At 40.0% G+C, this 288,358-nt stretch overlaps 6 protein-coding genes and 1 long non-coding RNA gene across 14 annotated transcripts; 6 read left to right on the top strand and 1 right to left on the bottom strand.

Annotated features, from left to right (window-relative positions):
• Positions 1-11,604: 11,604 nt before the first annotated feature.
• Positions 11,605-34,760, bottom strand: LOC120473636 (solute carrier family 22 member 6-A). The gene is made up of 10 exons (XM_089123542.1): positions 34,175-34,760; positions 28,142-28,245; positions 27,613-27,767; positions 23,966-24,134; positions 19,718-19,841; positions 19,204-19,319; positions 18,837-19,051; positions 17,638-17,746; positions 12,386-12,592; positions 11,605-12,296 (listed from the first exon to the last, which is right to left on the bottom strand). The coding sequence occupies exons 1-10, from the start codon at positions 34,553-34,555 to the stop codon at positions 12,155-12,157; spliced, it is 1,722 nt and encodes a 573-aa protein (XP_088979668.1). The 5' UTR covers positions 34,556-34,760; the 3' UTR covers positions 11,605-12,154.
• A 7,670-nt stretch (positions 34,761-42,430) lies between these two features.
• Positions 42,431-44,388, top strand: LOC120473644 (ladderlectin). 2 transcript variants are annotated; one of them, XM_039663601.2, is made up of 6 exons: positions 42,431-42,570; positions 42,687-42,757; positions 42,870-42,973; positions 43,617-43,742; positions 43,913-44,027; positions 44,184-44,388. In XM_039663601.2, exons 2-6 carry the CDS (start codon positions 42,694-42,696, stop codon positions 44,279-44,281), a joined length of 507 nt encoding a protein of 168 aa, XP_039519535.2. In that variant the 5' UTR covers positions 42,431-42,570; positions 42,687-42,693; the 3' UTR covers positions 44,282-44,388. The 2 variants fall into 2 exon arrangements, with proteins under 2 accessions (XP_039519535.2, XP_039519536.2); XM_039663602.2 differs by having other exon boundaries at positions 42,873-42,973.
• Positions 44,389-45,993: 1,605 nt separating this feature from the next.
• p4ha2 (procollagen-proline, 2-oxoglutarate 4-dioxygenase (proline 4-hydroxylase), alpha polypeptide 2) lies at positions 45,994-74,601 on the top strand. Of its 7 annotated transcripts, none has more exons than XM_039663585.2 (16): positions 45,994-46,550; positions 48,715-48,806; positions 51,118-51,214; positions 51,480-51,631; positions 54,382-54,537; positions 55,971-56,210; positions 56,676-56,875; positions 59,728-59,904; positions 62,857-62,927; positions 65,164-65,263; positions 65,673-65,726; positions 69,348-69,407; positions 69,488-69,553; positions 71,821-71,889; positions 73,955-74,051; positions 74,232-74,601. In XM_039663585.2, the coding sequence occupies exons 2-16, from the start codon at positions 48,728-48,730 to the stop codon at positions 74,300-74,302; spliced, it is 1,689 nt and encodes a 562-aa protein (XP_039519519.1). In that variant the 5' UTR covers positions 45,994-46,550; positions 48,715-48,727; the 3' UTR covers positions 74,303-74,601. The 7 variants fall into 7 exon arrangements, with proteins under 7 accessions (XP_039519519.1, XP_088979563.1, XP_039519520.2 ...); XM_089123437.1 differs by lacking the exon at positions 45,994-46,550 and adding an exon at positions 47,307-47,329; XM_039663586.2 differs by lacking the exon at positions 45,994-46,550 and adding an exon at positions 47,307-47,329 and having other exon boundaries at positions 54,382-54,519.
• LOC148970701 (uncharacterized) lies at positions 69,560-70,973 on the top strand. The gene is made up of 2 exons (XR_016147533.1): positions 69,560-69,804; positions 69,871-70,973. It is a non-coding gene; the product is annotated as an uncharacterized LOC148970701 (long non-coding RNA).
• A 555-nt stretch (positions 74,602-75,156) lies between the features above and the next one.
• Positions 75,157-92,153, top strand: LOC120473662 (prolyl 4-hydroxylase subunit alpha-2). The gene is made up of 14 exons (XM_089123595.1): positions 75,157-75,371; positions 75,742-75,838; positions 76,657-76,808; positions 77,060-77,191; positions 79,690-79,899; positions 84,057-84,211; positions 88,035-88,202; positions 88,556-88,626; positions 88,805-88,904; positions 90,561-90,611; positions 90,745-90,804; positions 90,896-90,964; positions 91,063-91,159; positions 91,307-92,153. Exons 1-14 carry the CDS (start codon positions 75,290-75,292, stop codon positions 91,375-91,377), a joined length of 1,515 nt encoding a protein of 504 aa, XP_088979721.1. The 5' UTR covers positions 75,157-75,289; the 3' UTR covers positions 91,378-92,153.
• A 237-nt stretch (positions 92,154-92,390) lies between these two features.
• Positions 92,391-137,130, top strand: jakmip2 (janus kinase and microtubule interacting protein 2). Its single transcript, XM_089123539.1, is given in 23 exon segments — positions 92,391-92,565; positions 108,061-108,298; positions 110,877-111,374; positions 113,827-114,036; positions 114,193-114,291; positions 114,492-114,638; positions 118,345-118,485; positions 118,576-118,629; positions 118,745-118,867; positions 121,887-122,015; positions 123,882-123,965; positions 124,496-124,558; positions 125,139-125,237; positions 127,166-127,264; positions 127,354-127,407; positions 127,508-127,573; positions 128,108-128,176; positions 128,936-129,013; positions 130,082-130,285; positions 132,720-132,785; positions 136,735-136,765; positions 136,768-136,958; positions 136,961-137,130. Coding segments are annotated over 22 exon segments (2,658 nt in total). The 5' UTR covers positions 92,391-92,565; positions 108,061-108,169; the 3' UTR covers positions 136,985-137,130.
• Positions 137,131-153,297: 16,167 nt separating this feature from the next.
• On the top strand, positions 153,298-198,047 carry dpysl3 (dihydropyrimidinase like 3). Its single transcript, XM_039663654.2, has 14 exons — positions 153,298-153,447; positions 168,179-168,267; positions 169,452-169,636; positions 172,415-172,579; positions 173,793-173,854; positions 174,400-174,480; positions 177,370-177,438; positions 179,204-179,324; positions 182,899-183,055; positions 184,680-184,821; positions 185,983-186,153; positions 192,291-192,470; positions 194,920-195,076; positions 197,842-198,047. Exons 1-14 carry the CDS (start codon positions 153,409-153,411, stop codon positions 197,925-197,927), a joined length of 1,704 nt encoding a protein of 567 aa, XP_039519588.1. The 5' UTR covers positions 153,298-153,408; the 3' UTR covers positions 197,928-198,047.
• The last annotated feature ends 90,311 nt before the right edge of the window (positions 198,048-288,358 follow it).

Raw genomic sequence — 288,358 nt, forward strand, 5'->3', positions numbered from 1 at the left:
CACGGGGTAACATTTACATCGACCGACAAGGACAGACTGAATGGGAAGGAACTAAATACACACAGGAATCAAACTAAACGAGGTGAAAACAGGTGAAACAGATGAATACAGGACGCTGAACGGGAGGCTGATGAGGGAGTGAGTTCAGGTGTGGAGACAAGAGGATCCTGGGAAGTGTAGTGCTGGAGACGCAGACAGGATGGTGCAGACGAAGACTGTGACAGAACTCCCCCCTCCCGGGAGGCGTGACCTCACGCCGCATAACAGAGGAAGGAGGGGGGACGAACTGGGGGCTGGGCGGGGCGTGGCCAGGGCGGAGCAGGCTGAGGGCGTGGCCAGGGCGGAGCAGGCTGAGGGCGTGGCCAGGGTGGAGCAGGCTGATGGCGCGACCAGGGCGGAGCAGGCTGAGGGCGTGGCCAGGGCGGAGCAGGCTGAGGGCGTGGCCAGGGTGGAGCAGGCTGAGGGCGAGACCAGGGCGGAGCAGGCTGAGGGCGTCCCCAGGGCAAAGCAGGCTGAGGGCGTGGCCAGGGCGGAGCAGGCTGAGGGCGTGGCCAGGGCGGAGCAGGCTGAGGGCGAGACCAGGGCGGAGCAGGCTGAGGGTGAGACCAGGGCGGAGCAGGCTGAGGGCGAGACCAGGGCGGAGCAGCTGGAGGGAGGACCCCTGGTGGAGCCGATGGTAGTGGGGCTGGCAACACCAGGGGGCCGACTGACAGGGGCGGAGCGGATGGGAGAGGAGACCAGGGTGTAGCTGAGGGACCGACGATGATGGGTGCTGAGGAGGGACCGAGGGAGCAAGGGGACACCGCAGGCTCTGGTGACCGAAGTGCTGACAGGGGCACAGAGGGACACGGTGAGGTCAGAGTGCGTGAGGGCTGACGGGTGACTGGAGGGAGTGAGGAGTCCAACTGAACCGGGGGGGTGACATGACGGGGCGGAGCCAAGGGAAGGAAGTCCAAAGGTGAAGGGAGGATGACGAGGGAGTGCAGGGAGTTCGGAGGGACGAGGGAGCCTGGCCGAGCTGGTGGACTGTGGGACCATGGAGGAGCTGAGGGAGGTAGCAGCCACGGGGGAGCCGATGGGACCGGGGGCCGAGGAAGTGTCCAGATAGAGGAGGTGTGAAGCGAAGGCCGGGGATCCAACGACCCAGCTGGGTCAGGGGAGCTGGCAGACGGAGGGGCTGACGGATGCATGACGGGAGGAGGTGGGAGAGGGAGGCTGGGTGGGATCCTGGTCTCGGGCTCTGGCTCTGGTTGGACGGTCTCGGGCTCTGGCTCTGGCTGGACGGTCTCGGGCACTGGCTCTGGCTGGACGGTCTCGGGCTCTGGCTCTGGCTGGACGGTTTCGGGCTCTGGCTCTGGCTGGACGGTCTCGGGCTCTGGCTCTGGCTGGACGGTCTCGGGCTCTGGCTCTGGCTGGACGGTCTCGGGCTCTGGCTCTGGCTGGACGGTCTCGGGCTCTGGCTCTGGCTGGACGGTCTCGGGCACTGACTCTGGCTGGACGGTCTCGGGCTCTGGCTGGACGGTCTCGGGCTCTGGCTCTGGCTGGACGGTCTCGGGCTCTGGCTCTGGCTGGACGGTCTCGGGCACTGGCTCTGGCTGGACGGTCTCGGGCTTTGGCTGGACGGTCTCGGGCTCTGGCTGGACGGTCTCGGGCTCTGGCTCTGGTTGGACGGTCTCGGGCTCTGGCTGGACGGTCTCGGGCACTGGCTCTGGCTGGATGGTCTCGGGCTCTGGCTCTGGCTGGACGGTCTCTGGCGCTGGAGTGGGGCTGGTGCCGTCGTCCACGGTGAAAGAAGATCCACATGACACCAGCACCCACTCCACATAGGCCGCAAAGTCCCCTCGAGGCCCGTCTCCGGGCAGGCGTGCCTGGGTTTCAGCATTTAGGCCTGCCCGGAAGAACACACAGAGGCTGGTAACATCATAGTGAACGTGAGGTACCAAATCCAAATACCTCTGTGTGTGGGCCTCGAGGGATTGATCCTCCTGCTCCAGGAGGAGAATCTGTACAGCGGCTAAATCCATTATTAAATCCCTTTTAGGGGGTCGGTCGATCTGTCACGGGTGTGGGTGCAGGCAGAAGAACAGGCAGATTCCAAAAGGCTCCAATGCAAGGGTTTAATCACAAATATACAGGATACAGGCAGGCGGAACACGGGGTAACATTTACATCGACCGACAAGGACAGACTGAATGGGAAGGAACTAAATACACACAGGAATCAAACTAAACGAGGTGAAAACAGGTGAAACAGATGAATACAGGACGCTGAACGGGAGGCTGATGAGGGAGTGAGTTCAGGTGTGGAGACAAGAGGATCCTGGGAAGTGTAGTGCTGGAGACGCAGACAGGATGGTGCAGACGAAGACTGTGACATGACCTTGAGGAAACCCGTTGAGAAAACGAAATAAGTCTCTTTCTTTACTTTTTTTAATATGAATAAGAAAACGATGGTTTTGTAAAGTGCACTTTAAAAAAAGTTTGTCAAATATAAACTGGTAACTTAAATACTATAAATAAACCAAGTTAACAGGGAATGTTCTCAGAAATTTGGCCAAGGTTTTGACAACTTTCTCTCGTTTTCTCTCATCATCTTTGTGTTACAGTTCTTACCTGTCGGTTCTCCTTAACTTTTTATGTTTTCCATTTGTTATTTGGTGATTGATTTTCAAAATAAATTACAGAGGAGCCATAATTTATCAATTTGTAACAAGAATATTTTCATAGGCTACTCATAAGGCGTGTTCAGACCTTTATTTTAAAATAGCAATGAACATGAGAAATCATGAAAAAAATGTAGAAACCTCAGTTTGTTTTCATGCCAAAAGATAGCATCCATTCAATTATTTTAGAAAAAATGTCTGAAAAGTTTGAAATATGAAGATATAAAAAACTATAAAGTATAAAAAAAATATAAAGTTCACTTTTTGTATTTTTGGTTTTAGTTTATGTAAAACGTCAAATATGATGAAGATTTGAAGTTTTGATTATACATTTTCTTTTGGGTTGTTAGTTTAGAAGGTGTGGGTCATCAGTTACAGGAATCATTTGGTTTTGATCTTTTCTTTGATTTGGCGACACTTGTTTTTTATGTTTGTATTCTATTTTATTTATTGTTTTGTAACTTGCTAATACTGTTTTTTTTTTTCTAATAATCTGTACTGCATGTTATTCCATTTCTTTGGTTGCAAGGCTCCGAACCAGAAACAAATATTTTAACAGGAACAAAGTTAGTATTGTTGTGGCACTGGCGCCTGTCATTATATTATTAACATTTTATTAACAATCAAGCTCAAATTGAGCTTTGAAGTTTTTCACCGGTGAATGCTGAAGATTTGTGTTCTGTCAGTTATTTATGGCCTCATTTGAGGCAGTAAGGTCAGCATTATGCTTCCATTGACTTACAAAGGTTATTGACAAAAGGTTATTGTATCTATGTGAGCACTCAGCTTTTCCAGTCATTTGATAGATTTGGTAAAAATCTTGTGTATAAAGATGAAGTGTTATGCACAGGCTGTATTGGCAATGATTAGAGGGCAAATATCAGACTGTAAATATAGGAGCTATTGTGGTTTTGCCGACAGTTTGAGGATCCACTGCCTTAAGTTACAAGGTTTAGTCACAAGCTCTAGTATAAAGCTATGGTAACACTTTATTTTACGACCCGCAAACAACTGTGTAAGTACACTGAAATTACGGTGTACGTTTCAGTAGTTATAATGTACTTCCGTGTAGGTATAAGGGATATGTTAAGTTTGGGGTAATAAAGGGGTAACAAGCAGATACAAGCAAATTATTTAATTAGTTAAAAAATAACAGGTACGTATTCTGTTAATATATTCCAGGCAAAAATTGTACGTCTGTTGTTTATAAAACATATCACATTTCTGGCTAAATATGTTCTTGTGCAATGTTACAGGGTCATTTTGACATTTGTGGGTTAAACATTAAACACACACACACACACATATATATATCTATATCTATATATATATCTATATATATACTATGATACAAATTAAATTTATTGGCATTTCTTGATCAAAATAATTTTGTTTTTGCTATGATTTTAATTTAGACATTACCATATGGTAATTAGTACTTACCTTATCCCATTGAATTGCAATGACACTTAAATGTCATGGCAAATATACTGTGTAATTAAAAAAATTTTTTTTGATAACAGTACCTTTCTCTGTAATTATTACAGTGCAAATAGTGTTGTTTCGGATTGCTACATAGTAAGTAGCGTTTGTTACCCCCTTGTTCTGTGTAGTTACAGGGTAAGTGTAACTCCTGCGGGCTGTAAATTAAAGTGGTGCTTGTTACCCCTTTATTACCCCAAACTTAACATATTGTTCACTTATACCTACATGGAAGTACACTATAATTACAGAAACGTACACCGTAATTTCAGTGTACTTACATAGTTGTTTGCGGGTCGTAAAATAAAGTGTTACCAAAGCTATTTACAGACTCAAAGGGGGTAAGAGAGTGCAAGTTTGAAATGTGGGACAAGGTACACCAAAAGCCATGGAAGTGGAAACCATTGTAAAGATCCTGCTGACGAAGGAAAGTTCTTACAAAAAGTAAACATGGACCACTGAACACGACACATACACTCTAGGGCCAAAAAGCAGTCTTGACTACAAATCATTGGCTTTTAACAGTTAATGTGTAGTTTTAAAAAATGATCCTGCTTAGTTTGAGTTTAATGTGACACCAAGTGTCAGCGCCCGATCAATCACAGCATCATTACTTCTGGCCAGGAGGAGTTGAGATGAGATTGCCCAACACTGCACTGGATAATAACCTTTCCCCTTGTCAAACAGCTGGTTCTATGGGTGATTTAGATGAGCTCCTCAAAGTGCACTTTGTTTTTAACAATACCCTGACAATGCTCTCATCAACTACGTCCAGCAGACCATAGTCTATATATATGTTGGAAAAACAAAAGACTCTCCCAAAAGTGAAAGAACTTTAAAAAAAACTTACTTTTTTGTGCTAGATGTGAAGGGTTGCTCTATTCGCATTTGGTGTGAACGCAGCCTCACACCACTATAGCTCGGGACGAGCGGAAATTTCTAACTTCACTTCATTTTGGTTTTTGATCCAGAGCACTGCCATGAGTTGACGCCTATGTGTATAGATGGTAGGCCCCTGAATCTGGTGCCTCTTTTGAGGCAGGGTGGATTGTGTTGTACTTCCCTTGCTTACAGGGTGTTGTGTTTTTGTTGTGAGTACACTGCCATGGGCAATGTGGTTAGGTACCATGATACTGTAGGCACTGTGTAAACAACATATCTGCCAACGAAGGCTGTGCTGTCATGTAGTAGGCCTCAGCAGGCCTCATTGATGGGCAGCCCCCAAAAGGGCTCTTTAGGCCAGCTTGCCTCAGGTGGTTGGTCTTAGTAGTCCAGGCTTTAGACTCACTGACGGGTAGTAGGCCTTAACAGTCAACTAGGCAACCCATTTTCTAGCTTGCTATCAGGTAATAGGACTCGCCAGGACTCCCTGAAGGGGAGTTCCAACATATGGTCAACTGGACAGCTAGCCTGACTGGCTATCAGGTAGTAGACCTCGCCAGGACTCCCTGAAGGCGAGTTCCCACGTATGGGCAACTGGACAGCTATCCTGACTTGCTATCAGGTAGTAGACCTCACCAGGACTCCCTGAAGGCGAGTTCCCACGTATGGTCAACTGGACAGCTAGTCTGACTGGCTATTAGGTAGTAGACCTCACCAGGCCTCCCTGAAGGCGAGTTCCCAAATATGGGCAACTGGAGAGCTAGTCTGACTGGCTATCAGGTAGTAGACCTCACCAGGTCTCCCTGAAGGCGAGTTCCCACGTATGGGCAACTGGACAGCTATCCTGACTTGCTATCAGGTAGTAGACCTCGCCAGGACTCCCTGAAGGCGAGTGCCAAAGTATGGGCAACTGGACAGCTAGTCTGACTGGCTATCAGGTAGTAGACCTCGCCAGGACTCCCTGAAGGCGAGTTCCCACGTATGGTCAACTGGACAGCTAGTCTGACTGGCTATCAGGTAGTAGACCTCACCAGGCCTCCCTGAAGGCGAGTTCCCAAATATGGGCAACTGGACAGCTAGTCTGACTGGCTATCAGGTAGTAGACCTCACCAGGACTCCCTGAAGGCGAGTTCCCACGTGTGGGCAACTGGACAGCTAGTCTGACTGGCTATCAGGTAGTAGACCTCGCCAGGCCTCCCTGAAGGCGAGTTCCCAAATATGGGCAACTGGACAGCTAGTCTGACTGGCTATCAGGTAGTAGACCTCGCCAGGCCTCCCTGAAGGCGAGTTCCCAAATATGGGCAACTGGACAGCTAGTCTGACTGGCTATCAGGTAGTAGACCTCGCCAGGACTCCCTGAAGGCGAGTTTCCAAATATGGGCAACTGGACAGCTAGTCTGACTGGCTATCAGGTAGTAGACCTTGCCAGGACTCCCTGAAGGCGAGTTCCCACGTATGGTCAACTGGACAGCTAGTCTGACTGGCTATCAGGTAATAGACCTCACCAGGACTCCCTGAAGGCGAGTTCCCAAATATGGGCAACTGGACAGCTAGTCTGACTGGCTATCAGGTAGTAGACCTCACCAGGTCTCCCTGAAGGCGAGTTCCCAAATATGGGCAACTGGACAGCTAGTCTGACTTGCTATCAGGTAGTAGACCTCGCCAGGACTCCCTGAAGGCGAGTTCCCACGTATGGGCAACTGGACAGCTAGCCTGACTGGCTATCAGGTAGTAGACCTCACCAGGGCTCCCTGAAGGCGAGTTCCCACGTATGGTCAACTGGACAGCTAGTCTGACTGGCTATCAGGTAGTAGACCTCACCAGGCCTCCCTGAAGGCGAGTTCCCAAATATGGGCAACTGGACAGCTAGTCTGACTGGCTATCAGGTAGTAGACCTCACCAGGACTCCCTGAAGGCGAGTTCCCAAATATGGGCAACTGGACAGCTAGTCTGACTTGCTATCAGGTAGTAGACCTCGCCAGGACTCCCTGAAGGCGAGTTCCCACGTATGGTCAACTGGACAGCTAGTCTGACTGGCTATCAGGTAGTAGACCTCGCCAGGACTCCCTGAAGGCGAGTTCCCACGTATGGTCAACTGGACAGCTAGTCTGACTGGCTATCAGGTAGTAGACCTCACCAGGCCTCCCTGAAGGCGAGTTCCCAAATATGGGCAACTGGACAGCTAGTCTGACTGGCTATCAGGTAGTAGACCTCACCAGGACTCCCTGAAGGCGAGTTCCCACGTGTGGGCAACTGGACAGCTAGTCTGACTGGCTATCAGGTAGTAGACCTCGCCAGGCCTCCCTGAAGGCGAGTTCCCAAATATGGGCAACTGGACAGCTAGTCTGACTGGCTATCAGGTAGTAGACCTCGCCAGGCCTCCCTGAAGGCGAGTTCCCAAATATGGGCAACTGGACAGCTAGTCTGACTGGCTATCAGGTAGTAGACCTTGCCAGGACTCCCTGAAGGCGAGTTCCCACGTATGGTCAACTGGACAGCTAGTCTGACTGGCTATCAGGTAATAGACCTCACCAGGACTCCCTGAAGGCGAGTTCCCAAATATGGGCAACTGGACAGCTAGTCTGACTGGCTATCAGGTAGTAGACCTCACCAGGTCTCCCTGAAGGCGAGTTCCCAAATATGGGCAACTGGACAGCTAGTCTGACTTGCTATCAGGTAGTAGACCTCGCCAGGACTCCCTGAAGGCGAGTTCCCACGTATGGGCAACTGGACAGCTAGCCTGACTGGCTATCAGGTAGTAGACCTCACCAGGGCTCCCTGAAGGCGAGTTCCCATGTATGGGCAACTGGACAGCTAGTCTGACTGGCTATCAGGTAGTAGACCTTGCCAGGTCTCCCTGAAGGCGAGTTCCCACGTATGGGCAACTGGACAGCTAGTCTGACTGGCTATCAGGTAGTAGACCTCACCAGGACTCCCTGAAGGCGAGTTCCCTCGACGGGGTGAGACTCTGGAAGGGCAGCGGTCTCCTCGACGGGATGAGACTCTGGAAGGGCAGCGGTCTCCTCGACGGGATGAGACTCTGGAAGGGCGGCGGTCTCCTCGACGGGATGAGACTCTGGAAGGGCAGCGGTCTCCTCGACGGGGTGAGACTCTGGAAGGGTGGCGGTCTCCTCGACGGGACGAGACTCTGGAAGGGCGGCGGTCTCGATGGGGCGAGACTCTGGAAGGGCGGCGGTCTCGATGGGGCGAGACTCTGGAAGGGCAGCGGTCTCCTCGACGGGATGAGACTCTGGAAGGGCAGCGGTCTCCTCGACGGGATGAGACTCTGGAAGGGCGGCGGTCTCGATGGGGCGAGACTCTGGAAGGGCGGCGCTCTCGATGGGGCGAGACTCTGGAAGGGCAGCGGTCTCCTCGACGGGGTGAGACTCTGGAAGGGCAGCGGTCTCCTCGACGGGATGAGACTCTGGAAGGGCAGCGGTCTCCTCGACGGGATGAGACTCTGGAAGGGCGGCGGTCTCCTCGACGGGATGAGACTCTGGAAGGGCAGCGGTCTCCTCGACGGGGTGAGACTCTGGAAGGGCAGCGGTCTCCTTGACGGGATGAGACTCTGGAAGGGCAGCGGTCTCCTCGACGGGATGAGACTCTGGAAGGGCAGCGGTCTCCTCGACGGGATGAGACTCTGGAAGGGCAGCGGTCTCCTCGACGGGATGAGACTCTGGAAGGGCGGCGGTCTCCTCGACGGGATGAGACTCTGGAAGGGCAGCGGTCTCCTCGACGGGACGAGACTCTGGAAGGGCGGCGGTCTCCTCGACGGGACGAGACTCTGGAAGGGCAGCGGTCTCCTCGACGGGATGAGACTCTGGAAGGGCAGCGGTCTCCTCGACGGGATGAGACTCTGGAAGGGCAGCGGTCTCCTCGACGGGATGAGACTCTGGAAGGGCAGCGGCCTCCTCGACGGGATGAGACTCTGGAAGGGCAGCGGTCTCCTCGACGGGATGAGACTCTGGAAGGGCGGCGGTCTCCTCGACGGGACGAGACTCTGGAAGGGCGGCGGTCTCCTCGACGGGACGAGACTCTGGAAGGGCGGCGGTCTCCTCGACGGGACGAGACTCTGGAAGGGCAGCGGTCTCCTCGACGGGGCGAGACTCTGGAAGGGCGGCGGTCTCCTCGACAGGGCGAGACTCTGGAATGGCGGCGGTCTCCTCGATGGGACGAGACTCTGGAAGGGCGGAGGTCTCCTCGAGGGGGTGAGACTCTGGAAGGGCGGCGGTCTCCTCGACGGGGCGAGACTCTGGAAGGGCGGCGGTCTCCTCGACGGGGCGAGACTCTGGAAGGGCGGCGGTCTCCTCGACGGGACGAGACTCTGGAAGGGCGAAGGTCTCCTCGAGGGAACGAGACTCTGGAAGGGCGGCGGTCTCCTCGACGGGATGAGATTTTTGGAATGCCGTCGGTCTCCTCGAGGGGGCGAGACTCTGGAAGGGCGGCGGTCCCCTCGATGGGACAAGACTCTGGAAGGGCGGCGGTCTCCTCGACGGGATGAGACTCTGGAAGGGTGGCGGTCTCCTCGCTGGGACGAGACTCTGGAAGGGCGGCGGTCTCCTCGACGGGACGAGAGTCTGGAAAGGCGGCGGTCTCGTTGACGGGGCGAAACTCTGGAAGGGCGGTGGTCTCCTCAAGGGAATGAGACTCTGGAATGGTGGCGGTCTCCTCGACGGGGCGAGTCTCTGGAAGGGCGGCGTTCTCCTCTGCGGGACGAGATTCTGCAGCTGACTCGTGGGATGCGGGCTCAGGGAATAGCGGCGAATTCTCAGGCGTGGTAGCGGCCATGTTGTCCGAAGACACAAGCGCGGCTGACATGGTGTGAACAGACTCTGGCTCGGCAGGTATGACGTGAAGAATCTCAGGCTTGACCGGCATGACGTCACGTGACGAAGCTCAGGCTTGATAGGCATGACGTCACATGATGAAGCTCAGGCTTGAGGCATGACATGATGGCTGGTGATGGTGGTTGAGTGGTGATGTCATCAACCGCTCAACAGCACATGACCCAGGTATTGTACGAATGAATCTGGTTGAAGCTGGCTGGTGCAGAGGATTGTCCAGTCCAAGCATAAGCTCGTTCTTTAGGATGTAATCAGTCCAGTTGGCCTGGTGTGAAATTTCTAGGAACTCTTTCACATTCTTCGATCGGGCAGCCATCCTGGAAACAGTTTATCTGACGATCTGTTGGGTTTTGATGGATGTGTGAAATGCCCATACTTTATGTTTAGGGTCTGATCTTCTGTCATGAAATAGAAGGATTCACACAGGTAAAGTAATCAACAGGTTTATTTGCAGAAGTAAGTGATCGCAACGATGGAAGCAGGTGAGCAGTAACTGATGAAGGGCAAGGAGTCGGGCAAGTGTTCTTTGTGGATCGACAAAACCAGACAAGGGAGTGCAGGAGACGTGTCTCTTTATAGGGAGTGCTGATGATAAGGTGCAGGTGCTGATGTAATTAGGTGATTGCTGATGTGTTGGTGTGCAGGTGGGAAACATGAGGGATGCTAGGAGGTTTAGTGTGTTATGCCTGGTTCAGATTACACGATTTTTTTTGTCTGTTACAATAGTCACTGTGTGAGATTACGCGATTTTGACTCCTAAAATCTTGTCGTGTCGTGGACAAGACACATGTCAGTCTACACGTTGCTTCCTGACCAGTCATCGCATGCCGTCTTTAACGGTGTGCGTGATGTCATCGAGAAGGCGAAACTAGTAGCGAGCGACTTCCGAAAACGAATGTAAACAAACAATGGATGAAGCGGTGAGAGTTGAACTGGCTGTCCTGTGTTCAGAAAAAAATAAAAAAAGAAAGAAAACCCAACAATGGACACCTTCCTGGATTGCTCGGCATTGCCTTTTCAGCGTGGGAAATACACAGTGGCGTGTGAGCGAGTGAACTGGTTGATTTGGGTGTGTAAAAAAAATTAAACATGCTAGTATTTTGTAGTGATGTCGTGAAGCAACGCAGACGCGACGTAGGTTGTCGCCCCACTATGACACACTATACGAGATGATACGATCGAATCTTGCGTCCCGACGCCCGTTGTCGTTTACGAATCCCCAAGACACCCCACGTCAAATGGATCGTACCAAAATCGTGTAATCTGAACCAGGCATTAGAGGTGATAGAGCTGGTGTGGTGACTAGATACGTGATAAGTATGTGCTTTCCATACATAATAAAAAAGTATTTTTGGGGTAGATAATTTGTTTTTTTATCCTATTGTTTACTATTTATTTGCTTGGTCGGTGTTGTTGGGGTGTGGTTTGTTATTTTGCTGCTGTCAGTTGTAAGGACCTTTGAAATTACTGAAATCATTTGGCGAAGTGATATATGGAACTGTATTGTGGTTGAGACCTGCCTGGAACTACTTTAAATATTTGCACACCTTAGAATCAGATTCAAGCATTTAACAGCCTCATAGTATAATACTAGTTAATGTATTATGAATTAACATAAATTAATAATATATATATATATATATATATATATATATATATATATATATATATATATATATATATAAATTAGCACCAACCTACAAGTGTGGCTCAATTTTAGTTCATGATAATACATGGGCTAATGAACTGAGCTTTATTGTAAACCAACATTTAGTTACAATACAATAAAAGCAGAATCATTCTGCACCATAAGTTTCACATAATTAAATGACTGCAGATCCTTCATTACTCACATTTCAAATAATCATCCAGAAGGTATTACTGAGCATAATTGCTTTACTGTATAATAACATAAGACTTCTCACTTAGCCGTGCCTTTAAAAATCTGAACAAAATCAATCTCTGCAATTACGCATTAACTTCAACTGATTTTTCAACAATGTCATGAAAGGGAAAAAACGAAGACAGTTGAAGATTATCAGGTGAAAAATGACTCAAATTTCAGTCTGTTTATCACACAATACATTGCTATTGTCACATAAATTACCTATTATATGCACTTTTGGAGAATAACAATGAGTGCATTATGTAATGTATACATCACTTCACTTTTAAAGGAATCAGCTGCTTTCAATCAGAAATTCATTCCCAATTTCCATTTATTGGTCTAGATTGAGACAGCCGACATCAACAGTCTCTGAATGTTTGTCTCAGTGTGTAATAACTATTCCTTTATTTGAACTGGATTCTCTGACAGTGGATGGAGGTGAGTAGACTTGTTCTCTTCATATTCTCCCCCATCTTGTTTGATGTCCTGTAAGGCCAGCGATTCACTCTGTGTCTGTTCTTTAAGATTTTGCTTTTCCCTGTATGAGTGAAATGTGCAGTACAATGTTATACGAAGTTGTGAAGCTGATTTATTAATGAGACTGATCATTTGAATACCAGGCATTACCTTTTCTCCTCTACATCCTCCACGGTATCAGGCAGAGGAATGTTGAGGGTTTCTGGGAGCAAAAAGGCTATTAAACCAGCAATTACAGCGGATCCCCCGTATATAATGCTAGGCAGAGCCGGCATGATCTCATCCAAGATCAGGACTGCAGGGGCGGCCATGGATCCTATTCTGGACATAGTGGAGACAAAGCCCATGCCAGTCTGCCTGTGGAACAAACATGAGAACTAGAGTAACAATGAAGAGGCTGCCTGAGGCATGCTTTGGTGGTTTGTCGCTCAACAAACACAATGAAATTCAATTTCGGAGTGTTTATTTACACCAAGTGCAAATAGTCCTCCTTGTTGGTAGAAGCTATTTACACTAACTCCACCCACCAATGTCTGGTTGGGCGAGATAAATGTACAAAAAAGCCTGTAATTTATCAGAGGGAGTGGTGTAGGGAGTTAGCCTTCGTACTTCTGCCCAATTTCAGTTCGCTTCTGTACTCAGTCTGAGATGGCGATCTATCTCTCAGTTTTCCTCCGGCCTGAAAACAAGCAGGCCAATTAACGAACAGAGGGCGGGCTGAGAGCCGAGTTTAAGATTGTATTTTAGGTTAGGGGAATCGAAAACGACCGTGGATATGGAGATACGGGATGCAATTCGCTCTGTTGTGGAGAAAGTTACCGGCATTTGCAACTGAAGCCAGAACAAGAAGAGTGTTTGTTAAACATTTTCAATAGAGGTGATGTTGTAGCCTAGCCTGACTTCGTCATACTCATATTCAAGAAAGAATCTGAAAGAGTCTGAAACTCCTTCATTGGGCTTTGATTATGAGGCGTGTCGTAACCGAACCAGGACAAAAAACACCTCTGCACTCAATTGGATAGTCGGTAGACCTACCAAACAATCAGAGCAACGCATAAGTCAACTCCTTTGCATATCGCAGTTTTCAAATACAGAACGTAGCCTAACTTTATTTATTTTAGAAGTTAAATAACGAGTGTTACTTCTTTTACGTACTTCTCCATGAGTGCCACCAAAGGAGAAACCACAACGACCACAGGCTTTTCATTACGTCCCATCTTCTTAGCGACCGTCAGAGCCAGCTGATAAGTTACACTTTTCCCGAATCATGTAGGAAGGACGACAAAAATATCTTTCCGATCGACAAATGCCTTGATTGCAGTTTTCTGTTTGTCTATTAAAATTAATGCGCTGTCGATTTATTTTACAACAGAATCTATACATCTCAATTCTCCAGCTGCAGTCATCTCTGACAAGCGCTCTTTGATAACGTGATGATTACGTCCCTGCAGATCGCCTGTCCATCATCGTATAAAGCCCGCCCTGGCAATTTGATTGGCCCGTTCATTTCTTGCCTGATCATAATTACTCCTCAATGGATCGAGTCCAGACCGAACTTCCCGACCAAAAAATATTGTGGGCGGAGTTCGGGCTGGCATCCAGGCTAGTTGTAGCCCTACTCCCGACAGGTTTTGGGAAAAGTTTAATTTATCAACTATTACTAATCGTCAGCGAGAAACTGGGCAGGCCAAAGGCCGGCAAGGCGATAGTTGTGATTGTGTCCTCTCCTTGGTTGCACTCATGGAGGATCAAATCAAAATGACATCATGAGTTTTGCGTAAACAAATGTCACAGGTCGAGGGGAGGAACGCTCGGGTGACCAACCACCCCCCCTCTAACTGAGTCACCACCGTGAGGAGCCGACACCACAGGCACACAACAGAGGACCCGGAGACAGAGACAAGTTTCAAAGGAGTAACAATCTTTATTCAACCAAGGGTTTCTCACAGTTAAAGAAAACTCTCGTCGATGTACGATGATGGATCAGTGGATTAAAAGCTTACTTCTCCCCAGCGGTGCTGCAGACTTCCAGACCCAAGAGTAAGTATGTCAGGTAAGGATTCTTCACGGTACAGAATACTCTCGTTGGTGCACGATAATAAAGCAGTGGATTAAAAGCTTACTCTTCCCCCCAGCGGTGCTGCAGACTTCCAGACTCAGACAGTAAGTATGGCGGGTAAGGATTCTTCACAGTACAGAGTACTCTCGTTGGTGTACGATAATAAAGCAGTGGATTAAAAGCTTACTTTTCCCCCAGCGGTGCTGCAGACTTCCAGACTCAGACAGTAGTATGGCAGGTAAGGATTCTTCACAGTACAGAGTACTCTCGTTGGTGCACGATAATAAAGCAGTGGATTAAAAGCTTACTTTTCCCCCCAGCGGTGCTGCAGACTTCCAGACTCAGACAGTAAGTATGGCAGGTAAGGATTCTTCACAGTACAGGGTACTCTCGTGGGTGCACGGTAATGAAGCAGTGGATTAAACGATCACTTTATCAGCGTTGCTGTATACTTCTGGGCTCAAACAGTAAGTAGAACAGGTGAGGATATTCACAGTACACAGTACTCTCCCTTCAGTTCACAATAGGGAGACAGTGTGTCATAAGGTTACTTTACCAGTGGTGCTGTATGCTTCTGGGCTCAAACAGCAAGTAGAACAGGTGTGGATCTTCACAGTACAAAGTACTCTCTCCTCAGTTCACGGTAGGGCGACAGTGGGTTAAACGATTACCTTATCAGCGTTGCTGTATACTTCTGGGCTCAAACAGTAAGTAGAACAGGTGAGGATAGTCACAGTACACAGTACTCTCTCTTCAGTTCACTGTATCACTCTGGTCTTCTGACGGGGGCAGATATAATAACCTTCCACGAACGTGTAAGCATGGATGGGGGCCACTTCTCAACAAAGACACAGCACACTTGTGTTCACTTCAATTCCACAGCAATAAATCAATGTGTATCAATAAGGCAAAAGCACTGCAATTCACTCACACGATAGGGTTGGACAGAGGCCCCACTCCGGCCGTTGCGCTCGTTTACAGGGTTTTCACTTTTAATTCCTCCTCATCACACTCTGAAACACATAGCTCCTCCAACAGTCAGATCCACATTCACTGTATCCTCTTCAAGTGGTTCAAATGTTCATAAGATGAAAACAATTCACTTATCTTTCCTCTCTCCTTCCACAGCACAGATCCAGCCCTAGCTCGGCCCAGCAGTCTTCCCACAAACGATCAATCTGACCCAGCAAACTCGAATGGGCGATCTCCACACTCCAACGATTTTTCCAAGGAAGCCTGTATCCAGCACTGCCCAGAGTCAACCCTTTGGAATCTTGACACACTGTACACCCACCAACCGCGCTGCAAACACTCTCTAAATGCTCCTTTTATATTGTGGCTTATGAAACAGGAAGCCTGTGTGAGCGCCGCTCCTCTCTCTCTCACACCTGCAATGCATTAGCGCTAATCAGTACGGGCATGTTTCCATCACACCCGGAACCGTAGTGGAGTGTTGCACCCAATACGTTCCCCTAGGAAACTCAGGACTCTCAAGAAGGTTCCGTTACTGAGCGATTTTGTCACCCGTGACACAATCTCGTGACTCTTTCAAGTCAAGTGGCGTGTGTTGTCTATACGCATTTTGAGCTATCCGCGTGTATATGTCTACGCCGTTAAATGTCCGAGTGATTCTGCGTGTATGTACACGCCGTTACACCTCCAAGCGAAACGAAGCAAAATGTAGATTTGGCGGCAATGAGGTGGAGTTTATAGGCTTCATGATGGACTGTGAGCGATGATTTTTTTGTCAGGCGTTCAAGTTAGCGGCCAGTTTGTTTCATTTTCCGGAGTGCAGGTGTGTACCAGGGTGACGAGTTGTTAAAAGTGACAGTTTTTGTTTTGAGGGGGTCAGAGTGTTAAGGGAGGTACACAAAGCGGAGTAGATGTGGTTTGCGATATCATCAGGTGAGGTGAGGGCTGAGTCCAGGTGGAGAGCAGATCTGTGAGATGATGATGATCAATAGATTTAAGGTTGCGGAAGGTGATTTCTCTGAGGAGGAATCTTTCTCCATTTTTATATGGCATTTAGTTGTTTAATTATTAAAACAAATTAACCATTGACATCTAAAACTGAAAATCAAATTATGGTCTTCAAAGTATGGGTTTTCACATTTTTATTTATGACAATTATTTTTTTTTTTAAATCACAACCAATTTGTATGATTTACAATATCTAAAACTGACACACCAACCTCCTGCACGAGTACACAAAGGGGCTCAAAATCATCACAAGAATCAGTAAATTTACAGTTGGGAATATGAGCGACTGACAAGACTCCTGAGCGGATCTTCAACCATAGTTTAGCAGCCAGGACTGGACTACTGCAACTCACTACTCCTTGGCATCAGCTCAAACTACATGAAAAGACTCCAACTGGTTCAGAATGCACCTGCCCAACTCATCACCCTCTCCAAATCCTGGCACCACATCACTCCAGTCCTAAAACAACTACACTGGCGTCCCGTTCCCACCAGATCACATACAAAATCCTGGTCCTTACCTACAAAGCCATCCACCACTTGGCTCCCTCATACCTCACTGACCTCCTCTTCCCCTACCAACCCGAACAGTCCCTCAGATCCACCTCAGCCGATCTCTTCTGCATCCACAAGTCCAAGCTCCACAGTTTTGGTGCTTCCAGGCTCTGGATCCGTAGCCCCACGCCCCTCCCATCTCTCTATGTGTTGTTTTTTGCTTATTCACCTGCCCCGTAAAGAGACTCTGAGTTCGAGAAAAGCGCAATATAAATTCAGTTTATTCAATTGAACCATTTGGCACCGAATGAAGTCTATTATATGGAGAAAAATCCTGAAATGTTTTCATCAAAAACCTTAATTTCTTTTCGACTGAAGAAAAAAAGACGTGGACATCTTGGATGACATGGGGGTGAGTAAATTATCAGTAAATTAAATTAAATTATAGTAAATTATAAAAACTAAACAAACAAACGAACGTGGCAGAAAACCTCTTTGATAAAAAATTATTTGAAGTGTAATTTGATTGTTTAGTTTCCATCGCATCCCATTAGACTTCATGAGGAGGGCAGGTTCATGACATGTACTGGGACCAACCACCAGGGGGCGATCGAGACACTTTGGTTTTACTTTTCAGGACTTGTGCTTGTTTGTAAACCAAGACGATTTTACTATACTGTGTCACTTATATTTAGGACTATAACATCCATACTGTACAACACTAACATGACACTGAATGAATAGCCTAATATATTCATATGCAATGCTATAATGTTGTGCAAGATTCCATGTTACTTTATTTGTACGTACTGTAGTTGCAATTAGCTTAATGGTTTAAACAAAACTATAACATTTGGATGCTTCAGACCTGATGACAGTAGGGTAAAGCTCTCCAGTAAATAGGTAGACACAAGTAAAGGACGATGACGTGAAGCCCTTCCCAAGAACGGCAAGCACTGTCCTTGTGAACTGCATATCTGCAATGACAAACAGCTTCATTAGCCGTCAGTACAAGATTAGACACACCTGTGTGTGATATTCTAGCTTGTGTTATCACATGACATAAGACATTTAACAAAACTTTTTGCCAAATCTTGTTTCTTGAGAACTAATAAAAATGGACTTGATTTTTTCTGGATTTGCACTTTCTGAATTTTTGCACAATATGTAGGGGTTTTTTTGGCCACAAGAGGGCGTAGTTTCCAACAATAACAAAGGCGCAGGACTTGCTGTCAAGCTGATGGATCTAATAATGTTTATGGATGAGTGCAAACATTCATGTTTTTAACATTACAGTGGTATGAAGCAGCCGGTTGTGATTGCTAAAGAGAGTCCTGTGGATATAAAGGAATAAGGACATTTAATTCTACCGAACTCCCCGCAACTGTTGGATTACTCACACAGGTCAGTTTATTAGACGAATTAAACTTATGAGGTAACGCAGCTCTGCTTCACTTGCTCTACGTTACACTATGACAATAAACAGCATTTACTGTGTGTTGAAAGTTATAATGTTATACTAAGTGTTAGTTTGTTTGCTATACAAAACTAGCATCCTCATTTTAGTTCTCCTCGTTTGTCCCAAAGTATGGTCTGTTTGAAAGAAACAAGAACTTTGTGCCGCTACATTACGCAGTACACAGTTGTCCACGTCTGTCGCCATGGTTACGTCATGGCTATGGCAGTTTGAAAGGAAACCGAGGATAGTGCGGAAATTGCGTCATTGACAGGCGACATTTTTTCCAGGACGGCCACTTAATTAAAATTGGATTATCTCTGAAACAGACTTTTGGAAAACTGTAAGTACACAACTGCAGGAAATATATCACACTGTGCAATAGATTTTTGGATATTTTATTACACAATTCTTGCTCAGGATTACTTGAATCCAACTATGTCTGAGCAGGATTGGAACTGAAGCCAGTAGCAAGGTATCCCTCCAGGAGCAGGGTTTATATTAAATTGTATTATTATCATTTATAAAATCTGTCTTCACTTTACGGGATTAGCCGTTTAATTAGGTAAATGATTGTAGCGTATCATAATAGAATAAAGCTATTGTCTTACCTTTAGGAACAAAAATGTTGGCAAATATTACAGATGCTGACACAAGGAGACACAAGCCTTGGGTCAAACGTCGGCCCAGAAAGCTCAACATAAGAAGAGCAACCAGTTTAGCGGGAAAATCTACCGCCCCAAAGATGATCTGCATTAGATATATGTTCACCCCAAACTTCTGCAGGTCCATGGCCAGTCCATAATATGCAAAGCTAGTTGAAAACCTGTTAGGAATTACAGTAGTCATGTTTATTATTGATTTTTATACACTTATATCTATGTGTTTAAATGTATACATAAAAGAAGAGGCGTAACCACCATCCAGATTTCTTGCATACAGACATTGAAACATTGACATGATAAAATTGATTCTTACCAGACGATCATAAGGCACATGGATATCTTCCTCATGTTTGGTGTTCTCAGGAGATCAAGTGCAGTATACACTTTCTTACTAGACTGAACTTCTTTTTGCATGTGTGTCTCCAGCACCTAAACATCAGCATACATGAAACACATACACTGCTGTTCAAAAGTTTGGGTTCATAAGGATGTATTAAATTGAACAAAAGTGACAGTAAATACGCACATTGTTATGACTATTATAATAAATAAATATGAACTTTATATTCATCAAAGAATCCTGAAAAAAAAAAAGAATTCTAAACAGGACAACCTTTTTCAACTGAAATAATAATAGAAAACAGTAAAAGCACCAAATCAGCATATTAGAATGATTTATAGATTATTTTTGACCCTCAAGACTGGAGTAATGATGACTCGTGAAAATTTAGCACATGAATACCGGTAAATATAATTTAAAAAACAACCCTACACTTTCGATAAGTATAGTGTTTAACTATGACGGATATGAAAAGCTGATGTGAAACCTCTAACGTGATCTTTTCTGCCTTCTCGGGCTTGCCGTTGATTTTAGCTACGTGGTGGAGATTCTTCAGTGCCTCCTCAGAACGGCCATTCAGCACCAGCCAGCGAGCAGATTCAGAGAACCACCTTTGACATGGAGACATTTCTTTCAGTTAGTTAATGCATGCTACATTATTTTTACTGTGTGCAGAATATCTATAGTTCTAATAAGTCTACACACATTTTAAACATACTGGTGACCTTTTCAGAATCATATTCAGAATCAACACAATCACATTGTCATTTTCTGTACAGGATGAAAAAATGAAAAATTTAAAGATGACCTCTATACTTAGCATTGCAATTAGGCCAGTGGTTTTCAAACCTCGTCGACTGGATTTTTGTGAGAGAAAGTGCCAGACTATAATTTTAAATGTAAGCATTGGGTTTCAATTTACCTTGAATATCTAACATTACAAATATATAACAACAACTTTAAAGGGACACTCCACCCATTTGCATTAAGATTTTCATTGTTAGAAATCCAGTCATACTATTGAACGGTCGTGCCACACTCTCTCATTTTCCCCTGAGACGAGAGAAATCCGCTATTTACCTTTTTCACTTCCTCCTATCATCATTTGGTAACACTTTATTTCGATAGTCCACTTTAGACATTCTACTAACTATAAGTAACTTTTCAACTACATGTCAACTAACTGTCATTAGAGTATTAGTAGACTGTCAGCTTAATATCTGCTAACACTTTAATTTTGTTGGTCCCCCAACAGACATTCAACTGACTATAAGTAACTTGGCGACTACAAGTAAACTTATTCTCCTTACCCAAAGCCTAACACCTAACCATAACCTAACAGTCTACTGACAGTCTACTATAATATGCTAATACTCTAATGAGAGTTAGTTGACATGTAGTTGAAAAGTTACTTATAATTAGTAGAACATCTAAAGTGACTATCGAAATAAAGTGTAACCCATCATTTTACCTCATTGTAGGAGGAAGAGTTCAAGGGGGGATTTCTGTAAAGACTACAAGCACTAGTTCCCACCCTTTAAAACCCGCCCGTAGGGGGTTGGGCCTATTGTGCTGACAGACCAATCACAGATCACTGGCAGTGCGATTGATATCACCGGCAGAAACTTTTTGAAAATAAGGACGAAGGTACTGAATACGCAGACGGATGCATTGTGGATAGAGTTGGGTACCGAAACGCGATGCCAATAGGGAACCGGTTCCAACGTTAACGGTAATAACCAGACCGAATAAGAACGAAAATTTCGGTGCCTGAGTCTCTGTGTCATGAGGCGCACACACGCAAAGACTCTCGCTCTCTCCCTCTTCCTCGTGTGCGCACTATACGGTTTGGACTCTTGCTCACTCACTCGAGATTTGAACTAATTTGCAGGCCGTTATCAATATGCGGGAGACTCCTGGATCGTCTGATAGGGGATTAATGAAGACGCCGAAGACAAAACGCTCCAAGTTTCGGCTGCATTTTACATGTAAAATTACGCGTCAGAGTAAGTGTGCCGATTGTCTGAAGCCCATATAGAATCACGCCAATCCATTGTTCGGATGGCACGGACGCCACCTCGACGCTTTTACGTCGTCATATTATATTAGCACGCATTATTGGATTTCTTTGTGCGAAATGATTTCCAGGCGGTAGCGTAGAGTGGAGCTCAACTCTAGTGTCCATTGATGGGCGGAGTAGTGGGAGTGGCCTGCGGAGCTGAGCATTGCAATGCATTATGGGGATTCGTTTCATGTTGTCTACACCCTCTATCCAGACTAGGACATCAGAGTGACCCTCCTGTGGTCACAGAGGAAACTGTTGTCTCTCAGAGCAATGCATGTCCCCGGTGGACCAGAATCAGGGGGCTGATCACTCTGCCCAAGTAGCAGTGCTTCGCCTTCTGAGAATATAGTTCCCAGTGTTGTAGTACTCGAGACTCGGACTCGTCTCGGACTCGGTCTCGAGACCATATTTTAATGGTCTTGGTCTTGTCATGGACTCGTGTCCATTTGGACTCGGAATTGACTCGTACTCGAACATTTTTTTTTTTTTAGGACTCGGACTTATTCCCGAGTCCACTCGAGTTCAATTCAAAATATTTTTCATGATTATTAATGTATGTTAATAAAATATTTCTTTAAATTGATTGACACGCCCAGTGATTGGTGATTTTCTAGTGCGCAACTGCGCATGACAAATTGTAATAAAATTACTTTTAACACCACCTACTATGTGGCCTTTTTACCCTAAACTGATCATATTTTTTAAACTCTAAGTAAATTCAGTAAAAAAAAAAAAAAAAAAGGATTTCTCTAAGTAAATACAAGTAAATTAGGTAATCAACCCTCACTGGTCTCGGTCTCGACTCGGACTCGACCGTCTCTGGTCTCGGACTCGACTCTCTATGGACTCGACTCTCTATGGACTTGGTCTTGACTCGGACTCGACTCTCTCTGGTCTCGGTGTCAACTCGGACTCGAGTGAGGTGGTCTTGACTACAACACTGATAGTTCCCAGTATGAATATGGTTAAAAGATGCCTGTGTCTTATATGACCTTGTTATTTGTACACAATGTGACTATACAAATCACAACATATAAATAGCAAAATGTTGGCGTTATTTTGTCACTTATTGGGAATAGTATGCTAGGAGCCATTTACTTCTAGTCTTTGCTAAGCTAGGCTAAAAGTGGGTGCGTCAGACAGAGTTATGGAGATGAAAAGGGTACAGTATGTATGGACTTACAGTACATACCCTTATGTAACTCCGGGGGATACGGTGAATAAGCTAGAGTCCCAAAAAGTCGGCGTGTTCCTTCAGCCCATTCTCACTCCCAAGGCGTCACGTAACTGACGCCTTGGGAAGCATTTGACCATGCTTTAATATCTGACGCTTTAGGCGCCCTTTAGCGTCAGTTAGATGACGCCCTAGGATCGCGTGTACCCTACCCCCACCCCATACCTAAACCTAACCGCGTCCTCTAACTGACGCTTTCCTTTAGCGTCAATTACATGACGCCGTAGGATCGCGTCATGTAAGTGACGCTAAAGGGCGCCTAAAACGTCAAATATTGAAGCATGGTCAAAGGTGACGCCTTGGGGTGAGAATGTGTTGGTTCCTTTAAGAGAATAGGACATCTCCAGACACTCTCCACATCTCTACAGTGCCTGGAGTTTGCTCCGGGAAAAATTAAGGCCATCTTGCACCTCAGACCAGGCCTAGGGTGCCTTCCAATGTGGTGAGGTCTATGGTTTTGCAGGTTTTTCAGACTCCACCTCATGTGATGGCGGAAGATGTGAGATGAGGGAGGAAGTGGAGGAAGTCGGAACAGTAACTGGTGTGTTTCGGGTCACATAAGAAGGGGTTCCCCACTTCTAAACAGACCGTCAGCAACTGGATAGTTCAGGCTATTTCCCTGGCCTATCAGGTGTACAGTTTGCCTTCACCTTTGGTCGTGAGGGCTCACTCAACTGGAGGCATGGAGTCCTCTAGAGCCCACCTTTCAGAGGGCATCTATCCATCTATCCTGTGCCCCTCTTCACATTCATGAGATTTTATAGTCTGGACCTACCCTTAACACCCAGTTGTAGTGCCTGAGACAGCTTCACACTATGACAGACAGGCTTCATTGTGGCATAGAGGGCATTTCGCTCCCCATAGTATTGTCATTGACACAGTGCGAGTTCCCTCGAAAGGAAACGTCTTGAGTTAGGACTGTAATCTCAATCTCAAATCTCTCTCAAAAAAACCTTTTCAGTTTGTACAAACACTGCTTGTCAGCAGTTGTACATGTGACCATTCAGTGCCCTGAGACACCTGTACACATGGTTGAGGCGAACTATGGGTCAGGAAAGACTTCACAACCTCGAGGTTATTTCAATTGAAAAGGAATCTGTTAACTCAATTAGCCTTTCTGCTGATTCATGGTGTCAAATGATGTTGAAAAGATCAAATGAGTTGAATGCACATGAATGGCACCACAATGTCATAAATTACGAGTAAGAAACACAGATTTATACCCTACATTTTCAGAATTGGTGTGTGCCTGCGACAGTAAATTTGTTGAAATTTGTTTATTGATTTTTAACATTCAACATGCAAAAAAAAGTAATATCATTTTGCAGAAATGTCAGAAAATGCAGACATTTTTTCAGTGAGCATAGGTTGTTCTAATAATTCCAGTTAGTCACAAAGTTATTCAGAACCAAAAAGTTATTTGAATAATCTCTTACCAGCTGTACAAAAAGAAGATGAAGAAAGGGAGACAGACGGCCACTTGTATTTTACGCCAGTCTTTCAAACTGTATGCAATTCCAGCTAGAAGCATCTGACCAAATGTGAAGAAGAAAGATGATAAGGTGCCCACCAGAGTTCGAGTCTTAGTGGGAATCCACTCCACCTCTGAGAACACAAAAATTTAAAGTCAAGTCGAGTAACATTTACTTATTTACTTATCCTTGAATCTGATTGGTCAATAGCTGTGCTTTATTCATGATAAAACACGGCTATGACCGCTTCACCCAACGGTTCTGTGTATCATTGTGCAACACTGCTATTTTTTTTTTTTACTTTAACAGTTTTATTGTGGGGTAACCTTTTTATAAAAGCAATAAGGTACTCAAGGCAAGTGCTGTATCGTGAATAAGTAACGGACGTGCCTAACAACGCCCTTCAGCCGTTACTTATTCATGATAGTACAGCACAGCCTCTCGTACCTTATTGCTTACTTTTACAATATATACAAACATTTTGAGTCAAGTCACATTTATTTATATACAGCTTTATACAATATGTAATTTTTAAAAGTAGCTTCACTGCTCAATTCAGTTTTATTTTCATCCAATAGTGGCAGTGCAGTCAGCTCAATGTTGATATTAAGGAACGCTCGCGGGTGAAAGCGTAAAAATATTTTATCGGATGTGCCTTTCGTTTACACGGCGACGGCATTTTTGGGGCTTAAAAACGCAAAAAAGTGAAACCACCCTCCAGAGTGGAAATCTTAAAAACGCTCCACCGCCGCGTTCCTGTGTAAACGGTAAAAACGCAAATACTGCTTGACAGTGAAGGTTGTACGCAGACGCGTTGTCTTGGTGTTGTTGTAGTATGCACTCCTAGCCACCTGAAGTGCACACTACATTGAATTTCACATACTTTTGCGTCACCATTTGCACACGGATTTCCCACACAAAACGCTCGTCTAAACGCAGAATAAAAAGTGATGACGCAACGCCACTTTTGCGTTTTCTCTTCAGAATCGTTTCCGTGTAAACATAGCCTAAATGTCTATTAACCCAGCAGTTTTCAATCCTGATCTTGGGGACACACACTCTACCCGTTTTCTATCTGACACACTCAGTTCAGTCCATGGAGCTCCCGACTAATCAGCTGATGATCTGATTCAGGTGTGTTAAATAGGGGATATATGTAAAGTGTGCAAAGCGGTAGGTCAACAGGACCAGGACTGAAAACATCTCAGGTTACGCATTTAACACCCTTCCCTGAGAAGGAAAGGAGATGCTACATCACAGTGTTGATGCTATGGGAACACCTCCAGCATGGCCGATGTCTAAGGCATGCGTGGAAACGCCAGTTCTATTGGTTAAAAGAGATCCGATGATGTAGACATGTAGACACAGCATCTAGGTCCATTCTTAGGGAACCGAGTTACATATGTAGCCTGAGATAAGGGAATTCAATGCTGTGTCCTGGTGTTGACGTTATGGGAAAAATGAATACCAACACCATTAAACTAATTTAATTCCGTATCTAAACAACATCTGCATTAAATCTACTACATCAGGTAGACAAAAATTATGTATTTTCTCATATAACACAAGAAATTAAAGCAAGCAATCAGCATTAGGCATGAGTTGATGCATTTGAGGAAAAAGAAACGCAGCCCAACATGGTAAAAATTTAAAAAGAATGAGAAGGTGCATCTGTGGCTTAGTGTGTGCAGGTGGGAACCAGGAGGGATGCTGGGAAATGTAGTTCTGTGGCGACTGGACTAGTGACTAAGGATTGTGACTGTACTCCCCCCTCCCGGAACTGGGGAGGAAGAAGCCAGGACAGAATGAGCAAGAGTATTATCCAGAGACGAAGATCCATGATGCTGGGTGGAAGTTAAAGACTCCCAAGAGTGGAGCTGAAGACCTCCAAGGTGGAGGAGTAACTAAGTTCGGGAGGAGCACGTATACAGATAATTAACTCGAGTGGACAGCACTCAGGAATCAATGATAAGAGGGAAGAGAAGATGATAACATTGGCAGTTTGCAGCATCCGCCCTCCATGTAAGTGTGAACTCGTGAAGCTGTGAATTATCATTGTACGGTGCGGACTGGTGAAAACTAGAGGACTTGAGACTGAAGATGATCAAAGCGTTTGGAAGCAGCTGCTTATCAGTGGTTACCGAACTGAGACGAAATAGTCTTGACTATTGGACCCACAGTGGGCCATTGCCTTTTGTTTCCACACCCACATCACAAATGACAACATAAGTATTTTTCCACCTGTTACATCAAATATTATTCACCCGTTGGGTACCCTCGGCCAAGATTGACAGAAGAATCAACATAAGCATGCTTTAGTTGTGAAGCAGCCCGGGGAACTTCCAATTTTCAGGCAGAGAAATATGGACCCTTTTGTCTTGATCAATTGTGACACACCAATCCGTAAATTGGGACATAATATTCAGCTAGAATTGGACACATCTCTCAATACCCAAACAACATTTACATCCAAGAACCCCCAGAAAGGAAGTATATCTCTTTCAGGAGATCAGTATGAGACACTTGCAGAACTGTAACGTTTGCAATGCAGCGTAGCTACACACCCAATATTACAGCAATTATGAATAAATGAAATGAATAAAAAGAAGTGTGCGGAAACAATGAACATATCACATATCTAACTCCTCTGAGTCAGATGCCTATTCAACATTTAATGTTGAAAGCTTTCCCATAGCATCAACACCATGACGCTGCACCAAGTTCCATTGATTTACCTTTATATATTTTTTTGTAAAATAGCATATGCATTTAAACATTTAAGTAATTGCCTTATTTCATTGAGAGATTCTTTTTATTGTATTTTAACCGTCTTTGTAAATCATTTTTGGGTAACACTTTACAATACAGGTGCACTAATGTGCATTAATTCATCCTTAACTAATGCACAGATAATCATGAGTTAATGTATAACTAATGAAGAACTAATGATTACTGCATCAGGAACTAATAAAGAGTCTATATGATTAATAGATTAAGTAATACATGAATTGCTATTAATTCAATGTGTCATTGTGTATTAATTCCTTAATAACATATTTTCTTAACTAATAGTGTAAATTAATGTGTTCATTATCACAATTAGTCAAATCTATGCACTTCAACTTCCAGTTGTCTGCTTTAATTAATCATTAGCTAATGATTTGCAAAGGTATCATTATGTTATGACTTTACTTGATGGGGCACATCATTATTAACTAGTCATTACGTAATTGTACTAATTTGCCCATGAATTTGCACTAACAATGAAGTAATTAATCATCTATTAATGCATATTAGTGTACCTGTCATATTATCTGGAAGTTGAAATACAAGGCTTTGGCTCATTCTGGTAATTAACACTATTAGTTAAAAAATTAGTTATTATGGAATTAATCCACAATTACATACATGTATGAACTAATACATTAACCTTACAGACTCTTAATTAGTTCCTAATGTGGTAATCATTAATGAATAGCTTAAATAATCATTAGTTACACATTAATTCAGTATTATCTGTGCATTAGTTAGCTTATTAGTGCACCCGTATTGTAAAGTGTCACCCATTTTTGTATAATGTATGCTGGATGACAGTGAAGAGAGACACTCACTGAGCGAGACGCCGTTGAGAATGACTCCGGACACAGACATTCCTGTCAGGAACCTGAGGATGCAGTACACCACGTACGACGGAGAGAGAGCTGTGAATGTGCCTAAGACAGCGAGCTGAAAATATGACCAAATCAGAATAGCCTTTCGCCCAAACCTACACGAGAATATAAACACACAATAAAGAGTTGAATCTGAAATCTCCTTCATCAGTTTAAAATGGTTCTGTGGAGTTTTTTGTAATCCATAAAGACTTGCAGACTTGTCTCATGGGATCTGTACATTTTAAAATAAATTTCTAGTCAATAAGTTAATTGTTAAAAATATTTAATTTAGTTCTATATCAAAATTTCTGTGATAGTGGGAAATTGTTGTATACCGATCTGTTTTCTATCAACTGTTTAATCAGAACTATCGATTTGCATCAGTTTTTTTTATCAGTTCTTTTCTATCTAACTGGGCAAATGAGTTTGAAAAAAGAACATTTGAAGAAAATCTGACCGTGTACACAGAAAGATATAGATGCTTTACCTGTCTGATAACCCTCCGAATATAATGGCACCTGCCAGTACTCCTCCCATGTAAATGGTCTGGCTCATCTGTTTGAGTGGACGAAGTGTACAAACTAAATCCCACTGTGACAAATGAGAGAAAAGAGTTACTGCAAAACATTGCACATGCATTACTCTTCGTGCTTGACAAAAATGGTGGTCCTGACTCCGTCACTTGATTCCTATGGAGCATCGAGTGTGTAACTAATTTTGTTGACTAAATGATGATCTAGATATTCCCTTCACAATTGCTGGGAACGCAAATAACTTGCGAGGGAATGCAAAAGATTAAACAAAAAAAATTCTCCCATCCTATTTTTTTTTCCACCACCATGTCTCTTTAGGGGCTCCGTACTTTTTGACTAAGAGAGAGCCCTAACAGACACTGTTAAGTGAAGCTATGTGAACACTGCATGAACGGAGCCACACGGTGTGGTTATTGAATCTTAAAACACAACATTTGGCGAACGAGGATGTCTGAACTCGTCTTACCACCACCGCCACCTTTCCTACCTGTTCCCGGCGATCCAGCTGTTCCTTGGGATCGATGAGTGACATTGTTTGAGGATCATTTGCTAGCTTTGGGACACTTTGGGACCTAGCAGAGGCGAGGAAGTGTGTGCTCCTGCGCCATTGTCTTGGGCAGGAGGGACAGTGAATTTTCGCCACGCTCACCTTATCGGATGATAAGTACCTCACAGCCACGGTCTCCTTGAAGGCCCACTTCAGCTCTAGAAGAAGCCAGCGGATATATCGCTTTGAATTTTGTCAGAGAACGCAAAAGCCGGGTGAGACCATTGTCCACTATGTATCAGCATCACGTGAGCTGGCTAGACTTGATTTGGGGATTTGGAGGATGGACTTATAGTTGACCAGTTAATAGAGAAAACGTCATGTAACCAATTGAGGGAGATATTTTTACTAGAGCCAGACTCCACGACACTAGCGGACCCTTCAGCAATTGAAAAGCAGTTGGAAACGGCCCTAATGGAGGCGCGCAAGTTCAGCCACGCTGTGCACGAGCCTGTGACATCATCATCACCACCATCAGTTCAGCACACTGAGACTGCAGAGGCAGCTGACTGGGTGAGTGACCATTTAGATGTAATGAGAGTGGACAGGGGGTCCAGGGAGAGTGGGCGCAAGAGCTGTAGCAACTGTGGCTCCACTAAACATACAAAGAGAGATCAGTCATGCCCTGCCCTGGGGAAACGTTATTGTAACTGCAACAAGTTGAACCATTTTGCATGCTGCTGCCGCTCTTCCCCTGCTTGCCATGATACTGCGGCTGTCCCCATAAACACTGTACAGACCTCACAGCCTTCGTTCAAGCTCTGCACATGCCGTGTGGGCACAGCTCTCATTCCACTCCTCATGGACACAGGCGAAAGTGTCAATTCTGAACAAATACACATATGACCATTTTTTCAGTCACATGCTTCTGGAAGCACCGGCTAAACCCTTGTTAGGCTATGGCCATTTTCCCACCTCCATTCTGGATGTGGCCAGCTTGCCCGTCAGGTATGATCAACAATGTGCGCCTGCCACCAAGTTCTGCATCACCCGGAAGGGAGCTAACATTATGGGCCTAGACTTGTTTCTTGCGCTGGGTTTTACTGTGAGTGATGCTAGGGGCCTGATGCATGTCCTGCAGGTTGCAGCCTCCTGGCCTGACCGCTAGCCACAACTGTTCAACGGGATGGTTTTGTACACCATCCCACTGTGGATGTGTCAGTTTGCCCTGTTATCCAGCTCCTACGGTGCATTCCCCTGGCCCTCCGTGACGCGGTGTAGGCCGAACCGCATTGCCTTGTGGAGGTGCACGTCATAGAGCCCGTCAACGCCAGTAAGATGGACTTACAGAACGGCTACCTCCAGGTCCCTGTGGCACCGGCCAGCATGGATCTTACAGCGTTTGTCACGCACATGGGGGTTTTCAGGTTTAAACACATGGCATTTGGACTTTCATCAGCCCCGAGCTATTTTCAGAAGATAATGTCACTCATACTGGCTGGTATCCAGGGGGTCTCCATCTACCTGGATGACGTGGTGGTGCATGCGCCCTCCACTGCACTGCATGACGATCACCTGGAGCAGGTATTTCAGCGTTTTGAGCAGGGTCACACTGAAATCTGAGAAATACTTGTTCGGGGTTGAGGAGGTCGAGTTCCTGGTCTTCAGGATCTTGAAGGAGGGTATCGCCCCAATAATGTACCACACTGAGGCCATTCTGTCCCTGCCAGACCCGCGTTCACCATCCAAGCTGTCTTCCTACCTGGGGATGGCCACTTACTACCTCAGACTCATGCCACACTACTCTGACTCTACGCCCCTCACAGATTCAAGAGGGGGTGGAACGCCTGGTGGTTTTCGCCTCAAGGGCAAGTACTCCAGCAGAGCAGAAGTATTCGGTGGGGGAGAGGGAACCCCTGGCCTGACGAACGCTGGCATGTTTACCTATATGGGAGGCCTTTAACCATCCGCACAGACCACCAAGCACTGACGGCACTGCTGGTGACTAAAGGCTTGGGGCACAGGCCCATGAGACTGCTGGGGTGGGCTGACAGGCAGAACCAGTATAACTTCAGTCTGGAGCTTATGCCTGGGCGGGCCAACATGGTAGATGACCTCCTGTCTAAAGCTGTGTCTGTGACGAAGGAGACGAGGTAACACCAGACACAGAGAGCGACGAAGACTGGGTCCACATCCTGCACGGGCCCCTCAGTTCAGTAGTCACTCTGGCGGAGCTGCAGCAGGCCTCAGCTACAGACGAGGCCCTCACAACTCTCCGTAACTTTCGTCCAGGACGGCTGGCCGGACAAAGTGGATGACCAGCTGCTCCCCTATTACCGCTTCCGCAATGAGCACTCCTGCTGGGGGGCAGTGTGTCTGGCCCGTGGCCACCGTGCGGTCATTCCGAAGATTCTCAGGTCCAGAGTGCTACACATGGCACATGAGGGGCACCTGGGGGTGGTCAAGGTGAAGCAGTGCTGCCGTGACACAGTGTGGTGGCCCCACATAGACTCTGATGTTAAGGAGCTGGTGCGTAACTGCGCCTGCTGCCTCCTGAGTGGGAAAACTGGTCAGCCTGCCACAGCCCCTCTCACCCCGACCCCTTGGCCGTCTTCACCCTGGGAACATATTCAGGTTGACCTCTGTGGAGAACTTCACGGGGCACTTGCTCACGCTCGCTACCTGCTGGTTGTGCACGATCTTCATTCAAAATGGCCTGAGGTTTTTCAGCTGAGCTCCATCACTGCACACTCCATCATCGACCGCCCGGACAACCTGTTTGGGCGCTGGGGCCTCCCCATAGTTGTCATAACGGATAACAGGCCCCAATTTGCATCAGCAGAGTTCACTGAGTTTCTAACGATGAGGTCCATCTAATGTGGGGGGGTGGAAAGACTGAATAAAACACTTAAAAATGGAATCCGTGCTTGTCTGGAGGAAGGGGGAAAACCTTCAGCAATGCACTCGACCAAACTCTCCTGACCACCCGGGCATTCCACTACTGGAGTGTCACTTGCATTGCTCATGATTGGGCGTGAACTAAAGCAACCACTGGACTGTTTGAGAGCTGACCTAGCTCCTACACGTGGAAGCTTAGGGCTCCAGAAAGCCAGAGCTCAGGTGAAAGGTTCGCAGGCTTGGATGAAAGCGAGGTTTGATACCATGCACAGAGTGCAAAACCACTCACTTTCTGCAGGGGTTGGTTCAGGGTCAAACACCCCCACCGCCAAAATAAGCTGCAGTCATACTGGTCAGAGAGAAAATGTTATGTCTGAAAACGTGCAGCATGGCCGTGGGAACTAGGGGTGCTGAGGGTGCTGCAGCACCCCCTGGCGACAGCTGTTTCACTACATTGAAATATAATATGACGTGACTTTAAATAACTTTTTGATTTTCAGCATGTTTTTTAAGAACACTTTCTACCTTTATAAAACGACTCTAACGATTATTTCATTTCCATATGTTGTCGAATATAGTTGTATAGAAATGAATAGGCTGGCTGCCTATCATAAGGCAAAAGTCGATCTCGCATAGAGTGAGTGACATGACACTGGTTGAGGTCCAGCATCTCAAAATTGATTTGACACTCATTTTATGCATGTGAAAAAACAAAATATAGATGTCTTGATTAAAGCATTCTTTGGCATTAAGGGCTGTTCACAAAGAACGAGTTTTTCCATTACCCTCTGCTACTGTTCCAATGATTTTCCCTGTGAACGCGCACGCAACTGTTGCGCTCGCGTCTCGCGAACGAAACCTCATTCTCAAAACGCGGCACTCAAGTTAAGTTCAACAAAAATGCACCTCGAGACCTTGCATTCCCCCAAATTCGCCTGTATGTGCTGTAATGGTAGTAATGTAATGGTCTAGTCAGACTCTAGTGGTAGAACATTAGACTAACGTGCAAGAGTTTCTGAGTTCTATTCCACACTCGCATAGTTATTGTTTTCCCCTCATTAAAACCGATTATGTTTATCAGTTGTTGTCAAGCAGGGACATGACAAAATGTTTGAATGCATTTTACTTTGTGGTTTCACCGGTACGAATAGAGATTTCTCCGCAACTGATCAAGCTCCTGTCCGTGTGAAGATGTTCCTTGTGGCAGCGCGAGCCACCCTGCTGAAAAATCCAGCTAAAACCAGCCAAGGCTGGTTGGCTGGTTTTGGCTGGTCTCCCAGCCTGGTTAGTTGGTTTATCAGGCTGGTTTTAGAGGGGTTTTGAACACTTTTTCAGCTGGTCAGGCTGGTCCTAGATGGTCAAGTTGGTAGCCAGGCTGGGTGACCAACTAAAACCAGCTACTTCCAGCTTAAACCAGCTAAGACCAGCCAACCAGCCTAGGCTGGTTTTAGCTGGATTTTTCAGCAGGGAATCAGCACTCAACGAGTCAACGAGTACTTTGATCACTTGATTTAAAAAAACAACACATTTAAGCGTGCTATTTCTCCTCTTATTTAACAAATGAATGCTCTGCTAGACTAGTTAACCGGATGTTTTATTTATTTGTATTGGCACATCCCATAGACTGTAGTACATCCGTGCCGCGAGATGTTTAAAAGTGCTGGGGACAATATCGACCCTTGCAAAAAAAAAAAAAAAGTGGTGGGGAAATTCCCATATAATAATTATTAATAATTATAATAATAATAAAAGGTGTTTCTGTTTCTGTTTTTTTTTTTTTTTTTTGCGTAAAAATATTTCTCAAACGGCAGTGCTCAGTAGATCTGCTCTGGCGCCGACTCTGTCAAGCCACGCCCATTAAGCCCCGCCCCCAGCACGCCCATGATAAAATATGTTCCCACGGCCATGACGTGCAGTGTTGTTTCCTGTTGGACTCTGTTATGTTATGCACTGTGAGTGACAGGTTACGGTGCCTTTGGGTTAGAAAGGTTACGGCAGTGATTTACAGCAAGGGTGAACAAATGTAAGGTTTGCGTCAGTTCAGTAAACGCAGCATGAACGGGGCTACACGGTGTGGTTATTGAGTCCTACACAACAACCCTAGTAATACTTTTCTAAATTTTCTAATTTTATTAACATGTAGATATAATAAGTTGAATTCATGTTCATTTAAGAATGTCTCAGTATTTGGTTTGTTTTTATTTTGCTTACAGCCGTTTGTTGGCTAGCATGGACTAAACCTAGTGATCCATATTATCCAGCGTGATTTGGAAAAAGCATCCAAAGGAGCATCTTGTGCTGCAATATATATACAAAAATTAAATCTGACCAGGCTCCATGTCTGCAGTTTGTACACATTTCTCATTGCCACTAATTTGCATAAAACTAAAACTAGATTTGCAATATTTTGCCTATTTAGAACTTTGCTACTTAAATTGCCATGTAAAGGGACAAATAAAGATTTTACTACTACTACAACTTTCAAAACTTTTCTTTGCTGTCTTTCATCCTAAAACATTTGTACTCCACTACATACATTTTGACCAATAATGTTGAGAAATAGGCCTACATATTTTATGTCAGAGCTAATGAAACAACTTACTTCTGATACTATAGATGAGCTGAATTCAGTCTTGTCATATGTCCAGCCATCAGCACAACTCTCTGTCAGCAGTTCAGTCACATTTCTGTGACTCAGTTTGTCAGTGATTAAATGCCACTGAGTTTCAGTGTACCGAGTGCATTTGGACAGTGTCAGTGATGAATCCAGTGGGATAAACGCGCGCAGGACCGATGAGGTGCTCTCATTCAGGGCAGCCGTTATATTGGGTATGCGACAGTGATGCTCCGGTACACCAGCAGTAAAGTTATTTAGTAAATTCTGGCAAGCCATCAGAAGACCCGGGATGGACAGAAGCATCACATGAATCAGCTGAAAGCGTCCAAACCCGCCAACTTCATCTAGAAGATCCGCAAAGCCCATATTGATCCAAGACTCCTGTGATATTTCTAGATCTCAAGAGTTTTCCTCAGCAGATTGACACAACTCACCACGACTGTACTCTTTACTTTAAATGAAAAATACTCACACAAAAAAAATGCTATTTAAAACTTTGAATGATTAATTTTGGGGTTAATGGTTGCCAAAGGAGTTTCTGATTTCTGAACACAAAGTATTCTTCCAAACACTGAGCTGAAGTGAATGAAAAGTCACCCCCTCCATGACACACGCAGAGTACAATACATTTTAATCTGATTAAAATCCCCTGCACTGGAATTTTCATAAAGAGCTTGTGCAGAACAAGTGACTTTGAGGAAACCCGTTGAGAAAACGAAATAAGTCTCTTTCTTTACTTTTTTTTAATATGAATAAGAAAACAATGGTTTTGTAAAGTGCACTTTAAAAAAAGTTTGTCAAATATAAACTGGTAACTTAAATACTATAAATAAACCAAGTTAACTGGGAATGTTCTCAGAAATTTGGCCAAGGTTTTGACAACGTTCTCTCATTTTCTCTCATCATCTTTGTGTTACAGTTCTTACCTGTCGGTTCTCGTTAACTTTTTATGTTTTCCATTTGTTATTTGGTGATTGATTTTCAAAATAAATTACAGAGGAGCCATAACTTATCAATTTGGAACAAGAATATTTTCATACTCATAAGGCGTGTTCAGACCTTTATTTTAAAATAGCAATGAACATGAGAAATCATGAAAAAAATGTAGAAACCTCAGTTTGTTTTCATGCCAAAAGATAGCATCCATTCAATTATTTTGGAAAAAAATGTCGGAAAAGTTTGAAATATGAAGATATAAAAAACTATAAAGTATAAAAAAAATATAAAGTTCACTTTTTGTATTTTTGGTTTTAGTTTATGTAAAACATCAAATATGATGAAGATTTGAAGTTTTGATTATACATTTTCTTTTGGGTTGTTAGTTTAGAGGGTGTGGGTCATCAGTTACAGAAATCATTTGGTTTTAATCTTTTCTTTGATTTGGCGACACTTGTTTTTTATGTTTGTATTCTATTTTATTTATTGTTTTGTAACTTGCTAATACTGTTTTTTTTTTTCTAATAAACTGTACTGCATGTTATTCCATTTCTTTGGTTGCAAGGCTCCGAACCAGAAACAAATATTTTAACAGGAATAAAGTTAGTATTGTTGTGGCACTGGCGCCTGTCATTATATTATTAACATTTTATTAACAATCAAGCTCAAATTGAGCTTTGAAGTTTTTCACCGGTGAATGCTGAAGATTTGTGTTCTGTCAGTTATTTATGGCCTCATTTGAGGCAGTAAGGTCAGCATTATGCTTCCATTAACTTACAAAGGTTATTGACAAAAGGTTATTGTATCTATGTGAGCACTCAGCTTTTCCAGTCATTTGATAGATTTGGTAAAAATCTTGTGTATAAAGATGAAGTGTTATGCACAGGCTGTATTGGCAATGATTAGAGGGCAAATATCAGACTGTAAATATAGGAGCTATTGTGGTTTTGCCGACAGTTTGAGGATCCACTGCCTTAAGTTACAAGGTTTAGTCACAAGCTCTAGTATAAAGCTATGGTAACACTTTATTTTACGACCCGCAAACAACTGTGTAAGTACACTGAAATTACGGTGTACGTTTCAGTAGTTATAATGTACTTCCGTGTAGGTATAAGGGAACAATATGTTAAGTTTGGGGTAATAAAGGGGTAACAAGCAGATACAAGCAAATTATTTAATTAGTTAAAAAATAACAGGTACGTATTCTGTTAATATATTCCAGGCAAAAATTGTACGTCTGTTGTTTATAAAACATATCACATTTCTGGCTAAATATGTTCTTGTGCAATGTTACAGGGTCATTTTGACATTTGTGGGTTAAACATTAAACACACACACACACACACACACACACACACATATATATATATATATATATATATATATACTATGATACAAATTAAATTTATTGGCATTTCTTGATCAAAATAATTTTGTTTTTGCTATGATTTTAATTTAGACCTTACCATATGGTAATTAGTACTTACCTTATCCCATTGAATTGCAACTTAAATTGACACTTAAATGTCATGGCAAATATACTGTGTAATTAAAACATTTTTTTTGATAACAGTACCTTTCTCTGTAATTATTACAGTGCAAATAGTGTTGTTTCGTATTGCTACATAGTAAGTAGCGTTTGTTACCCCCTTGTTCTGTGTAGTTACAGGGTAAGTGTAACTCATGCGGGCTGTAAATTAAAGTGGTGCTTGTTACCCCTTTATTACCCCAAACTTAACATATTGTTCACTTATACCTACACGGAAGTACACTATAATTACAGAAACGTACATCGTAATTTCAGTGTACTTACATAGTTGTTTGCGGGTCGTAAAATAAAGTGTTACCAAAGCTATTTACAGACTCAAAGGGGGTAAGAGAGTGCAAGTTTGAAATGTGGGACAAGGTACACCAAAAGCCATGGAAGTGGAAACCATTGTAAAGATCCTGCTGACGAAGGAAAGTTCTTACAAAAGGTAAACATGGACCACTGAACACGACACATACACTCTAGGGACAAAAAGCAGTCTTGACTACAAATCATTGGCTTTTAACAGTTAATGTGTAGTTTAAAAAAATGATCCTGCTTAGTTTGAGTTTAATGTGACACCAAGTGTCAGCGCCCGATCAATCACAGCATCATTACTTCTGGCCAGGAGGAGTTGAGATGAGATTGCCCAACACTGCACTGGATAATAACCTTTCCCCTTGTCAAACAGCTGGTTCTATGGGTGATTTAGATGAGCTCCTCAAAGTGCACTTTGTTTTTAACAATACCCTGACAATGCTCTCATCAACTACGTCCAGCAGACCAAAGTCTATAATATATATGTTGGAAAAACAAAAGACTCTCCCAAAAGTGAAAGAACTTTAAAAAAAACTTACTTTTTTGTGCTAGATGTGAAGGGTTGCTCTATTCGCATTTGGTGTGAACGCAGCATCACACGGGACGAGCGGAAATTTCTAACTTCACTTCATTTTGGTTTTTGATCCAGAGCACTGCCATGAGTTGACGCCTATGTGTATAGATGGTAGGCCCCTGAATCTGGAGCCTCTTTTGAGGCAGGGTGGATTGTGTTGTACTTCCCTTGCTAACAGGGTGTTGTGTTTTTGTTGTGAGTACACTGCCATGGGCAATGTGGTTAGGTACCATGATACTGTAGGCACTGTGTAAACAACATATCTGCCAACGAAGGCTGTGCTGTTATGTAGTAGGCCTCAGCAGGCCTCATTGATGGGCAGCCCCTAAAAGGGCTCTTTAGGCCAGCTTGCCTCAGGTGGTTGGTCTTAGTAGTCCAGGCTTTAGACTCACTGACGGGTAGTAGGCCTTAACAGTCAACTAGGCAACCCATTTTCTAGCTTGCTATCAGGTAATAGGACTCTCCAGGACTCCCTGAAGGGGAGTTCCAACATATGGTCAACTGGACAGCTAGCCTGACTGGCTATCAGGTAGTAGACCTCACCAGGACTCCCTGAAGGCGAGTTCCCACGTATGGGCAACTGGACAGCTAGTCTGACTGGCTATCAGGTAGTAGACCTCACCAGGGCTCCCTGAAGGCGAGTTCCCATGTATGGGCAACTGGACAGCTAATCTGACTGGCTATCAGGTAGTAGACCTGACCAGGACTCCCTGAAGGCGAGTTCCCACGAATGGGCAACTGGACAGCTAGTCTGACTGGCTATCAGGTAGTAGACCTGACCAGGACTCCCTGAAGGCGAGTTCCCACGTATGGGCAACTGGACAGCTAATCTGACTGGCTATCAGGTAGTAGACCTGACCAGGACTCCCTGAAGGCGAGTTCCCACGAATGGGCAACTGGACAGCTAGTCTGACTGGCTATCAGGTAGTAGACCTCACCAGGGCTCCCTGAAGGCGAGTTCCCATGTATGGGCAACTGGACAGCTAATCTGACTGGCTATCAGGTAGTAGACCTGACCAGGACTCCCTGAAGGCGAGTTCCCACGAATGGGCAACTGGACAGCTAGTCTGACTGGCTATCAGGTAGTAGACCTGACCAGGGCTCCCTGAAGGCGAGTTCCCATGTATGGGCAACTGGACAGCTATCCTGACTTGCTATCAGGTAGTAGACCTTACCAGGACTCCCTGAAGGCGAGTTCCCACGTATGGGCAACTGGACAGCTAGTCTGACTGGCTATCAGGTAGTAGACCTGACCAGGACTCCCTGAAGGCGAGTTCCCACGTATGGGCAACTGGACAGCTAGCCTGACTGGCTATCAGGTAGTAGACCTCGCCAGGTCTCCCTGAAGGCGAGTTCCCACGTATGGGCAACTGGACAGCTAGTCTGACTGGCTATCAGGTAGTAGACCTCGCCAGGACTCCCTGAAGGCGAGTTCCCAAATATGGGCAACTGTACAGCTAGTCTGACTGCCTATCAGGTAGTAGACCTGACCAGGACTCCCTGAAGGCGAGTTCCCATGTATGGGCAACTGGACAGCTAGCCTGACTGGCTATCAGGTAGTAGACCTCACCAGGACTCCCTGAAGGCGAGTTCCCACGTATGGGCAACTGGACAGCTAGTCTGACTGGCTATCAGGTAGTAGACCTCGCCAGGACTCCCTGAAGGCGAGTTCCCACGTATGGGCAACTGGACAGCTAGCCTGACTGGCTATCAGGTAGTAGACCTCGCCAGGACTCCCTGAAGGCGAGTTCCCACGTATGGGCAACTGGACAGCTAGCCTGACTGGCTATCAGGTAGTAGACCTCGCCAGGTCTCCCTGAAGGCGAGTTCCCACGTATGGGCAACTGGACAGCTAGTCTGACTGGCTATCAGGTAGTAGACCTCGCCAGGACTCCCTGAAGGCGAGTTCCCAAATATGGGCAACTGTACAGCTAGTCTGACTGCCTATCAGGTAGTAGACCTGACCAGGACTCCCTGAAGGCGAGTTCCCATGTATGGGCAACTGGACAGCTAGCCTGACTGGCTATCAGGTAGTAGACCTCACCAGGACTCCCTGAAGGCGAGTTCCCATGTATGGGCAACTGGACAGCTAGCCTGACTGGCTATCAGGTAGTAGACCTCGCCAGGACTCCCTGAAGGCGAGTTCCCACGTATGGGCAACTGGACAGCTAGTCTGACTGGCTATCAGGTAGTAGACCTCGCCAGGATACCCTGAAGGTGAGTTCCCACGTATGGGCAACTGGACAGCTAGTCTGACTGGCTATCAGGTAGTAGACCTCGCCAGGTCTCCCTGAAGGCGAGTTCCCAAATATGGGTAACTGGACAGCTAGTCTGACTGGCTATCAGGTAGTAGACCTCGCCAGGACTCCCTGAAGGCGAGTTCCCAAATATGGGCACTAGGTAGCCAGTCTACTGGTTATCAGGTAGTAGACCTCACCAGGATACCCTATCTCTGAGATCTGGGCAGAGTGGTGAGATCTGGGCACTGTCAGCTTCGCAATCCCTCGGGTTGGATGCCTTTTCTTAAGGCAAGTGTCCAAAGGTTGACAGGAAGTTGGCCAGACTGAAGTGTCCAATGTAAGTGACGCCAGGTCAGGCCTTCCTGCTGGCATTGCGGGTGAGTATGTTCCCCTGAATAGTAATTGGCTGGGGCTCCTTCGGGTTCCCTAGCCACATTCCCTAGAAGGGACCCCTTCTAATTTGAAGTTGTGCTCCTAGGCCCTTGAGCAGGCCCAGGTAGGCCTTTCTTTAAACAAATTTAATGGAGGTTTTCCTGTGAAGCGTATAGCTTGGGCTATGACCGTAGGGAATGCAGTGTGACCTGAAGTTGAGTCGTTCTGGCATTTCATTTGATTATATCATGACCAGAAACAAATGTTCAGTCTTGCTTGTGAAAGATAATTCCTCGAGACCAGTTTTCAGTTGTGTGGCGATTTGTACACAAAACAGGCAATTTTCTCAATTCTTGTCATGAGAAGTATGAGAAAGTTGGCCTCCGTAATATGGTGGTGCCGTTGGCATACGCTCCTGTGGCCAAAAGGGCGTCTACACTCTAAAAAATGCTGGGTTGTTTTAACCCAATTTTGGGTAAAATATGGACAAACCCAGCCATTGGGTTACATTTTTAAACAACATTCTTCTTTTTTATTGGCAGTTGGCGTATACCAATTTAGAGCATTACTGCCACCAATTGTTTGGGGTGTGGAGCTTCAATGTGGATTGAATATATATATATATATATATATATATATATATATATATATATATATATATATATATATATATATATATATATTCTTGTTTATTCTTAATTGTGACAGGAGAGAAACGGTAGAGCATATATTAATAGAATATGAAGACAATGAATCATACTGTTAGAACAAGTTAAAGAATTAGATTACACACATTTATCAGTGGAGGGTTTACGTTCCTTTTCAGCCAGCTGAATACCTTAAAGAAACAGACATATTTGATCGAGTTTAATGCATTATCCTTTTGCAAGTTTCCCTATACGACTGAGATTAAGATTAAGACCTGTGTGTCGAATTCTTAGCCTTGTGATTACAGATTCCTCCAAAAGCCTCCTTGCTTTTACTGATTTTTTAATTTTATATAAAAAAACTACATTGTAAAAAAATATTTTCAAGATTTGTTATCACAACATATTTTTTTTGTCAAATCAACTTTATAATAATTTATTTAGTTGAGATAACTTATTATTTTGAGTTTCTGATGATTGAATTAATCTCCTTCATTGTATTAACTCACTTTTTCCAGTTCAGTCAACTTAACATTTTAAGGCAACCCAGGTTACTTACTTTTTTAAGTTAAACCAACAATATTTTTTTACAGTGTAGTAATCACAACATTTTTTTCTTCTGTCAAATCAACTTAAATAGTTCATTTAGGTCAGATAACATATAATTTTGAGTTTCTGATGATTAAATCAATCTCCTTCATTGTAACTCACTTTTTCCAGTTCAATGAACTTAAAGTTAAAGCATCAATATTTTTTATAGTGCGCATTGCTCTTGCCATAACCCATTGATTGAGTCTGGAGGTGGTGCTGATGAGCGGGTGCAGTTTTAAAAAAATTTTTTTTTATTTTTTTATTTTTTTATTGAAGAAACATGTAAATATACAAATATATTCAGGAGAACATAAAAGAGGTAAAACAAAGACAAATTATAATAATTCCAAATCAAGTGCCATAAAAATAATTAGCTATAAAACATTAAAAAAAAAATAATTATAATAGGCTAATACAAATAAAATAAATAATGTACTGTATGATATAAAGCTGTTTAATCCAGACTATCAGATCCATTACAAAATATTTTTTCATGTATGTTCAGGAATCTATTAAATTTTTTATTGCTATAGTTAAATTAAAAGATTTAAGCAGTGAGTCTACTTCAACCAAAAAATGTGAGAAAATAGGAAGTGATCCCATAAATTTCTGTTCATGGATGAAAAATTTGCCAAATAAAATAAAAAAAATTCAAAATGTATTCTTTGGATGTGTGGGAATCAGTATAATAACAAATAATACCTTTCAAATTAAAGGAGTGTGCATGAATAGGGGAAAATATATAAGACCAAAATTTCTAAACCAAATTGCAAGGAAAACATAGTGTCTTAATGTTTCATCTTCGTCACCGCAAGACGAACAGGTACTAAAAAATATAAATATATTTGGACACCGTTGCATTAAGCACAGTATTATATTCTTTAAAAGGAATAAGAAAGTCATGAAGCGTTCATAAGTCAAATGTTGAATTGTCAAATGAGCGGGTGCAGGTGTGGTGAGTCAGTCCTCTGGTGATGACGAGTGGATGGGCGGAGTCGGGTGATCGGGCGCTGATGGTGCGGCAGGTGTTACTGATGACTCCGGGACAGTTATTGCCTGATATTTTGTGTATAAATATTACCCATCTTCATATGATGTGACAATGTTTTAGTGTTTCACAGGTTCTGGCTCGTCACAAAATCTTTCACTGAGACTCTGAGAGGAACAATTTAAAAGTGAGTTCTGAATAAATGTTAAATGTTTTTGTATTGTGTTTAAATGCATTGAGGATCTCAGTGTGGCGCTTATGAGTGCATGCAGACATTTAACTTCTCCTGCTTATTAATTTCAGGTTCATCATGGCAATGCTGAAAAGCTGTCTGCTTCTTTTCATCATCTTCTCCATGGGGAATAGTACAGAAGGTAACCAACACATTTATTTGTAGAAACCATTGCTATTTAAACCTCTTGGAAATGTACAATATTCCATTGATTAGTATTTGCATGATGAATAAGGGGTTTATGGTGTTTTCAGAAGATGATCACACAAATGCCGGAAGATGCCCTGCTGAATGGAGGACATTTGGACTCGGATGCTACAAGTACTTTTCTGATGCGAGTAACTGGATCACAGCAGAGGTAATGTGTTCACACAAGAGGATTGACACACTTTATATTAGGTGTCTTTAAGCACATCTAAAACACAGATGTAAAGACGTGTAACTGCATTGTCAGATTAATTTAAGCTGATAATTAAATACAGGAAAAAACTAATGTAATCTCTAAAAGGAAGAGTTAGTTCAGGCAAGAAGTTACGATACAAAGAAATTTGATCTAGAGCTCAGTTTAGTTGTGTAGAAAATTTAAGATCAAACTTACTCCACTTTTATAATGCTTGTGTTCCCATCATGCACTGGGGTGTGAATCCTTCCCCTCTTTCATTGCTTTTGCAGTTTAGTTTAGTAACTTGCCATTATGTGAAATCTGGGCTAATTTCTATTCAAATGAACACAATCTCTCAAACGATCTATTGAATGTTGAAGTCATTGTGTATTGGAGTTCAGGTGTCCTTTAGAAATTAGATTTTACTTGCTAATAACAGGTTAATCCTAGTGATTAATAAAACCCTTCCTATAAAGTGAGTGTTATTTTGTAAAGTCAACTTTCTTTTCTGCAAATAACTGACACAGAAAACTGGTACTGAGTAAATCAGAGCAAACTTTTCTTGCAAATGTCTAAAATGTTGTCACTCGTGTTCTGCTAAAATTGATTTTCTCTTTAGAAAAACTGTCAAAGTCTTGGAGCGAATCTCGCATCTGTGCGTAATGAACAGGAAAATGATTTCCTGCTGAGTCTGTTGCCTTCTCCTTCCACACGTACTTGGATTGGTGCTCATGATGCTGTTCAAGTAAGTTCAGTTGTGTGTCCTAAAGAGACCTGTTTGTTTGTCTAAACTACAATTGTTGCTTTAAAAAGTAAAGGCAAAGTTTCTAATGAAGATGTTTTGACTTCAAATCTGAACTAAAGCTTCTTCCTGAAGTCTGCCAACAGTAGTGCACTCTTATATTCTCTCTTCAGGATGGACGGTGGTTGTGGAGTGATGGATCTGCGTTTTCGTACACCAACTGGTGCTCTGGAGAACCCAACAATTACCAGCAGCATCCCGAGGACTGTTTGGAGATCAACTTTACCTGTAAGAATACAGCCTTTTTCAATACTATGTTTACTATCCAATTTTTTACATTCAGAAAAATGTATGATTTTTGGATTTCACAAAGTGCCTGAAGTTGAACAGTCTTATTTTGATTGTAATGATCAGAATAACTGATTTGATTATTCCCCCTTACAGCTGACTGTTGCTGGAACGATGAGTCCTGTTCAACCTCATTATCCTATATTTGTGTGTTAGACATGTGTGATTGTGTGACTCCACGGGGACCTACGTGAACATTTATGCTAATTTCAAGTGTTCTTAAATCGAATCTCTTCTAAACTTTAATCAATTGTCTGTCATCTCTGAACCGCTCCTCTAATAAAAGCATTGAAAATCCAAATTGTATGAAGTTTCTGTATGTAAAAATGGAAGTATATTGTGTTGCAAAGGGTTTGAGAATCTGGTCAGAAAGGCATTAAATGAAATCATCAGGGGTGGGGTTTAAACTGCACACATGCTTCATCATTGGCTTGTTTTTTTTTTCATTGGTGTTTTCTGGATAATAAACAATATATGGAACTCATCCAGGGCCCTTTTTGTTTTGTGAGTATGTGAGAAACCACTGCAAACAAATCAGATTATTCCCCAGATGTTTATGAAAACTTTTTTTTTTTTTTTTTTTTGGGGTGGATTTGAATATATAGTTGAAACACTCGCAGAAACGTTTTTTTATTAAAAAAATGTAAAAAATAAATAAAAATTTGTGTTTTTTTTTTGTGTTTTTGTCAATTTCCCATTCATTTCCTATGGGGGTCATTTTTGACCAGTGACCACAAGAGACTTTTTTTTTTTTTTTTAGACCACTCACTTAGCATGCTCAGATCTTGACCTCAATTTTTTGTTTGTTCATATACATAAAGTCACCAAGTTTTGTAATATTACGATGATGCTGTGATTTTTTAAAAATTCAAAAGATACTTTTTGTAATCAAAATGTATTGCTTTGTATTGTGTATAAAAGTGTGTTTGTATGTGTGGGTGGGTGTGTCTGTTTTGCACTCTAGATGTTGTAGAGTGTCACCCCTTTCCTGTGGTGTACTTTTTTTTTTTTTTTTTTTTTTTTTTTTAGAATTGTAGCCGGTTTGTAGATTGCACGTGCAAAAATTGAGAATTTTTTTTTTTTTTTTTGTCAATTTCCCTTTCATTTTATGGGTTCATATTCCGATGAAGCTGTGATTTTTAGAAATTCAAAACAGAATTTTTTTTGGTCAGAAATGAGCGAAGAGCAGCTGCGGGTTAAAAAAGTTAATACATAAGACAGCTTGGTTTGTATGTGCAGTGTGCATTGTACAATGAAACGTCAAAGTATGTTATGTTTTCCACAGGTTTTATTTAACTCATAAATCAGCAAAAAAAAAAAAAAAAAAAAAATATCCGCACCACTTTTTAGACTGAATAATGCGTATGCCATCACCGTTTTCACAGATTTGCATTTTTCCCTATGGTTTTTTGGTATATTCAAAAACTTGTACTTTGAATCCCATTTTCAAAGTTGAACACCATTGTGTAAATAAATGGCCAAATAGCATAAAAACGTTCTGTTATTGAAAACTGTAGTATAAACGGCCCCTGATTGGCTTGAGTAGACAGTGGGTGGAGTCCAAGTACTTGTTGATTTGAGTCCACGTGGAAATCCATTTACAAAGCCATCCACAAATACACAAAAACCCATTCACAAATTAATGCCAGTCAGAATTGTGTTTGTGACATAAAAAAAATCTATTCCCATATAGGTTTTATTGGCAAATCAAATTTTTATTTATATCTAAAATATATTTGTGGATCATAATCTATTTATTTGAAACAAAGGAATTCTACCCCCTTAGGTAATGTCAAATAGCCTCCATATAATCACTGCTGACAGACAGTGCTGCTGAATGATTCACCAGAGCCCAAGTCAAAAAGAGAACGTGCAGTCCTGCATGAATCTTGTTTTACCGTAAACCACCGTATATAGCCTACCCTGATCTTTTGTGTCGTGTCGATCTCAGATGGTCGACTTTAGAGGTAGAACATTCTAATTCAGTGGCTCGATTAAGATCCATCAACCTGCATTTCATTTGGACTTAACAGGATCAAAAATCTGCTTAAACGGTTTTCTCTTTAAGGCTTTAAGGCGACGCAGAGACGAATCAAGTAAACTGATTAACCTTTCTCTGAGTTTACACGTCGTCTTTTAATGCCATTAGAGATTCGTTGACTTTTAATATGAAGACTGGCTGTAGTCAAATATGCCTCAGATGATAAAATGTTGTATTTCACGCCATTAAATGCTGTTTGCTAAATGTTTTTCCTGATATAGTGGGTCGTCATGTAGTTGTGGAATGCGTGTGCGCGTCTATTAGAAGGATTGTGAGCACGAGTGGAAAGTGTTTGTCTATGGGGTCTTCTGTACGTGGCAGCGACCAAAATCACTGTAACGTTAAACCCTCTGAAACAGGGTGTTTATAAAACTCTTTTTCTGGCTCTGCCCCATCACACTTTACTTTACACTCAAAACGAGGTAAGAGCTCATACACGTTTAATGGTTTTCATTTAACTCGATTGTTTGTAACAAATCTGCATGTCATGCAACAGCGTTATAGTGACATAAATAAACCTCTATTTCACCTTTACACTACAATGTTTCTTATTCTAACGTTATTCGTTTTTTTATTCAGAGTAGGCTAGTGCATGTTTGAAAGTGCAGCTTATCAGCTGATGGTGAAATGTGAGATGAAAACCGTGTTTTAATTCATGTAAGTTAAGTTAAACCCTGTAGTAAAACAAGTGTGGAGACGTTAGCCTGTACGTTTAGTACTGCTTTATATTTCTTTTCATTCCTTAAACACTTTATATGTGTCATACATATAATATACCATTACCATTTTTACTTTTCACTTGAATTCAAGGTTCACAGTTAGCTGCTTGGATGAGTCTAATGAATATGAATATTATTTAACTTACTGTATTTCTAAGAGCTAACAGCTGTGTCTGAATGCAACTGAATGTGTAAAATAATGGATAGTTTTGATAGATTTTTTGCTGATATCCTGCAGCGGCTGAAACTCAAGGCAAATCCTCATGGGGTGGACAGGACATTTTCTAGAAGATGTCGTCATCGCTCTTGTGCACTGACTTCAGAAACGTTTGAGAGTTTAGAGGAAGTTTTGGTTTGCTCTTAAAATATAATCAATCTCTTTCTAACAGTAACATTATTTGCCTTGAGGCAAATCATTTGGTGAACACTGGTTTATTCATCTGAGTTCCCAACTCTGTTCAGATGGAGCATACAGATCATCGGTAAAGTGGGAATTGTGTCCTATTTTCCCACTAGCAAGAATCCTCAGCTTCGTCCAATGACCTGTCAGCATTCAGAACCATTAGCACAACTAAAGAGTCAAACACAGCTGTTTACATGGGAGTTTACCTTTAAAGTAGGTGCGAAAGCAGAGTCAATCTGAACTCCAGATGTTTAAGAAGTAGATTAAATCTGACTCTGTAATACTGTTTGATTAACTATTTGCCAAGTCAATAAGCGTTAGTTCACCCAAAAGAGAAAATCACCCCATGTTTCACTTACCCTCAGGCCATCCTAGGTGTATATGACTTTCTTATTTCAGCCAAACACACAGTTCTATTAATAAAATATCCTGGCTCATCCAAGCTTTAAAAATGGGAGTGAATAGTACTTAAGGCTTAGATTTTGATCCTTAAAAAAGCACATCCATAAAAGAATAGGAGAATTTTTAATAGGAAAAATTTTAGTAGGAGTTTTATGCATAATCTTCACACAGATTATGTTGGAATTGGATTGTGACTTTGTGAATCTAAAAACGAATGGAATCATGAGGTCTCTATGGTGAACTTGTTTAAGAGACGTGTGGATTCTCTCTGTGGTTTCCATTTCGAGTTTAACCAATTTCACCCACGCCCAGTTAAACTTTCGCTCTGGCAGGTTTTTTGCTTTGACAGTAATGACTGGTCATTAGCTTAAGGAGTTGGTCACATTTGTACCAAAGCGTTTGTTGTTTGTGACAGTATCTAATTCCACTTCTTAAAACCATAAAAAGTTGTATATATAATCCATTCAGTGGCTGTTATCTATTACATCATATTTATGTAATAAAAATGTATAATAAATTGTATTCTGATGAATGCATAGTAGTATACTGGCTTCACTTCTTATAAATGTAATGTTTAGAAACTCTTTGCGTCAGACATCAAGCTGAATATTATTGGTCTCAGATTTTATTTAATTTCTTATATGCAAGTTGATTTGGTTGCTGTGTAAACATATATTGTTGTATAGTTGCTTAGTTATATGGCAAGTTTTTCAATCTACAGTACACAAGCACAATGTTCTTTGTATCGTTTCTGGTCAAGAAAAACTCTGCAGCTGTTTCTTGACCCATTTGTGGTTAAACACCAGAGCTTTCTGCAGTCTATTCTCTGACTTGACTTGGTATTTAATGTCTGCCCTCAATTGTAAAAATAAATAAAAATACTTAACATGGACATGTGTAGACTTGCAAGTATATATTTGCAGCCTTGGTGACTGGAAAAACTTTTGACCGGTATTGTGTACACTATTCAAAATGTATTTTGGCAACCTCAGCAATGTTCAGATAAAGATGCATCACTCCACTGGGATACATTTCTAAAATGTCTCTTTGGTTTTCTTGTAGGTTTTGCTTGACGATGGCAACGTTTCTGGGGCTAACGCTGTTGACTCTGTTCTTCTCTTCGCCCACGCAAGCCGAAATCTTCACGTCAATCGGTACATTTCTAAATAAAGTCATTCTATTTTGCAATTAAACTTGCAGAGACAACTGTTCTGTGAGTGAACCATTGGAAGGTTGATTTCCCCAAACAGTGGCAATACTTTGGCTTTGTAGTGCTAATGTAGGGTTAGCTGTTTGTTTGAGCTTCTTGTCCACACCAACACAGCTGTTTGTCTGCAAAGTGGCAGATGAGGGGAGTGTTTGGCAAACATTACTTTTGCAATTCCATTTGGTGATACTAATTTTGCAGAAATTAAACTGATGATAAACATTTCAAGAAATATTATTTTCATTATGCGATAAATCATTCTGGAAACTTCCTTATTAGTCTAAAAATCGCTTCTATTGAAACCAAGTTGCCAAAACAACTCAAGCCAGTTACTAAATGGTCAACTTAAAACTATTCCTTTTAGTAGCATGTAAATCAACTGTTATTTAGGGGCGTATTGCTTCGGTTAGTTTTCTGCTAATTATTCCTCCCCAATGGGAGTCTATGGCAGTCGTATGAACCGTAGGAAAATGATGAAAATTGGTACACTTGTAGTGATGGTAATGAATAGTAATGTGACCAATGTAAGGGACTCTAGGGTCAACTCCATAGCGCCACCACCAGTTAAAGAATTCACATTTGAAACAGTTATAACTTTTGAAACCCTTTGATCTAGAAAAAATAAGCTTATTACAACTGATTGATCACATTCAACATCATGCATTAAGACTCCGTCTATTACAATAGTGGCCATTTTGAAAAGTACAGTATTCTGTTTTTTCACTATTCATTCCTTCAAAATGTGTCCAATTCTTATGAAAATTGGCAGAAATGATCTTTGCAACGAGCCGCACAGAAATGAAATGACTGAATGTAATTTCAATACCCACTGGTCAAAAAAAGTTATGATGTTGTGAACTTAACTAGGTCGAGTTAACTAGGTTAAAATTTGGAACCATGATCTAGGAGGCCATGCCAAATTTGGGAAGATCACCATGACATCTGAAAAATGGCTATTTTTGCTAACAACTTACTATTTGTCCGAAAATCTGTGCTTATTTCCCATATGGCGGAAAGTCCAAATTAGTACTTATATGCCAAGTTCATTCAAGACTAAGGTTGGGTATCGTTTGAATTTGAACGATTCTGATTCCGATTCCTTGTTTCGATTCCGGTTCCTAACGATTCTCGATTTCGATTCTTTTGAGAGGCAGGGTCAAAAAAGTTTAGCTAACCTTGCTAACCAACGGCCTTTCTGAAGGAAATACTCCTTCTGTCACAAATATTTGTCACAAATTTTGCATTTTGCCGAGATTTCGTAAATTTTTAGAAAAGTGAAGCCACACTTTGGACCGCCGACGTAAGCTACTCATGTTCGACTCGCGCGGTTATGCCAACACTTCCGGTAGACGCTTCTTCGTTGGTGTTGTTCAGCGGTTTCTTCTTCCGCTCAGCAGACTGTGAATATCGAAACTAGGAATTGAAATTTTAACTTTTGAACTATTCCGGGAAAAACGAAAAGTTAGTCCCGGTTCCAATCGATACTCAATCAATCGATTCTCGATACCCAACCCTATTCAAAACTTTATTTGACTCTCAATTGAAATGTTTTTTTGTCATTTAAAAATGTCCATTCTCACCTTAAATCTCTCTTCCATATCAAAACAAAAGTCGGTCATCTCTGAGACCCATTAAGCTTAATTACCGAATTTCCAAACAAAAGCATGTTTAAACCCTTGTTACCGGAACCATTTTACCAATGTTCTGTCAAAATTTTTTAAGAACTTACAGATATCAACATCAACATAGAAAGAAATGTAAAAAAAAAACAAAGTATTATTTTAGCTACTTCTTGAACCCATTGATCTCATCATGCCACTTTTTTTTTTTTTGTTGTTATTTTTAAAGTTTTGAAACCAATGTATTTTTGAGCTACTTTTGTAACCCATGGGACCATTGGAAGGGCTTGGCCCCGTGATGGATGTTTGCAGCTACATTCTAAATTATGATTTTATATACTGAAAGCAATCAAAGAATGCTTCAAACCAAGGCTTCATCTGTACCAAAATCCCCATTCAATGATGCTGTTTACACTGTACAATGCAATGGGAGTAGATTTAAATATAATGCAAGAATCAACACTTTATGCCTCGACAGCTGAAATATTAAAAATGTAAATATTTCCCAAAGTGTTCCACATTTCATGTGGTAGGTAAATGGATGGTGGATGGTAAATTTTGCCAAATCATGTGCTTTTTTTGGTCTTGTGCTCTTTTTTTTTTTTCCTTTTGGTAAAACTTTTCCACCTCCTTTCATAGGCCAAATGACAGACCTGATATATACAGAGAGAGAGCTCGTCAAATCACTGAAAGAATACATTGAGGCGGAAGAGATGAAACTTGAAGCTGTAAAGAGGTGAATCTTTATCTAAAATATATATTTTTTGTATGACTTGTTTTACACGTGACTTACTCCTGCATTTTATTATGCTGAATGTCATGTGATTTTTGTTGTTTTTTTGTTGTTTGGGTTGAAAAAATGGCAAGTGTAAGAGAATCGTGATCTCAATTCCCATGGAGAAAAATCGTGATTCACATTTTAGCAAGAATCGTGCAGCCTAACGTGAACCCATTACTCATTTGTGTTTTTTTTTTTTTTGGTGCCCATTTGCTGGCTTCAGCTGGGCTAATAAACTAGATCTGTTGACACATGCATCCACGTCGGACCCCGAAGGCTTCCTGGCTCACCCGGTGAACGCCTACAAGCTGATGAAGAGACTCAACACAGAGTGGTCGGAGTTGGAGAGCCTGGTGCTTCAAGACCCATCAGATGGTACAGTCTGTCCCCATGATGCATGTGCAAATTATGGAAGTAACTTCTGTTAAACTGTGAACAGTCAGTCAAAGGTTTGCTCCATAAACATGATAATAAGCATTTTCAAATCCTGGGTATAATGACATAACACAATCCTACTTATCCTTCAACCTTTGAAAACTTTAAAGGAAATTTACAAATTTACATTAACAAATTACTAAAACAGACCCCAAAAGCTTCATTATTTCTGCAGCAATACTACGGACAGTTTAATATTACTGTTGTACCTGCACATTTGTGAAACTGTTAGCGTCTCGGTTCACTCTGTCTTGCTCAGAAAAAACGTTCTGAGAAACCAAGATGATCAAAAATGCAACACAAATACAACCCAAACTGCTCATCTGCCTGATTGTTTGTGAATAGAGTCAGTCACTGCAGATGCTCAACTCTCACCCTAATGTGAACTTGTGTGAGCACGCGTTGCAACGTGTCGACATGTGGAGTTCTTGAGAATGTTTCCACTTAAAATGAAAGTCAAGGATCATGTACAGTCACTGGAAGTAGGATATCAGGACCCCAACATGAAGCAGATTATTATGAAATTCATACATGCTAATGTGAGAAGAACGAGCAAGTGACATACAACTACCACAGCTGGAAAGAGCAGGAAATCAGTCAGTTTTACAGTTAAAGGGATACTTCACTTTTTTTTGGCTCAATTTTCAACTTTTTAGGCTCATTTTTCAACTCCCCCAGAGTTAAACAGTTCAGTTTTACCATTTTCGAATTTATTGAGACGATTTTCTGATATTTAGAAGAATATCAGTAACCAGACAGTTTCTGGTCTCATTGACTTTCATAGTAGGAAAAAAATATACTATGGAAGTCAATGAGACCAGAAACTGTCTGGTTACTGATATTCTTCTAAATATCAGAAAATCAGCTGAATGGATTAGAAAACGGTAAAACTCGACTGTTTAACGGTCCATCTAACTGCAGTAGATGTGATAGATACTAATAAAAATTATGTAAATTCAGCCAGCTCACATACCTCTATTTGCTTCCTGTTTTCGTTCGAAGCCCACAGTAGTCGATTGTCGATCTCACGCGTACGATCATTGGTAACTAAGCAACAGTGGAGTCTCGCGTCGCCGATGACGGTGCTGTGTGGAGTCCTGAGAATATCAGCTCAAATGGATAGTTCATCCGAATCAGATGTTGAACACATGGAGGAGGTTTGAGATGATATTCACCAATGATCGCGCACGTGAGTTCGACAATCGACTACTGTGGGCTTCGACCGAAAACAGGAAGCAAATAGAGGTATGTGAGCTGGCTGAATTTACATCATTTTTATTAAAGGACAACTCCAGCGCAAAATGAACCTTTGGTCTAATTACACATTGTTACCTAGTCAACCGTTATCTGAGATTTGTTTTCATGATTGCCGAATGAAAATAGTTTTATCTCTAAAAACAGTTTAGCCTATAACGCTAGTATAATGCTAGTATATAGGGCATAGAGTAATGACAAATAAAAATCGCTTGTTATTACCACTAACAAGGCTCAAAATAGCCCCACACTAACACGACAGCATAATAAGGGTCCCTACATTCAAACCGAAGCATTGAGAACTTTGTCAGTTTCCACACAGTTTAATAAGAAGATATTTTATAAACACAGTCAACTTCGCGAATACAGGAAGAAGCCATCTTTGAAAAATAGTCTCTACCAGTCGATCTACGAACACCGATCCATGTGCGCTGGTGAGATGTGAATAAGGTGATAAGGTGACCGCGAACAGTAGGCTACGTGTACATATTGAAGAGAAGAAAATGGTTTGTGTTTGTGTTTCTGCAACGGACCCTATGAGATTCTGCACAGTTCAGCGCACTTGGATCGGTGTTCGTAGATCGACTGGTAGAGACTATTTTTCCAAGATGGCTTCTTACTGTATTCACGAAGTTGACTGTGTGTATAAAATATCTTCTTATTAAACTGTATGGACACTGACAAAGTTCTCAACGCTTCGGTTTGAATGTAGGGACCCTTATTATGCTGTTGTGTTAGTGTGGGGCTATTTTGAGCCTTGTTAGTGGTAATAACAAGCGATTTATATTTTTACTCCATGCCCCATATACTAGCGTTATACTAGCGTTATAGGCTAAACTGTTTTTAGAGATAAAACTATTTACATTCGGCAATCATGAAAACAAATCTCAGATAACGGTTGACTAGGTAACAATGTGTAATTAGACCAAAGGTTCATTTTGCGCCGGCGTTCTCCTTTAATATCTTTCACGTCTACTGCAGTCAGATTGACCATGGTCACTCTTAATAACACCACTCACATGGCTGTGCACTCGTAATGACAAATCAAGGATGTTAAGAGGCTAAAAGCAGGTTTACAACATGCCCCATTGAAGTCAACAGGGTGAAAATTTAAAAAAGACAATAACACGGTGTAGGCAACACCGATTTTTGTCATTTTTTTCTGTACCGACAGCACTCCAAATGTACAAATAAATGAGCTCAATGTCAAAATTGACCGGACTTCTCCTTTAGACTCATTATTCAAAAATATTTGACCACATAATGCTGCCATTGGTGTATTGTACTTGATTCTCATTGGGCAAAGCACTGTCATTTCATTCTTAAATTGTTTTTTTCTTCTTCTTCAGCAAACACCAGATACCTTCAAGCCATGTTCAAATAATAAAAAAACACCTCCACAAAGCTCCCTTTTCTATCTCTCTTTCCCTCTGTAGGCTTCATATCAAACATGTCGATGCACAGACAGTATTTCCCTGATGAGGAGGATGAGAAGGGAGCAGCCAAAGCGCTCATGCGTCTGCAGGACACGTATAAACTGGACTCGGAGAGTTTCTCCAAAGGCAAACTGCCAGGTCAGAGGCAGCACGCGGGTAACTCCAGATCTCTTTGTGTTCATTTTATACAGGGCTCACGGGGATAAAACGAAACCCATCAGTGCAACTCTTTACATGGGGAACAAATCAAATACAGTGCAATGGGTTTCTGAGACTTCAGTAGCGTCTTCATGACGAAGTCATGTTCTAGTAAGAAGTTGAAGATATTAAAGATTTTTTAGTGAATGTATGTGCGTATTTGCTAGTTTTTATTAGGTCACCAAGCACCTATTGTATCTATTGGCGTTCTTCTCATTTCATTTCTTCTCCTTCTGCTCTGGAAGTGTATGGCACCCCATAGAAGCGCTTGGGGGAAAGTTATGAAATTTGGCACACTGATAGAGGACCGTCTAAACTGTCATCATAGCAAATTTGGAGTCTCTAACTCAATCCCTCTATTTTAAATTGGAATTATACCTTGTTTTGGTAATATGGCATTATATTCATCTATCAAACTTAGAATATTCTTGAGAGCCCGACTGATATAGGATTTTGAAGGCCGATACCGATACAAATATTTTTTGGTTTTAAAATCCGATATTCCGATATATCGGCCGATATTTTTTTTAATTTCAGAAACGCGCAACAAAACATTAACAGATTTCCCTAACATTAGTTATTTGTAGTTAATTATGAGTTTTAACTAAAATAAAATGATAATCCATTTTAAACACAACAGAACAGACTGATGATAGTGGCATTAGTTAGCTTTGTGGTTAGCTAGTCTATGATGAGTCATAATTTAGCAATGGATTACATCATAGAGATGATGCGTCTCATTGCTGTAACTGTCACGCGCTATTAAAGAAATACTTCAGTCACATTGTCAAAAGTTAAAAGGACAGTCAGTCGACTACACTGTAACAACGTAACGTAACGATTACTAGCTAATTCCGCTTCACTCTCGGCTTATTTAACAGCAGCAAAACTGGACAAGATAGTCACAAATTTTGTCGCTTATTTGAGTTAAGAGAACTGATGGGGATGGTCTTTTAATTGTTATTCAAGCAATGTATGTCTCGTGACCAACTCAACGAGTGTTGCCAACAGGGACGGTGTAGAGTGCCCTCTGGTGGACAAACTATACAACTCCAACACTCATGACATGGTTCAAGTGTGTTTCCTCCTTTTTTTATTTTATTTTTGACATTCATTTATCCGCCATTATAACTGCCGATACCGATAGTTTGGAAAATGCCTAATATCGGCCTGCCGATATATCGGTCTTGCTCTAATATTCTTTGTTTTGCTCCTTTCTCTTGAAAAAGACGCGTTCAACTGTGCGTCATTCTGTGCTGTCTGTGAACAAGCCTGAAGTTTTAGTATGTCAGTGAATAACTATTTGCTTTATGTAAATTTTCCTGAAAAGATAATAAGCAAACCAGATTTCCAATATGATGGTCATAAATGATGTGACGTTCTGTCCACAGGGGTGCGCTACAATGCTCTGTTGACGGTGGATGACTGCTTTGACATGGGGAAACTGGCCTACAATGAGAATGACTACTATCATTCAGTGCTGTGGATGCAGCAGGCGCTGAGACAGATGGACTCGGGAGAAGACGCCAAGACGAGCAAGGCTGATGTTTTAGATTATCTCAGTTACTCTGTCTATCAGATGGGGGATCTGCCACGAGCCATCGAACTCACCCGACGCTTGGTGGCCATCGGTAGCCCATTGTCTCTCTTTCTTGAGTGTGTGATGAATTTTATAATTTAATTAATATCGTTTTTTTTTTTTATCCAGTCCTTGATTCTGATTGGTCAATAGCTGTGTTTTATTCCCAATAAAACATGTCTATGACCGCTTCACCCAATACGCTGATTTCACGCAGCCATTATTTTGAAATCGAAAGCGCGGCTCCGGTGGGAAGTAAACTGGAGGTGCCGCCTTTAATCACAGGAGTGTCACGAATGCGTTGGAGTTAGTGATGCACAATATATCGGCCAGCATATCGGTATCGGCCGATATATGTTCATTTTTAATGTTATCGGCCTGGTAAGAAAATGTGGCCGATATATTAAAGCCGATAAATAAGGTATTATTCCCTTCAGCTGAGACACTTGTTGAGCACTGTTTATGATTTTAAATTTCTTCACGAGTAATGCGTGTCCTATGCTGTGTGTACGTGCAGATCCCAGCCACCAGAGGGCAGGAGGAAATCTGCACTACTTTGAGCGTCTGCTCTCGAAGGAGCTGAGGGACATGGGTCGCAGCCAACAGGAGCCCGCGGACGAGAGGCCCATTCAGCTCGACACTTACAAGCGGCCCAAAGACTACCTGCCCGAGAGAGAGGTCTACGAGGCGCTGTGCAGGGGAGAGGGCGTCAAGCTGGTGAGCAATCATGCATGTGCATTCGGGAAATGTGGTTGCTGAATTATTTGCACTTAAAGGAGTAGTTCACTTTTTAAAAAACTTTCTGATAATTTACTCACCCCCATGTCATCCAAGATGTCCATGTCTTTCTTTCTTCAGTCGAAAAGAAATGAAGGTTTTTGATGAAAACATTCCAGGATTTTTCTCCATATAATGGACTTCAATGGGGTCCAAATGGTGCAAGGTCCAAAAGACAGTTTCAGTGCAAACTGCAAACTGTTTAAAGGTCTTTAAATGATTCCAGACGATGAATAAGGGTTTTATCAAGCGAAACGATCGCTCATTTAATTAATAAATAATAAAGTTTTAGTTTTATAAGCTCAAATGCTCGCCTTGCTCTGTTCTGTGATGCGCGTTCGTGACTCTCCTGTTCGAACTCGGTAATCAAAATGAACGAGTCTTTTTTCGTGTAATTTGGTTCATTCAACGGATGAAATGAACGAGTTGACTCGGGAAAAGATTCGTTCATTTTGATGAACGAGTTCGAACAGGAGAGTCACGAACGCGCATCACAGAACAGAGCAAGGCGAGCATTTGAGCTTATAAAACTTAAACTTTGTTATTATTGTTTTAAAATGAGCGATCGTTTCGCTTGATAAAACCCTTATTCATCGTCTGGAATAGTTTAAAGCCCTTTGAACAGTTTGCAGTTTGCACTCATTGTGTCTTTTGGACCTTGAACCGTTTGGTTCCCATTGAAGTCCATTATATGGAGAAAATCCTGGAATGTTTTCATCAAAAACCTTAATTTCTTTTCGACTGAAGAAAGAAAGACATGGACATCTTGGATGTCATGGGGGTGAGTAAATTATCAGCAAAAGTTTTTTTAAAAGTTATGGAAGTAGTTCATTTCTTAAATAACATCAGCTCACGAAAGCAAAAATGTTAAATGTTGCACTTAAAAGTAGGGCTGAACGATTAATTGCATTTGCGATAAAATCGCGATATGATGAAACGCGATTTTGTAATCGCAAGAGCTGCGATTATACTGGTCACGTGACACGCGAGAGAAAAGCAGTCTGCAAGATAAAGCATCAACTTGCCACGCTACGCGGTCTGGCGTTCGGAAAAGAACAGTTCATTATGTTATTTATTCTGTCCTCTCCTCAACAATCCTGGATCGATTCAGAGAATTTTAGAATCGAGTCTGAGCTTAGTTTTTAAACACAGATGCGTGATGACGCTGCGCGTGCTTTAGAAACTAACCGTGTTCTGAATCTGCTTGCTTCTATTTTCTCGCTCTCTCTCTTCCTCACTCACACACACGACACCGCTCGAGCCTTACAAAACATAGTAACGTTATTTCATAAAGTTCGGGATTGAACCGAATTACAAGGACATTCGCGGGCTTCATTGAACAGGTTTTGCCGCTTTGCTTGATGTTATAACGTTACACTTGCAGTGCGCGTTCTCTCCCGCGGGAATTTTCTTTACAAATGCTTCACAGAGGCATGATTTATGTCTTTTGGAATGCAGTTGGCTTATATATTAAAACCATGAAAATCACTGAGAAGGCTGCTTTCATTTTAAAATAATAACGCGTGCTTTGTGAAGAGCGCTCGTGCATGCGGCTGTGAGCGACTCATTGGTAAATGTACTTGCATGTCAAAATGCTTTTATGATGCGAAATTAATGTAAACACGGTCAGTTATATCTTAAACCAACAGGACAAACCACATTTACAATTTCAAAAGAGATGTATGCATTAGTGTGAATGCAGCTTATCATATCTAAACTGAGGGGAAATCACTCCAGCTCTTGAATGAAAAACATTCAGACAGCCTACTTTTAAATACTGAGAGCACTCTTTCTTTATTGCTTGTAATGTTTTTTTTTTGTTTCTCTTTATTTACTAGCTTTTATATTTTGAAGCTATATTATTTTATATAGCCTATTTAAAATTCTTAACATGTAATTGCTTTAATTAAATGTTTTTTTATATTTATTTTTTAAAGTATGTTTTTACACATGTAATAATTAAATACATATTTTAAGAGTTATTAAGATTAATTAATAAGAAAAAAAAGTAGATCGAATCATGAGCTATCTAAAGATTCCCATCCATACTGTACAATGATTTATTGCTTGTCTTTGTCGACTAATACAGAAGGTAAATAACTTTTTTTTAAATCGCATATTAAATCGCAATCGCAATATTGGCTAAAAAAATCGCAATTCGATTATTTTCCAAAATCGTTCAGCCCTACTTAAAAGTTTGCACAGTGTCTAAACTGTTTATTGTGAATATATTCATATGTACACTACCTTTCAAATGTTTTGGATCAGTAAGATATCTGAAAAAAAATCTCTCATGCCCTTATTATTATAAATGAATGGAACTGCTTTCTATTTGAATATAGTATGAAACGTAATTTATTTCTGTGATGGCAAAGATACATTCCCCCGTGTCACGTGATCAGTCTAATATGATGATTTTGTGCTTAAAGGGATAGTTCTCCCAAAAATTAAACCTCAGCAACATATTTTTGACAAAATCAGAGATTTGAGTGATCCCTACCACTTCAAAAAGTTCATAAGAAGATTGTAAAACGAATCCATATGATTCGAGTTGTTTACTCCAAAAATGTCTGAGGAGACACAACTGCTTTATTCACTTGTGTTAGGCTTTTATTCACATATATGTAGTTTAATGTTTTTCCTTTTTTCAATTCAGTCTCGCCCCATATAATTCCATTTATCTAAACCTAATTTAAAACTTTATAAATTTGAATGATCAAGTTTCGATAAATGAAAATCCCCCTAATAAGCTGTCGGGAAGCTTTATTCATTTAATCTGGATCTCCGCACAGACTCTGAGGAGACGCAGCAGACTGTTCTGCCGTTATCAGGACGGCAACAGGAACCCGCGTCTGTTGCTGAAGCCGATGAAGGAGGAGGATGAGTGGGACAGTCCTCACATCGTCCGCTATCTGGAAGCCCTGTCTGACGAAGAGATCGAGAAGATCAAGGAGTTAGCCAAACCCAAGGTCAGGATGAAACCAGTAGACCAGTTTAAAGGAATAGTTCATCCAAAAATGATGTAAAGAAAAATCACACAGGCATCCTAATAGTCAACTCTGGCTCAGTGTTGATAGGAATTATACAATAAAGAGATGCTGTAAAACAACAAAACTCTATGAAAACAGTTGATAACCGTATTGAAACTATTTACTAGCCTTTTGAGCCAAACAGATTTAACGTTTTATCTGTGATTATAATGTATAAAATCTCACTTTTTTGGGTCAATAGAAGATAAAAGTTACTGCACCGTTGTTCTCCTATAGTAAACCCACTAAGCTAAAGACGTCATTCGAAAAGCATTAGCTAATTTAATCTTTAACTTTACCCACTTACATTATTTTCATTGTGAAAACAAACTGAGAAAATGAATTACATTGACATCTGTATTGACAACCTTTCAAGGTTTTCACAGGTTTGCAGTCCATTTCTATTTGCCCGTTTATGACATCTAAAAACAAACATGTAAAGCTTAAAGGGTTAGTTCACCCAAAAATGAAAATTAAATCATTAATGACTCTCCCTCATCTCGTCCCAAGCCCGTCAGACCTCCGTTCATCTTCAGAACACAGTTTAAGATATTTTAGATTTAGTCCGAGAGCTTTCTGTCCCTCCATTGGAAATGTGTGTACGGTCTACTGTCCTTGTCCAGAAATGAAATAAAGACCTCATCAAAGTAGTCCATGTGACATCAGTGGGTTAGTTACAATGTTTTGAAGCATCGCAAATACATTTAGGTCCAAAAATAACAAAAACTACGACTTTTTACAGCATTGTGTCGTCTTCCAGTTCTGTTGTGGATTCGCATCACATGTGTCTGATAGCTCTAGCCGTTCGCCAGTAAGGTAAACGTTTCTTTTGTAACAGCGAGTTAGACCAATCAGCAGACGTTGCTGCTACGCTTAGGATTGTGGGTAGTGTAGTTTTCTTTCATAAGATCGCGGATATAACATGTTTTCTGTAACTCTCAGGTGCTCTTTGTTTCGGAGTCACACTTGTTATCTTCCCGGTCAAAAGTGACCGGGCACCTAAAAATTACATTTTCTCCATCCCAGTAAAACCAATGCAATTTATTTTTGTTCTATAATATTTATTCTTTGTAATTTAGTATTTTGAGACAATTTAATTGAATTTATCAATATTTATGGTCTATTTTTGCCATGGAAAAATATATATATATATATTATTTTTTTCCAAAAATTATTAATGCGGTATTTTAGTTTAATATAGAGTCTAGGCCTTCAGAAAAAAATATTTTTTGAAGAAAATTAGCACCATCTGGTTACAGTATAGAGAAAAAGCATATAGAGAGTACAGCTCTCTATGGAGAAGCATGTGAATTCTCCCGATGTTTATGAACACTTTTTTTTTTTTTTTTGGTGGTGGTGGTGGTGGATTTGAATATATAGTTGAAACAATCTCAAAAACGATTTTTTATTTAAAAAAAAAAAAGTAAAAATAAAAAAATAAAAAAATTGTGAATTTTTATGTTTTTGTCAATTTCCCATTCATTTCCTATGGGGGTCATTTTTGACCAAAGACCACAAGTGTGACTATTTTTTTTAAGACCACTTAGCATGCTCAGATCATGAACTCAATTTTTTTTTGTATTCACATAAATAATGCCATAAAAGTCACCAAGTTTCGTAACATTGCGATGAAGCTGTGATTTTTAAAAATTCAGAATAGAATTCTTTTTCCAAATTTATTGGTGTGTATGTGTATAAAAGTGTGTTTGTATTTGTGTGTGTGTGTTGGTGGGTGTGTCTGTTATGCACTCTAGATGTTGTAGAGTGTCACCCCTTTCCTGTGGTGTACTTTTTTTTTTTTTTTTTTAGAATTTTGGCCGATTTGTAGATTGCACGTACAAAAATTCAGAGAAATTTTTTTTTTTTTGGTCAATTTTCCATTCATTTTCCTATGGTTGGTCATTTTTCGGATCATGACCTCAATTTTTTTTTGTATTTACATACCCAATGCCATAAAAGTCACCAAGTTTCGTAACATTCCGATGAAGCGGTGATTTCAAAAATGTCAAAAAAAATTTTTAGGTCAGAAATGACCGAAGAGCACCTGAGGGTTAAACAAGGTTGATTTCATACTAACTTATAGCTTCAACTGGAGCAAAAACCTTCGTTTCACAACCTCATAGCTCGTGCTCAGTCTACCTCGGATGGTTTAGACATTAGGGCTGACAATCGAAATCCTTATCGAGAAATACTGTCCACCTGAAGTTCTGTATCCCTACTCCGCATTCCGGAAGCAGGAAGTAGGCCTATGCTGAATAAAGTCGCAGTTTTTGTTATTTTTGGACCTAAATGTATTTTCGATGCTTCAACACATTGTAACTAACCCACTTTGATGATGTCTTTATTTCCTTTCTGGACGAGGACAGTACACCGTACACATACTGTATATTTCCAATGGAGGGACAGAAAGCTCTCGGACTAAATCTAAAATATCTTTAGTCATTAATGATATAATTTTCATTTTTGGCTGAACGAACCCTTTAAACTTAAAAGACTCACTTTTACTAGTTAATATTTTGTCATTTGAAGTCTGTATGCTGTTATGTTTTCTGTACAACAGTAGCAGTTCATGGTGACCATGTCTGTCGAACTTTTCATAGTATTTCCTCTTCACAAAAACTTTGCATTTGCTTACTACTACATGTGACAGTCTATGTCTGCAAGCTATGAATGCTGGGTTTGACTGGAATTAAGATCAACTACTGACGGTTTGGTCTGTTCATCACACATAGAATAAAAAAATGAATAAAAAACTTGTATGGAAAGACATACATTTTTATTTTTGGATGAACTATCCTTTTACATTTTGTAATCTCAGAAACTGGAATATTCTGCATGTTCATCACTTTATTCTGGTTCAGTCTAAAAGCTAATAATGTTTATTGTCTGTAGCTTGCGAGGGCCACCGTGAGAGATCCTAAAACCGGCGTCCTGACGGTTGCCCATTATAGAGTTTCCAAAAGGTGAGCACATCTCATATACATCAGATCTTTTAATGGTGTTCATGCCTGGCTTTATTGGAGCATAAGGTGAGGTAACTAGGTCTGGGGGATATGATGATGATAGATCTGCTACCTGATTTTGCCATACCATTTATATTACAATAGAAGTCAGTGCTCAAAGTGTATTCTAGCCTGGCCAATCTACAACCAGCAAACAATTTTTTGGAAATAGGCTAATAAGAGAGCAGTTTAACCATTTTCCAATCCATTCAGCCGAAGTTCTGATATTTAGAAGAATATCAGTAACCAGTTTCTGGTCCCATTGACTTCCCTAGTTGAACAAATATATACTCTGGAAGTCAATGGGACCAGAAACTGTCTGGTTACTGATATTTCTTCTAAATGGATTGGAAAAATGGTAAAACAACTGAGGGAGTTGTAAAATGAGCCTATTTCCAAAAGAAAAAAGTCCCTTTAAGATGGTTTAATTAGCAGAGAATGGAAAAGAAGCATGAACTAATGTGAAGATGAGAAGACGATGATCTTGTGCTTAGATACTGATATTTAGAACGACTGTGCTCTTGGTCATGGTGATATTGCTGGTTTCTTCATTCAATTTCCAGCAAAATAGCCAGATTATGAGACATACTTTTACTGTGATGTAACAAAATAAACGTATTACTTGAGAAGCGCTAAACAAATAAACATATTACTTGATGGCAACAACTGCTTTTATCAAGTTATAGCGAGAACATATTTAGATCAGGCATACTATGGGGTCCTAAGGTGGGACCCATCTCTTCAGGGGGACTCATCTCTTCACCACACCGGATCGAGAGTGAAACTCATTATAATATGCAAAACTGTTATCCACTCACAGCAGTGGGCGTTAACTTTCAAGTCTTCAGTGCGAGACGCCCATAAAAACCGGGCGTTTTTGAGCTGGGCTAGAAAATGGCCTATTACTCATTCGTTTTGATGTTTTTTTTTTAATGTAATAACTAAGCGATCGTCATGACTTGACATCAGACAACAATATACATTTTTTTAACCCCTTAACTGTCACCGTCCCGGTACCGGGACACCTAACTTTACTTCACTATATTTCTATTAAATCCTAATCTAATTATGACAAATTATATATCGTTGGAAAGGTCTAAGACTTCTATATTCTACCCCTGTTTTGTGTTAAAAATTATGTAGGAAGAGTAATTGATGAATTTATGACAAGAGTGCACCTCAAAAAAATGAGCTTTGTCACAAAAAGTCGATGCACCCACTTTTAATCATTGAAACTTCTGTTTTTATGCTAAAAGTTCATAATAAAACATATAATCTTCAATAAAAAATAGAAAATTATAGTATAATCCTCTAAAAATGATATTTATATTTATTATCCTCTAAAATATAATATTATTTTTATCGCCTTTTTATTATATCACATATTTTAGTAGTTATCATAAATTAGGTATCATTTGAAAGCTTATAAACTCAGAATTCATCGTGTGAAAACCGTTTTATAATTGAACATTGCGTTACCTTAGAAACGTTACTTATTTTATCAGGCTCCTCCCCTTTTGGGCATCATTATATTTCATAATTTATGATCAAAACCTTTTCTAATCTTGACAAAACTGATATTGTCAGAAATGTCAGAGTCTCAAGGTTCCAAATTTTGTGACAGAATTGATATTTGGACAGAAATGTATTAATTTGTTAAGGCAGAATGTATACAACTAAATTCAAAGGAATTCAATGGCACCCGGTGGCTATTTTTGGTACTACGCCTAAACAAAATCTCATCTGAACTTCAATTTTTGTGATATCAACTTCAAATTTGGAACACAACTTGATGAGATTTATGGCTTTGATTTTATAGAAATTTTAGAGTAAAAAATATTTTGTAAAATATATGTTTTGTATAAAATATAAAATATATAGTGCAGTATATTTGATTTTCTGTCAATTTAAACTTCCATAACTTTTTCATACTTTCATTTTGTGAAGTGTTTTCACTTCAGCAATATTCTGCTGAGTGTTTTCTTTAAAACAAGACCAAACTTGGGTATATATATTCCAAAGCATTCTTAAATTACAACCATTTAAGTTTGAATAGTGCATTTTAACCCCCATTCTCAAAAAGGGGGGTGACAGCAAAGAGGTTCCAGTTCATGACCCATATAATAAGTGTACTTGTTTGTAATGAGATTCAGCCGTGCTTTTGTCATTATTGTTTTGTGTTCTGGTGCGTCTACAGCGCGTGGCTAGAAGGAGAAGAAGATCCAGTGATCGCGCGGGTCAATCAGAGAATAGAGGACATCACTGGATTAACGGTGGACACTGCAGAACTGCTACAGGTGATTCGTCCCAAATACTCCACACACACCAGTATAATGTAGAATAATGTGCATTGTAATTATAGAAATACGTGCTGAGTAATATTAGTTAACGTGTACTTGCTATATAATTCGGGTTGGGGTTTGGTTTTAGGCTTGTAATTATCCATAATGTTCTGTTAATACTTTAGTATGTACGTTTAAGATGTGTAAAATAAAGTTTCAGAATAAAAAACTTGAAACTTATGCACACAGAAGTTTTCATTTTTTACAGCCTCTCCAGGTATTTAAACACAAATCAAAATCGATGTTTTGGGTTTGATGCATTGCATTGTGGTAAAAGGCACATGATTTGTTTGCTTATGTGATAAGGAATTGCTCTGTTCTGATTGGATAACTGACTCTTCTTATGAATTCGGTTGCATCTTAGGTTGCTAACTATGGTGTTGGAGGTCAATATGAACCACATTATGATTTCTCAAGGGTAAGAACTGCATTTCCTTCAATTATGTGGCATGATATTTCACACCAAAACAATCATGGGCATGTGCATGAAGAAATATTAGTAAAACATTTCTATTTTAATTCTATTTTTTACTGTCAACTGACACACAGCATCCATGTCTCACCTTTATCCATAGAGCATTTGTCTAGGCCCTTTCCAATCTAAACATTTCATTAGAAATAAATAAAGAACAAAGTGAAATTAAATCAGGTGTACGTTAAATTGTTGAGCTCTAATGTTCATTGTGAGCCCCAGAAATGCTTTATTAGGAAGGTTTATTATTATTTTACGAGTAATTTCACAGGAGTAGGAGTGACGAAGGAACGTTGAGTCGCTTCATTGAAGCTCAATGTATTATGTGTAGTGTATTATGAGAGAGAGATCGACTAAACGAGTGTATTACCTGCATCTGATCAGTGTTGGGTAAGTTACTCTAAAAAAGTAATTAATTACTAGTTACTAATTACCTCTTCAACAGTGTAATTAGATTACTGTACTAATTACTCTCTCTAAAAAGTATTTAATTTCTTTTAATTACTTTCAAAATCCCATATCAATCTCAACCAGCTGAATAATACAAGGATAGACATGAATCTGTTTTAATTCGTTCAAATAAATGCTATAAAATTGCATGAATTATCCTTAAACTGACCAAGGTGGAGAAGGTTACATTATAAAAACATACTTTTTAACATCAGACAATACATTTTGATGTTAAACCCACTCTTGTTTTATGTCTGATCTCATGACATTTTACACTTTTTTCATACATATTTTACAATAATTCATACGAATTTGTACGAGTGCGGTCGTACAATTTAAACACCTCATAAAATGCATACGAATCGCTGTGAGATCGGATTGATCTATACACAGTATTTAACTCAATTACATCAGAAGTAACTAATTAAATTACAGATAATTTAAGACTAATCCCTTACTTTACATTTTCAATGGAAATGTAATTAAATTACAGTAACTAGTTACTTAGTAATTAGTTGCACCCAACACTGCATCTGATACAGCATTCATTCTTCAGGTCGATGTCCATAATATTAAATTCATTACTAAACACCAGTTTGAATTACTAAATCGTATTCCTTGTTTACAACCAGTCTCTCGTTTCCACCATCTAATGGCGTAATAATGTAACATTCACTGACGTCCAACTCACGATCACTAACTGACTCTTTCTCAATACTAAATACGGTAAATTATTTATATAAAATAATCTTTATTGAACAACAATATTTCAAAATGAACAGTAATCGCCATTATAAAAGACAATAGCAAATAAACACAAGAAAACAATTCAGTCAAAACGTACAAAAGCAGCAATCTGCTACAGGATTTAAGTGAAAAAGCCTGAATAAGAAGTTATGAAACTTATTTTTCCCCTTAACCCAGAAAGATTGCCCGTTTAGACCAAAGATTGCCCGTTTGATATTGGCGAAATGAATTCTATCTACATATAATGAGAGGCAGTGGTTAATTCCCGAAGGACTGGCCGAGATGAAGCGGTTCTCTGATGGCCTGGACTGGAGCTCACACCTGCCAAACCGTCTCAATAGGCGCTATGTTTATATATGAGTCACATATTTGTGGTATAAATACATTCTTGCCTAAAAAAATACTAAAACTACATTTAGTGACACAACAACAGTAGTATTTTTTTTAAATATGGCAGATTCGCCATGACGGTTGCCTCAAGTGGAGCGATACAAACGGTGAAACGGTTGCAGTGCTGATACTGGGGGAACATCTCTCATCCAATCAGATTCGAGGAACAGAACGGTTGGAATGGTGCGTTTACATGCTATAGTAATTATGATTAATACCAAAAGCCGACGTGTAAAATGCACATGAACACCCCCTCATGTGGTATTTTCCACTGAGCAATTTGTAGAATATTTTGATGCACGAGTTGCCGAGATGAGATAACCTTTGACCTTTTCAAAATAGCGGAGAGTAACGCAAGAGTCGTGAATGGTAAAAATATGTACTATTCATGATCTCGAAAATATACCGCATATCATTTACCGTTTGAGTTTTGATAAATCATTTTCTTGCTGTAGCAGATGACTTAACCAATCTGAAGTAGTTTTAGTTAAATAACAGGTCTGGATCTCCATCTTTTTACCGCATTACGACAACAAAAGCACTTGAACGCAACACCAGTTCACAAGTATCATATTTTCCATAGCACGTGAACGCACCATGAATTACAATAAATAACAGAAGGGTAGAGTATTTCATTTAAAGGAAATGCATATAAAATTGTATATAAAGTAATTGCCACCCAATACCCTTCGACTTCTTCAAAGTGCTGTATTTCATTTACGATATTTAAAAAAATCTACAAAAGATCCGCTTTCCAACAACGGAGGTTCTCCCAACTAAAAAAAACGACAACAACACAGCTTAAAGGAGTAGTTCACTTTTAAAAAAAACTTTTGCTGATAATTTACTCGCCCCCATGTCATCCAAGATGTCCACGTCTTTCTTTCTTCAGTCAAAAAGAAATGAAGGTTTTTAATGAAAACATTCCAGGATTTTGTCCATTTAATGGACTTCAATGGGGACCAAACGGTTCAAGGTCCAAATGAGAGTTTCAGTGCAGCTTCAAAGGGCTTTAAACGACACCAGACGATGAATAAGGGTCTTATCAAGCGAAACGATCGCTCGTTTAATAAATAAATAACAAAGTTTAAGTTTTATAAGCTGTGATATGTATTCGTGACTCTCCTGTTCAAACTCATTCATCAAAATGAACTCATCTTTTTCGAGTCATGACTCGAAGTGTCCTTGATAAGACCCTTATTCATCTGGTCTGGTGTCGTTTAAAGCCCTTTGAAGCTGCACTGAAAGTGTCTTTTGGACCTTGAACCGTTTGGTTCCCATTGAAGTCCATTATATGGAGAAAATCCTGGAATGTTTTCATCAAAAACCTTCATTTCTTTTCGACTGAAGAAAGAAAGACATGGACATCTTGGATGACATGGGGGTGAGTCAATTATCAGCAAAAGTTTTTTTTATTTTTATTTTTAAAGTGAACTACTCCTTAACAACAAAATGACAGAAATAAATAAAGTTAGTAGCTCAACTGAATCGCAACAGAACTGTGAAGTTTACTGTGTTATTATCGCGGATCACGAACACGCACTCTTCAGTGAGCAGATGTGATGGAGCAAACATTGATGCGCGTCTTCACCGGCTAATAACTCGACTGTCACACGGTGGATGGAGAAAGATCATTTTGGGCAAGGATATAGTACATGTAAATAATCATTTTGAAGTTTATGACGGGATGTAGTGTGTCACTTGATGGCAAAAAAGTGCCTGTGATTTAAAGTTGGAATAGAAGCTTGTGTTATGATGAATGCTGGTGGTAATACGTTTCCTGATCATTTTAATGGGACTTTTTATTGATTGATTGAACTTGAAAGCAGATCTTGTTTTAGATTGAGTACATGTTTGTGAACTGATTTGACACCCAACACTCAGCTTAGCATATGAAGTGTACAGTAAGTCGCCCCCGAGGCAGAGATATTCCCCCGCTGCACTTCAGTCTGCTTTAAAAGTTACACACGTCTGTTGCAGCGTCCTTTTGACAGCAACCTCAAGGTTGATGGAAATAGACTTGCCACCTTTCTGAACTACGTAAGTACATGTGTGTGCGCTCGGAGACGAGCGTTTCTTGCCTCTCTGCCTGTCTTTACTCTAAAATTTTATCTTCATAGAAAGATGAACCTGATGCTTTCAAATCATTAGGCACTGGAAATCGTGTGGCTACTTTTTTAAATTATGTAAGTATGTGTATCTTGTGGTGCCTGCTTCCAGAACTCATGTGTCATGTGATTACTCTTCTTGACTTGGCATCAGGTATTGTGTCATTGGCTACTATGGATCCACATGAACACACACACACACACAACACCAGTGGATCTCAGCCAGGCAGTGTTGTAGTCGAGACCACCTCACTCGAGTCCGAGTCGAGACCGAGACCAGAGAGAGTCGAGTCCGAGTCAAGACCGAGTCCATAGAGAGTCGAGTCCGAGTCAAGACCGAGTCCATAGAGAGTCGAGTCCATAGAGAGTCGAGTCCGAGTCAAGACCGAGACCAGAGAGAGTCGAGTCCGAGTCAAGACCGAGTCCATAGAGAGTCGAGTCCATAGAGAGTCGAGTCCATAGAGAGTCGAGTCCGAGTCAAGACCGAGTCTATAGAGAGTCGAGTCCATAGAGAGTCGAGTCCGAGTCAAGACCGAGACCAGAGAGAGTCGAGTCCGAGTCAAGACCGAGTCCATAGAGAGTCGAGTCCATAGAGAGTCGAGTCCGAGTCAAGACCGAGACCAGAGAGAGTCGAGTCCGAGTCAAGACCGAGTCCATAGAGAGTCGAGTCCATAGAGAGTCGAGTCCATAGAGAGTCGAGTCCATAGAGAGTCGAGTCCGAGTCAAGACCGAGACCAGAGAGAGTCGAGTCCGAGTCAAGACCGAGTCCATAGAGAGTCGAGTCCGAGTCAAGACCGAGACCAGAGAGAGTCGAGTCCGAGTCAAGACCGAGACCAGAGAGAGTCGAGTCCGAGTCAAGACCGAGTCCATAGAGAGTCGAGTCCGAGACCAGAGACAGTCGAGTCCGAGTCGAGACCGAGACCAGTGAGGGTTGATTACCTAATTTACTTTTATTTACTTGGAGAAATCCTTTTTTTTTACTGAATTTACTTAGAGTTTAAAAAATATGATCAGTTTAGGGTAAAAAGGCCACATAGTAGGTGGTGTTAAAAGTAATTTTATGACAATTTGTCATGCGCAGTTGCGCACTAGAAAATCACCAATCACTGGGCGTGTCAATCAATTTAAAGAAATACTTTATTAACAAACATTAATAATCATGAAAAATATTTTGAATTGAACTCGAGTGGACTCGGGAATAAGTCCGAGTCCTAAAAAAAAAATGTTCGAGTACGAGTCAATTCCGAGTCCAAATGCACACGAGTCCATGACAAGACCAAGACCATTAAAATATGGTCTCGAGTCCGAGACGAGTCCGAGTCTCGAGTACTACAACACTGCAGCCAGGGACACAAAACAAGCATTAATAATTTCAACATCGGCAAATTTTGATATTTCGATGGCCCACTTTAGACACTCTTCTAAAATATAAGTAACCTGTCAACTAACTCTCATTATACCATGGTCTGGGTGAATACTCGATTCTGATTGGCTGCAGGGTGTCCGTTAAAAAGTGATAGAGGACACCTAGTAAAGTAGTTCTGGTGAAACTGCCTGTTCACCATTCGAATAAATGCGCTGCCCACAACAGCGGTGAGTAACCATAGCAACAGGCAGTCAAAGTATCCGTTAACAATTTGCAATCATAACAAACATCTAACGTTAGTTAGATACATAGCCTACTACTATAACAATGAGCGACTTTGTTATTTCTTTTAACATTTATGGAGAATATGACAACTTTACGACTGGGATGCTGCTGAAGAAATAATAAATGTAAATAAAACGGAGAAACGTCGCAAAGAATATTACACCGCTGCTGCTCTGAATGAGACCCTGCGGGAGTTTTACGCAGCAGTCAGGAGGAGAGTACAGCGTTTCAAGCCTAAGAAGCCTGTTTGATTAATTGTTTTATGTGTAATTAAAAAACTAAACAAAACTATGCCTACCTTTGTGTTTCATGAAAAAAAAAAAGCATTTTTGAACCTGAAGGGTTCTACAAGCTGAGCGGACTATAGATATCTCCGGATGCTAAATAAACCAGGCGAGTTATTAGGCTATTTGTAAAAACTTGATTTAGCCTAATTAAAATATAAACTAGCAGCTAATGTTTTAAAAATGTTTTATTTGGCAAGTGACCATGGTATAAGCGGGTTAATGCCCTTCGAGGTGTCCATTGTCAGGTTTTAATGGACTTCGCGCGTCGGCCGGTTCACGCCTCACCGTCCTGACAATGGACACCTCGTCGGGCATTAACCCTTACTTAGAGTATTAGTACTGTTGGTAGACACTGAAACTCTGATGACATGCCATGTTGTGATGTTAATAATCTTTCTATGTTACAGATGAGTGATGTTGAGGCAGGGGGAGCGACGGTTTTCCCGGATTTTGGTGCTGCTATCTGGCCTAGAAAGGTACAGACACCAAACCTTAAAGGGATACTCCACTTTTTTTGGAAATAGGCTCATTTTACCACTCCCCCAGAGTTAAACAGTCGGGTTTTACCGTTTTCAAATCCATTCTGCCGATTTTCTGATATTTAGAAGAATATCAGTAACCAGACAGTTTCTGGTCTCATTGACTTCCATAGTATATTTTTTTCCTACTATGGAAGTCAATGAGACCAGAAACTGTCTGGTTACTGATATTCTTCTAAATATATGAAGAGCTCTTTTCCAAAACGCGTTAAACGACATTTAAAAAAAAAATGAGTTTGTCGTGTCATTCTGCTGTGGACAGAACCCTTTCACTGCTCTATCAACGTTTCATGCCGAATCGCTATATTTCCTTGTTTAAAATGTACTGCAAGATACAGTTTCTTTCCAAACCACGATAAGCGCCAGCCCTGTTTTTAGGCTAAACATGATAAATCCTCAAATTCAATGAGCGCTCTACACAATCCAGCACGGCGGCACTCTGAACAGAGGTTTATTATGTTCATTCATTCCTCAAAATGAGTCCTAGTTTTCTAGTCGACTAGTAGTAGATCATTTAAGCCATTTGTATTATCAGTAATCACATATATTGATTTAATTAAATGGGAGAGAAACCATATGAGCGTTTTTAATTGCATATTCCGCATCTCAACGTATGCATAAAGCTTGCCACAAAGAACCGGCAAAAGTAATGATTATGCATGAAACATTTGAATTGTTTATTAATAGGCTAAACTAGTGTTTTCTGTCAGTGTCAGCAACAAAGATAAAGTTGATGATGCTTACTCGCCATCTTCGCAGAGAACGCGCATAGAGAAACGCATACTTCGAATTAGCCTACATACGCAGAGAGTTGCCAATTTATTTTAGTTTTTAATTGTTTTGTTTAAAAGTAGATATTTAAAGCTTTCTGTAGCTTAGTTCTCAGGCCTGTGTGAGGCAAGCATCGCGGTGTTTCGGTTCATATTATGAGACGCGCTCCGGTTCACCTGCGCGCCTCTGTGTCCTGATTATTGTCTGATATTTACTTCTAATGTATTAATCCAGTCAATTTGTCGATGAAACATTTATTAAAATGAAGATACAATTTATATGAAACGAAATTTACAAGCTTTCTACAAAACAAAACTTAATAAGTGGTCAAAATCATGTCTGACGCACTCCAAATATTTTCCGATATTGGGCAGCTTTTGAATTTTGATCCTATCTTACTCATCTCATGCGGTTCCCTTTTCATAGCCTACTCAACATAGATGAAATAATAAAAATAAGTAATGTAATATTATTAAAAACAAATGTGAAATGTTTATTTTGTTTTTTTGTTTTTTTTTTAACTTATATTTAAGCGTCATGCTGCTCCGCTTTGCTCACATGTTATGTAGCCTGTGTGTGTGTGTGCATGTGCTGGAGGGCTGCCCGTCCCTTTTTTGAATATCTTATCATATATTGATCATTTTTAATAAGTCGTTTTTTTTCATGCATATGTTGAAATTGGTATTAATAATTTGTTTTTTTCATGCATATGTTGAAATTTGTACTATTTGTTTGAGGTTTATTTCGATTTATAGCGTTTTGGAAAAAAATAAAATTAACTTTTAAATTATCATTAACAATATTGTTGTTTGATTTAATAATTATTGTTCAAAATGTTCAGACTGAACCAATAAAACATTTAAACAGGATAATTTGAATATTCACAAAATGTGTGGGTCTAGGTAAAAAATGTAGTTTTCCTGAAAACTATTGAAATGGATTTATAGCGTTTTGGAAAAGAGCTCTTCATATATAGAAAATACCCGGCTGAACACATTCAAAAACGGTAAAACCCAACTGTTTAACTCTGGGGGAGTGGTAAAATGAGCCTATTTCCAAAAAAGTGGAGTATCGCTTTAACATGGGGGTGTATGGGATTGACTCTCTCCTGCAGCCGGTTAGTGGCCGGTTGATGAACTGCAGTTTAAGTCACTCAGTCTCAGTGTTGGTTTCAAGAGAGAGACCGGAAGATTGCCGCTGGATTTGAACTCCTATCCTCCTCTTTCTCTAGGGAACAGCGGTCTTCTGGTACAACCTCTTTAAAAGTGGAGAAGGAGACTACAGAACGAGACACGCAGCCTGTCCTGTTCTGGTAGGCAGTAAATGGGGTAAGTGGAATAAACACACACACACCGGCAATGCTCATTAACAGGTTGCTGTTCAATTACTTTTTAATTGCAAAAATGTTCATTTTATTGTATTGTAGTTAAACTAATTTTAATCTAACATGGCATGAAAGGTGGGTTGTTTTAAAGCCTTCGCATTCACAAGTTCCTCTCATTTGTCAGTTTCAAACAAATGGATCCACGAGAGAGGGCAAGAGTTCAGACGACCGTGTGGCCTGACTGAAGTGGACTGATCCGGTGACCGCTCAGTCCTACCGCCTGTGCCTGTGCACACGGACACAATCACACACTCCGGAACGTGCACCGGATCCAGTCAGGACTCACTGCTATGAGACATGATGAGCAGCGCTTGATCGGGAGATCTGTGTGTTAAGGGTTTCTCTTTTATTTGACGTTCCTTTTATTTGAACTTTCTCGGCAGATTTAACAGGAGAATCACGTCATAGAAGTCATTGTGTTCATGTAATGCATAAATTATTGTTTTTCAGTGTTTATTTTGTATTATTTTGCAATAAAAATATCTAAATTTTAAGTTATGCTTCTATGTCCATTTTTTATGGAAATTTTGGTAACGCTTCCTTTTACAGTCCAGTTACCCATGTAAATACTATGTAGGCTACTTATTTAATTAATAGCTAGTACTAACCCTGAACCTACCCCTAAACCTACCCCTGTTCCATGTACTTGCCTTATATTAGCCAGTACTTTAGTATAATGTAAGTACTGTACTGTAAAAGGAAGCGTTACCCAAATTTTCCTTAGACATTTTAATGCTGTACACAACCCTCACAGAAAACTTTCTGCATTTCACACACACAAACACATACGAGCACTGTTCATATATTTAATTTTTATTATGACATTTTGTTCAGTACAATATTATAGTCGTGAATATAAACCAGGAATTTTGAAACGACTCGTGTCAAGCCTAGCAGTGTCTGTAATGATCTGATTTGGTAATGTTTTTACTGTAAACACACCTGACCACAGCTCTTTCAACATGAAAACCTCAATGTGTAATTCTGTCATTGTAAGCGTGGGGCTAATCATAGGAGATTATTGAGTCCGACAATAACACAATTAGCTGTAATCTGTTTTTAAAAAGGTGTTTTTAAAAAAGGTGTGACTTAACTCGATCCACATTGCATCATTACAGCATAGAGACCAGTTTAGCCTGGAACAGAACCAGTCTGGACATTCAGCTCAACTAACGGCTCGAGATGGAAGCAAAGTGGGTTGTTTTGTTGTTATCAACGTGCTGGATTGCCTGTGTCGCTGTAAATGAATTCTACTCTTCAACAGGTTAGTCCATCGCAATAAGATGACGTGAACACTTTATTTTGATGTTCTGGTGACTATAAGGATATTTGTGACAACCCGAACAGTCAACTAATACTCTAATGAGAGTTAATTGTATGGGTTGTGTTTTTTTTTTTGTTTGTTTTTTTTCTCTTTCTTTCTTTTAAAAATGGACTTTGAGTCTGTAATAAAGTTTTGATTGATTGATTGATTGATTGATTAATAGACATGTGGGTGCACGTGCTCGGTTGCAGTCAACAGAATGTTAAAGGGACCGTTTAAATAAAGTGAATCTAGGATGTCGAAAACACTTCTCTCTTCAATCATGTATGTTTTTGAACAAGTGCTAACTGTCGTGATATGCTTTCTGTAGATCATATGATTCAACTTATAGATATCGAAAAAAGGTTTGCCACATCCCTTCATGAATATATAGAAGAGCTGGAGCGCCAAGCAGAACTTCTGAAGAGGTACGGTACGTTTATGCGTGTGTGATAGTGTATAAAGATATAGAGTAGAGCAGAACATAAAAAGAGCCGCAAACAACTTTATTTTAGTAGTATTACACAGAAAAGGTTTAAAGAAGAATCTTAGATCCAGTGGAGACCGGTATGAAGAGAGGAGAGTGTGAAGAGTGCAGAGATTTAGCTTGCTAAACGTTAAATCACGTTAAAGGGATAGTTCACTTTGAAATTAATTTTTGGTAGGCTGTGTTTTAGCTTACCTCAAGGGAATCCAAGATGTAGGTGTCTTTGTTTCCACAGTATTTTCAATTTTGATATTTTTAGGTCAAACCATTCTTGTCTGTCAGTCATATAATGGAGGTCTATGGTCACCACCTTAAAGAGCATGCACAGAGAAGTCCAAATTAAACATGATTTAATGACTCGTAAATGTAAGTACACATTGATGGACTAAGACACGAAACGAGTAGTTTGTGTGAGAAAATGAACAAGTGTTCTTTGAGGTGGTGATAGACCTCTATTATATGACTGACAGACAACAACGGTTTGACCTAAAAATATCAAAATTGAAACTACTGCGGAAACAAAGACACCTACATCTTGGATGTCCTTGAGGTAAGATAAAACATACCAAAAAATTATTTCAAAGTGAACTATCCCTTTAATTAAATATGATACATTTAATTTAGTTTAGTGTCTGTTAATTATCAGCAAGTTATGGTGAAACACACTGCGCACAAATGCTGTGTTTTCTCTTTATTTTTTACCACAGTTTGTTTGCACATTTTAAAATATTTTTATTATTGTTATCATTTATTTCTCAGGATTCTGAATGCCTTTGAGAGTGACTTTGATGACACTACTAAAGACCCAGAGAAATTCGTCAGCAACCCTCTTGCGGCGTACCGTCTTGTGCGAAAGCTGAGTCGAGTCTGGCCGAACACACTGGACCTCATCGAAGGAAGACACGCTAAAGGTCGAAGCACAACTGTAGACATTCACAATATATCATCCAGACACTGGAATTACTCATAACTTTTGATTATGATATAAATTATTGATCACACTTTAGATTAGCATCCAATTCTTACCATTGACTTTTGCCTCAATAAACTCCTAAATACTGCATATTATTATTAGTTAGTAAGGTACAATAGTTGTTAGTTGTTTTCTGAACATGCTTTAAAGGTCGAGGTCACAGTTAGTAACATCTGTAATTTCTCACAGATGTGTTGGAAGACCTGAAATCTTGCGCTCAGACTCTCCCCGGCGCAGATGATGTAGAAGGAGTGGTGATGGCTTTGGTTAGACTGCAAGACATGTACAGATTAGATCCAAGGAGCATCATGTTATTTTCTGGTGCGTTTCATGGTGCTTTTCTTTTTTTCCTTTATCACTCTCCTGATTAGTGTTGTTTGCTTAGTGATTTGAACAAACCCCTAACCATAAGTATATCACTGTAACACTATAAAGCAAATCTCAACTGCCAGATTTTTACAAAAAAAAATTGTATCACCCAGTGATAAAATGTATTATTATTATTTATTTTTATCACTTTATTATCACCCAGTTCTTTATATAAAGTTAAAGTATTCTTGCATAGAGCTCATCTCAACTGCTTGTATTGTTGCAAAATGTAAACCATATTTTCACCCAGCTCTAATCAGCTAAATGCGACAGACAAACCAGATAAAAGGAGTAGTCCACTTTAAAAAAAAAACTTTTGCTGATAATTTACTCACTCCCATGTCATCCAAAATTTCCATGTCTTTCTTTCTTCAGTCGAAAAGAAATTAAGGTTTTTGATGAAAACATTCCAGGATTTTTCTCCATATAATGGACTTCAATGGGGTCCAAACGGTTCAAGGTCCAAAAGACAGTTTCAGTGCAAACTGTTCAAAGGGCTTTAAACGACACCAGACGATAAATAAGGGTCTTATCAAGCAAAACGATCGCTCATTTAAAAAAAAAGTTTACGTTTTATAAGCTCAAATGCTCGCCTTGCTCTGTTCTGTGACGCGCGTTCGGGACTCTCCTGTTCGAACTCGTTCATCAAAATGAACAAATCTTTTTCCGAGTCAACTCTTTCGTTTTGTTCGTTGAATGAACCAAATGACTTGAAAAAAGATTTGTTCATTTTGATGAACGAGTTTGAACAGGAGAGTCCCGAACGCGCATCGCAGAACAGAGCAAGGCGAGCATTTGAGCTTATAAAACTTAAACTTTTTTTTTAAATGAGCGATCGTTTTGCTTGATAAGACCCTTATTTATCGGCTGGTGTCGTTTAAAGCTCTTTGAACAGTTTGCACTGAAACTCTCTTTTGGACCTTGAACCGTTTGGTCCCCATTGAAGTGCATTATATGGAGAAAATCCTGGAATGTTTTCATCAGAAACCTTAATTTCTTTTCAACTGAAGAAAGAAAGACATGGACATCTTGGATGACAAGGGTGAGTAAATTATCAGCAAAAGTTTTTTTTAAAGTGAACTACTCCTTTAAAGGTGCTGTGTGACCACTAAAGCATAAAAGTACCATGTTTGCAGAGATTTAGGAAACATGCTCACATACTTATTTCTCTGAAAAACATTTCTACTGCCAGTTATTCTGTTCTCTTATCCCCTGTTATTATTTTGATCAGTGTGACTCCGCCCACTGCCAATTTACCCAATAGTAAAGGTCCTTGCACGCTCATTTTCAATTCTCAGTCGAAATTTTCGGACATTAAAAAATAAATACAACTTCACGATGTGTCAATCATGTTTACACACTGCCTTTGTCAATCATTAAAAAAAATCTGATTGAGTTCAACTTTCTGTGTGTTTCACATGCTTAGCAAGCCTTATGAAAGGATTTTTGACAATTCAGAGCCACCGAATGACGAATACGAAAAAACACACACGAAAATTTCAGGCAAGGACCTTAACACAGGGTATTGCAGCCATGGAACCCAGCAAACAAACCTCTTAACCTAAAAGCCTCGGCATCCGCCTAAAAATCTCTATGAATGGGAGCATATTAAAACACAGATACATCAACTTACAAGTAGAGCCAGACCGATATATCGGCAGGCCGATATTATCGGCAGGCCGATATTATCGGCCGATATTAGGCATTTTCCAAACTATCGGTATCGGCAGTTATAATGGCCAATAAATGAATATTTCAAAAATAAAATAAAAATGGACGAAATACGCTTGAACCATATCATGAGTGTTGGAGTTGTATAGTTTGTCCACCAGAGGGCACTCTACACAGTCCCTGTTAACCACAAAGCTAGCTAATGCCACTATCATCAGTGGAAGACCACTAATGTTAACATTAATGAGCTTTGGTTCCTCTGTTCTGTTGCGACAATAAAATAAACAAGTTTTTTTAAAATGCATTATCATATTATTTTAGGTAAAACTCATACATAACTACAAATAACTAATGTTACGGAAATCTGTTAATGTTTTGTTGTGCGTTTCTGAAAAAAAAAATATATATATATATATATATCGGCCGATATATCGGATTATTGGATTTTAAAACCAACAAATATTTGTATCGGTATCGGCCTACAAAATCCTTTATCGGTCGGGCTCTAGTTACAAACCAACCCACTCCAATACATTGTAATTTGAACTGCAGTAGTAATTCCAATGCGATAGCTGTCAATCTTATGATTTTTAGTAAAACCGCCTTTATATTGTGAATAATCCCATATGGAGTCATATCTAGAGACCAGAACAGAGGCACTTTTCATCAAACCACCTAGCAATGCCTTGGCAACCACACACATTGCCAACATAAAAAAATCTTGTTCAGTTTGTACTCTGAGGGTTTTAGTGACGTTAACTTGATGTGTGGCTTTTCAGAAACCAACCACAACTTAAGACTAGATCCAGATGAAACGTTCCAAATCGGCACGATCTCTTCTCTCAATCGACGCTTTCAGTATGCCCTCCTCTGGATGGAAGAAACCTTCAGCAAACTCAGTCAGGGCGAGGAAGCCGTTGTTACTGAAGAGGAGGTTCTTTTCCAGCTTGCTTCGTTTTCCCATCAGATCCAGCTGTCATCTGGGCGAGGTGAGGAGTTAACAAGCATGGAAATTCATTCAGAGATCTACCTCTTTAGCTCAGAAAAATGATAATATGAAAGTATGAACATATAAATTGTACTACTATATTTAATACCTGCGTGTAATTAGAACTGTAATTAATTAGCAAATTATCTCTAAAGAAATATTAATAATCGTAACTTGTTACAATTCATTATTAATATTTTATTTAGTTAATAGAATTAACTTAAAGCTGCAATCGTTCTTCCTCTTTGTCGCCATCTCTGTTCGAAATCTGCAATTGCAGTCTTTCGCGGAATTATAAACTTTACGTGAGTTGTGCCTCGGCACGGCACAGCACGGACGAACACACTGATGGAGAAGAGTGTGTGTGTGTCAGTCGCCGCCGGTGTGGATATTGGCATTCAGAATCACAGATTATTCTTTTTGGAAGTGGGACCAACATAAGAATTGTCACTAGAAAATGTCGTCTGAACTAGTAAGAGTAACATCCCCTTTTGTTCTGGTTCTGACATCTCAGTAAATCGCGCTGATTAAATCAATCGCTTATAAGTTATCATATCAACGCAAAACCGTGCAAATTATACTTTGTTCTCAAATTGTTAATGTTAACAATGTCAGCATTGCGTGATTACGTGTCTCTTTTTTTCTGTCGCCACTCCGAAGTCCGAACGAAGTCTTCTGGATGTACTGGCGATTGTCGTTTGAACCTTTCTGGATTCGCCATCAAATTTAATTCAATTTAATTATATCAAGTGCTGTGAGAAAAGGCTATACTAGACGCTATGGCTTATACTAGCCGAGACTCCTTCTTTATATGTACAGATGTGTGTGCGTACAGATGTGTTTGTGTACAGATGTGACGTAATGACGCAAAGACACACTCGAATCTCCCGCGTAAATCCACTATTACCACTGGAACTAAAAACATTATTACAAGCTTACCGCTTTGAATCGAGCTGCGGCAAGCAGAGAGCCTTGAACACTGGCTGGTTATGTATTTTCTCAAATATGATAATTTTTAACCCCTTTAATGTAATTGAATTTATATTATAATCAATTAACCTGCTTGTCTCGTGAACACTCAGTGTTAATTGGTTATTAATTCTAAGAAATTATAATTTCCGTGGCATGGGACATGTCTTTCTTGCTGTACAGTACTACTAAGATTCAAAATCTACATGATTAGGGACTCCAGTATATGAGCATGAAACACGGACAACCTTATGTGTGACATGAACAAAACTTTATTAACTATACACTAAACACTTAAACTACTCTAAACTGCTACTCTTCTTTAAAAGGGGTAAGATACTTAATGTATCAAATAATGAGACTAAGTTTGATACTTGCATGTCTCGTCCATTTGAATTTAACTGTCCTGATGCATTTTGTTGAGGCTCCAGTTGATCTTTGCTGATGTGGTCTTGATGAGAGAGAACCAGTGTGGGAGTCAGAGGATCTTTGGTGAATGGAAAGACAAGGCCTCAGCCTGGAACAAGCTTGGGGGCAGTAGTGGTTCTAGGCATGGGCAAACCGGGCAGTCGCCCGGGGCGGCATTTCTTCATGTCACATGGGGGGCGGCACGCACGAGCAGTTAAAAAATCCTCTGTGCCGCGAAGGTTTTCTATTTTTTTACCATTTCGATTCAATTATTGGCAATGGCGCCCCTAATTGTTGAGAAGGGGCCGTGCACAGAAGCGATGTCAAGGGCGTCTCCTGATTAGTTCTCGTATCGCGTCTTTTGCGCGCTCGAGGTCGTTATTTCAAATAGGCGATTAGGCGCACGGGAAGCGCGCTCATTATGCGCTCGCGGGAGGCGCGCTCATAAACTTTTCAGTATGGGAGTGCTCGTGCACTCAAACACTTGGGTGTTTTTTCTCTTCTTTTCTCTTCTTTCTCTTTGTTTTTTCTAGCAGAGCTTCAGCAAGCGTTTTTCTGTGGTGCAAATACATTAGCTACTAAAACTTCTTTGTCATTGTGGAGAGCCCAGTGCATGGTTGAATAGTAACGAAAGCCATGGGAAAATCGGACCAAAGTTTACTATTAATAATAAAAGATAAGCTACTGTGCATTATAAATGTCAGGAATGTATCTTTATTGACTCATTCTTTTTATAGAGATGATTGAATGCTGAAATATGAGGTATATATTTTTATAAAATCTCTTTTTGTGTTAACCTTTGTTTAAGTTTAGTAGGTAAGATAAAAGACACTCCTTTAAAACAAATCTTTAATGTTATTAACTTGGTGAATTGATTGTGTATTAGGCTTTTTGTGTATGTGATCATGTTGGTCACTATATTCATGAAATGAAAATAATTTACATAATGATCAACTTTGTCTTTTTACAGTAGCCATATTGCAAAGTACAATTTTCTATTTTCTAACATTTTAAGAGTAACATAGGGCTACAAAAGCTATTTTAGGTCTATAACAGTTTGGATAGTGTTTAATATGAGAGCTGTTCAAAATTATTTAAGAGATAAGAGATAAGTATTGTGTTACTAAATAAGTATCTCTCAGACCCTTTTACTTTTAAAAACTCCATTTTGTGACAAATATTGTTTAACAAGCCATAACTAAAAGTGTGCCATGCATATAATTTAAGGCAATAACCAATGCGCTAATGGTTACTTCCTCTCTTTAAAGTTAGATTAAACTAGCAAAATAACTGGATTCTATTAACTTGTGTTTTTCAAATGAACGGTATGTGATTTTATTGTTTTTTTTTTTTGTGTTTTTTTTTTTGGGGGGGGCGCTCGAAGGGGGTCTCGCCCTGGGTGTAATTCAGAGTAGAACCGCCACTGCTTGGGGGTCCTTAGAAAACTTCTGGTTCAGCATCATCTTCACTTTAGGACTTCAGAATAGAACAACCAACAGATGTGATCTTGTGATCAGGGATTTTAAAGTGTAAAGATGTCACACCCTCTGGAGGTGTGTGAGCCCATAATAAGTTATAACAAGTGGCTATATATAGAATTAATATATAGGAATTAATATATGTTTCCAAAGACCTTTGTTGGGAGATTGAGTTTGCTGGATTATTCAATAAATATAATGAATTATTTGTGTGTTGTCCAGATGTTACACATCTATGATTACACTGTTGACACTTCCTTTACCCGCAAAAGCGTTTTGCAATACAACATGAACACAATTTTTTTTTTTTTTTGCACAGTAAGTAAAGACTCACATCCTGATTTTGTAGAGTTAGACGTATTCCTGGGTCAACATATTTTGTTGATTCTTGAACAGCCTTCCTCTTCAAAAATCCTTAACATATCCTTACCCCTGAACCCAACCTTGCCCGTTAGTTATCCCAACAACAGAGGAAAATTCAAAAATGGGCGAGACATGTAAGACGTTGGTTGATTGTAATGTTGTTCAGGGATCAACAAATATGTTGTACTTGGTAAAATCATGTTCAGTGGTAAAGACACCTAAAATAACCAGATCTGTAAAGGTTTCTCTTTGTGAGCTTTGGTTTGGGGCGACTGAAATGCTAACCCGATCTCACGACCAAGTCGTACGAATTTGACGAATGAATAAAAAGGGGCTAATTCGTATGAATTCATACGACCTCACTCGTACGAATTAGTACGATTTTGCTAAATTGTACATATTTTACGAATTGGCCAATTCGTATAAATTCGTACGAATGACCTACCCCTTACCCCGCCCCTAAACCTACCCATCACGTGAGTTTAGACAAATCGTACGAATTCGTACGAAGAATTAGCCTCTTTTTAATCATATGTCGAATTCGTACGAATTGGTCGTGAGATAGGGTAGGAAATGCAACTTTATCCGCGGAGAGGTTCTTGGACTCCAGAGACACCAGCAACTTCAAATACCTGTTTGCTGCTCAACGGTGGCTTTTTCATAACTTGTTTGACAGAAACTTTCCCAAATAATTATCTAACCAAGTTCTTATGTGCTCTAAATTACTCGCAAATCTTATGTCAGTTCAATAATCTCTAGTTTTCTTTAAATATTAGGCTAATTGTTTTTTAAATGTTTTTTTAATTGCTACATGTTGGGGATAACCGCCAATACACAGTGTGCATTGACAATTATTACCAAAGGTTAAATGAAGATCACTTGAAACCAATGCACTAATTCACACTCAATTATAATGCATCTAATTTGCAATTGTTCTTAGACCGTACAGAAGGAGATCTTCAGCCTGCACTTTACAAAAACATAAAAGAGAGCATTAAGACCTGGAATGCAAAATACATCCCTCATTTTGACTCACCTGTTCACGACATGAACACAGCATATGAGGCTCTATGCACAGGCAAGAGGGTTATGAAGGTGAGTATAAAAGTGCCTGTTTATATATTCATAATTATTTATAATCCTTGTTATTAAAAAAAAGACAGATAGATAGATAGATAGATAGATAGATAGATAGATAGATAGATAGATAGATAGATAGATAGATAGATAGATAGATAGATAGATAGATAGATAGTGTGTACAAATTCAAGGGCTATGTATTTCCTTTGTTGGGTGATTTAAATATTTAGGTTATAATTGCCCTTTTGAGCTCATTTGCAGTCAAGCAATCCTTGTTGTAGTTGAAACATTAAAGAACAGAAGCAGCACATAAACTACAAATACTTGTATTTTAATTAATATAAAAACTATGTAGCTTCTGGATAATGATTTCTTGAAATTTAAAAACTCCATTAATGAGAGTATTTCATCTAAATGTGTATATCAGATGTAAAACAGAGTTTAAATCGCTTTGTTTGATTTATTACTTCGCTCACTCCAGCATGTTTCGTATGTGTCCATGTCTTCACATATTTACACCTATTTTTTTATTTTATTTTTATAAATCCTGATTTGTGCATGAAAAATTGTAACGTTTACATATCAGGTCCCAGGAGTTTGCACTAGGGAAAGTGTTATTTTTCATATGCAGAAAAAAAGGACAAGGGCAGAGACCACATCCTGAATGGAGAATAGGAGGCCGTCCAGAGTTTGCCAAAGGAATGGCATCCACAATCCAGTGGGCGTCGGGCGATCTCTGTTTGGAGACAGCCTTCCCCATCTGTTTTCCCTCAAAACAGACAAAAGCTGCTTAGAGCAGCTGAAGCTCTCTGTGCGGTCCAAATAAATGCACAGGGCACCTGTTGGACACAGCAGGGATAAGGCTGGGTCTGCCTTAATACGATGCCTGGATGCCAGCCCGAACCCCGCCCGCAACATATTTTGGTCGGGAAGTTCGGTCTGGACTCGATCCATTGAGGAGTAATTATGATCAGTCAAAAAATGATCGGGCCAATCAAATTGCCAGGGCGGGCTTTATACGATGATGGACAGGTGATCTGCAGGGACGTAATCATCACGTTATCAACTGTCTTCCCTCAGAGATGACTGCAGCTGGAGAATTGAGATGTATAGATTCCGCTGTCACGTCTGTTGTAAAATAAATCGACAGCGCATTAATTTTAATAGAAAAACCGAAAACTGCAATCAAGGCATTTGTCGATCGGAAAGAAATTTTTGCTGTCTACATGATTCGGCAAAAGTGTAACTTATCAGCTGGCTCTGACGGTCGCTAAGAAGATGGGACGTAATGAAAAGCCTGTGGTCGTTGTGGTTTCTCCTTTGGTCGCACTCATGGAGGACCAAGCAAAAGACGCAACACTCGTTATTTACTTCTAAAATAAGTACGTAAGTTCTGTTGACAACTGTGCTATGCAAAGGAGTTGACTTACTGCGTTGCTCTGTTTGGTTGTAGGTCTACCGACTATCCAATTGAGTGCAGAGGTTTTTTCCCCTGGTTCGGTTAAGACATGCCTCATAATCAAAGCCCTATGGAGCAGTTTCAGACTCACATTCAGACTAGAATATGAGTATGACAAAGTCAGGCTATTAATACAAGGGAGTGCTTGCAAGATCACCACATGATCCCTGAGAGGGGTAGTGGCAGAATTGTTCACATAGCCAAGCTGGAATCTCAGGACCAAAGTCAAGGCAAGTCCCCAACAAGGCACATATAAGTAAAAGAGAGTGCTTGCAGGTCCCCAGCCCTCTTGATGGAAGTGAGTGCAGTCAGGACGGGCATCTTTAAATAGCTCAATTGACTCCAAGGCCTCAAATGTAGGGCCAAAAGGACCAGTCTCAGAGGATTTAGCATCCTCACACCTCTGAGGAACCTATTGATCAGGCCGTGCTTTCCTAAGGACATACAGTCTACTCTCTCATCATGTGCCGCTGTAGCAGCTATATGTACACCTTTGGGATGGAAGGGGGTAACCGCCTTTCCAGCCTTTTCTGCAGGAAAGAAAGCACTGACCCAACGGCAGATCTCCGTGGGTCTTCGCCTCAGGAAAAGCACCAACTAGCAAAAAGACACCAATTCAAAGCATACAGCCACATCGTAGAGAGGGCTCTGGCTCTGAGTGCTAGTGTCTGTCACTGTGGAGGTTCCAGAAGTCTAGGCATGAGTGCCAGATTGTGTCCCTGCAAAAGGATTTCCTTCCTGAAGGAAATTCGCCAGGGAGGGACTGGGTCAAGAAGCATGATCTCCGAGAACCAACTCCGGGTAAGCCAGTAAGACACAACCAGCAAGACTTGCTCACTGTCCTCCCTGACTTTCAGGCAGCTCAGCACTGACTGGGTGCACCCCATCGTGAGACATGTTGTGACTGAGTCCAACTCCATACCAAGAAAGGAGATGGCCTGTACCAGGGATCGCCTTTTCTTTTCCCAGTTGACCTGAAGCCCCAACTGGCTGAGGTTTGAGCACCAGATCCTTGTGTGCACACAATAGGTCATGATTGTGCATTAGAATTAATAATTCGTCAAGATAATGTAGAATGCGAATGCCCACTTTCCTTAGCGGGGCAAGGGCAGCCTTTGTGAATTTCGTGAAGATGCAAGGTGACAGGGACAGCCTGAAGGGGAGGACCTTGTACTGATATGATCGTCCATCTCAGGCAAACCATACGAATGGTCTTGTGTTGAGGTAAAATAGTGACCTAAAAGTATGGGTCCTTCAGGTCTATCGCCACGAACCAATCTTGATGTCCACAGGAGGGGCACCAAGGGGACAAACTTTATTGACTTACCTGTGTTGGGTGCCTCGCAGTGAGAGGTTGCCATGTTGGGAGGCTTTGCATCCCAATCTAGTGACCATAGCCATAGAGGTGTTAAAACACCCAGCTCACTCCAAGACCCCGCAATGGAATTGGTCTGCGACTGTTAGGGAGGCTGTGCGCCTGCAATGGGCAGATGGGATTCAGGACCTCAGAAGCCAAGATAATTCCTGGACAGTGTCGCCAAAGAGGCCAACTTGGGAGACGGTACACACATTCTTAGCATCTCTCATCTTTGCAAGGTTAAGCCAAAGATGGTGCTGCCCCAGAGTCTGTGCAGTCAGTCACTGAGCACATATCTGCATCAGCTCTTGGTCAGGACTACCTTGGGGCGGCAGTGGCTCAGTGGTTCATGTCCGGAAGGTTGGTGGTTCAATCCCCGGTTCCACCTGACCAAGTGTCGAGGTGTCCATGAGCAAGACACTTAACCCCAGCTGCTCCCGACGAGCTGGATGGCGCCTTGTATGGCTGACACCGCCGTCGGTGTATAAATGAGTGAGTATATGGGTGAATGTGAGGCAAAATGTAAAGTGCTTTGGTGGTCATTGGGTCTGTGAAAGCGCTATGTAAATCAGTCCATTTACCTTCATTCAGATTTTGAAGTGCCTTGGTCTGGCTATGGCACAGATGCACTGCAATTGCAAGCTCGACCTCTGATTACCCCCTGGCTATGCCACCATCGAGGGTAGTGAGGGTCAAAGAACCCACGAAGGGTGTCCTGGCAGTGAAAGGTGTCTTCCATGACTCTGTGAGCTCCTTAGCACTTTCAGGTAGAAATAAACTGGAGTGGAAAGTCAAACCAATCATCCAACTGAAAAGCAAAGGGCAGGCTGGAGGAGTCCACTCAAGCCTGATATTAGTGGCGGCCCGGCATCCGATGCATAAAACAAACATAACACATCAAAAGTAAATGATTTACACTTTACACAAAACAAGAAGATTGGAAAATTGTTTTAAAACTGTACTCTGTGGAAGATTAGATTAAAAGTGGCATTGTGGAGTTAACGTTGCATAATGGCTTATAGACGCCTCAGAGAGAGAGAAGACTGGTGTGCAGGTACAGAACAGGAAGAGGAAACCCGCTGGTGCTATTTAAAGAGGAAGTGGAGTGGGATCAGCCTACGATACTACGCTACCATGACTTTCTTTCTGAAGGAGAAATGGACACCATCAAAACACTGGCCAGGCCAAAGGTACATTAAATGCCATTTATGTTTGATTAAGTAGCACTACAACATGTTCATCAACTCTTTATATAAAATAATTACAGGTTACATTTATTTTAAACTGCTCTTTTAAAGTATTATTTCAGTGTAGACATGTTTACTCTTTTCCTGCCATTGACAGAACAGTAATTTCTCAAAATATCACACTGGCCAGTGTGTATCAGTGTGTAGGAGAATTACAGGGAATGTATAATACCTTTGTAATTGATAACTGGTATTATTGATCATTTTCTGTCCCATTTTTTTTTAAATATAGACTATTTATTATTAGTAATTAACAATATTAATCGAATGCAACACAAATCTCTGTTTATATTTAGCTTTCCAGAGCTAAAGTCATAGATCCAGTCTCTGGAAGAAAAGTTCCTGCAGCATCCCGTGTGTCAAAGAGGTATGCAAAATAAAAACTCATTTACTCATGCTCCTGTCTTTCCAAAACTATAATTAAAATTGTATATATTTTGAGAACTGTCAATGGTTTTTGTTTGTTTCCTTGTTACTTATAGTCCAGGGCAGTTAGCAGTTAATGTGATCATCCTTAATGTGATCGTCCTCTTTATGTCTCCCAGTGCGTGGCTCTCTGAAGATGAAGATCCGGTGATCACACAGGTCAACCAGAGAATTGCTGATGTCACTGGTCTAGAATTGGAGACAGCAGAGGAGCTCCAGGTATTCACATTCAAGGCCTCAAGATGCAACTTTGGGAGTTACTAGCTATGTGCATGACCAAAACTTATGTCACACAAATGGAAGTATGGCAATTATTTAATGACCAAAATAAATCAAACCTTAGTCAATAGTCAAGTCAAGTCACCTTTATTTATATAGCACAGATTGTTTCACAGATGTAATTGTTTTTAATTACTGTAATATAGCATTATCAGATTTCTTGTAGGTATGTGGAGACCACAATCAAACACGAACTGGAGGTCACATTTCCCATTTTATGGGAAAGTTTCTAAAAAGAAAATATCTCGGGAGAACTTATATAATCTATCTTCTCTGAATAGGGAACGAGATGCAGCATAGTGATGACATGAATCCGTATAGAATCACGCCAATTTATTGGCTGATGGCATGGGATCCGCCTCAGCAGCACTACGTCACCTACGTCATATAATGAATGCGCCATCTTCTCTTCGGATTGTCTACCGAAGAAGCCCCCTTAGCAGCGAGAAGAGCTTAGAAGCAAATGCAATGTCTTGTTCCCTACTTAGAGAACATGGGTTACATAAGTAGCCCAAGAAGTTCTTTTTCATAGGTTTACTCAATGCTGCATTGCGATGAAGCGATGGGAATTATATACCACATATGCCAAACTAAGGGCTGCCAGATCTGGCCCAAAGAACTTTTTTTTTGGAACCAGATCAAAACGACTGGTCCATGCAGCAAAAAAACCGGGAACTAGGACCCAAATCCAGGTTGTAAACTTGATAAAAGTTTGCGGGTAGAAATGTCCTCCGAAGGGACTCCTCTAAAAAGAGCTGGGGAAGACACGACACTCCTAGTAGAGTGAATTATAATGCCCAGGGGTGTAGGGAGCTTTCGCACCTCATGAGCCAAAGAAATTGCATCTCTCACCCAATGAGTGATCAATGTGAGATCCTTTGATAAGAGGCCCTCAGCGGCCGGCCCCAAAGCACACAAATAATTGAGATCACTTGCCACTAGCCAGAAAAGTCCACATGAAGCCTACCCTCCTCTGTGGAGGCAAAGGGTGGAGGACAGAAAAAATTAAGCATGGCAACTTGAGAGCGTAATGACATGAACAGAAAATTGGGGACATAATCAAGCTTGGGTTGCAGAAACACCTTCACAAGGCCCGGGGCAAACTCCATGCAAGGCCCACTCACAGAGAGAGCCTGCAGATCCCCCACATGCTTGAGAGAAGCCACCACTTGAGAAAGGGTCAGAATCCGGTCCGGAGCTGATTCCAAAGGTTCGAAAGAAGGATACGGAACGCCATTTATGTGGGACACCACTGCTATGTTGTCCATCTTGATAATAACATGAGAGCCAATCAGGGGCCGGATGGAAGTGATCCAGAAAGGTGGCACACAACTATAGGCAGTTTATGTGTCCTTGTTTCCTGTCTGTCATTATTGGCCAAATCGATTAATCCAGGTGTGCCTGACCTCAGTAGTCACGGCAACAATAATCAGACACACCTGAATTAATCAAGTTCGGCCAATAATGGCAGACAGGAAACAAGGAGCTGGCTTAAGTTTAGGAAGTAGTGCATCTGTGCATAAGGTCAAATTGAATGTTCATGTGAGAATTGTGTCCATCTGTAACTACAAATTCACTTTTTTATTTATTTTACAGATAGCAAATTATGGAATTGGAGGCCAGTATGAGCCACATTATGACTCAAAGGTATGTTTTATGAAGGCTTTTTTTATGTGTTTGTTATTCCTCTGGTCCTGTTTGAAGTTATGTACCTGGAATAGAGCATGCACTGCACTGTATTTGATTTAATAACTTTGTTACAAAATCTGTTTTTCCACAGTTGACAAATGACTCAGACTTTCAACGCAGAGGAGGCCGGATTTCTACTGTCCTAATTTATGTGAGAGTATAATCTAACCAATCATATATATATATATATTTTAAATAATTCCCTCTTTCCAGATTATTGACAGTTAACTACTTTATTTTAGTTGAGTGATGTGGACATTGGTGGGGCAACAGTGTTCCCTATCATTGGTGCGGCACTTCAGCCAAAGAGAGTTAGTTGAAACACCTTGATTTTCCACACAGTGACAATGATTTCATATTAAATTAAGATAGATGAAATGACTTCCTTTAAGCTGTGCTATTCCATAAGGGTACAGCAGTGCTGTGGTTTAACCATCTAAGAAATGGAAATGAAGATGCCAGGACTTTACATGCAGCATGTCCGGTGTTTGTAGGCAATAAATGGGGTAAGTGTTCTGTGAGGTTTGTAAAGTACTAGTGAAAAAATATTTATTTTTGAAAATCAAGAACACACAACCCAAACTCATCCCCAAATCAATGTGCACTAGACATTCCTACACTATGTAAAACCTCCTTTGAATTCTTCATTCTAGTTGCCAACAAGTGGATTCGTACCTATGGGCAAGAGTTCAGAAGAAAGTGCTCTACAATCAAATCTGATTAAAAGACCCAAAGCAGATTGCACAGAAACATTCATAATCTAAGTAATGCGATTCAGCGAGGAGATTAGATGGATTCAAACTTCAATTTATTTAGAGGAACACTTTTTGCTTTAACGTCTGTAACTGGAGTGTTCGTTTTTTTGTGATATAGGCTAATGTTTCTTCATTTATCTGCTTCTAATTAAATGATGTGTTGGATTGTTTTTTATTTATTTTTTATTTTACCTTTATTTAACCAGGTTAATCGGTTGAGAACAAGTTCTCATTTGCAACCGCGACCTGGCCAAGACTACGCTAAAATTACAAGGCAACATAAAATTACGTTGTGTACAACATTCAAATATATAATCACACATAAAAATGTTCAGGTTCAATTAAGATGCTGAACATAATTTACAAAAATTAGGGTAAATTTAAAATGATAAATGAGAACACACGCAGTATAGCTGGAAGATAGATAACCTGAGACAGCATGACTAACATGGTGAAGTGTAAGCTATTTCAACATAGCTATTCGGTTGGATATAGCCGATTGTAACATTGCGAGATAGGCATGAAAACATTGACATCAAGGTTTTTGCAAGAATTTAGTTTGTTATTGAACTTGTTGGTTTTTACACCATACCATTTTATACAATACACCATTATAGCATCAGCCCCCCCCCCCCAACCACACCTCTATTTCTATTTAATAAGATAAAAAATATATATATTTTAAAACAGCAAACAAGGTGTAAACATTTTTCACATCTATCTATCTATCTATCTATCTATCTATCTATCTATCTATCTATCTATCTATCTATCTATCTATCTATCTATCTATCTATCTATCTATCTATCTATCTATCTATCTATCTATCTATCTATCTATCTATCTATCTATCTATCTATCTATCTATCTATCTAGAGGACTGCAGTGAGTAAACTGTGAATGTGATGAGGTCACTTTGACAGTACAAGGGGGCGGGGTTACGTAGCATCATTGTGACAGCCTGAGGGGGCGTGGTTTCGCAGCATCATCCCGACAGCAGAAGGAGAAGGAGGGCGGTGTTACGCAGCATCATCGGAGCTTGTCGTTTTATTGTACGGCTGCTGATGCTGAGAGGTCGCGATGGGAAATATGTAGGACCATGATTGTGGATTTGAGGTTTGTGGACTGTGGCACATCGTGGCGGATTGTTTTCTAGGTAAGCATAGCTTTATTCTGAGTCTCTGCTGTTTTAACTGTGTGTGTTCGCCGTCGCTGAGATGTGCTCCAGAGAGCCACCGGACAGAATTAATGTATTACCGCAAGGCTTATAGAATGCAAATGCAAATGCTGATGGTCGGAAAACGGCTGAGATGTTTGTGTATGATTTGGTAGTCGTGTGATATGCTATTTTTGTATGGATATGTGAGTGTGAATGGGCGAGCTCGGCCTGCGCATCAGGACGCGTGTGATTCAGCCCTGCAGGCCGTGATGAGGAGGACACACACTGATGCGGTACATTAGGCTACATACCGGTTAATATGCAGTCACTCACATACATGTCTTCACTGATGCTACTCATATAATCTCTCATCAGAGAAGGATCATTTGACAGGCCTAAGGCAGTCTATCACATGACTACTGCTGTGTCAAAACGAAGCGGTGACTGAAAAGACCGGGGAAAAATGTATGTTGATATTTCAAATATTTAAAATTATCTTGTGAAATGAGCTTTAAATACATAATAATATGGCTATATGGCTTGTAACACTGCTGTTGCTGTTCATCCATACTTAAACATGCTTTAGAATTGTTTACAGCCCTTATAAATTAACATGCTTTAAATAAGACCAAAAAAACAAACATGGTTGTAGTTAAACCATGGTAACCACAAATTAACCATGGGTTTGCCACACTAACCATATTTTAACCATGGCATTTGTACTAAAGCTGTGTGGTTATACAAATACAAATGGTAATCAATTGTCAAAAAAAAAAAAAAACATGGTTAGTCCACTTCACTTTTACCATAATAAAACCATGGTTTATTTTCAGATGGGAGGATTCCTATTGGGAATTATTTATCATTTGTGACCCATACTTATGGGGTTAAATAATAATCACTTAAAATGCATAAACTGAAACAATCTTACAGTGTTTACAGACGTTTTTAATCTTTACAGACGTCTTACAGTGGAATTTTATTATTTTGGGAATCATGAAAGTCCTACTAAAACATAGTTTAAGTTGGTGTAGCTGGAATCCAAAAATTTTTTTGGTTTTAAAATTTGTTTTTAGAATTGGTTCCAAATTATGATAGAAATAATAATAGGAATCCTTAGCATATTGGATTCAGTCAAAAGTAAAAAAGCAATAGTGGCTGATTTATGTGATTTAAAACAAAAATACATATTGTTATTAAAAGCAACATTATATTGCATTTTTTACTCTACAGATTAACTGTTTGTTAGTCTTCAATATATTACAAAGAAAACAAATGTTGATAAGTCTAAATGGTCAGAGTGCTTTACATTTCACAGTTATTGATTTTTAGCATCTTATTAGTATATGTTACCTGTTCAACATATTTAACCATTTAAAACATGAATATAATTATAATAGATATTATTGTACATATTATGAATCTGAGTATATCTGTTTAATTAAAACTCTGAAAGAACAACCATTCAAAGTGTCATCGGTATTAGTTTTGAATCGGATATTTTCTTAAACTATTTGAAAATATAATGTAGATAGCTGATCATTATGCACTGGCTAATCTTACACTGAACTGAATTATTGTTAGACTGTTTTCAGAGAAACCCTTTGAAAACTAATTGTATTGTGTGTTATTGCACTGGCCTCCATTTCCAGCTTACCAGAAAACAGGGATTTTAGGATTTTTTTCAATGCGTGGGTGAACCTGACCCAAGGAAACTCTTTAACCCACTGTAGCTGTGTGTGTGGTGTCTGGCGTTTGGATGCAAAACTGGGTCATGATGCCGTGTGTGTGTACGTTTGCCCCATGCTGACAGGAAATGGGCCAGTGCAGTGAAGACTTGAGCATCCCATTAACATCCCAGTACTTCCATGAATGTTTGGCTCTTGCTCAGTGAAAATGTCTTTATTCATCAATTTTACCTTAAATTGCCAAATTTGAGTGTACTGATTCGTCACATGCAGATTTATTGCTGGTGTTTGCAAAGACAAGCATCATAAGTAATCCATACTTGTAGATTTGACAAACTTTAGTGGTAAGAATGATTTGAAAAGGGGAATTAAAACACACAAAACCTCTTTTTATTGACTTTTATGTATTTATTTTGTTTTTAAAGCTTATTTAGGTAAATCTGGGAAGATCTTTTGTTGCTTTGAAAAATTGGACTCATTTCATTTAAGTGGCCTACAGATTTGCCAAAAAAATATGAAAGAGAAGACATAAGAAGAGATACCTTGCAAAAACGATAAGGACGCTGCATATTTTAAGAAAATATAGTGCTTAACACAGAATGAAAACCAAAAATAGCATAACTGTCAGCATCAACAATGTGTTTATGAAATAAGGTTGATTATGCAATATAGAATAGAGATATAAAGTGAAAAAAGAAATCACAAATTGAGGGATGCACAATATATATATATGAAGAGTTCAGATGCAAAAGCCTCTAAGTGCCATTTGAAATTTTCTTCTAAAATGATCATTTTTATCAAGCTTGTATATTAAAGTTCAGTAATTTCACTTAAATGGCAATGAAGATTACCTATTAATTGTCATTTAAGTGAAATTACTGAACTTAAATATACAAGCTTGATAAAAATGGTCATTTTAGAAGAAAATTTCAAATGGCATTTAGAGGCTTTTGCATCTGAACTCTTCATATATATATATATATATATATATATATCGGCCACCATATCGGTATCAGCCGATATATGTTAATTTTTTTAAGTCATTGCTATCGGTCCGATAAGAAAATTTGTCCGATATATGAAAGCCAATAAATAATGTATTATTTCCTTCAGGGGCCGTTTACACCTGGCCACTTCATGCGTTTTCTGTGATCGGATAGCTATCTGATCGTGAAAAGACCAGGTGTAGATTCCCCCCCGAAATGCATTCGAGACGGATTTGAATCCGATCGCTCAAACCACTTCAGGAGGTGGTCAGACGAAACTGGACAAGTGTAAATGCATCTGGTTGTTGAACCACATGTGTAAATTTTACTCCTCCCCAAAATGCAAAAAAATAAACGCGTGTTATAGGCTATATGTCATGTTATTTTAGTCAGATATGACGACGATATTGCGACACGCATCACCTCAGATGAGCAGCTGAACGCCTATCAAGCCAACGCGCCGCAATCTATCGCAAATCAAAGTGAAAGTAAGTCGCAGATGCTTAACACACGATCTTCGGTAAAAGTAAAGAAACGAAATGATCTTACCAGGGCTGTTGCCGCTCTTTTATTGCTGTCTTTGCTGATTAGCCGATGATCAATAAAATCTGTTGCTTTCGGTAACGTGCACTTCATTAAATCTGTATATAGCGGGGAAATTGATATATCCGTTTTGCAAAAACACATTTATGTGGCCAGGTGTAAATGGAATCGTTTTGAGAAATCTGATCTGAGAAAACGCATGAAGTGGCCAGGTGTAAACTGTTCAACATGATGGTTTTCAATTGGTTGAAATATGATTGGAATCACTCCAAAAAAAGAAAATAGGGTTCAGTGCAACATGTGCCGCGCAAATCTGTCATATCGGCTTTATATAATTAGAATGAGAACATTATGTGCTTGGGACGTTTTTTAAATGGTGAGACTTTTGTTTTTTGTAATCAGGCACTCAAAAACAATTTACAAATTTAGATTTATCGGCCGATATATCGGTTATCGGCTTTAAAATATGAACGTTTTTCCTTGAAAAAAAATCTTCATGCCTTAAAATATCTTAAATGTAACTTGACACCCTCATTTAGTATCTACGCTATACTACGAATATGCAAATGAGCCCCGCCTTCACTCACTCACTCAGCTCAGAGATCCACTGGTTGACGATCACACGTTGATCTGATTGGTTACAAGGTCGTTTGTGACGTCAGAAACACCAGCGATTTCACACCGTGTTTTTGAGACTGTCTTTGGTTCACTGCAGTTTTAAGCAGAAAATACTTGTTAAAAGACTTATGAATTTACACATGATTTGTCTTAAAGCGTGTTAAAAACACCACATAGACACATAAACAACATTAAAAGCTGTATTTTCCCCACAGAGGCACTTTAAAATAGGCAATGACTTTCCTCTAGTCTAGATCTCCTGTACAGCTGAAACTCACTTTGTTGCATCGTTTTCCTGTAGAGCCAGACCGATATATCGGCAGACCGATATTATCGGCCGATATTAGGCATTTTCCAAACTATCGGTATCGGCAGTTATAATGGCCGATAAACGAATATTTCAAAAATAAAATAAAAACGGACGAAACACGCTTGAACCATGTCATGAGTGTTGGAGTTGTATAGTTTGTCCACCAGAGGGCACTCTACACCGTTCCTGTTGGCAACACTCGTTGAGTTGGTCACGAGACATACATTGCTTGAATAACAATTAAAAGATCATCCCCATCAGTTCTCTTAACTCAAATAAGCATGACAAAATTTGTGACTATCATGTCCAGTTTAAATAAATAAATAAATAAATAAATAAATAAATAAAATATCGGCCGATATATCAGAATATCGGATTCTAAAACCCCAAAATATTTGTATCGGTATCGGCCTTCAAAATCCTTTATCGGTCGGGCTCTATTTTCCTGTTATCACTGTAAAGCTGCTTTGAAACACTCTGTATTGTATAAAAAAGCGCTATAGAAATAACGTCTCTTGACAAATGTAGTTTTTTTTTTTTGTATAATAGTCCAACTGTAATTTAACCTTTTCTGTCTAATTAACATGAATATAAGAGTGGGCTGATGTGATTATTCACTATATATTCAGCAGTAAATGTAATGTCATGCATCTGTGGTAATTTGTGTTATTAGCAGATATACAGTAAATGTTGCACTTACTAGAATGCAAAGCTCCTTTAAATAAATGTTTTCCACTTTTACTTAGCATGCATAAACACTAAAAACAGACTCATTCAGAGGGCTTTATGGATGCAGAACCCCATGAGAGATAGCCGGCTAAATCCGACCGGATGCGCAGCTAATCGGGAAGGACTGTAGACAGATGGGAGAGGAGAAATCAGATTATTGCCCCACACAAATATATATTTTTATATTTAGCATCCAGTGGCTAGAGTGTGCGCTTTTGTGATTCAGTGCTTTCTGGGTTAATATGGTATTAGTGATGATAGTGGTGTTATGGCATCATGGTACAGTCAATATGCATTCTGTTTTTCTAGTAAATTATTGGGTAACACTTTATTTTACGACCCGCAAACAACTGTGTAAGTACACCGAAATTACGGTGTACGTTTCTGTAATTATAGTGTACTTCCGTCTAAGTATAAGGGAACAATATGTTAAGTTTGGGGTAATAACGGGGCACCACTTTAGTTTACAGCCCGCAGGAGTTACACTTGCCCTGTAACTACGCAGAACAAGGGGGTAACAAACGCTACTTACTATGTAGTAAAACGAAACAACACTTTTTGCAATGTAATTACAGAGAAAGGTGCTGTTATCAAGAAAAAAAAACAAAACAAAAAAAAACGTTTTAATTACACAGTATATTTGCCCTGACATTTAAGTGTCATTGCAATTCAATGGAATAAGGTACTAATTACCACTTGTTACGGTCTAAATTAAAATCATAGCAGAAACAAATTATTTTGACTTTTCTAGTAATCTAGGAAGAAAAGCCAATACATTTATATATATAAATATATATATATATATATGTTTAATTTTCAACAGATGTCAAAATTATCCTGAACATGTTTTGCCAGAAATGTAATACATTTTATAAAAAACAGACGTACAAACTTTGCCTGGAATATATTAACAGAATAGGTACCTGTTATTTTTTAACTAATTAAATAATTTGCTTGTACATCTTCTTGTTACCCCCTTATTACCCTTAACATATTGTTCCCTTATACCTACACGGAAGTACACCATAATTACAGAAATATACACCGTAATTTCAGTGTACTTACGAAGTTATTTGCAGGTTGTATATCTGCTTGTTACCCCTTTATTACCCCAAACTTAACATATTGTTCCCTTATACTTACACGGAAGTACACTATAATTACAGAAACGTACACAATGTAATTTCGGTGTACTTACACAGTTGTTTGCGGGTCGTAAAATAAAGTGTTACCAATTATTGTCTTTCATGCATGCACTCAACAAAATAACTCTTTGAATGAACTTTTTGAAAGGATTTCAACATTATTTCAGCATTATGCAATTCTGTTATTCCATTTTAATGTACTTGCGTTGTGTCAACCTAATTTATTATGGTTGATTCAACTTATTTACATTGGTTGGACACAGCTTAATTTAATAGTGTCAGCCCAACTAGGTTGCAATGCAATATAGTTTATTTTAGTGTCACACTTATCAATTTTTAGACTAGTGCCATCTATTTACTTCACTAGGTGCACTTCTTCTTATCATCTAAAGTGGTGATATTTACATGTTACATCAACCAAGTATTGCTGAATTAGCCTAACCAAATGCTCCACTCTTCTCCACAATGGTAACGCACTGTAAATTAAATGGTTCTTCTAATCGTTTCAATGTAATTGAACATTAAACATAACTACGCACTATCAAGTCTTCCCCTTTTCTCATTTTCTCAAAAAAGCATAAAATAAAACTTAATTTCAACATTTATATTTATATTTCAACTGGGAACTAACAAGCAGTTTCAGTTAATGCAACAAATTATTCATGTAATCCAACACAAACAGATTAAGTAAACTTAAATTTTAAATATATTTAAGCAGATTGAACACAATCAAATTAAGTTTGGTCAAAATGTATAGCAATTGTGTTGCTTAAGCTCATTTTTACTAAGATATTTGAACAAGCATTTTTTTTTCAGTGTGTACATTGGTAGTTATAATAATAAACTCTATGATTAAAGTTAGCATAATCTGCTAAAAGTAGAATTGGTTTATACAAATAATAAACCGTACTCAATTTGAACCTGATGTCCAGAGAGGCAATTCTGAGTCTGATATTATTACTTCATATTATGAAACGGGATAGGAAAGAGATGTATTAGTTTTACAGTATGTGTGGAGCTTCTTTGGATCAGGAATCGAATGGATTTTGCTGTCAGACACGCACAGTATGATCAAAACATGTAAAGCTGTTAAATCTTAGATTCTGGTGGGCAGAAAGATTAACCAAACTACACAACCAAGAACATCAGTGTCCTCTGCCAACAAGAACATATAGAGTAAATACCGCTTTCCCCAATGATATCACTGATTTTTACATTGATTTTTAATATACATGTTTTAAATGTATTTGATAATATATTAATTATAAATAAACTGACAACGGTCTCTGCTAAGGTACATAAAAAATTTACATTTAATCACTTCATGATTAGACACTAAAAAACATGCTAAATTAATTTGATCCAAGTTGGATTAACAACAGTGTAATATTTGTCCACCGTAACCGGTTGTTGTACAGTGCCGATGATGGAGTTGAAATGTTAAGCTGTGAGAGACTTCAACATTGTAAAAAATATAATAAATAAATAAATACATAAAACTTTCAGGACTATGTGTTTTACTGTGAGACACACAATGAGCAGGAAATAGGAAAGGGGTCCTCGGAGTTAAAGTTGACCACGATATAGCCTGATTTATTCAGAATTATAAAAAAAAAAAATCGTGAGTGGACAAATTGAGGACACACACAACTTTGATTGGCATTTAAAGGAGTAGTTCACTTTAAAAAAAAAAAAGTGCTGATAATTTACTCGCCCCCATGTCATCCAAGATGTCCACGTCTTTCTTTCTTCAGTCGAAAAGAAATTAAGGTTTTTGATCAAAACATTCCAGCATTTTCTCCATATAATGGACTTCAATGGGAACCAAACGGTTCAAGGTCCAAAAGACACTTTCAGTGCAAACTGTTCAAAGGGCTTTAAACGATTGCAGACGATAAATAAGGGTCTTATCAAGCCAAACGATCGTTCATTTAATTAATAAATAACAAAGTTTAATTTTTATAAGCTCAAATGCTCGCCTTGCTCTGTTCTGTGATGCACGTTCTTGACTCTCCTGTTCGAACTCATTCATCAAAATGAACAAATCTTTTTTTGTGTCAGTTGGTTCATTCAACGAATGAAATTAACGAATTGACTCGGAAAAAGATTTGTTCGTTTTGATTTTTTTTTAAATGAGCGATCGTTTCGCTTGAAATCGTTTAAAGCCCTTTGAACAGTTTGCACTGAAACTGTCTTTTGGACCTTGAACCGTTTGGTTCCCATTGAAGTCCATTATATGGAGAAAATCCTGAAATGTTTTGATCAAAAACCTTAATTTCTTTTCAACTGAAGAAAGAAAGACATGGACATCTTGGATGACATGGGGGTGAGTAAATTATCAGCAAAAGTTTATTTTAAAGTGAACTACTCCTTTAAGATTTACTGTTTGGTATCGTTTGGTATATTACAGATCTCTTTGTTTTGCAGTCTTACATTACATCTCTAGATATTAGTCCAGTTGTGTTTAGTTGTCAGTGTCCCTTCAGTTGTGTATTAAAGTGATGAGGGTGTTAAAACAGTCACCCTTCATTTAACTTGTTCACACTCCTCTTGCTTTGAGCGCAGAAGTGCAATATAAACACCCTGAGCGGATGACTTGTGTGAAATATATATATATATTCCACATGATCACAAGACAGTGAACACCTCGAACACACTCTGCCCGTCTCACTGCACTTGATGGGTTCAGGGAGGACTTTAGGCGATGGAAAACACCATTATAGATGCGCTAGAATCAATAGAGCGGTGGATGATGAACTGATTGTGGCAACATTTCTATTTTTGGGTGCACTGCAGCCAATTCATTTTGTATTCTGGAAAAATACAATTATTTTATTTACAAATACAAATACCGTATATGTGAATGACCTGCTAGGTAGTATACACTCTTAGAAGAAAAGGTTCTATATAGAACCTTAAAAGGTTCTATCAGCGCTGTTGTTTGGCTGTTGTAGACTGTAAGGACCTTTGACAATACTGAAATCGTGTGGCGTAGTGATATATGTAGCTGTAATGCGGTCGAGACCTGCCTGAAACTACTTTAGCCGCGCATTTCCCTGAAAATAATTGCGGATCATAGAACGTTTGTCAACCAATCAGATTCAAGCTTCCAACAGCCTCATAGTATACATTTGAATAATCTTTTTTTTGGGATTTGTTTTACCGTCAGCATTTTTACATGCACTATTTTTGGTCAAACGGAATTTCAGAATCATAAAGTTCGGTTTATACGAACCCTAAACATTGAAATCCATTGGATTACATATATTTCGAACAGAACCAGAGATACCACAAATATAAATTGTGTTTTGGCCTTGATTTATTGAATTGAAGCTGAAATTTATTACAAAATCTCTTTTATTCCTCTTCAGGTCTACAGCACCCCTTTCATCCCAGTCAAACTTTAATTTTGATTTGATTGAGGCGTTTACACGAAGGCTTTTCAGTCTGATTGAGCCATTATGATAGTCATAATAAAGGATTATGGGTGCATGTATACGTTGTAGGCATGTGCCGGTATCAAATTTTCACGCTGCGGTTAATTGACTGAGCTTTTATCACGGTAAACGGTATTATCCCAATATTTTAATTATCACAATATTAAAAAACAGATGCATTGTGGGTATCTAAAAAAAACAACAACTTGCATCACAATGTGTAATTGTGATTTTCAAAACATATGGTACCTAAACAGAATTGTTTAAAGTTTAGTGACAACATGTTACAATGTTTACATGGTACAATGACTGGTAGGATACTTTTTGTATTATTCAATTAAATTCTTGGATTTGATTTCAGTCTTAATTCAATATTGACTCATTTGGATAAAAATTAGGTAGGCTACAGTCTGCATGTTAATGTTTCTCAAGAAAAAAATATATCACATAATGCTATAAGCTAATATGCGTTCGAAAAGTTTAAATTCGAATCTATTATTTTTCACGGTATTTTGAAGAGCCCGCGATAACAATATCGTGCATATTCATTACGTAAGGGTTAATGCCCGACAAGGTGTCCATTGTCAGGTTTTAATGGACGACGGCGAGGCGTGAACCGGCCGACGCGCAGCGGAGGACGGTTGCCTCCGCCGAAGTCCATTAAAACCTGACAATGGACACCTCGAAGGGCATTAACCCGCTTATACCATGGTCACTTGCCAAATAAAACATTTTTAAAACATTAGCTGCTAGTTTATAGTTTAATTAGGCTAAATCAAGTTTTTACAAATAATAACTCGCCTGGTTTATTTAGCAACCGGAGATATTTGTAGTCCGCTCAGCTTGTAGAACCCTTCAGGTTCAAAAATGCATTTTTTGTTTTTCATGAAACACAAAGGTAGGCATAGTTTTTTTTTTTTTTTAAATTACACATAAAATAATTAATCAATCTTAGGCTTGAAACGCTGTACTCTCCTCCTGACTTGGTTGTCTGGACTGCTGCGTAAAACTCCCGCAGGGTCTCATTCAGAGCAGCAGCGGTGTCATTTTCTTTGCGACGTTTCTCCGTTTCATTTACATTTTTATTTCTTCAGCAGCATCCCAGTCATAAAGTTGTCATATTCTCCATAAATGTTAAAAGAAATAACGAAGTCGCCGCTCATTGTTGTATTAGTAGGCTATGTAATATCTAACTAACGTTAGATGTTTGTTTTGATAGAGCAAATTGTTAACGGATACTTTGACGTTTGACTGCCTGTTGCTATGGTTACTCACAGCTGTTGTGGGCAGCGCATTTATTTATTCATTTCGAATGGTAAACAGGCAGTTTCACCAGAACTACTTTACTAGGTGTCCTCTATCACTTTTTAACAGACACCCTGCAGCCAATCAGAATCGAGTATTCACCCAGACCATGGTATAACACGATTTATCGCATTACCGAATACCGGCACATGTCTAATACGTTGGTTACTGTCATATTCAGATTCAGAGACCAGAATATCATAAAGATGTTTTTATTTTTTTTTGACTTGGCAACCACCTAACACCACCATAAAGATCAAAATAATTTGAAACCACCCTTTCTTTTTTTACTTTTTTTCCGTTTAGGTGTTGTTACACCTCTTATTTTCAGTGCTTTGTCAAATGCACCACCTGCACATCTTATTTTGCACCTTATCTTCCTTCGTTGCACTGTTAGATTAGCTCCAGAAACAGTGTCACGGTCTTCATTCACAATCTCTTAATCACCGTCATGCCTCATCATCATCATCTTAATCGGCAGAACTCCTCATAGTCTGTTTATGTAATGAAGGTCTTCTTGAGTTTGTCTCTCTGTAGAAGTGTGTTTGACACTAGCAGCGTCCCCTGTTGTTTAGTATCTCACTGCTTGTGTGTGTGTGGGAGACTGCACGTGTTGTCAAGGCAACGCTCGGCTGTGCTGTCAGTGCTTTCTTTGGTTTACAGTCGTCTCCTCAAAAATGAAATAGGACAAAGAAAAGCTGTTATTAGTAATAGTTCTAGATAGTTTTCTATTCAAGTATTTTTTGCTATGAACCTAGTTGTTTTAATTTGTCTACTAACAGTGTTCTTACATCCAAGATGTAGGTGTCTTTGTTTCCACAGTATTTTCAATTTTGATATTTTTAGGTCAAACTGTTCTTGTCTGTCAGTCATATAATGGAGGTCTATGGTCACCACCTCAAATAGCATGCACAGAGAAGTCCAAATTAAACATGATTTAATGACTCGTAAATGTAAGTACACATTGATGGACTAAGACACGAAACGAGCGGTTTGTGTGAGAAAACCAACAGTATTTATATAGTTTTACCTCGTCCAACTGAACCGATCTCTCGCGCGTCTTTCACGCACTGTTTACACGGAGATTTTGGAAGTTTTACCCTTCACTAAACATATTTAGATATACGGGAAATTGCAATACGACGTGTCTTAGGCCATCAATGCGTACTTACATTTACGAGTCATTAAATCATGTTTAATTTGGACTTCTCTGTGCATGTTCTTTGAGGTGGTGACCATAGACCTCCATTATATGACTGACAGACAACAACGGTTTGACCGAAAAATGTCAAAATTTAAAATACTGTGGAATAGGGGTGTGCGATATGACGATTTTTAATCGTGGACGATTAAAATGTCTCCACGATCTGCTTTTGAAGAAATATCGTAGTATCGTTACAGTGCATTCTATCAGTTCAGTTCTGGCGCCGTCTCAACTGTACAACGCGACGTAGCCTACACATCACACATTAATGAATAGGTATGGGACACTGCAATTCACAAAAGTTCATTATTTGCATAAGCCTTGCCGGTTAAACATTTAATTCACGCGCTGATGTGCTGTTCTAACGTGCGCTTTCCTGACCGCATACCCACGGCGCTCACAGGCACTTAAAGCCTGTCAAACAGCGCCTGAATACTGGACTAAGTTATCGTTGGAGTCTTATTATGCTAATACTGTTAAATACACACAATGTTTACATAAACAGGCTATGTCTAAAGTGAAAGCAAACATTTGAGAGAATATCTGGTGTAATATGCGTCTATATTAAACGCGTCGCGTGCTGGTCTAAAAGCGACAGGAATAATACTGCCGCATGTCCTTAAAGGGATAGTTCACCAAAAAAAATAATAAAAAAAAAATCTGGCATTATTTACTTACTCTAATGTTGTTACAAACCTGTATTAAAGGAGAACTCCGGCGAACAATGAACCTTTGGTCTACTAAAACATCGGTGCCTAGTCAATCGTTCTCTGAGATTTGTTTTCTTGATAATCGAATGTAAAGAGTTTTATCTCTAAAAACTGTTTAGCGTATAATGCTAGTACTGGGGGCATTGACTAAGTAAAAGAAATCGCTAGTTTATACCACTAACAAGGCTCAAAATAGCCCCACACTAACACAGAAACATACTGAGGCTCCATACATGCAAAACGAAGCATTGGGAACTTTGTAAGTGTACAGACCGTTTAATAAGAAGATATTTTATGAAGAAAGTTCACTTCGCGTATACAGACAGCAGCCATCTTAAAAAATAGTCTCGATAAGTCGATCCCCGAAAGCGGTTCATACAGTTCAGAAGTTCGCTGAACTTCATACAGCTCAGATCACTCAGCACGTCGTTCGGGGATCGACTTATCGAGACTATTTTTTAAGATGGCTGCTGTCTGTATACGCGAAGTGAACTGTCTTCATAAAGTATCTTCTTATTAAACGGTCTGTACACTTACAAAGTTCTCAATGCTTCGTTTTGCATGTATGGAGCCTCATTATATTACTGTGTGAGTGTGGGGCTATTTTGAGCCTTATTAGTGGTATAAACTAGCGATTTCTTTTACTTAGTCAATGCCCCCAGTACTAGCATTATACGCTAAACAGTTTTTAGAGATAAAACTCTTTACAATCGATTATCATGAAAACAAATCTCAGAGAACAGTCGACTATGTACCGATGTTTTATTAGACCAAAGGTTCATTGTTCGCCGGAGTTCTCCTTTAATTTCTTTCTTGTGCTGAACACAAAAGACGATTTTTTTTAATGTGGGTAACCAAACAGTTGCTGGTCCCTATTAACTTCCAGTAGAGAACCTATAAAAACTATAGGGGGACCAGCAACTGTTCGGTTACCCACATTATTCAAAATAACTTTTATTTTCAACAGAAGAAAGAAACTTATTTGGGTTTAAAACATCTTGAGAGAGTAAATTAAGACCATTTTCATTTTTGAGGGAATCTCTCTAGTAAAAGGAAAAAAAAAAAAAACACAAGGAGAAAATCACTCACTGACTGAGAACTTTAATAGTAGCTTTAATAAGAATTAATTTATTCAGTGAAGTCTCTGTAGTGTTTTAATTTCATATTTGTTTAATTTAATTACTTTCTTCAATGCTACTTCTAAATACACCTAGTGCATCTAAAAAATAAAGCACTATTTATTTAATTTGAATATTAATTTGTGTAATGTTTATCTTGTCTTATTTTTTTAATAACAAAGAAAATAATGACAAAGATTTTTATCTTCACCACTGGCCTAAATGTATGCCTTTCTTTTTTCTTTTGTTACCTAAGGCTTTGTTTTTAACATAAGGACATTAGTTTGGCTGTAATGAACAGCCACTTGCAAAATATTAAAACCAACTTGAAAAAGAATCGTGATAAAAAATCGTGATCGTGATTTTCCTAAAAAAATCGTGATATGATATTTTTTCCATATCGCCCACCCCTACTGTGGAAACAAAGACACCTACATCTTGGATGCCCTTGAGGTAAGATAAAACATGCCAAAAATTAATTTCAAAGTGAACTATCCCTTTAAATAAAACTCAAAACTATCGTATGGATTTATATCTGAAGGGTGTCTGGACACATATTGTGATCAAGTATTTCATTATTTTTTTCATAATAGTCTTTCAAATTATATTTGTTTCTGGATTTTCTTTTTTGTTTATAATGTTTTTGTTTTTGTTGTTTGTTTAATTATCACTATTGAATCTTGATTGGATTATGCAGTGAGTTCATTTCATGTATGGTTTAGCAGGCTCTGGTTTGGTTGGCCATGTGATCAATGTAATCATGTGACTTTTGTATATTAAGATGGCTCCTGCACTACACACAAGCATAGACAGTAAAAGATATGGACAGAGCGACCCCATTGATTTCATGGGAGAAGACTGAAGCCCGATGTTTGCACTTCCTGTCTGATGTCTGAGCGACTGTGCAGGCTCAAACTGAGCGTAACCACAGTCTGACAGTTGTAAATCTTCTAGTAGCTGTGCCATGACAAATCTGAATCACCTAATTCCTCAAAAACGTTGTTGAAATATTTTGTCCCGTTGCTTTTATGAACTCTATCTTTGGGCTTCTCCCTTGACTTTATGCCTTCATGTCCCCCGTTTGCCTCATAGACAGTAAAAGATTGCCCGCGAGCTTCTCCTCCTGTCTATACGGTAATGTCTCTATTGTGCGACAGAATGTCCCGTGGTTATGACGCAATCGTTAGCTCATTTTTACAAAAATGGCTTCTACGGTGCCGTAACGTAAGATACAGTACAAAGTAATGAAGCGTTTTATACATTGTCGTGTTTCTTTAGAAATAAACAATGGACAAATGAAGTCTTTGGACGCCTCAGATGTAAAGTTATTCGCTGTCAAAGTGACGCCAAAATGAATGGGAGTCAATGGGACGCTAATGCTAACATGCTACAATGGCGGCTCCCATGAGGCTTCAACTTCCGGCTGATGGATTACGCTTGCACACAAGGGTAGACATCCCTAGACACGCTGCCGTAGACATCAGTGTTTTTATCCGAACTTTTATCGCAGTACTTCCATGATCATTTGAATTACCAAAGAAATAATGTGTATTTTAAAAGACTGTCTGTGAAGATGGTGACTGTTCTCTCTGGGTCAAACACAGATCTGAAATCTGTCATTTAATCGTGCATCTCTAGTCTACAGTGTACCATTACTGTAAATCCTAATATAAATTTGTGTTTCCATTTACACCCACAGGTTTTCTGACTCCAAGGATGATGAGGAAAAGACGGAACTGGAAATGACAGTGTAACTTGACGTGATGGATAATAATAAAAGTGTTTGAGGAACCTCTACATCTGACCCAATGGCAAAGAAAGGCCGCGCCAAGGGCGAGAAGCCTGAAGCCCTCATCTCAGCCTTACAGGCAGCCAATGAAGATCTCAGGTCCAAATTAACCGACATTCAAATTGAACTGCATCAGGAAAAATGCAAGGTGGGTAAATAGTGAATCTGAAACCCTTCATACTCTTTGCCAAAATGTAAAAATGCAATTTTAAACCAGTGCACATCTTGGATCTCTTTCAGTAACAGGTGTAAAGAGTGCTTGAAAACCATATTTGAGGAAAAATACAGATACCTTACAGCGAAAATGACATGTTGCAAGTTGTCAATTTCAATACGACTTTAACCCTTGTGCATCCTTGTGGACATTTTTGTCCTTTTCAGTTTTGTTTTTTTGATCACTTTGCCAGTGTTAAAGCTAACACAGGTGTGTGTTTTTATTGGAATTTTCACTATTTCACCACCTTTTTTACAAAAAAATATTTTTTGCATTAGGTACAAAAAATACTCCCTCTCAGCCCCTTTTGGACAAAAATGTCCCCATTGAAACCCATTAAAACTGCCACTTTTAATCGCCGGTTCAGTTAACTATAAAATTATGCAATCTTTGTTAAGAGGCTTTCACTCTGATGGCAAGGCTTCAAAATATAATTTTTTACTATTTTTTATCAGATGGTGTAATTTTTTTTAAGTTTGGCCTATAAAACAAAAGTCGCTTTATTTCTGTTTTCTGGTTCGGCATACTATAGAGCCAACTGGATAAATTATGCAACGATATTTGTGTGGGTGTGTTGGTATGGATGTCAGAGTGTGGTTAGTATGTGTGTTATAAAAAAATATGTGTGTGTGCAAATGTGTGTGTTTGTAATACTGAGAGAGAAAAACTGCAAATTCAAATCCAATCACTGTGAGCTCCAGTGGGGTTTTGCTGCCACCCAATGGGGAAAATATGTTACTACGCCCAAACAAACTGTTACCGAAAGCTCATTTTTTGAGATATCATCCTCAAATTTGGAACACAACCTATTTAGATTTATGGCTTTGATTTTATTGTAGTTTTGAGTTCAACCTGATTTAAAAAAAAAATATTTTATATAAAATATTATTTTATAAATAATTTTCATAAACTTATACCTATATAACTTTTTTTTGGATTTAATTATTATTATTTTTTTACTTCAGCAATAATCTGCAAAGGGTCTTCTTTAAAATGATACCAAACTAAGTCTGTGCTCCAAAGCGTCACATTTTTATGACAGTTTTTTGACATGGACATTTTTGTCCTCTTTTTACCTATGTGTAACTTTTTTTAATTGATGCACAAGGGTTAAAGTATCTGATTTTAAAGCAACACTAACTAATATTTTTTACCTTAAAAGTAATGTTTTTAAAATCGTTTCAGTGGTTCATCAACATGACATGACGTCGTGACATGGTCAAATGCACTTATGCCACCGCTTTGCTGTCCTTTTGAATTGTCAACATGCCGGTGCCGGATAAAGAGACAGCATGTGTGTGTGCGTGTGCGTGTGCGTCCGACAGTAGGATGCGGTAGGCTAAATTATTTATGGACAATTCCTCTTCCAACCTGTAGGGCGACCGCAGAGGAAAAGTCACTTAGGCTGTGTCCGAAATCTCCACTCAAATCACTAGAGCACTATATAGTGAGCTCACCAGCATAATAGAAACACCACTTTCGGACACTACTCGATCGTCTCTCGGCACCGTTGATTACGTCTGCTGTCGCCGGTCCGTCTTTTTTACGATCAGCGCAATGCATGATGGTATGTAGGGCTTGGGTTAGTGACCATCGTTTGTACACGTCTTTTCTGGGATACATTAAGTGGACAATATAGGATATAATAATCATCACTACACATTCGGACAGCACTACAAAATGCCGAGCTCACTATATAGTCCACTATATAGTGAGTAGTGGGAGATTTCGGACACAGTGTTGCTTTAACAGTACTGAAGTATTTCTGAACGCAGGCTCAAAGAGGAACTAGTCCTCAACACCAAAGAGACATGCCAGTGAAAAACAAGAAACAGTTGATTTGTGAGGCGAGCGATCACGTTTATTTAACTGAACATGTTAATATTGCAATAAATCAAGGTTGACATTACAGCCTTTTTTATTGCAATTTTAGGCATTACAGGGATTTTTCAAGACATATAAATAAGAAAAAGAAAAAACAAAACAAAGGGAGGAGCACATCACAAGTCAAACCTGCAAGCAAAACATGAAACCTCCATCTGAATCCCTTACTTGTTATCCTTGACTTGGAAGTCTATTACAGAATACATCACAATCGTCAAAGAAGTCTTTAAGGGGTATACTTGTAAGGTATACAGACACATATACAAAAAAATAAATAAATAAATAATAATCATAATTAAAAATAATAATAAAATAAATAAAATAACAAAATTAATAATAATAATAATAATTAATAACATCCAACCCAAAATTACCTCTACCCTTTCCAAGCTAATTTTGAATTCCCAAGGATAGCAATCCTGTAGAATTTAAAGGGTTTGTCTCTTAGTGCAGTAGAAAAGGCTTCATTAGGAATAAAGCCCTTAACAACATTTATCCACTGATCCACTGATGGAGTTATATCAGTTATCCAATGTAACAAAATACCATGAGGGAGTTCCTCTGTAGTCGAAACATATATCGGCTGAATACAATATTACCAAAAGCATTCATGAAGTAATTTTTTCAGGTGACCAAACTGGAGCGAGAGAAGGTGCAGGAAAGCAAGCGCATCCGCGAGCAGGAGCAGCATCGGCACACTGTGGCGTTGACAGAGCAACGGGCCCGCTGGCACGAGGAAAAGCTAAAGGAACTCGCCGCGCTGAGGGAATCGCTAACTCGGCAGCACGAGCAGGAAATATCTCGCACGGCGAAGATTAAAGAGGGCGAGATCCAGCGCTTACGGACTGCACTCAGTGCATTGCGCGATGGCAGTGGGGAGAAAGTGCGCACGGCGCTGACGCTGGAGGCCAGAGAAGAAGCCCGGCGATTCTTCGACCAGGAGCGCGTGAAGCTACTGCAGGAAATAGCAGAGCTAAAGTCGAACAAACGGCAGGCCGACGAAGCGCTTAGCACTATGATTATAGCCGACAAGATGAAGGCAGGCGACCTGCGCTCTGAATATCAAGCGCACCAGGAGCAAATCACCAAGATCAAGTGGGACTCTGAGCGAGATATTCGTCGATTGGTAAGCTGTCATTCGTATTCTTAAGGTAGAAATGTCGAATAACTTATGTGGTCCCATGCTGGTGTTAAAGGAGAACTCCGGCGAACAATGAACCTTTGGTCTAATAAAACATCGGTACCTAGTCAATCGTTCTCTGAGTTTTGTTTTCATGATAATTGAATGTAAAGAGTTTTATCTCTAAAAACTGTTTAGCGTATAATGCTAGTAATGGGGGCATTGAGTAAGTAAAAAGAAATCGCTAGTTTATACCACTAACAAGGCTCAAAATAGCCCCACACTAACACAGTAACATAATGAGGCTCCATACATGCAAAACGAAGAATTGAGAACTGTGTAAGTGTTCAGACCGTTTAATAAGAAGATACTTTATGAAGAAAGTTCACTTCGCGTATACAGACAGGAGCCATCTTAGGAAATAGTCTCGATAAGTCGATCCCCGAACGCCGCTCATACAGTTCAGAAGTTCGTTGAACTTCATAGAGTTCAGATCACTCAGCACGACGTTCGTGGTTTGACTTATCGAGACTATTTTTTAAGATGGCTCCTGTCTGTATACACGAAGTGAACTGTCTTCATAAAGTATCTTCTTATTAAACGGTCTGTAAACTTACAAAGTTCTCAATTCTTCGTTTTGCATGTATGGACTCTGATTATGTTACTGTGTTAGTGTGGGGCTATTTTGAGCCTTGTTAGTGGTATAAACTAGCGATTTCTTTTTACTTAGTCAATGCCCCCATTACTAGCATTATACGCTAAACAGTTTTTAGAGATAAAACTCTTTACATTCGATTATCATGAAAACAAATCTCAGAGAACGATTGACTAGGTACTGATGTTTTATTAGACCAAAGGTTCATTGTTCGCCGGAGTTCTCCTTTAAGATGTGTTTTGGTCGATTGGATCACGAGTGTACAGGTGTAACACGGGTGTAAACGGGTCTAAAGCGCTTTGAGCTCGTCCACTTCCATTTGAAAACAAATTCGAGCGGATTGCTGTCGTAGTGTAAACGCTCATGTGTTCAAACAGCCACTAAAAGACCGTCTTCTCTCCGTCTCCTGATAATGACTGAACATAATAGAGATCTAGCCAGACGGGATTTGAACTTTATCAGCTGAAGACACAAGTTTGGTTTGAAGAGGGAAATCATACCAAACACAATGTTCTCTCAGCGTTCCTAATTGCGTGAGCTAATTTAGTCCATTAGATCGAAAGATTTGGAAAAAAAATAAACCCCATAGCCTACTACATTTACCCATCTGACTTGAAGAAATCAGGACAGAAGTGGTTAAAAGTGGACAAAAGAGGCGGATTAAACCACCAGATGTAAACGGGAATGTGTCTCCCTCGTCTACTGTGATCCGATCCACCAAAACGCATCTTAAAGGGTTAGTTCACCCAAAAATGAAAATTAAGTCATTAATTACTCACCCCCATGCTGTTCCAACCCCGTAAGACCTTCGTTCATCTTCGGAACACAAATAAAGATATTTTTGATTGAATCTGAGAGCTGGATCAGTCCTAGATAGACTGCCTAAGGGACTGGCTCTTGACGGCCCATAAAGTCATTAAAGAAAAGGTTTAAATATTCCATGTGCCTACAGCGGCTCAATTATAAGTTTATCAAGCGACGAGACTACTTTTTGTGCGAAAAAAACATAAATAACGACTTAATTCGACTATTCTATTACTTCCTTATGGGCGCATGCGCGAGAACTGAGACGAGGACGTTCTCATTCGTCTACTTCTTGTTACCGGCTGCTCACCGCTTAGGAGTTTTACCGCCCCCTACCGTATAAGATGATGTGCTGATATAGCTGGAAGCGCAAAACTTTCTGTTTACAAGCAGAGGAAGATGCGCGCTGTGCACTTAAAAGCCTTTAATCTTCTCAAAAAACGACAGTGTTCCTTATAATCCGGAGCGCCTTATATATGGATCATCATCTTATACGGTAAGCGGTGAGCAGCCGGTAACAAGAAGTAGACGAATGAGAACGTCCTCGTCTCAGTTCTCGCGCATGCGCCCATAGGGAAGTAATGGAATAGTGGAATAAAGTCGTTATTTATGTTTTTTTCGCACAAAAAGTATTCTCGTCGCTTGATAAACTTATAATTGAGCCGCTGTAGGCACATGGAATATTTAAACCTTTTCTTTAATGACTTTATGGGCCGTCAAGAGCCAGTCCCTTAGGCAGGCTATCTAGGACTGATCCAGCTCTCAGATTCAATCAAAAATATCTTTATTTGTGTTCCGAAGATGAACGAAGGTCTTACGGGGTTGGAACAGCATGGGGGTGAGTAATTAATGACTTAATTTTCATTTTTGGGTGAACTACCCCTTTAATACCAGCTGTAAACCGGGCCAATGATTTCATATCATGCTTCCAGTATTATAGGTCTAGACAATCCCTGACCCCTTGTGCTAACCCAGTGTGACCCTTGTCAAACTGTCCAGGTGGATGAGATCAAGGCCAAAGACAGAACAATCTTCTCGCTGGAGAAAGAGCTGGAGACGGCGACAGGTTTCGTGCAGAAGTTGCAGCTACAGAAGGATGCACTCGATGAGCAGCTGTTTCTGGTGAAAGAGGCAGAATGCAGCCTGGGAAGCCCAAAGAGAGAGATCCCCGGCCGCGCCGGCGATGGAGCGGAGCACTGCGGGAGTCCGGTAAAGAAACTAGATTTGGACATTTGTCAGATTTACAAATGCACATGCGCATACACACTCTTGTACTGCAAGTCATTGCAGTCTTAAAGGACAACAAAATGAACCTTTGGTCTAATTACACATTGTTACCTAGTCAACCGTTATATGTGTTTCTAGGACATGAGAAGAAACCAGAAACGCATGAGTGAACTTAAATCCACCATTCGTAAACTGGAGGACCGCAACTCAATCTTAGTGGATGAAAGAAATGAGCTGGTATGTTTCGCTTGATTTTTTTTCCTTCATACTTGATGTCGGATCATCATCATCATCATTATTATTATTGTATTATTGTTATTAATTTTAAAGCTGTGCCAACTGTGGAATTATTGTTTGGTTGCACAGGATCTTTTATGTGTGGTATTGGAAACATTTCTATTGTTTAAGAATATTTGGCCCTGGTTTTCTGCTCTCAGCTGAAGCGTGTTCGGGAAACAGAGAAACAGTGTAAACCATTACTGGAGAGGAACAAAATATTAAGTAAGAAAAATGACGACCTCAGCCAGTCGCTCCAGAGGATGGAGGATAAACTGAAATCCACAACCAAGGAGAACATGGAGATGGTGGGTTCCTCCTCTTCTGTCCAACACTGTATAATCTGCATTTTAAAGGGGCAGTTCTAGTGTGTGATTAAATGAACTGCGTTTGACTCATGTGTCAGTGTATTACCGCATGCTAACAACAAAGCACAATGTTGTTCTTAAACGTCCATAAGTTTTAATCTCACTGCAAACATTGACACTTTGAGTAGACGCTGACAGCTCAATGTTATTTTCTGTATTTACTGAACTACTGTATGAATGCATGTTCTTCACATGATCACATAATGTGCATTTTTACAGTGCTCAGCACTATATAATCACTTATGTTCTTACCTGAGATGCGTTTAACTACTACCATTCCAAAGTATATTATTTTCATGTTTTTTTTTTAATCTCCAAAGCTCATCAAGGTTGCATTTAGGCTATTTTTAAAAACAGTAATATTGTGAAATTTTACAGTTATTTTGTTATAAAAGCTGGATTTTCAGCATCATTCATGTGACGGTGTCACATGATCTTTTAGAAATCATTCTAATATGATGATTTGATGCTTAATTATTATTGGTTTTTATATATTAGGGCTGTCAAACGATTAATCGCGATTAATCGCATCCAAAATAAAAGTTTGTGTTTACATAATATATGTGGGTGTATTGTGTATAAATTTTGTGTGTGTGTATATATATATATATATATATATATATATATATAAATACACACACATGCATGTATATTTAGGAATATTAATTATATATAAAATATTTATATTTATATATAATACAAATTAAATATAAATCTGTGTACAGTGTATACATAAAAGTACACCCACTGAAAACCCACATATTATGTAAACACAAACTTTTATTTTGGATGTGATTAATCATGATTAATCACGATTGCTTGACAGCCCTAATATATAAAAAATTGTATTTTTGTGGAAACCTTGTTAAAATGGAAAGTTTAAAAGAACAGGGTTTATAGAATAGAAATCTTTTGTATCATTATAAATGTCTTTATACTGTCACCACAGATCATTTAATTTTTTTAAATCATATTCTCAACCTTTTTTTTTAATGTTAATGTATCACAGTTTAACAAAAAACATATTAAGCAAATTAAATATTAAATAAATAAAACATAAAGATATAACTTTTCAACATTGATAATAATAAGAAGTGAATGCTGAGCACCAGATCATCAGCTTATTTTAATGTATTGTAGAATATTTGACAATGTCACTGTTTATTGTATTATTCATCAAATAAATGCAGCCTTAGTCAGCAGGGGAGACTTAATTATTTCATATTTTTGACTGGTAGTGTATACATTTATTTTGAACCTAAATATTTTTTAATTTCTCAGATGGACATGAATGATTGTACTAAGAACTTCTCAAAAAAAAAAAAAAAAGCTTTTGCCTGAGATACAGGTGAAAATATCATGCAAAAGTTATAATTTGGATTATTATGACTTACAGCTAATGAAAACCCCACATTCAAAATCTCCGAAAATAAGAATATTACGTGATATCAATGAAAAAAAAGATTTAAAATGCAGAAATGTCGGCCCTCTGAAAAGTATAATCATTAGGGTTGGGTATCGTTTGAATTTGAACGATTCTGATTCCGATTCCGATTCCTTGTTTCGATTTCGGTTCCCAACGATTCTCGAAAGTTTAGCTAACCTTGCTAACCAACGGTCTTTCTGAAGGAAATACTCCTTCTGTCACAAATACTCCTTCTGTCACTAATTTTGCATTTTGCCGAGATTTCGTTATTTTTAGAAAAGTGAAGTCACACTTTGGATCGCCGACGTAAGCTACTCGTGTTCGACTCGCGCGGTTATGCCAACACTTCCGGTAGACGCTTCTTCGTTGGTGTTGTTCAGCGGCTTCTTCTTCCGCTCGGCGGACTGTGAATATCGAAACTAGGATAGGAATCGAAATTTTAACTTTTGAACGATTCCGGGAAAAACGAAAAGTTCCAATCGATACTCGATTCTCGATACCCAACCCTAATAATCATGCATATGTATAGTTATATATACCGAATACGTTAGTTTCACCTTTTAATTTGAATTACAGAAAAACATGAACCGTTGCACGATACTCTTTTTTTTTCTTTCAAATTTCACATGTAATCCTCCATAATTTGATAATGATTGGATGATCACTACAAAATGTCTTGTAAACTATAAATAAAGCGGTTATTACTTTCTGCAAGTCAAAACAGCTCACATGTAGTTGCATATTTATTAATTCAGCTGACACTTTTATCCAAAGCGACTTACAATTTCTATATACACTCACCGGCCACTTTATTAGGTACACCTGTCCAACTGCTCGTTAACACTTAATTTCTAAGCAGCCAATCACATGGCGGCAACTCAGTGCATTTAGTCATGTAGACATGGTCAAGACAATCTCCTGCAGTTCAAACCGAGCATCAGTATAGGGAAGAAAGGTGATTTGAGTGACTTTGAACGTGGCATGATTGTTGGTGCCAGAAGGGCTGGTCTGAGTATTTCAGAAACTGCTAATCTACTGGGATTTTCACGCACAACCATCTCTAGGGTTTACAGAGAATGGTCCGAAAAAGAAAAAACATCCAGTGAGCGGCAGTTCTGTGGGCGGAAATGCCTTGTTGATGCCAGAGGTCAGAGGAGAATGGCCAGACTGGTTCGAGCTGATAGAAGGGCAACAGTGACTCAAATAACCACCCGTTACAACCAAGGTGGGCAGAAGAGCATCTCTGAACGCACAGTACGTCGAACTTTGAGGCAGATGGGCTACAGTAGCAGAAGACCACACCGGGTGCCACTCCTTTCAGCTAAGAACAGGAAACTGAGGCTACAATTTGCACAAGCTCATCGAAATTAGACAATAGAAGATTGGAAAAACGTTGCCTGGTCTGATGAGTCTCGATTTCTGCTGCGACATTCGGATGGTAGGGTCAGAATTTGGCGTCTACAACATGAAAGCATGGATCCATCCTGCCTTGTATCAACGGTTCAGGCTGGTGGTGGTGGTGTCATGGTGTGGGGAATATTTTCATGGCACTCTTTGGGCCCCTTGGTACCAATTGAGCATCGTTGCAACGCCACAGCCTACCTGAGTATTGTTGCTGACCATGTCCATCCCTTTATGACCACAATGTACCCAACTTCTGATGGCTACTTTCAGCAGGATAATGTGCCATGTCACAAAGCTGGAATCATCTCAGACTGGTTTCTTGAACATGACAATGAGTTCGCTGTACTCAAATGGCCTCCACAGTCACCAGATCTCAATCCAATAGAGCATCTTTGGGATGTGGTGGAACGGGAGATTCGCATCATGGATGTGCAGCCGACAAATCTGCGGCAACTGTGTGATGCCATCATGTCAATATGGACCAAACTCCCTGAGGAATGCTTCCAGCACCTTGTTGAATCTATGCCACGAAGAATCGAGGCAGTTCTGAAGGCAAAAGGGGGTCCAACCCGTTACTAGCATGGGGGTACCTAATAAAGTGGCCGGTGAGTGTATGTCAGAGGTCGCACGCCTCTGGAGCAACTAGGGGTTAAGTGTCTTGCTCAGGGACACATTGGTGTCTCACATCGGATTCGAACCCGGGTCTCTCACACCAAAGGCATGTGTCTTATCCACTGCGTCATCACCAGCCCTATATTGCACCAGACAGTTTTGAGTGCTGAATGCATTTATCCGTTTTATTATTGTTGTATTCAGAAGGAAAAGATTACGTCCCATCCTCCGCTGAAGAAACTCAAGTCTCTGAATGATCTGGATCAGGCCAATGATGATCAAGAGATCGAGTTCCTGAAGCTGCAGGTTCTAGAGCAGCAGAGCATGATCGACGAGCTGACGCGAGTGAGTACTTCCTGTGAACGTGAGGCAGAACTCATACAGGTGAGCGCTGAACATCCACGCATCACATCTTTCTTATCCTCCATGTTTCAGGATAGAGAAAAACTCTTGAGAAAGAAGAGGCATAAACGAAGCAGACCTATAAAGGTGAAGTGTGTCCACTTTCAAAACATTGCAATCTGTCTTTTAACTTTCGCCGCAACCAGTGACACTGGGACTATGATAAAGTAAAGTAAAGTCCATGTTGTCGTTCCCCATGCAGAGGCATATTGTTGTAGACACATTCTACGGGTACGATGAAGAGTCGATGGATTCGGAGACTTCCTCAGTGGCTTCTCTGCGGATGGATCGAACCCCGGCTACACCAGATGAAGATTTAGATGAGGTGAGCATTTAAGAACATTAAAGGTGCATTGTGTAATATTTAGGAGGATCTGTTCACAGCAAGGTTATAATCGTTAACGAAAACTAACGAAAAAACGAAAACTAGATGGGAAAAAACATTGTCGTTAACTGAAATAAAAATAAAAACGAGCCATTACAAAAAAACTATAACTAACTAAAACTGTAATGTCTGTTTGCAAAACTAACTAAAATAAAATAAAATTATAGAGCAAATGTCCTTAGTTTTCGTCTTTGTCAATGCCGTTAATTTTAACGTTATTTAAAACACGCAGTGTATTTGTTCAACTGCATTTCATTTCCCTGTAACGCTCTCCCTCCGTCTCTCTCACATGCACCCGCGCGCACACACACACCTACACACACAGCCCCTCCCCCTCCATGCAGTACACACCGCGTCTCCGTGAAAACGAGCCAACGAGGGTTCGATCAATGTTGAAAGCAAGTTCGTGAAAGGTTGGTATCTCATCATGAACATCTTTACACAATCACACATTAAAAGGTGGTGTACAAATATTATAAATTCTTAATACAATTCTGTCAGTGTGTTAATGTCGACCCGAGAAGCGATTGAGCCTTCGTTAGAAAAAGTTAACTGACTTAGTCGTAATTTTGAGGTAAAATGCTGCTGGGTTGTCGATGTCAAAACTCTATAAGCTCTGATTCAAATATTAAATAATGTTATGTCATTATTCTACTCGGTAACACTTTATTTCGATAGTCCACTTTAGACTATAAGTAACTTGTCTACTACAAGTAAACTTATTCTCCTAACCCAAATCCTAACAATAACCATAATCTAACAGTCTACTGACAGTCTACTATAATATACTAACACTCTAATGAGAGTTGCTTGAAATGTAGTTGAAAAGTTACTTATAATTAGTAGAATGTCTAAAGTGATCGAAATAAAGTGTAACCGAAATTGTAAAGCTGTGGGATTTTTATATAGAAAATATGTAGATTGTTGGTACAGTAAAGGAATTTCACATTGTAGGCTACATTTGGTTTTAATGTTGAACAGATATTTCTAAAAATGTATGTTTGTGTTGAGTTATTATTACACAATTCTTTTTCTGACCTTTTTCAACCTTGCCCCTGACAAATAACCCAAATTACAAAAAAAAAAAAACTAAAACTAACACTAAAACTAATAAAAACTAAACTAAAACTAAGCATTTTCAAAAAATAGAAACTAAACTAGTAAACCCACTTTTAAAACTAATTAAAACTAAACTGAATTTGAAAACAAAAATTCAAAACGAAATAAAATTAAAAACTAATGAAAAATGCAAAACTATAATAACCTAGAAATGCAATATCATATACATAACTACGTTTTCAGTGCCGTATAATGAACCGTTATGTTTGGATTACCTCAGAATAAGCCGTTTTTATCTACACACACCGCGGGTCTCCTTACTGTGCGTTCACACCGGACGCGAATAGTAACAGAATATCTACAATAGAATAATCTACCGCGTCTAGTTTGACGCTTGACCACTTTGTGTTAATTCGTGCGTCAAGAGTGAAACTGACGCGCGTAAAAACAAAAGTTCAAAGCAAAATTTACGCGCGTCAGTTTCACGTGCGAATTAACACTAAGTGGTCATTTATAGAATAGAATAGAATTATTCTATTCTAGATACTCTGTTACTATTCGTGTCCGGTGTGAACACACAGTAAGGAGACCCGCGGTGTGTGTAGATAAAAACGGCTCATTCTGAGATAATCCAAACATAACGCGTCAAGAGTGAAACTGACGCGCGTAAAAACAAAATTTCGAAGCGAAATTTACGCGCATCAGTTTCACTCTTGATACACGCGCAAATTAACACAAAGTGGTCAAGCGTCAAACTAGATGTCACGCGCGTCGGAATCGAAACCCATTGGCGGCCATCTTTTTGGCCGTCATCAGTACTTCCGGCTGTTTGATGACCTGTTGTCCCGCATCGGATCACCCTCGCCCTCATCCACCTAATCCGTAATTTGTTTTTGTTTTGATGATAAATAGAGCCAGCCTCCAAAAGTAATTATTATTGTTATTTCATATAATCTAGATATGGAATAAATAACATTCAATACAAAATAATGAACATGTCTCGTATATTGAAATAAAGTTTTAAGTGATAAAATGTTTGCGTTGTTGAGCATTAGAACCACACCAGGCATTTAGTCACATCACAAAATAGCTTGTTGAAGCATCCAGACACTTCATCATGTGAGCAAGCAGCTAGGCTCCTGATTGGTTAACGTGGCGCAAATGGACGCCAAAGTTCAGATTTTTCAATTTGGGCGGCAGACGCGAATTCACGTCAAACGCGTGAATGCACAAATAGCACTAACTAAATCATTCGTGCTTAACGCGCCAGATGCTCAATTCACGGCATTCGCGCGAACTTGACGAAACCTTTGGATGACTTTAAGGATGAAATCTACGCAAAGTTTTATACATGAGGCCCCTGGTCTTTTGTATGTGCTTCATGAAATTTTTTTGTGGTTTTACTTGAGATGACCTAAAAGGAGCGAGCAAAGATTAGTATAACCAATGTCCCTCACATGTGCAGATTGATATTTAAACGTTTTATATTTTTTCTTTTTCACTGTAACGTTTAGATATTTAAATGGAATAAAACGCCAATAACAAAGTGAACTAGGTAGGTTCGCTGATCACCTTAAAAATCCATACATATCGTAGTCAGTTCTTACGGCTGTAAACACTTCCTCTGAGACCTGTTTTCCGCTTTGGTCACGTGACGCTCGGCATAAAGCCTATTCACAACCTCACCACTAGATGCGGCTAAAAATTACACACTGCACCTTTAACTCACTCATTTCTCACTAAGGGTTCCTGCGTTTACCTCGACGACTTCTCTATGGCGTGTTTTGTATTATTGTGCATTTCCCAAACCAAATCATGGATTTGGGCCGACACTATGTTGCTGTCTGGGTTATTCCGCATACTCATTATTGTGTGTTACTTCTCATGCTCTCTTTATTAGGGTCTGGCGGCGGAAGAGTCAGAATTGCGGTTCAAGCAGTTGACGCGGGAATATCAGGCTCTTCAGAGAGCATACGCCCTGTTGCAGGAGCAGAAAGGAGGGCTGCTGGATGCTGAAATGGAGGCCAAGGTATTCCTGAACTATTGTCTGGCTTCTAATGAACAGCACTGTTTTTCTTTGTTTTGTTTTGGCCCGATAAAAATGCAATTCAATCATGCAGTAAAATAGTAAAAATACACCTCTTCTATGATCACAATTTCTGCGTGAAACCATATTAAAGAGCCCCTATCATGGATTTTTGAAAATGACTGTTCATGTGGTGTGGAATATAGCTCTAAGGGAATGAAAACATCCTGCAAAGATTTATATCTGAAAGTGCACCGTATATAAAGTTATTGTCTTTCAAAAATGAGAGTCGACTCTGAGTCTATGAAATGAATTGTTTTTGAAACGAGTCATTAGCTGTTACATCGAAAGGGGAGGTTATTCCTTTCATAATCCAATCGAGAGAAGAGAACATAAACACTTGATCGAATTGAAAACTGAAACTGAAAGCACTGCGCATATGTGCAATGAAGTGCAGAACGAGCTCTGTAGACAGTAAACGAGCTCCCCCCGGCCCTGAATTGTAGAAAAAAACACTCAAAATGCTGGCTGTGGATGCGAAAAACGCAGAAAATCTAACCCGATCCGAATTTTTTTATGACGGACGAAAGTTTCGGAGGCGGTGTGCAAGCGTGATTGACATAACTTGAGGTCAAATTTTTTTTTAACGTGCTTAAATTTCAGAAGCGAATTTCAGACTCAGTGTGCAATGGCCTAGAGTTCATAGTTCATAGAGTGATCAGGTTCGTCCTCCGAATCACAATCTGTAAGTAAAATTAATAATGTTTTCTGTTATGTTTTCTGTAGCATGCACAATATAGTTATGTTGTGTTGTGTGTGTTGTGTACTTTCCGCGCAGCTTCTAAGCGGGGTAAAGTTAGTTTTGTTTTTGACCAGACATTCATTGAAAAATGGCAATTACCTCCTAAACGACTTAGCCAAATATGACTTCGCTCTATATAATAAGCACTGCCCCTCAAAAGCCGCCGCAATGTGAGTTTCGGCAGGAAAGCTCGCTCTTGACGGAGATGCGAGTAAGGGACCGTGTGGAAAGTGCACTTTTTCTGACACGTTTGTTCAAACATTATATACAATTTTCAACACTTGACAAGCTATAATCCTGGTTATGGACGTCCCGTTGCCGACAGTCTCTGCCTACGGTTTACCAATAACAACTGACTGGGTCATTTGACCAATCGCCGCAGGTTCGCGTCACTCAAAGGATTTGTTTGGGAAAATGAATCGTCGAACGAATCATTTGGGAGTCGTTGAGCAAATCAGTTAAAAATAAATGCATATTATAAGACAAATAAAGTGTTTTTTTATCCTTGCATGCACGTTAAACTGTTTTTGAGAACTCCTAAAACAATTTCAAATGCTATGATAGGGGCTCTTTAAATTTTGAAAAGAAAACCTTAAAGGAGTAGTTCACTTTAAAAAAAAACTCTTGCTGATAATTTACTCACCCCCATGTCATCCAAGATGTCCATGTCATTCTTTCTTCAGTCGAAAAGAAATTAAGGTTTTTGATGAAAACATTCCAGGATTTTTCTCCATATAATGGACTTCAATGGGAACCAAACGGTTCAAGGTCCAAAAGAGAGTTTCAGTGCAAACTGTTCAAAGGGCTTTAAACGATTCCAGATGATGAATAAGGGTCAGATATGAAAACCCCAAATTAAAGATTACAGATTTTTTGAAACCCTCATTAGAAAACCCTAAAAACAAAATTAAACCAAATTTTTTTTTTTTTGCTTGAAATTATAATAAACATCCAGCTGTGGATGAGCTTCTGAAAGGTCATGTGTTCAAAAGAACACATTGCTGTTACATTGAACCTATATAGTGTGCACATCGCTGTTGTATTTCATAGTTATTTTCTCTTTGTAGGCGCAAGAGCAGCTCCAGGCAGAGTCTCAGAGGTATAAGGCTAAAATCGAAGACCTGGAAAAAGAGCTTGCTGTAAAAGGACAGGTAAAAATCTTTTACTACTATTCATTCTTTGCACGTGACGTCACGAATACTGGCTTTGCGGACAAGAATGTCGTTCTCTAGCAAACGAAACCCAGTAAACTAATCAAGGATTAGCAAAGCAACTAATCAAACACCGAAAATTCTGTGTTTTGTGGTGTAAACAACATGCCAGATAGTTGTTGTGTGATTGGATGCACTCAATCGTGTAATCTTAACATAAATGTGCTGACACGTTCACCAGTAGGTGGCGATAACGCGTTCATCTGTACGTGATTTGATTTGATATGATATGAGAAGATGAATACATGGAGAATGAATGACACCTTACTGTTGTACTGCGTCTACTTATTACTTAAAGTTACTTTAGCATGCATACTTGCAATTAAGAAATCAATATCCAGTGTGGTATTTATCTTGCCGAGTGATTCTCCATACTTGCAAACTGATTTGTATTGGGTAACACAGTATGGCATAGGGATGACCAACACAGGTATGGCTAATTCCCAAATAATTTCCTCTTTTACTCACAGGACTCCAGATGGGTGGAGGACAAGCAGCGGTTCCTCAGGTGTAATCAAGAGCTGCTGGAGAAGGTGTGTGTGTACACGTTGTCTTCTCAACACTAACCGCATTTTATATTTCAAAACCCTTTCATAGACCCACAAAAGATCTTACACGTTTTAACCCCTCTAGAATATAAAAAAATAAAGTCTTAGCTGTTTTTGATTGATGATAACGACGAAGACAAGGATAATGACGTTGAAATTTCAATGACTACACTTCTGAATCAGTGTTCATGAAAGCTCCGGTTCAGGATCCACAGCAGTGACTCGAGACTCACTTCATAGACATATAGACAGAAAGATAAATCCCACAGTCCTTGTACAAAAATTATCACATTAGGAAAATGACTACATCAACCAGTAAACATTTAGTCCATATAAGAAAATGAGACAAGTGAAGCCAAATTTTAGCGTTTTTTTAGGACTTGCGTTCCTGACGTGAAAAATATTATAAAAAAAGATTTCTATTTCAAGCAAATTCTGCTGTCCATTTGAAATTTCTATTCAACACTTATATACTGTATACAGAGACTGAGAGGTTCGTTGGGCTCCAAAAATCCATTTGTGAAAAGCACATTCAATGAAAAGCCTTGTAATGTTTCTTTGACAGGTTGAGAAGTTGGAGAATGAAAACGGAAAGCTTCAGCAGGAACTACAGGACTCAAGAGATCAGAATGAACTACTGGAGTTTCGCATACTTGAGCTGGAGGTTTGAGCTCTTTCTCTGTCCACAAATCAGTTGCACCAGCCGTTCATGTGGCCTTACTTAAAGGGGACCTATTATTCAGCTTTTATAAGGCTCAATAGTGTGTCTGTGAAGTTTCAGCTCAAAATACCCCACAGATCATTTCTTATAACATGTTGCCCCAATTTTGAGTGGAAGGAAAAACATGCTGTTCTCGTGCATGTCTCTTTAAATGCAAATGAGCTGCTGCTCCGCCCCCGTTCCAGAAGAGGGCGGAGGGAGCCTGTACATAGACATATACACTAGACCTCACCTGGTGGTTCTAAGCATGCGTCAAAACTGCCGCCATCTTGGAACAGGGGTCTTGTCATAGGAAGTAGCTAGGTAACGCTGCTATCTCTGCCTTTACGTCGAATTCATTGATGGTGGCGGACTTTTGTGCAGCGTATGATGTTCACGGATGAAATCTGAACTAGAAAGAATGTTTAAAAAAAAAAAAAAAAATTCTTTCTGGAATCAATGATAAATACATGTCTAACCGTTGGAACAAACCAAAAAAACAAGAAAAATCGCATTCATGATGATTTATGGTGATTTTATTTCCGTTAGACCTGTGTCTACTACATTGACAATGATGCATTAAAGTGGAGGGGCTCCCCTGTTTCAAGATGGCGGCTCTATTGACGCATTCGTTCCAATGAACTGCCGTAGCCAAGGTGACGTCTAGTGTATATGTCTATGGAGCCTGTACAGCTAGTGCCTTGGATGCCATAGATATATACACTAGATGTTGCCTTGGAACGAATGCGTCAATAGAGCTGCCATCTTGAAACAGGGGAGCCCCTCCACTTTAATGCATCAGCGTCAATATAGACAAAGGTCTAACGGAAATAAAATCACCATAAATCATCATGAATGCGATTTTCTCGTTTTTGTTTTTTTTGTTTGGTTCATTCATGAACGGCTCATTTTGAGACACTGTTTTAGATTTATGAGGAAAGTGACAGAGTGAATGGATTTTTTACCATGCGGACGCATAAATACGTTCAAAATAGGGATGGGAAAATAGGGATGGGCAACGATTAACCGCGATTAATCGCATCCAAAATAAAAGTTTGTGTTTACCTAATATACGTGTGTGTAGTGTGTATAATTAATTTGTATATATAAATACCCACACATGTATGTGTATATTTAAGAAAAATGTGTTATTATTTTATCAAATATTTATATTTTTATATAATATCAAATACAGTATATACATGCAAATATTTCTTAAATATATATATATATATATATATATACACTTAAATGACAATTAATAGGTAATCTTCATTGCCATTTAAGTGAAATTGCTGAACTTAAATATACAAGCTTGATAAAAATGACCATTCTAGAAGAAAATTTCAAATGGGATTTAGAGGCTTTTGCATCTGAACTGTGTATTTATATATACAAATTAATTATACACACTATACACACATCTATTATGTAAACATACACTTTTATTTTGGATGCGATTAATCGCGATTAATCGTTGCCCATCCCTAGTTCAAAAACAATATAAAAGTACATTTTGCATAATCGGTCCCCTTTAAACTGCGACATGAAATACATACTTGTAACTACAGTAACTCAGAATTTAATTTGTTCTTAAGGAATTTTTTTTTTTTTTTTTTTATCAAGGAGGTCGTAGTTTTGTTGTAATCATTACTCCTGGTTATTGGAGGCCTTTGTACAGTGTCCTTTAGATGGTGGTGTTCAAATCTGGCTTTTCCAACCTCCCACTGCCATTTTGACCAAGGGGGTCCAATGAAATATAGTGTACATGTTTATTGGATGCATGGATGCATCCACCTAGTGGTGGGAGTACAGAAATGCAACAGCCTTCTGTGATTGTGAGACATTAGACTGCTGTGAGTGTGTAACGTGTGTTCGATGTGATCTGTCAGGAGCGTGAGAGGAGATCGCCTCCGTTTAGCCTTCAAATCCATCCTTTCTCTGAGGGAGTGAGCGCACTACAGATCTACTGTATAAAGGAGGGAGTAAAGGTAAGTATGAATTCATGAACTGACACTTTGCTTTTAATAACAGGAAGAACTCATCATGAGCCTGTTCTGCTCTCATCTTCTCTCAACAGGACGTGTGTATACCAGACCTCATCAAGCTGTTGGATATACTCGGGGATAACGGGGTACGTCACACACGCAACACAACTGTTTTCTTTCTGTCATAGGCTAGGTTATTAGCAGTTGTGGTGTTAATGGACAGTGTGTGTTTCTGGCTTCACACAGAACTTGAGGAACGAGGAGCAGGTGGCCATTATTCAAGCGAGTACTGTGCTGTCTCTCGCCGAGAAGGTACGCTCTCAGGTTATCATTAGAGAGAACCAAAAACAGACTGTCATTATAGATACTTTTACTTTTCTCAATCTGTTAGTAAAGGACAATAATAACACTGGTCTACAGACACAATGCTTCTGAAATAAATGTCAAACTTTACTAATTCGAAATGAAAACAATGCTTAAGATTGTTGATTGGCTCTAGTTTTCAAGATATGCTATTGGGTCAGTTTACGACCCTTGACTTAGGAATGGAGGATAAAAAAGGGGAATATTAATGGGGAAATGACATCTTTGAATATAAATCTATGACTGGACAGTACTTTTTTGAGGCAAAACAATGAATGATGCAATCTGAAGCATTGTGTTAATCCCATGTAAAGACTTAACCAATCAGTTGGTTTAATTGTTATATTATAATTCAGCACATTAAAATACATAATAGATAGCACAATCTTATTTCTGAAGCAGACGACTTGTTAAAGATTGTAGAGCGGTGTAATGATCTGCAATGAAGAGATGCCAGAATGTGTGTGTTTGTGTGTGGTTTAGTGGATTCAGCAGATTGAAGGAACAGAAGCAGCTCTTCATCAGAAGATGATGGACCTGGAGATCGAGATGGTACGAAAAACGACTCTTATCTTAACACATTACTTGTTTTATGTACAGTACACATTTTAGAATAATTCAAAATAACAAGAATTGTGATTTGTTTACCCATGTATGCCACTTTACTATCCACTTTAAATCATCAATTTATAAATAAAAATATTATACAATTTTAGAAAAGGTAGCTCATTAACAGTGGCTTCGCTCCGTCCTCGCGGCTCTCGGCCCCGCCCGGCTTGACACACAGTTTTTAAATACAACGCCAGTTTCTTACATTTAGACATAAGCCTTCAGATTAAAAGTAATGTAAATGTTCAGTACAGTGAAGTGTACAGTACAAATATTTTTTAATATGCAATTTTAACGAATTCCTCTGTTTTTAAAAATACATACAAATAATAATAATAAAAAGGTTTAACATTCACGAACTAAGCAAAATAGGTTTGCAGATTTATATTTGCCTTAGTCTCAGACCACTCAGATATATGTGTATCTTGGGACTGGGAGTTCAACACTCAACTTGTATAAAAGATAAATGTAAAATCATTGTTATTCTTTCGCAAACAGTCGTTTTTTGGTGAACTAAATTTTAGGATAATACTTAGGGGTTGCATTATATGTAAGTTGTTGAATTAAAAGCGCTGTATAAATGAAGATAACTTGACTATGTAACGGGTCGATCAGTTTAATTAAGTGATTAAATTTGGCACACTAATGTTTTAATGGCACCATATAATGATGCTTATGAAAGCTCTGACGGTTAACTTGCAGGAGATGTTCTGCAAACAAAAGGGATATCTGGAGGAGGAACTGGACTACAGAAAGCAGGCGCTGGACCAGGCTTATATGGTAAAATACTGATCCATTTTCAGGCGTTTCGTCCTTTTATGAGCTTCAGCGACACTTAGATTTTCATTATAGTGCCACGAAAGGTTTGTCTTATTAAAATTCGCATGGACCAGTTCAATTTACCAGGAGTCACCAACGTTTTCTTTGTTCCAGAGTTTATTTTGGCACTATATTTTCTGCATTTGGTGCTCTAAACCATAAATCATCACCAATAATTATTTGATTTTAAACAAAAAAGTAAAAATATGGTCGCACTTTACATTGTGTCTTTAAATACAATGTATTAATTGAACATTCAAATGAATCATTTGATAGACTGCACTTAATAGAGAGCCTAAGTCCCGCCCCTCCGCTTCCGTCTCATGGGACCTTATTTCGGAAAAAAATATGAATGGTAGTCAATGGCGAGAGACAACTTATCTTTTTATTGCGTCTGAACTGTGCCCTGAATTACACATATGATGTTTGTCATTTTAAAAGATAATTCTGAAAGTCAAAAACGTCGCAGTTTGTCATACAACAGAAGAGTAACATTTAGTTTTATGTGAAAATCGCTCTATGAACTACATCTCCTGGGAAGCGAAACGAGATCCGCTGCTCGTGTGTGTGCAGTCTGGTACAAAACACTCGATTAACGTTACGATTATAACGTAAGACTGTAGAAACAATGACAGACGTTAGCCTCAGTAAAGTTAGCTTCATTCATTGAGAGAAATTGTGCGCCTTTGGGATTTGTAGTCTTTGTAATTACGTATTTTCACAGTCTTATACCTCAACGGTTTCACATCAAACTGCGACTCTCTTTACTTTAAAATGTATCTTTTAAATTGACAAACATCATATGTGTAATTCAGGGCACAATTCAAACGAGATCAAAATATTTGTAGTCTCTCGCCATTGACTACCATACAATATTTTTCCGAAATAAGGTCCCATGGTGGTCGACCAGAAGGGGGGGGACTTAGGCTCTCTATATGTCCATACATTTTTTTTTTTACATTGTACACACCTTACCGTCGCAATCTAACTGTACGTGTGTGTGTGTGTGTGTGTGTGTGTGTGTAACAGCAAATCCAGGAGTTGGAGGCTACTCTGTACAACGCTTTGCAACAGGATAAAGTGATCAAATACGGGGAGCCTCTGGACGAGCTGCAGAAGGACGAGTTGCGCTCGGCCGTGGAGAGACTGCGCAGACAGATGCTGCGAAAGAGCCGAGAGTACGACTGTCAGGTTCTGCAGGAGCGGATGGAGCTGCTCCATCAGGCCCATCAGGTACTGCGCACAACACACAGCACACAACACATGCCACTAGTGTTGTCACGGTACCAAAATTTCAGTATTCGGTACCAATACCAGTAAAAATTCGCGGTTCTCGGTACCAAATTCGGTACCAAAGCTTAGTTTAAATTTACATATATTTAAGTGTTTATCACAGTATGGAAACTGTACATTTGCATTATAAACACTTTAGAAAAAGATTAGATAAAATGACCTAAAATAAACAATAGTATGCACTAACACATTTTTAAAGTCGTTTGTAAAGTTTTAATCCGTTAACATTTATTTAATGCACAATGAATGAAGTGAACAAACATGAACAACCAAGTGTTTGTATTAAATAACATTTACAAACATTAATTAATGTTGTAAAAATATATTGTTCACTCAATGTGTTGATGTGAACTAAGTAATGTTGATGAATGGTATCTTATTGTAGCATTACCAAACTATACAGGAGATAAAACATGTTTTATTTGACTTGACTGTACTTTTATTTAATCTAAAACTGCATTCATATTTAATTTTAAAAAGGCTTTTTAAACCTGCTGAGTTATAAAGGCAAGAATACGCCTAGAACTGGCACTGACATTAAATGACATAAATAGGAATGCGTCGATACTAATACCAGTAGTACTCTGGTGTCGGGTGGATACTACTGTGCTTGTGTACTTGTAAAACTACCCCGAAAGCACTTTAGAGGCTGTGTTTTTTATGATATTTTTGCGCGTGCTTATTCTTTCCAAAGCGCTTGCTCTCACGCGGCGTCTGTCGTTGCTATGCAACGAGTTTTTATTATGAGCGCGCTTGCCTCGCGCCTATATTTGAAATTGCGAATTGGCATGTAATCGGCCTCTTATGGCAACGTGACATTAGCCTAATCCAAAATATTTCCATATGTGGCTCTTTCCTCCTTTCGTTTCAACAAGTGGATTCAGAGAGAGAGCATATCAGCGTTATGAAGAGGACGCAACTGCACCTTTCAGACAGCGCGTCTAGAACGGGATTAACCTGGTACTCGGTACCTAGAAAAGCTGGTACCGTAACATTTTTTTTTTTTTTAGTACCGACTTGGTACCGAAGTACCGAGTTTTTTGACAACACTACATGACACACAACACACAGTGCACATCCTTTTGAAACTCAGCTCATACGTTTAAATGCATGTGCCATACTTTCACAGATAACATAATCATTTTAAGTTTATCATATTAAGTAATCATATCAAGTTTTTTTCTTTTCTTGAAATTTGTAAGGACTGGAGGAAAATCTAGGAGATCCAGTTGCTCTGTGATGTGGTTGAGGGCATTTTGCTGGCATGGCTAAATGTATGTATCAAATATGATACATCAGGCTTTTGAGGAATGTTTATTTGCACATCCCTCAATCATCACTGTATTCATGACCTGCCATTCATTTTTAAAGGGATGTTTTACTCATGCATGTTGTGTGGGACTTAAATGGCACCTGTTTTGTAGCATGACCCGCTAATTATAATAAATGAGTACAGACAACATGAAAGTCATGACGTGATCCACTGAACACCCACAGGATCCTAAATCTGCTACAGAATACATGTTCAATAAGAGTCGGAAACTATTCACCTAGTCAGATGTGTGCCGTTGCTTCGTTACGGATATAAACAGTGACATTTCAGCATCGTATAAATGATTCTACTGACTTTTCAAGGAACAAGGTTACAACTTTACTACAACAAAACCTTAGCGAGAGATCATCGTGAAAACGGTCCCTCAGAGGTCTTTAGTTCATTTTGATTCAAAGATGGCCAAAAGTGACGATGACTAGTTCCAGTTTGACTATTCAGTCGATTTATAAACTGACTTTGGAAACATTAGAGGGCCATCAAACAATAAACAAAGGGAAATATCACTGCAGTGTTTCATGAATGTGAGTGAAACAACAGCATAAAAGACTGTTAATGTGTGTCTCATACGTGTTTAAAGGGATACTTCACCTCTGGAAAGATGAATGTGTATTTAAAGTGGGTCATTTATGTAGAAGAAATGTGAAATTATTTTTGAATTTGGAGCTTTCTAGACTGAGAAAAGCCAGAAAATGTTTTTTTTTTTTTTTTGGATGAAAGACAACAACTCCCAGAGTGCCCTAGGAGGCCATGCCTATCGGTAAGAGAGCGCAGTAGTTAAACTACAAGTAGTGCGATAGCAGTTATATACAGAAGAGGGCAGCAAATTATCAGGAAATAGCAAATCTAATACCAAAGCATATAGTAAAACCCACATAGTTTTGTTCTTTTCAGTTGTGCATTCACTTTTGGGCCGCGCTGTGTGTATATTATTGAGCGCTGTGATAATGTACTGTGATCACGGACCTCAGCTTTGCAGCGAGATCACTGAGCGAAAACATAGTGAAGATAATCACACTGAAATGAGTGTTTCTCTCAACACAGAGGATCAGAGACCTGGAAGATAAGACTGACATCCAGAGGAGACAGATTAAAGATCTAGAGGAGAAGGTAAGACGGATTTATTGTTGCTGTCTGGCTGTCGGACTAACGATTTACAGAAGATGATCTGTCAGAATGATGTTGATGTTGCTCATTTTCCTATTCTGGCTGTAACCTTAACTAACACTTCTTTCTTTCTTTCAGTTTCTATTTCTCTTTTTATTCTTCTCTCTTGCCTTTATTCTTTGGCCTTGATGTCTGTGACATCTCCTGCAGAGGTGAGTGTACAATCTTTTCTTTTAGAAAGTGTTTAGAGGAGATTTTAGAAAGTTTTAGACCCCGACTGAGACTAAACTATTGCATTAGGGGTTTGTGAGTCACCGATACTGCGGAGAGCATTACATGAATCATGACATTTAATTATTGTGTATTGAAAGGGAACTACTGCAGTTTACTTATTTGCCAGCAGTTACTTGCACACTGGTATTTCAGCATCTATATTTTCTTTAACTGTTCTGTGGTTCTGTTCATGTGTTGGTCAAAAAATACTGTTTTTTATTTCAATTAAATGATTGTACTATATTTTATTTTGATTAGGTTTTTTTTTTTTTATATTTTGTATTTTTAGGGGATTTTTTATGGTAATAAATTATATTTATGCAATAGTCATAATCCACGTATTCAGTTTCTGAGCATGGACCTGAAAATTTAATTTCTAACTTAAACGGACGAGCATTGACTGAAGTTAGGTCTTTTTTTATGCAAGCTTGTTTCCGCCACTGAATAAATAAATTAATAGAAAATTGCAATTTCTCACAATTGTGAGAAATAAAGTCGCAATTGCAAGATATAAAGTCACAATTCTGAGAAATAAAGTCGCAATTGTGAGAAAAAAAAACAGAATTGAGACTTTATAACACATAATTGCGAGTTTATTTCTCGAAATTCTGACATCTTTTCTCAGAATTGTGAGATATAAACTCGCAATTGTGAGTTATCAGGCCAATTCTAAGGGGGAAAAAAGACTAACTCCTTTTCCCCTCAAATAGTTTATATCTCACAATTCGGACTTTATATCTCGCAATTTCGAATTTATATCGATCAATTCTGACTTTATAACATGCAATTGCTACTTTATATCTCGCAATTGCGACTTTATATCTCGCAATTCTGACTTTATATCTCGCAATTCTGACTTTATATCTCGCAATTCTGACTTTATATCTCGCAATTCTGACTTAATATCGCAATTCTGACTTTATATCTCGCAATTCTGACTTAATATCTCGCAATTCTGACTTTATATCTCGCAATTCTGACTTTATATCTCGCAATTCTGACTTTATATCTCGCAATTCTGACTTTATATCTCGCAATTCTGACTTTATATCTCGCAATTCTGACTTTATATCTCGCAATTCTGACTTTATATCTCGCAATTCTGAATTTATATCTCGCAATTCTGAATTTATATCTCGCAATTCTGACTTTATATCTCGCAATTCTGACTTAATATCTCGCAATTCTGACTTTATATCTCGCAATTCTGACTTTATATCTCGCAATTCTGACTTAATATCGCAATTCTGACTTTATATCTCGCAATTCTGAATTTATATCTCGCAATTCTGACTTTATATCTCGCAATTCTGAATTTATATCTCGCAATTCTGAATTTATATCTCGCAATTCTGACTTTATATCTCGCAATTCTGACTTTATATCTCGCAATTCTGACTTAATATCTCGCAATTCTGACTTTATATCTCGCAATTCTGAATTTATATCTCGCAATTCTGAATTTATATCTCGCAATTCTGACTTTATATCTCGCAATTCTGACTTTATATCTCACAATTTCGAATTTATATCGATCAATTCTGACTTTATAACATGCAATTGCTACTTTATATCTCGCAATTCTGATTTTATATCTCACAATTCTGACTTTATATCGCACAATTTCGAATTTATATCGATCAATTCTGACTTTATAACATGCAATTGCTACTTTATATCTCGCAATTGCGACTTTATATCTCGCAATTCTGACTTAATATCGCAATTCTGACTTTATATCTCGCAATTCTGACTTTATATCTCGCAATTCTGAATTTATATCTCGCAATTCTGAATTTATATCTCGCAATTCTGAATTTATATCTCGCAATTCTGACTTAATATCTCGCAATTCTGACTTTATATCTCGCAATTCTGACTTTATATCTCGCAATTCTGACTTTATATCTCGCAATTCTGACTTTATATCTCGCAATTCTGACTTAATATCGCAATTCTGACTTTATATCTCGCAATTCTGACTTTATATCTCGCAATTCTGAATTTATATCTCGCAATTCTGAATTTATATCTCGCAATTCTGACTTTATATCTCGCAATTCTGACTTAATATCTCGCAATTCTGACTTTATATCTCGCAATTCTGACTTTATATCTCGCAATTCTGACTTAATATCGCAATTCTGACTTTATATCTCGCAATTCTGAATTTATATCTCGCAATTCTGAATTTATATCTCGCAATTCTGACTTTATATCTCGCAATTCTGACTTTATATCTCGCAATTCTGACTTAATATCTCGCAATTCTGACTTTATATCTCGCAATTCTGAATTTATATCTCGCAATTCTGAATTTATATCTCGCAATTCTGACTTTATATCTCGCAATTCTGACTTTATATCTCACAATTTCGAATTTATATCGATCAATTCTGACTTTATAACATGCAATTGCTACTTTATATCTCGCAATTCTGATTTTATATCTCACAATTCTGACTTTATATCGCACAATTTCGAATTTATATCGATCAATTCTGACTTTATAACATGCAATTGCTACTTTATATCTCGCAATTGCGACTTTATATGTCGCAATTCTGACTTTATATCACGCAATTTGACTATATTTCGCAATCGTGACTATTTATCTCACAATTCTGACTTTATATCTCGCAATTATACCTATATGTCTCGCAATTCTGACTTTATATCACGCAATTCTGACTTTATATCACGCAATTGTGTCAATATATTTCTCGCACTTATACCTTTATGTCTCGCAATTCTGACTTTATATCTCTCAATTCTGACTTTATATCACGCAATTCTGACTTAATATCACGCAATTGTTACTATATATCTCGCACTTATACCTTTATGTCTCGCAATTCTGACTTTATATCACGCAATTTTGACTTTATGTATCGCAATTGTGACTTTATATCTCACAATTGTGCGGAAAAAAAAAGTCAGAATTGTGAGATAAAAAGTCGCAATTACCTTTTTTATTTTTCATTCTGTGTCAAACAAGCTTCCATAATTTCTTAAGACGACACTTTAAGACGACACGGCAGATTTTTGCTGAAGTTAAAAAGTTTAAAAAAGTGAACTTGAAAAAGTTACACATTTTGTTTGGCTGCAGTTCCAAACGCTTCCACTAGATGAAATAAGCTTCCCATTCATTTCCAACACAGTCACTTTTGACCGTGAACAATACAAGTGTGACTACTTTTGTCAGGACCATTTAATCATGTCCATGTTTTGTTGGTGTGTGTGTGAGTTCACACAGCAAGTGCCAAAACATTTACCAAATGTTGTACCATTCCGATGAAGTAAAAGAGTAATGTCCGAACAGCACCAGAGGGTTATATGATATTCCTATTATCCTGTTGGATCCTGTTTGGATTCATTTGAAAAAGGTCAATTAAACAACATATGAGTAATAACTGAAGCAATAGATGAGCTGCTGCTACTTTTGTTTACATGAACCCAAACAATGCATTCTTTTGACATCTTGTATCACATAACTTGATTAAATATATATAAAAAATATTTGATAAAGAATTTACAAAATGACTGAAACAAACGTGGTATTTATTTTTCACAATCGATTTTGTAATTGACAACTTGCACTAAATACAATTGTTCATTATCCTGTAGGATCTAAATGGTTCTGTTGAACTGATCCGAGTTTTTGTCTTTACGCACACAGGATTTGAAGCAACCTGGAGCTGTTGCATGCAACCGCAGTCGTCCGGGTGTTACGACTCAAGGTGTATTACTGGCTGTTTTGTTTTTGCTTGTGTAGAAGTGGGAAATTCAGAGTTACCGATGATGGATTTTATTGGGAATATCTGCACTGGATTTGATCAAACCTCTGTGGAGAACCAGGACAGAATGCTTGAAATCACACTTACAGATCAATACGAGCGTGACAAAAACACAATCATCAACCCAACTAGAGGATCATGGATTATCTCTGCCATGCAGGGACCCGCCATGACCGACTGCGACGTCTACCAACCACAACCCACAAAGCCCTTCCTTTCTTTCGTTCTCTCTCTGCCTATCTGTCTCTCCTGCCACACACACTTTGGGGAATGAAAAGTGAAATGGACGCCTTTGCAGGAGTAATGTGTGCTGACTCAGGGCCTGTTAGTGAGGCGACTGTCGCATCTCTCTTGTCAGGATCCCTTAGGAGAGGTGTCTTCCTCACTGCCTGAAAACTGAACGGACAAAGAGACAGATTGAGAGAGAAAGCCAGACCGTCCACTACAAATCATCCACACTAGCAGTTTTTGTTGACCCCTAGAAAGTTGAGTAGACTGTCCAGTGGAGAAACTAACACTGAGCAGCGTGGTTTTTAATAGATTTCTTTTGTATTGTATCAGGCCTCATTCCTCCATCACAAGCAACAACGTTTTTTTTATGCAAATTATTCTTAAAAACATGCGTATAGTTTACTGAACACTGTAAAAAGTGATCAGTTGACTTAACTTAAATAAATAAGTAAATAAACTTCATGCTTAATCAAGTCATTTGGAATTGTCAAGTTCACATAACTTATTTTTTTCAATTAAGCATTAAGTTTATTTATAATAAAAAGGGAAAGGGTTTACTCCAATTTTTAAGTGAACTGTACACTTTCTACAGCGAACACAACTATTTTTTAATGTAAATTGTTGCACCGTGCAAGAAGCCATTTATAAATTATATAGTAACATGCAAAAGTTTATGAAATGGTTTCATCCGTTGTGATGAAATTGAAGTAGCGACAGATTTTTTCTTACATATTGTGACTGGAATTATTGAAATAGAAAATATGTAGTGCAGGGACTTGGTTTTAGGATGTGCGTAATGCGAGAAGTCCTGCATTCATCACCGAAATCCGTATGAATCGGTCACAATAAAATATTTAATTATTTAATATTTAATATGCGATTTTTTTTTTATTTCATGCCGACTTTAAACTGTGTTATTCATGCCATTTTTAAAACTTTTTTTTACCTAAAACTTTTTTTTACCCATATATTTTCCAACATGACATCATGACTTTTGCGTAAACATACACGCCACTTTCAAGTCAAGTGGTGTGTTATCTATACGCATTTTGAGCTATCCGCGTGTATGTCTACGCTGTTAAATGTCCGAGCGAAACGAAGCGAAATGTAGATCTACATCTGGGGAGCCATATTTTTTTTCCTAGGATGGCAGAGGAAGACTCATACATGGTATTAACCCCAGTGACGGGTAGGTTTAGGGACGGGATTGGGGTAGGTCATATATTTATATAGTAATGTAACGTTAAGTCATCTGCGTTCATAAACACGCTGAAAAGCAATTATGCGTGTTGATAGCACGGCAAAAATGGAAATACGAATTGGCGTGTCATACACGCGCTACTTCATGAGATCAGTCTGATATTTTCACACTATGCATACCAATCATACTGTAAGTACACAATCACAACAGTTTATGAAAGTTAAATGGCTTTTGTGTAAATTGTACCATGTAAAAATAAATCCTGAAACATTGCACTATGGGAATTTGCGGATTTACGCTAACAAAACCACTCTGTAGTAAATAGTCGCATCATTAAACAGCAATGGTCACACACTGACTGCTTTTACGAATGATTTGCACAGAAACTCATTCTGCTTGTGGTTCATGAATGAGGCCTGTTGACCACTAATATTCCATGTCTATGAAGATCAGCAGTTCCTCTTTCTGACTGCAGTGTAATATATATGTCTGTTGATATGTACATGTGTCTCTAATATATCCTCCTGATGTGAATACATTTCTCCTCCTGCAGCTTGAGCAGTTTATTCTTGCGATGTATATTGTGGTGACGGCTGCAGACGTGTTTCCGCCTTCCTCGATTGTCCCTGTATTTAATCATCTCTTCCCGGAGCCCAGTTCTTTTCTACTCTTTCAAACCAACAGCTGTAGCGTACCAGCAGGACTTTCACTAACTGGTTTGTACCGAATGATCTTTCTAACTCCCTTTAATTGGCTGTCTCGGGCTTGTAAATATGTTTTTGGGGCATTCTGTATACCAGGTTTGGCTTCATTTCATTAAAGTCTAATATCTCCTCAGAAATACGATAATCTCTCTTTTTTCACCTTTGGACACACTGAGAACACGCTGCTCTCAGACACTTTTTTTTTTTATTAATATGCAAATATACAATTATGGCTTACAGCTTATGAAAACCTCAATTCAAAAATAGACTATAGTGAAAAGGTTTTCATTAGACATAATCAACAAAATTATAACAAATAAAGGCTTGAAATATCTCACTTGGCATGTATTGAGTATATATTAATTTCACCTTTGAAGTTGAATTACTGAACTTTTGCATCGAGGTTCACCTGTATATTACAGCTGCATTATTTTGCCTCCATATCCCCATCTCTGTTTGAAACAATCAACAACAATGTCCCGTTTATAAGTCAGCCTAGATCCGGCCGGTACGTGTGGAATCCATGTGTACCAGATGTGGGCCAGATCTGGGCCGACACTATTGGCGCTTTTCCACTGCTGGTAAGGCGCAGTACGGTTCGGCTCGTGACGGCACGGTTCAGCTCGCTCCGCTTTTCCACTGCGCGATATGACTCGGCCTCGGCTTGGTTTGCTTTAGCTCGGTTTTCTTTTCAACTGCAGGTAGTACCGCTTCAAAGTGGGTCGGAATATAGTCTGACCGTTATAGTTTATCCGCTCTTCGGCAGCCAACGAGAGGAACGTCTGCACTTCTTCCACTGAAAACGATTCAGCCATTTCTTTTTTGGAAGTTTTCTTTCTTTCTTTTTTCTTCAAGCCAATCAAGCAAGTAGTTTTAAAACAGGTGCTACAACGGTGGCTGTAACTGGCTATTTAAATCTACCGGGTTTGATGTCTTGCAACTACAATGACGCTGGTAGTGACGATTCTGTCTGACTGACCAATCAGTGGTCTGCAGTGTGTTCACGTCACATTTTAGTATCGGGACGGTACGCTTGGAACCTCGACAGAGGTGGTACCGAGCTGAGCCATACCTACCATGCAGTGGAAAAGCGCCACAAGTGAGCCGTGCCAAGCAAGCGTCAAAGCGTGTGATGTACCGAGCCGAGCCGTACCTTACCATGCAGTGGAAAAGCGTCAAAGCATGTCATACCGAGCCGAGCCGTACCGTACCATGCAGTGGAAAAGCGCCACAAGTGAGCCGTACCGAGCCGAGCCGTACCTTACCATGCAGTGGAAAAGCGTCAAAGCGTGTCATACCTTGCCGAGCCGTACCGTACCATGCAGTGGAAAAGCGTCAAAGCGTGTCATACCGAGCCGAGCCGTACCTTACCATGCAGTGGAAAAGCGCCACAAGTGAGCTGTGCCTAGCCATACCGTACCATGCAGTGGAAAAGCGTCAAAGCATGTCGTACTGAGCCGTACCGTACCATGCAGTGGAAAAGCGTCAAAGCGTGTCATACCTTGCCGAGCCGTACCGTACCATGCAGTGGAAAAGCGTCAAAGCGTGTCATACCGAGCCGAGCCGTACCGTACCATGCAGTGGAAAAGCGTCAAAGCGTGTCATACCGAGCCGAGCCGTACCGTACCATGCAGTGGAAAAGCGTCAAAGCGTGTCATACCGAGCCGAGCCGTACCGTACCATGCAGTGGAAAAGCGTCAAAGCGTGTCATACCGAGCCGAGCCGTACCTTACCATGCAGTGGAAAAGCGTCAAAGCGTGTCATACCGAGCCGAGCCGTACCGTACCATGCAGTGGAAAAGCGCCACAAGTGAGCCGTACCGAGCCGAGCCGTACCTTACATGCAGTGGAAAAGCGTCAAAGCGTGTCGTGCCAAGCCGTACCGTACCATGCAGTGCAAAAGCGCCACAAGTTTCTGCCTGAGTAGTGAGAAGGGCAGCCTACAACCTTTAGAAATGCCACCAACCGCTCCAATGCATGGAGCAATGCCCCTCCCGAGTAGATCTATAAAGTGAGGAAGACAGCAAAATAGTGGTGGGCCGGATCTGGGCCGACTTATAAATGGGACATTGTCTCAGTAGATGTGCCACAGTTTTCTCCTCTTTGATTCCCGACAGATTTAGCCACAGGTGCTTCTCCATTATGACCATCAACACCATTGAACGACTGATGGCAGCAGTCATCCGCTTGGCGGCCCGAAGAGCCGGATCTGTTTGTTCAGCAACCGCCTCAGGTGACAATCCCTGAGCAGCCGGACGTGCCGCTGCATATGCCTTACCTACGAGCCGTGAAGTGGTCCGACAGTAAGTCTGGAGCCCTCAATAAGGATAGATAGGTAGGCAGCCTCTCTCCCACTGGGGACATCCTCATATACTAAACCTCTGCTCTCATAAACCCTCAACATTTGAATCATTTGAATGTTGGAAGGGAAAAATGTGTGCCGAGTATGGTGTCTTCCAGGACCTCTCCACATCAGTGTGAATGTCCGGAAGGAAAAGGAAGGCTCACGGGAGAGGGTGATCATGAGCATGGCCTGCATCTGGCCCACATCTGATCCTCATGTACCAGGTGTGGGCCGGATCTGGGCCGACACCATGTCATCCAATCATCCACAAGCAACTTTCTGCTTCTAGAAAGCCCAAGTCAAATTCAACCAGAGACTATTTATATAGAGACATGCTACTTATCTAAATCCTCAATACAACTATATAGGGAAAACTCGTAACGCCAAAAATGGCGGTTGTATGCGTATGTCCCGCCCCTCCAGCTGGAAAGCCAATTGTCTGCTTTTAACAGTCAGGCCGGGAAACATTTAAGCCTATCGTCTGGTTCCACCGACCCTTGTGCATGCGCAGTAAAAGTATAACCTGTGGGGAAAAGGGCGTTTTAAACCTTATTTTGGGGCAAAGTCATCAAACTTTTTCAGGGATTTTTATCATGATTTACTGCTGTTTCTTTACATACAGTTTTTATGTCCCGGTGACCAGTGAAAGTGCAGTTCTGACTCTCTGCCATTCATTTAGACAGGAGCCTGGTCTTGTTAGTCTGAAATAGCTGTCCGGAGGTGTTGCCAAGATGGCGGCCGAGTGGCAAGACTTGCCTGAAGGAATTTACTGTGGCGTGATCCATTACATCAAGCAATTCCCCTGAGAAAGTAGGTTCAGGGATCTCTCTGTCAAGCCAGTAATCTCACTCCAGCCATATCTAGCTTCTCAGACCCAGACAGCAATATAGTGTCGGCCCAAATCCGGTGCACATGGATTCCACACGGCCCAGATGTGGGCCGGATCTGGCCCGACACTATGTTGCTGTCTGGGGAGCTAGACGCCAGACGCCCGTTACTCTTACTTCAAGAAAAGGGACAAGCATGAGCGGAGCTTCTACACTAATCTTTTTGCAGTGAGTGTTGGATATCAGATGTTTGTTTGTTGATTTATTTAGCACAGTTGAATACTATATATATGTAACGGAGGCCAGCTAATAGTTGCTGTGCGAGTAAACCTCACTCCCCGATCTCAAAAGGCGCTCTAGCGACAGGCGCTAGAGGCTGCAGTCTTTAGCCTCCTTGTTAAAGCGCTTTATAGATTTTGCGCGGGTATACATTTTGATAAAATGACATCTTAATTTCCAATCTGACATTTGTACCTGCTATTTCTTCTTCGTCTTTACACTTATATTACATTATTATCAATTAGTCAACAAAAAATTCACACAATTTGTAAGGTTTACATTATTTATAAGATGCTATGCATTAGAATGAATAGAATGTTATGCCAAAAACATTGTTTTATACCATGCAAGTGATCTTTTTTGGCAGCATTTGATAACTTACTGTAATGGAAATGCATGGTGTGCCTTTGCAAAGAACAGTAAACTGACTGTAGAGAAATGTGAGCTTGATGTAGATGAAAGGCAGTTGAGGATGGACAAGAATTATTTGCTGTAACCTCTCTGTAACCAGAGAAAGTTATAGTGCAACCTATACCTGTTGTTCTTCCCTGACACTAATGCAATATTAACAAGTTCTCTGCTTCCTCTAACACGTGTAACTTCAGCCCCTTGAGATACCGATGAGTGTAACTCTGGAATATGCGAGTTAGGGATGAGAACTGCAAACATGTTCAAATGTCTTATGACACAGAAATACAAAAACCAGAGCTCCACTGTGATAAGCCAATCATTTCATTACAGTTTCATAAGTGAGTTTAAACATGCTCGGAGCAATCCAGACGGATGTAGTGCTCGGAAACCATTGGTTGCCAACTTATCAGTCAAATGTAGAGGGTTTGTTATGTGCCAGGTGGAGAAGAGTGTAATGCTGTTTGGATGGTGATAATTAATAACAACAAATAATTATCTGTAAAAGATGAGTGTCTGCCTGCCCATCCTTTTGGTATCATTCTTCCCATGTCCTATTTGATATAGTCATACAAGCAACACATCTCAACTTCAGCAGGATAAATGGATAGATTAATGTATAGTTGAACGGCACTACAATGCATCATATGGATAAATGATTTATCAAGCTGATAATGCTTGTCTAGTATAGCCTTGTGAGAAGATCCCTCGTGCATTTTTAATTCTAAAATGGCCAACAGTCTCCCTGTTGTATTGTGAAGGAAACACGACCCTGGTTGAAAGCCTTATCGTAACAGAGGGAGTCTCAGAATACGAGACTATTTACCCAAACACGGTTAATTTAATAGAGCAATACTAAAAAAAACATCCAATGAAACAAGAAACAAGCACACCAACTCTACTGCCATAAGACAAGGAACAATACACCAATACAAGACACAGATGAGAACAGGAAGGAGAAACAAGAACACAAAGAACAACCTAAAACTCAACTAAACAAAAAGACACTTTTATATGTGATGGCCAATAATATAACACATTCTGTCTCCTAAAAATAATATATATTTTGGAATACGGTACGTAAAAAGGTTACAACAACTAGAAAGTTAAAAGTCCTACAGTAAAGCTTGAATAAAACATTTTAAAAGATAATTGCGGCTTTTTATCTCATAATTGCGAGTTTATATTATATTATATATTTTATCTCACAATTGCGAGTTTATATTATATTATATATTTTATCTCACAATTGCAAGGCTATATTATATTAATATAAAACCAAGTGTTTTAGCATTTAATGTGATATTTAAATGTCAGCCTTTTGTGATGTTTAGCTATAGCTTTTATTGAATTGGCTTCATGCACAGCTGCACTACTTCCTGAACAAGCCAGCTCCTTGTTTCCTGTCTGCCATTATTGGACAAATTGATTAACCCAGGTGTGCCTGACCTCAGTAGTCAGGGCAACAATAATCAGACACACCTGAATTAATCAAGTTTGTCCAATAATGGCAGACAGGAAACAGGAAGTAGTGCAGCTGTGCATAAAGCCAATGATTAAATTGAAGTCAATGAATTTCAATAAAGTCAATGAATTTCAATGATTAAAGTTAATAAAACCAAAAAAATCAATCAAACTAAAAACTAAAAACCCAACAGAAGTCATCAATCTGTGAGCCTAAATTTATTGAAGCTTACATAGGCTACACTTCCATAGGCTACTTTTCCTGTAATTTATTCATTTATTTAACATCCCGGAAAAAAAAATTCTAAAACTTCATAACACAAAGAATTAGATAATGCTTAAATGAGACCAGCGCTGTAATTGATTCTAATATCAATTTGAAAATCTATAAATTCATCTGTGTCAAATATATAGCATAACCCCCACATAATTAGCTGTTAATTATGATATTATTACTGGCTAAATGTTGCTAGCGAAAGTTGAGGAAACAGGCGTGGAGCCTGGAGGGTCTGCAGAAATGTGACGGTGAGGCGTGGAGCCAGAGTGAAGTGTCTCCTGTCGTTCTCAGTGTGTCTCACACACTCAAACACACACACATACACACACACACTCACAGCATGGCTGAGCGCGAGCGCAAACGCGTGGACCGGGACCGGGACCGGGCCGAGGATCTGCCGGTGTATCTGGCACGCCCGGGCTCGGCGGACCCGGTGCCGCGACAGAAGCATGGAGGGCTGTTCTGTAACGTAGAAGGAGCATATGAGAGTAAAACCATCGATTTTGACGCTCTTACTGTCGGACAGCGCTCCAGAAGCTCAAGAGCAACACACAGAGAAGAGCTGAAGACTTCAAAACACGAAACCAACTTTATACCTCCACCTTCACCTTCACCTTTACTTGAGCCTACAGACACGGGACCGATAAACACTGCCTTCGACAGGGAAGATGTAAAAGACATTGAGAAGGTATCTATCTATCTATCTATCTATCTATCTATCTATCTATCTATCTATCTATCTATCTATCTATCTATCTATCTATCTATCTATCTATCTATCTATCTATCTATCTATCTATCTATCTATCTATCAATTTATCTATCAAGTTTATTCTGTAATGCGCATTATCATGATACATTGTTTTGTAGCTCTCGTTAGATTAGATTAGGTGACATAAGCAATAGCACTGAAACTCTATATCTGCGAGGTCTATGGACGGCCTTCAGGCTCAATGTTGTAGCCTACTTACTTGGTTTGGGTTACAGTAAAAAGAGTTTAGATGTTATTCACAAAACTGATTAAGCAAAAAACCAAATGGTTATCTCATCCTGTTTTATGTGTCCAAAAATATAAACCATCCATGTTATGACTTACAGTAATATAATATATATTACGTGTAATAATATAATACATAATATTTAGATTTGATACATTTATTTTACTGAATTGTAGAATAAATGTATAACGTTCCATAGGATTTAGGCTATATTATATGAATATAGTTACGGGCTGCCGTGTATAATCCAAGGAACATGGAGTGGGACACAGAATTAAAGGGATAGTTCACCCCACAATGAAAACTCTGTCAGCAATTAGCCTTTCGCCGAGCCCTGCCCCCCTTAGTTACTGCTGCTACCTCCGTCAAACAAATGGTCAAACACGGGCAGCGCGACAGATTGCCATGACGGCAAAGGGTATTCCCGTGCGTGTCAGTGACCTTTTTTGGAGCAATACCTCCGCGATATCAAGCAAGATCGAAGCAAAAGGGGTTACGGTATGCGGTGGAGGGATTTATTCCAAATATAAAATTAAGAAATGAATGAGACACGACTACTATTGATGCTAATGCTTACCAGTCTCAAGAAAAATCAGAAAAACCCCATGACCATGCTAAGTTACCTCAAATGCAACCAGCACAGCCTTGAAGATTTTATAAACTGGTTCAGTGGCTAATTGGAGTTCGAAATATATAACTTGCGCTGCATATTTATTCATTTTGCCTCCGATACAGGAGTAGCACGTTCGCTTTAACAAGCAGGTTGTTCATTACCACAGCAACCGATTGCGTGTCATGCTCATCCTGAATGCGATTTTCGTGTTTAAAAAGTAACTAACGTTATGCATAAGAGACGGAAAGAGGCAGAGAACCATACGTTATTTAAGGTTATTTCTATTCGTTACGATATTGATATATGAACTGATGTTGTCATGTAAGCTTAGAACGTCCTCTAAACTGTAGTCTACGGTGCTGCACTGCTAACTTAGCTGACTGCTGCTCATTTTTCCAGAGAATATCATGGTATGTTAACAACAACCCTTTAGAAAATGTACAGTAAGTCCTTTGTGGATCCTCTTGATCTGCTTTCTCCGTGCTTCTTTGACTAATCTCAGTCGCACGTACGCTGCACGCGAGACGAGTTAACCATGTTCGACACATTTAACTGGGATTGGGGCGTCCACACTGTTTAATACATCTTAGGCACCGCTCGCGTTGTGTTTTGGGCTTTGGAAAGGGAAAAAACACAACTTCTCCAGACAATCTCTCGGGGTATCATGTGTCCGATTTACTAACGCCGTGGGCGCACCGCTTACTGTTTGACGGAACAGCTCACACAGTAACGGTTGCTATGATGTGTGATTGGACAATGGCCATTTTGTGGGAGGGGCCGGCGAAAGGTCAATTACTCGCCCCCATGTTGTTTCAACCCCGAAAGATTCACTCCTCCAACGACTTTATTCAACTATTAATCTAAACTTAAAGTAGTTTTAAGTTTTAGCGCCATCTTGTGTTGATCAATGCGGCATTTAAAGGCAGGGTAGGTAAGTTTGAGAAACTCACCGAAAACTGCTGGATTTTGAAAGTATCCAACAGAGAAACTCCCACCCCCTCCCTTCTGGACTCTTTCCAAAGCCACACCCCCAAAACACATAAACGCGTGATGCCGACCGCTCATCTGGAGGACGCGCAGAGCGGAGAGGAGCGCAGTTCATGGAGTGACATCACCGCTGACTGTATGTACAGATACAGGTGGTGCCGGGAACTTTGACTGCTCTTTCTCTGCCACAATTGAAAGACTTCGTAGCTTCCGGACGGTACGTGCCTATCCTCTTTCAAAATGAGCGAGTCAAGGGAGAGGGACAGTTGCCCAGCCAATCATTGCATTCGTTCTGAATGGAAAGAGTAGCTGTGTTTATTGCAGCCCTGAGAGGACTACAGACACTCAATTTTTATACTCTCCTTTTTAGAGTACTTACATTTTAGATATGTTGGTATATAAAGACAGTTTAACCCTCTGGGGTCGGCTATCGCGCCTGCGCAAAAATCAGTGCAAAAGAGACTCAAATTACTCTGTTGATTTTGATCTTACATATAAGTGTTATACATCATTAGATCACGTTAAGTGTCTATTTTGTGTATACTCACAATAAAAACAAAGTATTCTGCTTTTGGTCAAATAAAGAAAAACAAACATGATGTGAATTTTGCCTTCTCTCTGTCAGTGAAGTTCATGATTTTCAGATCATTTTGAAGCAAAGACTGTAGGCGACAACATCCATTAGTCAAAAGTCTTGTGGAGGCATATTTCGTATTTGTTTTGTGGCCTTAATTCAGAAACTTACATTTTTATTATTTTCAATAACCATGCTTAAACAATTTTATCTCAAAAATACAAACATGTACATATCTTGTGGTCATATATTATGGTAGCCCTGTTTGTGCTAAATAGAGTGTAATTTCACCATTAAAGGGACACTCCACCTTTTTCCATACATTTTTCACTTCCTTGTCATTTTACGTCATTGTAGGAGGAAGAGTTCGAGAGGGGGACTTTTGTAAAGACTACAAGCAGTAGTTCCCACCCTTTCAAACCCGCCCATAGGGGGTTGGGCCTAATGCGCTAACAGACCAATCACAGATCAGTGCCAGTGCGTTTGATATCACCGGCTGAAACTTTTTGAAAATAAGGACGAAGGTACTGAATACGCAGACGGATGCATTATTTGGGTACCGAAACGCGACGCCAATAGGGAACCGGTTCCAATGTAAACAGTAATAACCAGATCGAATAAGAACAAAAATTTCAGTGCCACACGCAAAGACTCTCGCTCTCTCCCTCTCCCTCATTGCACGCACTTTACGGTGTGGACTCTTGCTCACTCACTCGAGATTTGAACTAATTTGCAGGCCGTTATCAATATGCGGGAGACTCCCGGGACGTCTGATAGGGGATTAATGAAGATGCCGAAGACAAAACGCTCCAAGGTTTGGCTGTATTTCACGTGTAAAATTATGCGTCAGAGTAAGTGTGCCGATTGTCTGAAGCCCATTTGTCCTGCCGCCTTGACGCTCTTACGTCGTCATATTATAGGATTTCATTGTGCGAAATGATTTCCAGGCGGTAGCGTAGAGTGGAGCTCAACTCTAGTCTACATTGATGGGCGGAGTAGTGGGAGTGGCCTGATGAGCATTGCAATGCACTATGGGGATTGTTGTCTACAATCCACAAGCACTAAAAAGTTATTTTCTGCCTTTTATCGGTCAAGAAGGGCCCAAATTAGAAATTTATGATATTATTCTAATACATATATGACCCACTTTCTATACATATTCATGTCTCCACTGGTGGAATTACCCCGATGAACTGAGAAATCAAATTTTCCTTGAGCTTTTGAAATCTAAGAGGTCATCATATTATAAGAATATCCTGTAAGTTTTAGAACTGAAAACGTCCTTGTTAGTCCAATAAAAGCTTTTATTGACACCAGCCTCAGCAAACGACTCGTTTTTCAAAGTTGGGAACTATGACGTCAAAGAGGATAAAACACCACCCCCGCAGAAGAAGATCAACTCCTACTTCAACACGGCCGGTTTAGCCCCGCCCAACGATTCTTGCATTACATGCATAGCTAAATGACATTGATGCCTCCCTCGCGATGACAAACCGGATCGAGCTACCGAGCAATACAGAATATTGTGCAGCGCCTGATTGTGGAAGAAGACAGTCGCTGCATAAGCTTCCTCTGGATTCCAATAGGACTGCATGGATAAACTTTATTTTTAATGACGTTCCAGCTGATGAGGTAAAACATCGTCCGACTGTTTACTTCATTTCACTGAGGATTGTCCTGTAAACAAGACTGGATTTGCAGACCGATTAAGAGTAAAGAACGGTGCTGTGCCGTCTATATTGGATCCGACAGGAATGGTGCAACACACGGACTCTGGGTCGAACATGTATGGGCGAATCATTCCTGTTGCCATTTTACAACATTGGACGTTTTCAAAACAACTTCCCCCAAGTGCATCGACAGGTGAGTTGAAACTCATTATAATATGCAAAACTGTTATCCACTCACAGCAGTGGGCGTTTACTTCCAAGTCTTCAGCGCGAGACACCCATAAAAACCCAGTGTTTTTCAGGAAGGCTCAAAACTAGGGTAGAAAAAAGCCTATTACTCATTCATTTTGATGTTTTTGAATGTAAAAACCAAGCGATCATCATAAGTTCACTGCAGACAACAATATAATAGAATTTAAAAAGCCAGTTCATGACCCCTTTAATGTGTTTATAAGCAACTGAAAAAAGCACAAATGACAGTGCATGTCAGAACATCTCAAGGACCCCAAAAACACATTAGACCCCAGACAGTTAAATACATTTGGGAAAAAGTGCTTTAAAAACAGTTGCATATTTATTGGCTAGTACGTGGACAGTCAGAGCAGGAAACACTGTGAGATTATCATGCTTGATTTCTGACGCTGTCACACAATTATCGCAGGCTATCTTTGGTCGCAAGACCATGACAACTTTAGTCTTTGAACCTCTCTCACTGTATGATGTAGGACCATTGTTTAGGAGACATGCCCACAGAAATATTATTATAAATATTATATTGTTATTTTGCTTTATTTACAGATAGGCTTGTTCTTACACACTAGAGCTCGTTCGCACATGCACACTCTTCCAAAATGGTGCTTTACATCTCTTGACAAACTCAGAGACGTGAATGACATTTGTATGTATTCTAAGTGAAAGACACCGGTTGCACTTAATGTCAGCTCGCTAATTTTGCTCAAGATAAGGATTTATTAAGTCCACATGATGTTTCCATCCACGGGTCAAAAAATGTCGTTCCAAACACACACCTGTGTGATGCTGTTTGCGAATGTTCATTAGAACGATGGTTTCGGGAAACACAGACTCGTTGAACTGCTGATAATGCTGAGTTAATGATGGGGGAACACTGGCAAACAGGAACACAATGAAAGCAAAACCAAAACAGAACATTACATACACAATATATACATATTGATAACAGATTTGCTAAATATAATATAATTTAATAAAATATTATATGTTTCCTAATTTGATATAAGTTCATGAAAGATTTACTTTGAACTGAGAAATGTTTCTGAACTGTTGGACGTGTTCTTGAGAGAGTTCTTTGTGAAGATATTGAAGCGCTTATGGATGTCAGGTGGTTAATGCTGTGTCCTTTATTAGATATGGCTCTGATTTAATATAGAGATTTGTCTGAATCCATCTTACCAGCAGAATAAATCCTCATCATCATGACTTGTCCTGAAGAAGCAGCAGGAAGCAGGAATTTAAATACATTAGAAATAATTTGCTCACATAATTCAATTTCAGCTGACTGCACATGCTCATTTGTACATGCTCAAAGTGTCTGCGCTCAGTCATTGATTTTTTTTATGTTTATGTATTTTTTTGGGAGGGATTTTTAGGCACATCCCAAGTCATCGAGTATTACTACAGTAAACCTCACGCTGACGTGTGTTATGGATATCATATTTCAGAACACTGTTTTAAAGCATCATGCTGTTATTTGGACAGCTTTTTTTCTCATCTCTGGGATAAACACGTGTCTGAAAGACAATACTGGGCCTTAACCTTCTCAAAATACTGATCAGATTTAGCTTTAATCAAAATGTCAAATTAATTATTAGTATTTCTGCCAGTGCAGAATAACAGGACTCATTTATTGTCAGTAAGGTTGTGTTTTCCCCCCAAATGTAAATGTAAAAGTTTTCTTTATTGTTACGTTTATGATTTTTTTGAGTGAGTTTTTATGTGTGAGTATAGACCATTTCACAAGATGTAAACAACACTGGTCCAGAGGCACTTCCTGTTTTAGTTTTTTAACACTAAAAGCTGGGATAAAATACAACCAACAGAACATTTAAAACTGAATCAAAAAGTTAAACAAACATCTTTAAGATGTTTTCTTTACATGTGAAATAAAGAAAACAGTTACAAACTGAAACAGGAAGTGCTTCTGGACCAGTGTTGTTTACATCTTGTGAAATGGTCTCAGTATTTGTTCCGACATTGTTGGCCCAGTTGAGGCTTCACACACAGCGCCCTCTGGTGGACGGGCAGTATTGCTGACTAACATGAGAGAACGGTTTACTAGAGGCTTGTATGGACACGTGTACTGTAAGGGTCTGGCTATATGATGTGCAGATACTGCACAATATTTCGATTACAGCTGCTGTTAAATCACTGTGCTACTGTTTTTCTTGCTGTATAGAGATGTTCTTGATCTTCATGAATCTCATGGTGCAGATCTGGAGTTATAAGGGCTTTCCGTGTTCTTTATATTGTGATTATAATATTATGAGCTATTATATCAGGAGGGAGTAATCAAGTAATCATGATTGACACTGAGTGGAGATATCACTGTGTCATGTGATCTAATACATTTGTCAAGACTGATCTGTGTGACATGAGACAAATTGAGTGTGTGTGTGTGTGTGTGTGTGTGAGAGAGAGAGAGAGAGAGAGAGAGAGAGAGAAAGGGGGTGGGTGTGTGTGTGAGTATTTATGTGTGTGTGAGAGATGGTGTGTTTGTGTGTGTGTGTGTGTGTGTGGGGGGGGGGTGTTCAGACAAAAGAGCCTCAAGTCAGGGTGGGGCTCCTGATCAGCAGCTGTTCTTCTCTTCTCTTCTCTTATGAGTCTTACGCACTATAATAACTGATAAATACATCATTCTCTCTCTCTGCACTGAAACACCATTCAAGATTGAAGACAGTAAAGCAAGCTTACTCGCCTTAGCTGTCTGTGATTTATTTTAATAACTTCCCTTCTGCAAAATAAGTGTCTAATTGTATTTGATGTGCACTTGTTGTACAAATCAAATCTTAAAAATGTATCTGCAGTAAATATAATGAAATACATGACATATTTCAAAACAACAACAAAAAAAATATGAATTTACAGATACTTGTCCTATAGGCTACTAAAATATGTTTACTTTTTTAATCTAATTACATTCAATATAAATTGCAGATAACATTCAATGACGTGTCTGAAAACATAACATTCAATCCATGCTTCAGTATACTCTTTTAATGTGTAGCTATTACTACACTAAAGTGTACATATTTTTAAAATGGGTTGGGAAATCAGATTTATTTTGTTAATTTATCTTAGTTGTCAGGAATCACTTGTAGTCTGCTTACAAGAAAACATAAAAACTACTAAACTAATTTTACACAAGCGTTTACAAGCAGACAATGATCATCCGAATCATTAACAAATGGCTCTTTAGAGTCGGTTCTTTTATCGTTCTCAAATCAGGGTATTGTCTGGTGTATTCGGGTTCCCGGGTGACGAAAGATTTAATTATTATTATCAAAAGGGTGTAATTATTACTACCTTAATCTCTTCCTCGCTTTGTGTTTTTAACTTTTCAGTTGCTATAGCAATGTGGCTATTCCTGGCGTTAGCATCCACAAAGAGTGTAGGCCTATTATAAGAGGTGGTCTAAGGCCAAAGAGATTCAAATTACTTTCAATCTCCTGGACGCTATTATTTCTTCTTGAGAATGTCGTAAATTTAAAGATGAATCCCCCTTTGAACCGGTTCACTCACCCGAGCTGTTCGAGAGAACCGATTCGTGTAAATGACTCGGCTGTGGAACGCTGGTGTTGGCGCCTCCTGCTGGTGTAAATGACACACTGCACCCGGCGGGACATGAGGGAGGAGCCCGGCTCAGACAATCAAGTCCAGTGTGCGCCACCACCAACATCAGAAAAGAACAGAATAAAGACATCTGCATCAACCGAGACCTAATCATGTCTTACCAAGGCAAAAAGAATATCCCAAAGATCACTGTAAGTTGATTCATTCATATTCATATATTTAAAGCATAAAGATTTTATTTTATTTTCACGTTTGTAACAAAAGCTGTAGCAGGATTAAATGCCAAGCACCAGTCGAGTCAAAAATGGGTGGGTTAAGCTGATACTGAATTGGGATGTGTGTCTAATAAATGTCTTTTGGCAGGAATCATATTCAGAGTGCAATAAAGTGACTGAAATAATAATTATTTAGGAGTAAATGACAGTGCGGTTGTGTATGTAGCCTAATATTGCATTGTTTTTTTTAATGATCCTTTTCGAATATTACATTTTAAGGAATAATGTTTTTGGGTTGAGCACTGCAGCAAGAAAATCACGCCCATGACTGAGACTACACACACACACACACACACACACACACACACACACACACACACACACACAAACTACAGAAACATACAATAAAACATGATTTAAAGCTGATGGTTTGAAAGGTTGAGTTCGTGTACATGGGTTTCGGTGAGAAACGTGTCATGTTTTTAATGATTCGTGTAGTGTCGCGGTGTGTTTGCAGTGATGTTCTTTGTCTCCGAGGTCTTCTGCCTCGTGGTGCTGATGCTGTTCGACTGCGTAGTTTTGAAGCACACAAGCATTGCGCGACATTTAACACTTTATTCTGAAAATATCTCTCTCAGGTGCCGAGAATGTAAAATAAAAGCACCTTAGGAAACGAACAGTGCTATTAAACATGGTTTCTGGTGTGTGAGAGCTGAGTTGAGGTGTGGTTTTCTGCTGTCAGATGCTCTAGACATCAATATAACAGTTGAGCAGTGACCTAGCCGAAAGAGAGATCTATCTGTGCACATTAGCATCAGGCCTGCAAAACTGTCTGAACACACAACGCTCTCTGTCTGTTTCCACAGGCAATCATTTCCTTTGACCCACAGTTTGTTGAACAATCTTAAATCGCGTTTACAGAAACAAAATTATGAGGCAAAGTGAATCAAATGGGTTAAATGTGCACCTTGTATTTTTGTAAAAAAAAAAAACAACAACAAATGATATGACAGCAAAATCAAACGATGAGGCAATTCATGTTGCGTTCGTACATTTACGAGATGAACGCACACAAACAATGTCGTAAATACGAGTGGGAAGCTCGGGATTTTCTCGATCTTTACGAGTTTGGGGCGTGTCAGGGAACAACATGGCGGAAAACCACAATACTTAAAGGTATACAGGCCTAGGCTGCGTCCGAAATAGCATATGTGAGTAGGTACTATATTTAAATAAGAACGTACTTCACGACCGTTAAAAAAGTATGTTATATATAGTATGAATGCGGGTCGCCATGTTGTTGTCGTGTGACATACACTGTCACAACAGTGCGAAAATTTAAAGAGCCCATTCCCGTGACTGCACCAACTTCGCGCTGTTTTTAGTTCTGTTTTCATCTGCGTTTTTACGTCGTCCGAGCCGACAATCAAGAGTAGAGCCAGACCGATTTATCGGCAGGCCGATATTATCGGACGATTTTAGGCATTTTCCAAACAATCGGTATCGGCAGTTACGGTATAATGGCCGATAAATTAATATTTTAAAAATAAAAACGGACGAAACACGCTTCAACCATGTCATGAGTGTTGGAGTTGTATAGTTTGTCCACCAGAGGGCACTCTACACTGCTGATCCAGGTTGCAGGTAGCTATGTAGGGACTAATTATTATTTTATTTATCAGAACTTTAATATATTTTGATGTTCCTCTGTTCTGTTGTGACAATAAAAGAAATAAGTTTCTTTTTAAAATGCATTATTATATTATTTTTGTTAAAACTCATAAATAACTACAAATAACTAATGTTAGCGAAATCTGTTAATGTTAAAATAGTAAGTAGTAACTCATAGTAGTAGGTACTTTTCGCCTACTGTTTTTCGAATTGTATGATTTCGGACATACTACTCTGCTCGCGGACTGTTTTTACTATATTATACTATATATTATACTAGGGAAGTATTCGATTTCGTATGCATCTCTAGAGTGCCGAAGTTAAGACGTCACTCTGTAGGCCAAAACGCGGCAGTGAGTTAGCATTTTAGCATTCCCCCGGTTCCCTCGCCCTAAACCCTACGGGATTTTTGAATGGGTTTTTTGCTTAATCGCCTGAAATAAGGTCTGTGGTGAACAAGGCCTCTAAATATTTTCACGTTTTGATCTATGACATAGAACACACAGTTATAACCTGCTTGTGGTTTTTAAACTTTATATAGGCTTCAAAATGTATACATTTTGGATTAACTTGTAAATATTATCTTGATACACAAAACGTGTAAGGGTCACAACTCTTTGTTAAACACAGATCTTATTTTTTTGTGATTTTTCAAAAGTCTCTGGGGAAAATGCATAGCTTTTCGATCGAGGGAACCGCTAGCTTCCGAGTTGTCCTACAAAGTGACGTCATCTCTTCGGCACTCTAAGCTGTGATATTTTCAGGATTTTCTATTTACAGCACAGTATGCTAATTGCCTGCACAAAATATAATGGCATTATAATATAACAATTTAATATGTAACAATACAGATTGCAGTGGCTTCACAAATTAATTAAAAAAATAAAAGCAAAGCACACCTGATGCACATTTCTTTGTTCTTCATTTTCTAGAACTAGAGTAACCTTGCTGTGTTTTTGTGTAATTACCGTAGTACACCGCCATCTCACTCCAACTAAAGTAACTTGAACGCACCCGGCGTCATAAACACGTCTTCACACCTCATAAATACGAACTTTTTAGGAGGACTTTTTAATTAAAATTAAGTTAAGGACAAAATTAAGTCCCGCCCCGTTTGAGAAGCTGTTTCACTTGGATATACCTCACAAAAGACTAGCCTATTGCAACTTCCGTTTCATGGTGACTTTAAAGTAGGCATGTTACTGAAGTTGGACATCATTTTTTTTAATTCACGTGCCTCATAATCTTTAATCAAAATAACTTGCAACAACATCTCTTTTCTTCTCTGACAAAGAGTTTACTGGCGCAAGGGCGGGGCAACCTGTCACTCACATGAGATCAACCAATAGCAAACCACAACCCTCCAATCATTTCCTAATCTACAAAATCAAGCCCCGCCCTACATTTTTTCTTGTTTGAGAAGCCCTTTCACTCCGAATGTAAGTCACAATAGGGAAAAAAATTTCGCAACCTCCTTTCATGGTGCAATGCGATTACTATATTAATATACCATATTAAAAGAAAACCATATTATGATGGTACATGGCCAAAATAAATGTATAAATAAGAAAGAAAGAACATGGTATAGTAATGGAAACGCTTTTATATTCACCAACTAGAATCTTATTTGTTAAACCAAGGAGTTTTTGCGTGCGGGTGATTCTTACAAAATAGCACAAAATATTAATTTTATTAATTAGGGCTGTCAAACGATTAATCGCGATTAATCACATCCAAAATAAAAGTTTTTGTTTACATAATACCGGTGTATAATTATTTTATATATATATAAATATATATTTATATATTATAATGTATATAGATTTTTATATAATTTATATTATATAAATATTTTATATATAAATAATATTTCTTCCTTAAATATACATGCATGTGTGTGTATTTATTTATATATATATACACACACAAAATATTTATACACAGTGCACCCACATATATTATGTAAACACAAGCTTTTATTTTGGATGCGATTAATCGTGATTAATCGTTTGACAGCCCTATTATTAATATTCATATTTGTCTTGAATATGAAAGTGTTTTAGCATTAAATGTGATATTTAAATGTCAGCAATTTGTGAAAATGTTGCATGCTAGGAAATCTTTCTAAATATTCTCCTCTATACCGTTCTATATATAGTCATTTATAGTATAAATTTGAGCCCGGCGCTGTACTAAAAAGGACTGGTCAAAGGACAGGGTGGACGTGTTGAAGTGTAATAAAGGTTGGTCATGTATCCAGATGAGTAAGCTGCAGTGATTTGACTGCTATTTTGGCAGAAAAGAAGAAACTCTCATGAGCGTATGGTAAATATTTAGGTCACCAGGCAACAAGACTTCAGCTCTGGATGGTTTTCTTCAATCCCGGCCCGTTATCCCGCACAAGCATGGCTAATGCTCCACGCCTTAATGTCCTTTGGCTCGGCATTCTCCCCCGCTCCCCAAACGCACATAACAAACGACAGCCCTGTTTGTGTGCACGGCTCAGATTAGACTCTGGCATTCGTTGAACTGTCTGTGCCTTACAGCGAATACACTTTCCACACATTCAGATCTTTGCTTTGTCAGCATCCTGCCGTAATTCTTCAGCTCTTCGAGTCCCTGAATGATGTTAGATTTCTCTTTGTTGTTTCCTTTCATAGGAAACATGCATTTATAGCATATTCCTCCCTTTAAAGTGATGTCCGCCACTGGCTTACTGATGGTTAAGCTTTAATAGTTCAGTACTGGTTTATGTTATAAAACGGTTCCAGTCCTTGATTCTGATTGGTCAATAGTGTTTTATTCATGATAAAACAAGGCTATGACCGGTTCACCCAACGGTTCTGTGTATCACTGTGCAACACCCTTAGCAACGTAAACATACAGTATGCTCTCATTGATGTTGTTCATTGAAGCTATGTAGAGTATTGTAAGACAGAGATGGAGTGTGTATTCCCTGCATTTATAGCATTTTCCTTCAGGTCAGTCTTACGTTCATAATAAAAAATCAGTTTAAATGTCTGCTGCGATATCTTGTCCTTTTAAAGGGGTCATGAACTGGATTAGTTTATTATTTTATAATGTTTCTTGGGGTGCACTTGTAATGTTACTATGATTTTCACATCAAAAAAATGTCATCATTTAGAAATTAAAGGTATTTTTTCCTACCCTGATTTCTGCCTCTAATTTGAATGCTCTGTTTGAAGGGGCGTGTCTGTGTAAGACTTAATTGTAAACGGCCACTGCTGTGATTGGCTGCTGTGAGACTTCAGTGTAACCGCCCACTGCTGTGATTGGCTGCTGAGACTTAAAGGTTCTCTAAGCGATGCTGGGCCAAAACATTTTTTGTCACATACATCAAACGTCTCCTCACTATCGGCTAGCTGCCTGTCCCCTAAACACACTGTAAAAAAACGCGGTCTCTGTAGACACCACAGGCTCCACAAACGGCAACAAAAACAATCATGTCTTACCCGGACCACGAAACCTAACAAACAGTGTTCCAGCCAATCACTGGCAAGAAGTATTTGAGGGTGGGTCTGGGGGGTTAGTGCGCGTGCACATGAAGGGGGTGTGTGTGTGTGTGAAGGAGAGAGAAGTATCATCAGAGGGAAGTTTGAAAAATGGCCGACACACGACCAAAGAGACGTCGTTCTGAAGAACAAATGAAAAAGAAGAAGGAGTCGGATAAAGAACGTGCGAAGTTCCGAATTTACATCGGTAGCAAAGCTTTTGAACGATGGCGAGAACTCCGGCGGCAGAAGGGCTTCCAGTCCGACATTCAGGTTGCTCTGTTTTTGCTGGACAGGTGGGTACGTTAAATTGTTTTTTTTTCTTCTAAATTGACGCTTTATGTTCGCCAAACCCACACAAGGATATAATTAGCTAGAACTATGCACGTTCACAATTATTTCAGGAAGGACGGAAGGGAGGGGGAGGAGATGAGATGCGGAGGAGGGAGGGTCTAGCTCCGGTTTGTTTGAAAATATTCGAACGTCAACAACACCCAGGATCGCTCAGAGAACCTTTAATTGTAAACGGCCACTGTTGTGATTGGCTGCTGTGAGACTTCAGTGTAAACGCCCACTGCTGTGATTGGCTGCTGTGAGACTTCAGTGTACTGCTGCGATTGGCTGACATGTTTGCATATGAAATAGCAAGTATTACATGTGCAACTCTCTTGAAAACTTTTACTAAATGTTTACTACTATAGCTATGAAGATTAACGAATTGTGAAAAGTGTTGAGATAGCACTATATATTAGATCTATTCACATCACATGAAACGTTGCAGTGATGAGCATTGAGCAGATGAAAGACTTTTGATTGCGTGAATGAAGGGATCTCATCATCGCAACACAATTTCTGCACTCTCACAAATTATTTTACCAAATAACAATGCAAACACAACGTAAATACAGTAAGAGCTTTGTTGTGCAGTGTAACAGCGTCATTGATTACATTAGGAGTTTTGACAAGTGTCCAGATAATCTCACGCTGTGTGATTGACAGCTTGGGTGATTGGAGAGGGAGTGTTCTTTGATTGCTTTCTGTATATAATTTAATCACAGTTCAAATAACAGATTATTTTCATCGTGCTTAGAGAAACGATGTTGAAGTTGATCGCTTAGTCACTGGCTTGATTTACTGATGCATAAGCACTATTGAACGATTTTGAAAGAAAGAAAATCTGTCTGAGTGTTACGGTAGCCAGCCCTTTTGGAATATCCTTACTCCAGTTTCAATGCCTCCTTTTGCATGTTTAGGGACTCATATAATTGCTTCCTAGTATGTAGGACTGCTGCTGATTGATTGCTGATTGACTATCACCTGTTCTGATTCAACTCTGATTAGTTAACCTATATCTGACTTGTTAACCTGGTGTCTGGTTGTGAAGGATTGTTTCACTGTTGTGTGCATGCCTGAGCATTCCTGGTTTTCCTTGCCTATCTGTGTCTTGACTCTTGCCTGGGTGGATCTCTGTGATTTTCTGCAGCCTGCCTAGTGACCCTCTGCCTGTTTCTGGATTTCGTTTGCCTGCAGCCCGCCCTTGATCTTCAGCCTGGTTATCGACACGCCTTTGTTTAACCCTGAAACTGTTGATGCTGATTCTTTATCTTTGACAAAGTCTTAGATTTGAATAAATTGTTGCATTTGGATCTGCCTCTGTCATCTCCTTCATAACAGAATCCTTCACCAAATGAAGATCCAGCAACAATGTCTACTCTGTCTGGTGCAGTCACTGCTCAAGCTTCCCTGCTCGCCACGCATCAATTCCAGCTGTCTCGACTGACCTCAGTAACGGAGGAACTGCTCAGGGCTGTTCAGTCTCTGAAAAAGTCAGCTGTGGCTTCATCTCCAGCGTCAGCATCTCCTGCACCAGCACACGATTCTGAGCCTCTGACTATTGAAAGTACGAGCCCTCACCTTGCTTTCCCCGAAAAGTTCACTGGAGATCCTGGTAAATGCAAAGACTTTGTTTTCAGATGCTCTCTGTATTTAGCCCAGCAGCGTTCGCTTTATCCTACTGATGCCAATAAAATCGCCTTTGTTTGTTCGCTGCTCTCTGGCTGCGCATTGGATTGGCTCGTCTCGGTCTGGAAAATGGATGGATCCGCCTTCCCCTCATTTGAGGTATTCATGCAGCACTTTCAAGCAATGTTTGATGACGTCCAGGAGAGTGAGGAAGGGGAGAAACAAGTGCATCGCATGAGACCAGTCAAGCCTTCACGTTTCGTCATGCCTGTGCAGCCAGCTCTTCATGGTGACACTGTCCGGAAAATGGCTTGCGCCGGATCTCTCGAATCCGCTCTCTGCACCGGTCCTGTTGAGCCTGCACTTCACGTAAGCCCCACCAAATCAGTCACTAGACTTTATCTGACGATATCCAGCATAATAGACCCTCACCTGATATCAGTGCGATCAACCAGAAAGACCATGCCTCGTGCCAGATCCTTCGACTCTGCTCTCTGCACCGCAGCTGTTGTGCCTGTTGTCCACGTGAGTCTTGTCAAGTCCGCGCCCCAAATAGCGCCCGCTGAATCAAAGACAGTAGAAATTATGCCTGCCAAATCAGAGATTGCAGATGTTTTGCCTGCCGAACCTGAGTCTGAGCGCAACGAGGTCAGCCCTTCCGAGTCTACTGAGTCAGGCCCTTCCGAGTCTACTGAGTCAAGCCCTTCCGAGTCTACTGAGTCAAGCCCTTCCGAGTCTACTGAGTCAGGCCCTTCCGAGTCTACTGAGTCAGGCCCTTCCGAGTCTACTGAGTCAGGCCCTTCCGAGTCTACTGAGTCAGGCCCTTCCGAGTCTACTGAGTCAGGCCCTTCCGAGTCTACTGAGTCAGGCCCTTCCGAGTCTACTGAGTCAGGCCCTTCCGAGTCTACTGAGTCAGGCCCTTCCGAGTCTACTGAGTCAGGCCCTTCCGAGTCTACTGAGTCAGGCCCTTCCGAGTCTACTGAGTCAGGCCCTTCCGAGTCTACTGAGTCAAGCCCTTCCGAGTCTACTGAGTCAAGCCCTTCCGAGTCTACTGAGTCAGGCCCTTCCGAGTCTACTGAGTCAGGCCCTTCCGAGTCTACTGAGTCAGGCCCTTCCGAGTCTACTGAGTCAAGCCCTTCCGAGTCTATTGAGTCAAGCCCTTCCGAGTCTGACGAATCTGGCCTTGCTAAATGGAATGAATTCAGCCCAGTTAAGTCGAATGAAACCAGCTCAGCTGAGTTGAATGGATCCTGCACTGCCAATGGTGAGCTTTTGGCGTTCCCACCTACTCTCCCTCTCTTGCCTCTATTGGACTCATCTTGCTCTCCTGTTCTGCCGCTGTTGAGCCTTGTCCACCCCTCTGCTCATCCTCAGCTGCCCACCTGTGTCACTGTGTACTTGCCTAAGTATGTCCAGTCCTCCGCTTTACCCTTGCCTGTGGACCCCCCACCTTCGCCTCTGTCCCCTGAGCCTCAGACTCCACCTTGGTCTTTCAAGCCTTCGGCTTTACCTAGGCCCATAGTTCCCTCAGCTCCGTCATGTCCTGTCAGCCCACCAGCTTTGCCAGGCTCACTCGTCCTACTGTTTCTGCATTGGTCAGCCGTCACCCTGGCTCCACCACAGTCTTCCGGATCCTGTCCTCCGCCTCGGTCCCATGTGCCTTCCGCTCCGCCTTGGCCCTCCGGACCCACGGTGTCACCTTGTCTCTGTGTCCGTCCGGCTCTGTTGGGGATCCCCGAACTGCTTGATCCTCCCTGGCTTCCTGAATTGCCTGACCCTCCCTGGGAAGGAGGGGTTTAGTTTGGAGCGTCTGGAAGCCGCTCCTTTGGGTGGGGGCTATGTTACGGTAGCCAGCCCTTTTGGAATATCCTTACTCCAGTTTCAATGCCTCCTTTTGCATGTTTAGGGACTCATATAATTGCTTCCTAGTATGTAGGACTGCTGCTGATTGATTGCTGATTGACTATCACCTGTTCTGATTCAACTCTGATTAGTTAACCTATATCTGGCTTGTTAACCTGGTGTCTGGTTGTGAAGGATTGTTTCACTGTTGTGTGCATGCCTGAGCATTCCTGGTTTTCCTTGCCTATCTGTGTCTTGACTCTTGCCTGGGTGGATCTCTGTGATTTTCTGCAGCCTGCCTAGTGACCCTCTGCCTGTTTCTGGATTTCGTTTGCCTGCAGCCCGCCCTTGATCTTCAGCCTGGTTATCGACACGCCTTTGTTTAACCCTGAAACTGTTGATGCTGATTCTTTATCTTTGACAAAGTCTTAGATTTGAATAAATTGTTGCATTTGGATCTGCCTCTGTCATCTCCTTCATAACAGAGAGCTTGAATAGTTACACATCAGAAATCACTGATCACAGATCAGAGATAAGAATAAACATGGTTACTTATATCTTTGTGGCGTTGCTGGCAGATCCATATCGTAAAAGTCTATGTGTAACGCCTGCGCTGAAATTGCGACTGATTTACCAAATAATGCACAGTGAATTGCACAAGAGCCAGACCGATATATCGGCAGGCCGATATTATCGGCCGATATTAAGCATTTTCCAAACTATCGGTATCGGCAGTTATAATGGACGATAAATGAATATTTCAAAAATAAAATAAAAACGGACGAAACGCGCTTGAACCATGTCATGAGTGTTGGAGTTGTATAGTTTGTCCACCAGATTGCACTCTACACCATTCCTGTTGGCAACACTCATTGAGTTGGTCACGAGACATACATTGCTTGAATAACAATTAAAAGACCATCCCCATCAGTTCTCTCAACTCAAATAAGCATGACAAAATTTTTGAAGGCCGATACCGATACAAATATTTTTGGGTTTTAAAATCCGATATTCCAATATATAGGCGGTTATTTTTTTTATTAAATATTGTTGGATTTCACACACGTGTAAAAGAAAAGCTAACTTTTCTGCACAAGATGCTTTTTCTCTATGTCTAAATATTCACTCCTCGCAAGTATAACTTACATTTTACAATGCAGGGACTGTAACTAGAGATATGCTAGTTATAAATACAGTAATCATTACTTTATTTAGGCAGAAAAAGTTCATTATGGTTTCCAAGCTCATTAATGTTAACGTTAGCGGTCTTCCACTGATGATAGTGGCATTAGCTAGCTTTGTGGTTAGCTAGTCTATGATGAGCCATAATTTAGCAATAGATAACATCATACTGCAAATTGTAAAACATACATTTTCAAAATAACAGGCCAAGGAGAGATGATTAAAGCATGTTTCGTCCGTTTTTATTTTTTAAATATTCATTTATCGGCCATTATAACTGCCGATACCGATATTATGGAAACTGCCTAATATCGGCCGATAATATCGGTCTGGCTTCTTTTTTTAGATCCTGCCCTGGTTTTAATAAAAGCTGTTAATGGAAAAACAAGGAAGTTATGACGTTTTTGAAACTAACAGGAGGTTTTTTTTTTTAATAATATTACAACCTTAACTATCAAAAGATCGAGGAAAACTTTAATTCTCAGTTCATGACCCCTAACAGTTAACATGCTGCCTGACACTCTAGTTATTTGTCAGTTGTGTTCAACTTCTCCGTGTTCACAAAGAGTTTCAGTCCTTTCGATATAAAAGTCTTTGGTACTGACTGACTCACTCACTTATAAAGGCAGTCTTTGTCGACATCTAATGGTGTAGTAAGTTGCGTTGATACATATTTTTTGGCATTAATATGTGTATTGTGTGGTAACCATTTAATAAAAGTAATAACCCAGACAGCAAACTGACATTGAATCAACGTGGAAACGACGTCTCTCATGACATTGAAACAACGTTGATTTTGCTCATCGAATTAACGTTGAACCAACGTCAGACGCGGCATTCTTCAAAGCTAAATGAAAATCGAAAATTGGTTTGCTTTCATAACGTTGAAACAACGCGTTGATTTCAAGTTGATTTTCCGTTAGTTTTGAAAGAATGACGCGTCTGACGTTGGTTCAACGTTAATTCGATGAGCAAAACAATGTCAGATCAACGTTGTTTCGATGTCATATTTCCACGTTGATTCAATGTCAGTTTGCTATCTGGGAAGGTATGAGAGTCTAGTGATGTATTGTGAATAAGTCACTAAGAATAATGCCCTTATTATTCATGATACAGCGTTATTGCATAGTTTGATCACTATACAGTGGATTAAGATGTGTTTTGGTCGATTGGATCACAAGTGGACGACTCACACAGGTGTAAACGGGCCTAAAATATTTTGAGCTCGTCCACTTTCACCACTTCCAGGGGGAGCTGAAAACACATTCGAGCGGATTGCTGTCGTAGTGTAAACGCTCATGTGACCGAATGTGTTCAAACAGCCACTAAAAGACCGTCTCCTGAATAATGAGTGAACATTATAGAGATCTAGGCAGACGAGGTTTAAACTTTATCAGCTGAAGACACAAGTTTTGTTTGAAGAGGGAAATCGTACCAAACACAATGTTCGCTCAGCGTTTCTGATTTCTAACACACGCTCTCACAGTGTTCGGCTGGTCTTGTGGCGTCAGTAAAGTTTATGCTCTTCGTCTGTTTTTCCGTTGTCTCCGGTCACCATCATATGTAAATTGCGCGAGTTCATTTCAATATTAGATTGAAGAACCCACCCCTTGAAGAAATCAGGTTGAAAATGGACAAAAGAGACGGATTAAAACACCAGATGTAAACGGGAATGTGTCTCCCTCGACTACTTGTGATCCGATCCACCAAAACGCATCTTAATACCAGCTGTAAACCGGTCCAATGAACACTTTGTAGTGCTTTCAAAATTCTTGTTGGTTCTCTGTCATGGTTTCTGGACACAAAATAGTTCCTGTCAAGTTGTCTTTGTCAAAATAATGATCTGACTGTTCCCTGTTCAAGCGTACGTTGTTTTTGAGAACTGAAGTGACACCAGTGACATCCTGTTTATGAACTGATTACTCAGAAAAATGTCACCCTGCTGATTTTGACCCTAAGTTGATGTGATGGATGGAGCAAGGAACAACACAGCACCCAGAAAAAAAAATGTGACTAAATTATTTATAGCAGGGATTTAAGGACTTTAAATAAGCTTGAACAAAACAAGCTGTGGAAGAAATTTTTGATAATGTTGAGTTTTAAAGTCCCTTTAGTCAATAAGTTTTCATCCCTTAAAACTCATCTTTGATCACCAAAATTACATCTTCATGCCTTCTTGACTGTAATTTGACACCCTCATTTAGTATATGCGGTTCTATGAATATGCAAATGAGCCCCGCCTCCACTCTTTCACTCACTCAGAGATCCACTGGTTGACGATCACACGTTGATCTGATTGGTTACAAGGTCGTTTGTGACGTCAGAAACACCAGCGATTTCAATCCGTGTTTTTGATATTGTCTTTGGTTCACTGCAGTTTTAAGGAGGAAATACTTGTGAAAAGACTTATGAATTTACACATGGTTTGTCTTAAAGCATGTTAAAAACACATAAACAACATTAAAAAGTAGATTTTCACCACAGGGGGATATTAAGTCCTTTGCTTTCCATTAGAAATGTAAGTTAAGTCTGTGCCCTTCATCCAGCAGAGCCTCTGATACAGCACTGATGCTGTGATTCATGATTCCCCAGACAGACCAATACACTGATCCATATGAGCTCAATCATTTATGATTGAAAGTTGCTCTTGGCGAGTTGGCGTCCCCACTAGATAGATTTTTTCATGCAATGTGTCTTTGATTCTTCATGTTTATTTTAATATATTTTATGTTTTATTACATGGACCTCATTGGCATATCCAATTTTGTGTGAGAATGGTTAAAACACAGGCATGTCACTAGCCGCGTTTCCATTAATGATAGTTTTGTGAAGCGTTTCCATTAACCGATGTTATGCAACTAAAACGTAATTTGTTTCTCTCACGATAAGTAATTGGTGAAATCATGCCGATGGATCCTGGTAAGTTTATGTATATCCCAGCCACCTGTTTTTAGTAGAAGACTTACTTACTTTCTTACTTAAAGGAGTAGTTCACTTTTCAAAAAACACAGGATTTTGCTGATACTCACCCCCATGTCATCCAAGATGTCCATGTCATTCTTTCTTCAGGCGAAAAGAAATTAAGGTTTTTGATGAAAACATTCCAGGATTTTCTCCATATAATGGACTTCAATGGGGACCAAACGGTTCAAGGTCCAAAAGACACTTTCAGTGCAAACTGTTCAAAGGGCTTTAAACGATTCCAGATGATGAATAAGGGTCTTATCAAGCGAAACGATCGTTCATTTAAAAAAAACAACAACAAAGTTTAAGTTTTATAAGCTCAAATGGTCGCCTTGCTCTGTTCTGTGGTGCGCGTTCGTGACTCTCCTGTTCGAACTCTTTCATCAAAATGAATGAATCTTTTTCCGTGTCAATTCGTTCATTTCGTTCGTTGAATGAACCAAATGACACGAAAAAAGATTTGTTCATTTTGATAAACGAGTTCGAACAGGAGTCACGAGCGCGCATCACGAACGCGCATCACAAACACGAATGCGCATAATCTGCAATAATTAAAAATGTTAAATAATATAACTATACTTTGTGTATTTAATCTCACTTTTTTAGTAAATGACTCTGCTGCTGAGCTTCGGTGATCAAATTCACCAATCACATTTGGAGTCCAGTTTGGGATTGTAAAGTGTCCATCACATTCACACTTCAAATTATTGCCGGAAGTAAAAGGTCATCTGAGTTTTTTTGCCTGCTCTTTTATTTTTTATCCCCCCAAAGCAGTTGAGTGGAAATCCTGTGCTTTTGCTAATACTTCATTGGCTAAGGTTACGGTGGATGGTATGAGTGTTTGGTGTAGGCAATTAGCAGCACTGTGATTGACATGACCAGTTACATCTTTAAAATAGGCTGTGAATTTGGTCATACTTCTTTTTTCACATACTGGTTTTTGCCTACTACTGTTAAAAACTACAAACATGGTGGATATGTGCAACCAACTGTTAAAAGGGTCTGAGTGTTTAATAATCAACATTTAACCTGAAAACGAAAAATATTTCATGTTATGCGTGTAATATTTAATCTGCAACAACAATGTGAACTTGATTAACTTTTAAATGCATCATTTTGCAAAAATATGAGACCCACGACTGGCACATCAACGCGCTACTATTTTTCTGTTAACTGTGACAAGATGATCGAGCTAGTTTACGGTTACAGGATGCGTGAAACTAAGTGAAAAAGCGCTTTATAACGTGATAGTATGCCCCGAAGCTTGTCTTCTCACTCAAAAGTATTTAGTTTTTTCTAACTAAAAGAGTAGATACTTAGGCGAATTGGGATGCAGCAAGAGTGTTGCGTCTGAAAGGTTTGTTTGAGCGGCGCCCTCTTTTGGTGCGAAAAGGCCTTTCAATTTGACAAAAATATAATTATCAACAATCTAAACAAGCAAGCCCAGCGGAGGCTTCCATAAGTAACACAATTTGTTACTTTTTTAGGGATTAATTAAATATAGTAGCGCATTACTTTTGAAAGTAACTTTCCCCAACACTAATCCTCATTTCTCTCTCTGTTTTATTCCTCAGAGCGAGAGGCTTTTGATTAAAGGTGGTCGTATTGTGAACGATGACCAGTCCTTCTATGCAGACATCTATATGGAGGATGGAGTCATCAAGTAAGCTGCATTCACACACACACACACACACACACACACAGATTAGAAGATCTCAGAGGAGACGCAGTGATAGTGCCGTATGCCAGTAGCACAGGGCAGAGTGTTTTTTTTATAACACTACATTACGCAAAGTGTTGACAGATAGCTAATATGATAACTTATGACCTCACTACATATAGTTGACACTAACGCAAAAAATTAGGCTAATTGAAAATAAGGATGATGAAAATATTCAAAATAATTTTAAACGCATGTTCCGAGTTTTCAAGAAATACAATGTTAGCACTAATGTTATTCTTAGCTTTTTGAACATTTATATCATTTTCAACAAACATTTATGTTTAATGAAATGACTGGTGGTCAATATTTTTTTGGCATTTATGCATTATGAAGTGACTTTCTGTCAACTCGGATTTCCTTTTTAAGGTATTTAAAGGTGCAGTGTGTAATTTTTAGTCTCATCTAGTGGTGAGGTTGAGAATTGCACCCAACAGAAGTTACGGTGGCCGTCAGGAAGTGATGTCTTCGTCTAAATCAGCAGAGAGTAGCCAGTTAAGCAATGAGGTTTCTTTACAAAGATTAATTTAGAAATTAGGTTTACTTGATTATTCAGTAAAACGATATTGCGAATATTACTGTTACTTGTTCATCATTGTGTCAGTGTTTTATTCGCTCGCTTCTTTGCACGAAGAACAACATAGAGACGAAACGTGTGTGTCCGCTCAGGGCCACTGTAGCGCAATACACCATATATTACACAAAATATTACACAATACACCTTTAAAGGGTTAGTTCACCCACTATATACTATGGAAGTCAATAGGGACCAGAAACTGTTTGGTTACCTTCATTCAGGTTTAGAACCACTCGGTCAAAATATTAATATTTTTAGTAGTCTATTCATTTCCATTACCCATAATATTCAGGGGTCACTTCACATGACAACAAACTGGCTTCTTACCACAATGAATTTTATTTAGAGTTATTCCTACAAAGAATTTGAGTTATTCATATTCATTCAATATTTTTTTTAAAGAATTCTACCTATTTTATCTTATGGTCTGAGATGAGTTATTCAACACTAAGCATTACTCATACTCAGAAATGATCATCGATCCAATAACATTTAATTCACAGTGTAATGAAAAAGTTCTGCTAAATTACCACGTTCTGTCAACTTTAAGGCAGATTGGTGACAACTTGATAGTACCAGGAGGGGTGAAGACGGTTGAGGCCAATGGGAAGATGGTGATTCCTGGAGGAATTGACATCCACACCCACTTACAGATGCCCTTCAGGGGCACGACAACCGTGGATGATTTCAGCCAGGGCACCAAGGCTGCTCTTGCTGGAGGAACCACCATGATCGGTAAGATCGGTCATACAGTATTTATCTGCTAAGTAGATAACACCTTATTTTACATACGTTACATGTACTCCCCATAGTAATACCAGTAAATTACCTCCTCAACCAAACCCTAAGCCTATAGTAAGTGCATGTAGTTGCTTAATATTACTCAGTACACAAATATATAATTACACTGTAATACAGACACCTTAAAATTAAGTGTTAACCAGAACTCTATGTCATATTCAGGATACTGTTTACCTAACATGCGGCGTTCAAAAGCAGTAGGAGGCTTTTACTAAGAAATTGGGTGGTTTGAACTAGGGCTGTCAGTTAAATGCGCTATTAACGGCGTTAAAGCAAACCCATTTTAACGGGGGTTCATTTTTTTTATGGCGCGATTAACGTTTTTTTTGGCCAAGCAAACATTTAAATTTTTGTTCACATGCTTTTGCAACAGAATGCGGAATGTGTGACGCTGCGTTATGAAACCCATTCATTTCAAAGGCAGGACGTATATTTGCTTCGTCGACCAAAACGCAAGCGGATCTAGCTAGACTGGAAACAAAACAACAGGCACGCCACACATACTTGTTTAGGCTTGCGAACCGGCCCAATAGTTGATTGACGTTACGTTTTGAGTGGATGACGAACACGAGACGGCGAAATGGATGATGCCAAATGGACCCATTGACAAGACCAAATTGATCTGAGTGTTTTGTCGTTGTGAACTGAGCTATCATCAGTTGCGAGTTGCCTATAACATTAATTGTGATTAATCGCGAGTTGCCTATGACATGAATGTGATTTATCGCGAGTTACCTATGACATTAATTACGATTAATCGCGAGTTGCCTATGACATGAATGTGATTAATCGTGATTTGCCTATGACATTAATGTGATTAATTGCGAGTTACCTATGACATTAATTGTGATTAATCGCGAGTTGCCTTTGACATCAATGTGATTAATCGTGAGTTGCCTATGACATTAATTGTGATTAATCGCGAGTTGCCTATGACATGAATGTGGTTAATCACGAGTTGCCTATGACATGAATGTGATTAATTGCGAGTTACCTATGACATTAATTACGATTAATCGCAAGTTGCCTATGACATGAATGTGATTAATCGCGAGTTACCTATGACATTAATTACGATTAATCGCAAGTTGCCTATGTCATTAATGTGATTAATCGCGAGTTGCCTATGACATTAATTACGATTAATCGCAAGTTGCCTATGACATTAATGTGATTAATCTCGAGTTGCCTATTACATTAATGTGATTAATCTAGAGTTGCCTATGACATTAATTCGATTAATCGTCAGTTGCCTATGACATTAATTGTGATTAATCGTGAGTTGCCTATGACATGAGTGTGTTTAATCGCAAGTTGCCCATGACATTAATTACGATTAATCGCGAGTTGCCTATGACATTAATGTGATTAATCGCGAGTTACCTATGACATTATTTGTAATTAATCGCGAGTTGCCCATGACATTAATGGGATTAATCGTGAGTTGCCTATGACATTAATTGTGATTAATCGCGAGTTGGCATAACATGAATGTGATTAATCGTGAGTTGTCTATGACATGAATGTGATTAATCGTGAGTTGCCTATGACATTAATGTGATTAATCGCGAGTTACCTATGACATTAATTACGATTAATTGCGAGTTGTCTATGACATTAATGTGATTAATCGCAAGTTGCCCATGACATTAATTGCGATTAATCGCGAGTCGCCTATGACATTAATGTGATTAATCTCGAGTTGCCCATATCATGAATGTGATTAATCGCGAGTTGCCTATGAAATTAATTGCGATTAATCGCGAGTCGCCTATGACATTAATGTGATTAATCGCGATTAAATAGTTTAATTGTTTGACAGCACTAGTTTGAACGTTTAAGCAAATTAAAATAAGACCCTTTTTAATCGACCCAGTAAAGTGCATTAAAAGCTGCAGAAGCTCGCTTCACCGACGTGGGAAAGTGTGTGTGTGTGTGTTAATAATAAACATGGACAACAATAGTAGCCTTCCGGCAGACCACACAAAGCTCTCACACACGGCCCACAGTGAAACTCTAGTTCTGTGGAAAGACAGCAGCTCTTTCTGACCACCACAGAAGTAAAAGTGACAACAGCTGGTGTATAAGAACGGCTTGTTGCAATACACCCTGCGTTTACCAGGGAACATTAGCAGGGATTCATTTTAGAGTTAAAGACCAGCTGCACGTATCCCTTTGTTCCCAGAGGAAATGTTTAGTAGATTATACATGTAGATAATATAGAGACAATGAAGACGTGAAAACACTGAGAGACTCCTGGCTAAATCTCTTTCGAGGTTTGCTTTAATATGAGGGAAATTAGCTGTGTTGTGCATTTATGAGCACAGTAATGGTATATTTTGTGGTATGCACTAGAAGACCACAAGAAGCCGTCCTCAAATGCTGACCGAATCCATTGTCATTTCACAGAGAATTTGATGACTAAGGCCACGAACAGTTCTAACTTGTGCATTAACACAGTTTGCAATGCTAGTAAGAGGCTAAAATAACCAAATGCTAGTACATGTGTTGGTCACACACTCACAGCTGCGTTTGTGCACTTGTATAAAATATGTTCCTGGTCTAATTGTCTGAAAATATGAAACTGGACTGTTTCTACTCATGCCATGATGACCAGGTGAAAGAGGATTCATACTATATAGAACATAATTTTTAGGCAGTTGAAAAGTAATTACTTATTGAAAATGTCCCTCTCTTATGGTTCACCTGCAGTGGATCATGTGATCCCGGAGCCTGGCGCTAGTTTGGTGGAAGCGTTCGAGCGCTGGCGTGAATGGGCAGATGAGAAATCATGCTGTGACTACTCTCTGCATGTGGACATCACACACTGGAACGACAGCACCAAACTAGAGGTCGAGAGCCTCATAAAGGAGAAAGGTGAGAGAGCTTTTACTATTACGTCCTTTAACAAGGGGCTCAAGCATCCAGATGGCAAGAATTCATTTCTGGCCACAACTGATCCAGAAAATAGTTTAGCATACTTAAAAAAAAATGTTGAAGTTATAAATACATCTACCAGTATGGTATCCCGTAGGGAATGTGTTTTGCTTTGACTGAAGTTATTCTTGGTCATTTGAGCTATTTCTGTTTCTGCTTCATTACTGTATAACCCAACAAATGAGCGCAGAATCGATCCCGCTACATATGATCATGTGACAACTGATGAACCACTGTGCTTTAAATACAGTAGAGCATTCAGTGTTTGTTAGAAAAGACTTAATCAATATTAATGAGTACTGTCAAATCGATTAATCGAGATGAATCGCATCTAACATATTATATAGGTGTGTGTATATATATATATATATATAGTGTGTGTGTATATATATATACATATATATAGCCTATACATATCTTTACAAACTTTTATGTTATATGCGGTTAATCGCGATTAATCGATTTGACAGCACAAATATTAGTGAGCGATCTTTTATTTCTTTTATCTGCAATAACATTGAAATAATATTTTCTTTTAAGTCAAATATTGTTTGTTGAAGAATGTCATCTGTAACATTATTATGTATTAAAAAAAATCAAAATTCATCACGTCCCTGTTCTGGGTTTCATGAAGTTTAGAGCTGTGGAAAGATTAATTGCGATTAATCGCATCCAAAATAAAAGTTTGTGTTTACATAACATATGTGTGTGTGCTGTGTATAATTATTTTGTATATATAAATACATGTATATATTTAATAATTTTTCCACGTAAATACTGTATATATATATATAAATACATAATCTATATTTTATATAAATATAACAATTTTATATATGAATAACACATTTTCTTAAATATATACATGCATGTGTGTGTATTTATATATACAAAATAATTATACACACACACACACACATATTATGTAAACACAAACTTTTATTTTGGATGCGATTAATCGCAATTAATCTTTGCACAGCCCTAGTATATACTCATTGCTTAATGTCCATTCTGGTATTTTCACCAATTCATGATGGATACAATCCCCACCCTATGTGGAGAATAAGAGTCGCATATCATTATGAAAGTGGAAATTGATAGTGAACGCTGTTTGATGTTGTGGTTTGCTGATTTATTCGTTCTGTCCATACAGGAGTGAACTCCTTCCAGGTGTATATGGCTTATAAAGACCTCTATCAGATGAGCAACAGTGAGGTAAGCCGAAGAGAAGTGGAGAGCATAGTGGATAAACACGTTCTTTTCATTTGATCAGTTTTTGGGAGTTACTTCTTTATGATCTGACCCTTAAAAGGATTTTCGTTTGTATAACGTAATGTAGGTCAGGCATATGAAACAGAGTACCTGCAGATCCTTACAATGCACTTAAATGTAAAAAGGATAAAAAGTCTTAAATAGAGTTTGTGGAGGCATTTTTTGTGCTGTCTGTTTGAATACATCAGTTCAATACAATAATTTGTTTCAATTTATGTTTTAGAATGTTGCTGTTTATTAATGATTATTTATATATTTGTAATAAAATAAATAAGCTCTATGAAAAATGTTCTTCTATTAACTTAAAATGACTTGATTTTTAGACTTCAGTCACACAGACTTTACATAGTTTGTATGGTTCATCTGAACTAACAAATAACTGTTTTATGTCACCACTTGAACACATTGTAACATAAGTTAACATAACATTCTTGTTAAAACCTCACTATTTAATATCTAATATGATATTTATATTTATATTTGAACAGCTTTATGAGATCTTCACCTTTCTCGGAGAGCATGGAGGAATTGCACAGGTCCACGCAGAAAATGGAGAAATAATAGCGGAGGTATGCACTTTATTTTGCTTTATTGCACTTAACTCTGGGCCGCTTTTAAAGGGGTCATGACATGGGAAATCCAATTTGCCTTGATTTTTGACATATAAAAGCTAGTTAGCTGCTTTAGCTGCTAGTTTCAGAGCTTTAAAAGTCCTGCTCATAAACAAAGCATTTATTTAATCAAGCTCTAAAAACAGCTAGTTTTGTTATTGATCTGACATCACATGGGCAAACACATTTACATATGCCCGCCTCCAGAGCAAGACATCATCACACCATAGGCTCCGCCCACTGGTGTTCAGTCGCTTCACGGCTGACATCTGCCTTCACTGGATGTGAGTGTTGTGTCAAAAACAAATTGGAGCCATTATAATGATGATATATGCATATAAGATAAATATGCATCATAGCCACTGGCAGGCAGTAACACACTGTACAGTTATTTGCAACATATATCAAAAAATAAAATCAATATCACAATATAGCTTTATGTGATTGTCAAATTGCTCAGGCTGCAATTTAATTAAGTAAATAAATGTGCTGTGTAGTTCATGATACTGTGTTTCAGGGTCTCAGACCGGCTTGGTTGATTTACTCTGAATCAAGCCGTTCTGTGAGCTGAACAAGTGTAAATGAATAATATTTTGTTTAATATAATAATTATAACAATAAAATCATAATAATTATGAAGTCAAGTATGAACACACAGGTTTTTCAATTTTTTTTTTCTATTTCTCCAGCCTAAAAATAATTTCACACTAAGTCTTTAGAGTTAAACGTTTTTTTTTCTTTCTTTTAATGCCATATGCACTTCCCAACAAAATCACCCCAATCATTCTAGCAAGATTAAGTCTTTCCAAATCTATTCAAGTAATCTGGTGAAACGTCCTGTATTTGTTTTGTTCAGCAGAATATATTGCAAAAAAACATTTTTTGTGTATCATGCAGCCTTACAGTGAAATAGCTTTTCAAACATCAGCCATTTGTTCTTCTTCAAAATCACAAAAATAATCCATACACAGAAGGACTCAAGTACATTAAATCTGAAGCAAAATCATTAAAACAGAATTATTATCCTCCCTAGTTTTGACCTTTTCAGATTCTTCTGAGATAAGTATGCAGTAAATCTCCACCATATATTCTTGAAGTAAATTCGATTTGAAATGCTTATCAGGTCCAGTGTGAAGTTACAAAAGCAGTGATGTGATGACATGAGGGTGAGGTGAGGATGAGGTCTGAAGACTGGGAGGATAGGATACTGTACGCCCTGATTTATTTCCCTCATCCAGTTTCCATCATCTGGACATTATCACGCCGGCAGTGTGCGGGTGGTCTCAATCCATTACCCATGATGCTTCTGCTCTGAACATCACTTACTCTGCACTCTTCCATCATCATCCTGTTGTAGATTCTGTAAAATAATACTGTAGTTAAATAGTAAAACGTAATTATATGATCATTAAGTTCTGACAACATGTTTTTTACTTGGTATTAACTCTTTTTCAAGAGTTAAGTTAAGAACAATTTTAACTCCAAGTTCTTTAAGATTCAAACCAGTTTAATGTAATTTGAGTTGAAGTGACTTAAACAGTTCTTAAAAATGTAAGGCAGCAACTTTTATTTTACAGTGTAGTTTGTCTGATTCGGCCCTTGTGAAAAAGAAGTGTGTTTATTTGTATTGAATGCGCGCTTGTAGTGTACTTTAAATCTTAAAAGTATTTTTATATATAAAAATTGAAGATTATATATTAATTAAATAAAAGACCATTTAGGAGTACTTAAAGTACACTTTCATGACTGTTTATTGAAGTACACTTTTGAAAATATGTGATGCACTCAAATTAAGTATATTTTAAATTATGGATGCACCGATATGAACATTTTGGGCGATACCGATAACCGATAATTCTTTATATTTGAAAGCCGATAACCGATATATCGGCCGATAAACTTAAATCCAAATTTTTATCTAATTTTGAGAAACTGATTACAAAAACAAAAGTCTCACAATTAAATTCATGTCCCAAGCGCACAAGTATAATGATGTTCTCATTATAGTGTTGTACAGCCGATATGACGGATTTGCGGTGCACATACCGAACCGTATTTTCATTTTTTGAATAGATTTTAATCATATTTCAAGACATAAAACATAAACAGTGTTCAACAAGTGTCTCAGCTGAAGGGAATAATACATTATTTATCGGCTTTAATATATCGGCCACATTTTCTTACCAGGCCGATAACGATAACATTAAAAATGAACATATATCGGCCGATACCGATATGCTGGCCGATATATCGTGCATCCCTATTTTAAATAATTTATTCATTATTGATAATATTTTTTTTGTACCCGTATTTTGATTTGTTGATTAACATACTAAAGCACATGCAAAGTACTTTATTATAATTTGAACTGAAGTGACATTTAAAATGAACATATTTTAGATGTACTAAATTGCAACTTTCTTCATTACAAGTTCAACTGTGTAATTTCAATTATATCGAAATATACGACATACAATTTCAAAAGAAATGACATAATATTGCAGAATAGAAGTATATTAGTTTAACATAAATGCCACATTTGGCAGTGCATTTTAATCATATCTCAAAGACAATAGAAGCAATTCTGAAATTACAATACACGTCTCCAAGTTCGCCCATATGTACATTGCGTGAGCTTATTTCGTCCATTGGATCGAAAAATTTGGAGAAAGAAAAAATAAACTTGAAGCAATCAGGACAGAAGTGGTTAAAGTGGACAAAAGAGACGGATTAAAACACCAGGTGTAAACGGGAATGTGTCTCCCTCGTCTATCTGTGATCCGAACCACCAAAACGCATCTTAATAAACAGGGCCAGAGAGTCACTAATCTACTTTGTGTTCTTCAGGAGCAGACCCGTATGCTGGAGATGGGCATCACAGGACCTGAGGGACATGTTCTCAGCCGCCCGGAAGAGGTCAGTGACCACTAATAACAGCTGTATACTGGCGGATCATTTCATAACATCACTGCAATCCCCATAACATATCTGTTTCACACAATAAGAGAAGGAAATTGTATTGATTTCATGTTGGCATAAAATCGGCCCGCCTCACAGATCTAATTTGTCTGGCATCAGTCTATCAGTGATCGCTTGCAGACGTGATCCGTGAGGTCGGTCATGAGAGGGTGTGTGTGTGGGGTGGCAAACTAGATTAACAAGTTATTTTAGTTATGCATAGAAATAAATAGGGCTGGGTAAAAAATATAAATTTATCGATATTTATCGATTCTCACTTTTACTAACCGATAATTAGTCATCCTGTTTTCATTTGATGAATGAATGGAACATTGTAGCGTGTAGCCTATCCAATAAATCGTAATAATGTTTGTGCTTTGTTACTATTATTATGAAATAAAGTCTCAAATTTCGAATTAGGTCCATTACGAAATTCAAAAACATAAATAGCGTTTTGGCGCTGTGGTGTGAGATCGCTTTGGCTCAGCTCAAGAGAAGCAGCCGCACATGATCTTCTCTTCCGCCTTAATATCAGTTACTCCGCCTTAATAATACCAGTTACAGCGCCAAATAAACATGAACGAGCATCTGAAAGTGTGTTAAAAGATAGAGTACAACTTATCGAAATCCGTATCATCACATGGAATCGCTCAATCAGCGTTTCATCCGTCAGTTAAACAGCTCGTAAACAATGTCATGAGACGTCACATTAAACCATGTGACCATAAACTTAGTCAGTTAGTCAGCTAGAAAATTTAACTCTAGAGGGGGGAATTTTGCTAAATATATAAACCATATTACATATTCATTATAATTTTTAATGTTCTTCAGTTTGAATAAATCTGACAAGTTTTAATGACAGCCACCATTTAAATGTTTATATTTCATATAATATTATTATAAAAATAAATATGTAATTTAAGTGCTTGTATAGCGACAAATCAGTTAATTTTTATCTTCAATATCATAGTAGTAGTAATATCATAATAAAGCCCACTGTAAAAAAATATTTTCAAGATTTGTTATCACAACATATTTTCTTTTGTCAAATCAACTTTATAATAATTTATGTAGTTGAGATAACTTATTATTTTGAGTTTCTGATGATTAAATCAATCTCCTTCATTGTATTAACTCACTTTTTCCAGTTCAATCAACTTAAAATTTGAAGGCAACCCAGGTTACTTACTTTTTTAAGTTAAACCAACAATATTTGTTTTACAGTGTAGTAATCACAACATTTTTTCTTTTGTCAAATCAACTTAAATAATTTATTTAGTTCAGATAACATATCATTTTGAGTTTCTGATGATTAAATCATTCTCCTTCATTGTATTAACTCACTTTTTCCAGTTCAATCAACTTAAAATTTTAAGGCAACCAGATTACTTACTTTTTTAAGTTAAACCATCAATATTTTTTTACAGTGTAGCCTACTGACTCCCATAGTTTACAGCATTAGTTAAGAGATTTGTTTTCCTTGAGAAAATTTGCCATGTATTGTCAAAATAATCAATATTGAATCGAATCATAATCGAAATCGAATCGAATTGCAAGCTGGTGAATCCAAATCGAATCGAATTGTGAAATCTGTGTCAATACCCAGCCCTAGAAATAAATCAACATAGTGTATTGTATAAGCAACTATGCGAGATACATAGAGATGCAGCTAAATCTGATTTGCAATGTCCTTCATTATGTGTGTGTGTGTGTGTGTGTGTAGCTAGAAGCTGAGGCAGTGTTTCGAGCCGTCACGATTGCCAGTCAAACCAACTGTCCTCTCTATGTGACCCGCGTGATGAGCAAGAGTGCGGCGGATATCATCTCACAGGCCAGGAAAAAAGGTACACAATTTTACATTTTTAAAAATAAAACTTGAATGAGTGATTCTCTAATTAATGTCTTGGAGCCATTTAAAAAATAAAAAGAATGTACCGAATATTTTTGTAATATTTACCATATTTCACATATTCATAGTCATCTATATCTGTGTGAATGCAAACAATGTGATGGCTAGTGTTGTGTTAGGTGTGGAACACACTGAAGAAATCCCAGCAGTGTGAGCATGTCATCAGCGTAACGTTTGAGCTTTCACAGATGCCGCCTGCTAGTTTACACATCTCGTCCAGTTAAATAAACCTTAGCCGAGCTTTGACTATATATTCATGACCGCAGTGACCTTCATTTGAATCCAACGGTGTCATATGTGTAAATAACAGTTTTATTATTATAAATGTCTTATTGTTAATTTGTCATTTCATTATATATTAGCTGTCTATACATTACTTTAAATGCGCTGCCTGGTTTGTTGTAAAAGTTCCACAATCCATCATCGTAATAATCCTCACTGTTTAGTTAAATCATTCAGATGAAATGCTCTCTTACGTAAATTAGTTCAATATAAATAAATAGTCATGATTACAGTTTGAGGCAAGCGAGAAGTACTCGGGAGTACAGAAGCCAGGCGATATCATTTTAGGGTCCCACTTTATATTAAGTGGCTTTAAGTACCATGTATTAACATTGAAAAATAAGTACAATGTACTTATTGTGCTCATGTTGTATTGTTGAACACTTTTGCTGCTATTGAGGTGTGATACGGGTAAGGTTTGGGACAGGTGTGTGTGGTATGGGTCGGTATAGGTCAACAGTGTAATTATAGAATTAATTACATCTGTAATTACATGCAGGTATTTTCAAAATATAAGTACAATGTAAAAACATGTATGCACACAATAAGTCAATTTTATCAAATTATTATTTTCAATGCAAGTACATTGTACTTAAAGCCACTTAAAGAGGGACCAAACAGTTCAATCAAATGAATTGAATGAGATGATAGTTAATAAAAGAAAAGGCTTCTCCTCTGCCTTTAAGCTTATTAAGTAAATGAGTTAGCTTATTAAGCTTATTGAGTAAATGTCATTATTTACTCATTTAAAACCTGTATCTGGTATTTTGCAAGTGAAATACTAAAGGAGGAATTTAAATAAGTAAATAACTCATAGGTGTAAATATCATGGCTGTAAATTAATTAAAATAATCAAATTAATTCCATAGTCACATTTCAAAATGGTGAACAGAACATCAACCATACCAGACGATCAATGACGCATATAAAAAAAACTCATTGATTTTGAGTGGATTTGCATATTCATTGAGCCACATATACTAAATAAAGAAGGGGTGTCGAGTTACATTCAAGATATTTTAAGCCATTAACATTTTAAATATGTAATTTTGGTGATCAAAGATGAGTTTTAAGGGATACAATTATTGACTACAGGGGGACTTTAAAGGTGCGACCGTTACCGTCCCAAATAACACACTTCATGTTCATTAAAGGACTAGCTTTGCCGCACTACCGGGAATAAAAAGGGTGTTTCATTTCTATGGCAGCAGTTTTAGGTCACTGAAATGGTAGAGAACGTTCCCAAAAGTGTTGTCAAATGATCTCTGTTGCAGTATTCATCACTGTTCAAGTGTTAAATTGGGGAGTTAATCACTGTCTTCAAAAGGGATGCAAACCTATGACATTGACTGTACCCCTCTATTCTTTCCGACTGTCCTGAATGGAGACTAAAGGTTTTGTCAGTGGAGCTTTATAAGGCAGTTTTATCCTCTGGATGCTTTTAATGAGATTTGCAAAGGACTTAGATGCATTTTATTAGTGGTGTTTGCCATGAAGTCAGTGAAAATTGCTCATTTATAGGTTTAGGAAATTGAATATAGCCCTACTCAAAGAATTAAACTTAAAGGCAAATAACTCATCCCACACTATTTGTGCTTAGATCATCTGGCTTATTGAAGAGAGCTTTTACTTCTCTAAACATCTGTACGTATGATTTTTAACTGGTGGCCAGAAAAAAACAAACATTTGCATTGAAGGAGGAACCCAGGCAATATCTAGAGACCAGAATATCACAGAGACGTGGAGTTGGGCTATTTTGAGGCAGTAGACCTGGTTCTCACTGCAGAACACGAAATCCATGGAGAGGAGTTGGATCCAACTCTTCCCACCTTACATATATCTAAACCTACCCATCTCCACCCCCTGATCCCTAACCCCACCCCCAATTCTACCCTATCTCTGCCCCTGATCCCTAACCCCACCCACAATCCTACCCATCTCCACCCCCTGATCACTAACCCCACCCCTAAACCTACCCATCTCCACCCCCTGATCCCTAACCCACCCCTAATCCTACCCATCTCCACCCCCTGATCCCTAACCCCACCCCTAAACCTACCCATCTCCACCCCTTGATCTCTAACCCCACCCACAATCCTACCCATCTCCACCCCCTGATCACGAACCCCACCCCTAAACCTACCCATCTTCATCCCCTGATCCCTAACCTCACCCCCATCCTACCATCTCCGCCCCTGATCCCTAACCCCACCCCCAATCCTACAATCCTACCATCTCCGCCCCCTGATCCCTAACCCCACCCCCAATCCTACCCTTCTCCACCCCCTGATCCCTAACCCCACCCCTAATCCTACCCATCTCCACCCCCTGATCCCTAACCCCACCCCCAATCCTACCCATCTCCACCCCCTGATCCTAACCCCACCCCCAATCCTACCATCTCCGCCCCCTGATCCCTAACCCCACCCCCAATCCTACCCTTCTCCACCCCCTGATCCCTAACCCCACCCCAATCCTACCCATCTCCACCCCCTGATCCCTAACCCCACCCCCAATCCTACCCTTCTCCACCCCCTGATCCCTAACCCCACCCCAATCCTACCCATCTCCATCCCCTGATCCCTAACCCCACCCCCAATCCTACCCATCTCCACCCCCTGATCCTAACCCCACCCCCAATCCTACCCTTCTCCACCCCCTGATCCCTAACCCCACCCCAATCCTACCCATCTCCACCCCCTGATCCCTAACCCCACCCCCAATCCTACCCATCTCCGCCCCCTGATCCCTAACCCCACCCCCAATCCTACCCATCTCCACCCCCTGATCCCTAACCCCACCCCTAATCCTAGCCATCTCCGCCCCCTGATCCCTAACCCCACCCCTAATCCTACCCATCTCCGCCCCCTGATCCCTAACCCCACCCCAATCCTACCCATCTCCACCCCCTGATCCCGCAAACACAATATTGCTGAGCTCATCTGCCATTCCCATGGATGGAAAGCTGCATCCAGCAAGCCTCAGCTCTTCTAGTGAGCTCGTGTTGATAACTGCAGCAGTGTTTTCCAGATGTCGCTGCAATAATAGACATTTAAGCCTGGGTAGCTGTTGTTTAATGGGTTGCTTATCTGTTTATTTCCTGTTTAAACTTTACTGCTGAGCAGATGCTTTCAGCTGACAAGACACTGTATTCTTGCCAGTAGGAATCCTTGTTGGTCATCTTTGGAAACGAGCTAGATAATGAGACAAAAGCTGTTTATTTCTAGGTAACGTGGTGTTTGGGGAGCCAATCACGGCCAGTTTGGGAACTGACGGGACTCATTATTGGAGCAAGAACTGGGCTAAGGCTGCTTCGTTTGTGACATCACCACCCCTCAGTCCAGACCCAACCACTCCAGACTACCTGAACACCCTGTTGTCCAGGTAAGCACAAATGTATAAATATATGTTAAGATATGTTTGGATATAGATCTGTCAGTTAATTCTTTGATGAATAGAAAGTTCAAAAGAACAGAATTGATCTGAAATTGAAAGCTTTTGTAACATTAATCACTACCATTTTGGGGTCAGTAAGAAATTATTTTTTAGTTTTGGGGAAAAGAAATTAGAAAATACTTTTATTCATCAAGGTTGAGTTAAATTGATCAAAAGTTACAGTAAAGACATTTATAATGTTAGAAAAGATTATATTTTAAATAAATGCTATTGTTTTGAACTTTCTATTCATCATATAATTTTGGGGAAAAAATGGTACACGACTGTTTTCAACATTGAAAATAATCATTTATGTTTTTTTGAGCATAAAATCAGCATATTAGAATGATTTCTGAAGGATCATGTGACACTGAAAACTTATGTGTAATCAGCAACAGTTGAAAATTCAGCTTTCAAATTACATTTTAAAATATATTAAAATAGAAAACAGTCATTTTAAATTGTCATAATATTTCACAATATTACAGTTTGTCATTTTTTTCCCCATCAAATAAAGCAGCTTTGGTGAGCAGAAGAGTTTAAAAACATAAAAAAATCTTACTGATCTAAAACTTTTGACCGGTAGTGTATATATATATAGGCTTAATTTCATATGTACTTGAAACTACTAATTACTTAAACTGAATTTAGTGATGCTCTCACTGATTTTTGAAGTTGCTTTGAAGCCATTGCAAATTCATTTGACTTCCCTTGTAATAAAGAAAAAAAGTAAGTACACTTTATCATACATTTAAAAAAGGGTACTTTAATTTAATTAAGTGAGAAGAGAATGTAATGTTTTCGGACACTCAATTGCTTTTTGTTTACAATTAGATTGAAATGTATTATAGTTTAAATTTATATTGAATGCAAGTAGTTAGAAGAATACTATTTCCGACCCACTTAACTAGGACTTAAGGCCCCGTTTACACGTTTTGCCCTCTCATTTACACGAAAACGCCGTTTTTATCACAGAAAACGATTATTTCTAAAAACTCCGGCCAAAGTGGAGATTTCTGAAAACGCCGGTTATGTGTTGTGGCCTCAGCATGTAATTTCATAATTACTTCAATTGTCTTTGAAATACGGTTAAAGTTACTGCTGAATGTGCTAATTTATGGCAAACTAAAATATATCTACATTTAATTTATATTAACTGTAAGTTTAACATCAAATAACACTACAGTTAAAATTATAATCGAGTACTTTATATGTGCTTTAGCATGTAAGTCAACTCATCAAAATAAGTGTGCTGCTTTAAAGCATGACAACATATGAATAAAACAATGATATAAAATGTCATTTTAATGTAAAACATTTAATTTGACATTGCAAAGCAAACTTTTTAAAGTGCACTTAAGTGTTTTAAGAAACAGTATGCTCTTCAAGGGCCTTTCATGTCATTAATATTATTTTATCTTATTAAAAAGTGAAATTTGAAGTACACTGAAGTGTACGTTCAGTCCAATTAAGTGCACTTACTTCTCCCAGTGGTTGTTATATATGTTGTTGTTTTTTCTGTTACATACACAGTCTTGTCACTGAAGTGTTGTGATGTGTCTGTCTCTGTCAGCGGGGATCTGTCGGTGACGGGAAGTGCTCACTGCACATTTACCGTGGCTCAGAAGGCCATAGGGAAAGATGACTTCACTCAGATTCCTGAAGGAGTGAATGGAGTCGAGGAGAGGATGTCACTCATCTGGGACAAGGCTGTGGTGAGGTTCACATTGGATTCAGTTCAAAATCATATCTGGATGTGCAGCATTTAAAGCCATTGTTAAATTCGCACATCAGGTGTTAAGATCCTCAGATCCAGAAAATATAACCTTCATCCTTACCTCACACTTTGTAACATATCTTTCCCTCGCGGGTCAAAATGACCCAAAGACCTAAAATTATACTTAATTTTTTATTTTTTATTTTTTGTCCAGAAAGCTTTTTTTAAAAATCATTTTATTTATATATTTTCTATTTTTAATACATTTTTGGAGATTTTTTTTAATTTTATTTAGCTTTAAATTACTAGATTTGATCAATAAAACATAAATAAATAGTAATTTAAGCAAATTCCTTACATTCTTTGAACTTTAATTCAAAATAACTCACAATTTCATGCATAACCCTTTAAATTCAGCCCAAAATATCTTACATTGGGTGACTTTGCTGAATAATATAACATGATATTTCATGACTCCAGCCACTACATGGGCTTGTAGCTCTATACGGGGGAAAACGAGCTGTTCCGCTGGGTCCTAAAGTCAGTTCCCTGCAGTATGTATTCAGATTCACATGTAGACATTATAAAATATTTTTTTGGCAAAGTTTTAGATTTTTTTTGTTTGAATTTTGAGTATTTTTAGGTTTTTATATAGACCATTTTGCAAGATGTAAACAACACTGGTCCAGAAACACTTCCTGTTTCAGTTTGTAACTGTTTTTTTTTTATTTCATATGTAAAGAAAACATCTTAAAGATGTTTGTTTAACTTTTTGATTCAGTTTTATATGTTCTGTTGGTTGTATTTTATCCCAGCTTTTATGTAGTGTTAAAAAAAAACTGAAACAGGAAGTGCTTCTGGAGGACCAGTGTTGTTTACATCTTGCAAAACAGAAGCATTCCTCGCTTTCAATTCATTCCTACGGGGGTTAAATTGACCCGCGAGTGAAGGATTTGTTACTTTTTTAAATTTCAACCACAAAACTCCTCAAATCCATTAAATGTTTAAAGTGTGACAAAAGTCCTAGGGTCTTGGACCCCTCTGATAAACACTAAATTATCATTAAATAATAATAATTTCACTCGCACCCTAATGCGCCACTACTGTTAAACAAGCACTGCATTTAATTCTCAGTTGTGTTTGTCATTCCTCTGCCCAGGTCACTGGTAAAATGGATGAGAACATGTTTGTCGCTGTGACGAGCACCAATGCCGCCAAGATCCTGAACCTGTATCCACGCAAGGGTCGGATAGCCGTGGGCTCAGACAGCGATCTGGTCATCTGGGACACAGACGCCATCCGGACCATCACTGCTAAAACACATCACTCTGTAGGTGCTCTGTAGAAAAACCCAGATATCTCAAAGGGAAAGTCTAAACATAGAGAGAGAACTGAACTGGCTGGCTTCCAGTTCCTCTGAGCGGAAATACTTGATTCGAACTCATCAAAACTGTGTTAATACAGGAAGCCGGTATGCTTTCCCTCATCAAATAAAACCTGTTTGGCCACAAAAACAGGAGATATCTGACCTGATCAGACCTTCAGTTGAGCTTCGATTTCCTTATTAATTTAAAAAAAAAAAAAAGAACTTTTCGATCTTAAGAGCACTTCTTTAGATGTAATTTCATAATAAATATATTTTATTGCACGGTTGTAAGGATGAAGTTGCAGTTTGGTACATTAAAAATTAGGGCTGTGCAAAAATTAATTGCGATTAATCGCATCCAAAATAAAAGTCTGTGTTTACATAATATATTTGTGTGCTGTATATAATTATTTTGCATATATAAATACACACACATGCATGTATATATTTAAGAAAATGTGTTATTCATATGTAAAATATTTATATTTATATAATATAGATTATGTATTTATATATATACAGAATTTAAGCGAAAATAATTCTTAAATATATACATGCATGCATAGGTATTTATACATACAAAATAATTATATACAGGACACACAAATATATTATGCAAACACAGACTTTTATTTTGGATGCGATTAATCGCAATTAATTTTTGCACAGCCCTATTAAGAATAGTTGAAATAGCACAATACAGATCAAGTACTTGTGCTTTATTTGTTAGTCAGCACATCAAAATAAGTGCAATCAAAGATTATTATTACCCAGTTATTGTAATTACTCTAATAAGTACATTTGTACGTGGGGAAACTTTTAATTTGACATTATTAAAGTGTACTTAAGTGTATTCACAAACATGTGAGTGTACTCTCTTAAAGTACTCAAGTCACCTTTTATTTCATTGATATTATCTGCTAGTATTTTTAAAATATAATATAAATATAAGATTCAAAGTACAGTATAAATGTAAACATTCACATTCAATACAATCAAGAACACTTTAACACATGCTCACTTAAGCTGCTGGTGAACTCTAGACCACAGTTGAATATCACAACCTGAGCAGCTTTAAACGTGTTCTGTGGAGGAGTGCTTAGGCTAAACCACAAATTACACATTCTATGCTAATTATACATCATATGCTATTTAATGACCATATAATGATGCAATAAGGGATACCTTAACCTTATACGAGGCCTTAACCTCTAATTTTTTCCACAATTTAATTTTTTGGAAAAAAAACCCCGTCATCAGGCAAAATCTTTGGACCTTTTAGCCTGGAATATTCTTTGTCTGCCACATTTACACATAGCCGGGTATTTAGAGAGAACGAATATCCGTTTTCATTGTACACACAACATCGTTTTCAAAAAAGTTGTCATTTACATCAACCCGCATAAATACGCCGTCGAGCGCCATCATAACATCATAGCTTTTTATGGTGCATAACCCCGTTTCTCCCAGTCGACATAACCGGCGTTATCAGAAATCAGAGTATTTCGTAATAATCGTTTTCTGTGATAAAAACGGGAGTTTTCGTGTAAATAAGAGGGAAATATCTGCGACTCCCTTCGTGTAAACGGGGCATATGTCTTGAGCGCTCTTTCATGTGCTCCACTCTAAACTTGGACCAATGTGTTTTTGGCATCTGTCATTGTTAAACAGAAGGTACGCTGGTACCCTCTGACCTCTTGTTGTTTCTCCCCTAGTAAGCACTCTCCCTCTGGGGAATCCCGGCTGCCATTTTGAAGTGTGTTTAACTTCTTAAAGTGGGGAGTTTATTTGGACAGACACTCGACCTTTCGATTTTGACCGAGGGAGCGAGTCTACTCAATATGTACACTTCAGGCAGTTTCATAAACCACAATGCAACACGATTCACGCAAAGCCAACCACGTGACAGTTTAACTTGGTTTTATGCCAAGTTGTCATGACAAAGACACTGACCTCACTTAACCTCTAATTTTTTCCACAATTTAAGTCATCAGGCAAAATCTAGCCTGGAATATTCTTTGTCTGCCACTATGGCCACATTTACACATAGCCGGGTATTTAGAGAAACGAATGTCCGTTTTCATTGTACACACAACATCGTTTTCAAAAAAGTTGTCATTTACATCAACCCGCATAAATACGCCGTCGAGCGCCATCATAACTGGGCGTGAAGCTTTTTATGGTGCATAACCGCTGAGAACCTAAAACCCCGTTTCTCTCAGTCGACATAAGCGGCGTTATCAGAAATCAGAGTTTTTCGTAATAAAAACGGGGCTTTCGTGATAAAATTTTTTATTTTGAATAAAAATAAAATAGTTTTCTGTGATAAAAACGGGGTTTTCGTGTAAATGAGAGGGAAATATCTGCGTCTTCCCTTCGTGTAAACGGGGCATATGTCTCGAGTGCTCTTCTCGATATGTACAGTACACTTCAGGCAGATTCATAAACCACAATGCAACACGATTGTGATGTCACTGCAGATCACGCAAAGCCAACCACATGACAGTTTAACTTGGTTTTATGTCAAGTTGACAGGTTATGATGTATTGGTTTATGTCAAGTTGTGCGTCAGGTCTTAAAGTGACAGAAGCTTAAAGGATTAGTTCACTTTTGAAAAAACTTTTGCTGATAATTTACTCACCCCCATGTCATCCAAGATGTCCATGTCTTTCTTTCCTCAGTCGAAAAGAAATTAAGGTTTTTGATGAAAACATTCCAGGATTTTTCTCCATATAATGGACTTCAATGGGAACCGGATGGTTCAGGTCCAAAAGATAGTGTTAATAACAGTTTCAGATGCAGCTTCAAATGTCTTTAAACGACACCAGACGATGAATAAGGGTCTTATCATGCAAAACGATCGGTTATTTCAAAGCTTATTCCAAAAATGTAACTTTTCTAAGGACAAATGATAAGACCCTTATTCATCGTCTGGTGTCGTTTAAAGACAGTTGAAGCTGCATCTGAAACTGTTATTAACACTATCTTTTGGACCTGAACCATCCGGTTCCCATTGAAGTCCATTATATGGAGAAAAATCCTGGAATGTTTTCATCAAAAACCTTAATTTCTTTTCGACTGAGGAAAGAAAGACATGGACATCTTGGATGACACGGGGGTGAGTAAATTATCAGCAAAAGTTTTTTCAAAAGTGAACTACTCCTTTAATAAACCTGCCGCCAAATTATGAGATAATATTAAAAATATGGGGCCAGTGAAAATGTTGAGTGGCTTGTAACTTTGGAAAAGCACTAGTCACAGTAACCGGTGTTTGGAGCTAAACTCTACAGGAGCTGAATTTGACACCACTGCTGGAAGCGAACAGTCCCGTTGAAGGAATTTGCAAGACAGCTGAAGCATACGTTCATCCACGGTCGAATCATTACCATTGCCTGTACCACTTATACAGAATTTCCTGCAGTTGTGAGACCTTTCTGACCTCTTTCACCAAGCCAAGACACTCTTCAGACGCCCGGACGCCATTCCTTCTCTCTCCTCTTCATCAGCACAATAGCGAACTCAAGAGCTACTATCAGAGTTTAGATTTGGGAACGGGAATTTCCTGAGCTGTATATGTAGATGTTTGGAAACCAGCAGTGCTCCGGGGGAAAGATTCAGCACAACTGTGGAGTTTCCAAAATGACATCACGTTTTCGTTTCCTCTCAGCCACTTCTCCAGAGACCATTACGTATCCAAACAGCATTGGCTCTCAACAGTGGACAAAATGGCTGATGTTTATTGATTGTTTATCCCGTGGCTGTGGTTTCCATGCTCGGCGAAGACACCTAAATCATGACTTCATCACCTGCCCGAAAGTCTTGCGTTTGTGCTCTCCTACAGAAGATGAAGCCCGTGCCAGCATTCTTGGCAGAAGCTGCGTTGCGTGTCATTTCCTGCTTTTGCACACAAAGAATGGACGATTGCCAAATGCAAAGAGCCTGGATCATGGCAGGACATCACAACATTTAAAGTGTCCACTGGAGAACAAGGAATCAGAAAATAGGGGAGTAGTAAACTAGAAAGAAAGGGATGATAGAAGTAACAAAAAACAAGAGTGTGAGTAAAAAGCGAAGGGTGTGTTTGTCATTCCTGTATCCAGCTGTTTGGAGAAGAGAACGAGAGAGTGAATGAAGGACGAGAGGCCAGACTCGTACACATGATCTTCATTAGTGTGGAATATCTTTGCAGAAGCTCAAACTCAAAACGGCTGTCGGTGTCTCTGTCTGTTGTACAGCACGTCACGCTGAACCTTCTATTCATACAAGCATCCTGGGAAAAAAGTATTAAAGGGATAGTTCACTTTGAAATTAATTTTTGGGATGTTTTAGCTTGATAGTTTTAGTTGATATTTTTAGGTCAAACCGTTGTTGTCTGTCAGTCATATAATGGAGGTCTATGGTCACCACCTCAAAGAGCATGCACAGAGAAGTCCAAATTAAACATGATTTAATGACTCGTAAATGTAAGTACACATTGATGGCCTAAGACACGAAATGAGCGGTTTGTGTGAGAAAACAACAATATTTATTTAGTTTTTACCTCTTGTAACCACAGCCACAAAGCGCCCGCGCCCTCAGATCACTTGGACGTGGCTGTGGTTACAAGAGGTAAAAACGATATAAATACTTTTCGTTTTCTCACACAAACCGCTCGTTTCGTGTCTTAGGCCATCCATGTGTACTTACAATTACGAGTCATTAAATCATGTTTAATTTGGACTTCTCTTTGCATGCTCTTTGAGGTGGTGACCATAGACCTCCATTATATGACTGACAGACAAGAACGGTTTGACCTAAAAATATCAAAATTAAAACAAAGACACCTACATTTTGGATGTCCTTGAGGTAAGCTAAAACATGCCAAAAATTATTTTCAAAGTGAACTATCCCTTTCGGGACATATCGCGTCTTTTGCGCTCTCAAGTTTGTTATTTTAAATGTAGGCGCGCGGTATGCACGCTCATAAGGGAAGCATCGAGATAAAAACATCTCAACTTTTCAGAATATCATAAGCGCACAGTAGGTCACGTGACAAGAACCAACCAGAGCGCAACCGCCCTAGCGCTTTGGAAAATGGAGAATGCGGCGTGCCCAGCGTTTTCTACGCGTTTTTAGGCGCTATACGTGAATCCGTCCGTAAAGGGTAACTAAACCCCTGGTCAGAGCCTGACTCCACCCACTGGCAATATTTGAAAATGCTGAAAAAGTGGGCTGACCCCAGCGGAGATAGAGGGGACGAAATAGATGCTAAAACACTCTATTCTGATCGTTTTCAATACTCACAATCCCAATTCCTGACTCCCTACAGTGGTTTTGAAGACACAAGATGGTTTTTATACTGCCAAGGGCGTAGCTCGCGTGGTGAACTGAAAACTGCGTACGTCACGAAGTGCGGAACATCCAATAGGAAAAATTCAACTGCAGTAGCCACCGTTCAACCTGAAGAGGGCAGCACTAAGACGTTTTTACACCATATATTGTAGAAATAGAACACTTTATAAACAAATGCCAAAAAAGTTACTCGAATCAATGACTGGTAGTAATAAAGATCCATCCTTACAGATCATGAACTAAAAAAAGTTGGTTTAGTGTTTAGTTACTCTTTAAGCAGCACTGCTTTTTACAACATTGATAATAATAAATGTTTCTGGAGCAGCAAATCCACAAATCAGAGTGATTTCTGAAGGATCATGTGACACTGAAGACTGGAGTAATGATGCTGGAAATACAGCTTTGATCGCAAGAATAAATTACTAATTAAATTATATTCAAATGGAAACCAGTTATTTTAATTTGTAATAATATTTCATAATATTACTGATTTTACCGTATTTTTGATCCGATAAATGTTGCGTAAATTTCAAAAACAAACGTTTGAATGGTAAAGACTGTTAATCTGTTGATTATTTCTTCAATTCAGTTAATCCTATGTGATTTAATATAAAAATGTCCATTCTGAAACAAAAAAGCGTCCACCCAGATGGTAACATAGAGTCCGGCCCACATGTGAATTCAACACCCGGATCTGGGCCGACTCTGTTACTGTCTGGGTGGCCGTTTTTTGTGTTGTTTAATGGCCGTGCTGTTATGTGTTGTTCTAGGCAGCGGAGTATAATGTGTTCGAGGGCATGGAGCTGAGAGGTGCGCCCCTGCTGGTCGTCTGCCAGGGGAAGATTGTTCTGGAGGACGGGAACCTGCACGCGACCTCCGGCACCGGACGCTTTATTCCCTGCACCCCGTTTCCGGACTTCGCTTACAAACGTGTCAAAGCCAGGAAACAGGTAGAGCTCGCGCTGGGAAGAGCACAGGTCCTGAACACACAGGTTGTGACAGGAACATCTGGACTGAAATTCCTATTTATTTTATTCCCCTATACACTATTTTTTTTTTTTGCAGTTTAACATCATTTCCTATTGGAAAGGCAATGTTAATGTCTTTTCGTGGTTTTTAAAATTGGGTCTATTAAATATATTTTGCCCTGTTGAAAAAATACACTCCACCATCATGACACAAACAGACCGAAGGAAGCTGAAGGTTTAGAGCCACATCAAATCCCGTCTAAGGGAGCCTGCCACTCCCTATTAAAGGTGTAGTTCACTTTTAAAAAAACTTTTGCTGATAATTTACTCACCCCCATGTCATCCAAGATGTCCATGTCTTTCTCTCTTCAGTCGAAAAGAAATTAAGGTTTTTGATGAAAACATTCCAGGATTTTCTCCATTTAATGGACTTCAATGGGGTCCAAATGGTTCAAGGTCCAAATGAGAGTTTCAGTGCAGCTTCAAAGGGCTTTAAACGACACCAGACGATGAATAAGGGTAATAATCTAGCGAAACGATCGCTCATTTAAAAAATAAATAAAAAATATTACGTTTTATTAGCTCAAATGCTCGCCGTGTGATGAGCGTTCGTGACTCTCCTGTTCAAACTCGTTCGTCAAAATTAACAAATCTTTTTTCGAGTCATGACTCGAAGGGTCCTAGATAAGACCCTTATTCATCATCTGGTGTCGTTTAAAGCCCTTTGAAGCTGCACTGAAACTCTCAATTGGACCTTGAACCGCTTGGTTCCCATTGAAGTCCATTATATGAAGAAAAACCTGGATTGTTTTCATCAAAATCCTTCATTTCTTTTTCGACTGAAGAAAGAAAGACATGGACATCTTGGATGACATGGGGGTGAGTAAATTATCAGCAAAAGTTTTTTTGAAAGTCATCTACTCCTTTAAGTCCTATTGTACCGAATTGTGGTTGTAGTTCCACCAGAGTTCCACTGGGGGCGATCGCCCATGAGTGCAAAATGAATGGGAGTCTATGGACGGCTAAATTTATCTCGTTCACCCGATTGCCATTGAGAAATCTCAGATTTGATTGTAGGTTTTGCAAGTTCAACACGGGTTATAGGTCGAAAGTTGAATGGACGAGTACTTATGTCCTATCGGTTGCCCATAACACGCTAAAAATCGTGGCATCCAATGTTAAGGATGTCTTAACTCTTCTAGCACGTGTTTCAGCTGTTATCGATACCTCAAGAGAAAGGAAAGTGCAGAGCGCGAAAGCACCAAAGTGACTGAAGGATTGCCGTAAAGCAGCATCACTGGTCGGATGACGTGTATGACGTCACTGACGTTTCAAAAGACTATATAAAAAACTCCCAGTAATCTGTCATTTCTTTGCATCTCCTTTCGAAAACAACATTCAAAGTACTAGACAAAAAATGATATCCTGCGAAAAGTGGATTTTGAGGGGTATATCTCCATAGACCTCCATTCGTCCCGTGTGGACTCAGAGTGGAACTGCAACCAGTTCAGGAGCCGGACGCTTACTGAGAGTGGGAGTTCTCCACCATATTAGACAATCTATGGACATATCAAAGTGATCACATGGTACAAAATGAAAATGCAAGTTAAAGGGATAGTTACCCCAAAATTTAAAAGTCTGGGTTACAATTTATTTGGATGGTCCACTTTAGATGTTGTACTAACTAACTCTCATTAGAGTATCGGTTACATAGGGCTCGGGTTTGTAGAATAAGTTGACATGTTACGTATAGTCAGTCGACTGTATAGAAGTGGACTGTCGAACCAAATCCCGTCATCTTTCACGAGATACATAAACAAGATATTTCTGTCCATCCATTGAAAGTCCATTCAACCAAAACCGCTTGTAAAACTAATTAATATGAGATGAGTGGTTTAATTCAAGTCTTCTGATTCAAAGAGACACAGTCGATTCATATGAAAAATTGAAATTTGCACACATTGATGCTCATGCTTGTTTGATGCATGAAAACCAATGAGGTTTGTTTTAGAAAAATATCTTTTCAAAGAAAGGATGAGTAAATTATTTACTTTAATTCATATATTTTCATTTTGGGTGGACTGTCCCTTTAATGAAAACTGCTTTGCTCTGGAAATATTCAGATGTTTGGACAAACTGTTGTTTTAAGCCAGCAAATCTCAAAAATATCTTGCTTACATTGTAGAAATGGTGCAGCATGATTAACCTTTTCAACCCTCTGTCAGCGAAATCTGGAACCAATTTCCAAGGGAACATGAAATTTACAATTTACATGAACACGCAGTTCCCCAAAATGGCCCACATGAGGATAGATGCATCTATGGAATGTAATTGCCAACACCCAAACTGTCTCTCTCTCTCTCTCTAAACGCTATGCTACACAATCCTGTGTAAACCTGAAGTGTTTTGTGTGTGTGTGTGTGTCGCACAGATGGCCATGCTGAAGGCGGTCCCCAGGGGCATGTATGACGGCCCCGTGTCTGAGTTTACAGCCCTGTCGAGGGGAGGAACACCGTCCGCCTCCACCCGCTCCTCACCCACCAAAGCCCCCCTGAGGAACCTCCATCAGTCCGGCTTCACGCTATCCGGTAACCCTGGGGAATGATGTCTCGCGTATTCATACAACAGTGCAGACGCAAACATCAAATTGGCATAATTGTTGAGTTAGAGTGGGATAAACACTGAGTTAAGGAGTTATCTATACATTTGATCAAAAATACACAAAAATGCAATTCATATATACAGTAATTTTGACATATTTTTTAGGGCTGGGTAATAAATATCGATTTCTCGATATTAATCGATTCTCATTTTTACAAACCGATATCGATTCTTAAATCTCAAGAATCGATTAGTCATCCTGTTTCGTTTGAATGAATGAGACATTGTATCGCGGCTGCGCGCATCCAACAAATCGCAATAATCTTTGTCCTTTGTTACTATTGATATGAAACAAAGTCTCAATTTTCAAATTCCGTCCATTTTCTTTAGAAATTCAAAAACATTAGCGTTTTGGCGCTGTGTCGTGAGATCGCTCTGGCGGAGCTCCAGAGAAGCAGCAGCGCTGATCTCTCTTCCGGGTTAATAATACCAGCTACAGCGCGAAATAAACATGAATGAGTATCTAAAAATTGTGTTAAAAGATAGAGTACAACTTATCGAAATCCCTATCATGACACATTGATTCGCTCAAATTGCGTTTCATCCGTGTAAAGACGTCAGTTAAACAGCTTGTAATCAATGTCATGTATCGTCATATTTACCTCAGAAAACCCACATAAACTCGTTAGTCCACACTCGTTAGTGTTCTTCAATATTTAATGCATATTTGAATAAATCTGGCAAGTTTTTATGACAGCCACCATTTAAATGTTTATATTTCATATAATCTTCTTATTATAAAAATAAATAAAAGTGTAATTTAAGTGTTTGTATAGCTATAAAACAGTTTATTATTACCTTCATATTAGGCTAATGAAGCCTAGTAGGCTACAACTAGACTCCCATAGTTTACAGCATTTAAGAGATTTGATTTCCTTGAGAAAATTTGCCATTTATTGTAACTGATATCCGAAATAATCGATATTGAATCGAATCGTAATCGAAATCGAATCGAATTGCAAGCTTGTGAATCGAAATCGAATTGTGAAATTTGTCTCAATACCCAGCCCTAATATTTTGAAGCATAAAGTAGAACACGTCACAATGAAGAAATTATCGTTCTCTTGAAAACAAAACCCTGTTAAGTAGTTTATCATGATTTATTTTATTGCAGTTTTGTTAAAAATGTTAGAAAATATTTTAAACACCTTTGTCTGCCAAATAAGTCATTTTTAAACCTGTTTGTTTAGATAATTGCGACTTTTTATCTCACAATTCAGACGTTTTTTTCCTCAAGATTGCGAAATATGAATTGTGAGAAAGTCATAATCACCTTTTTATATATTCAGTGGCAGAAATGTAAAAAGTAAAATATATTACTAAAAAGTATAATATATATCATTTATATATAATTTTATTATTAGTAGTTATCATAGATTAGGTATCATTTGAAAGCTTACAAATTCAGAATTCATCCTGTGAAAACTGTTTTGAGATTGGACGTTGCGTTACCATAGAAATGGTACTTTTTTTATTAGGCCCCTCCCCTTTTGGGCATCATCTTTCATAATATATTATCAAAACCTTTTCTAATCTTGACAAAGCACATATTGTCAGAAAGGTCTGAGTCTCAAGGTTCCATATTTAGCGACCGAAGTGATATTTGGATAGAAATGTATTAATTTGTTATGGCAGAATGCATACAACTAAATTAAATGGAATTCAATAGCACCCGGTGGCTATTTTTGGTACTACGCCTAAACAAAATCTCATGGGAACTTCAATTTTTGTGATATCAACTTTAAATTTGGAACACAACTTGGTTAGATATATAGCTTTCATTTTATAGTAATTTTATAGTAAAAAAAGATTCATTTTATATTAATAAAGTATATACTGTAAATTATAACTTCCATAACTTTTTCATACTTTATTTTTTTTGAAGTGCTTTCACTTCAGTAATAATTTGCTGATTATTTTCTTTAAAACAAGACCAAACTTAGGTCTATATTCCAAAGCATACTTGAATTACAACCATTTAAATTTGTATAGTGCATTTTAATGTCAATTATCAAAAGGGGGGTGACAGGTAAAGGGTTAATAACACTCATATTATAATAACAAAAACAACATATTGTTATAATTTTTTTAAAACTAAATTGTATTAAACTTTTTTGTGAATTATTGTGGGTTTTATCCATTTTTATTTTTTATGTTTCAGAACATATGCAATTTAAAAGACATCACAATAAACTTAAAGGTCTTTTAAAAGTTCTCTCTAATTTTAGTAAGTAACACTAAAGAAATGTTTTTAGTTTTATCTTGAGTAACAATTCTACTCTTATATTATAGCTAATTTAGCTTTTGTTTATGGTGAAATTAAGTTGTAAAAAGCCCCAAAAATGTTATATTGTCCTACATTTTAGTAACATTTTGGCTTATGCCTTAAAAAAATATACTGATTAAGTATGATCAGAATTTAAGATGTAATCAAACCATAAATATGTCGGTCCAATGTTTTTGTGTGTTTAAAATGTGTATTTTTCCGTGTAAAGGAGGTCCACCGAAACTGAGTAACTAATTTAGATTACGTTCAAATTTAACGTATGGGACATCACAGACAGTCCTGGCTCACACAGAAAGCACTTTAAACCCAGACCGAGCAGCTGTTGGTCCACGCTGCAACTTCACACGAACAACTTGAACACAAGCGCCATCATGTAACCCTCTCTCTCTCTCTGTCCCGTCACAGGTCCTGAAGAAGCCCCCATCAGACCAGCGGGACGACGCATCGTTGTGCCCCCTGGTGGCCGCTCCAACATCACCTCTCTTAGTTAGATATAAAGAGCATGTAAGAGGGAGCGCCAGGATAAAATCAACCATGTAGAAGTAAGGTGATTAGTCAGGTAAAGAAACGTAAAACACTGAACTCATGCCTTACCCTTCATGATTTACTCCTGCTGAGCGACTGAACATCAGTAGTCCACCTCTGAAGAAAGCAAAGCCCGTTCAAAAACCAGGGCATTTAGTGTAGCGTTCTGTTCGTTTAGATGTGTTTAGATAAACTGACCTAGAAGACATTAGAATTACAGTGAAACCCACTTTGTTTGCAATGTTTAAAAAAGGAAGTAGAATTAAAACTCGTTAGCATTTCCGGCAGGCGTTTGCGTTCAGTAGAGGAAGGACTACTGTCATGTATTTCATAGGGCTTTATCTGTATTCCCTCGTAAGCTTTTTCTTTGCGCGTATATATCGGCTGTGATTATGCTAGTTAATGTTACTTTGTAAATGAAGTGTCGAGTTTGCATTTTTTTTTTTAAGGATTATAACGTTGAATGAATGTTAAGGAAAAACATGCAATGATATACTACAAAACATTTGCACCACACCAGTGCACATACTGTACTGCTTTTGTTACCCGTCATATGAACTTTGAATCTCAGTAAAGGAAAAGAAAGGTTAACTAGACTTCATGTCAAATGAGTGATGGAAAGATATTCAGCTTTTGCATTTCAGTTTCGTTGAATATTCAGGCGACTACAATTACAGCTCAAATGTCAATTGAAAAATGATTAACAGGTGCTACAATGTCTTTTCTTAAATCACAGAAGTATTGGAGTAAGTTTTTAAAATCTACATCTTTGGTAGAGGTCTAGTTGAGGAATGAGTTACAGGTCCTACATAACAAGTGATGTGGAATATGTTGTTTATTATATTTATGTAGGTTTGATTGTATTTCCCCCCCGTTTTTTTTAACAGCTGGGTCAAAAATGAAGGAGAAAAAAGCAGGTCAAAGTGAATGTGTGATGTGCAAAATTTGTTCCTCAATAAACAGAAGTTACAACTGACTGCCTGTATATGATTTGTCACGTTCGAGGAAATAAGAACTGGCCTAAAACATGCGTGCACACAAACATCAAAATATAATGAAACATTTACAACACCACCCTTGTGAAAAAAAGAGTGCACTTTAGTGTACTTTTACAAAGTGTACTTATTACAAAAATAATACACTTTAAATGTATCACTTAAGTGTGACTTAAATGCAATCTTTTCGGGGAACTGAATGCACATTAAGTGTAATTTATTTCAAATATATCATTACAATATTACAAATATATCAAATATTTATTTCAAATATGATGTCAGATCAATAACAAAACGAGCTGTTTTTAGAGCTTGATTAAATAAATGCTTTGTTTATGAGGAAGACTTTTAAAGCTCTGAAACTAGCAGCTAACTAGCTATTATATGTCAAAAATCAAGGCAAATTTGATTTCTCATGTCATGACCCCTTTAAAAGCGGCCCAGAGTTAAGTGCAATAAAGCAAAATAAAGTGCATACCTCCGCTATTATTTCTCCATTTTCTGCGTGGACCTGTGCAATTCCTCCATGCTCTCCGAGAAAGGTGAAGATCTCATAAAGCTGTTCAAATATAAATGTAAATATCATATTAGATATTAAATAGTGAGGTTTTAACAAGAAAATATAGCTTATGTTACAATGTGTTCAAGTGGTGACATAAAACGGTTATTTGTTAGTTCAGATGAACCAGTTTAAGTGACTGAAGTCTAAAAATCAAGCCATTTTCAGTTAATAGAAGAATAATATTTATAGAGCTTATTATTTATTTTATTACAAGTATATAAATAATCATTAATAAACAGCAACAAACAAACTATTGTTTTGAACTGATACATTCAAACAGACAGCACAAAAAATGCCTCCACAAACACTATTTAAGACTTTTTATATTACAGACATAAGACATTTAAGTGATTTGTAAGGATCTGCAGGTACTCTGTTTAATATGCCTGGCCTACATTACATTATACCAACGAAAATTTTAAGGGTCAGATCATAAAGAACTAACACCCAAAAACTGTTAACTGTTAAGAATTAAGTTTCTCCAATCTTCTCAAAACTCTGGATTCTGATAGAGGACCATGAGACTTAGACTTGAGTGGAAAAATGGAGGCTCTAGACCCTTCCAGAGTTGAGATATTGAGATCCCAAGCAGCATTTATGTCATTATAAATATCTCAATATCTCGGCTCTGGAAGGGTCTAGAGCCTCCATTTTTGCACTCAGGTCTAAGTCTTTATATTACCTGCTTTATATTTTGGGGTGAAGTGTGACCAGGATCTGGGTTTTTTTGAGATTCACATCCTGACTGTGGTGTGTGTGTGTGTGTGTGTGTGTTTGTTTGTGTGTATGTGTGTTTGTGCATGTGCACCTGCTGTCTGGTCAAGTACACAGTAGTGCAGTGTCAGATCAGTGCTGTGTGTAATAAGCCCAGCAGTGATTATGTGGATGAGTGTGTGTTGGCGCTGATTGTGTCCTCTTCACATCCGTTCTTCCACTCCTCCAGCACCTGACTGCCAGCACTCACTTCAGTCCCTAATATGAAGACATGTTGTGATGGATCCGTGTCAATATCGGGATTATGATAACACCTGGTTTGACCTATACAACCTTTAACATATCTCAGCTCTGGAAGGGTCTAGAGCCTCCATTTTTGCACTCAGGTCTAAGTCTCATGGCCCTCTGTCAGAATCCAGGGTTTCAAGAAGATCAGAGAAAATCAAAATTTCAACCACAATTTATGGGGGGCGAGAAAATTAAGTTTCTCCAATCTTCTAAAAACTCTGGATTCTAATAGAGGGCCATGAGACTTAGACCTGAGTGCAAATATGGAGGCTCTAGACCCTTCCAGAGCTGAGATATCGAAACTCAAAAATGTAAAGGTTCTCTAAGCGATGCTGGGCCAAAACATTTTTTGTCACATACATCAAACGTCTCCTCACTATCGGCTGGCTGCCTGTCCCCTAAACACACTGTAAAAAAACGCGGTCTCTGTAGACACCACAGGCTCCACAAACGGCAACAAAAACAATCATGTCTTACCCGGACCACGAAACCTAACAAACAGTGTTCCAGCCAATCACTGGCAAGAAGTATTTGAGGGTGGGTCTGGGGGGTTAGTGCGCGTGCACATGAAGGGTGTGTGTGTGTGTGTGTGAAGGAGAGCAGCGAAGCATCAGAGGGAAGTTTGAAAAATTACCGACACACGACCAAAGAGACGTCGTTCTGAGGAACAAATTAAAAAGAAGAAGGAGTCGGATAAAGAATGTGCGAAGTTCCGAATTTACATCGGTAGCAAAGCTTTTGAACGATGGCGAGAACTTTTGTTTTTTTTGGGCAAAAAATTAAAGGTATAGCGGAGGATCTTTCCGAATTTTAGAGAAGACCCGCCCTCTCCAATTTAAAAAAAAAAAAAAAATGCACATGCACAAACACAACACAACCTATTACGCCTTGCACAATTATGTTGCAAATTGTAAACTAACTCAAAAATATTCATAAAAAAGACAACACGTCAAATGCCCTTCCGTGTTTTATTTACTTATTATACTGATCGATTGAGTGACCGAGGACTCAAGACATGATATGTCCAACCCTGTATCACACAAAATACGATCTGAGGAAACTATTTTGCAAATCGCAATTACGTTACATAGCAACATATAAGCAGTGCTATTACGTTGGTCCTTAACCTAATATGTCTCACTGTTAATAGGTATTAATAAGTTATTTTTATACGTAGTTGCTTATGGAGAAGTAGCTTGTTGCATTTGTGTAATAATAAACACACAAGGTTTTAGAATATGAACACGCAAGGTTTTAGAATATTTCATCGTGATACCATTATTTACCATTTTGGTCAAAAGGCTACTTTAGACAAATTGAGATGTTTACCGTGTCTATGCGGTGCATGACTCGTGCCAGGGCTAGCATTGCTATGCTAAGTAGCTTGCATTAACTTTTAGGCTACTAAAGATTTTAAATGGATTTCTTCAAATAGCATGACAAACTTTACCTGTCTAGTAGAATCTTCGCGACTGCGGCATCAGTGAGAAGCCCAACCTGTGCTTTTAGCGCACGCCAGCGTGTCGCGTTGGATATTCACCCAGAATCACTCTGGTCTTGTTTCAATATTCTGCGACCTTTCTCTTCTTATCATACACTTCGTATACATTTTTTTTCTCGTTCGACCCTCAGCCATTTTCAAAGGAATGGCTGAAATCGCAACTCCGACATAATACACCTGAAAGTGAAAACTACATAGGGACGAGCACGTACGACGGCCTTACGTAAACACATCACCAGAATGATTGACACTTATATCGACCAATAGTATAGACTACCCACCCGGAAAAAGAAAATCCTCCGCTATACCTTTAAGTTTCTCCAATCTTCTCAAAACTCTAGATTCTGATAGAGGGCCGTGAGCCTTAGACCTGAGTGCAAAAATGGAGGCTCTAGACCAGGGGTGCCCAATCCTGCTCCTGGCGATCGACTGTCCTGCACAGTTCATCTCCAACCCTAATCAAACACAGCTGAATGTGATCCTAAAGACCTTAATTGGCTACTTCAGGTGTGTTTGATTAGGGTTTGAGATGAACTGTGCAGGACAGTCGATCGCCATGAGCAGGATTGGGCACCCCTGCTCTAGACCCTTCCAGAGCTGAGATATCGAAACTCAAAAATTCGACCCGAAAAAAAAAACCCGACAGTGGTACCCCTTTCATTTTTTTTTTCGGGCGAAAAATTTTGTTTCTCCAATCTTCTCAAAACTCTGGATTCTGATAGAGGGCCATGAGACTTAGACCTGAGTTTAAAAATGGAGGCTCTAAACCCTTCTAGAGCTGAGATATCGAAACTCAAAAATTCGACCCGAAAAAAAAAAACGACAGTGGTACCCCTTTCGTTTTTTTTTTTTTTTAGGGAGAAAAATTAAGTTTCTCCAATCTTCTCATAATTCTGGATTCTGATAGAGGGCCATGAGACTTAGACCTGAGTGCAAAAATGGAGGCTCTAGACCCTTCCAGAGCTGAGATATCGAAATTCAAAAATTCGACCCAAAAAAAACAACAACAGTGGTACCCCTTACGTTTTTTTTTTCAGGTGAAAAATTAAGGTTCTCCAATCTTCTCAAAATTCTGGATTCTGATAGAGGGCCGTGAGACTTAGACCTGAGTGCAAAAATGGAGGCTCTATACCCTTCCAGAGCTGAGATATCGAAACTCAAAAATTCGACCCGAAAAAAAAAAAACGACAGTGGTACCCCTTTCGTTTTTTTTTTCGGGCGAAAAATTACGTTTCTCCAATCGTCTCAAAACTCTGTATTCTGATAGAGGGCCATGAGACTTAGACCTGCGTGCAAAAACGGAGGCTCTAGACCCATCCAGAGCTGAGATATCGAAACTCAAAAATTCGACTCGAAAAAAAAAACGACAGTGGTACCCCTTTCGTTTTTTTTTTTTTTCGGGTGAAAAATTTAGTTTCTCCAATCTTCTCAAAGCTCTGGATTCTGATAGAGGGCCATGAGACTTAGACCTAAGTATTAAAATTGAGGCTCTAGACCCTTCCTGAGCTGAGATATTGAAACTCAAAAATTCGACCCGAAAAAAAAAAACGACAGTGGTACCCCTTTCGTTTTTTTTTTTCAGGTGAAAAATTAAGGTTCTCCAATCTTCTCAAAACTCTGGATTCTGATAGAGGGCCATGAGACTCAGACCTGAGTGCAACAATGGAGGCTCTAGACCCTTCCGGAGCTGAGATGTCGAAACTCAAAATTTCGACCCGAAAAAAAAACGACAGTGTTACCCTTTACGTTTTTTTATTTTTGTGCGAAAAATTAAGTATCCCCAATCTTCTCAAAACTCTGGATTCTGATAGAGGGCCATGAGACTTAGACCTGAATGCAACAATGGAGGCTCTAGACCCTTCCAAAGCTGAGATATCGAAAATCAAAATTTCGACCCGAAAAAAAACGACAGTGTTACCCCTTACGTTTTTTTTTTTTGGGCGAAAAATTAAGTATGCCCAATCTTCTCAAAACTCTGGATTCTGATAGAGGACCATGAGACTTAGACCTGAGTGCAAAAATGGAGGCTCTATACCCTTCCAGAGCTGAGATATCGAAACTCAAAAATTCGACCCGAAAAAAAAAAAACGACAGTGGTATCCCTTTCGTTTTTGTTTTTTTTTTCGGGCGAAAAATTTAGTTTCTCCAATCTTCTCAAAATTCTGGATTCTGATAGAGGGCCGTGAGACTTAGACCTGAGTGCAAAAATGGAGGCTCTATACCCTTCCAGAGCTGAGATATCGAAACTCAAAAATTCGACCCGAAAAAAAAAAAACGACAGTGGTACCCCTTTCGGTTTTTTTTTCGGGCGAAAAATTAAGTTTCTCCAATCGTCTCAAAACTCTGTATTCTGATAGAGTGCCATGAGACTTAGACCTGCGTGCAAAAACGGAGGCTCTAGACCCATCCAGAGCTGAGATATCGAAACTCAAAAATTCGACTCGAAAAAAAAAACGACAGTGGTACCCCTTTCGTTTTTGTTTTTTTTTCGGGCGAAAAATTTAGTTTCTCCAATCTTCTCAAAGCTCTGGATTCTGATAGAGGGCCATGAGACTTAGACCTAAGTATTAAAATTGAGGCTCTAGACCCTTCCTGAGCTGAGATATTGAAACTCAAAAATTCGACCCGAAAAAAAAAACGACAGTGGTACCCCTTTCGTTTTTGTTTTTTTTTTGGGCGAAAAATTAAGTTTCTCCAATCTTCTTAAAACTCTGGATTATGATAGAGGGCCATGAGACTTAGACCTGAGTGCAAAAATGGAGGCTCTAGACCCTTCCAGAGCTGAGATATCGAAACTCCAAAATACGACCCGAAAAAAAAAACGACAATGGTACCCCTTTCATTTTTTTTTTCGGGCGAAAAATTAAGTTTCTCCAATCTTCTCAAAACTCTGGATTCTGATAGAGGGTCATGAGACATAGACCTGAGTGCAACAATGGATGCTCTAGACCGTTCCAGAGCTGAGATATCGAAAATCAAAATTTCGACCCGAAAAAAAAAAACGACAGTGTTACCCCTTACGTTTTTTTTTTGGGCGAAAAATTAAGTATCCCCAATCTTCTAAAAACTCTGGATTCTGATAGAGGGCAGTGACCCTTAGACCCGAGTGCAAAAATGGAGGCTCTAGACCCTTCCAGAGCTGATATATCGAAAATCAAAATTTCGACCAGAAAAAAAAACGACAGTGTTACCCCTTACGTTTTTTTGTTTGGGCGAAAAATTAAGTATCCCCAATCTTCTCAAAACTCTGGATTCTGATAGAGGGCCATGAGACATAGACCTGAGTGCAACAATGGATGCTCTAGACCGTTCCAGAGCTGAGATATCGAAAATCAAAATTTCGACCCGAAAAAAAAAAGGACAGTGGTACCCCTTACGTTTTTTTTTTTGGGGCGAAAAATTAAGTATCCCCAATCTTCTCAAAACTCTGGATTCTGATAGAGGGTCGTGAGACTTAGACTTGAGTGCAACAATGGAGGCTCTTGACCCTTCCAAAGCTGAGATATCGAAAATCAAAATTTTGACCCGAAAAAAAACGACAGTGTTACCCCTTACGGTTTTTTTGGGTGGCAAAAAATTAAGTATCCCCAATCTTCTCAAAACTCTGGATTATGATAGAGGGCCATGTGACTTAGACCTGAGTGAAAAAAATGAAGGCTCTAGCCCCTTCCAGAGCTGAGATATCGAAACTCAAAAATTCGGCCCGAAAAAAAAAACGACAGTGGTACCCCTTACGTTTTTTTTTTTTGGGCGAAAAATTAAGTTTCTCCAATCTTCCCAAATTCTGATAGAGGGCCATGAGACTTAGACCTGAGTGCAAAAATGGAGGCTCTAGCCCCTTCCAGAGCTGAGATATCGAAACTCAAAAATTTGGCCCGAAAAAAAAACGACAGTGGTACCCCTTACGTTTTTTTTTTTTGGGGCGAAAAATTAAGTTTCTCCAATCTTCCCAAAACTCTGGATTCTGATAGAGGGCCATGAGACTTAGACCTGAGTGCAAAAATGGAGGCTCTAGCCCCTTCCAGAGCTGAGATATCGAAACTCAAAAATTCGGCCCGAAAAAAAAACGACAGTGGTACCCCTTACGTTTTTTTTTTTGGGTGAAAAATTAAGTTTCTCCAATCTTCCCAAATTCTGATAGAGGGCCATGAGACTTAGACCTGAGTGCAACAATGGAGGCTCTAGACCCTTCAAGAGCTGAGATGTCGAAACTCAAAATTTCGACCCGAAAAAAAAAAACGACAGTGTTACACCTTACGTTTTTTTATTTTTGGGCGAAAAATTAAGTATCCCCAATCTTCTCAAAACTCTGGATTTTGATAGAGGGCCATGAGACATAGACCTGAGTGCAACAATGGATGCTCTAGACCGTTCCAGAGCTGAGATATCGAAAATCAAAATTTCGACCCGAAAAAAAAAAACGACAGTGTTACCCCTTACGTTTTTTTTTTGGACGAAAAATTAAGTATCCCCAATCTTCTAAAAACTCTGGATTCTGATAGAGGGCAGTGAGCCTTAGACCTGAGTGCAAAAATGGAGGCTCTAGACCCTTCCAGAGCTGATATATCGAAAATCAAAATTTCGACCAGAAAAAAAAACGACAGTGTTACCCCTTACGTTTTTTTTTTGGGCGAAAAATTAAGTATCCCCAATCTTCTCAAAACTCTGGATTCTGATAGAGGGCCATGAGACATAGACCTGAGTGCAACAATGGATGCTCTAGACCGTTCCAGAGCTGAGATATCGAAAATCAAAATTTCGACCCGAAAAAAAAACGACAGTGTTACCCCTTAAGTTTTTTTTTTGGGGCGAAAAATTAAGTTTTCCCAATCTTCTCAAAACTCTGGATTCTGATAGAGGGCCGTGAGCCTTAGACCTGAGTGCAAAAATGGAGGCTCTAGACCCTTCCAGAGCTGAGATATCGAAACTCAAAATTTCGACCCGACAAAAAAAAGGACAGTGGTACCCCTTACGTTTTTTTTTTTTAGGGGAGAAAAATTAAGTATCCCCAATCGTCTCAAAACTCTGGATTCTGATAGAGGGCCGTGAGACTTAGACTTGAGTGCAACAATGGAGGCTCTTGACCCTTCCAAAGCTGAGATATCGAAAATCAAAATTTCGACCCGAAAAAAAACGACAGTGTTACCCCTTACGGTTTTTTTGGGTGGCAAAAAATTAAGTATCCCCAATCTTCTCAAAACTCTGGATTCTGATAGAGGGCCATGAGACTTAGACCTGAGTGCAACAATGGAGGCTCTAGACCCTTCCAAAGCTGAGATATCGAAAATCAAAATTTCGACCCGAAAAAAAACGACAGTGTTACCCCTTACGTTTTTTTTTTTGGGCGAAAAATTAAGTATGCCCAATCTTCTCAAAACTCTGGATTCTGATAGAGGACCATGAGACTTAGACCTGAGTGCAAAAATGGAGGCTCTATACCCTTCCAGAGCTGAGATATCGAAACTCAAAAATTCGACCCGAAAAAAAAAAAACGACAGTGGTACCCCTTTCGTTTTTGTTTTTTTTTTCGGGCAAAAAATTTAGTTTCTCCAATCTTCTCAAAATTCTGGATTCTGATAGAGGGCCGTGAGACTTAGACCTGAGTGCAAAAATGGAGGCTCTATACCCTTCCAGAGCTGAGATATCGAAACTCAAAAATTCGACCCGAAAAAAAAAAACGACAGTGGTACCCCTTTCGTTTTTGTTTTTTTCGGGCGAAAAATTTAGTTTCTCCAATCTTCTCAAAGCTCTGGATTCTGATAGAGGGCCATGAGACTTAGACCTAAGTATTAAAATTGAGGCTCTAGACCCTTCCTGAGCTGAGATATTGAAACTCAAAAATTCGACCCGAAAAAAAAAACGACAGTGGTACCCCTTTCGTTTTTGTTTTTTTTTGGGCGAAAAATTAAGTTTCTCCAATCTTCTTAAAACTCTGGATTATGATAGAGGGCCATGAGACTTAGACCTGGGTGCAAAAATGGAGGCTCTAGATCCTTCCAGAGCTGAGATGTCGAAACTCCAAAATACGACCCGAAAAAAAAAACGACAATGGTACCCCTTTCATTTTTTTTTTTCGGGCGAAAAATTAAGTTTCTCCAATCTTCTCAAAACTCTGGATTCTGATAGAGGGCCATGAGACATAGACCTGAGTGCAACAATGGAGGCTCTAGACCCTTCCAGAGCTGAGATGTCGAAACTCAAAATTTCGACCCGAAAAAAAAAACGACAGTGTTACCCCTTACGTTTTTTAATTTTTGGTCGAAAAATTAAGTATCCCCAATCTTCTCAAAACTCTGGATTCTGTTAGAGGGCCATGAGACATAGACCTGAGTGCAACAATGGATGCTCTAGACCGTTCCAGAGCTGAGATATCGAAAATCAAAATTTCGACCCGAAAAAAAAACGACAGTGTTACCCCTTACGTTTTTTTTTTGGGCGAAAAATTAAGTATCCCCAATCTTCTAAAAACTCTGGATTCTGATAGAGGGCAGTGAGCCTTAGACCTGAGTGCAAAAATGGAGGCTCTAGACCCTTCCAGAGCTGATATATCGAAAATCAAAATTTCGACCAGAAAAAAAAACGACAGTGTTACCCCTTACGTTTTTTTTTTGGGCGAAAAATTAAGTATCCCCAATCTTCTCAAAACTCTGGATTCTGATAGAGGGCCATGAGACATAGACCTGAGTGCAAAAATGGAGGCTCTAGACCCTTCCAGAGCTGATATATCGAAAATCAAAATTTCGACCAGAAAAAAAAACGACAGTGTTACCCCTTACGTTTTTTTTTTGGGCGAAAAATTAAGTATCCCCAATCTTCTAAAAACTCTGGATTCTGATAGAGGGCAGTGAGCCTTAGACCTGAGTGCAAAAATGGAGGCTCTAGACCCTTCCAGAGCTGAGATATCGAAACTCAAAATTTCGACCCGACAAAAAAAAGGACAGTGGTACCCCTTACGTTTTTTTTTTTGGGGCGAAAAATTAAGTATCCCCAATCTTCTCAAAACTCTGGATTCTGATAGAGGGCCGTGAGACTTAGACTTGAGTGCAACAATGGAGGCTCTTGACCCTTCCAAAGCTGAGATATCGAAAATCAAAATTTTGACCCGAAAAAAAACGACAGTGTTACCCCTTACGGTTTTTTTGGGTGGCAAAAAATTAAGTATCCCCAATCTTCTCAAAACTCTGGATTCTGATAGAGGGCCATGTGACTTAGACCTGAGTGAAAAAATGAAGGCTCTAGCCCCTTCCAGAGCTGAGATATCGAAACTCAAAAATTCGGCCCGAAAAAAAAAACGACAGTGGTACCCCTTACGTTTGTTTTTTTTGGGGCGAAAAATTAAGTTTCTCCAATCTTCCCAAAACTCTGGATTCTGATAGAGGGCCATGAGACTTAGACCTGAGTGCAAAAATGGAGGCTCTAGCCCCTTCCAGAGCTGAGATATCGAAACTCAAAAATTCGGCCCGAAAAAAAAACGACAGTGGTACCCCTTACGTTTTTTTTTTTGGGCGAAAAATTAAGTTTCTCCAATCTTCCCAAATTCTGATAGAGGGCCATGAGACTTAGACCTGAGTGCAAAAATGGAGGCTCTAGCCCCTTCCAGAGCTGAGATATCGAAACTCAAAAATTCGGCCCGAAAAAAAAACGACAGTGGTACCCCTTACGTTTTTTTTTTTTGGGCGAAAAATTAAGTTTCTCCAATCTTCCCAAATTCTGATAGAGGGCCATGAGACATAGACCTGAGTGCAACAATGGAGGCTCTAGACCCTTCCAGAGCTGAGATGTCGAAACTCAAAATTTCGACCCGAAAAAAAAAACGACAGTGTTACCCCTTACGTTTTTTTATTTTTGGGCGAAAAATTAAGTATCCCCAATCTTCTCAAAACTCTGGATTTTGATAGAGGGCCATGAGACATAGACCTGAGTGCAACAATGGATGCTCTAGACCGTTCCAGAGCTGAGATATCGAAAATCAAAATTTCGACCCGAAAAAAAAAACGACAGTGTTACCCCTTACGTTTTTTTTTTGGACGAAAAATTAAGTATCCCCAATCTTCTAAAAACTCTGGATTCTGATAGAGGGCAGTGAGCCTTAGACCTGAGTGCAAAAATGGAGGCTCTAGACCCTTCCAGAGCTGATATATCGAAAATCAAAATTTCGACCAGAAAAAAAAACGACAGTGTTACCCCTTACGTTTTTTTTTTTTGGGCGAAAAATTAAGTATCCCCAATCTTCTCAAAACTCTGGATTCTGATAGAGGGCCATGAGACATAGACCTGAGTGCAACAATGGATGCTCTAGACCGTTCCAGAGCTGAGATATCGAAAATCAAAATTTCGACCCGAAAAAAAAAACGACAGTGTTACCCCTTAAGTTTTTTTTTTGGGGCGAAAAATTAAGTATTCCCAATCTTCTCAAAACTCTGGATTCTGATAGAGGGCCGTGAGCCTTAGACCTGAGTGCAAAAATGGAGGCTCTAGACCCTTCCAGAGCTGAGATATCGAAACTCAAAATTTCGACCCGACAAAAAAAAGGACAGTGGTACCCCTTACGTTTTTTTTTTGGGGCGAAAAATTAAGTATCCCCAATCTTCTCAAAACTCTGGATTCTGATAGAGGGCCGTGAGACTTAGACTTGAGTGCAACAATGGAGGCTCTTGACCCTTCCAAAGCTGAGATATCGAAAATCAAAATTTCGACCCGAAAAAAAACGACAGTGTTACCCCTTACGGTTTTTTTGGGTGGCAAAAAATTAAGTATCCCCAATCTTCTCAAAACTCTGGATTCTGATAGAGGGCCATGTGACTTAGACCTGAGTGAAAAAATGGAGGCTCTAGCCCCTTCCAGAGCTGAGATATCGAAACTCAAAAATTTGGCCCGAAAAAAAAACGACAGTGGTACCCCTTACGTTTTTTTTTTTGGGGCGAAAAATTAAGTTTCTCCAATCTTCCCAAAACTCTGGATTCTGATAGAGGGCCATGAGACTTAGACCTGAGTGCAAAAATGGAGGCTCTAGCCCCTTCCAGAGCTGAGATATCGAAACTCAAAAATTCGGCCCGAAAAAAAAACGACAGTGGTACCCCTTACGTTTTTTTTTTTTTGGGCGAAAAATTAAGTTTCTCCAATCTTCCCAAATTCTGATAGAGGGCCAAGAGACTTAGATCTGAGTGCAAAAATGGAGGATCTAGCCCCTTCCAGAGCTGAGATATCGAAACTCAAAAATTCGGCCCGAAAAAAAAAAACGACAGTGGTACCCCTTACGTTTTTTTTTTTGGGGCAAAAAATTAAGTTTCTCCAATCTTCCCAAATTCTGATAGAGGGCCATGAGACTTAGACCTGAGTGCAAAAATGGATGCTCTAGCCCCTTCCAGAGCTGAGATATCGAAACTCAAAAATTCGGCCCGAAAAAAAAAACGACAGTGGTACCCCTTACGTTTTTTTTTTGGGCGAAAAATTAAGTTTCTCCAATCTTCCCAAATTCTGATAGAGGGCCAAGAGACTTAGACCTGAGTGCAAAAATGGAGGCTCTAGCCCCTTCCAGAGCTGAGATATCGAAACTCAAAATTTCTACCCGAAAAAAAAAACGACAGTGGTACCCCTTACGTTTTTTTTTTGGGCAAAAAATTCAGTTTCTCCAATCTTCCCAAATTCTGATAGAGGGCCATGAGACTTAGACCTGAGTGCAAAAATGGAGGCTCTAGCCCCTTCCAGAGCTGAGATATCGAAACTCAAAAATTCGGCCCGAAAAAAAAACGACAGTGGTACCCCTTACGTTTTTTTTTTTGGGCAAAAAATTCAGTTTCTCCAATCTTCCCAAATTCTGATAGAGGGCCATGAGACCTAGACCTGAGTGCAAAAATGGAGGCTCTAGCCCCTTCCAGAGCTGAGATATCGAAACTCAAAAATTCGGCCTGAAAAAAAAAACGACAGTGGTACCCCTTACGTGTTTTTTTTGGGCGAAAAATTAAGTTTCTCCAATCTTCCCAAATTCTGATAGAGGGCCATGAGACTTAGACCTGAGTGCAAAAATGGAGGCTCTAGCCCCTTCCAGAGCTGAGATATCGAAACTCAAAAATTCGGCCCGAAAAAAAAAACGACAGTGGTACCCCTTACGTTTTTTTTTTTGGGCGAAAAATTAAGTTTCTCCAATCTTCCCAAATTCTGATAGAGGGCCATGAGACTTAGACCTGAGTGCAAAAATGGAGGCTCTAGCCCCTTCCAGAGCTGAGATATCGAAACTCAAAAATTCGGCCCGAAAAAAAAACGACAGTGGTACCCCTTACGGTTTTTTTTTGGGCGAAAAATTAAGTTTCTCCAATCTTCCCAAATTCTGATAGAGGGCCATGAGACTTAGACCTGAGTGCAAAAATAGAGGCTCTAGCCCCTTCCAGAGCTGAGATATCGAAACTCAAAAATTCGGCCCGAAAAAAAAAAACGACAGTGGTACCCCTTACGTTTTTTTTTTGGGCGAAAAATTAAGTTTCTCCAATCTTCCCAAATTCTAATAGAGGGCCATGAGACTTAGACCTGAGTGCAAAAATGGAGGCTCTAGCCCCTTCCAGAGCTGAGATATCGAAACTCAAAAATTCGGCCCGAAAAAAAAAACGACAGTGGTACCCCTTACGTTTTTTTTTTTGGGCAAAAAATTAAGTTTCTCCAATCTTCCCAAATTCTGATAGAGGGCCATGAGACTTAGACCTGAGTGCAAAAATGGAGGCTCTAGCCCCTTCCAGAGCTGAGATATCGAAACTCAAAAATTCGGCCCGAAAAAAAAACGACAGTGGTACCCCTTACGTTTTTTTTTGGGCGAAAAATTAAGTTTCTCCAATCTTCCCAAATTCTGATAGAGGGCCATGAGACTTAGACCTGAGTGCAAAAATGGAGGCTCTAGCCCCTTCCAGAGCTGAGATATCGAAACTCAAAAATTCGGCCCGAAAAAAAAAAAACGACAGTGGTACCCCCTTGGTTTTTTTTTTTGGGCAAAAAATTAAGTTTCTCCAATCTTCCCAAATTCTGATAGAGGGCCATGAGACTTAGACCTGAGTGCAAAAATGGAGGCTCTAGCCCCTTCCAGAGCTGAGATATCGAAACTCAAAAATTCGGCCCGAAAAAAAAACGACAGTGGTACCCCTTACGGTTTTTTTTTGGGCAAAAAATTAAGTTTCTCCAATCTTCCCAAATTCTGATAGAGGGCCATGAGACTTAGACCTGAGTGCAAAAATGGATGCTCTAGCCCCTTCCAGAGCTGAGATATCGAAACTCAAAAATTCGGCCCGAAAAAAAAAAACGACAGTGGTACCCCTTACGTTTTTTTTTGGGCGAAAAATTAAGTTTCTCCAATCTTCCCAAATTCTGATAGAGGGCCATGAGACTTAGACCTGAGTGCAAAAATGGAGGCTCTAGCCCCTTCCAGAGCTGAGATATCGAAACTCAAAAATTCGGCCCGAAAAAAAAACGACAGTGGTACCCCTTACGTTTTTTTTTTGGGCAAAAAATTAAGTTTCTCCAATCTTCCCAAATTCTGATAGAGGGCCATGAGACTTAGACCTGAGTGCAAAAATGGAGGCTCTAGCCCCTTCCAGAGCTGAGATATCGAAACTCAAAAATTCGGCCGAAAAAAAAAACGACAGTGGTACCCCTTACGTTTTTTTTTTTGGGCGAAAATTTAAGTTTCTCCAATCTTCCCAAATTCTGATAGAGGGCCATGAGACTTAGACCTGAGTGCAAAAATGGAGGCTCTAGCCCCTTCCAGAGCTGAGATATCGAAATTCAAAAATTCGGCCCGAAAAAAAAAAACGACAGTGGTACCCCTTACGTTTTTTTTTTTTGGGCGAAAAATTAAGTTTCTCCAATCTTCCCAAATTCTGATAGAGGGCCATGAGACTTAGACCTGAGTGCAAAAATGGAGGCTCTAGCCCCTTCCAGAGCTGAGATATCGAAACTCAAAAATTCGGCCCGAAAAAAAAAACGACAGTGGTACCCCTTACGTTTTTTTTTTTGGGCAAAAAATTAAGTTTCTCCAATCTTCCCAAATTCTGATAGAGGGCCATGAGACTTAGACCTGAGTGCAAAAATGGAGGCTCTAGCCCCTTCCAGAGCTGAGATATCGAAACTCAAAAATTCGGCCCGAAAAAAAAAACGACAGTGGTACCCCTTACGTTTTTTTTTTGGGCAAAAAATTAAGTTTCTCCAATCTTCCCAAATTCTGATAGAGGGCCATGAGACTTAGACCTGAGTGCAAAAATGGAGGCTCTAGCCCCTTCCAGAGCTGAGATATCGAAACTCAAAAATTCGGCCGAAAAAAAAACGACAGTGGTACCCCTTACGTTTTTTTTTTTGGGCGAAAAATTAAGTTTCTCCAATCTTCCCAAATTCTGATAGAGGGCCATGAGACTTAGACCTGAGTGCAAAAATGGAGGCTCTAGCCCCTTCCAGAGCTGAGATATCGAAATTCAAAAATTCGGCCCGAAAAAAAAAAACGACAGTGGTACCCCTTACGTTTTTTTTTTTTGGGCGAAAAATTAAGTTTCTCCAATCTTCCCAAATTCTGATAGAGGGCCATGAGACTTAGACCTGAGTGCAAAAATGGAGGCTCTAGCCCCTTCCAGAGCTGAGATATCGAAACTCAAAAATTCGGCCCGAAAAAAAAAACGACAGTGGTACCCCTTACGTTTTTTTTTTTGGGCAAAAAATTAAGTTTCTCCAATCTTCCCAGATTCTGATAGAGGGCCATGAGACTTAGACCTGAGTGCAAAAATGGAGGCTCTAGCCCCTTCCAGTGCTGAGATATCGAAACTCAAAAATTCGGCCCGAAAAAAAACGACAGTGGTACCCCTTACGTTTTTTTTTTTGGGCGAAAAATTAAGTTTCTCCAATCTTCCCAAATTCTGATAGAGGGCCATGAGACTTAGACCTGCGTGCAAAAATGGAGGCTCTAGCCCATTCCAGAGCTGAGATATCGAAACTCAAAAATTCGGCCCGAAAAAAAAAACGACAGTGGTACCCCTTACGTTTTTTTTTTTTTGGGCGAAAAATTAAGTTTCTCCAATCTTCCCAAATTCTGATAGAGGGCCATGAGACTTAGACCTGAGTGCAAAAATGGAGGCTCTAGCCCCTTCCAGAGCTGAGATATCGAAACTCAAAAATTCGGCCCGAAAAAAAGACGACAGTGGTACCCCTTACGGTTTTTTTTTGGGCGAAAAATTAATTTTCTCCAATCTTCCCAAATTCTGATAGAGGGCCATGAGACTTAGACCTGAGTGCAAAAATGGAGGCTCTAGCCCCTTCCAGAGCTGAGATATCGAAACTCAAAAATTCGGCCCGAAAAAAAAAACGACAGTGGTACCCCTTACGTTTTTTTTTTTGGGCGAAAAATTAAGTTTCTCCAATCTTCCCAAATTCTGATAGAGGGCCATGAGACGTAGACCTGAGTGCAAAAATGGAGGCTCTAGCCCCTTCCAGAGCTGAGATATCGAAACTCAAAAATTCGGCCCGAAAAAAAAACGACAGTGGTACCCCTTACGTTTTTTTTTTTGGGCGAAAAATTAAGTTTCTCCAATCTTCCCAAATTCTGATAGAGGGCCATGAGACTTAGACCTGAGTGCAAAAATGGAGGTTCTAGCCCCTTCCAGAGCTGAGATATCGAAACTCAAAAATTCGGCCCGAAAAAAAAACGACAGTGGTACCCCTTACGTTTTTTTTTTTTTTGGGCGAAAAATTAAGTTTCTCCAATCTTCCCAAATTCTGATAGAGGGCCATGAGACTTAGACCTGAGTGCAAAAATGGAGGTTCTAGCCCCTTCCAGAGCTGAGATATCGAAACTCAAAAATTCGGCCCGAAAAAAAAAACGACAGTGGTACCCCTTACGTTTTTTTTTTTGGGCGAAAAATTAAGTTTCTCCAATCTTCCCAAATTCTGATAGAGGGCCATGAGACTTAGACCTGAGTGCAAAAATGGAGGTTCTAGCCCCTTCCAGAGCTGAGATATCGAAACTCAAAAATTCGGCCCGAAAAAAAAAACGACAGTGGTACCCCTTACGTTTTTTTTTTTTGGCGAAAAATTAAGTTTCTCCAATCTTCCCAAATTCTGATAGAGGGCCATGAGACTTAGACCTGAGTGCAAAAATGGAGGTTCTAGCCCCTTCCAGAGCTGAGATATCGAAACTCAAAAATTCGGCCCGAAAAAAAAACGACAGTGGTACCCCTTACGTTTTTTTTTTTGGGCGAAAAATTAAGTTTCTCCAATCTTCCCAAATTCTGATAGAGGGCCATGAGACTTAGACCTGAGTGCAAAAATGGAGGTTCTAGCCCCTCCCAGAGCTGAGATATCGAAACTCAAAAATTCGGCCCGAAAAAAAAAACGACAGTGGTACCCCTTACGTTTTTTTTTTTGGGCGAAAAATTAAGTTTCTCCAATCTTCCCAAATTCTGATAGAGGGCCATGAGACTTAGACCTGAGTGCAAAAATGGAGGTTCTAGCCCCTTCCAGAGCTGAGATATCGAAACTCAAAAATTCGGCCCGAAAAAAAAACGACAGTGGTACCCCTTACGTTTTTTTTTTGGGCGAAAAATTAAGTTTCTCCAATCTTCCCAAATTCTGATAGAGGGCCATGAGACTTAGACCTGAGTGCAAAAATGGAGGTTCTAGCCCCTTCCAGAGCTGAGATATCGAAACTCAAAAATTCGGCCCGAAAAAAAAACGACAGTGGTACCCCTTACGGTTTTTTTTTTGGGCGAAAAATTAAGTTTCTCCAATCTTCCCAAATTCTGATAGAGGGCCATGAGACTTAGACCTGAGTGCAAAAATGGAGGTTCTAGCCCCTTCCAGAGCTGAGATATCGAAACTCAAAAATTCGGCCCGAAAAAAAAACGACAGTGGTACCCCTTACGTTTTTTTTTTTTGGGCGAAAAATTAAGTTTCTCCAATCTTCCCAAATTCTGATAGAGGGCCATGAGACTTAGACCTGAGTGCAAAAATGGAGGTTCTAGCCCCTTCCAGAGCTGAGATATCGAAACTCAAAAATTCGGCCCGAAAAAAAAACGACAGTGGTACCCCTTACGTTTTTTTTTTTGGGCAAAAAATTAAGTTTCTCCAATCTTCCCAAATTCTGATAGAGGGCCATGAGACTTAGACCTGAGTGCAAAAATGGAGGTTCTAGCCCCTTCCAGAGCTGAGATATTGAAACTCAAAAATTCGGCCCGAAAAAAAAACGACAGTGGTACCCCTTACGTTTTTTTTTTGGGCGAAAAATTAAGTTTCTCCAATCTTCCCAAATTCTGATAGAGGGCCATGAGACTTAGACCTGAGTGCAAAAATGGAGGTTCTAGCCCCTTCCAGAGCTGAGATATCGAAACTCAAAAATTCGGCCCGAAAAAAAAACGACAGTGGTACCCCTTACGTTTTTTTTTTTGGGCGAAAAATTAAGTTTCTCCAATCTTCCCAAATTCTGATAGAGGGCCATGAGACTTAGACCTGAGTGCAAAAATGGAGGTTCTAGCCCCTTCCAGAGCTGAGATATCGAAACTCAAAAATTCGGCCCGAAAAAAAAACGACAGTGGTACCCCTTACGTTTTTTTTTTTTGGGCGAAAAATTAAGTTTCTCCAATCTTCCCAAATTCTGATAGAGGGCCATGAGACTTAGACCTGAGTGCAAAAATGGAGGTTCTAGCCCCTTCCAGAGCTGAGATATCGAAACTCAAAAATTCGGCCCGAAAAAAAAACGACAGTGGTACCCCTTACGTTTTTTTTTTTGGGCGAAAAATTAAGTTTCTCCAATCTTCCCAAATTCTGATAGAGGGCCATGAGACTTAGACCTGAGTGCAAAAATGGAGGTTCTAGCCCCTTCCAGAGCTGAGATATCGAAACTCAAAAATTCGGCCCGAAAAAAAAAAGGACAGTGGTACCCCTTACGTTTTTTTTTTTGGGGCGAAAAATTAAGTATCCCCAATCTTCTCAAAACTCTGGATTCTGATAGAGGGTCGTGAGACTTAGACTTGAGTGCAACAATGGAGGCTCTTGACCCTTCCAAAGCTGAGATATCGAAAATCAAAATTTTGACCCGAAAAAAAACGACAGTGTTACCCCTTACGGTTTTTTTGGGTGGCAAAAAATTAAGTATCCCCAATCTTCTCAAAACTCTGGATTATGATAGAGGGCCATGTGACTTAGACCTGAGTGAAAAAAATGAAGGCTCTAGCCCCTTCCAGAGCTGAGATATCGAAACTCAAAAATTCGGCCCGAAAAAAAAAACGACAGTGGTACCCCTTACGTTTTTTTTTTTTGGGCGAAAAATTAAGTTTCTCCAATCTTCCCAAATTCTGATAGAGGGCCATGAGACTTAGACCTGAGTGCAAAAATGGAGGCTCTAGCCCCTTCCAGAGCTGAGATATCGAAACTCAAAAATTTGGCCCGAAAAAAAAACGACAGTGGTACCCCTTACGTTTTTTTTTTTTGGGGCGAAAAATTAAGTTTCTCCAATCTTCCCAAAACTCTGGATTCTGATAGAGGGCCATGAGACTTAGACCTGAGTGCAAAAATGGAGGCTCTAGCCCCTTCCAGAGCTGAGATATCGAAACTCAAAAATTCGGCCCGAAAAAAAAACGACAGTGGTACCCCTTACGTTTTTTTTTTTGGGTGAAAAATTAAGTTTCTCCAATCTTCCCAAATTCTGATAGAGGGCCATGAGACTTAGACCTGAGTGCAACAATGGAGGCTCTAGACCCTTCAAGAGCTGAGATGTCGAAACTCAAAATTTCGACCCGAAAAAAAAAAAACGACAGTGTTACACCTTACGTTTTTTTATTTTTGGGCGAAAAATTAAGTATCCCCAATCTTCTCAAAACTCTGGATTTTGATAGAGGGCCATGAGACATAGACCTGAGTGCAACAATGGATGCTCTAGACCGTTCCAGAGCTGAGATATCGAAAATCAAAATTTCGACCCGAAAAAAAAAAACGACAGTGTTACCCCTTACGTTTTTTTTTTGGACGAAAAATTAAGTATCCCCAATCTTCTAAAAACTCTGGATTCTGATAGAGGGCAGTGAGCCTTAGACCTGAGTGCAAAAATGGAGGCTCTAGACCCTTCCAGAGCTGATATATCGAAAATCAAAATTTCGACCAGAAAAAAAAACGACAGTGTTACCCCTTACGTTTTTTTTTTGGGCGAAAAATTAAGTATCCCCAATCTTCTCAAAACTCTGGATTCTGATAGAGGGCCATGAGACATAGACCTGAGTGCAACAATGGATGCTCTAGACCGTTCCAGAGCTGAGATATCGAAAATCAAAATTTCGACCCGAAAAAAAAACGACAGTGTTACCCCTTAAGTTTTTTTTTTGGGGCGAAAAATTAAGTTTTCCCAATCTTCTCAAAACTCTGGATTCTGATAGAGGGCCGTGAGCCTTAGACCTGAGTGCAAAAATGGAGGCTCTAGACCCTTCCAGAGCTGAGATATCGAAACTCAAAATTTCGACCCGACAAAAAAAAGGACAGTGGTACCCCTTACGTTTTTTTTTTTTAGGGGAGAAAAATTAAGTATCCCCAATCGTCTCAAAACTCTGGATTCTGATAGAGGGCCGTGAGACTTAGACTTGAGTGCAACAATGGAGGCTCTTGACCCTTCCAAAGCTGAGATATCGAAAATCAAAATTTCGACCCGAAAAAAAACGACAGTGTTACCCCTTACGGTTTTTTTGGGTGGCAAAAAATTAAGTATCCCCAATCTTCTCAAAACTCTGGATTCTGATAGAGGGCCATGAGACTTAGACCTGAGTGCAACAATGGAGGCTCTAGACCCTTCCAAAGCTGAGATATCGAAAATCAAAATTTCGACCCGAAAAAAAACGACAGTGTTACCCCTTACGTTTTTTTTTTTTGGGCGAAAAATTAAGTATGCCCAATCTTCTCAAAACTCTGGATTCTGATAGAGGACCATGAGACTTAGACCTGAGTGCAAAAATGGAGGCTCTATACCCTTCCAGAGCTGAGATATCGAAACTCAAAAATTCGACCCGAAAAAAAAAAAACGACAGTGGTACCCCTTTCGTTTTTGTTTTTTTTTTCGGGCAAAAAATTTAGTTTCTCCAATCTTCTCAAAATTCTGGATTCTGATAGAGGGCCGTGAGACTTAGACCTGAGTGCAAAAATGGAGGCTCTATACCCTTCCAGAGCTGAGATATCGAAACTCAAAAATTCGACCCGAAAAAAAAAAACGACAGTGTTACCCCTTTCGTTTTTTTTTTTTGGCGAAAAATTAAGTTTCTCCAATCGTCTCAAAACTCTGTATTCTGATAGAGTGCCATGAGACTTAGACCTGCGTGCAAAAACGGAGGCTCTAGACCCATCCAGAGCTGAGATATCGAAACTCAAAAATTCGACTCGAAAAAAAAAAACGACAGTGGTACCCCTTTCGTTTTTGTTTTTTTCGGGCGAAAAATTTAGTTTCTCCAATCTTCTCAAAGCTCTGGATTCTGATAGAGGGCCATGAGACTTAGACCTAAGTATTAAAATTGAGGCTCTAGACCCTTCCTGAGCTGAGATATTGAAACTCAAAAATTCGACCCGAAAAAAAAAACGACAGTGGTACCCCTTTCGTTTTTGTTTTTTTTTGGGCGAAAAATTAAGTTTCTCCAATCTTCTTAAAACTCTGGATTATGATAGAGGGCCATGAGACTTAGACCTGGGTGCAAAAATGGAGGCTCTAGATCCTTCCAGAGCTGAGATGTCGAAACTCCAAAATACGACCCGAAAAAAAAAACGACAATGGTACCCCTTTCATTTTTTTTTTCGGGCGAAAAATTAAGTTTCTCCAATCTTCTCAAAACTCTGGATTCTGATAGAGGGCCATGAGACATAGACCTGAGTGCAACAATGGAGGCTCTAGACCCTTCCAGAGCTGAGATGTCGAAACTCAAAATTTCGACCCGAAAAAAAAAAACGACAGTGTTACCCCTTACGTTTTTTAATTTTTGGTCGAAAAATTAAGTATCCCCAATCTTCTCAAAACTCTGGATTCTGTTAGAGGGCCATGAGACATAGACCTGAGTGCAACAATGGATGCTCTAGACCGTTCCAGAGCTGAGATATCGAAAATCAAAATTTCGACCCGAAAAAAAAACGACAGTGTTACCCCTTACGTTTTTTTTTTGGGCGAAAAATTAAGTATCCCCAATCTTCTAAAAACTCTGGATTCTGATAGAGGGCAGTGAGCCTTAGACCTGAGTGCAAAAATGGAGGCTCTAGACCCTTCCAGAGCTGATATATCGAAAATCAAAATTTCGACCAGAAAAAAAAACGACAGTGTTACCCCTTACGTTTTTTTTTTGGGCGAAAAATTAAGTATCCCCAATCTTCTCAAAACTCTGGATTCTGATAGAGGGCCATGAGACATAGACCTGAGTGCAAAAATGGAGGCTCTAGACCCTTCCAGAGCTGATATATCGAAAATCAAAATTTCGACCAGAAAAAAAAACGACAGTGTTACCCCTTACGTTTTTTTTTTGGGCGAAAAATTAAGTATCCCCAATCTTCTAAAAACTCTGGATTCTGATAGAGGGCAGTGAGCCTTAGACCTGAGTGCAAAAATGGAGGCTCTAGACCCTTCCAGAGCTGAGATATCGAAACTCAAAATTTCGACCCGACAAAAAAAAGGACAGTGGTACCCCTTACGTTTTTTTTTTTGGGGCGAAAAATTAAGTATCCCCAATCTTCTCAAAACTCTGGATTCTGATAGAGGGCCGTGAGACTTAGACTTGAGTGCAACAATGGAGGCTCTTGACCCTTCCAAAGCTGAGATATCGAAAATCAAAATTTTGACCCGAAAAAAAACGACAGTGTTACCCCTTACGGTTTTTTTGGGTGGCAAAAAATTAAGTATCCCCAATCTTCTCAAAACTCTGGATTCTGATAGAGGGCCATGTGACTTAGACCTGAGTGAAAAAATGAAGGCTCTAGCCCCTTCCAGAGCTGAGATATCGAAACTCAAAAATTCGGCCCGAAAAAAAAAACGACAGTGGTACCCCTTACGTTTTTTTTTTTTGGGGCGAAAAATTAAGTTTCTCCAATCTTCCCAAAACTCTGGATTCTGATAGAGGGCCATGAGACTTAGACCTGAGTGCAAAAATGGAGGCTCTAGCCCCTTCCAGAGCTGAGATATCGAAACTCAAAAATTCGGCCCGAAAAAAAAACGACAGTGGTACCCCTTACGTTTTTTTTTTTGGGCGAAAAATTAAGTTTCTCCAATCTTCCCAAATTCTGATAGAGGGCCATGAGACTTAGACCTGAGTGCAAAAATGGAGGCTCTAGCCCCTTCCAGAGCTGAGATATCGAAACTCAAAAATTCGGCCCGAAAAAAAAACGACAGTGGTACCCCTTACGTTTTTTTTTTTTGGGCGAAAAATTAAGTTTCTCCAATCTTCCCAAATTCTGATAGAGGGCCATGAGACATAGACCTGAGTGCAACAATGGAGGCTCTAGACCCTTCCAGAGCTGAGATGTCGAAACTCAAAATTTCGACCCGAAAAAAAAAACGACAGTGTTACCCCTTACGTTTTTTTATTTTTGGGCGAAAAATTAAGTATCCCCAATCTTCTCAAAACTCTGGATTTTGATAGAGGGCCATGAGACATAGACCTGAGTGCAACAATGGATGCTCTAGACCGTTCCAGAGCTGAGATATCGAAAATCAAAATTTCGACCCGAAAAAAAAAACGACAGTGTTACCCCTTACGTTTTTTTTTTGGACGAAAAATTAAGTATCCCCAATCTTCTAAAAACTCTGGATTCTGATAGAGGGCAGTGAGCCTTAGACCTGAGTGCAAAAATGGAGGCTCTAGACCCTTCCAGAGCTGATATATCGAAAATCAAAATTTCGACCAGAAAAAAAAACGACAGTGTTACCCCTTACGTTTTTTTTTTTTGGGCGAAAAATTAAGTATCCCCAATCTTCTCAAAACTCTGGATTCTGATAGAGGGCCATGAGACATAGACCTGAGTGCAACAATGGATGCTCTAGACCGTTCCAGAGCTGAGATATCGAAAATCAAAATTTCGACCCGAAAAAAAAAACGACAGTGTTACCCCTTAAGTTTTTTTTTTGGGGCGAAAAATTAAGTATTCCCAATCTTCTCAAAACTCTGGATTCTGATAGAGGGCCGTGAGCCTTAGACCTGAGTGCAAAAATGGAGGCTCTAGACCCTTCCAGAGCTGAGATATCGAAACTCAAAATTTCGACCCGACAAAAAAAAGGACAGTGGTACCCCTTACGTTTTTTTTTTGGGGCGAAAAATTAAGTATCCCCAATCTTCTCAAAACTCTGGATTCTGATAGAGGGCCGTGAGACTTAGACTTGAGTGCAACAATGGAGGCTCTTGACCCTTCCAAAGCTGAGATATCGAAAATCAAAATTTCGACCCGAAAAAAAACGACAGTGTTACCCCTTACGGTTTTTTTGGGTGGCAAAAAATTAAGTATCCCCAATCTTCTCAAAACTCTGGATTCTGATAGAGGGCCATGTGACTTAGACCTGAGTGAAAAAATGGAGGCTCTAGCCCCTTCCAGAGCTGAGATATCGAAACTCAAAAATTTGGCCCGAAAAAAAAACGACAGTGGTACCCCTTACGTTTTTTTTTTTGGGGCGAAAAATTAAGTTTCTCCAATCTTCCCAAAACTCTGGATTCTGATAGAGGGCCATGAGACTTAGACCTGAGTGCAAAAATGGAGGCTCTAGCCCCTTCCAGAGCTGAGATATCGAAACTCAAAAATTCGGCCCGAAAAAAAAACGACAGTGGTACCCCTTACGTTTTTTTTTTTTGGGCGAAAAATTAAGTTTCTCCAATCTTCCCAAATTCTGATAGAGGGCCAAGAGACTTAGATCTGAGTGCAAAAATGGAGGATCTAGCCCCTTCCAGAGCTGAGATATCGAAACTCAAAAATTCGGCCCGAAAAAAAAAAACGACAGTGGTACCCCTTACGTTTTTTTTTTTGGGGCAAAAAATTAAGTTTCTCCAATCTTCCCAAATTCTGATAGAGGGCCATGAGACTTAGACCTGAGTGCAAAAATGGATGCTCTAGCCCCTTCCAGAGCTGAGATATCGAAACTCAAAAATTCGGCCCGAAAAAAAAAACGACAGTGGTACCCCTTACGTTTTTTTTTTGGGCGAAAAATTAAGTTTCTCCAATCTTCCCAAATTCTGATAGAGGGCCAAGAGACTTAGACCTGAGTGCAAAAATGGAGGCTCTAGCCCCTTCCAGAGCTGAGATATCGAAACTCAAAATTTCTACCCGAAAAAAAAAACGACAGTGGTACCCCTTACGTTTTTTTTTTGGGCAAAAAATTCAGTTTCTCCAATCTTCCCAAATTCTGATAGAGGGCCATGAGACTTAGACCTGAGTGCAAAAATGGAGGCTCTAGCCCCTTCCAGAGCTGAGATATCGAAACTCAAAAATTCGGCCCGAAAAAAAAACGACAGTGGTACCCCTTACGTTTTTTTTTTGGGCAAAAAATTCAGTTTCTCCAATCTTCCCAAATTCTGATAGAGGGCCATGAGACCTAGACCTGAGTGCAAAAATGGAGGCTCTAGCCCCTTCCAGAGCTGAGATATCGAAACTCAAAAATTCGGCCTGAAAAAAAAAACGACAGTGGTACCCCTTACGTGTTTTTTTTGGGCGAAAAATTAAGTTTCTCCAATCTTCCCAAATTCTGATAGAGGGCCATGAGACTTAGACCTGAGTGCAAAAATGGAGGCTCTAGCCCCTTCCAGAGCTGAGATATCGAAACTCAAAAATTCGGCCCGAAAAAAAAAACGACAGTGGTACCCCTTACGTTTTTTTTTTTGGGCGAAAAATTAAGTTTCTCCAATCTTCCCAAATTCTGATAGAGGGCCATGAGACTTAGACCTGAGTGCAAAAATGGAGGCTCTAGCCCCTTCCAGAGCTGAGATATCGAAACTCAAAAATTCGGCCCGAAAAAAAAACGACAGTGGTACCCCTTACGGTTTTTTTTTGGGCGAAAAATTAAGTTTCTCCAATCTTCCCAAATTCTGATAGAGGGCCATGAGACTTAGACCTGAGTGCAAAAATAGAGGCTCTAGCCCCTTCCAGAGCTGAGATATCGAAACTCAAAAATTCGGCCCGAAAAAAAAAAACGACAGTGGTACCCCTTACGTTTTTTTTTTGGGCGAAAAATTAAGTTTCTCCAATCTTCCCAAATTCTAATAGAGGGCCATGAGACTTAGACCTGAGTGCAAAAATGGAGGCTCTAGCCCCTTCCAGAGCTGAGATATCGAAACTCAAAAATTCGGCCCGAAAAAAAAAACGACAGTGGTACCCCTTACGTTTTTTTTTTTGGGCAAAAAATTAAGTTTCTCCAATCTTCCCAAATTCTGATAGAGGGCCATGAGACTTAGACCTGAGTGCAAAAATGGAGGCTCTAGCCCCTTCCAGAGCTGAGATATCGAAACTCAAAAATTCGGCCCGAAAAAAAAACGACAGTGGTACCCCTTACGTTTTTTTTTGGGCGAAAAATTAAGTTTCTCCAATCTTCCCAAATTCTGATAGAGGGCCATGAGACTTAGACCTGAGTGCAAAAATGGAGGCTCTAGCCCCTTCCAGAGCTGAGATATCGAAACTCAAAAATTCGGCCCGAAAAAAAAAAAACGACAGTGGTACCCCCTTGGTTTTTTTTTTTGGGCAAAAAATTAAGTTTCTCCAATCTTCCCAAATTCTGATAGAGGGCCATGAGACTTAGACCTGAGTGCAAAAATGGAGGCTCTAGCCCCTTCCAGAGCTGAGATATCGAAACTCAAAAATTCGGCCCGAAAAAAAAACGACAGTGGTACCCCTTACGGTTTTTTTTTGGGCAAAAAATTAAGTTTCTCCAATCTTCCCAAATTCTGATAGAGGGCCATGAGACTTAGACCTGAGTGCAAAAATGGATGCTCTAGCCCCTTCCAGAGCTGAGATATCGAAACTCAAAAATTCGGCCCGAAAAAAAAAAACGACAGTGGTACCCCTTACGTTTTTTTTTGGGCGAAAAATTAAGTTTCTCCAATCTTCCCAAATTCTGATAGAGGGCCATGAGACTTAGACCTGAGTGCAAAAATGGAGGCTCTAGCCCCTTCCAGAGCTGAGATATCGAAACTCAAAAATTCGGCCCGAAAAAAAAACGACAGTGGTACCCCTTACGTTTTTTTTTTGGGCAAAAAATTAAGTTTCTCCAATCTTCCCAAATTCTGATAGAGGGCCATGAGACTTAGACCTGAGTGCAAAAATGGAGGCTCTAGCCCCTTCCAGAGCTGAGATATCGAAACTCAAAAATTCGGCCGAAAAAAAAAACGACAGTGGTACCCCTTACGTTTTTTTTTTTGGGCGAAAATTTAAGTTTCTCCAATCTTCCCAAATTCTGATAGAGGGCCATGAGACTTAGACCTGAGTGCAAAAATGGAGGCTCTAGCCCCTTCCAGAGCTGAGATATCGAAATTCAAAAATTCGGCCCGAAAAAAAAAAACGACAGTGGTACCCCTTACGTTTTTTTTTTTTGGGCGAAAAATTAAGTTTCTCCAATCTTCCCAAATTCTGATAGAGGGCCATGAGACTTAGACCTGAGTGCAAAAATGGAGGCTCTAGCCCCTTCCAGAGCTGAGATATCGAAACTCAAAAATTCGGCCCGAAAAAAAAAACGACAGTGGTACCCCTTACGTTTTTTTTTTTGGGCAAAAAATTAAGTTTCTCCAATCTTCCCAAATTCTGATAGAGGGCCATGAGACTTAGACCTGAGTGCAAAAATGGAGGCTCTAGCCCCTTCCAGAGCTGAGATATTGAAACTCAAAAATTCGGCCCGAAAAAAAAACGACAGTGGTACCCCTTACGTTTTTTTTTTGGGCGAAAAATTAAGTTTCTCCAATCTTCCCAAATTCTGATAGAGGGCCATGAGACTTAGACCTGAGTGCAAAAATGGAGGTTCTAGCCCCTTCCAGAGCTGAGATATCGAAACTCAAAAATTCGGCCCGAAAAAAAACGACAGTGGTACCCCTTACGTTTTTTTTTTTGGGCGAAAAATTAAGTTTCTCCAATCTTCCCAAATTCTGATAGAGGGCCATGAGACTTAGACCTGAGTGCAAAAATGGAGGTTCTAGCCCCTTCCAGAGCTGAGATATCGAAACTCAAAAATTCGGCCCGAAAAAAAAACGACAGTGGTACCCCTTACGTTTTTTTTTTTTGGGCGAAAAATTAAGTTTCTCCAATCTTCCCAAATTCTGATAGAGGGCCATGAGACTTAGACCTGAGTGCAAAAATGGAGGTTCTAGCCCCTTCCAGAGCTGAGATATCGAAACTCAAAAATTCGGCCCGAAAAAAAAACGACAGTGGTACCCCTTACGTTTTTTTTTTTGGGCGAAAAATTAAGTTTCTCCAATCTTCCCAAATTCTGATAGAGGGCCATGAGACTTAGACCTGAGTGCAAAAATGGAGGTTCTAGCCCCTTCCAGAGCTGAGATATCGAAACTCAAAAATTCGGCCCGAAAAAAAAACGACAGTGGTACCCCTTACGTTTTTTTTTTTGGGCGAAAAATTAAGTTTCTCCAATCTTCCCAAATTCTGATAGAGGGCCATGAGACTTAGACCTGAGTGCAAAAATGGAGGTTCTAGCCCCTCCCAGAGCTGAGATATCGAAACTCAAAAATTCGGCCCGAAAAAAAAAACGACAGTGGTACCCCTTACGTTTTTTTTTTTGGGCGAAAAATTAAGTTTCTCCAATCTTCCCAAATTCTGATAGAGGGCCATGAGACTTAGACCTGAGTGCAAAAATGGAGGTTCTAGCCCCTTCCAGAGCTGAGATATCGAAACTCAAAAATTCGGCCCGAAAAAAAAACGACAGTGGTACCCCTTACGTTTTTTTTTTTGGGCGAAAAATTAAGTTTCTCCAATCTTCCCAAATTCTGATAGAGGGCCATGAGACTTAGACCTGAGTGCAAAAATGGAGGTTCTAGCCCCTTCCAGAGCTGAGATATCGAAACTCAAAAATTCGGCCCGAAAAAAAAACGACAGTGGTACCCCTTACGGTTTTTTTTTTGGGCGAAAAATTAAGTTTCTCCAATCTTCCCAAATTCTGATAGAGGGCCATGAGACTTAGACCTGAGTGCAAAAATGGAGGTTCTAGCCCCTTCCAGAGCTGAGATATCGAAACTCAAAAATTCGGCCCGAAAAAAAAACGACAGTGGTACCCCTTACGTTTTTTTTTTTTGGGCGAAAAATTAAGTTTCTCCAATCTTCCCAAATTCTGATAGAGGGCCATGAGACTTAGACCTGAGTGCAAAAATGGAGGTTCTAGCCCCTTCCAGAGCGGAGATATCGAAACTCAAAAATTCGGCCCGAAAAAAACACGACAGTGGTACCCCTTACGTTTTTTTTTTTTGGGCAAAAAATTAAGTTTCTCCAATCTTCCCAAATTCTGATAGAGGGCCATGAGACTTAGACCTGAGTGCAAAAATGGAGGTTCTAGCCCCTTCCAGAGCTGAGATATCGAAACTCAAAAATTCGGCCCGAAAAAAAAACGACAGTGGTACCCCTTACGTTTTTTTTTTGGGCGAAAAATTAAGTTTCTCCAATCTTCCCAAATTCTGATAGAGGGCCATGAGACTTAGACCTGAGTGCAAAAATGGAGGTTCTAGCCCCTTCCAGAGCTGAGATATCGAAACTCAAAAATTCGGCCCGAAAAAAAAACGACAGTGGTACCCCTTACGTTTTTTTTTTTGGGCGAAAAATTAAGTTTCTCCAATCTTCCCAAATTCTGATAGAGGGCCATGAGACTTAGACCTGAGTGCAAAAATGGAGGTTCTAGCCCCTTCCAGAGCTGAGATATCGAAACTCAAAAATTCGGCCCGAAAAAAAAACGACAGTGGTACCCCTTACGTTTTTTTTTTTGGGCGAAAAATTAAGTTTCTCCAATCTTCCCAAATTCTGATAGAGGGCCATGAGACTTAGACCTGAGTGCAAAAATGGAGGTTCTAGCCCCTTCCAGAGCTGAGATATCGAAACTCAAAAATTCGGCCCGAAAAAAAAACGACAGTGGTACCCCTTACGTTTTTTTTTTGGGGCGAAAAATTAAGTTTCTCCAATCTTCCCAAATTCTGATAGAGGGCCATGAGACTTAGACCTGAGTGCAAAAATGGAGGTTCTAGCCCCTTCCAGAGCTGAGATATCGAAACTCAAAAATTCGGCCCGAAAAAAAAACGACAGTGGTACCCCTTACGTTTTTTTTTTGGGCGAAAAATTAAGTTTCTCCAATCTTCCCAAATTCTGATAGAGGGCCATGAGACTTAGACCTGAGTGCAAAAATGGAGGCTCTAGCCCCTTCCAGAGCTGAGATATCGAAACTCAAAAATTCGGCCCGAAAAAAAAAAACGACAGTGGTACCCCTTACGTTTTTTTTTTTGGCGAAAAATTAAGTTTCTCCAATCTTCCCAAATTCTGATAGAGGGCCATGAGACTTAGACCTGAGTGCAAAAATGGAGGTTCTAGCCCCTTCCAGAGCTGAGATATCGAAACTCAAAAATTCGGCCCGAAAAAAAAACGACAGTGGTACCCCTTACGTTTTTTTTTTTGGGCGAAAAATTAAGTTTCTCCAATCTTCCCAAATTCTGATAGAGGGCCATGAGACTTAGACCTGAGTGCAAAAATGGAGGTTCTAGCCCCTTCCAGAGCTGAGATATCGAAACTCAAAAATTCGGCCCGAAAAAAAAACGACAGTGGTACCCCTTACGTTTTTTTTTTTGGGCGAAAAATTAAGTTTCTCCAATCTTCCCAAATTCTGATAGAGGGCCATGAGACTTAGACCTGAGTGCAAAAATGGAGGTTCTAGCCCCTTCCAGAGCTGAGATATCGAAACTCAAAAATTCGGCCCGAAAAAAAAACGACAGTGGTACCCCTTACGTTTTTTTTTTTGGGCGAAAAATTAAGTTTCTCCAATCTTCCCAAATTCTGATAGAGGGCCATGAGACTTAGACCTGAGTGCAAAAATGGAGGTTCTAGCCCCTTCCAGAGCTGAGATATCGAAACTCAAAAATTCGGCCCGAAAAAAAAAACGACAGTGGTACCCCTTACGTTTTTTTTTTGGGCGAAAAATTAAGTTTCTCCAATCTTCCCAAATTCTGATAGAGGGCCATGAGACTTAGACCTGAGTGCAAAAATGGAGGTTCTAGCCCCTTCCAGAGCTGAGATATCGAAACTCAAAAATTCGGCCCGAAAAAAAAACGACAGTGGTACCCCTTACGTTTTTTTTTTTTGGGCGAAAAATTAAGTTTCTCCAATCTTCCCAAATTCTGATAGAGGGCCATGAGACTTAGACCTGAGTGCAAAAATGGAGGTTCTAGCCCCTTCCAGAGCTGAGATATCGAAACTAAAAAATTCGGCCCGAAAAAAAAAACGACAGTGGTACCCCTTATGTTTTTTTTTTGGGCGAAAAATTAAGTTTCTCCAATCTTCCCGAATTCTGATAGAGGGCCATGAGACTTAGACCTGAGTGCAAAAATGGAGGTTCTAGCCCCTTCCAGAGCTGAGATATCGAAACTCAAAAATTCGGCCCGAAAAAAAAACGACAGTGGTACCCCTTACGTTTTTTTTTTTGGGCGAAAAATTAAGTTTCTCCAATCTTCCCAAATTCTGATAGAGGGCCATGAGACTTAGACCTGAGTGCAAAAATGGAGGTTCTAGCCCCTTCCAGAGCTGAGATAATGAAACTCAAAAATTCGGCCCGAAAAAAAAAACGACAGTGGTACCCCTTACGTTTTTTTTTGGGGCGAAAAATTAAGTTTCTTCAATCTTCCCAAATTCTGATAGAGGGCCATGAGACTTAGACCTGAGTGCAAAAATGGAGGTTCTAGCCCCTTCCAGAGCTGAGATATCGAAACTCAAAAATTCGGCCCGAAAAAAAAACGACAGTGGTACCCCTTACGTTTTTTTTTTTGGGCGAAAAATTAAGTTTCTCCAATCTTCCCAAATTCTGATAGAGGGCCATGAGACTTAGACCTGAGTGCAAAAATGGAGGTTCTAGCCCCTTCCAGAGCTGAGATATCGAAACTCAAAAATTCGGCCCGAAAAAAAAACGACAGTGGTACCCCTTACGTTTTTTTTTTTGGGCGAAAAATTAAGTTTCTCCAATCTTCCCAAATTCTGATAGAGGGCCATGAGACTTAGACCTGAGTGCAAAAATGGAGGTTCTAGCCCCTTCCAGAGCTGAGATATCGAAACTCAAAAATTCGGCCCGAAAAAAAAACGACAGTGGTACCCCTTACGTTTTTTTTTTTGGGCGAAAAATTAAGTTTCTCCAATCTTCCCAAATTCTGATAGAGGGCCATGAGACTTAGACCTGAGTGCAAAAATGGAGGTTCTAGCCCCTTCCAGAGCTGAGATATCGAAACTCAAAAATTCGGCCCGAAAAAAAAACGACAGTGGTACCCCTTACGTTTTTTTTTTTGGGCGAAAAATTAAGTTTCTCCAATCTTCCCAAATTCTGATAGAGGGCCATGAGACTTAGACCTGAGTGCAAAAATGGAGGCTCTAGCCCCTTCCAGAGCTGAGATATCGAAACTCAAAAATTCGGCCCGAAAAAAAAACGACAGTGGTACCCCTTACGTTTTTTTTTTGGGCGAAAAATTAAGTTTCTCCAATCTTCCCAAATTCTGATAGAGGGCCATGAGACTTAGACCTGAGTGCAAAAATGGAGGCTCTAGCCCCTTCCAGAGCTGAGATATCGAAACTCAAAAATTCGGCCCGAAAAAAAAAACGACAGTGGTACCCCTTACGTTTTTTTTTTTTGGCGAAAAATTAAGTTTCTCCAATCTTCCCAAATTCTGATAGAGGGCCATGAGACTTAGACCTGAGTGCAAAAATGGAGGTTCTAGCCCCTTCCAGAGCTGAGATATCGAAACTCAAAAATTCGGCCCGAAAAAAAAACGACAGTGGTACCCCTTACGTTTTTTTTTTGGGCGAAAAATTAAGTTTCTCCAATCTTCCCAAATTCTGATAGAGGGCCATGAGACTTAGACCTGAGTGCAAAAATGGAGGCTCTAGCCCCTTCCAGAGCTGAGATATCGAAACTCAAAAATTCGGCCCGAAAAAAAAAAACGACAGTGGTACCCCTTACGTTTTTTTTTTTTGGCGAAAAATTAAGTTTCTCCAATCTTCCCAAATTCTGATAGAGGGCCATGAGACTTAGACCTGAGTGCAAAAATGGAGGTTCTAGCCCCTTCCAGAGCTGAGATATCGAAACTCAAAAATTCGGCCCGAAAAAAAAACGACAGTGGTACCCCTTACGTTTTTTTTTTTTGGGCGAAAAATTAAGTTTCTCCAATCTTCCCAAATTCTGATAGAGGGCCATGAGACTTAGACCTGAGTGCAAAAATGGAGGTTCTAGCCCCTTCCAGAGCTGAGATATCGAAACTCAAAAATTCGGCCCGAAAAAAAAACGACAGTGGTACCCCTTACGTTTTTTTTTTTGGGCGAAAAATTAAGTTTCTCCAATCTTCCCAAATTCTGATAGAGGGCCATGAGACTTAGACCTGAGTGCAAAAATGGAGGTTCTAGCCCCTTCCAGAGCTGAGATATCGAAACTCAAAAATTCGGCCCGAAAAAAAAACGACAGTGGTACCCCTTACGTTTTTTTTTTTGGGCGAAAAATTAAGTTTCTCCAATCTTCCCAAATTCTGATAGAGGGCCATGAGACTTAGACCTGAGTGCAAAAATGGAGGTTCTAGCCCCTTCCAGAGCTGAGATATCGAAACTCAAAAATTCGGCCCGAAAAAAAACGACAGTGGTACCCCTTACGTTTTTTTTTTGGGCGAAAAATTAATTTTCTCCAATCTTCCCAAATTCTGATAGAGGGCCATGAGACTTAGACCTGAGTGCAAAAATGGAGGTTCTAGCCCCTTCCAGAGCTGAGATATCGAAACTCAAAAATTCGGCCCGAAAAAAAAAACGACAGTGGTACCCCTTACGTTTTTTTTTTGGGCGAAAAATTAAGTTTCTTCAATCTTCCCAAATTCTGATAGAGGGCCATGAGACTTAGACCTGAGTGCAAAAATGGAGGTTCTAGCCCCTTCCAGAGCTGAGATATCGAAACTCAAAAATTCGGCCCGAAAAAAAAACGACAGTGGTACCCCTTACGTTTTTTTTTTTGGGCGAAAAATTAAGTTTCTCCAATCTTCCCAAATTCTGATAGAGGGCCATGAGACTTAGACCTGAGTGCAAAAATGGAGGTTCTAGCCCCTTCCAGAGCTGAGATATCGAAACTCAAAAATTCGGCCCGAAAAAAAAACGACAGTGGTACCCCTTACGGTTTTTTTTTTGGGCGAAAAATTAAGTTTCTTCAATCTTCCCAAATTCTGATAGAGGGCCATGAGACTTAGACCTGAGTGCAAAAATGGAGGTTCTAGCCCCTTCCAGAGCTGAGATATCGAAACTCAAAAATTCGGCCCGAAAAAAAAACGACAGTGGTACCCCTTACGTTTTTTTTTTTGGGCGAAAAATTAAGTTTCTCCAATCTTCCCAAATTCTGATAGAGGGCCATGAGACTTAGACCTGAGTGCAAAAATGGAGGTTCTAGCCCCTTCCAGAGCTGAGATATCGAAACTCAAAAATTCGGCCCGAAAAAAAAACGACAGTGGTACCCCTTACGGTTTTTTTTTTTGGGCGAAAAATTAAGTTTCTCCAATCTTCCCAAATTCTGATAGAGGGCCATGAGACTTAGACCTGAGTGCAAAAATGGAGGTTCTAGCCCCTTCCAGAGCTGAGATATCGAAACTCAAAAATTCGGCCCGAAAAAAAAACGACAGTGGTACCCCTTACGTTTTTTTTTTTGGGCGAAAAATTAAGTTTCTCCAATCTTCCCAAATTCTGATAGAGGGCCATGAGACTTAGACCTGAGTGCAAAAATGGAGGTTCTAGCCCCTTCCAGAGCTGAGATATCGAAACTCAAAAATTCGGCCCGAAAAAAAAAACGACAGTGGTACCCCTTACGTTTTTTTTTTGGGCGAAAAATTAAGTTTCTCCAATCTTCCCAAATTCTGATAGAGGGCCATGAGACTTAGACCTGAGTGCAAAAATGGAGGTTCTAGCCCCTTCCAGAGCTGAGATATCGAAACTCAAAAATTCGGCCCGAAAAAAAAACGACAGTGGTACCCCTTACGTTTTTTTTTTTGGGCGAAAAATTAAGTTTCTCCAATCTTCCCAAATTCTGATAGAGGGCCATGAGACTTAGACCTGAGTGCAAAAATGGAGGTTCTAGCCCCTTCCAGAGCTGAGATATCGAAACTCAAAAATTCGGCCCGAAAAAAAAAACGACAGTGGTACCCCTTACGTTTTTTTTTTGGGCGAAAAATTAAGTTTCTCCAATCTTCCCAAATTCTGATAGAGGGCCATGAGACTTAGACCTGAGTGCAAAAATGGAGGTTCTAGCCCCTTCCAGAGCTGAGATATCGAAACTCAAAAATTCGGCCCGAAAAAAAAACGACAGTGGTACCCCTTACGTTTTTTTTTTTTGGGCGAAAAATTAAGTTTCTCCAATCTTCCCAAATTCTGATAGAGGGCCATGAGACTTAGACCTGAGTGCAAAAATGGAGGTTCTAGCCCCTTCCAGAGCTGAGATAATGAAACTCAAAAATTCGGCCCGAAAAAAAAAAACGACAGTGGTACCCCTTACGTTTTTTTTTTGGGCGAAAAATTAAGTTTCTCCAATCTTCCCAAATTCTGATAGAGGGCCATGAGACTTAGACCTGAGTGCAAAAATGGAGGTTCTAGCCCCTTCCAGAGCTGAGATATCGAAACTCAAAAATTCGGCCCGAAAAAAAAACGACAGTGGTACCCCTTACGTTTTTTTTTTTGGGCGAAAAATTAAGTTTCTCCAATCTTCCCAAATTCTGATAGAGGGCCATGAGACTTAGACCTGAGTGCAAAAATGGAGGTTCTAGCCCCTTCCAGAGCTGAGATATCGAAACTCAAAAATTCGTCCCGAAAAAAAAACGACAGTGGTACCCCTTACGTTTTTTTTTTGGGCGAAAAATTAAGTTTCTCCAATCTTCCCAAATTCTGATAGAGGGCCATGAGACTTAGACCTGAGTGCAAAAATGGAGGTTCTAGCCCCTTCCAGAGCTGAGATATCGAAACTCAAAAATTCGGCCCGAAAAAAAAACGACAGTGGTACCCCTTACGTTTTTTTTTTTGGGCGAAAAATTAAGTTTCTCCAATCTTCCCAAATTCTGATAGAGGGCCATGAGACTTAGACCTGAGTGCAAAAATGGAGGTTCTAGCCCCTTCCAGAGCTGAGATATCGAAACTCAAAAATTTGGCCCGAAAAAAAAACGACAGTGGTACCCCTTACGTTTTTTTTTTTGGGCGAAAAATTAAGTTTCTCCAATCTTCCCAAATTCTGATAGAGGGCCATGAGACTTAGACCTGAGTGCAAAAATGGAGGTTCTAGCCCCTTCCAGAGCTGAGATATCGAAACTCAAAAATTCGGCCCGAAAAAAAAAACGACAGTGGTACCCCTTACGTTTTTTTTTTTGGGCGAAAAATTAAGTTTCTCCAATCTTCCCAAATTCTGATAGAGGGCCATGAGACTTAGACCTGAGTGCAAAAATGGAGGTTCTAGCCCCTTCCAGAGCTGAGATATCGAAACTCAAAAATTCGGCCCGAAAAAAAAACGACAGTGGTACCCCTTACGTTTTTTTTTTTTGGGCGAAAAATTAAGTTTCTCCAATCTTCCCAAATTCTGATAGAGGGCCATGAGACTTAGACCTGAGTGCAAAAATGGAGGTTCTAGCCCCTTCCAGAGCTGAGATATCGAAACTCAAAAATTCGGCCCGAAAAAAAAAACGACAGTGGTACCCCTTACGTTTTTTTTTTTGGGCGAAAAATTAAGTTTCTCCAATCTTCCCAAATTCTGATAGAGGGCCATGAGACTTAGACCTGAGTGCAAAAATGGAGGTTCTAGCCCCTTCCAGAGCTGAGATATCGAAACTCAAAAATTCGGCCCGAAAAAAAAAACGACAGTGGTACCCCTTACGTTTTTTTTTTTTTGGCGAAAAATTAAGTTTCTCCAATCTTCCCAAATTCTGATAGAGGGCCATGAGACTTAGACCTGAGTGCAAAAATGGAGGTTCTAGCCCCTTCCAGAGCTGAGATATCGAAACTCAAAAATTCGGCCCGAAAAAAAAACGACAGTGGTACCCCTTACGTTTTTTTTTTTGGGCGAAAAATTAAGTTTCTCCAATCTTCCCAAATTCTGATAGAGGGCCATGAGACTTAGACCTGAGTGCAAAAATGGAGGTTCTAGCCCCTCCCAGAGCTGAGATATCGAAACTCAAAAATTCGGCCCGAAAAAAAAAACGACAGTGGTACCCCTTACGTTTTTTTTTTTGGGCGAAAAATTAAGTTTCTCCAATCTTCCCAAATTCTGATAGAGGGCCATGAGACTTAGACCTGAGTGCAAAAATGGAGGTTCTAGCCCCTTCCAGAGCTGAGATATCGAAACTCAAAAATTCGGCCCGAAAAAAAAACGACAGTGGTACCCCTTACGTTTTTTTTTTTGGGCGAAAAATTAAGTTTCTCCAATCTTCCCAAATTCTGATAGAGGGCCATGAGACTTAGACCTGAGTGCAAAAATGGAGGTTCTAGCCCCTTCCAGAGCTGAGATATCGAAACTCAAAAATTCGGCCCGAAAAAAAAACGACAGTGGTACCCCTTACGGTTTTTTTTTTGGGCGAAAAATTAAGTTTCTCCAATCTTCCCAAATTCTGATAGAGGGCCATGAGACTTAGACCTGAGTGCAAAAATGGAGGTTCTAGCCCCTTCCAGAGCTGAGATATCGAAACTCAAAAATTCGGCCCGAAAAAAAAACGACAGTGGTACCCCTTACGTTTTTTTTTTTTGGGCGAAAAATTAAGTTTCTCCAATCTTCCCAAATTCTGATAGAGGGCCATGAGACTTAGACCTGAGTGCAAAAATGGAGGTTCTAGCCCCTTCCAGAGCTGAGATATCGAAACTCAAAAATTCGGCCCGAAAAAAAAACGACAGTGGTACCCCTTACGTTTTTTTTTTTGGGCAAAAAATTAAGTTTCTCCAATCTTCCCAAATTCTGATAGAGGGCCATGAGACTTAGACCTGAGTGCAAAAATGGAGGTTCTAGCCCCTTCCAGAGCTGAGATATCGAAACTCAAAAATTCGGCCCGAAAAAAAAACGACAGTGGTACCCCTTACGTTTTTTTTTTGGGCGAAAAATTAAGTTTCTCCAATCTTCCCAAATTCTGATAGAGGGCCATGAGACTTAGACCTGAGTGCAAAAATGGAGGTTCTAGCCCCTTCCAGAGCTGAGATATCGAAACTCAAAAATTCGGCCCGAAAAAAAAACGACAGTGGTACCCCTTACGTTTTTTTTTTTTGGGCGAAAAATTAAGTTTCTCCAATCTTCCCAAATTCTGATAGAGGGCCATGAGACTTAGACCTGAGTGCAAAAATGGAGGTTCTAGCCCCTTCCAGAGCTGAGATATCGAAACTCAAAAATTCGGCCCGAAAAAAAAACGACAGTGGTACCCCTTACGTTTTTTTTTTTTGGGCGAAAAATTAAGTTTCTCCAATCTTCCCAAATTCTGATAGAGGGCCATGAGACTTAGACCTGAGTGCAAAAATGGAGGTTCTAGCCCCTTCCAGAGCTGAGATATCGAAACTCAAAAATTCGGCCCGAAAAAAAACGACAGTGGTACCCCTTACGTTTTTTTTTTTGGGCGAAAAATTAAGTTTCTCCAATCTTCCCAAATTCTGATAGAGGGCCATGAGACTTAGACCTGAGTGCAAAAATGGAGGTTCTAGCCCCTTCCAGAGCTGAGATATCGAAACTCAAAAATTCGGCCCGAAAAAAAAACGACAGTGGTACCCCTTACGTTTTTTTTTTTTGGGCGAAAAATTAAGTTTCTCCAATCTTCCCAAATTCTGATAGAGGGCCATGAGACTTAGACCTGAGTGCAAAAATGGAGGTTCTAGCCCCTTCCAGAGCTGAGATATCGAAACTCAAAAATCCGGCCCGAAAAAAAAACGACAGTGGTACCCCTTACGTTTTTTTTTTTTGGGCGAAAAATTAAGTTTCTCCAATCTTCCCAAATTCTGATAGAGGGCCATGAGACTTAGACCTGAGTGCAAAAATGGAGGTTCTAGCCCCTTCCAGAGCTGAGATATCGAAACTCAAAAATTCGGCCCGAAAAAAAAACGACAGTGGTACCCCTTACGTTTTTTTTTTTGGGCGAAAAATTAAGTTTCTCCAATCTTCCCAAATTCTGATAGAGGGCCATGAGACTTAGACCTGGGTGCAAAAATGGAGGTTCTAGCCCCTTTCAGAGCTGAGATATCGAAACTCAAAAATTCGGCCCGAAAAAAAAAACCACAGTGGTACCCCTTACGTTTTTTTTTTTGGGCGAAAAATTAAGTTTCTCCAATCTTCCCAAATTCTGATAGAGGGCCATGAGACTTAGACCTGAGTGCAAAAATGGAGGTTCTAGCCCCTTCCAGAGCTGAGATATCGAAACTCAAAAATTCGGCCCGAAAAAAAAACGACAGTGGTACCCCTTACGTTTTTTTTTTTTGGGCGAAAAATTAAGTTTCTCCAATCTTCCCAAATTCTGATAGAGGGCCATGAGACTTAGACCTGAGTGCAAAAATGGAGGTTCTAGCCCCTTCCAGAGCTGAGATATCGAAACTCAAAAATTCGGCCCGAAAAAAAACCGACAGTGGTACCCCTTACGTTTTTTTTTTGGGCGAAAAATTAAGTTTCTCCAATCTTCCCAAATTCTGATAGAGGGCCATGAGACTTAGACCTGAGTGCAAAAATGGAGGTTCTAGCCCCTTCCAGAGCTAAGATATCGAAACTCAAAAATTCGGCCCGAAAAAAAAACGACAGTGGTACCCCTTACGTTTTTTTTTTTGGGCGAAAAATTAAGTTTCTCCAATCTTCCCAAATTCTGATAGAGGGCCATGAGACTTAGACCTGAGTGCAAAAATGGAGGTTCTAGCCCCTTCCAGAGCTGAGATATCGAAACTCAAAAATTCGGCCCGAAAAAAAAAACGACAGTGGTACCCCTTACGTTTTTTTTTTTGGGTGAAAAATTAAGTTTCTCCAATCTTCCCAAATTCTGATAGAGGGCCATGAGACTTAGAACTGAGTGCAAAAATGGAGGTTCTAGCCCCTTCCAGAGCTGAGATATCGAAACTCAAAAATTTGGCCCGAAAAAAAAACGACAGTGGTACCCCTTACGTTTTTTTTTTTGGGCGAAAAATTAAGTTTCTCCAATCTTCCCAAATTCTGATAGAGGGCCATGAGACTTAGACCTGAGTGCAAAAATGGAGGTTCTAGCCCCTTCCAGAGCTGAGATATCGAAACTCAAAAATTCGGCCCGAAAAAAAAACGACAGTGGTACCCCTTACGGTTTTTTTTTTGGGCGAAAAATTAAGTTTCTCCAATCTTCCCAAATTCTGATAGAGGGCCATGAGACTTAGACCTGAGTGCAAAAATGGAGGTTCTAGCCCCTTCCAGAGCTGAGATATCGAAACTCAAAAATTCGGCCCGAAAAAAAAACGACAGTGGTACCCCTTACGTTTTTTTTTTTTTGGGCGAAAAATTAAGTTTCTCCAATCTTCCCAAATTCTGATAGAGGGCCATGAGACTTAGACCTGAGTGCAAAAATGGAGGTTCTAGCCCCTTCCAGAGCTGAGATATCGAAACTCAAAAATTCGGCCCGAAAAAAAAAACGACAGTGGTACCCCTTACGTTTTTTTTTTTGGGCGAAAAATTAAGTTTCTCCAATCTTCCCAAATTCTGATAGAGGGCCATGAGACTTAGACCTGAGTGCAAAAATGGAGGTTCTAGCCCCTTCCAGAGCTGAGATATCGAAACTCAAAAATTCGGCCCGAAAAAAAAAACGACAGTGGTACCCCTTACGTTTTTTTTTTTTTGGCGAAAAATTAAGTTTCTCCAATCTTCCCAAATTCTGATAGAGGGCCATGAGACTTAGACCTGAGTGCAAAAATGGAGGTTCTAGCCCCTTCCAGAGCTGAGATATCGAAACTCAAAAATTCGGCCCGAAAAAAAAACGACAGTGGTACCCCTTACGTTTTTTTTTTTGGGCGAAAAATTAAGTTTCTCCAATCTTCCCAAATTCTGATAGAGGGCCATGAGACTTAGACCTGAGTGCAAAAATGGAGGTTCTAGCCCCTCCCAGAGCTGAGATATCGAAACTCAAAAATTCGGCCCGAAAAAAAAAACGACAGTGGTACCCCTTACGTTTTTTTTTTTGGGCGAAAAATTAAGTTTCTCCAATCTTCCCAAATTCTGATAGAGGGCCATGAGACTTAGACCTGAGTGCAAAAATGGAGGTTCTAGCCCCTTCCAGAGCTGAGATATCGAAACTCAAAAATTCGGCCCGAAAAAAAAACGACAGTGGTACCCCTTACGTTTTTTTTTTTGGGCGAAAAATTAAGTTTCTCCAATCTTCCCAAATTCTGATAGAGGGCCATGAGACTTAGACCTGAGTGCAAAAATGGAGGTTCTAGCCCCTTCCAGAGCTGAGATATCGAAACTCAAAAATTCGGCCCGAAAAAAAAACGACAGTGGTACCCCTTACGGTTTTTTTTTTGGGCGAAAAATTAAGTTTCTCCAATCTTCCCAAATTCTGATAGAGGGCCATGAGACTTAGACCTGAGTGCAAAAATGGAGGTTCTAGCCCCTTCCAGAGCTGAGATATCGAAACTCAAAAATTCGGCCCGAAAAAAAAACGACAGTGGTACCCCTTACGTTTTTTTTTTTTGGGCGAAAAATTAAGTTTCTCCAATCTTCCCAAATTCTGATAGAGGGCCATGAGACTTAGACCTGAGTGCAAAAATGGAGGTTCTAGCCCCTTCCAGAGCTGAGATATCGAAACTCAAAAATTCGGCCCGAAAAAAAAACGACAGTGGTACCCCTTACGTTTTTTTTTTTGGGCAAAAAATTAAGTTTCTCCAATCTTCCCAAATTCTGATAGAGGGCCATGAGACTTAGACCTGAGTGCAAAAATGGAGGTTCTAGCCCCTTCCAGAGCTGAGATATCGAAACTCAAAAATTCGGCCCGAAAAAAAAACGACAGTGGTACCCCTTACGTTTTTTTTTTTGGGCGAAAAATTAAGTTTCTCCAATCTTCCCAAATTCTGATAGAGGGCCATGAGACTTAGACCTGAGTGCAAAAATGGAGGTTCTAGCCCCTTCCAGAGCTGAGATATCGAAACTCAAAAATTCGGCCCGAAAAAAAAACGACAGTGGTACCCCTTACGTTTTTTTTTTTTGGGCGAAAAATTAAGTTTCTCCAATCTTCCCAAATTCTGATAGAGGGCCATGAGACTTAGACCTGAGTGCAAAAATGGAGGTTCTAGCCCCTTCCAGAGCTGAGATATCGAAACTCAAAAATTCGGCCCGAAAAAAAAACGACAGTGGTACCCCTTACGTTTTTTTTTTTGGGCGAAAAATTAAGTTTCTCCAATCTTCCCAAATTCTGATAGAGGGCCATGAGACTTAGACCTGAGTGCAAAAATGGAGGTTCTAGCCCCTTCCAGAGCTGAGATATCGAAACTCAAAAATTCGGCCCGAAAAAAAAACGACAGTGGTACCCCTTACGTTTTTTTTTTTTGGGCGAAAAATTAAGTTTCTCCAATCTTCCCAAATTCTGATAGAGGGCCATGAGACTTAGACCTGAGTGCAAAAATGGAGGTTCTAGCCCCTTCCAGAGCTGAGATATCGAAACTCAAAAATCCGGCCCGAAAAAAAAACGACAGTGGTACCCCTTACGTTTTTTTTTTTTGGGCGAAAAATTAAGTTTCTCCAATCTTCCCAAATTCTGATAGAGGGCCATGAGACTTAGACCTGAGTGCAAAAATGGAGGTTCTAGCCCCTTCCAGAGCTGAGATATCGAAACTCAAAAATTCGGCCCGAAAAAAAAACGACAGTGGTACCCCTTACGTTTTTTTTTTTGGGCGAAAAATTAAGTTTCTCCAATCTTCCCAAATTCTGATAGAGGGCCATGAGACTTAGACCTGGGTGCAAAAATGGAGGTTCTAGCCCCTTTCAGAGCTGAGATATCGAAACTCAAAAATTCGGCCCGAAAAAAAAAACCACAGTGGTACCCCTTACGTTTTTTTTTTTGGGCGAAAAATTAAGTTTCTCCAATCTTCCCAAATTCTGATAGAGGGCCATGAGACTTAGACCTGAGTGCAAAAATGGAGGTTCTAGCCCCTTCCAGAGCTGAGATATCGAAACTCAAAAATTCGGCCCGAAAAAAAAACGACAGTGGTACCCCTTACGTTTTTTTTTTTTGGGCGAAAAATTAAGTTTCTCCAATCTTCCCAAATTCTGATAGAGGGCCATGAGACTTAGACCTGAGTGCAAAAATGGAGGTTCTAGCCCCTTCCAGAGCTGAGATATCGAAACTCAAAAATTCGGCCCGAAAAAAAACCGACAGTGGTACCCCTTACGTTTTTTTTTTTGGGCGAAAAATTAAGTTTCTCCAATCTTCCCAAATTCTGATAGAGGGCCATGAGACTTAGACCTGAGTGCAAAAATGGAGGTTCTAGCCCCTTCCAGAGCTGAGATATCGAAACTCAAAAATTCGGCCCGAAAAAAAAACGACAGTGGTACCCCTTACGTTTTTTTTTTTGGGCGAAAAATTAAGTTTCTCCAATCTTCCCAAATTCTGATAGAGGGCCATGAGACTTAGACCTGAGTGCAAAAATGGAGGTTCTAGCCCCTTCCAGAGCTGAGATATCGAAACTCAAAAATTCGGCCCGAAAAAAAAAACGACAGTGGTACCCCTTACGTTTTTTTTTTTGGGTGAAAAATTAAGTTTCTCCAATCTTCCCAAATTCTGATAGAGGGCCATGAGACTTAGAACTGAGTGCAAAAATGGAGGTTCTAGCCCCTTCCAGAGCTGAGATATCGAAACTCAAAAATTTGGCCCGAAAAAAAAACGACAGTGGTACCCCTTACGTTTTTTTTTTTTGGGCGAAAAATTAAGTTTCTCCAATCTTCCCAAATTCTGATAGAGGGCCATGAGACTTAGACCTGAGTGCAAAAATGGAGGTTCTAGCCCCTTCCAGAGCTGAGATATCGAAACTCAAAAATTCGGCCCGAAAAAAAAACGACAGTGGTACCCCTTACGGTTTTTTTTTTGGGCGAAAAATTAAGTTTCTCCAATCTTCCCAAATTCTGATAGAGGGCCATGAGACTTAGACCTGAGTGCAAAAATGGAGGTTCTAGCCCCTTCCAGAGCTGAGATATCGAAACTCAAAAATTCGGCCCGAAAAAAAAACGACAGTGGTACCCCTTACGTTTTTTTTTTTTTGGGCGAAAAATTAAGTTTCTCCAATCTTCCCAAATTCTGATAGAGGGCCATGAGACTTAGACCTGAGTGCAAAAATGGAGGTTCTAGCCCCTTCCAGAGCTGAGATATCGAAACTCAAAAATTCGGCCCGAAAAAAAAAACGACAGTGGTACCCCTTACGTTTTTTTTTTTGGGCGAAAAATTAAGTTTCTCCAATCTTCCCAAATTCTGATAGAGGGCCATGAGACTTAGACCTGAGTGCAAAAATGGAGGTTCTAGCCCCTTCCAGAGCTGAGATATCGAAACTCAAAAATTCGGCCCGAAAAAAAAAACGACAGTGGTACCCCTTACGTTTTTTTTTTTTGGCGAAAAATTAAGTTTCTCCAATCTTCCCAAATTCTGATAGAGGGCCATGAGACTTAGACCTGAGTGCAAAAATGGAGGTTCTAGCCCCTTCCAGAGCTGAGATATCGAAACTCAAAAATTCGGCCCGAAAAAAAAACGACAGTGGTACCCCTTACGTTTTTTTTTTTGGGCGAAAAATTAAGTTTCTCCAATCTTCCCAAATTCTGATAGAGGGCCATGAGACTTAGACCTGAGTGCAAAAATGGAGGTTCTAGCCCCTCCCAGAGCTGAGATATCGAAACTCAAAAATTCGGCCCGAAAAAAAAAACGACAGTGGTACCCCTTACGTTTTTTTTTTTGGGCGAAAAATTAAGTTTCTCCAATCTTCCCAAATTCTGATAGAGGGCCATGAGACTTAGACCTGAGTGCAAAAATGGAGGTTCTAGCCCCTTCCAGAGCTGAGATATCGAAACTCAAAAATTCGGCCCGAAAAAAAAACGACAGTGGTACCCCTTACGTTTTTTTTTTTGGGCGAAAAATTAAGTTTCTCCAATCTTCCCAAATTCTGATAGAGGGCCATGAGACTTAGACCTGAGTGCAAAAATGGAGGTTCTAGCCCCTTCCAGAGCTGAGATATCGAAACTCAAAAATTCGGCCCGAAAAAAAAACGACAGTGGTACCCCTTACGGTTTTTTTTTTGGGCGAAAAATTAAGTTTCTCCAATCTTCCCAAATTCTGATAGAGGGCCATGAGACTTAGACCTGAGTGCAAAAATGGAGGTTCTAGCCCCTTCCAGAGCTGAGATATCGAAACTCAAAAATTCGGCCCGAAAAAAAAACGACAGTGGTACCCCTTACGTTTTTTTTTTTTGGGCGAAAAATTAAGTTTCTCCAATCTTCCCAAATTCTGATAGAGGGCCATGAGACTTAGACCTGAGTGCAAAAATGGAGGTTCTAGCCCCTTCCAGAGCTGAGATATCGAAACTCAAAAATTCGGCCCGAAAAAAAAACGACAGTGGTACCCCTTACGTTTTTTTTTTGGGCAAAAAATTAAGTTTCTCCAATCTTCCCAAATTCTGATAGAGGGCCATGAGACTTAGACCTGAGTGCAAAAATGGAGGTTCTAGCCCCTTCCAGAGCTGAGATATCGAAACTCAAAAATTCGGCCCGAAAAAAAAACGACAGTGGTACCCCTTACGTTTTTTTTTTGGGCGAAAAATTAAGTTTCTCCAATCTTCCCAAATTCTGATAGAGGGCCATGAGACTTAGACCTGAGTGCAAAAATGGAGGTTCTAGCCCCTTCCAGAGCTGAGATATCGAAACTCAAAAATTCGGCCCGAAAAAAAAACGACAGTGGTACCCCTTACGTTTTTTTTTTTGGGCGAAAAATTAAGTTTCTCCAATCTTCCCAAATTCTGATAGAGGGCCATGAGACTTAGACCTGAGTGCAAAAATGGAGGTTCTAGCCCCTTCCAGAGCTGAGATATCGAAACTCAAAAATTCGGCCCGAAAAAAAAACGACAGTGGTACCCCTTACGTTTTTTTTTTTTTGGGCGAAAAATTAAGTTTCTCCAATCTTCCCAAATTCTGATAGAGGGCCATGAGACTTAGACCTGAGTGCAAAAATGGAGGTTCTAGCCCCTTCCAGAGCTGAGATATCGAAACTCAAAAATTCGGCCCGAAAAAAAAACGACAGTGGTACCCCTTACGTTTTTTTTTTTGGGCGAAAAATTAAGTTTCTCCAATCTTCCCAAATTCTGATAGAGGGCCATGAGACTTAGACCTGAGTGCAAAAATGGAGGTTCTAGCCCCTTCCAGAGCTGAGATATCGAAACTCAAAAATTCGGCCCGAAAAAAAAACGACAGTGGTACCCCTTACGTTTTTTTTTTTTGGGCGAAAAATTAAGTTTCTCCAATCTTCCCAAATTCTGATAGAGGGCCATGAGACTTAGACCTGAGTGCAAAAATGGAGGTTCTAGCCCCTTCCAGAGCTGAGATATCGAAACTCAAAAATCCGGCCCGAAAAAAAAACGACAGTGGTACCCCTTACGTTTTTTTTTTTTGGGCGAAAAATTAAGTTTCTCCAATCTTCCCAAATTCTGATAGAGGGCCATGAGACTTAGACCTGAGTGCAAAAATGGAGGTTCTAGCCCCTTCCAGAGCTGAGATATCGAAACTCAAAAATTCGGCCCGAAAAAAAAACGACAGTGGTACCCCTTACGTTTTTTTTTTTGGGCGAAAAATTAAGTTTCTCCAATCTTCCCAAATTCTGATAGAGGGCCATGAGACTTAGACCTGGGTGCAAAAATGGAGGTTCTAGCCCCTTTCAGAGCTGAGATATCGAAACTCAAAAATTCGGCCCGAAAAAAAAAACCACAGTGGTACCCCTTACGTTTTTTTTTTTGGGCGAAAAATTAAGTTTCTCCAATCTTCCCAAATTCTGATAGAGGGCCATGAGACTTAGACCTGAGTGCAAAAATGGAGGTTCTAGCCCCTTCCAGAGCTGAGATATCGAAACTCAAAAATTCGGCCCGAAAAAAAAACGACAGTGGTACCCCTTACGTTTTTTTTTTTTGGGCGAAAAATTAAGTTTCTCCAATCTTCCCAAATTCTGATAGAGGGCCATGAGACTTAGACCTGAGTGCAAAAATGGAGGTTCTAGCCCCTTCCAGAGCTGAGATATCGAAACTCAAAAATTCGGCCCGAAAAAAAACCGACAGTGGTACCCCTTACGTTTTTTTTTTGGGCGAAAAATTAAGTTTCTCCAATCTTCCCAAATTCTGATAGAGGGCCATGAGACTTAGAACTGAGTGCAAAAATGGAGGTTCTAGCCCCTTCCAGAGCTGAGATATCGAAACTCAAAAATTTGGCCCGAAAAAAAAACGACAGTGGTACCCCTTACGTTTTTTTTTTTTGGGCGAAAAATTAAGTTTCTCCAATCTTCCCAAATTCTGATAGAGGGCCATGAGACTTAGACCTGAGTGCAAAAATGGAGGTTCTAGCCCCTTCCAGAGCTGAGATATCGAAACTCAAAAATTCGGCCCGAAAAAAAAACGACAGTGGTACCCCTTACGGTTTTTTTTTTGGGCGAAAAATTAAGTTTCTCCAATCTTCCCAAATTCTGATAGAGGGCCATGAGACTTAGACCTGAGTGCAAAAATGGAGGTTCTAGCCCCTTCCAGAGCTGAGATATCAAAACTCAAAAATTCGGCCCGAAAAAAAAACGACAGTGGTACCCCTTACGTTTTTTTTTTTTGGGCGAAAAATTAAGTTTCTCCAATCTTCCCAAATTCTGATAGAGGGCCATGAGACTTAGACCTGAGTGCAAAAATGGAGGTTCTAGCCCCTTCCAGAGCTGAGATATCGAAACTCAAAAATTCGGCCCGAAAAAAAAAACGACAGTGGTACCCCTTACGTTTTTTTTTTTGGGCGAAAAATTAAGTTTCTCCAATCTTCCCAAATTCTGATAGAGGGCCATGAGACTTAGACCTGAGTGCAAAAATGGAGGTTCTAGCCCCTTCCAGAGCTGAGATATCGAAACTCAAAAATTCGGCCCGAAAAAAAAACGACAGTGGTACCCCTTACGTTTTTTTTTTTGGGCGAAAAATTAAGTTTCTCCAATCTTCCCAAATTCTGATAGAGGGCCATGAGACTTAGACCTGAGTGCAAAAATGGAGGTTCTAGCCCCTTCCAGAGCTGTGATAATGAAACTCAAAAATTCGGCCCGAAAAAAAAAACGACAGTGGTACCCCTTACGTTTTTTTTTTGGGCGAAAAATTAAGTTTCTCCAATCTTCCCAAATTCTGATAGAGGGCCATGAGACTTAGACCTGAGTGCAAAAATGGAGGTTCTAGCCCCTTCCAGAGCTGAGATATCGAAACTCAAAAATTCGGCCCGAAAAAAAAACGACAGTGGTACCCCTTACACTTTTTTTTTGGGCGAAAAATTAAGTTTCTCCAATCTTCCCAAATTCTGATAGAGGGCCATGAGACTTAGACCTGAGTGCAAAAATGGAGGTTCTAGCCCCTTCCAGAGCTGAGATATCGAAACTCAAAAATTCGGCCCGAAAAAAAAACGACAGTGGTACCCCTTACGTTTTTTTTTTTGGGCGAAAAATTAAGTTTCTCCAATCTTCCCAAATTCTGATAGAGGGCCATGAGACTTAGACCTGAGTGCAAAAATGGAGGTTCTAGCCCCTTCCAGAGCTGAGATATCGAAACTCAAAAATTCGGCCCGAAAAAAAAACGACAGTGGTACCCCTTACGTTTTTTTTTTTGGGCGAAAAATTAAGTTTCTCCAATCTTCCCAAATTCTGATAGAGGGCCATGAGACTTAGACCTGAGTGCAAAAATGGAGGTTCTAGCCCCTTCCAGAGCTGAGATATCGAAACTCAAAAATTCGGCCCGAAAAAAAAACGACAGTGGTACCCCTTACGTTTTTTTTTTGGGCGAAAAATTAAGTTTCTCCAATCTTCCCAAATTCTGATAGAGGGCCATGAGACTTAGACCTGAGTGCAAAAATGGAGGTTCTAGCCCCTTCCAGAGCTGAGATATCGAAACTCAAAAATTCGGCCCGAAAAAAAAACGACAGTGGTACCCCTTACGTTTTTTTTTTGGGCGAAAAATTAAGTTTCTCCAATCTTCCCAAATTCTGATAGAGGGCCATGAGACTTAGACCTGAGTGCAAAAATGGAGGTTCTAGCCCCTTCCAGAGCTGAGATATCGAAACTCAAAAATTCGGCCCGAAAAAAAAACGACAGTGGTACCCCTTACGTTTTTTTTTTTTTGGGCGAAAAATTAAGTTTCTCCAATCTTCCCAAATTCTGATAGAGGGCCATGAGACTTAGACCTGAGTGCAAAAATGGAGGTTCTAGCCCCTTCCAGAGCTGAGATATCGAAACTCAAAAATTCGGCCCGAAAAAAAAAACGACAGTGGTACCCCTTACGTTTTTTTTTTTTGGGCGAAAAATTAAGTTTCTCCAATCTTCCCAAATTCTGATAGAGGGCCATGAGACTTAGACCTGAGTGCAAAAATGGAGGTTCTAGCCCCTTCCAGAGCTGAGATATCGAAACTCAAAAATTCGGCCCGAAAAAAAAAACGACAGTGGTACCCCTTACGTTTTTTTTTTTTGGCGAAAAATTAAGTTTCTCCAATCTTCCCAAATTCTGATAGAGGGCCATGAGACTTAGACCTGAGTGCAAAAATGGAGGTTCTAGCCCCTTCCAGAGCTGAGATATCGAAACTCAAAAATTCGGCCCGAAAAAAAAACGACAGTGGTACCCCTTACGTTTTTTTTTTTGGGCGAAAAATTAAGTTTCTCCAATCTTCCCAAATTCTGATAGAGGGCCATGAGACTTAGACCTGAGTGCAAAAATGGAGGTTCTAGCCCCTCCCAGAGCTGAGATATCGAAACTCAAAAATTCGGCCCGAAAAAAAAAACGACAGTGGTACCCCTTACGTTTTTTTTTTTGGGCGAAAAATTAAGTTTCTCCAATCTTCCCAAATTCTGATAGAGGGCCATGAGACTTAGACCTGAGTGCAAAAATGGAGGTTCTAGCCCCTTCCAGAGCTGAGATATCGAAACTCAAAAATTCGGCCCGAAAAAAAAACGACAGTGGTACCCCTTACGTTTTTTTTTTTGGGCGAAAAATTAAGTTTCTCCAATCTTCCCAAATTCTGATAGAGGGCCATGAGACTTAGACCTGAGTGCAAAAATGGAGGTTCTAGCCCCTTCCAGAGCTGAGATATCGAAACTCAAAAATTCGGCCCGAAAAAAAAACGACAGTGGTACCCCTTACGGTTTTTTTTTTGGGCGAAAAATCAAGTTTCTCCAATCTTCCCAAATTCTGATAGAGGGCCATGAGACTTAGACCTGAGTGCAAAAATGGAGGTTCTAGCCCCTTCCAGAGCTGAGATATCGAAACTCAAAAATTCGGCCCGAAAAAAAAACGACAGTGGTACCCCTTACGTTTTTTTTTTTTGGGCGAAAAATTAAGTTTCTCCAATCTTCCCAAATTCTGATAGAGGGCCATGAGACTTAGACCTGAGTGCAAAAATGGAGGTTCTAGCCCCTTCCAGAGCTGAGATATCGAAACTCAAAAATTCGGCCCGAAAAAAAAACGACAGTGGTACCCCTTACGTTTTTTTTTTTGGGCAAAAAATTAAGTTTCTCCAATCTTCCCAAATTCTGATAGAGGGCCATGAGACTTAGACCTGGGTGCAAAAATGGAGGTTCTAGCCCCTTCCAGAGCTGAGATATCGAAACCCAAAAATTCGGCCCGAAAAAAAAACGACAGTGGTACCCCTTACGTTTTTTTTTTTGGGCGAAAAATTAAGTTTCTCCAATCTTCCCAAATTCTGATAGAGGGCCATGAGACTTAGACCTGAGTGCAAAAATGGAGGTTCTAGCCCCTTCCAGAGCTGAGATATCGAAACTCAAAAATTCGGCCCGAAAAAAAAACGACAGTGGTACCCCTTACGTTTTTTTTTTTGGGCGAAAAATTACGTTTCTCCAATCTTCCCAAATTCTGATAGAGGGCCATGAGACTTAGACCTGAGTGCAAAAATGGAGGTTCTAGCCCCTTCCAGAGCTGAGATATCGAAACTCAAAAATTCGGCCCGAAAAAAAAAACGACAGTGGTACCCCTTACGTTTTTTTTTTTTTGGGCGAAAAATTAGGTTTCTCCAATCTTCCCAAATTCTGATAGAGGGCCATGAGACTTAGACCTGAGTGCAAAAATGGAGGTTCTAGCCCCTTCCAGAGCTGAGATATCGAAACTCAAAAATTCGGCCCGAAAAAAAAACGACAGTGGTACCCCTTACGTTTTTTTTTTTGGGCGAAAAATTAAGTTTCTCCAATCTTCCCAAATTCTGATAGAGGGCCATGAGACTTAGACCTGAGTGCAAAAATGGAGGTTCTAGCCCCTTCCAGAGCTGAGATATCGAAACTCAAAAATTCGGCCCGAAAAAAAAACGACAGTGGTACCCCTTACGTTTTTTTTTTTTGGGCGAAAAATTAAGTTTCTCCAATCTTCCCAAATTCTGATAGAGGGCCATGAGACTTAGACCTGAGTGCAAAAATGGAGGTTCTAGCCCCTTCCAGAGCTGAGATATCGAAACTCAAAAATTCGGCCCGAAAAAAAAAACGACAGTGGTACCCCTTACGTTTTTTTTTTGGGGCGAAAAATTAAGTTTCTCCAATCTTCCCAAATTCTGATAGAGGGCCATGAGACTTAGACCTGAGTGCAAAAATGGAGGTTCTAGCCCCTTCCAGAGCTGAGATATCGAAACTCAAAAATTCGGCCCGAAAAAAAAAACGACAGTGGTACCCCTTACGTTTTTTTTTTTTGGGCGAAAAATTAAGTTTCTCCAATCTTCCCAAATTCTGATAGAGGGCCATGAGACTTAGACCTGAGTGCAAAAATGGAGGTTCTAGCCCCTTCCAGAGCTGAGATATCGAAACTCAAAAATTCGGCCCGAAAAAAAAAACGACAGTGGTACCCCTTACGTTTTTTTTTTTGGGGCGAAAAATTAAGTTTCTCCAATCTTCCCAAATTCTGATAGAGGGCCATGAGACTTAGACCTGAGTGCAAAAATGGAGGTTCTAGCCCCTTCCAGAGCTGAGATATCGAAACTCAAAAATTCGGCCCGAAAAAAAAACGACAGTGGTACCCCTTACGTTTTTTTTTTTTTGGGCGAAAAATTAAGTTTCTCCAATCTTCCCAAATTCTGATAGAGGGCCATGAGACTTAGACCTGAGTGCAAAAATGGAGGTTCTAGCCCCTTCCAGAGCTGAGATATCGAAACTCAAAAATTCGGCCCGAAAAAAAAACGACAGTGGTACCCCTTACGTTTTTTTTTTTTGGCGAAAAATTAAGTTTCTCCAATCTTCCCAAATTCTGATAGAGGGCCATGAGACTTAGACCTGAGTGCAAAAATGGAGGTTCTAGCCCCTTCCAGAGCTGAGATATCGAAACTCAAAAATTCGGCCCGAAAAAAAAACGACAGTGGTACCCCTTACGTTTTTTTTTTTGGGCGAAAAATTACGTTTCTCCAATCTTCCCAAATTCTGATAGAGGGCCATGAGACTTAGACCTGAGTGCAAAAATGGAGGTTCTAGCCCCTTCCAGAGCTGAGATATCGAAACTCAAAAATTCGGCCCGAAAAAAAAAACGACAGTGGTACCCCTTACGTTTTTTTTTTTTTGGGCGAAAAATTAGGTTTCTCCAATCTTCCCAAATTCTGATAGAGGGCCATGAGACTTAGACCTGAGTGCAAAAATGGAGGTTCTAGCCCCTTCCAGAGCTGAGATATCGAAACTCAAAAATTCGGCCCGAAAAAAAAACGACAGTGGTACCCCTTACGTTTTTTTTTTTGGGCGAAAAATTAAGTTTCTCCAATCTTCCCAAATTCTGATAGAGGGCCATGAGACTTAGACCTGAGTGCAAAAATGGAGGTTCTAGCCCCTTCCAGAGCTGAGATATCGAAACTCAAAAATTCGGCCCGAAAAAAAAACGACAGTGGTACCCCTTACGTTTTTTTTTTTGGGCGAAAAATTAAGTTTCTCCAATCTTCCCAAATTCTGATAGAGGGCCATGAGACTTAGACCTGAGTGCAAAAATGGAGGTTCTAGCCCCTTCCAGAGCTGAGATATCGAAACTCAAAAATTCGGCCCGAAAAAAAAAACGACAGTGGTACCCCTTACGTTTTTTTTTTGGGGCGAAAAATTAAGTTTCTCCAATCTTCCCAAATTCTGATAGAGGGCCATGAGACTTAGACCTGAGTGCAAAAATGGAGGTTCTAGCCCCTTCCAGAGCTGAGATATCGAAACTCAAAAATTCGGCCCGAAAAAAAAAACGACAGTGGTACCCCTTACGTTTTTTTTTTTGGGCGAAAAATTAAGTTTCTCCAATCTTCCCAAATTCTGATAGAGGGCCATGAGACTTAGACCTGAGTGCAAAAATGGAGGCTCTAGCCCCTTCCAGAGCTGAGATATCGAAACTCAAAAATTCGGCCCGAAAAAAAAAACGACAGTGGTACCCCTTACGTTTTTTTTTTTGGGGCGAAAAATTAAGTTTCTCCAATCTTCCCAAATTCTGATAGAGGGCCATGAGACTTAGACCTGAGTGCAAAAATGGAGGTTCTAGCCCCTTCCAGAGCTGAGATATCGAAACTCAAAAATTCGGCCCGAAAAAAAAACGACAGTGGTACCCCTTACGTTTTTTTTTTTTTGGGCGAAAAATTAAGTTTCTCCAATCTTCCCAAATTCTGATAGAGGGCCATGAGACTTAGACCTGAGTGCAAAAATGGAGGTTCTAGCCCCTTCCAGAGCTGAGATATCGAAACTCAAAAATTCGGCCCGAAAAAAAAACGACAGTGATACCCCTTACGTTTTTTTTTTTTGGCGAAAAATTAAGTTTCTCCAATCTTCCCAAATTCTGATAGAGGGCCATGAGACTTAGACCTGGGTGCAAAAATGGAGGTTCTAGCCCCTTCCAGAGCTGAGATATCGAAACTCAAAAATTCGGCCCGAAAAAAAAACGACAGTGGTACCCCTTACGTTTTTTTTTTTGGGCGAAAAATTAAGTTTCTCCAATCTTCCCAAATTCTGATAGAGGGCCATGAGACTTAGACCTGAGTGCAAAAATGGAGGTTCTAGCCCCTTCCAGAGCTGAGATATCGAAACTCAAAAATTCGGCCCGAAAAAAAAACGACAGTGGTACCCCTTACGTTTTTTTTTTTGGGCGAAAAATTAAGTTTCTCCAATCTTCCCAAATTCTGATAGAGGGCCATGAGACTTAGACCTGAGTGCAAAAATGGAGGTTCTAGCCCCTTCCAGAGCTGAGATATCGAAACTCAAAAATTCGGCCCGAAAAAAAAAACGACAGTGGTACCCCTTACGTTTTTTTTTTTTTTGGGCGAAAAATTAGGTTTCTCCAATCTTCCCAAATTCTGATAGAGGGCCATGAGACTTAGACCTGAGTGCAAAAATGGAGGTTCTAGCCCCTTCCAGAGCTGAGATATCGAAACTCAAAAATTCGGCCCGAAAAAAAAACGACAGTGGTACCCCTTACGTTTTTTTTTTTGGGTGAAAAATTAAGTTTCTCCAATCTTCCCAAATTCTGATAGAGGGCCATGAGACTTAGACCTGAGTGCAAAAATGGAGGTTCTAGCCCCTTCCAGAGCTGAGATATCGAAACTCAAAAATTCGGCCCGAAAAAAAAACGACAGTGGTACCCCTTACGTTTTTTTTTTTTTGGGTGAAAAATTAAGTTTCTCCAATCTTCCCAAATTCTGATAGAGGGCCATGAGACTTAGACCTGAGTGCAAAAATGGAGGCTCTAGCCCCTTCCAGAGCTGAGATATCGAAACTCAAAAATTCGGCCCGAAAAAAAAACGACAGTGGTACCCCTTACGTTTTTTTTGGGCGAAAAATTAAGTTTCTCCAATCTTCCCAAATTCTGATAGAGGGCCATGAGACTCAGACCTGAGTGCAAAAATGGAGGCTCTAGCCCCTTCCAGAGCTGAGATATCGAAACTCAAAAAATCGGCCCGAAAAAAAAAACGACAGTGGTACCCCTTACGTTTTTTTTTTTTGGGCAAAAAATTAAGTTTCTCCAATCTTCCCAAATTCTTATAGAGGGCAATGAGACTTAGACCTGAGTGCAAAAATGGAGGCTCTAGCCCCTTCCAGAGCTGAGATATCGAAACTCAAAAATTCGGCCCGAAAAAAAAACGACAGTGGTACCCCTTACGTTTTTTTTTGGGCGAAAAATTAAGTTTCTCCAATCTTCCCAAATTCTGATAGAGGGCCATGAGACTTAGACCTGAGTGCAAAAATGGAGGCTCTAGCCCCTTCCAGAGCTGAGATATCGAAACTCAAAAATTCGGCCCGAAAAAAAAAACGACAGTGGTACCCCTTACGTTTTTTTTTTGGGGCGAAAAATTAAGTTTCTCCAATCTTCCCAAATTCTGATAGAGGGCCATGAGACTTAGACCTGAGTGCAAAAATGGAGGCTCTAGCCCCTTCCAGAGCTGAGATATCGAAACTCAAAAATTCGGCCCGAAAAAAAAACCGACAGTGGTACCCCTTACGTTTTTTTTTTTTGGGCGAAAAATAAAGTTTTTCCAATCTTCCCAAATTCTGATAGAGGGCCATGAGACTTAGACCTGAGTGCAAAAATGGAGGCTCTAGCCCCTTCCAGAGCTGAGATATCGAAACTCAAAAATTCGGCCCGAAAAAAAAACGACAGTGGTACCCCTTACGTTTTTTTTGGGCGAAAAATTAAGTTTCTCCAATCTTCCCAAATTCTGATAGAGGGCCATGAGACTCAGACCTGAGTGCAAAAATGGAGGCTCTAGCCCCTTCCAGAGCTGAGATATCGAAACTCAAAAAATCGGCCCGAAAAAAAAAACGACAGTGGTACCCCTTACGTTTTTTTTTTTTGGGCAAAAAATTAAGTTTCTCCAATCTTCCCAAATTCTTATAGAGGGCAATGAGACTTAGACCTGAGTGCAAAAATGGAGGCTCTAGCCCCTTCCAGAGCTGAGATATCGAAACTCAAAAATTCGGCCCGAAAAAAAAACGACAGTGGTACCCCTTACGTTTTTTTTTGGGCGAAAAATTAAGTTTCTCCAATCTTCCCAAATTCTGATAGAGGGCCATGAGACTTAGACCTGAGTGCAAAAATGGAGGCTCTAGCCCCTTCCAGAGCTGAGATATCGAAACTCAAAAATTCGGCCCGAAAAAAAAAAACGACAGTGGTACCCCTTACGTTTTTTTTTTGGGGCGAAAAATTAAGTTTCTCCAATCTTCCCAAATTCTGATAGAGGGCCATGAGACTTAGACCTGAGTGCAAAAATGGAGGCTCTAGCCCCTTCCAGAGCTGAGATATCGAAACTCAAAAATTCGGCCCGAAAAAAAAACCGACAGTGGTACCCCTTACGTTTTTTTTTTTGGGCGAAAAATAAAGTTTTTCCAATCTTCCCAAATTCTGATAGAGGGCCATGAGACTTAGACCTGAGTGCAAAAATGGAGGCTCTAGCCCCTTCCAGAGCTGAGATATCAAAACTCAAAAATTCGGCCCGAAAAAAAAACGACAGTGGTACCCCTTACGTTTTTTTTTTTGGGCGAAAAATTAAGTTTCTCCAATCTTCCCAAATTCTGATAGAGGGCCATGAGACTTAGACCTGAGTGCAAAAATGGAGGCTCTAGCCCCTTCCAGAGCTGAGATATCGAAACTCAAAAATTCGGCCCGAAAAAAAAAACGACAGTGGTACCCCTTACGTTTTTTTTTTTGGGCGAAAAATTAAGTTTCACCAATCTTCCCAAATTCTGATAGAGGGCCATGAGACTTAGACCTGAGTGCAAAAATGGAGGCTCTAGCCCCTTCCAGAGCTGAGATATCGAAACTCAAAAATTCGGCCCGAAAAAAAAAACGACAGTGGTACCCCTTACGTTTTTTTTTTGGGCGAAAAATAAAGTTTCTCCAATCTTCCCAAATTCTTATAGAGGGCCATGAGACTTAGACCTGAGTGCAAAAATGGAGGCTCTAGCCCCTTCCAGAGCTGAGATATCGAAACTCAAAAATTCGGCCCGAAAAAAAAAACGACAGTGGTACCCCTTACGTTTTTTTTTTTGGGCGAAAAATTAAGTTCCTCCAATCTTCCCAAATTCTGATAGAGGGCCATGAGACTCAGACCTGAGTGCAAAAATGGAGGCTCTAGCCCATTCCAGAGCTGAGATATCGAAACTCAAAAATTCGGCCCGAAAAAAAAAAACGACAGTGGTACCCCTTACGTTTTTTTTTTGGGCGAAAAATAAAGTTTCTCCAATCTTCCCAAATTCTGATAGAGGGCCATGAGACTTAGACCTGAGTGCAAAAATGGAGGCTCTAGCCCCTTCCAGAGCTGAGATATCGAAACTCAAAAATTCGGCCCGAAAAAAAAAACGACAGTGGTACCCCTTACGTTTTTTTTTTGGGCGAAAAATTAAGTTTCTCCAATCTTCCCAAATTCTGATAGAGGGCCATGAGACTTAGACCTGAGTGCAAAATTGAGGCTCTAGCCCCTTCCAGAGCTGAGATATCGAAACTCAAAAGTTCGGCCCGAAAAAAAAAAACGACAGTGGTACCCCTTACGTTTTTTTTTTTTGGGCGAAAAATTAAGTTTCTCCAATCTTCCCAAATTCTTATAGAGGGCCATGAGACTTAGACCTGAGTGCAAAAATGGAGGCTCTAGCCCCTTCCAGAGCTGAGATATCGAAACTCAAAAATTCGGCCCGAAAAAAAAACGACAGTGGTACCCCTTACGGTTTTTTTTTTGGGCGAAAAATTAAGTTTCTCCAATCTTCCCAAATTCTGATAGAGGGCCATGAGACTTAGATCTGAGTGCAAAAATGGAGGCTCTAGCCCCTTCCAGAGCTGAGATATCGAAACTCAAAAATTCGGCCCGAAAAAAAAACGACAGTGGTACCCCTTACGTTTTTTTTTTTTTGGGCGAAAAATTAAGTTTCTCTAATCTTCCCAAATTCTGTTAGAGGGCCATTAGACTTAGACCTGAGTGCAAAAATGGAGGCTCTAGCCCCTTCCAGAGCTGAGATATCGAAACTCAAAAATTCGGCCCGAAAAAAAAAACGACAGTGGTACCCCTTACGTTTTTTTTTTTGGGCGAAAAATAAAGTTTCTCCAATCTTCCCAAATTCTGATAGAGGGCCATGAGACTTAGACCTGAGTACAAAAATGGAGGCTGTAGCCCCTTCCAGAGCTGAGATATCGAAACTCAAAAATTCGGCCCGAAAAAAAAAACGACAGTGGTACCCCTTACGTTTTTTTTTTTTGGGCAAAAAATTAAGTTTCTCCAATCTTCCCAAATTCTGATAGAGGGCCATGAGACTTAGACCTGAGTGCAAAAATGGAGGCTCTAGCCCCTTCCAGAGCTGAGATATCGAAACTCAAAAATTCGGCCCGAAAAAAAAAAACGACAGTGGTACCCCTTACGGTTTTTTTTTTTTGGGCGAAAAATTAAGTTTCTCCAATCTTCCCAAATTCTGATAGAGGGCCATGAGACTTAGACCTGAGTGCAAAAATGGAGGCTCTAGCCCCTTCCAGAGCTGAGATATCGAAACTCAAAAATTCGGCCCGAAAAAAAAAACGACAGTGGTACCCCTTACGTTTTTTTTTTTGGGCGAAAAATTAAGTTTCTCCAATCTTCCCAAATTCTGATAGAGGGCCATGAGACTTAGACCTGAGTGCAAAAATGGAGGCTCTAGCCCCTTCCAGAGCTGAGATATCGAAACTCAAAAATTCGGCCCGAAAAAAAAAACGACAGTGGTACCCCTTACGTTTTTTTTTTGGGCGAAAAATTAAGTTTCTCCAATCTTCCCAAATTCTGATAGAGGGCCATGAGACTTAGACCTGAGTGCAAAAATGGAGGCTCTAGCCCCTTCCAGAGCTGAGATATCGAAACTCAAAAATTCGGCCCGAAAAAAAAAACGACAGTGGTACCCCTTACGTTTTTTTTTTTGGGCGAAAAATAAAGTTTCTCCAATCTTCCCAAATTCTTATAGAGGGCCATGAGACTTAGACCTGAGTGCAAAAATGGAGGCTCTAGCCCCTTCCAGAGCTGAGATATCAAAACTCAAAAATTCGGCCCGAAAAAAAAAACGACAGTGGTACCCCTTACGTTTTTTTTTGGGGCGAAAAATTAAGTTTCTCCAATCTTCCCAAATTCTGATAGAGGGCCATGAGACTTAGACCTGAGTGCAAAAATGGAGGCTCTAGCCCCTTCCAGAGCTGAGATATCGAAACTCAAAAATTCGGCCCGAAAAAAAAACGACAGTGGTACCCCTTACGTTTTTTTTTTTGGGCGAAAAATTAAGTTTCTCCAATCTTCCCAAATTCTGATAGAGGGCCTTGAGACTTAGACCTGAGTGCAAAAATGGAGGCTCTAGCCCCTTCCAGAGCTGAGATATCGAAACTCAAAAATTCGGCCCGAAAAAAAAAACGACAGTGGTACCCCTTACGTTTTTTTTTTTGGGCGAAAAATTAAGTTTCTCCAATCTTCCCAAATTCTGATAGAGGGCCATGAGACTTAGACCTGAGTGCAAAAATGGAGGCTCTAGCCCCTTCCAGAGCTGAGATATCGAAACTCAAAAATTCGGCCCGAAAAAAAAACGACAGTGGTACCCCTTACGTTTTTTTTTTGGGCGAAAAATTAAGTTTCTCCAATCTTCCCAAATTCTGATAGAGGGCCATGAGACTTAGACCTGAGTGCAAAAATGGAGGTTCTAGCCCCTTCCAGAGCTGAGATATCGAAACTCAAAAATTCGGCCCGAAAAAAAAACGACAGTGGTACCCCTTACGTTTTTTTTTTTGGGCGAAAAATTAAGTTTCTCCAATCTTCCCAAATTCTGAAAGAGGGCCATGAGACTTAGACCTGAGTGCAAAAATGGAGGCTCTAGCCCCTTCCAGAGCTGAGATATCGAAACTCAAAAATTCGGCCCGAAAAAAAAAACGACAGTGGTACCCCTTACGTTTTTTTTTTTGGGTGAAAAATTAAGTTTCTCCAATCTTCCCAAATTCTGATAGAGGGCCATGAGACTTAGACCTGAGTGCAAAAATGGAGGTTCTAGCCCCTTCCAGAGCTGAGATATCGAAACTCAAAAATTCGGCCCGAAAAAAAAAAAACGACAGTGGTACCCCTTACGTTTTTTTTTTTTGGGCGAAAAATTAAGTTTCTCCAATCTTCCCAAATTCTGAGAGAGGGCCAAGAGACTTAGACCTGAGTGCAAAAATGGAGGCTCTAGCCCCTTCCAGAGCTGAGATATCGAAACTCAAAAATTCGGCCCGAAAAAAAAAACGACAGTGGTACCACTTACGTTTTTTTTTTTTGGGCGAAAAATTAAGTTTCTCCAATCTTCCCAAATTCTGATAGAGGGCCATGAGACTTAGACCTGAGTGCAAAAATGGAGGTTCTAGCCCCTTCCAGAGCTGAGATATCGAAACTCAAAAATTCGGCCCGAAAAAAAAACGACAGTGGTACCCCTTACGTTTTTTTTTTTTTGGGCGAAAAATTAAGTTTCTCCAATCTTCCCAAATTCTGATAGAGGGCCATGAGACTTAGACCTGAGTGCAAAAATGGAGGTTCTAGCCCCTTCCAGAGCTGAGATATCGAAACTCAAAAATTCGGCCCGAAAAAAAAACGACAGTGGTACCCCTTACGTTTTTTTTTTTGGGCGAAAAATTAAGTTTCTCCAATCTTCCCAAATTCTGATAGAGGGCCATGAGACTTAGACCTGAGTGCAAAAATGGAGGTTATAGCCCCTTCCAGAGCTGAGATATCGAAACTCAAAAATTCGGCCCGAAAAAAAAACGACAGTGGTACCCCTTACGTTTTTTTTTTTGGGCGAAAAATTAAGTTTCTCCAATCTTCCCAAATTCTGATAGAGGGCCATGAGACTTAGACCTGAGTGCAAAAATGGAGGTTCTAGCCCCTTCCAGAGCTGAGATATCGAAACTCAAAAATTCGGCCCGAAAAAAAAAACGACAGTGGTACCCCTTACGTTTTTTTTTTTTGGGCGAAAAATTAAGTTTCTCCAATCTTCCCAAATTCTGATTGAGGGCCATGAGACTTAGACCTGAGTGCAAAAATGGAGGCTCTAGCCCCTTCCAGAGCTGAGATATCGAAACTCAAAAATTCGGCCCGAAAAAAAAACTACAGTGGTGCCCCTTACGTTTTTTTTTTGGGGGCGAAAAATTAAGTTTCTCCAATCTTCCCAAATTCTGATAGAGGGCCATGAGACTTAGACCTGAGTGCAAAAATGGAGGTTCTAGCCCCTTCCAGAGCTGAGATATCGAAACTCAAAAATTCGGCCCGAAAAAAAAACGACAGTGGTACCCCTTACGTTTTTTTTTTTTTTGGGGCGAAAAATTAAGTTTCTCCAATCTTCCCAAATTCTGATAGAGGGCTATGAGACTTAGACCTGAGTGCAAAAATGGAGGCTCTAGCCCCTTCCAGAGCTGAGATATCGAAACTCAAAAATTCAGCCCGAGAAAAAAACGACAGTGGTACCCCTTACATTTTTTTTTTTGGGCGAAAAATTAAGTTTCTCCAATCTTCCCAAATTCTGATAGAGGGCCATGAGACTTAGACCTGAGTGCAAAAATGGAGGCTCTAGCCCCTTCCAGAGCTGAGATATCGAAACTCAAAAATTCGGCCCGAAAAAAAACGACAGTGGTACCCCTTACGTTTTTTTTTTGGGCGAAAAATTAAGTTTCTCCAATCTTCCCAAATTCTGATAGAGGGCCAAGAGACTTAGACCTGAGTGCAAAAATGGAGGCTCTAGCCCCTTCCAGAGCTGAGATATCGAAACTCAAAAATTCGGCCCGAAAAAAAAAAAAAACGACAGTGGTACCCCTTACGTTTTTTTTTTTTGGGCAAAAAATTAAGTTTCTCCATCTTCCCAAATTCTGATAGAGGGCCATGAGACTTAGACCTGAGTGCAAAAATGGAGGCTCTAGCCCCTTCCAGAGCTGAGATATCGAAACTCAAAAATTCGCCCCCAAAAAAAAAACGACAGTGGTACCCCTTACGTTTTTTTTTTTGGGCGAAAAATAAAGTTTCTCCAATCTTCCCAAATTCTGATAGAGGGCCATGAGACTTAGACCTGAGTACAAAAATGGAGGCTCTAGCCCCTTCCAGAGCTGAGATATCGAAACTCAAAAATTCGGCCCGAAAAAAAAAACGACAGTGGTACCCCTTACGGTTTTTTTTTTGGGCGAAAAATTAAGTTTCTCCAATCTTCCTAAATTCTGATAGAGGGCCAAGAGACTTAGACCTGAGTGCAAAAATGGAGGCTCTAGCCCCTTCCAGAGCTGAGATATCGAAACTCAAAAATTCGGCCCGAAAAAAAAAAACGACAGTGGTACCCCTTACGTTTTTTTTTTGGGCAAAAAATTAAGTTTCTCCAATCTTCCCAAATTCTGATAGAGGGCCATGAGACTTAGACCTGAGTGCAAAAATAGAGGCTCTAGCCCCTTCCAGAGCTGAGATATCGAAACTCAAAAATTCGGCCCGAAAAAAAAACGACAGTGGTACCCCTTACGTTTTTTTTTTTGGGCGAAAAATTAAGTTTCTCCAATCTTCCCAAATTCTGATAGAGGGCCATGAGACTTAGACCTGAGTGCAAAAATGGAGGCTCTAGCCCCTTCCAGAGCTGAGATATCGAAACTCAAAAATTCGGCCCGAAAAAAAAAACGACAGTGGTACCCCTTACGTTTTTTTTTTGGGCGAAAAATAAAGTTTCTCCAATCTTCCCAAATTCTGATAGAGGGCCATGAGACTTAGACCTGAGTGCAAAAATGGAGGCTCTAGCCCCTTCCAGAGCTGAGATATCAAAACTCAAAAATTCGGCCCGAAAAAAAAACGACAGTGGTACCCCTTACGTTTTTTTTTTTAGGCGAAAAATTAAGTTTCTCCAATCTTCCCAAATTCTGATAGAGGGCCATGAGACTTAGACCTGAGTGCAAAAATGGAGGCTCTAGCCCCTTCCAGAGCTGAGATATCGAAACTCAAAAATTCGGCCCGAAAAAAAAAACGACAGTGGTACCCCTTACGTTTTTTTTTTTGGGCGAAAAATAAAGTTTCTCCAATCTTCCCAAATTCTGATAGAGGGCCATGAGACTTAGACCTGAGTACAAAAATGGAGGCTCTAGCCCCTTCCAGAGCTGAGATATCGAAACTCAAAAATTCGGCCCGAAAAAAAAAACGACAGTGGTACCCCTTACGTTTTTTTTTTGGGGCGAAAAATTAAGTTTCTCCAATCTTCCTAAATTCTGATAGAGGGCCAAGAGACTTAGACCTGAGTGCAAAAATGGAGGCTCTAGCCCCTTCCAGAGCTGAGATATCGAAACTCAAAAATTCGGCCCGAAAAAAAAAAACGACAGTGGTACCCCTTACGTTTTTTTTTTGGGCAAAAAATTAAGTTTCTCCAATCTTCCCAAATTCTGATAGAGGGCCATGAGACTTAGACCTGAGTGCAAAAATAGAGGCTCTAGCCCCTTCCAGAGCTGAGATATCGAAACTCAAAAATTCGGCCCGAAAAAAAAAACGACAGTGGTACCCCTTACGTTTTTTTTTTGGGCGAAAAATAAAGTTTCTCCAATCTTCCCAAATTCTGATAGAGGGCCATGAGACTTAGACCTGAGTGCAAAAATGGAGGCTCTAGCCCCTTCCAGAGCTGAGATATCGAAACTCAAAAATTCGGCCCGAAAAAAAAACGACAGTGGTACCCCTTACGGTTTTTTTTTGGGCGAAAAATTAAGTTTCTCCAATCTTCCCAAATTCTGATAGAGGGCCAATAGACTTAGACCTGAATGCAAAAATGGAGGCTCTAGCCCCTTCCAGAGCTGAGATATCGAAACTCAAAAATTCGGCCCGAAAAAAAAACGACAGTGGTACCCCTTACGTTTTTTTTTTTGGGCGAAAAATTAGGTTTCTCCAATCTTCCCAAATTCTGATAGAGGGCCAATAGACTTAGACCTGAATGCAAAAATGGAGGCTCTAGCCCCTTCCAGAGCTGAGATATCGAAACTCAAAAATTCGGCCCGAAAAAAAAAACGACAGTGGTACCCCTTACGGTTTTTTTTTTTGGGCAAAAAATTAAGTTTCTCCAATCTTCCCAAATTCTGATAGAGGGCCAAGAGACTTAGACCTGAGTGCAAAAATGGAGGCTCTAGCCCCTTCCAGAGCTGAGATATCGAAACTCAAAAATTCGGCCCGAAAAAAAAAACGACAGTGGTACCCCTTACGTTTTTTTTTGGGGCGAAAAATTAAGTTTCTCCAATCTTCCCAAATTCTGAAAGAGGGCCATGAGACTTAGACCTGAGTGCAAAAATGGAGGCTCTAGCCCCTTCCAGAGCTGAGATATCGAAACTCAAAAATTCAGCCCGAAAAAAAAAAACGACAGTGGTACCCCTTACGTTTTTTTTTGGGCGAAAAATTAAGTTTCTCCAATCTTCCCAAATTCTGATAGAGGGCCAAGAGACTTAGACCTGAGTGCAAAAATGGAGGCTCTAGCCCCTTCCAGAGCTGAGATATCGAAACTCAAAAATTCGGCCCGAAAAAAAAAAAAAAACGACAGTGGTACCCCTTACGTTTTTTTTTTTTTGGGGCAAAAAATTAAGTTTCTCCATCTTCCCAAATTCTGATAGAGGGCCATGAGACTTAGACCTGAGTGCAAAAATGGAGGCTCTAGCCCCTTCCAGAGCTGAGATATCGAAACTCAAAAATTCGGCCCCAAAAAAAAAACGACAGTGGTACCCCTTACGTTTTTTTTTTGGGCGAAAAATTAAGTTTCTCCAATCTTCCCAAATTCTGATAGAGGGCCATGAGACTTAGACCTGAGTGCAAAAATGGAGGCTCTAGCCCCTTCCAGAGCTGAGATATCGAAACTCAAAAATTCGGCCCCAAAAAAAAACGACAGTGGTACCCCTTACGTTTTTTTTTTTGGGCGAAAAATTAAGTTTCTCCAATCTTCCCAAATTCTGATAGAGGGCAATGAGACTTAGACCTGAGTGCAAAAATGGAGGCTCTAGCCCCTTCCAGAGCTGAGATATCGAAACTCAAAAATTCGGCCCGAAAAAAAAACGACAGTGGTACCCCTTACGTTTTTTTTTTTTTGGGCGAAAAATTAAGTTTCTCCAATCTTCCCAAATTCTGATAGAGGGCCATGAGACTTAGACCTGAGTGCAAAAATGGAGGCTCTAGCCCCTTCCAGAGCTGAGATATCGAAACTCAAAAATTCGGCCCGAAAAAAAAAACGACAGTGGTACCCCTTACGTTTTTTTTTTTGGGCGAAAAATTAAGTTTCTCCAATCTTCCCAAATTCTGATAGAGGGCCATGAGACTTAGACCTGAGTGCAAAAATGGAGGCTCTAGCCCCTTCCAGAGCTGAGATATCGAAACTCAAAAATTCGGCCCGAAAAAAAAAAAACGACAGTGGTACCCCTTACGTTTTTTTTTTTTGGGCGAAAAATTAAGTTTCTCCAATCTTCCCAAATTCTGATAGAGGGCCAAGAGACTTAGACCTGAGTGCAAAAATGGAGGCTCTAGCCCCTACCAGAGCTGAGATATCGAAACTCAAAAATTCGGCCCGAAAAAAAAAACGACAGTGGTAACACTTACGTTTTTTTTTTTTTTGGGCAAAAAATTAAGTTTCTCCAATCTTCCCAAATTCTGATAGAGGGCCATGAGACTTAGACCTGAGTGCAAAAATGGAGGCTCTAGCCCCTTCCAGAGCTGAGATATCGAAACTCAAAAATTCGGCCCGAAAAAAAAACGACAGTGGTACCCCTTACGTTTTTTTTTGGGGCGAAAAATTAAGTTTCTCCAATCTTCCCAAATTCTGATAGAGGGCCATGAGACTTAGACCTGAGTGCAAAAATGGAGGCTCTAGCCCCTTCCAGAGCTGAGATATCGAAACTCAAAAATTCGGCCCGAAAAAAAAAAACGACAGTGGTACCCCTTACGTTTTTTTTTTGGGGCGAAAAATAAAGTTTCTCCAATCTTCCCAAATTCTGATAGAGGGCCATGAGACTTAGACCTGAGTGCAAAAATGGAGGCTCTAGCCCCTTCCAGAGCTGAGATATCGAAACTCAAAAATTCGGCCCGAAAAAAAAAACGACAGTGGTACCCCTTACGGTTTTTTTTTGGGCGAAAAATTAAGTTTCTCCAATCTTCCCAAATTCTGATAGAGGGCCATGAGACTTAGACCTGAGTGCAAAAATGGAGGCTCTAGCCCCTTCCAGAGCTGAGATATCGAAACTCAAAATTTCGGCCCGAAAAAAAAACGACAGTGGTACCCCTTACGTTTTTTTTTTTTTGGGCGAAAAATTAAGTTTCTCCAATCTTCCCAAATTCTGATAGAGGGCCAATAGACTTAGACCTGAATGCAAAAATGGAGGCTCTAGCCCCTTCCAGAGCTGAGATATCGAAACTCAAAAATTCGGCCCGAAAAAAAAAACGACAGTGGTACCCCTTACGGTTTTTTTTTTTTGGGCAAAAAATTAAGTTTCTCCAATCTTCCCAAATTCTGATAGAGGGCCAAGAGACTTAGACCTGAGTGCAAAAATGGAGGCTCTAGCCCCTTCCAGAGCTGAGATATCGAAACTCAAAAATTCGGCCCGAAAAAAAAACGACAGTGGTACCCCTTATGTTTTTTTTTTGGGGCGAAAAATCAAGTTTCTCCAATCTTCCCAAATTCTGAAAGAGGGCCATGAGACTTAGACCTGAGTGCAAAAATGGAGGCTCTAGCCCCTTCCAGAGCTGAGATATCGAAACTCAAAAATTCGGCCCGAAAAAAAAAAACGACAGTGGTACCCCTTACGTTTTTTTTTGGGGGCGAAAAATAAAGTTTCTCCAATCTTCCCAAATTCTGATAGAGGGCCATGAGACTTAGACCTGAGTGCAAAAATGGAGGCTCTAGCCCCTTCCAGAGCTGAGATATCGAAACTCAAAAATTCGGCCCGAAAAAAAAACGACAGTGGTACCCCTTACGGTTTTTTTTTTTTGGGCGAAAAATAAAGTTTCTCCAATCTTCCCAAATTCTGATAGAGGGCCATGAGACTTAGACCTGAGTGCAAAAATGGAGGCTCTAGCCCCTTCCAGAGCTGAGATATCGAAACTCAAAAATTCGGCCCGAAAAAAAAACGACAGTGGTACCCCTTACGGGTTTTTTTTGGGCGAAAAATTAAGTTTCTCCAATCTTCCCAAATTCTGATAGAGGGCCAATAGACTTAGACCTGAATGCAAAAATGGAGGCTCTAGCCCCTTCCAGAGCTGAGATATCGAAACTCAAAAATTCGGCCCGAAAAAAAAACGACAGTGGTACCCCTTACGTTTTTTTTTTTGGGCGAAAAATTAGGTTTCTCCAATCTTCCCAAATTCTGATAGAGGGCCAATAGACTTAGACCTGAATGCAAAAATGGAGGCTCTAGCCCCTTCCAGAGCTGAGATATCGAAACTCAAAAATTCGGCCCGAAAAAAAAAACGACAGTGGTACCCCTTACGGTTTTTTTTTTTTGGGCAAAAAATTTAGTTTCTCCAATCTTCCCAAATTCTGATAGAGGGCCAAGAGACTTAGACCTGAGTGCAAAAATGGAGGCTCTAGCCCCTTCCAGAGCTGAGATATCGAAACTCAAAAATTCGGCCCGAAAAAAAAAACGACAGTGGTACCCCTTACGTTTTTTTTTGGGGCGAAAAATTAAGTTTCTCCAATCTTCCCAAATTCTGAAAGAGGGCCATGAGACTTAGACCTGAGTGCAAAAATGGAGGCTCTAGCCCCTTCCAGAGCTGAGATATCGAAACTCAAAAATTCAGCCCGAAAAAAAAAACGACAGTGGTACCCCTTACGTTTTTTTTTGGGCGAAAAATTAAGTTTCTCCAATCTTCCCAAATTCTGATAGAGGGCCAAGAGACTTAGACCTGAGTGCAAAAATGGAGGCTCTAGCCCCTTCCAGAGCTGAGATATCGAAACTCAAAAATTCGGCCCGAAAAAAAAAAAACGACAGTGGTACCCCTTACGTTTTTTTTTTTTTTGGGCAAAAAATTAAGTTTCTCCATCTTCCCAAATTCTGATAGAGGGCCATGAGACTTAGACCTGAGTGCAAAAATGGAGGCTCTAGCCCCTTCCAGAGCTGAGATATCGAAACTCAAAAATTCGGCCCCAAAAAAAAAACGACAGTGGTACCCCTTACGTTTTTTTTTTGGGCGAAAAATTAAGTTTCTCCAATCTTCCCAAATTCTGATAGAGGGCCATGAGACTTAGACCTGAGTGCAAAAATGGAGGCTCTAGCCCCTTCCAGAGCTGAGATATCGAAACTCAAAAATTCGGCCCCAAAAAAAAACGACAGTGGTACCCCTTACGTTTTTTTTTTTGGGCGAAAAATTAAGTTTCTCCAATCTTCCCAAATTCTGATAGAGGGCAATGAGACTTAGACCTGAGTGCAAAAATGGAGGCTCTAGCCCCTTCCAGAGCTGAGATATCGAAACTCAAAAATTCGGCCCGAAAAAAAAACGACAGTGGTACCCCTTACGTTTTTTTTTTTTTGGGCGAAAAATTAAGTTTCTCCAATCTTCCCAAATTCTGATAGAGGGCCATGAGACTTAGACCTGAGTGCAAAAATGGAGGCTCTAGCCCCTTCCAGAGCTGAGATATCGAAACTCAAAAATTCGGCCCGAAAAAAAAAACGACAGTGGTACCCCTTACGTTTTTTTTTTTGGGCGAAAAATTAAGTTTCTCCAATCTTCCCAAATTCTGATAGAGGGCCATGAGACTTAGACCTGAGTGCAAAAATGGAGGCTCTAGCCCCTTCCAGAGCTGAGATATCGAAACTCAAAAATTCGGCCCGAAAAAAAAAAAACGACAGTGGTACCCCTTACGTTTTTTTTTTTTGGGCGAAAAATTAAGTTTCTCCAATCTTCCCAAATTCTGATAGAGGGCCAAGAGACTTAGACCTGAGTGCAAAAATGGAGGCTCTAGCCCCTACCAGAGCTGAGATATCGAAACTCAAAAATTCGGCCCGAAAAAAAAAACGACAGTGGTAACACTTACGTTTTTTTTTTTTTGGGCAAAAAATTAAGTTTCTCCAATCTTCCCAAATTCTGATAGAGGGCCATGAGACTTAGACCTGAGTGCAAAAATGGAGGCTCTAGCCCCTTCCAGAGCTGAGATATCGAAACTCAAAAATTCGGCCCGAAAAAAAAACGACAGTGGTACCCCTTACGTTTTTTTTTGGGGCGAAAAATTAAGTTTCTCCAATCTTCCCAAATTCTGATAGAGGGCCATGAGACTTAGACCTGAGTGCAAAAATGGAGGCTCTAGCCCCTTCCAGAGCTGAGATATCGAAACTCAAAAATTCGGCCCGAAAAAAAAAACGACAGTGGTACCCCTTACGTTTTTTTTTTGGGGCGAAAAATAAAGTTTCTCCAATCTTCCCAAATTCTGATAGAGGGCCATGAGACTTAGACCTGAGTGCAAAAATGGAGGCTCTAGCCCCTTCCAGAGCTGAGATATCGAAACTCAAAAATTCGGCCCGAAAAAAAAACGACAGTGGTACCCCTTACGGTTTTTTTTTGGGCGAAAAATTAAGTTTCTCCAATCTTCCCAAATTCTGATAGAGGGCCATGAGACTTAGACCTGAGTGCAAAAATGGAGGCTCTAGCCCCTTCCAGAGCTGAGATATCGAAACTCAAAATTTCGGCCCGAAAAAAAAACGACAGTGGTACCCCTTACGTTTTTTTTTTTTGGGCGAAAAATTAAGTTTCTCCAATCTTCCCAAATTCTGATAGAGGGCCAATAGACTTAGACCTGAATGCAAAAATGGAGGCTCTAGCCCCTTCCAGAGCTGAGATATCGAAACTCAAAAATTCGGCCCGAAAAAAAAAACGACAGTGGTACCCCTTACGGTTTTTTTTTTTTGGGCAAAAAATTAAGTTTCTCCAATCTTCCCAAATTCTGATAGAGGGCCAAGAGACTTAGACCTGAGTGCAAAAATGGAGGCTCTAGCCCCTTCCAGAGCTGAGATATCGAAACTCAAAAATTCGGCCCGAAAAAAAAACGACAGTGGTACCCCTTACGTTTTTTTTTTGGGGCGAAAAATCAAGTTTCTCCAATCTTCCCAAATTCTGAAAGAGGGCCATGAGACTTAGACCTGAGTGCAAAAATGGAGGCTCTAGCCCCTTCCAGAGCTGAGATATCGAAACTCAAAAATTCGGCCCGAAAAAAAAAACGACAGTGGTACCCCTTACGTTTTTTTTTTGGGGCGAAAAATTAAGTTTCTCCAATCTTCCTAAATTCTGATAGAGGGCCAAGAGACTTAGACCTGAGTGCAAAAATGGAGGCTCTAGCCCCTTCCAGAGCTGAGATATCGAAACTCAAAAATTCGGCCCGAAAAAAAAAAAACGACAGTGGTACCCCTTACGTTTTTTTTTTGGGCAAAAAATTAAGTTTCTCCAATCTTCCCAAATTCTGATAGAGGGCCATGAGACTTAGACCTGAGTGCAAAAATAGAGGCTCTAGCCCCTTCCAGAGCTGAGATATCGAAACTCAAAAATTCGGCCCGAAAAAAAAAACGACAGTGGTACCCCTTACGTTTTTTTTTTGGGCGAAAAATAAAGTTTCTCCAATCTTCCCAAATTCTGATAGAGGGCCATGAGACTTAGACCTGAGTGCAAAAATGGAGGCTCTAGCCCCTTCCAGAGCTGAGATATCGAAACTCAAAAATTCGGCCCGAAAAAAAAACGACAGTGGTACCCCTTACGGTTTTTTTTTGGGCGAAAAATTAAGTTTCTCCAATCTTCCCAAATTCTGATAGAGGGCCAATAGACTTAGACCTGAATGCAAAAATGGAGGCTCTAGCCCCTTCCAGAGCTGAGATATCGAAACTCAAAAATTCGGCCCGAAAAAAAAACGACAGTGGTACCCCTTACGTTTTTTTTTTTGGGCGAAAAATTAGGTTTCTCCAATCTTCCCAAATTCTGATAGAGGGCCAATAGACTTAGACCTGAATGCAAAAATGGAGGCTCTAGCCCCTTCCAGAGCTGAGATATCGAAACTCAAAAATTCGGCCCGAAAAAAAAAACGACAGTGGTACCCCTTACGTTTTTTTTTGGGGCGAAAAATTAAGTTTCTCCAATCTTCCCAAATTCTGAAAGAGGGCCATGAGACTTAGACCTGAGTGCAAAAATGGAGGCTCTAGCCCCTTCCAGAGCTGAGATATCGAAACTCAAAAATTCAGCCCGAAAAAAAAAACGACAGTGGTACCCCTTACGTTTTTTTTTGGGCGAAAAATTAAGTTTCTCCAATCTTCCCAAATTCTGATAGAGGGCCAAGAGACTTAGACCTGAGTGCAAAAATGGAGGCTCTAGCCCCTTCCAGAGCTGAGATATCGAAACTCAAAAATTCGGCCCGAAAAAAAAAAAACGACAGTGGTACCCCTTACGTTTTTTTTTTTTTGGGCAAAAAATTAAGTTTCTCCATCTTCCCAAATTCTGATAGAGGGCCATGAGACTTAGACCTGAGTGCAAAAATGGAGGCTCTAGCCCCTTCCAGAGCTGAGATATCGAAACTCAAAAATTCGGCCCCCAAAAAAAAACGACAGTGGTACCCCTTACGTTTTTTTTTTGGGCGAAAAATTAAGTTTCTCCAATCTTCCCAAATTCTGATAGAGGGCCATGAGACTTAGACCTGAGTGCAAAAATGGAGGCTCTAGCCCCTTCCAGAGCTGAGATATCGAAACTCAAAAATTCGGCCCCAAAAAAAAACGACAGTGGTACCCCTTACGTTTTTTTTTTTGGGCGAAAAATTAAGTTTCTCCAATCTTCCCAAATTCTGATAGAGGGCAATGAGACTTAGACCTGAGTGCAAAAATGGAGGCTCTAGCCCCTTCCAGAGCTGAGATATCGAAACTCAAAAATTCGGCCCGAAAAAAAAACGACAGTGGTACCCCTTACGTTTTTTTTTTTTTGGGCGAAAAATTAAGTTTCTCCAATCTTCCCAAATTCTGATAGAGGGCCATGAGACTTAGACCTGAGTGCAAAAATGGAGGCTCTAGCCCCTTCCAGAGCTGAGATATCGAAACTCAAAAATTCGGCCCGAAAAAAAAAACGACAGTGGTACCCCTTACGTTTTTTTTTTTGGGCGAAAAATTAAGTTTCTCCAATCTTCCCAAATTCTGATAGAGGGCCATGAGACTTAGACCTGAGTGCAAAAATGGAGGCTCTAGCCCCTTCCAGAGCTGAGATATCGAAACTCAAAAATTCGGCCCGAAAAAAAAAAACGACAGTGGTACCCCTTACGTTTTTTTTTTTTGGGCGAAAAATTAAGTTTCTCCAATCTTCCCAAATTCTGATAGAGGGCCAAGAGACTTAGACCTGAGTGCAAAAATGGAGCCTCTAGCCCCTACCAGAGCTGAGATATCGAAACTCAAAAATTCGGCCCGAAAAAAAAAACGACAGTGCTAACACTTACGTTTTTTTTTTTTTGGGCAAAAAATTAAGTTTCTCCAATCTTCCCAAATTCTGATAGAGGGCCATGAGACTTAGACCTGAGTGCAAAAATGGAGGCTCTAGCCCCTTCCAGAGCTGAGATATCGAAACTCAAAAATTCGGCCCGAAAAAAAAACGACAGTGGTACCCCTTACGTTTTTTTTTGGGGCGAAAAATTAAGTTTCTCCAATCTTCCCAAATTCTGATAGAGGGCCATGAGACTTAGACCTGAGTGCAAAAATGGAGGCTCTAGCCCCTTCCAGAGCTGAGATATCGAAACTCAAAAATTCGGCCCGAAAAAAAAAAACGACAGTGGTACCCCTTACGTTTTTTTTTTGGGGCGAAAAATAAAGTTTCTCCAATCTTCCCAAATTCTGATAGAGGGCCATGAGACTTAGACCTGAGTGCAAAAATGGAGGCTCTAGCCCCTTCCAGAGCTGAGATATCGAAACTCAAAAATTCGGCCCGAAAAAAAAAATGACAGTGGTACCCCTTACGGGTTTTTTTTGGGCGAAAAATTAAGTTTCTCCAATCTTCCCAAATTCTGATAGAGGGCCATGAGACTTAGACCTGAGTGCAAAAATGGAGGCTCTAGCCCCTTCCAGAGCTGAGATATCGAAACTCAAAATTTCGGCCCGAAAAAAAAACGACAGTGGTACCCCTTACGTTTTTTTTTTTGGGCGAAAAATTAAGTTTCTCCAATCTTCCCAAATTCTGATAGAGGGCCAATAGACTTAGACCTGAATGCAAAAATGGAGGCTCTAGCCCCTTCCAGAGCTGAGATATCGAAACTCAAAAATTCGGCCCGAAAAAAAAAACGACAGTGGTACCCCTTACGGTTTTTTTTTTTGGGGCAAAAAATTAAGTTTCTCCAATCTTCCCAAATTCTGATAGAGGGCCAAGAGACTTAGACCTGAGTGCAAAAATGGAGGCTCTAGCCCCTTCCAGAGCTGAGATATCGAAACTCAAAAATTCGGCCCGAAAAAAAAACGACAGTGGTACCCCTTACGTTTTTTTTTGGGGCGAAAAATCAAGTTTCTCCAATCTTCCCAAATTCTGAAAGAGGGCCATGAGACTTAGACCTGAGTGCAAAAATGGAGGCTCTAGCCCCTTCCAGAGCTGAGATATCGAAACTCAAAAATTCGGCCCGAAAAAAAAAACGACAGTGGTACCCCTTACGTTTTTTTTTTGGGGCGAAAAATTAAGTTTCTCCAATCTTCCTAAATTCTGATAGAGGGCCAAGAGACTTAGACCTGAGTGCAAAAATGGAGGCTCTAGCCCCTTCCAGAGCTGAGATATCGAAACTCAAAAATTCGGCCCGAAAAAAAAAAAACGACAGTGGTACCCCTTACGTTTTTTTTTTGGGCAAAAAATTAAGTTTCTCCAATCTTCCCAAATTCTGATAGAGGGCCATGAGACTTAGACCTGAGTGCAAAAATAGAGGCTCTAGCCCCTTCCAGAGCTGAGATATCGAAACTCAAAAATTCGGCCCGAAAAAAAAAACGACAGTGGTACCCCTTACGTTTTTTTTTTGGGCGAAAAATAAAGTTTCTCCAATCTTCCCAAATTCTGATAGAGGGCCATGAGACTTAGACCTGAGTGCAAAAATGGAGGCTCTAGCCCCTTCCAGAGCTGAGATATCGAAACACAAAAATTCGGCCCGAAAAAAAAACGACAGTGGTACCCCTTACGGTTTTTTTTTGGGCGAAAAATTAAGTTTCTCCAATCTTCCCAAATTCTGATAGAGGGCCAATAGACTTAGACCTGAATGCAAAAATGGAGGCTCTAGCCCCTTCCAGAGCTGAGATATCGAAACTCAAAAATTCGGCCCGAAAAAAAAACGACAGTGGTACCCCTTACGTTTTTTTTTTTGGGCGAAAAATTAGGTTTCTCCAATCTTCCCAAATTCTGATAGAGGGCCAATAGACTTAGACCTGAATGCAAAAATGGAGGCTCTAGCCCCTTCCAGAGCTGAGATATCGAAACTCAAAAATTCGGCCCGAAAAAAAAAACGACAGTGGTACCCCTTACGTTTTTTTTTGGGGCGAAAAATTAAGTTTCTCCAATCTTCCCAAATTCTGAAAGAGGGCCATGAGACTTAGACCTGAGTGCAAAAATGGAGGCTCTAGCCCCTTCCAGAGCTGAGATATCGAAACTCAAAAATTCAGCCCGAAAAAAAAAACGACAGTGGTACCCCTTACGTTTTTTTTTCGGCGAAAAATTAAGTTTCTCCAATCTTCCCAAATTCTGATAGAGGGCCAAGAGACTTAGACCTGAGTGCAAAAATGGAGGCTCTAGCCCCTTCCAGAGCTGAGATATCGAAACTCAAAAATTCGGCCCGAAAAAAAAAAAACGACAGTGGTACCCCTTACGTTTTTTTTTTTTTGGGCAAAAAATTAAGTTTCTCCATCTTCCCAAATTCTGATAGAGGGCCATGAGACTTAGACCTGAGTGCAAAAATGGAGGCTCTAGCCCCTTCCAGAGCTGAGATATCGAAACTCAAAAATTCGGCCCCCAAAAAAAAACGACAGTGGTACCCCTTACGTTTTTTTTTTGGGCGAAAAATTAAGTTTCTCCAATCTTCCCAAATTCTGATAGAGGGCCATGAGACTTAGACCTGAGTGCAAAAATGGAGGCTCTAGCCCCTTCCAGAGCTGAGATATCGAAACTCAAAAATTCGGCCCCAAAAAAAAACGACAGTGGTACCCCTTACGTTTTTTTTTTTGGGCGAAAAATTAAGTTTCTCCAATCTTCCCAAATTCTGATAGAGGGCAATGAGACTTAGACCTGAGTGCAAAAATGGAGGCTCTAGCCCCTTCCAGAGCTGAGATATCGAAACTCAAAAATTCGGCCCGAAAAAAAAACGACAGTGGTACCCCTTACGTTTTTTTTTTTTTTGGGCGAAAAATTAAGTTTCTCCAATCTTCCCAAATTCTGATAGAGGGCCATGAGACTTAGACCTGAGTGCAAAAATGGAGGCTCTAGCCCCTTCCAGAGCTGAGATATCGAAACTCAAAAATTCGGCCCGAAAAAAAAAACGACAGTGGTACCCCTTACGTTTTTTTTTTTGGGCGAAAAATTAAGTTTCTCCAATCTTCCCAAATTCTGATAGAGGGCCATGAGACTTAGACCTGAGTGCAAAAATGGAGGCTCTAGCCCCTTCCAGAGCTGAGATATCGAAACTCAAAAATTCGGCCCGAAAAAAAAAAACGACAGTGGTACCCCTTACGTTTTTTTTTTTTGGGCGAAAAATTAAGTTTCTCCAATCTTCCCAAATTCTGATAGAGGGCCAAGAGACTTAGACCTGAGTGCAAAAATGGAGCCTCTAGCCCCTACCAGAGCTGAGATATCGAAACTCAAAAATTCGGCCCGAAAAAAAAAACGACAGTGCTAACACTTACGTTTTTTTTTTTTTTGGGCAAAAAATTAAGTTTCTCCAATCTTCCCAAATTCTGATAGAGGGCCATGAGACTTAGACCTGAGTGCAAAAATGGAGGCTCTAGCCCCTTCCAGAGCTGAGATATCGAAACTCAAAAATTCGGCCCGAAAAAAAAACGACAGTGGTACCCCTTACGTTTTTTTTTGGGGCGAAAAATTAAGTTTCTCCAATCTTCCCAAATTCTGATAGAGGGCCATGAGACTTAGACCTGAGTGCAAAAATGGAGGCTCTAGCCCCTTCCAGAGCTGAGATATCGAAACTCAAAAATTCGGCCCGAAAAAAAAAAACGACAGTGGTACCCCTTACGTTTTTTTTTTGGGGCGAAAAATAAAGTTTCTCCAATCTTCCCAAATTCTGATAGAGGGCCATGAGACTTAGACCTGAGTGCAAAAATGGAGGCTCTAGCCCCTTCCAGAGCTGAGATATCGAAACTCAAAAATTCGGCCCGAAAAAAAAAACGACAGTGGTACCCCTTACGGGTTTTTTTTGGGCGAAAAATTAAGTTTCTCCAATCTTCCCAAATTCTGATAGAGGGCCATGAGACTTAGACCTGAGTGCAAAAATGGAGGCTCTAGCCCCTTCCAGAGCTGAGATATCGAAACTCAAAATTTCGGCCCGAAAAAAAAACGACAGTGGTACCCCTTACGTTTTTTTTTTTGGGCGAAAAATTAAGTTTCTCCAATCTTCCCAAATTCTGATAGAGGGCCAATAGACTTAGACCTGAATGCAAAAATGGAGGCTCTAGCCCCTTCCAGAGCTGAGATATCGAAACTCAAAAATTCGGCCCGAAAAAAAAAACGACAGTGGTACCCCTTACGGTTTTTTTTTTTTGGGCAAAAAATTAAGTTTCTCCAATCTTCCCAAATTCTGATAGAGGGCCAAGAGACTTAGACCTGAGTGCAAAAATGGAGGCTCTAGCCCCTTCCAGAGCTGAGATATCGAAACTCAAAAATTCGGCCCGAAAAAAAAACGACAGTGGTACCCCTTACGTTTTTTTTTGGGGCGAAAAATCAAGTTTCTCCAATCTTCCCAAATTCTGAAAGAGGGCCATGAGACTTAGACCTGAGTGCAAAAATGGAGGCTCTAGCCCCTTCCAGAGCTGAGATATCGAAACTCAAAAATTCGGCCCGAAAAAAAAAACGACAGTGGTACCCCTTACGTTTTTTTTTTGGGGCGAAAAATTAAGTTTCTCCAATCTTCCTAAATTCTGATAGAGGGCCAAGAGACTTAGACCTGAGTGCAAAAATGGAGGCTCTAGCCCCTTCCAGAGCTGAGATATCGAAACTCAAAAATTCGGCCCGAAAAAAAAAAAACGACAGTGGTACCCCTTACGTTTTTTTTTTGGGCAAAAAATTAAGTTTCTCCAATCTTCCCAAATTCTGATAGAGGGCCATGAGACTTAGACCTGAGTGCAAAAATAGAGGCTCTAGCCCCTTCCAGAGCTGAGATATCGAAACTCAAAAATTCGGCCCGAAAAAAAAAACGACAGTGGTACCCCTTACGTTTTTTTTTTGGGCGAAAAATAAAGTTTCTCCAATCTTCCCAAATTCTGATAGAGGGCCATGAGACTTAGACCTGAGTGCAAAAATGGAGGCTCTAGCCCCTTCCAGAGCTGAGATATCGAAACTCAAAAATTCGGCCCGAAAAAAAAACGACAGTGGTACCCCTTACGGTTTTTTTTTGGGCGAAAAATTAAGTTTCTCCAATCTTCCCAAATTCTGATAGAGGGCCAATAGACTTAGACCTGAATGCAAAAATGGAGGCTCTAGCCCCTTCCAGAGCTGAGATATCGAAACTCAAAAATTCGGCCCGAAAAAAAAACGACAGTGGTACCCCTTACGTTTTTTTTTTTGGGCGAAAAATTAGGTTTCTCCAATCTTCCCAAATTCTGATAGAGGGCCAATAGACTTAGACCTGAATGCAAAAATGGAGGCTCTAGCCCCTTCCAGAGCTGAGATATCGAAACTCAAAAATTCGGCCCGAAAAAAAAAACGACAGTGGTACCCCTTACGGTTTTTTTTTTTTGGGCAAAAAATTAAGTTTCTCCAATCTTCCCAAATTCTGATAGAGGGCCAAGAGACTTAGACCTGAGTGCAAAAATGGAGGCTCTAGCCCCTTCCAGAGCTGAGATATCGAAACTCAAAAATTCGGCCCGAAAAAAAAAACGACAGTGGTACCCCTTACGTTTTTTTTTGGGGCGAAAAATTAAGTTTCTCCAATCTTCCCAAATTCTGAAAGAGGGCCATGAGACTTAGACCTGAGTGCAAAAATGGAGGCTCTAGCCCCTTCCAGAGCTGAGATATCGAAACTCAAAAATTCGGCCCGAAAAAAAAAACGACAGTGGTACCCCTTACGTTTTTTTTTTGGGCGAAAAATTAAGTTTCTCCAATCTTCTCAAATTCTGATAGAGGGCCATGAGACTTAGACCTGAGTGCAAAAATGGAGGCTCTAGCCCCTTCCAGAGCTGAGATATCGAAACTCAAAAATTCAGCCCGAAAAAAAAAACGACAGTGGTACCCCTTACGTTTTTTTTTTGGGCGAAAAATTAAGTTTCTCCAATCTTCCCAAATTCTGATAGAGGGCCAAGAGACTTAGACCTGAGTGCAAAAATGGAGGCTCTAGCCCCTTCCAGAGCTGAGATATCGAAACTCAAAAATTCGGCCCGAAAAAAAAAAAAACGACAGTGGTACCCCTTACGTTTTTTTTTTTTGGGCAAAAAATTAAGTTTCTCCATCTTCCCAAATTCTGATAGAGGGCCATGAGACTTAGACCTGAGTGCAAAAATGGAGGCTCTAGCCCCTTCCAGAGCTGAGATATCGAAACTCAAAAATTCGGCCCCAAAAAAAAAACGACAGTGGTACCCCTTACGTTTTTTTTTTGGGCGAAAAATTAAGTTTCTCCAATCTTCCCAAATTCTGATAGAGGGCCATGAGACTTAGACCTGAGTGCAAAAATGGAGGCTCTAGCCCCTTCCAGAGCTGAGATATCGAAACTCAAAAATTCGGCCCGAAAAAAAAACAACAGTGGTACCTCTTACGTTTTTTTTTTTGGGCGGAAAATTAAGTTTCTCCAATCTTCCCAAATTCTGATAGAGGGCCATGAGACTTAGACCTGAGTGCAAAAATGGAGGCTCTAGCCCCTTCCAGAGCTGAGATATCGAAACTCAAAAATTCGACCCGAAAAAAAAACGACAGTGGTACCCCTTACGTTTTTTTTTTGGGCGAAAAATTAAGTTTCTCCAATCTTCCCAAATTCTGATAGAGGGCCATGAGACTTAGACCTGAGTGCAAAAATGGAGGCTCTAGCCCCTTCCAGAGCTGAGATATCGAAACTCAAAAATTCGGCCCGAAAAAAAAAAACGACAGTCGTACCCCTTACGTTTTTTTTTTTTGGGCGAAAAATAAAGTTTCTCCAATCTTCCCAAATTCTGATAGAGGGCCATGAGACTTAGACCTGAGTACAAAAATGGAGGCTCTAGCCCCTTCCAGAGCTGAGATATCGAAACTCAAAAATTCGGCCCGAAAAAAAAAACGACAGTGGTACCCCTTACGTTTTTTTTTTTGGGCGAAAAATTAAGTTTCTCCAATCTTCCCAAATTCTCATAGAGGGCCAAGAGACTTAGACCTGAGTGCAAAAATGGAGGCTCTAGCCCCTTCCAGAGCTGAGATATCGAAACTCAAAAATTCGGCCCGAAAAAAAAAACGACAGTGGTACCCCTTACGTTTTTTTTTTTTGGGCAAAAAATTAAGTTTCTCCAATCTTCCCAAATTCTGATAGAGGGCCATGAGACTTAGACCTGAGTGCAAAAATGGAGGCTCTAGCCCCTTCCAGAGCTGAGATATCGAAACTCAAAAATTCGGCCCCAAAAAAAAAACGACAGTGGTACCCCTTACGTTTTTTTTTTTGGGCGAAAAATTAAGTTTCTCCAATCTTCCCAAATTCTGATAGAGGGCCATGAGACTTAGACCTGAGTGCAAAAATGGAGGTTCTAGCCCCTTCCAGAGCTGAGATATCGAAACTCAAAAATTCGGCCCGAAAAAAAAAAACGACAGTGGTACCCCTTACGTTTTTTTTTTTGGGCGAAAAATTAAGTTTCTCCAATCTTCCCAAATTCTGATAGAGGGCCAAGAGACTTAGACCTGAGTGCAAAAATGGAGGCTCTAGCCCCTACCAGAGCTGAGATATCGAAACTCAAAAATTCGGCCCGAAAAAAAAACGACAGTGGTACCCCTTACGTTTTTTTTTTGGGCGAAAAATTAAGTTTCTCCAATCTTCCCAAATTCTGATAGAGGGCCATGAGACTTAGACCTGAGTGCAAAAATGGAGGCTCTAGCCCCTTCCAGAGCTGAGATATCGAAACTCAAAAATTCGGCCCGAAAAAAAAAACGACAGTGGTACCCCTTACGTTTTTTTTTTGGGCGAAAAATAAAGTTTCTCCAATCTTCCCAAATTCTGATAGAGGGCCATGAGACTTAGACCTGAGTGCAAAAATGGAGGCTCTAGCCCCTTCCAGAGCTGAGATATCGAAACTCAAAAATTCGGCCCGAAAAAAAAACGACAGTGGTACCCCTTACGGTTTTTTTTTTTTGGGCAAAAAATTAAGTTTCTCCAATCTTCCCAAATTCTGATAGAGGGCCAAGAGACTTAGACCTGAGTGCAAAAATGGAGGCTCTAGCCCCTTCCAGAGCTGAGATATCGAAACTCAAAAATTCGGCCCGAAAAAAAAACAACAGTGGTACCCCTTACGTTTTTTTTTGGGGCGAAAAATCAAGTTTCTCCAATCTTCCCAAATTCTGAAAGAGGGCCATGAGACTTAGACCTGAGTGCAAAAATGGAGGCTCTAGCCCCTTCCAGAGCTGAGATATCGAAACTCAAAAATTCGGCCCGAAAAAAAAACGACAGTGGTACCCCTTACGTTTTTTTTTTTGGGCGAAAAATTAAGTTTCTCCAATCTTCCCAAATTCTGATAGAGGGCCATGAGACTTAGACCTGAGTGCAAAAATGGAGGCTCTAGCCCCTTCCAGAGCTGAGATATCGAAACTCAAAAATTCAGCCCGAAAAAAAAAGGACAGTGGTACCCCTTACGTTTTTTTTTGGGCGAAAAATTAAGTTTCTCCAATCTTCCCAAATTCTGATAGAGGGCCAAGAGACTTAGACCTGAGTGCAAAAATGGAGGCTCTAGCCCCTTCCAGAGCTGAGATATCGAAACTCAAAAATTCGGCCCGAAAAAAAAACAACAGTGGTACCCCTTACGTTTTTTTTTTTTGGGCGGAAAATTAAGTTTCTCCAATCTTCCCAAATTCTGATAGAGGGCCATGAGACTTAGACCTGAGTGCAAAAATGGAGGCTCTAGCCCCTTCCAGAGCTGAGATATCGAAACTCAAAAATTCGACCCGAAAAAAAAAACGACAGTGGTACCCCTTACATTTTTTTTTTTGGGCGAAAAATTAAGTTTCTCCAATCTTCCCAAATTCTGATAGAGGGCCAAGAGACTTAGACCTGAGTGCAAAAATGGAGGCTCTAGCCCCTTCCAGAGCTGAGATATCGAAACTCAAAAATTCGGCCCGAAAAAAAAACGACAGTGGTACCCCTTACGTTTTTTTTTTGGGCGAAAAATTAACTTTCTCCAATCTTCCCAAATTCTGATAGAGGGCCATGAGACTTAGACCTGAGTGCAAAAATGGAGGCTCTAGCCCCTTCCAGAGCTGAGATATCGAAACTCAAAAATTCGGCCCGAAAAAAAAAACGACAGTCGTACCCCTTACGTTTTTTTTTTTGGGCGAAAAATAAAGTTTCTCCAATCTTCCCAAATTCTGATAGAGGGCCATGAGACTTAGACCTGAGTACAAAAATGGAGGCTCTAGCCCCTTCCAGAGCTGAGATATCGAAACTCAAAAATTCGGCCCGAAAAAAAAAACGACAGTGGTACCCCTTACGTTTTTTTTTTTTGGGCGAAAAATTAAGTTTCTCCAATCTTCCCAAATTCTGATAGAGGGCCAAGAGACTTAGACCTGAGTGCAAAAATGGAGGCTCTAGCCCCTTCCAGAGCTGAGATATCGAAACTCAAAAATTCGGCCCGAAAAAAAAACGACAGTGGTACCCCTTACGTTTTTTTTTTGGGGCGAAAAATTAAGTTTCTCCAATCTTCCTAAATTCTGATAGAGGGCCAAGAGACTTAGACCTGAGTGCAAAAATGGAGGCTCTAGCCCCTTCCAGAGCTGAGATATCGAAACTCAAAAATTCGGCCCGAAAAAAAAAACGACAGTGGTACCCCTTACGGTTTTTTTTTTTTGGGCAAAAAATTAAGTTTCTCCAATCTTCCCAAATTCTGATAGAGGGCCAAGAGACTTAGACCTGAGTGCAAAAATGGAGGCTCTAGCCCCTTCCAGAGCTGAGATATCGAAACTCAAAAATTCGGCCCGAAAAAAAAACAACAGTGGTACCCCTTACGTTTTTTTTGGGGGGGAAAAATCAAGTTTCTCCAATCTTCCCAAATTCTGAAAGAGGGCCATGAGACTTAGACCTGAGTGCAAAAATGGAGGCTCTAGCCCCTTCCAGAGCTGAGATATCGAAACTCAAAAATTCGGCCCGAAAAAAAAACGACAGTGGTACCCCTTACGTTTTTTTTTTTTGGGCGAAAAATTAAGTTTCTCCAATCTTCCCAAATTCTGATAGAGGGCCATGAGACTTAGACCTGAGTGCAAAAATGGAGGCTCTAGCCCCTTCCAGAGCTGAGATATCGAAACTCAAAAATTCAGCCCGAAAAAAAAAGGACAGTGGTACCCCTTACGTTTTTTTTTGGGCGAAAAATTAAGTTTCTCCAATCTTCCCAAATTCTGATAGAGGGCCAAGAGACTTAGACCTGAGTGCAAAAATGGAGGCTCTAGCCCCTTCCAGAGCTGAGATATCGAAACTCAAAAATTCGGCCCGAAAAAAAAACAACAGTGGTACCCCTTACGTTTTTTTTTTTGGGCGGAAAATTAAGTTTCTCCAATCTTCCCAAATTCTGATAGAGGGCCATGAGACTTAGACCTGAGTGCAAAAATGGAGGCTCTAGCCCCTTCCAGAGCTGAGATATCGAAACTCAAAAATTCGACCCGAAAAAAAAAACGACAGTGGTACCCCTTACATTTTTTTTTTTGGGCGAAAAATTAAGTTTCTCCAATCTTCCCAAATTCTGATAGAGGACCAAGAGACTTAGACCTGAGTGCAAAAATGGAGGCTCTAGCCCCTTCCAGAGCTGAGATATCGAAACTCAAAAATTCGGCCTGAAAAAAAAACGACAGTGGTACCCCTTACGTTTTTTTTTTGGGCGAAAAATTAACTTTCTCCAATCTTCCCAAATTCTGATAGAGGGCCATGAGACTTAGACCTGAGTGCAAAAATGGAGGCTCTAGCCCCTTCCAGAGCTGAGATATCGAAACTCAAAAATTCGGCCCGAAAAAAAAAACGACAGTCGTACCCCTTACGTTTTTTTTTTTGGGCGAAAAATAAAGTTTCTCCAATCTTCCCAAATTCTGATAGAGGGCCATGAGACTTAGACCTGAGTACAAAAATGGAGGCTCTAGCCCCTTCCAGAGCTGAGATATCGAAACTCAAAAATTCGGCCCGAAAAAAAAAACGACAGTGGTACCCCTTACGTTTTTTTTTTTTGGGCGAAAAATTAAGTTTCTCCAATCTTCCCAAATTCTGATAGAGGGCCAAGAGACTTAGACCTGAGTGCAAAAATGGAGGCTCTAGCCCCTTCCAGAGCTGAGATATCGAAACTCAAAAATTCGGCCCGAAAAAAAAAACGACAGTGGTACCCCTTACGTTTTTTTTTTTTTGGGCAAAAAATTAAGTTTCTCCAATCTTCCCAAATTCTGATAGAGGGCCAAGAGACTTAGACCTGAGTGCAAAAATGGAGGCTCTAGCCCCTTCCAGAGCTGAGATATCGAAACTCAAAAATTCGGCCCGAAAAAAAAACGACAGTGGTACCCCTTACGTTTTTTTTTGGGGCGAAAAATCAAGTTTCTCCAATCTTCCCAAATTCTGAAAGAGGGCCATGAGACTTAGACCTGAGTGCAAAAATGGAGGCTCTAGCCCCTTCCAGAGCTGAGATATCGAAACTCAAAAATTCGGCCCGAAAAAAAAACGACAGTGGTACCCCTTACGTTTTTTTTTTGGGGCGAAAAATTAAGTTTCTCCAATCTTCCCAAATTCTGATAGAGGGCCATGAGACTTAGACCTGAGTGCAAAAATGGAGGCTCTAGCCCCTTCCAGAGCTGAGATATCGAAACTCAAAAATTCAGCCCGAAAAAAAAACGACAGTGGTACCCCTTACGTTTTTTTTTGGGCGAAAAATTAAGTTTCTCCAATCTTCCCAAATTCTGATAGAGGGCCAAGAGACTTAGACCTGAGTGCAAAAATGGAGGCTCTAGCCCCTTCCAGAGCTGAGATATCGAAACTCAAAAATTCGGCCCGAAAAAACAACAACAGTGGTACCCCTTACGTTTTTTTTTTTGGGCGGAAAATTAAGTTTCTCCAATCTTCCCAAATTCTGATAGAGGGCCATGAGACTTAGACCTGAGTGCAAAAATGGAGGCTCTAGCCCCTTCCAGAGCTGAGATATCGAAACTCAAAAATTCGGCCCGAAAAAAAAAACGACAGTCGTACCCCTTACGTTTTTTTTTTTTGGGCGAAAAATAAAGTTTCTCCAATCTTCCCAAATTCTGATAGAGGGCCATGAGACTTAGACCTGAGTACAAAAATGGAGGCTCTAGCCCCTTCCAGAGCTGAGATATCGAAACTCAAAAATTCGGCCCGAAAAAAAAAACGACAGTGGTACCCCTTACGTTTTTTTTTTTTTGGGCAAAAAATTAAGTTTCTCCAATCTTCCCAAATTCTGATAGAGGGCCATGAGACTTAGACCTGAGTGCAAAAATGGAGGCTCTAGCCCCTTCCAGAGCTGAGATATCGAAACTCAAAAATTCGGCCCCAAAAAAAACGACAGTGGTACCCCTTACGTTTTTTTTTTTGGGCGAAAAATTAAGTTTCTCCAATCTTCCCAAATTCTGATAGAGGGCCATGAGACTTAGACCTGAGTGCAAAAATGGAGGCTCTAGCCCCTTCCAGAGCTGAGATATCGAAACTCAAAAATTCGGCCCGAAAAAAAAACGACAGTGGTACCCCTTACGGTTTTTTTTTTTTGGGCGAAAAATTAAGTTTCTCCAATCTTCCCAAATTCTGATAGAGGGCCATGAGACTTAGACCTGAGTGCAAAAATGGAGGCTCTAGCCCCTTCCAGAGCTGAGATATCGAAACTCAAAAATTCGGCCCGAAAAAAAAAACGACAGTGGTACCCCTTACGTTTTTTTTTTTGGGCGAAAAATTAAGTTTCTCCAATCTTCCCAAATTCTGATAGAGGGCCACGAGACTTAGACCTGAGTGCAAAAATGGAGGCTCTAGCCCCTTCCAGAGCTGAGATATCGAAACTCAAAAATTCGGCCCGAAAAAAAAAAACGACAGTGGTACCCCTTACGTTTTTTTTTTTGGGCGAAAAATTAAGTTTCTCCAATCTTCCCAAATTCTGATAGAGGGCCAAGAGACTTAGACCTGAGTGCAAAAATGGAGGCTCTAGCCCATACCAGAGCTGAGATATCGAAACTCAAAAATTCGGCCCGAAAAAAAAAACGACAGTGGTACCCCTTACGTTTTTTTTTTTTTTGGGCAAAAAATTAAGTTTCTCCAATCTTCCCAAATTCTGATAGAGGGCCATGAGACTTAGACCTGAGTGCAAAAATGGAGGCTCTAGCCCCTTCCAGAGCTGAGATATCGAAACTCAAAAATTCGGCCCGAAAAAAAAAAAAACGACAGTGGTACCCCTTACGTTTTTTTTTTTGGGCGAAAAATAAAGTTTCTCCAATCTTCCCAAATTCTGATAGAGGGCCATGAGACTTAGACCTGAGTGCAAAAATGGATGCTCTAGCCCCTTCCAGAGCTGAGATATCGAAACTCAAAAATTCGGCCGAAAAAAAAACGACAGTGGTACCCCTTACGGTTTTTTTTTTGGGCGAAAAATTAAGTTTCTCCAATCTTCCCAAATTCTGATAGAGGGCCATGAGACTTAGACCTGAGTGCAAAAATGGAGGCTCTAGCCCCTTCCAGAGCTGAGATATCGAAACTCAAAAATTCGGCCCGAAAAAAAAACGACAGTGGTACCCCTTACGTTTTTTTTTTTGGGCGAAAAATTAAGTTTCTCCAATCTTCCCAAATTCTGATAGAGGGCCAATAGACTTAGACCTGAATGCAAAAATGGAGGCTCTAGCCCCTTCCAGAGCTGAGATATCGAAACTCAAAAATTCGGCCCGAAAAAAAAAACGACAGTGGTACCCCTTACGGTTTTTTTTTTTTGGGCAAAAAATTAAGTTTCCCCAATCTTCCCAAATTCTGATAGAGGGCCAATAGACTTAGACCTGAGTGCAAAAATGGAGGCTCTAGCACCTTCCAGAGCTGAGATATCGAAACTCAAAAATTCGGCCCGAAAAAAAAACGACAGTGGTACCCCTTACGTTTTTTTTTGGGGCGAAAAATCAAGTTTCTCCAATCTTCCCAAATTCTGAAAGAGGGCCATGAGACTTAGACCTGAGTGCAAAAATGGAGGCTCTAGCCCCTTCCAGAGCTGAGATATCGAAACTCAAAAATTCGGCCTGAAAAAAAAACGACAGTGGTACCCCTTACGTTTTTTTTTTTTGGGCGAAAAATTAAGTTTCTCCAATCTTCCCAAATTCTGATAGAGGGCCATGAGACTTAGACCTGAGTGCAAAAATGGAGGCTCTAGCCCCTTCCAGAGCTGAGATATCGAAACTCAAAAATTCAGCCCGAAAAAAAAACGACAGTGGTACCCCTTACGTTTTTTTTTGGGCGAAAAATTACGTTTCTCCAATCTTCCCAAATTCTGATAGAGGGCCAAGAGACTTAGACCTGAGTGCAAAAATGGAGGCTCTAGCCCCTTCCAGAGCTGAGATATCGAAACTCAAAAATTCGGCCCGAAAAAAAAAAAACGACAGTGGTACCCCTTACGTTTTTTTTTTTTGGGCAAAAAATTAAGTTTCTTCATCTTCCCAAATTCTGATAGAGGGCCATGAGACTTAGACCTGAGTGCAAAAATGGAGGCTCTAGCCCCTTCCAGAGCTGAGATATCGAAACTCAAAAATTCGGCCCGAAAAAAAAAAAAACGACAGTGGTACCCCTTACGTTTTTTTTTTTTGGGCAAAAAATTAAGTTTCTTCATCTTCCCAAATTCTGATAGAGGGCCATGAGACTTAGACCTGAGTGCAAAAATGGAGGCTCTAGCCCCTTCCAGAGCTGAGATATCGAAACTCAAAAATTCGGCCCGAAAAAAAACCCACAGTGGTACCCCTTACGTTTTTTTTTTTGGGGCGAAAAATTAAGTTTCTCCAATCTTCCCAAATTCTGATAGAGGGCCATGAGACTTAGACCTGAGTGCAAAAATGGAGGCTCTAGACCCTTCCAGAGCCAAGATCTTGAGATCCCACGCAGCATTTATGCCATTGTAAATACCTCAATATCTCAGCTCTGGAAGGGATTAGAGCCCTAGATTTGGACTCGGATTAGATTTGGATTAGATTTGGACTCAGGTTTAAGTCTTTATATTACCTGCTTTATATTTTGGGGTGAAGTGTGACCAGGATCTGTTTTTTTTAAGATTCACACCCTGAATGTGGTGTGTGTGTGTTTGTGTGTATGTGTGTTTGTGAGTGTGCACCTGCTGTCTGGTCAAGTACACAGTAGTGCAGTGTCAGATCAGTGCTGTGTGTAATAAGCCCAGCAGTGATTATGTGGATGAGTGCATGTTGGCGCTGATTGTGTCCTCTTCACATCCGTTCTTCCACTCCTCCAGCACCTGACTGCCAGCACTCACTTCCGTCCCTAATATGAAGACATGTTGTGATGGATCCGTGTCAATATCGGGATTCTGATAACACCTGGTTTGGCCTATACAACCTTTAACATATCTCAGCTCTGGAAGGGTCTAGAGCCTCCATTTTTTCACTCAGGTCTAAGTCTCATGGCCCTCTATCAGAATCCAGAGTTTCAAGAAGATCAGAGAAACTCAAAATTTCGACCAAAAAAAAAAAAAACGACAGTGGTACCCCTTTCGGTTTTTTTTGTTTTTTTGGGGGGGGCCAGAAATCAAGTTTCTCCAATCTTCTCAAAACTCTGGATTCTGATACAGGGCCATGGGACTTAGACTTGAGTGCAAAAATGGAGGCTCCAAACCCTTCCAGAGCCGAGATATTGAGATCCCACGTAGCATTTTTGCCATTATAAATATCTCAATATCTCAGCTCTGGAAGGGTCTAGAACCTCCATTTTTGCACTCAGGTCTAAGTCTTTATATTTCCTGCTTTATATTTTGGGGTGAAGTGTGACCAGGATCTGTTTTTTTTTAAGATTCACACCCTGAATGTGGTGTGTGTGTGTCTGTGTTTGTGTGTATGTGTGTTTGTGCGTGTGCACTTGCTGTCTGGTCAAGTACACAGTAGTGCAGTGCCAGATCAGTGCTACGTGTAATAAGCCCATCAGTGATTAAGTGGATGAGTGCGTGTTGGCGCTGATTGTGTCCTCTTCACATCCGTTCCTCCACTCCTCCAGCACCTGACTGCCAGCACTCACTTCCGTCCCTAATATGAAGACATGTTGTGATGGATCCGTGTCAATATCGAGATTCTGATAACACCTGGTTTGGCCTATACAACCTTTAACATATCTCAGCTCTGGAAGGGCCTAGAGCCTCCATTTTTCACTCAGGTCTAAGTCTCATGGCCCTCTATCAGAATCCAGAGTTTCAAGAAGATCAGAGAAACTCAAAATTTCGACCAAAAAAAAAACGACAGTGGTACCCCTTTCGTTTTTTTTTTTTGGTTTTTTTTCAGGGCGAGAAATTAAGTTTCTCCAATCTTGTCAAAACTCTGGATTCTGATAGAGGGCCATGAGACTTAGACTTGAGTGCAAAAATGTAGGCTCTAAACTCTTCCAGAGCCGAGATATTGAGATCCCACGTAGCTTTTATGCCATTATAAATATCTCAGCTCTGGAAGGGTCTAGAGCCTCCATTTTTGCACTCAGGTCT

The sequence above is a fragment of the Pimephales promelas genome, chromosome 19 (assembly GCF_988280905.1).
Source record: "Pimephales promelas chromosome 19, fPimPro1.hap1.1, whole genome shotgun sequence".
Lineage (NCBI taxonomy): Eukaryota > Metazoa > Chordata > Actinopteri > Cypriniformes > Leuciscidae > Pimephales > Pimephales promelas.

What these genes read in the sequence shown, in the direction of transcription:
- LOC120473662 (XM_089123595.1), top strand. Translation starts at nt 75,290, where the DNA reads ATGGAAGCAAAGTGGGTTGTTTTGTTGTTATCAACGTGCTGGATTGCC. An exon ending in TGAATTCTACTCTTCAACAG is followed by an intron (nt 75,372 to 75,741) that starts GTTAGTCCATCG and finishes TGCTTTCTGTAG; the next exon opens with ATCATATGATTCAACTTATA. An exon ending in GCATCCCGTGTGTCAAAGAG is followed by an intron (nt 88,627 to 88,804) that starts GTATGCAAAATA and finishes TATGTCTCCCAG; the next exon opens with TGCGTGGCTCTCTGAAGATG.
- p4ha2 (XM_089123437.1), top strand. Translation starts at nt 47,310, where the DNA reads ATGGAGCATACAGATCATCG. An exon ending in GCTTCAAGACCCATCAGATG is followed by an intron (nt 51,632 to 54,381) that starts GTACAGTCTGTC and finishes TTCCCTCTGTAG; the next exon opens with GCTTCATATCAAACATGTCG. An exon ending in ACACTGCAGAACTGCTACAG is followed by an intron (nt 65,264 to 65,672) that starts GTGATTCGTCCC and finishes GTTGCATCTTAG; the next exon opens with GTTGCTAACTATGGTGTTGG.
- dpysl3 (XM_039663654.2), top strand. Translation starts at nt 153,409, where the DNA reads ATGTCTTACCAAGGCAAAAAGAATATCCCAAAGATCACT. An exon ending in AGAATATCCCAAAGATCACT is followed by an intron (nt 153,448 to 168,178) that starts GTAAGTTGATTC and finishes TTTATTCCTCAG; the next exon opens with AGCGAGAGGCTTTTGATTAA. An exon ending in ATGGAGGATGGAGTCATCAA is followed by an intron (nt 168,268 to 169,451) that starts GTAAGCTGCATT and finishes GTCAACTTTAAG; the next exon opens with GCAGATTGGTGACAACTTGA.
- LOC120473636 (XM_089123542.1), bottom strand. Translation starts at nt 34,555, where the DNA reads ATGGGCTTTGCGGATCTTCTAGATGAAGTTGGCGGGTTTGGACGCTTT. An exon ending in ATCTTCTTTTTGTACAGCTG is followed by an intron (nt 19,842 to 23,965) that starts GTAAGAGATTAT and finishes TCCATGTCAAAG; the next exon opens with GTGGTTCTCTGAATCTGCTC. An exon ending in ATGTGCCTTATGATCGTCTG is followed by an intron (nt 19,052 to 19,203) that starts GTAAGAATCAAT and finishes AATTCCTAACAG; the next exon opens with GTTTTCAACTAGCTTTGCAT.
- LOC120473644 (XM_039663601.2), top strand. Translation starts at nt 42,694, where the DNA reads ATGGCAATGCTGAAAAGCTGTCTGCTTCTTTTCATCATCTTCTCCATG. An exon ending in GTAACTGGATCACAGCAGAG is followed by an intron (nt 42,974 to 43,616) that starts GTAATGTGTTCA and finishes TTTTCTCTTTAG; the next exon opens with AAAAACTGTCAAAGTCTTGG. An exon ending in TTTGGAGATCAACTTTACCT is followed by an intron (nt 44,028 to 44,183) that starts GTAAGAATACAG and finishes TCCCCCTTACAG; the next exon opens with CTGACTGTTGCTGGAACGAT.